General features: G+C 42.2%; 1 protein-coding gene across 3 annotated transcripts; it reads right to left on the reverse strand.

Moving 5' to 3' along the window:
• Nucleotides 1-1,188: 1,188 nt before the first annotated feature.
• LRP5 (LDL receptor related protein 5) lies at nt 1,189-239,824 on the reverse strand (the record flags this gene model as incomplete). Of its 3 annotated transcripts, XM_082318162.1 has the most annotated exons (26): nt 1,189-1,535; nt 2,196-2,293; nt 5,182-5,321; nt 7,716-7,952; nt 11,733-11,843; nt 14,979-15,215; nt 18,855-18,980; nt 21,226-21,435; nt 26,743-26,933; nt 28,894-29,105; nt 31,458-31,660; nt 33,862-34,185; nt 37,000-37,184; nt 37,520-37,746; nt 39,796-40,085; nt 41,657-41,873; nt 85,673-85,844; nt 86,364-86,760; nt 104,996-105,127; nt 107,122-107,318; nt 111,079-111,276; nt 128,210-128,606; nt 209,491-209,607; nt 213,942-214,180; nt 238,759-238,875; nt 239,723-239,824. In XM_082318162.1, 24 exons carry the CDS (start codon nt 214,096-214,098, stop codon nt 1,274-1,276), a joined length of 5,037 nt encoding a protein of 1,678 aa, XP_082174288.1. In that variant the 3' UTR covers nt 1,189-1,273. The 3 variants fall into 3 exon arrangements, with proteins under 3 accessions (XP_082174288.1, XP_082174290.1, XP_082174289.1); XM_082318164.1 differs by lacking the exons at nt 209,491-209,607; nt 213,942-214,180; nt 238,759-238,875; nt 239,723-239,824 and adding an exon at nt 164,229-164,328; XM_082318163.1 differs by lacking the exons at nt 209,491-209,607; nt 213,942-214,180; nt 238,759-238,875; nt 239,723-239,824 and adding an exon at nt 164,229-164,313 and having other exon boundaries at nt 7,707-7,952.
• Between the last annotated feature and the right edge of the window lie 48,534 nt (nt 239,825-288,358).

Genomic DNA, 288,358 nt, shown 5'->3' on the forward strand with positions numbered 1-288,358 from the left:
AAAGTATTTGTTTCCTCTCCTTCCTCCCCCCCGCACTTTTTCTGTCTATTTCTAAACCTGAACTAATTTTGTGGCAAATTTTTATGAGATATGACTAAACTGTTTGAATGGCAGATGTTTTTGTTTTGAGCTATGCAGATACCATTTTCTACAAACACCAATTAAAAAAACAAACAACTGTTGTCATTTAAATTAATACAAGTGACCATATCATTCCACTTTGGAAAATGAATATTAGAGATGAAGCAGTCCTCTGATCAAGTCAACACAGGTAAACATCTCAGAGACCCGGCACAGTGAATTACTAGACTTTTGGGAAAAAGAGCACTAGCACTGTATTTTGAGAAGCAGCCTCTTCCCAGACAGTCATCAAAGTCTCACAAGGAAGGATAAAGGAGCTTGGTTTCATCACAATTAAAATGGTGAGTCTGACCAAATCTGCAGTTTGTCAGGCATTCCTCTTAGCTTAAATACCACTTTAAACTTGTCCCTTGCTCTCACCCACAGGTCAATACAACTGCTTCTGCTACCATTCACCCAGTCAAGTGGGGAACTGATTGGAGCTAAACCAAGTTTTTTAGGGCTGGTTATCTTTTTTAGCTTGAATCAGTTCCAGAATTGGCCATGTGCAGAGTGGCACTGACATGAGGTAGGGCATGTGGGCCTAGTTAAGCTGGAAAGTTTGGCCAAAAGAAGTGTTCTTCCAGTTCAATGCTAAGCAAATGGAGAGGGAGGTTTGAAATCCAAGTCTCGGCATACAAGTTCTGCTGCGAAGCACTCAGCTGATTTGCAAACAGGAGCATCTGAGGGTTGTCATCTTTGCATGTTTTCTCTCAGTGCTGGTGAAGGGATGAGATACTGAAAATTTTATTTAAATGTGTTTTTCTTCTCTGTGAATAAACTCCTCCCACAAGCCACTTCACTTTCTTGTCTCACATTAATAAAAAAAATTACATACACTTCGCATGTAAAAAGGTGACTTAAAAATGTAAAAAGGCTCGACATTCCCTCCCCAAATCCTTTGGAGATTGAGTCATTTTCATGACTTCAAAAAGGCAAATATGGCACAAAAGAATGGAAATTAAGTTAAAAAAATCAATTTTATAAATATTCTTCCTCTGTACAATTTTTCACAGCCCCATCCCTCCCACCCATTTTTATTCACATTTCTTCTTTTTAATTCCCACCCCAAATTATTTTTAAATCATAAAATATATATTTTAAATCTGTTCATATTTTAAAATATTTACAGGAAAAGTTCCTTCTGTTGAGGTCATGAGGAGTCTGTACAAGGAGAGGGTGGAGGGGGATAGAGGTGAAAATAGCTTCGTTCTGTGGCAGGAGACGGAGGGCAACTTTCTTCTGCTGACATGTACTGACTGCGAGGTGTGGGTGGAGGGGGGTAAGGGTCTGAGTCTGAATTTAAATCTATATAGTATTTGTTGGCCTTCCATCGACTAGTAGTATAGTCACTGTCACAAACATCTGTGCTGCATGGGGTTGTGGGTGGAGCTATCCCTCGTATAAGGTATGGCCTGCAAAAAAAAAAAAAAAAAAAAAAAAAAAAAAAAAAGCAAGCACATGCGTTAGTTGCAGTCTGAGGAAAAAAGAAAGAAAAAGAAAGAGACTGAAAATGAACAGCTCTGTGTCCTCAGTCAAGATGCCTGCTCGTTAATACTATGTGAGCCTTAATTTAGGTTTTCGTAGGAACCCAACAAGAAGTACCTGAACTGTGTTAAATCTGAATGGCACAACTATCCTCAGGCACCAGTGCATTCTTCCAGCCCCTGACCAGCCAGGGGAGACCACCATGACCATTTAGCCCAGTCACTAACAAATAGGTTGACTCATCAAAGAATTTTAAGGTAAGCTTGAGGAACTGAACAGTAAACACCAACCTTGTCTATACAGGATGCTAAGTGACTGTTACATACCAATATAACATACATATATATTGCATTATTACTCAGCAACACTGTATTGAAAGGCGCTAAACCCTGTTGTGTCAAAATAAGAACACAAAGCCAATGTTTAACATCAAAACTGGCATAACCTCCATTTGAATGGTCATTTATTATGAGAGGGAAAGGTTTTTTTAAACAAGGTAAAGTCTGAACAAGAACACTTTGCTTAAGATCCAAAACTAAAGGACAGATCAACAGAAGATTTATCAAACCTTTTTATCTGAGCTGTACCTGTAAGATCTCGTGGTTGAAGGAATGTTTGAGGAATAAAACATCTCTGCATTATACAGGGAGCGATCGGTAGCTGGGGAAGGAGGTGGGTTCAAGATCTAGGAAGAACAGGAAAAAGCAGTGTGAAAGTTTGGGTTAGTTATACAAGTTACTTATTTTGAAAATATTATTTATGCCTTCCTCCTGTCACTCATCCTTATTTTAGTTTCTTCTCCTTGCTGCTTGGGTGGGTTAATGCATTTTTAAAGATCACGGAAGTTCATTACGAGACTTTACTCTGGGCTTAGGTACACTGCAGGCCTTCAAAGTTCTCACAGTACAGGGAATTTTCTTCCTTGCCACATCTGTTATTATGCTGGAATGCTGGGGTAAAGCTGGAAATTAGACCCAGTTTTGGTCAATCTCAGTGCACTTCCTTGGACAGAAGGACTGATACCGTCCTCAGCAGATGCTAATGGGAAATAAAATCTGTTCCACTACCAGCCTCTAAACATACCCAATCAATAGTAGGGTCAGGAGGCCAAGTTCCTTTACTATAACTAATACAACTCCATCCTTTTAACTGTCATTCTGTAAACATATCATTTGGCACAGTTCACAATGCAAGAAGCCTAAAAGCTAAAAAATAGTTATAGCCTGCCCTAGACTGTGTGTACATATACATAGTTGCTGGTAACCCTCACACTAGGAATACAGTTTATTATGCTTGAGAATCCTTTAGGATTCTTCCTCTAGCAGGAAGCAGAATCCCTGACATGGCCAGCAGGACATTGGCCTAAAAACAAGGAGAGCGCTTCATCCCTTCCAATGTGGAAAATTACAACATTGCTGTTGATGGTAGGGCCTTGCTACTGATGTGAGCATCTTGTACGCAGCCTGTCCTGGGCATTCTGCCAACCCAGGGCCTGCCACAGTGACCATGATAGCATCCTATTCTCTCATAATAATACTGTAAAATCACTGGAGTGGAGATCATTGTTTTGGTCTTCACTGTGCAGCATCTAGCAAAATGATTCCTGGCCATTGAGTTGAGCTCATTGTTACTAATACTGAAAAGCCCTGCATCCAGATTCACGTGAGGGGAGACAAGCTTGAATAGCACCCATTTCCAGCTGTGGGGAATGATGAGTAATTGCCCCAAGAGTATCTTCCAGAAATCCTCTTCCTTGGAGGAGCACTGCATGCTACTTCTGGATTCTCTCCTACTAGCACCCTGAGCTGCATCAACACCACTTCACATTCAGATTAAATACAGCTAACAAAGCGTCAGCCAGGATGCCTGTGGCCAGGTTTTCAGGTATGTAAACTGGCATAACTCCACTGACATAAATTCTTTCCTCGTCTCTATTCACTGTACCATCTCTCAGCACCACTAAGATGTGTTACAAAAAACATAAAAGCCAAGACAACTAGATGCTCAGATCTCTCCTTTTTATTATTAACCTAAAGCTGGTAATTAGCTACCAGGTAGAACCGACCAAAATATTTGGATTAAGGAGTAACTTTTATGTAACAAAGCCCTTGCAACAGCTTCCTTCTAAGAATCCAGCATGCCTTTCCTGAAGGAAAGGCTGATATCATCCCTGCAGGCGCTGGCTGACATAGCCCAGAGTGGGAAGTGTGGAAGAATTCCCAGAAACAGTCAGATTAGCTTAGGCCAGAAGTCTAGCGGAAGAGTTGATCTTTTGGCCAACACAGATCCCACAGAATGGCACAGCCAGATCAGCTCTCGGGCTTCTTTCCTCTTTCACGATTTATTCAAATAAGGTTTTCTCAATATAAATTCAGCTAAGTTTTTTCTGTTCATCCTTTTTAGTGTAGCACTGACTCATCAAGCAGGTACTACCATGAAATTGTTCAGCATGTTACAGAGACACTGGTGAAGCATTAGACAAGCTAAATTAGGAGGGCTGCTGAGTTCCAAACATCTGCTAGCTGTACCTAGCTTCTTGATGGCTTCATTGAGAAGGTAATGCGAGAAATAAGTAACAAATTTTACCTTATCAATAGATAAGCTCACAAGCCTCTCTTTTCCATCTTTGTCCTTCTTAAAGGGGAGAGAGAGCACATTTGCCACTGGTCAAAACACTGTCAATCAAAATGCCCATACATAGCATAACCATTTACACGTAAACACAAATGCACATATAGCCACATAATACGTGGGCTCCTGATTAAATATTACTGAAAAATCACATCAATAGCTAGCAGATTGACTCTGCAAGCTTGTGTGAACAGATGAATGTATATATTGCTCAGAAGCACTAAGGAAAAAAACCTGTCATATGGCAAAATACTGGCAAACAGTAACCTTTGTATGTCTCTGCTCCATATTCTTAGAGAATCATTTCCATTCATACTATACGTCTTTGAATTCATGAAACTCTGATATGGGGACTAAAATTCTGTCACTTCCAACAGGTAAAAGCAGAAATGGTGCTAAATTACAGCTAAGAAAACCCAAGCAAAGTAACCTCTGCTGGTACCAGTGTTTTCTCCCAGTGCACACACTTGGTTTTCTGAATCAACAATCGACACTATCTAAATAGCAAGCCAAGCTTATTTCTTATGCATTTGCATTCCAGTCCTGTTGCGCCTTGTTTGTCTTTTTATTCTATGTGTGCCTGCAGCATTATGCAGTGCAAAATGTCATTGGGCCACTGACATCAGAGTTTACAAAGAACAAAAGAGGTGGCATCTCCAAACGAGTCAAGACAGAAGAACAGAAGGGCCCAGGAACAACCCAGCTGAGTATCACTCTAATAACAGAACATTTTAGACACCATATAGCACTGTGTAAGCCTGATGGACTACAACAAAGCCCTTTTGTGAAGTCCGGTGGGTGTCGGACTGGGCCTGTGTATCATAAACATTAACACCCAAGAACAACTGTTATTAACATTCTATTTAGTAGCACAAATTTTCATCTTCCTTTTCTTTAGAAGTGGGAGATATCTAACTTACAGGTATATTTTTCAAGACATACCTGTGGGTAGAAAGTGGCTTTAGTGCTGGATGAGCTACTCGAAGAGGCTCCAGTAACATGGTTTCTGTCATATAAGGGGGCACCACTGCTTCCTCCCATGAGACTCATGGAACTAATCATGGACTTCCCACAAGAGATGCCTGCAGTGAGACAGAGAGGAAAACACGGTTAGGTAAACCACAATTTTATCTACCAATACAAAACAGAAAACAAATCCACAGCTTGGCAAACCTGTGCAACGCTACTGGTTGTCACTTTGGGAAGTGTTTTATGTAAAAACTTCAGGTTTACAAGGAACAAAATATTTTGTAAAGAAAACATCTCACCCCTAGACCACCTACTGTCTCACTGCAGCACCAAACTCCTCACAACCCGCTCTCACACTCTGTTGAGAAAGGAATCCCCAGAACACTTGATCCAAACTTTTCACCCAAAACTAAGAAATTTTCCAATTAAACAAAATCAGGCATTTGCAAAAAAAAGCATTATGCATTGCACAAGAAAAAACAAGCTAGAGACCACCAAAGTTTTCATTTCCATCCAAAGAAATTCAATTGCCAGTACATGAACAACAGCAAAAAAATAATTATTTTTATTGAAAAAGATCACTGCTTAAACTGAAAATCAGCAGAGGCAAAAGGAAGGAAACCTGGGTGACAAGAAAAGGGAAGACAACATTCTCCAATCTGTTTTACTCTAATATACACTTAAATCAGACAATATATTTTCAGCTTCTTCCAGTCAGACTATTCAGTGCTAATGGAAGTGTTTAGTTTGGGAAGTGTTCAGAAATTTTTCAGATGCAGGAAGTATTTATTACAAGCAGAGTGACTCTATTTGTGATCATGATTCATGACTATTTATCTTTATTGGAAATGCCACGGTATTAGGAACCTATGTCTTTTCTTTAGAATTAACATCAATGGTAATATTTTCAGCTGTTGTAACTTGTCATAGCAATACATATTAGAAAAAACTAACAAATACGAATGAGAATCAGAATGACAGCTTAGTTTAGCACCTACAGAGGTACAGACGAAAACCACTGATAGTTGCTTTAATTAAAAAGCTTTAGTGTGAAATCCAATTTAAAACACCACTGCAAAGATTTCACCTGCAGTGATTTCATCCTCAAATTTTATTTCCTACCACAAAAACCTCTTGATAGCCATAAAACCATAATTTAAGCAGGAACAGCTGACCACAGTCATTAAAGTGTGAGAAAGACAAAACCTGAGTTGTATCTGGCTATCTTCAAAGCCATAGCTAGAAGAAAACAACAATTAGCACATCTCAAAAACTTGTTTAATATGAAGAAGTGCCACATCTTTTCATTTGTCTTAAAGTGTATCATCTATCTGATTTTCAGCTGACATGAAAAGCAGACTCTAAGCACTCTGAAGTATGGATTTCTTGTATTCTGACCCTGCCTGGCAGCTTTACAGGCGAACGTTTACTTTCCAGCTTCCTGAACAATATGAAGAGATATTCTTTCTTCTCAGGGCTTTGTAGTTAAGAGTTTGCTAGTTCCTCTATGAAAAGTATATTTTACATTTGTAAAATAATTTGAGGTACATAATTTAAGTGTTTACTTTGATGTCTGTATGAGGTTTCTGGGTTCTTATCTATTAGCTGAATATCCTGAGCTTTTACGTATACTTCAAGTCCTTCTTCGATCTCAGCATCGTAGCTGCATGCACTTCTCCGAATGGATGCTTTGAGTCCTTTGGAAGGTAGAGAAGCTTTGCTGTTTTACAGATGAAGGACTGAGACACAGAGAGAATAAGTAGTTTGTCCAAAAGCAAACAGGGAAGCTGTCTCAGAGATGGGCTAAACCAAAGGGGATGTTTTCATTACGCTTCAGGCAAAGAGCAGCCAGACTACAAAACCACACCCAGACTAAGCAGTGTTCTCCCACATTTGCTGTTTTAACTTTGGGGAGGGAGGTTTATCCCCTGAGGTTTTTTTATTATACTAAACTAAGCTGCTTCACTTCTTTCCTCTGCTTCTTTCCACTGTGGAATAACTTACCCATCCTGAGCAGACAGGACAAAACTGTGTAAAGACCTTTGATGGACAGGACAGAAACAAGGACATCTGAGTCCAAGACACAAAGAACAATTCAACAAAGCTCTCACTAGAACGCTGAATGGCACATGCATTATTAGTTTCCGATATTGCACATGGTTCACTACTCTTCATAGTGTTTTGCAGGCCTTAGGTAGGAAGTAGGATGCAAACCCCAGGCTTTATTACATCAGAATGAACTATTTAAAGAGGATGTTTTCACTGGCAAAATACTGTAGATTTTCTATCAAAAAGATAGATACTTGTCCAGATACAGCCTAGCATGAGAATTGCTTTGAAAGTCTGGCAAGATGCCTATGAAATGCATCTAATAGTTTTTGCATATCTGATCCAAATGAGCAGATCAACAACATCTAATTTCTGCTCTTTGAAAACTCCACATCTAGCACTCCAAATCCAGACAATGTAATGGTACTGATTAGATGCAAGGTCCTTACCATCCTTACCAGTAAAAGTGCCATGCTGAGAACTTCCTGGAGCAATAAAATTAAGAGGGACATGAGGGGTGCCACTGACATACTCATGTGGAAAAGGGCTATTGGGCCCGGCATAGCGCTGACACACCACTCGCTGGCAAACAAAGTACATTCCTCCCATGACAAAAAGTGACAGTATTATACCAATGACAGGACCGATGGCACTACTGTGTGGCTGTGACTCATCTGAGGCTGGCTTTGTTTTTTCTGGAAAAAGAGGAGAAAAAAAAAAAGGAGGTCATTAAACATGGGGCAATATATATGTTGCTGTCCTGGAACTTGTGCAGCAAATCAGTCAGCTCACAGTCATTCACAGTGTCTTTCGAAGTACCTGCACCAAACTCAGGCATCTATAACTCCATATATTCCAATTCAACGCACAAGACTTCATGCTTCCTCTTCCCCTCCACGTACATAAAGCAGTATTAGCAAGGTACTCTCCTTCCTGTCTAGCAATTCATCTCATAACATGATTACTTATCATCTTGATATAACAACAGCCTAGAAAGTTTCCTTTTCTTCCCCCCAACCAAGTCTACAGGTTAAGGATATAGGACACTTATAAACATGAAATCCTTAATCAGAGAGGAATCTGCTTTCTCAAAAGCCATTTGGGCTAGCAGTAACATTAAAAAATTAAAAAATTTTACCAGTAGGGAAGCTACCATATGTATTAAGCAGTGGATTTCTTCCTAGCTAATACAGGCCTTAATATAGAATACTTTTCTGTTCTAAAATATGACTTGCTTTCTAAAGAAAACCTTACACATTGGAAGGAAAACACAATCCAGAATATCTCAAATACTTTCAATTTCTTACTTCTTTTTCCCCTATTGTATTGGGTTTGTGTGGCAAGGTTTTATAGCGGGCAGGCTATAAGGGGTGGCTTCTGTGAGAAGCTACTAGAAGCTTCCGCTATGTCCGATGCCAGCTGGCTCCAAGACAAACCTGCCACTGGCCAACACCAAGCCAATCAGCAATGGTGGTAGCACCTCTGTGATAACATATTTAAGAATGGGAAAAAAGTTTCTGTGCAATGGCAATTGCAGCCAGAGAGAGGAGTGAGAACATGTGAGAGAAACAACTATGCAGACACCAAGGAGCACTAAAGCACCAAGCGAAGAAGAAGGGGAAGGAGGTGCTCCAGGCACTGGAGCAGAGATTCCCCTGCAGACAGTGGTGAAGGCCATGGTGAGGCAGGCTGTCACCCTGCAGCCCATGGAGGTTAACGGTGGAGCAGATATCCACCTGCAGCCTGTGGAGGACTCTACATGGGGCAGGTGCATGCCTGAAGGAGGTTGTGACCCCGTGGGAAGCCCGCACTGGAGCAGGCTCCTGGCAGGACCTGTGGAAACAGAGGAGCCCACGCTGCAGCCCGTCGGAAGGACTCACATTGGAGAAATTCGTGGAGGACTGCCTCCCGTGAGAGGGACCCCACGCTGGAGCATGGGAAGAGTGGGAGGAGTCCTCCCCCTGAGGAGGAAGGGGCGGCAGAAACAGCGTGTGATAAACTGACCACAATGCCCATTCCCTGTCCCCTGTGCCACCGGTGGGGAGGAGGTAGAGAACTCAGGTCTAAAGTTAAGCCTGGGAAGAAGGCAGGGGTGGGGGGAAGGTGTTTTAATATTCAGTTTTTATTTTCTCATTACCTTCCTCTGGTTTGATTGGTAATAAATTAAACTAATTTCCCCAAGTTGAGTCTGTTTTGCCCATGATGGTAATTGGTGAGTGATCTCTCCCTGCCCTTATCTTGACCCATGAGCCTTTCATTATATTTTCTCTCCTCTGTCCAGCTAAGGAGGGGAGTGATAGAGCAGCTTTGGTGGGCACCTGGCATCCAGCCAGGGTCAACCCACCACACCTATATAGCCCAATGTTAAATAATAAAAAGCGCTGCAGTATTTGAGATGAGCTATGTATCATATCTCCCCCTGATTATGGGTAACACATTCAAAATTCTTGCCAAAATAAACCTGACACCTCTATGTTTTTCGCATATGTGACATTCTTCAGTGAATATGATTTTTTCCATGTGATTCACACAACATTTTTAATTTTCTTTTTTTACATACACAAATATATATATTCATAAAGTGAAAACATCAAAATAAACTTGGCCAAAGGCTATCAATTTTACATGTTCAGATCAAACTATGAACCCCTTAATGAAGTTGTAAGAAGTGAAACGGTTCATGTAAGATTCAAGCCTTCACTTCATAAATTTTTTCCTCCAGTGGTTCTGGTTTCAGTGGAAGGGAATGAAAAACAACTGAAGTTTGAGAGGGAAGATAAAGGAAATATGAAGATCTACCAATAAACTCTTAACAGCTCAGCATCAGGAGCTCATTTCTGTTTTAAAGTCTTTATCTACTTTTCACACTTATTAGTGCATGACAGCTTTTATGTCAGCTAAGGGCCTAACTTTCAAATAGTCAGATTAGTTCAGCTATGATACCAGAAAAAAGCAAAGCTAAAATTAAGATATGTTGCCAAATTAGCCAATTTAAAACACAAAATTCTCATTTTGGTTAAACCTAGCTTCTTTTACTGCAACATCCTTATCTAGAAAGCAACAATCACTTTTATTCCCTGCTTCAGTTCTTTCCCTCAGTCAAGCAAGAAACCACAGAATGCTCTGTTCCACAAAGAGACTCCAGAGGAGACAGTCTTATGTCTACATAAAGACACATTTAAATCAGTTAAGACCTAATTGCGGGACTGGACCCAAAGTACAAACAGGAAAGCGCTGCATTAATTTGGCAGCACAAAAGTTTGCCAAGTGCACAAAGAAAAACTAAAAAGGAGTGGCTTTACATTATCCAGAGAATTGATTGGGGAACTGGGTGAGAGCTGAGAGATAAATGCAAGATGTGGGAGAAGCATGAGGAGCATGTTCAGTCTGAAATTTCCAACAGAAGAGCTAAACGGTTTTTGTCACCATTCTTTTAGCCTTTTCTATTCACCACTTGGGCTCCTTTCAGCACTCTTGCTCATGAAATACACTTTTCCTTGTTGTACCCACTGTGACGATGGAAGGAAGAAACAAGGTTACCCTGACCAGACCTGGTGACCCCTGCTCTCATCCCAGCAGTGGCACAGCTTCTGACAACTGGTGCTTCAAAACCTGACAAGACTCTAAGATATTAAAAACCTTACAGTTAGCCAAGGTCCTATAGGCAACATTATTAAGCAACGTGCAGCATTTCTCTACACAAACTTAACACAAGGTATTTGTTCAGAATGAATTACTGACAGATCAGCACATCTATTTGCTTTTGTTCTAAAATGCTATGTGTTCCAACTATTTTGCTAAACCACTCGTGAGCTGCTAAATGCTCCCTTTATCTGCCCCACTGCCTGAAAACTTCATGCACCAGTCACCCCAATGGTGCAAAAAGAGGGAAATTGCAAGCAGAGCACAAATAAGTGAATTTTACTGTCCACTTCGGACTGCAAAATAACAGACCCTGCTAAGGACTAATACAACAACTGCCATCAGTGTGCCTACCTACTGCCATGAGATTTTGCCCAGAAAAATCAAGGTATTTCCTTATATTCTTTTCCTACCTGCTCTTTAAGAGAGCTTGTGGTCTCTTGTGGACACTTGCTCATTGCATGCTAGTTCCTCCACGTAACTAGCCTCCAGCTTGACCCTGCAATTGCAGTGGATAGGGCTGCGCATTTTTAAAAGTCACCTCAAGCTTATCAGCAGCTCTGCAAGTTGCAAGGTACTGAGCATAGTAGAATCAGGTCCCCCTAGGTATAGATCTGAAGTCCCATCGAAACAAGGCAGTGTTGTAGCCCATACAGCATTTTAGAACTAGCCTGAAGTAACACTGGGATTTCAGTTCATTTTCACTACTGCTGTTCCTGCATTACCTGGAATAATAGCATTACAGAATTGCTACACCATGCTGCAAGCTCACACTCTTTTGTAGAACATTACACCTGAACATAGCGCTTGAATCTCAAGGAAAGACATCTCACCACACATAAGCTCATCAGAACCATCAATGCAATCTGGAAAAGAGTCACACTGTTGCTTCAGGAGGATGCACTGGCCGCTTGCACATCGGAACTGATTGGGTAGACAAACTGCTGCACAGAAAGAAAGAAAAGATTAAGTACTACTTGCATAGGAGCATTTCAGCATCTTAATAAAACCAAAAGAAGTGAGACATGAAGCCACAGTGCATTTTATATTATGACCAGGTAGGCACCAGAACACCTGCTTTGCTGCTGTAGGTAAAATGCAAGTCTGCATGTCTCCAGGTCTTCCTTCTTGTTGCTGTACATCCTACTCAGTGGGGCTAAAATAAAATTCTGATCCCAGTAACTCCCCATCCTTTGTCAAATCAGTCCTGTTGGGGCAAACTGGGATCAAATCAGCAAGAATCTCTTACAATAACTAAGAAAGTATAGCTGATCACCCAACATGTTAACAAAATGTAGTAACTTGGCATATTATAAAACCTTATATAGTCAATATTATCGTATGCAGCCCCATATAATACAACCTTGCTAAATAACTGCTAAATTTCTTATCTATATTCAGAAGTCCCTGTTTCAGCAACAAGGACTTATTAATTAACTTTGTAATCTCCATCAAGTCAAAGCATATTAAATGATCAGTAAAGAGACTGTCTTACGAGGGCTAGTAACCAGCAATCCTGGAAGGTTCACAGTATAGGTTATTCAATGCGAAAAGAAGAAAGGTTCTTTTCTTCTGGAGAAGAAGATCCACATTCATGTTTTGGATCACAACACTGGTGGTGGCATGAAGTGGACCTCCTGAACAGCCATACTTACTTTGCCATGGTCCAGTTTGCAGAGCATTTCTCATGTAAGAGAACTTGATTATCTATGGAAAAAAAAACTTAGCTAGAAGTTCCAAATGCATCAGCTCCTGATTTGGACTGTTGTGCCCCCAGTAAGTTGGGTGCAGCTCCACAAGGTCCTACAGCGCATACAAACCACACACATGTTGACAGAAGGCTCTAAAAGCATCTAGAACTCCCACCACACCACTTAGGTTCTTGCACTATGACAAGGGCCAAGTTCTGTGTGCACCTTCCTACTTGCCAGTGACTGCCAGCCCTCTACTTATTGTTGTAACTGCTGCTCCTTTGTCTTCCATCAAGACTTCTGTCTTAATACCCTTTCACTTCTTATGTGCCATATTTTCTGTTGCTGTCCTGCCTTGTTGGACTCCTTGTTTCTTCTTGATCCAGCAATGGACAACTTGGAGCACTGAACCTGTGTTGTACAGCAGATGAAGTTTCTTCAGTGGCATGGTAATCCAGTTGCAATATCAAGAGACCATTAACCTTATGACTTCCACTGGGTATGAGAGGACCAGCTAGCAGTGCCACAATAAATTCCAGAAGATGAACGCCACTGTCTTGAAGATGTGGGGCAAGAACCACGAACATATCCAGGGACATTTCTTTGGCCACTTCCAGTCATAGTCTGCAACCCCTGTGCCAATGCTTCAGATTCAACTCTCCAAAAGCATGCCTTGGGACACCAGGGGACAGAAGTGGCTTCTGATAGAATCAAGGCATTGCACTCAGACCTATGGAAAGGCAGTGATTATCACTGCTCTGACCAGAAGGCAAATCCTCTGATGCATGAAGTAGAAAAGTTCTGTTAAGCCCAGTTAGCCTCACCACCTTAATAAACCTCATATAAAGAACAAGAATGTACTATACACTATACTATAGGCTGACACACACTAAAGGATGAGAAAGGCCTATCAGTTTTATTTTTCTTAGGAACCCACTCAGGCCTTGGCCTTCAAAGATTCCTGAGGACTACAGAGGCCACATTTGCCACATGTCCCTCAGTCTAACCCTGGACACTGAGTATGTTCATAGCCCTTCTAGGGAAGTGTCAGACAGCATCCTGGACAAAAGTCTAGTCTTGGGTGGCCCAAGTGCTTGCAGAGGACTAGGCACACAACCACTGAGCATTCAACCTCTGAAGAAACGTATCTTCAACTATTCTAGACCAGACGGTAAGGCTCATCTGTGCCCTCAAAGGGGCTGTGCAGGGCAAGGCAGGTGCCTAGAGTTCATACGGTGCCAGGAGCATTGGCATTAAGTTTGCTTAGCAGTGCCCACCATTTCACAGGGAGATGACCAAATGCACATTCCACTTTGACTCTGTGTGTGGGTAATGGCACTGTTACACTGCATCTGTGCTCCATAGTGGACAAAGCAGAGCCTCTTGATGAAGCAGTACAGGTAGTAAGTACCACCTCCCACAAGAAAGACAGGAACTTGGACATGGCTGATCCTCTTCTTGTTTGCAAAGAAGGTACTGGTGTTCTGGTGCCCAGGCTCAGAGTTACAGAAGACATTGCAAACCCACAAAATTCCTCATTGAAATGTCCACAAAAAGCTACCCTGCTGGCCCAGTGGCAATGGTTAGCCATTGAGTGGGTAGAGCCAAGGGTCCTCAGGCTTCACAGGGCAAGAGTCATGCTACCGAATAGGCTCCTGAAACTTTGTACAGCAATAAGAAGCCATGGTGCCAGCTCATAGTCAAGTGTCTGTTTCAGCTATGCCCTGATACTAGACACAGAACGTGCAAGTTTTCCCATCAACCAAAGGATGATGCAAACGCACCCGTCCATGCTTCTCTCTTGGACCCAGATCCTAAGGCTGACTGCATACAAAGCAGCTGCAGCAGCAAGAGTTCCTTGGATGTCATTCCACAGATTTCTCATAGAAAAGCACATCCAGGATTATAAGCATCAGCTTGCCAAGAGTGAACTCTCAGAACGCCCAATTCAGTCACAGGATTAAATCCACCTCATCCTCCCTGTGGCACCTTGCAGTGGCCACTGTCTGAAGGTGAAGTGGACACCGTGGAAACAGTGCAAGCCAAAATGGTAATTATGCAGGAAAAAAAAGCATGTGGTAAGTTCTGCCAGTTTCTGTCCTGTTTTCATTCTGAATATGGATTAAAGATACTCTCTCCAACCTCCCCCATATCTGTAGTTACGTGGTCAGCAATCTATATAGCTACAGAGAAGTTTAATTTGAGCAACAGAGTAAGAAAGAGGGAAAGAAAAACAGAATCAATGGATAGCTTAGTTAGGCTTATGGTTAAGGCTGTTTTTCCCCATTTGAAACTAAATATACATATATATATATCTCTCTCAAGAACAGTCAGAATCCCAAATGGATACTTATGTTAGAACCATGAGTTCAGGAAAATTAATCTTACTATCACAATCCACTTCATCAGATTTATCTTGGCAGTCAATTTCTCCATTACACCGCAAGTGTGCATCGATACACTGTCCTTTCTCACACTGGAACTGGGATGCAGAGCATATGGGGCAACTATCTTCATCGCTCTGGTCATCACACTCCGGAAATCCATCACACCGCCATGCCATTGGGATACAGTCAATCTCTCCAGTTGCACAGGTAAACTGGTCTGGGGAACAAGTTGGAGGTTCTGGAGAAAGAGAAAACAAATCACATTTGTATATTCAATTTTAGCCCTTACAACAGAGTGAAAATGTGACGGACTTATTCAAGAAAAACACACTTATGCCTGGACTGAAGTTCTTCTGTGACAATATTAAGATTCCAGCAAAGAGGAAAACATGATTTTGCATAGGGAATGAAATTTTGCCAACTTCATAACAAAAACTGAATGCATGCTGATTGAAGAAGCTTGCTGTAGCAGCTGAGCACTGAACTAAGGACAGGAACTACAAATACTTACTTTGGCTCCAACAGCTACCTTTTGGAAGACACTGTCATACACATAAATTCAAATGAATATTCAATTTCTGATTGCAAACCACATTCTACACAATTCTAATCCCTGCAATTTTATTAGCCTAGAACAATTCTTCATTAAAAAACCTGGCACATTGGGTTAATTGGCAATGAATACACCTAAAGCATAAAACACCTGCTTCTACAATATCTGTTTCTCTATTTTTCCAGTGGTTTCTCCACAAACAAATTTCCAAGTCAGATATGAATTGAAAAATATGAATGGAGAAAAAAATACCTGTAAAGGCCTGTTAAACATTAAGCTAACTCCTCTTGCTGGAAAGTCTCTGGGCTGCAGGTCAGTGAAGGTTCAGAGAGTAGTCTGAGGAGCGCTGTAGGCCTGCCCTGATCTTACATTCTTTCACTACGGTCAGAGACAGAACACTGGACCTTGTGCACAGCCATTTTTATGTTTGTTGGACCTAAGAAAGCTGGGACTTCCTTAAAATTTGACTCTTCATGGACCCCAAGATCCTGGTATCAATACATTCCACATCCATACTGTTGCTCAAGTTGCAATCACACACTGATAGCATTAAGCAGCAGCTACAACCTCATGTAGAGATGCAACAATTATGCTGTAATAAGGCATTCACAGTCACTTTCTTCAGAATGTCAAAAGACAAAGACAATTCAGATTAAGAATCTATTGCAAAAACTGCTCCTAATTCTTACATACAGCAAATTAGCACACACTTTTTCACCATTAGTATCAATGAAAGAAACAGTCAATGTGCAAGTCCCTTCAGTTGTTATCAGTAGCAGTTCTGTTCAAAATGAGGGGGCCATCTCAAAACACCGCTGCAGCAAACAGATAGATCTCCACTGATTTCGAAAGTTGCTGGCTCAAATCCCTGTGGCATAATTAAATCAGTTAACAGAGGCAGTCACTAGTCCCCACAGCTGCTGTTGCCAGATAATGCTCTAAGCAGATGCTTTACCACTTGGATTAACAGAGTATCACATCATACTGTTAAGGGAGCAGCAGCTGCCCGAGCACTCACACACCATTCAGGGAGTCACACACACCACCCGAGACTTTATCTGCTAGGACCAGAGTCCCTTCACAGCGGGCAGCTCCACTGAGCTGACGGGCACCCCTTTTCGACTCCTCACTCACACACACGCTCACCCTCAGGCGCTTTCTCTTCCCTCAGGCTCGACCCTAGGTTTCCCCGAAGCAGAGTTTCCGACATGATGTACGCCAGGTGAATTTATTGAGTGGTACAGTGGTGAAGAGCAGCTCGAGCTGGGTGCCTCCAGAGAGGGACCCTGAACAAAGAAATCCCTGGGTAATTATACCCTTACAGACTAAGCTGCCCTCCCCTCATGTGATGGTTCGGTCCCATAGTGATATTTGGGTCTGGGGTCTTCTTGTTCCTTATTGGATCCTTTCCCAGTCTCCTGGCAGGTCATTCCTTTTCTTATCTTGATTAGCTGCAGCTTCTGCTGATTGTTTCAGCTACCTTATCTTCCTGGTTTGCACCAGTTTCAAGGCCTTCCTTCATGCAGCTAAGTAAGAGTTCAGCAGTAGTACATGGTCAGTGTACCTAGGTGAAAGTTCACAGCTTGCAGTCTAAGGCTTCAACAGGTCTTTGAATCCTTATTTGAGCTAAAAAATGACTTCTACAACAATACCCTGTCTATGGAAATAATATTAAGCAAGCTGGAGGTGTGCTCTGACACTGGATGGTAACACTCCTCTGGAAACCCAATGAGCTTTTATTAACTTTCAGGCTGAGGAATGGACTCACAAAGAATCCAGCATAAGGAAAGGTTCGCAGCTGTAACCAGTGACAAGACTTCTGTATGAGTATTTTTCTCCTGAGGGTGGCGTAGATCGTTTGCACTTGCATGCAAACCATTTCTAAAGTGCTGCTGTCCTTCCTTCATTAGGGAGAAATATTCAAGAATGCGACTCAAGTATAATCAAGAGCTTGAAAAACAAAATGCAAATAAAAATACAAATGCATTTGATGTTTTGAAAATTTTATGACTTTTAAGATTCTGATTTATGATTATTTGCTGTAGCAATATGAGAATTACAAATGAGGCCAGTGACCTGACAGCGGTAGGTAAGATAAAGGTGCCAGATACACACATTAAGATAATTCTTGAATTAAATTTTGATATGAGTGTGCTGTTTAGATAATTCAACAGACAGATTACTACTTCTGCATTTAGAGACACATTTAATGTTGCATTATGGTTGCACTTGGCAGACACAAGCTTGCATTTAAAAACTTATCAAGAGGATTCATAAGGGTAGTGGACAAATGTTCTCCAGCCAAAATAGCTATTAATCTGTTTTGAAATACTGGCTATTGGCTGTTGCTACAGCAGACAAGACAGGTTAAAAAGCTGTTGCAGTCTTAGTGAAGGATTAGAATAAAAAAAACCACACCGAAACGGAGGCCCCTTAATTTTTAGATTTATAGCTGAAGATAACGAAGGAGTGGGACGTAAGAATCTCTCGTTGGCCATGTTGTGCAACAACAGTACAGCAAGAAATATAAGTAGATTGATGCCCCCCCGCATTACTCTAAAACCGCATAGTGTGTTGTGGTCATGGGAAAGAAAACAGTTTATAATGGAAACGACTGTCCCATGGGAGGTCAGAGTTCAGCCAGAAAATGAAATACACAGCAAAATGAATACATAAAAAGAAGTCAAGAGGACCAACAGAGCCAAACGATTTAAGATATGATGTGTCCCAAAAAGAAACAACGGGGTTTTGTTTTGTTTTGGTTTTAATCCCCTCTGCAAGTGTAACGTAACAATTTTCAAAAAATCCTGGGATTGTGAAAGGAAGTCTAAAGGAAAAGTCTACCATGTGGAAAGAGGAGAGCTACCCTAATTAAAAAGGACTGCAATGGAGCTTTTGGCCTACATTTCATAACTAGGCAGTACAGTGTTTCATGTTATGAGGCCAAATTGATTTGAAAGACTAGAGTATCACACTGTGGGAATCATATGCACCATTTCTGCTGCTAGGTCATCACGGGTTGATGCAACATCATCTTATAAGCACAAACCTGTCACATCATACAATTATAAAAATCTCAGTAGAAGATGCAAGTATTTTAAGGTCAAACAAGAATAGTCTGCTCACAATGAAAAGTCACTTATGTCCAAAAATTGAAGCAGAAAACAGCTGGTAGAAGTACCAAAGGTCAATTTAACACATGATGCAACACACCACGTGTAGGAAAACACTGCGTAGAAAACCCACATTTTGGACTGGAATGCAACCTCAGCCCCCATCTGTTTTGATGGAAACTGTTTAGCAGTACTGTTAAACATAACTCACCTCCACACGTTAAGAGATTCTGTAGAAGCACAAGGTGCTCAGGGCATGAACATCTTGGAGTCCCATCCCCTTTGGCAATGCAGATGTGCGAACAGCCACCATTGTTACGGGAGCATGGATGCACAGCTGGAGAAACATACAGAAAAGAATATTAGACAGCATACAAGAAATAACTACTCCTAATTAGGGTAAACTCACAAAACTACTCACAAACCACTTCTGTTTGAGTAACCAAGATTTCATACAAATTAACAGGAAGATAAATACAGGATTTTTCAGTTCAGTGCTCAAAAGCTGGTTTACTGCTTCATGAGGACTACATTTCTCCCAGTCACAGTGATACAGAGACTTTTAAAGGACTTCTAAGAAGAATTTGGGAGCTCAGGTGAAGAGGAACGAGAAGGCAGATTTGAGAAGGTCGCATTTACAGCATACCTAGGCATCCCGCCTGCATTTCTAGGGTAGCCAGGCATCAAGAATTAACATACATCACTGCAGAATGCCAACCGCCAAAACCCTCAGGAATTCTCCTTTAGTCTTAAAGAGCGTTTAACATCTAGCCCCTCCACTTCCCTGTTACTCACAAAACTGCTATATAAGCACACACAGTTGATTTTTTTTTTTTAAAGACAGGAAGCTACATGGTTGTGTTCCTAAATCAGTGACCCAGAAGCCCTGTGTACCCAAGAGCTCCTAAAAGAATCACTCTAAATGAACATTAGGTGGATAAGAAACAGGCACAGAGAAGTGAGGTCACTGCCTGAGGACCCCAGCCCAACAGAGTCAGAAGAGACCCAGTCTGCTGCCTGCTTATTCAAACTGACAGCTGAGCATCTGCTGGAGCGATCTGTGGGGCTATAGCCTGTGTTATTTTTGATGCTCCTGAACAACGCATTCTTTACTACTAGTAAGGACCAAGAATTTCCACAGGGAAGAAATGGTATAGATATCATAATTTCTTTGCCAAAGTTGTTTTCCATCTGTTCAGGCTTCTCAGCAACCTGCTTTCACCTTTAACAAATTCATTAATTTAATACAGCGTTGGAGACACTACTGTTTGAGGTATGGGTTGCTAGCAGAAAAAGTGCATGCATGTTTACTTTTGTGGGCATGCACACATGTGCATATGTATTTTTACTCCCCTGTTGTCACAGAAGTCACCTATGTAGGACAGTTTTCAGTCACAAAAGGTGATTCCTTTCCGTGTGACTTAGAAGAAACAGTACTCTTGCCATAAAAAATAAACATTTTTAAAAAAATACATGGCATATAAAGTAATCTATTTTTTTAACAGTGCTGAGAAAAAAAAAAATCTTTTTGCATCATTCAGTATCACCTTTGAAACACACCAAAAATATGAGAAATGGCACAGAAGAAAAACTGAGTATTGTGAAAGAAAAAAGAACATCTGGATGAGGGTTAGCACATAGAATCTGCTACAATTTAAATACTTATGCTGCCTTATTTGTAACAGCTTACCCACATAGGCAAGTTTGAAAATACTTTCAGCTATCACAGAAACTAATGTACATGGCATAGAGGGGTGCAAAGTGGAATAGTTTCTTCTGCAAATTAAAGCATTATACACAGATGTACCCTCCCTATATAAGACAACTCATCACAGGCAACAAAGTTTAAATAGGCCACTGTCATTAGCCCTCTGTTTCCCACATCTTGTTTGTGCTTTTATATTCTCTTTTATATTCCTGTTAAACAGGAGAAGCTGTAGGTTGTCACTTTGAGGAGTGCCTACTGTAAGAGGTTTCTGCACTCTCCCTCAGACCACAGGAACTTGGACCACCAGTCCAGAAAAAGAAGGTCCTGCATTTGTGACACCTTTCAGAAGGGAGCACCTAAAATGGCTCCACTTCTGACGGGAGAGAAATTCCACATCCACAATAATTCATTGTAGAAGCTTCCTGACCAGTCTCCCTCCCTTACTAGAGGCTTTTACACCATCGATTGTGCTGAGTCAAACCAGTCATGCTTTACACAGGGGTCTGAAACCCCTGAAGAAAAGGCAAGTACAATCCTTTTCTTCCTTTTTAAAGGTTTTTCCAAGTCTTATTACTTGGTTGTACTTAAAAAATTAACAACCGTAATTATAAGTAGCTTTTAGAGTGAATTCAGTATCATGCAAGCTTGTACAAAGCTGGTAACTAAGTGCCAGGAAATCACATATTCTAGCTGTGCAGAAACACTCCTCTAGACAAGACCAAGGAACTCTTTTAGGATCCCGACTGGCCAAGTTGAAGCAATCCATGGCTTACTTGAAGCCCACTGGGCAATGTTATTACAATATTCAGCTGGATGAGGACTTTGAGAGACAGTGACCAAGAGCAAGAGACATCAGATACTGAAATAAACTCACAGAATTCCTCCATATCAAGCTCTTCCACAGCATGAATGCCTGTTAGGTGAGCAATTCGGCCTTGAATTCTAGTCCTTTTGTACCCATTCATTTTCTCTATTCTCTCAATCATTTGTTGCTGGCGATCAATCCAATACAAGTGATTCCCCAGCACAGTGAGTCCCATCGGCTGAAGGATGTTGGAGTCCTCTAGGGTCACGCGGTTAGCACCTGAGATCAACAAAAACAAAGACTAGTACACCAGTCAACTTTTAACTAATTTCTTAAAAAAAAAACAACCAAAACCAAACCAAACCCAACCCAACCCAACCCTGAAAAGAGTTAGCTATAAGGCCATTGGCTTCATTTGTCTATGCAGTCCAAGGCTCTGCTTGTTCAGCCTCATCTCAGGTAAATGCGATCAGTTGCCATGTCATGCAGGCAAGCAGATACAATATGAAACACTTGCATAGACTGGCTGGTCAGCCAGCCATGATCAGCCTCACATGGACATGCTCTGTTACGTGTAACTGTGTGCAGTCCCTAAAAGCCTGTATCACTGATACAGACTCAGCCCTTGGGCCAAAATTTTTACAATACATTCACACACCTAGCAGTACACTTTGTTAGAATCTACAAGCAAGAGTGAAATACAACCAATTAACTTCACTGCCATTACTCACATAAAACACATTCATCATGCAAAGCAAGAGGCAAGTACACAAACCCTGTCATATGCTATATCACAACCACAGATACGATCACAAAAGAAAAGCTCATATTCTAACAGCCACACTTCTATCTTCACCTTCTCTTTTTTCTTCAGTAACCAACCAGAAAACCCAAACTCCAAGTAACTCAGTATGCTCTTAAACAGGAACACTATCAAATGCTCAGGTTTTCTGCTCTAGAGGAATGTGTAAAAATCTGCTCTGAGCCAATGTGTAAAAATCAGGTTAAGTAAAAATGCATTTATGACTGCTTTTAACTTTAACTGTTTGCAGTCTTCTGTGTGCCACCCTAAACTTAGTGGCATTTAATTGTTGTTTCTGTTATGCTTGTCTAGGGTGAACAAGAGATTCCAAATTAATCTATTAATTCACAGAAACCACTTTGAGGCTGCGTATGGCTATGTATACTGGATATATTTGATTTTTAAAATGAGGAAACAAAATCGTAACTTGGTGCTTCTTCTGCTCTCGTATTTCATTTTGGAATAAGGACCTTATGTCTGTTTGCATTTAAAAAATAAAACTTTTGAATATCTACACAAAATTAGATTATAGAACCTGGATACATAATAAAAATGCTATGAGCACTGCATTCAACTAATTTGCTGCATAAATTATGTAGAGCTCAGCCAAGCATAAGAATGTAACATTTATTTCAATTACAGATTCTAATAGTTTTGCACATAAAATTACCACCTGCAATGACTCTTGCTTGACTGTCATGACAAACAGCGTGCATTCAAATCAAATTTGGCTGTAGAGAGATCAGAAATTCTTGGACTTGCAATTGGGGTTTTAGTTCTTTAGCCCTGAATTTCTTTTGTTTCCAATCCAATGAGGAAGACATCTTTTTTTCATTCCACTTTCAGAAGAAACATGCATGAACTGTATGTGACAGTGCAGTCCTGGTTGTAATCTGATGTGTCTATTATTATACACACTTCCAAGGTACCACCGTATTTTACTCTTGTAAAGAGTAAAAGAACAGAATAGATGCACCTGCACTAATTTCACTAAATGGGCACGAAACCTGACCCTTAGTACTACTCTCTACCAGTGCAGCTCCTCAGATGTTCTTTGTCTTCTCCTAAACAGGTCTTAAAATTTAGAAATACTAGGAAACATTTTGACAGAAGATTCTCAGTGAACAAAGCACAGGGAGCTTTGTTGATTTGCCCTGCAACCTGCTGAGCACCCTTAGGTCCTATGAACTTCAGTGTCATTGGATTTTCAAAGACAACTGTCCTTTTTCCAAACTAAGCCTCACATTTTGACCCAAAAGCACAATTTTGAGCTGCATTCAAGATACCACAAGAATAGGAAAGCCTAATTTCAACTTGATATAAAGAAAATTCCTTCTGCCTTAATGATTTTTTAAGGGCTAAACTGCTCATGCATTTAGAAATAAAAGGCAAGCTGGTTTCCTGAAGGATATCATGAAGGCATCCTGAAATCATGAACACATGAGGTGTCAGGTGACACTTGCAAGCTAGCAGTCCTGCAAGAATCCTAGCCTGTTTGAACAGCCTCCCAAATCCAGGCCTAAACCAGGCTACATTTTATGGTTTTTGGGGGTGTACATCAAGCATCATCTTTTTTCTCCCTCATCTGCAAAAAGCGAAACATTGGTGATTTGGGAAGCTGCTGGAGATAACACTGGATAAGGTGATTAATCTACACTATAATTATGTTGGATTTGGTCTTGAGTAAATGACAGTCCAAATTATTAATGAATAATTCTAAAAGGAGAGGCAAAGGGCACCTATAGCACTATTAAATTGTTGTTTAGAAGAATGATCGAAATGAAAAACTTGATCTGAATAAATAAAAGGATATTTTCAACAGATATGGTTACAAAAAAGAAGAGAAAACATGTTACAAGTAAAGAAGTGTTGAATTTCCATAGTAATTAAATACTTTGATTCCCAGAATGAAATGGATGTGTAGTCTTTTCAAGATGGATATCAATAGTTAAATGTAAAGAACATTAAGCTGGAAGGACACACAATTCCTCTATTTAAAAAATTCTAATTGAAAACAAAGCATGTTTTCACTGCAGCAATTTTATAGCTCTTCCAGTCACTTCAACAATAATATAAACTGCTACTTTTAAATGGACTGGTGTGGCACACAAGTTATTTGCAAAAGGTTTATGAATGTCTAAAAAGCATGAACAACTCAAAAAATTCAAGAACCTTGTAAATAAAACTGTTAGAAAGGTTTATAGTTCTTTCATCCCTCTCTGAAAGTTAACCATTAGACATCTGAGGTTATTCCATGATTTAGCAGGATGCTGTTATCAGGGTGTAGTGCAAGCTTTAGAAACCTCCATAACCACACCATCTCCCCAAGCCTATGAGGGAATAAGGTTGTCTAGACCAGTCTAATTGCCTTGAAGGATGCTACACACAAGTTTGGTCCAATTTATTCAGCAGCCTCAGTTTACGCTAAAATCCTTTAGCTAATATACGCCCATTTTAAAGTGTTTTGCTTAGAAAGTACTTTCTAGAGAATCTAATTCAAGCCAACGTAACTTAGCTGTCAAATTGCTTCTGAAGTTGTGATGCAAGACTGCAAAATATTTTAAAATAAAAATATGCTGTTAACTCATTTAAAAAATCAACAGCTCAGTGAATCAAATTACAATGAGCTCAGCTGGATCAAATACAACCATAGTTTTCTGGCTACATGATACATATCCTCTAGTTAATTAACATTGTTTTCTTTTAATCCTGTAGCCTTCCCCTGCTTTTATCTTACCTATAGGGTTTGATTCTTTAGCTGTGACCCCATCAAATTAATGTGCACTAAAAGCTTTGGTTCTATATTAACCAGAGAAAGTTTAGTTTTCCCTGTAAAAAGATCCAAAGAATTGGATTAAAATATATATCCAGTATGCGAACATATGCTTACATAGAGTTTTAATGCCACAAAAAGGAAGAATGAGTACAAAGGAAGCCGCAAACACAGGATACCACTACCAGCACGTGATGGCCTAGCTCCTGATTTATTCATATATCAGTTTACCTAAGTCCTATTGTCAGGTCTTATTCATTCAAGACTCAGATCTAAAACAGTAATAAACAGACTTCTCTGCATTTTGTGCTGTACTATGCAAGGACACAGTCCATCTTCCAACCTGCAACATGACAAGCAAGAAGCACCCGCCCCCTGCCTGCCCCCACCTGCTGGCCGTGACTCAACTTTGCATGGGTGCTAAATCAAAGGGGAAAAAATGATGCTTATGTACATACAAGTAGAAGACGTAGGCAGAGCTAGGTCCACTGTATGCTACAGTTTCATTAAGTAATACAGCTTCCTGTTACATGGGGACCAACTTTTTATCAGTAGTAGCACTAGTTATTGATACCATCCTCCCTTCTCAAATCATTAACTTCTCCCTGGTACATTCCCCCTCTCCCAAACCATATGATTTCCACCTAATCTTCTTTGGTGCCTCTTCTCTCTCTCTTGCATTTGTGGATACCTGCATGATATGCTGCTTTTCCATCTCGTCCTTTTACTTTTGGATTTCCTCCTACAACACTTCTCCTTTCATCACTAGACAAAACCCTCTCAGTATCTCTGATGCATTTTGTGTTATGTGTTCCACTCTGTCAACCTTTGCTTCTCAAACATGGGTTGTTTCATAGGTCAAGTCTTGTCTCCCTCCTATCTTCTTTTCTCCTACAAATTTCTGTAGGTTCTGATGCCTACCCTGGATGGCACATTTTGTGGCTACACAGGCAGTTTGACAATAGCCCCCTATGCAGCTTGATAACTATGAAAAACATGGGCTGCTTTACCTTCCCTGCTCCAGCTTCGTGTTTTTATCCCCTCTCTGGCAGAAGAGACCCTAGTCTGACCTTGAGTCAGTTTTAGGTGCTCAAAAGTGAACTGTACTCGTAAAAAAGTGAACAACTTTCTCCTGTTTTAGTTCATTGCCTCGCTACAACACAAGGGAAGAATATGACTACATGGCAAGAAGAGACACCAAAAATTGGAGGATCAGCCTTTTATGGCAGATGCCAATCCCTAGAACAGCTCAGCTTCTACTCCCTTACAGTAGTTCACTTCTCTCTGCGCTTCCTTTAGGAGGTTCATTTCTTGATACATGGATGATGATGAGAGAACAAATTATGAGTCAGAACGTAGGGCCATTGGATCCTCTGTGCTATACGGCTCACCAGATGAGTGAGCCCATTTCTCTACTTCTTCAGCACTATCAAGTGCTTTTAAGAGTTAAAGATGAACAGTGCTCTCTAAGATCCATGTGGTGCTATTGCTATGGACATAGAGTAATGCTTTATTTTACTAATATGGGAAAACTGCAATGAGTTGACATCTCTCCACTGTTTTGCAACACCAGTATTCCATATGTGCTGCCTTATCATCCATCTTAGAAGAAAGCCATTCCCCTTCCTTCTGTTTGTTTTTCAAGCTACCTTGATTTACTAAGCTGTAAACAGGAGAGAGTTATGCAAACTTTTCAAACCATAAGGGGGGAAAAAAAAAGGGCATGGGGAAGGTGATTTAGGGGTTCCATGACTGGCAACACCTACTTAAATCTGATCTTGCACAAGTTGCTTTCAGAACATATCAAAAGTCAAATGGCTCTCTTGGAGGGTGGCAATCATTACAGACATGTTTATTCCAATCACATCAAAGATGGGAGCCCACAAGCAATTCGTATCTGTGACTGCCTACACAGAACTGGCAACAGCGGAGCTAGAAGTTACTGGGGTAACAGTACTGGTCCTATACATACACACACTTTGCTCCAAGTGTTTAACTGCACGCCACATACCTGACAAGTCACAGCTTTCGATACGCTTCAAATCTGCATCAACCCAGAAAAGCTTTCCAAGTTTGTTGTCAATCACCAGTGCTACCGGTCGGATCAACCCAGTTGTAAAAAGCACTTCTCTCTCTGTGCCATCAAGGGCTGCACGTTCAATCTTGGGAGCTCGCTCTTGCATGTTGGTGAAGTACATGTACCTGAGAACAAAGAGACCAGACGCTTAACTGAGAGCTTCAGAAGGGAGGGAACTCACCTTTGCACCCAGGTTCTACATTGTAAGTGGGAATGGTTTACACAGGGATGACTGCGGTGACCGTTGCTCCCAGGTGCAAAGATCCAGATCTGTCAGCTGCAGAACCCCAAACATTTGCTAACTGGCATATTGAGATAGCCTGAAATTAATAGCATTTGTCCTTACTACACCAGGCCGTAAAATGCCTCAGCACTCAGCACTGCTGCACTGGCAGCACTGTCACTGCAGTGGAGGGAGGGGTTGTAAGAGACTAGCACAGACTTTCTGCAACCATCCTTGGGTAAAGCTGTCCCCACCTGTGAATCAAAGCCCAGCAGCTCCTTCTGACAAAAAACATTAACCGTCACCTCCTCTCCTTCTAGGTTGCCTTCCTTTTCAGCAAGTAGAAGTTCCTACCAAACTTGAGAGGAGCAAAGGTCACAGAAGGAAGAACAACTGAGGATGGCATGTTCCTGCTGTCTTAGTTCCATGAATTCTTTATATCTCTTAAGCCAGTTCAGCAGCAAACAGAAGCAGTCTCTGCCCTCCTCCTGCATAGGGAAAAAAGGGCTTGTGCACCCACATGATGAACTGAGAACTCCCTCAGGGAAAAGTCCACCATTTTTTCAGTGGTGTATAACATGGACAAACTCCCTAATACAGCAGGCTACATTGATGCATAGCCTTTCGTGATGGCACAAGGAGGAGACAGCAGTCAGTACGTGCAGCCAAGGGAGAGGTGGAATGAAGGATTTCTGGAACTAAGGCAGAAGTAGTTAGGTACACAGATTCAGCTCTCCCAGGTAGACACAGTCTTCAGCATAGTCTCTCCCCCATCTTTTCCTCCTTTAATTTAAAAATGGATTTATCTTTAAATCATTTGAAAGCCTGACTAGAAAAGTGGATCGTTTTAGAGATCAACAAAGCCGAACTCCGATTTTAATGGAGAAAGCAGATAAGCTTTTATAAATACAAACTATGTCCAAGTGACTTAGTCCCAATAAGATTAGAATCTTTCCTCTAATTCCCCTCTCCCCACACCAGCTTTTGAACTGTGCAGAGTACACTGAGTATTGTATAAAATACCAATTCTATAAATAAATGCTCCAGATAGAGTCTCTGGGTGCTACTGTATCCACACAGTTACAAAATATTGTCATTCAACATCTGTCAAGCACATGGTAAGCCATTTAGTAGTATACTGGGATTTAAGCATCTAACTTATTAAAGAGAACAGTAAAGGACCATCTCTGACCTCTAAGAATGAAGCTACTAAGCACCTGAAGTTGAGATGGGGTCTGCTGAATCTAACCAAAACCGCTTTACCGCAAAAACCATATTTTCTTCCTGTGGCATCCTACCTGTTTTAATTCATTTCAGAAGTTTTTTGAGATACACATCAAGGCAGAACTAACTTAAAAATGTATAGAACATAAGGGGTTCATTGGTTTGTTTGTTTAACTTTATACTATTATATTAGCAGGAATAGTTGTATCATGAGAGATCCCCTTTTTTTCCTCGAAACATTTGTTTTATGATGACCAAACATTTATGAGCCAGATCCAGCTGATAGAAGCACAGTGTAAACTGTCCTGTTTTTCCTATTTGGTGGCAGGGCTGTGCACTCACGCAGCAAACAGCATAAGGTGGTTTTGTTTTGCTTTCCCCACCTGGGTTAGTTCCTCACTATAACCAACCACATGGCTGTGTGAACACACACCAGAGGAAGCAGCAAAAGAGAGAACAGGAAGAGAAAGCTGGATACCTTTAAAAGCCAGAATCGGACAAGCAGTCACCTACATCCTGAACAATTAAATATGCAAAAATTCTCCTTTTTAAAATACACAGGTGCAAGACAAGATTCACACACACAGCTGACATACATCCCAAGAGTGCCCTGTACAATGCACAAAAAGGAATCTCACCCTCGCTCTGCATTCACTACAATGGCTCTGGGCTTGTCGTGGTCCCCTCGCAGCACCATCCCAATTGACTCGCCGTTGAGCCTGTGGACATTGACTGAATTTGTGGCCTCACAGGTCCAGTACAAGGTATGGCTGTATATATCGATGCTGAGGTCATGTGGCTGCTTTTCTGGGTTCTGGCTTTGGTTTGGAGTACTCATGACAGTGAAAGGCTGCAAGACAACATATGGGGAACAATTTCCATTAATTATTCTGATTATTGATTGAAGAACACTGATTGCACAGAAAGCATGGTTTACCTACTTATGGTCCAGAAACATCTAAAACCACCCACAAGGAAACAAAAAATACAAGAAATGCAATAAAGCTTAACAAAAAAAGATTTGATTCAAACCATGGATTAGAGATTAAAACATCTGGACAAAATCTGTAAGATTATGCAAAACTCCCCAGAAAGCAGTTGTGGGGCTTCCTATAAGTACAATTAATTAGCAGGAGATGGAAGAAAACAATAATGAATGTTTATGCATGGAACAATCTTGAATAAAACAATGCAAGAAACAAGGCAGCCTTCTGGCCAGACCTGCACTGTGATACAGTCAGCTGACCAAATCTCTTTCTCTTGCCAAAGTCTCCTTACTTTACTATTTGTAGTGTAATAGATATTGATTTTCTTTAAGTCCTGGCTTCTCTTAAAAACTAAAATCTTCTAATGAAACTTGTTTCTGTTTGCTTACATGTCAAACGGCTACAGCTCTGCCTCACACCATACTAACAACATTACCTTGCTTTCACCCTCATGCCTTTATGGTGGACCTTACGAAGCTTGACATTATTGCCAAGTTCCTGGAATCATAACCCTCAAGCCCTCCCAATCTAACTAACATAATATTCATTTTTTAACTCTATGTTGAATACTAACATAGACTTCAATACTGTGAAGAGCACTAGAGTATATAAAAAAAAAAAAACATAAAGGAAAATAATCTTTCTGTTGTTTGTTTAATGTTACACAGGTTCCACTAGCATACAGCCAGTCCCAGTGCCATTGGGACAGTAATAATGCTGGCAGGACTTCCAACATCAAAGTAGCCTTCAAAGGTGACTGCTTCTGACTGCTTCTGACTGCTTCCTTAAGCGTCCTAATGTGGCGCTCCCAATCCAAACACAAAAACAGTACCAGAAAAGTTCATATAGGTCAAGAAAGCTGAAGACACCATTCTGTGCTCAGCTTAAGTCAAATAAATTACCCAACACAGCATTACTTGTGAAAGTTATATTTCCACAATTTGGTTTTAAGCCTCCAAGTTCTGCACAGTGATATACAGGCTTTTTTCCTTTTACATAAAGCTTTATCCCTATTTTGTCTTGACAGTGTGCTAGCAATAAAAAGAAATAATTCTTTTCCTGAAATCAAAGGTAACATTACCCAGGTATGAAATTCATATGCATCATCTGCAAACAGCACAATTTAGCAAAATTAAGTAAATATAGTTAGTGAAAATTGGAAAGTCAAAATTTGCAGGGAACCTGCATCTTCAAAGCTGTGTGACCAAGGTAGAGGAAAACACAGAGCAAATGAATCTCCATTGCAATTTGCACCTAGCAAGTACCAAAGAGAAGCTAGACTACAACAATTAGCACCCAGCATAATCCCAAAAAGCAAGAGCAAAACTTCTTCAAAATTCATCCACAACCCAGCTAGCTGCTCATCCCAACATATCTCCTCCTGATCTTAAAAGAAATGGCCAAAAAGTAAAATTGTCATCTCTTCCTTTAAAGGAAACCGTAAAACCTCTGAGTCCCTAGATGCATGAAGAGACCGGTCCATTTCCATTGATATCATGTCATATTGTTTAGATACAACTGCCCAAGAACTAGGAAAATATAACTTGTCCATTGTCCATTTCATTTTATATTCTTATTCAAACCATAGTGTTTAAAGAATCTGTTATCTTTCCCTGGGAGTTAAGCTACATTAACACATAACACTGCCTGGAAGAACAGTACATTTCTTTCCACTGTTGCGTGAACAACTAGAGCAAAAGAATAATGTCCGGAACTCAGTAAAACAATTAAGCATGTGGATAAGCCTATCCCTATTTGGCACAGCAATCAACTCTACATTCACTCAGGGTTTAACTACAGCCTGAATAGCTGAGAGTTTTCATTTTGAGAGAGCTTTACAATGATGACAATATTATCACACAATTGGCATGCACAATATTGATTTCAGAATACAATTTATCTGTCCTGACTGTAAAGAGTGAGTCTGCCTTACTTCAGTGCCCATCCTTAACTAAAGATTGCAATTCAAAGCTTATAGTTTCAGATACATAGGACTAACTATATTCTATTACACTTCTTTGTGTATAAATTAAAATAACAAAAAAAACCCTTCAGTAATTTTCACATATAAATAGAATATACATGAAGAAGTGATGGTAAGAGTGAAGTCTAAACCGATGATTCCTCGCTGCAGGAGATGGAAGGGGCAAGTCAAGCATAAAGTGCAAAGCACACAAAAAGACTGACACAAAACTATATACACCATGTAAACTTGCCTGAGTGCCATCATCTTTGGCTCTTTTTATAATATTCTGACGTCCGTCCACCCAGTAGATCAATTTATCTAAGGGATCATAATCAATAGCCTTGACATTCCTCAGACCATGCATAGGCAGGATGATATCTGGACTTTGTTGATCATCTGGTATCATCCGACTGATTGCAGATTTCTGGCTAAACAACAGGAAGCTGGCAGGGGCTGAAACAAGCCAAAACAGAATGCATAAGAAAATGCAATTCAAACAGTCAAAAATACACCCACACAGAAGACAAAGAATATTTAGGACAAAATCCCAGAGAGACAATTACAGTCACAATGAAAACTAAGGTAATTAAAAATTGGAGATTTTTGCTATTAAGTTGAAAATATTTCTTTATGTACTTCTGGAGGGTAAATGTGCACACCCTCACCCAGAAAGTATCTCCTTTTTAATATTATAAAATAACAATGTTCCCCATATGGAATTTAAGTAACTCCAGTGACAGTGGGAAACACAGAGTCACAGGTTTTCCTATATTTTCATAGAATCATAGAATCATTTAGGTTGGAAAAGACCTATAAGATCATCAAGTGCAACCATTAACCTAACACTGCCAAGTCCAACACTAAACCATGTCCCTAAGCACCACATCCACTCGTCTTTTAAATACCTCCAGGAATGGGGACTCAACCGCTTCCCTGGGCAGCCTGTTCCAGTGCTTGATAACCCTTTCAGTGAAGAAATTTTTCCTAATATCCAATCTAAACCTGCCCTGGTGCAACTTGAGGCCGTTTCCTCTCATCCTATCACTTGTTACTTGGGAGAAGAGACTGACTCCCACCTCGTTACAACCTCCTTTCAGGTAGTTGTAGAGAGTCGTAAGGTCTCCCCTCAGCCTCCTCTTCTCCAGACTAAACAACCCCAGTTCCCTCAGCTGCTCCTCGTAAGACTTGTTCTGAGACCCTTCACCAGCTTCATTGTTCTTCTTTGGATATGCTCCAGCATCTCAATGTCCTTCTTGTAGTGAGGGGCCCAAAACTGAACGCAGTATTCAAGGCGTGGTCTCACCAGTGACGAGTACAGGGGGACGATCACTTCCCTAGTGCTGCTGGCAATGCTATTTCTGATACAAGCCAGGATGCTTTTGGCTTTCTTGGCCACCTGGGCACACTGCTGGCTCATATTCAGCTGGCTGTCAACCAACACCTCCAGGTCCTTTTCCACTGGGCAGCCTTCCGGCCACTCTTCCCCAAGCCTATAGCATGGGGTTGTTGTGACCCAAGTGCAGGACCCGACGCTTAACCTTGTTGAACTTTATACAGCTGGCCTCAGCCCATTGATCCAGCCTGTCCAGATCCCTCTGTAGAGCCTTTCTACCCTCCAGCAGATCAACACTCCCACCGAACTTGGTGTTGTCTGCAAACTTACTGAGGGTGCACTCTATCCCCTCCTCCAGATCATTAATAAAGACATTAAACAGAACTGGCCCCAATACTGAGCCCTGAGGAACACCAGTTGTGACTGGCCGCCAACTGGATTTAGCTCCATTCACAAGTCTTTGGGCCCAGCCATCCAGCCATGTTTTTTTACCCACTGAAGAGTACACCCATCCAATCCATGAGCAGCCAGTTTCTCCAGGAGAACGCTGTGGAAAACGGTGTCAAAGGCTTTACTGAAGTCCAGGTAAACAATATCCACAGCCCTTCCCTCATCCGCTAAGTGGGTCATCTTGTCATAGAAGGAGATCAGGTTAGTCAAGCAGGACCTGCCTTTCATAAACTTATCCTTTCATCCATTTAAAATTTCCTTATATGCTACTGTACCAGGATGCCCAAAGCTTTGTTGTTGTTTTAAGTCAACAGTCCATTTTCTATTCATCTGTTATTTTTACTAGAAACTTAAATTCTTATTGGGCAACCAGTGAAATGGCAGGCTTATAATATCACACACAGGGGGAAAACAAACTTATATGAATGTCAAGTGCATGTGCACGTTGTGCAGACTACTTAGGAGGCTGTTTTATTGGGTGTTATTTTTGCTGACTTTACTGAACACTTAAGAGAAAAAGACATTTTTTGTTTAGAATTTCTCTTCCACCCACCTACACACTTAGGTAAGGACTGGGAAAGCTTCAATCACACAGCTGAATCACCTAGAAAGCAATTCTAGTAAAACAAGAAAGACCAGACTTGACAGCGCTGTTATTTCTAAGATTTGAAATACAAGTCTTCAGCCCTAATTCATGTCACAAAAATAGATATAAAACTCCATACTCTGTCCTCATATTTAAAGATCACCTTTAAAGCCAGAACCTTTGATTTGGACTTGTGATATCCCTTCCCTTTCTATACTAAAAGGGATCACAAGCACCTAGGTGCCACAAGCACTGGAGAATATAATAGCAAACAAAAAGGCTTACAACTACAGTTTCTGCTGTTGGGATCCAAGGTATAATGAGCAGCACAGCCACACCTAAATCCATTTGGTATGGCAAGGCACAGGTGACCACAATGGCCATTATTTTGCACACAATCATTCAAGCCATCCTGACGTGAAGAATGGAAGACCAATATATCCATTACAAAATCCAGATGGCCCTGAATAAGTGTCCTGTTCTTCCCACTGGTCTTGTCTGCTCTTTCTATGCTGTGAAGATTCCAGTCTGTCCAGTAGATGTAGTCACTGTATTGGGTTAATCCGAATGGATGAGGTAGATCATCTGCTATGATTTCTCGTTCTTGTCCTGCAAAAATAAGGATAATCAACTAAAGGACAATTCCCAAGTCACGAGATGAAGAGTTTCACTGGTATCAATAAAAAGTTTTTTCTTCCCTTTTTAAAATAAAACCTCATTTCCTAAGTCAGCATCATGGGATTCATTATTAAGCAGTAGCTGCTCAAGAGGTAACCTAAACACTTGCATTCAAAAACCTTATCCTTGCCTACAGAGCAATTTGAAACTGTGCCAGTGTATTGTCATTTAAATAAATCGTACTGTCTATGTCTCATGCTTATCATCCCAAATAGATATTGGAAAACATGTTCAAGAATACTATCAGCTCCAGGAATCACTTAGGCCAATAAAAAACCCAATTAATATGCATGAAAGCAAAAACATACAACAAACTCGAGATTCACAGAGAAACAGGTATGAGAAATTATGGTGTTTCACTCAAGAAACAAAAATGTTTTGCAGTGCAATTTAACATACAGCTACCCCAAGAGATTAGGAAACCATTCGTTTGGCAGAAATCCCAATACTCCCACACTCGGTGGCAACATTCACAACAAATTTAACACCTTCTAGAGCATTAGATGGCCTCTGCCAGAGATGCACTACTAAAGTAGATAAAGCCTTACCATAAATCATCTTCCTAAACATTTTCAAGCATAAACCTCTATGAATCTCTGCCACTTTACATCAAATGAAGATGTAGCCTTCATCAGCATCATCTCCTCCTGCCTCAATCAAACGTCCAATGCTAGATTCTACAGAACACCTCATTTTTCTTCCCCTGACCTACTTTCCATCATGCCCTCTCCCATTTGGGCAAGACTGGAGAAAGAATGAAAAACCAAAAACCAGAACATGAAGCCATTTCCCTATAAACCACCAGAACTAAACATAGAGGCAAACTTCCCAACTACTTCTAGGCATCTGAAGTGTCCAAGTTAGGGGCACAGACGTCCTGCACACTCTCACGTACTTCTTAGAGCAATTCTGCTCCACAGGGATGAATTCAGGGGAGAGGCTCTTTTGAAGGAAGCAGATAAGCTCTCTAATTGAATTTTGATAGTCGGTAGATGGAGGAAATCTCCCAAAAGAGTGATTTTTTTTTCTGCTGGGTAATGTTTATAATGCCCAAGATTAACCTGGGACAGCATTTATTCATCCACTTAAGAGTGCTGTATTCGTTGCTGGTGGAGTAGACGTTTCTATCACCAACACTCATTCAGATCTCTCCTGGGAAGGAGAATGGCACTGCATAATGTAGGCCAAGTCTAATAACATTTCCTTAACCAATGAGCCCACCTGCTAGAAGTCTACCTGAGTCTTTATAATTTGCTAACTAAAAAGACATCATACAACATTGTTAGCTTCAGTGCTCATCCTTCTACTTTCTCACCACAAATAAATGTTAACAGTAGGTTCAGCTTTAGAACCAGTTTAATTTACCACAGATGATTTCAATATTGCGTTTCTTCTCAATGCCACAATCAGTTGCTAGTTCAAGCTTGCCTCCAGCTATTTTGTTTTTCTAAGTATAATGCAGAAGCTTAATGAGAGCTTTGATAGATCATGCACTCTGGATGAAAAAAAAACCAACTCTAGATAAAGAAACAATCTTATTGCAATTTCTAAACAGTAACATCCATCCAGAAATTATTATCCCAAAGAAACAAATACAAGAAATGTGATATCAGTGACAGCCTCAGAATCCAAAACTGCATCGCTCTCTCTGTTCTTCTGAGCTTAGTACATTCTCTGTATTCTGAAGATATGCACACACAATAACACCTTAACCCACCCCCCAATGGTAGCTTTTCACAGATGAAAACAAACAAACAAAAAAAGAGCTGCAGGGAAATTATATATGTCATCAATCAGAGCACTGCTGTAACAATCCTGTATGAGTTTGCTTAAATACCGTATGTTCTGCCACATAAACTTTGATTTTTACATTGGAATCCTAGAGGCATTAATTCCCATCTCACAAAGGCCTCTCCTTGGAAATGGAATAAGGACAGGATGTCGGGTCAGGAACTTCTAGATTCCATTTCTGGTCCTATCATTGATTCACCGTGTGGCATTTGGAAACGTGCATAAACTCTGTTTTCTCAAAACAGAGTTCATATCTGCCTCAGCTAAAACCTTGAAGGCCATTTAATATTTACAAAACATCTGGAAGATACAAAAGCTCTATGTCAGCTGCAGAAAACAAAACTCCCTTCTTTTACCCAGTTAGTTATCATGTCAATATCAATGTGAAAGTTTAGTATATCTTAGCAGACCCCTTGTATGTATAAATGAAATTCCAATGGAAGATACGAAAATGTGTAAAGTTGTGCACAAAACATGTTATGATACACTGCAGAAGTAGCTGCACAACCTTTCAGACTACAGGAAATGCAAGCAGTATTTTTGTTTTGGTTTTGAACTAATACAACCAGTCTGAAGCTGGAAACAGAGATAATACTTCAACAGAAAATGAGCATTCAGACTGAAAAGTGGTGGGATGGTTTACAGTGAATCTATAAGTTGTCCTCACTTTCAGAAACTCAGAGGTCATCTCTGCTTTGGTAAAACATAGGCAGTTTCATATCAATACAGAGAAATTACATATCTCACCATCATTATAAATCATCATACGGTTATTAATTTAGGAAGCTTTTATTTTTATCTCCTCAAACATTTAACTCTCCATTTCCTCTCCTAAGAAAAGTATACACATGGATTTAATATCGATTATATTATTCCAATCTCACATTATTCAATTGCTTTACTATGGTCAGTGCCTATTTCTATACTGGCTGCTGTAATATAACACTAGATTACCTAGCATATTTGATGATTCAATCATGCTTGTGTCTAAGTCAGTCCAATATAGCCTTTGGTCCGCATAATCAATAGTGAGGTCATTGGCACGACCCACTTTATCCACCAAAGTGATGCTGTTTGTTCCATCCATATATGCTCGAACAATTCTAGGTTTTCCTCCCCATTCAGTCCAGTACATGTATCTGGAATGAGAAGTGGAACAAAAAGAGTACATCAGCTAGGTAAGACTGTGTTTAGCTGCATGCTTTGATTTTTCTACATTTGTTTTCAGTTCTTTAAAAAAAAAAAAAGAGGAATAACCCATGTGGTTATGTGCAGTATTACAGTACTCCTTTTTTAGACAAAGGCAGAAAAATATGATTGACAATTCTTAATATTTCATTGTAACCCATATGGCTGTGGAGTGTTTATAGTCTTTTCAAAGACCCTGAAGAAATGGAGCTATATAAACTGCCAATTAACTTGTCACGAACAAGAATATATACAAAAAGCTTTGAAAAACAACACTGTCCCTTACCCTTTGGTAGGATCAAGAGCCAGAGACCTTGGGTTGTCCAAGTCCTTCCACACAAGAACCTGCCTATACTGTCCATCCAGGCGGGCTACTTCAATACGATTGGTTCCAGTATCTGCCCAGTAGAGGTTCTTTCCCATCCAGTCTACAGCCATTCCCTCAGGATAATCTAGCCCAAACTCAATCACATGTTCAACAGAGCTCCCATTCATGAAAGCTCGGCTTATGGTCTAGAAAACAATTGTGTAAAAATATTACAGCGTTTACAGATGCCCCACTGAAATAAAAAGGAATAATTATTATGAAGTTTATGTACAAAAAGAAATTAGTAAAAAAAGTCAGTCAATGTAACATTTTTTAAAATAAATTTCTGTTGTCAAAAGAGATATAGATATTCACAGGATAAAAAGACCTGAATTTTCAGAAAGCTAATGGTTTCTGATGACCAGTCTAAGACATCTTAAAAGGATATGATTTTCAGAAAGCACTATGTATCTGCAGATTCTTCCTTGCCTTCTCCCTCTCTTCTATTTGCACACAAGAAGTTTTTCTTTAAACTATTTAATTCACTGTAATGTTTTAAGTCTCAGAAACACATCTCAATTCAGAGAAATCTGAATTACATTGTTTCTCATGATCAGTCACCTGGAGAAGTTTGCTGATCCCATCTACATTTTAGTTATACACACTCAACAAAACAAGTCATAGGGCACAGACTGTGTACTTATAAATAAGGCACTCATAACAAGAAGCACTGAAACAACCCCTAGGTAAATCATTGGTAACTTCCAGGACCAATGTACAATTACCCATTCTTGTTATCAACACTAAGCAATCACTCTACATGCCTGCTAATATTTCAGCTATTAATTTCTTAATAATTTGATAAATGAGCATATCAGGGTAAGAGACATTTTCTATTTTTAAAGGTAAATGTCAAAACCAGAAATCATGTAGTATATTTTTACAGGTATAACCCACATCTCAGAAAAATTATAATCTCTTTTTGAAAACGAGTCCTCATATAACCAGAGGCAGGAAGAGATCAGGGAAGTGGTGGTCACCAAAGGAAAGGGAGATGACTATGGGCTCTGAAGTTACACTACCTGCTGCTAAGCTGCAGGAGGTGAGGGGACAGGGGGAATGAAAACCCAGACATGCTGAATCATATGCTGATACATACGTGAAAATACAGTATGCTGGACAATTCAGGAGGCCACAAACAAGTAAAATGTTTTCCAGTTCTGCATAGAGTGAAACTGGAATCTATGCACTGACACAGCTGAAGTAATGTATTTTCCACTACAAATGGTTAAGACGACCATAGCTCCAGGTCTCCACGTGCTTGCATGAGATTTAGTAACTGTGTCTGCAGTACGCTAATTTATTACATTGGCACTGTTCCTGAAGGATAGGTATCCACACCACAAGCAGCACTGTTAATGCTAAAGCACAACCCTCATTAGTCTTCACCGAGAGGCTACAGAAACTGCATGTGCCCTAGAAGTCACTAAAAGTGAGCTTTTCCCTATTATGGCTTAGGCACATTGGCAAGGAAACTTTGATTGCTCTTGGAAAACCTATTAAGAGGCTAAACAGAGGAATTCAGTTCCAGTGAAGTGAATCTGTCATTTTCTACCATCACTTAATTCACTTCAAAAAGCAAAGTAACACTGATGAACAGCACAACACTCACTTTAGCATGCACCTGGATGTGAACCAAACATGTCACAGGAAATGTCTAACTCCTGGGAAATACACTGAGATAGAACTGGGGGCAGATGGGGACTTAACGCAGTGTGGAGGGGACTGGACAAGTTCCCTGGCCTTTTCTGTGCCAAGCTGGAGCCACAGACTAACAGCAACCAATCCAAAGTTCACTTGCCAAATGTTAATATTGACTAAGATTGCCTTCCAAGTCAAAACTGGAAGAGGATAGAAAGCTCGGGGGATTGCCAAGTTCGATGTTCAAATTACTCTACTATGTGACACGAAAACAGCTTTTCTACAATAGATACATATATGGATGCAACACATGCAGCATCCAAGACATTCGGTATGAGCAGACACCACTTTGGATTTTTATTTGAAGCAGGAAGATGCCTGTCACCCAACTGTGCATTCAACAATGCAACTGTCTTCATCTCTAAGAGTCTCCTTGGATGCAATTCAATGACAACATTAGCAACTGCAGGACAGATCATGTAACAGAGACCTTTGTTAGATCAAAGTAACTGCTGTGTGGCTTTATATTCAGGGAATTCACACGTCAGTAATACCTTCAAACTAACATCAGTCCAATAGATTCTGTTATCAGAGACATCAAAATCCAGAGCCGATGCTTCCTTGACTCCAGTAAGAGGAATAGCAACATCATTATTATTGGTTTCAAGGGAAATCCTATGAATTGCTGCTCTGCTTGTGAAAACTAAGAAGGCTTCAGGAATGATGCAAGTCTTCATGTCACTCAACAGCTCAAGGCCAATGGGACAGGCACACCTGGTCTCCTGGGGTGTAAAGAAACACAGATGGCTGCAGCCTCCGTTGTTCTCTGCGCATGAATTAGTTCCTTAAAAAAACAAAACAAAACAGATATCGGTGCATTGTGGAGGTAGGGGGGAAAGGGGATGGGGGGAGGCTGAGTGGAAACACAGTGCAATTATAATTTTTCAAAATAAATTAACACTATGGGTTGTCACCAGGGAATTCTAAAAAAAAAAAATAACATTCAAAACTGTTTCTTTCCTTCTACCCAGGGATTAGGAAGCTGGTCCTATCCCTTCTATAGTACAAATAACAGCTACAAACATATCCTTCTAGTTTTCCCAAAGATTAAATTCCTTCACTGAAGGCAGGTAATTACATACACATTCAGCTTGGTTATTTTTGGCCAAGTACCCCACCTTTGTATCTCTTTGAAACCACCAGTTTTACAAATGTTCAATGATACAAAACGGTGAGAAAAGAGCTGGATAACTGCAGTCCTTTCCCAGCTGTTTAATTTAAAGCCGAGAAGATTCATTAGCAGAAGCAGTTCCAACAAGATCACCACAATCTCACATTTATTTTTTCGTGTGAACAACCGTGACCAGATGGGGAGAGAACGTGGAGGGGAAAGTAAGGACCAAAAGATAAATGAGTGACTTTCTCCATCTGCTGGAACCAAGGATTTAGGTATTTAAAGACTGTTACCACAAAAAAAAAATCTCCAAGGTCAGTCTCAACCAGGTTTCTTTTAATTTTCCCTTTTTAGGGCACACATATTTCAGACTGATGCCGTAACTTGCAGCTTGAGGACTTGATTATCCTTTAAGTAAAGCTTCCTGAAAGGCTGGAAATCCATGCACTGGCAGGGTGTAATTTGACAACCTACTTTACATGATTCTGCTGCAACTATTCTCAGTAATTTTAATAGCTGACCAATGCATCCATTTATTGCTATGCCCAGACTCCAGTGTTCCAGGTAGCAGACAGATCTGTGGTGAATACGCACCTCTCATGCGTTACCACTGAAGCCAGGAGGTCCTGTGACATACTCCTCTGCAGAATGCTAGCAGAGGACCTAAAACACTGGCTGCACCTTTCAGCAGATGCAGTGGAAGAACACGGAGCTCCAGCTGCTGATCCCATGCTAAGGGCAAGATTTTATTGTTAAGATTTAAGTATGATTTAGTTGTTAAAGTTAATATTTAAGTGCCACGTGCTTTGAGGCAACATTGTAATGGCCATTAACTCTGCCTATACCACCCGACATAGTAAAAAGCATTCTGCTAACTGAACATCACTGGGACTTTGTACTGGAAGAAAAGAACAACAGAAAATGAAGCAATTCTGCGAGCACCAGAAATAATAATTCCTATAGATGGGAGGCAGGAATAAAATTCTCCTCACAAAAATTCAAAGAGTGTAGTGGAAGCTGTGGAAGACTTATGTCAAACGTCACTAAAAACTGGAAGCCCGCACTTCTTCTGCAACACTGTATTTTCCCAACTTTACAAACAATAGGTGCAGTTTTCCTTTAAAATGATTCAAACATATGAGACCACAGTTACTGTCATTACAAGTGATCAACAGCTGCTTAATGAAAGCAAGCCCATCTAGAAACTACTACAGATCCACCCTACGATTGCTTATGCTTACCAAATACTTTGGTAACACTTGTTGCTTTAAGGCCCATTAAATCTGGCAGCTGATCAATAATGATGTCTCTGCTAGCCTTGATCTTGTGAACTCTTTCAATGCTTCGTCTCTGCCAGTCAGTCCAGTAGATGTAATCTCCCAGCAGTGTGAACCCAAATATATGTGGAAGCTTATCTTCTAGGAGGGTTTTCCTCATTGTTCCATCAACATTTATGACCTGTGGGATGCATGAGAAAAAAGGAAAAAATAATCTTCTCTAATGCGGGTACAATTAAAATGGCAATACCAATCATATTTTGACAACTCCTCTATTTTTACGCAAGAATCTCCTGGAATTCACAGCATGCTTCTTTCAAAAGAATGTACCATTAGGTTTGTTGAAAGAGAAATATATTGGAATGACAAGACTGAAAGTGGCTAATCTCAGCCCTTCTCCATTGAAAAACCTAAGCAACATGAATTTAACTTGCATCAGTTCAAACCTGCAAAGACCACTGCAAAGGGAGTGGGTTTTGGGATGGGAGTGAGGTTCAGGAGATTTTTATCTCCATTCACGTCTTGGTCTCACTACTGAACTCTCTCGCCAGAAACAAGGAATTGCTAGAGTGACCTTTGGCACTCAATCATGGGGAACGGAGGCCATCAGAATTCTTTCAGAGCACAACAAGGCCATGTAGAATCTGCACTTTCTGCAATTTCATTTTTTTACCATAAAAGAATGAAGTTTTTCTCACTGTTGTGGTAAGCAAGATCTTTACGATGTGGAATAAGTATTGACTTATATAAATTTGTATTCCTAAAACTGCAGAGAAAGCAAAATAGTATTGGAGATGGGATAAGCCCCACAGATATATATACGCTATTGGTTAATTATTTCATAACCAATTGCTACAATGATCTTGTGCTACCCCACTTTGCTTGGCATAAGGAAAGAGATTCATATGGTCTGACCCTGATCAACAATCATTGGGCAAGATAGGAAATTAAAACGTCCACATACAATTCCCCATGCCACACCCCTAAAGTCACCTCCATCTACTACACAAACTGCAATAATCTTTTCAATCATCCATCTCTTACCCAAGGCAAAGAGTGTATATTTATAAGATCCAGGCAAAATATTTATCTGACAAATCCCCAGATTCCTCGCCATCCTACTTCTTGCAATTGGTAGCTGTAATGTAACTACAATATTTTTAAGGTGCTACTTGAAAATTTATACTGTGAGCAGCATCAAGGTCGGTATCACATTAAAACTAAAACAAAAGACCACAACTTAAGACAATTTATTTTCCAATGTGATTCAATCAAATCTCCATTTGTTGCTAGAAATGCTTCACAGGTGGACAACTGCTGTGCTTTAATTAAGGCTACCATGGCTTGTGACTGAGGTTTTAAATAGTCTCCTCTTTACTATTATTTGGAAATTATTTGTTTATTCAGACTCAAAATACTAAACCTGTACCTTGTAGGTGATTAAGTTGCCTTCACTGTGCCTTCACTTCTATTTTCTTGTGATTTAAAGACATGTATGGTCATTTCAACACTGTATTCCTCCGACTTTTAAATTGCTAAGTGTTGAAACAAAATTTATTTCTTATTAAAAACGTCTGTAACTTAAATGCAATGTCATATTAAACCATTAAATGCTTAACAATATTGTGGGAAGTCAAAATCAACTATCAGTTTTACCAGAATTTAATATAGATATTATAAAACGGTAAGTTGTGAGGCTCTGTCCATACATGGTAAGCAGTGGAAACACCTATAATTTCTTTTTTTAACATGACCAATGACAAACACCACATCTTACTAAATTAGCATGTGAATGGCAAGGATTGGGGGGGGCGGGGGGGGGGGGGGAGCCTGAGCCAATCAGCGACAGTGGTAGTGCCGCTGTGATAACCTATTTAAGAAGGTGGAAAAAAACATGGCAGCGGCCAGAGAAAGGACTGAGAATATGTGAGAGAAACATCTATGCAGACACCAACATCATGGAAGGAGGAGGGGGAGGAGGTGCTCCAGGCGCTGGAGCAGAGATTCCCCTGCAGCCAGTGGTGAAGGCCATGGTGAGGCAGGCTGTCACCCTGCAGCCCATGGAGGTTAATGGTGCAGCAGATATCCACCTGCAGCCCATGAAGGACCCCACACTGGAGCAGATGGATGTGCCCAAAGGAGGCTGTGACCCCGTGGGAAGCCCGCACTGGAGCAGGCTCCTGGCAGGACCTGTGACACCATGAAGAGAGAAGCCCACGCTGGAGCAGGTTCGCTGGCAGGACTTGTGACCCCGTGGGGGACCCAGACTGGAGCAGTCTGTTCCTGAAGACTGCACCCCATGGAAAGGACCCATGCTGGAGTAGTTCGTGAAGAACTGCAGCCCGTGGGAAGGACTCATGATGGAGAAGTTCATGGAGGACTGTCTCCCATGAGAGGGACCCCACGCTGGAGCAGGGGAAGAGTGTGAGGAGTTCTCCCCCTCAGGAGGAAGGAGCGGCAGAGACAACATGTGATGAACTGACCGCAACCCCTGTTCCCCATCCCCCTGCACCGCTGCAGGGGAGGAGGTAGAAAAAATTGTGAGTGAAGTTGAGCCCAGGAAGAAGGAAGAAGTGGGGGGAAGGTGTTTTAAGATTTGGTTTTATTTCTCATTACTTTACTCTGATTAGATTGGTAATGAACTAAATTTCTCTGAGTTGAGTCTGTTTTGCCTGTGACAGCAATTGGTGAGTGATCTCTCCCTGTCCTTATCTTGACCCACGAGTCTTTTGTTATATTTTCTCTCCTCTGTCCAGCTGAAGAGGGGGAGTGATAGAGCAGCTTGGTGGGCATCTGGCATCCAGCCAGGGTCAACCCACCACACACGCATGGGACACGCACTAGATCTTCCAGCCACCACCACAAACAGCAAGGTGAGCAGTCAACTACTGCATCCTATTTACCTATACTATACACAAAAATCATCACTATAACACAGTCTATCTTGCAACGCTAGAGTGCAGATGTCTTCAACCACAGAGGAAAACGACTTCATGAGAGCTTGAACATGAAGACTATCTAGCAGCTTATGTGAATTTGAACACATGCTACAATGTAAACCTCTGGATTCCTTCCAGACAAAAAAGCCTCCTGCGGGAGACAGTCAAAAATAACACTGGCATTCCTGAAAACTAAGTTTCAGGGGAGTTTTGTGTCAGTCCATCAACCTACAATCCTTCTACTACTTGATAAAGTAGCAGAGACTGAAGACTAATGTCTTTTTATTTTGTTAAGCTAAATAGAGTACATTAAAAAAAAAAGGCTGTATCTGCAGTTAAAAGTCAAATGGTTCTGCAATTATCTCATTACATCACATCCAGGCAAACCCTAAATGCTCACTTATTTAAAACATTATCAATCCCACAGGCAATACTGCAGGTTCAAAAGTTCATCATGCATACTCAGGTGGTGGAGCCAAACTGGTGCCACACTAAGTAAACAAGACACCATTTCCTTTACAACAATGCATCAGCAGGATGATGATGATCAAGCTACCACATTTCCAATTACCTTTACAGATATGGACAGTAAAAGTATAATTCAAATACTAGAGCTGTTGACTAAAATATACCAGATTGGATCCAAGGATGTAGAAACACATTATTTAGATTCACGCACATCTGTGGATGTTGCAGAAGTCACAAAGCCGTTGAACTTCATGAACCTCATGAAGTTCAACAAGGCCAAGTGCAAGGTCCTGCACCCGGCTTAGAACAATCCCCATTATCAATACAAGCTGAGGGATGAACGGATTGAGCAGCCCTGCAGAGAAGGACTTGGGGGTACTGGTGGACAAAAAATTGGACATGAGCTGGCAATGTGCGTTTGCAGCCCAGAAAGCCAATCATGTCCTGGGCAGCATAAGAAGCAGCATGGCCAGCAGTCGAAGGAAGCGATTCTCCCCCTCTATGCTGCTCTTGTGAGACCCCACCTGGAGTACTGCATCCAGCTCTGGAGTCCCCAGTACAAGACAGACAGGGATCTGTTAGAGCGGGTCCAGAGGAGGGCCACAAAAATGATCGAAGTGCTGGAAGACTTCTGCTGTAAAGAAAGGCTGAGAGTTGGGGTTGTTCAGCCTGTAGAAGAGAAAGGCTCTGGGGAGACCTTGTCGTGGCATTCCTATGGCTGTTCATTCTCTGGGAATGGAGATCCAAAATGTGGAATCAGACAGCAATAAAATACTTAATGGTTTATATTTGGCTAAGAAGGTGATGGAATAAGTGTTTGCTGTCACTGTCCCAAACATCCTTCCCCCCAATCCTGCAGGCAGAACACCTACGAATCCAAGCAGGGTTCCCTTGGATGCAGAACAGCAGCTCTGACTTGGAGGATTTTTCTGTGCCATGGGCAATCAAGTCCTCTTACTAGTGGATAATTTGTGGCAACAGGCAGGAAACGCTAACTAACTGTTAAGACTATCTTCTAGTAGCAGCCGGGGCAAAGCTTGAACAGTGAGCTGTCGCATGCAGTTCAATATAGGTACATATACATAGTCTTTACTTCGAATTTTGCTGCCATCCATCTTCCCAGAGATTTACCTCTTCTCTAGCATATTAACTGAAACCATGAGGATGCAAAATAAAAATCTACAAACAGGCCTCACAATATGGCCAAAAGCACAATTCCTTTCACTAAAATGGCATAGCTAATAAAATACTGTAGTAACTCATCATTTAATATCTGAAATGGTGTGTAGCCTGGCAACTGCAGCCAAAGGGAAGCTGTTAAGGTGCATTCCTTATCATTTAGCACAAAGAGACTAGAATAGGCTTTCTTCTACTCAGTGTTTTCTTCCTCTTCCTTTAACTCATAAATGGATCTCAACTTGGGTCAAAGGATAAACGCAACACTAAATCTGCTCTGCTTTCCATACAAAACACTGAAAGCACTTCTTGAAGAGAGGCACATACTAAAAGCCCTTGATTAGTCTTAAGACTTCAGTGACAAATCTCCTAATGAGGCATCACCAAGTTCACCTAAAATCGGTTGTGGGCAAAATGAAATCAACATCAAACGCCTTAATGAACTGAATTATACAAAAAACACGATAAGGTGATAAGGTGTGATTTTTTTTTTTTTTAGATGCTGCTGCAGTGTATGCAAAATGATTTAACAAATATTTCCAAATATAACACTCAAAAGCTCTTGGCTCTTTGAAGAAGATTAAAGTAAAACAATGCAATTAAATTCTACACTTCAGCATGATTCATGTAGTCAAGTTATATTTCAGGTGCACCTGTGAAAAAAACAACTATTCAGCATACATACAGGATGTCTTTTGACAGAACAACAAAGAGAACTCAGACACCTTGCTCCTATAGTTAATTCATTAAGATAAAACAAAATTTATTCAATTGCTACAGACAAAGCTGTAGTCAAATGGAGACCAATTCTTGGGGCTGAGCTAAATCACTATGTGAGCAGTAAGCAGACATAGCAGGTTGGCAAGGGTAAAATGACATGACTGCCATGAGACCCATGTGGTAGGCTTGTGAGTCTATGACTCTTCTGTTGTGGATCTATTCCTCTTCCCCTGTGGAAGAGGAGAGCTATACTTTCTTTTGCTGTGAGAGTGACTGAGAACTGGAACAGGTTACCCAGGGAGGTTGTGGAGTCTCCATCCTTGGAGATATTCAAAAGCCATCTGATCACAGTCCTAGGCAACTGTCTCTAGGTGGTCCTCCTTGAGCAGGGGGGTTGGACCAGATGACCTCCAGAGGTCCCTTCCAACCTCAACCATTCTGTGATTCTGTGAATGGCTTCTAATGATTCTCACCAGAAGACTCTAAAAAGGCATCTCAAATGAACAATTCCCAGTCGTCTTTGGCTGGAGAAAGTACTTGTGAGACAAATCACGTGGGTGATAGTCAACAGGGAAAGAAAAAGACAAAGAAAAATAGAGAGAAGTGGAAAACTCTGGAGGGTAAAGAAGCCTGCCCCAAAAAGAAAAGAATGAAGCAGCTGTGAGCAGTCTGTATTACAGTCTATATTCAGCTGAGTATAAGCCATTTGTTAACATTTCCAACAGCTGAACACAACCACCTTTCATCAATGCTTTGGGATAAAAGTGAACTCTTTTTTTCTGGTGTGAAGGGGCTTAATGCCAGGCATGTATTGGCAGACACTGGCAAGCAGAAGAGAGAATAACATTAAAACAAGCAGTATCAGAACCCATATATCAAAAAAGGGTGGGCATGGACGGACAACAGACATATCTGGCCATTTTCCACAAAAAAAGACTACTTGAGTCTCTTAGCAATCTGTTGCCTCAAACACTTGAGTAAGACTCAAGAATTCAGAAAGCAGTTCCTCATTGTTGTCAATAATTTCTGTCCACCTTGACAATATTTAGGCTACCTGGTAAAAGCCCCCTCATAAATAAAATTCATCAGGTTTCTATTGTCATTACATTTCATGGATTAACCCTACATGTACTATTGTGGCTCTTCTTTCAGATCATTCTCATTTCAGGTAAGCTTTGATGTTGACGTACATTTTTATTATTATTTTCTGGACCCTCACATTGCATAGGTGTTAGTGTTGGTTGCCAACTGCAAACTAGCAGCACCCACCTACATTTAGAATAAGCTATGAGAGTACGGAGAACGAATCCATACAGCATCGTAAGTGAAACATCCCTATGAACTGTGGATAACAATTTGCCATTCGCAAATACACGTAGTGACACACCACCACCCTTTTCTTACATATTCTTTTCCTTTCTCTAAGAGACTCATTTCTCACTGCAGAACATGTCATTTTAGCTTGTCGAGGATACAGCATGACAAGATACTTCTATATGGCTGCGCATATATGGGTCATATTTTCACTTGTGACACAAAAGCCACTTTGAGATGCTCAGTAAAGAGAATTCCAAGGATTATCAAATGTCAGTATGCTTTTTTGGCAGCCTTCCCTCACAAGTACCTTTACAGCCTCCTAAACCTAAAGCACAGCAGTAACAGCCAACCATTCCCACTGCTAGTCTCTACCTTGCATCCATGGTGGTATGCTATGGCTGGTACAGCAGCCATGCCTGTCCTACAGACAGACAGGCAAAGCAAAGTAGCTGGTGTGTAATACCAAATTAAAGCCATTGGTAAAAGAGCCTGCACTCAAACTTTTTCTGATAGTCTTACACACACACACAAAAAATTCTCAACAATCTAGCAATGTCAGCTTCTTGATGGGATACTCCAAAACTGTTTGTTCCAAATGCAATGACTCCAGCACATTTTCTTTATCAATTTGTTCTGTTTCATACAAATTAAAATCTACACTTAAAAATGAATATAAGACAGTTGAGTAGTGACTTGTTAAAAAGAAAACAACCTAACCACTACAAAGATGCCAAATGCAAAAGTATAAATTTACTTTATGAAAAATAGTAGTTTATAGTCATCTCGCATTTTCTCTGGGAGTAATATAAACAAAATATATTCTTATTCTTGTGCTCATATTATCACCATGTGAAGTGGTTGTTTATTTGCAATGTTGATCTGTTAGTATTTTTGCATATCAAATCACCACACCTGATTTTCTCCTAGGACTCCACAAAATCTTATTAATTCCAGAGAGAGTATTGCATTTTCAGACAGACTTTTCAAAACACAAGCACATGTAGTAAGCTCTAACAGACACTGATCAATGGATAAACTTCTTGTTGGAAAGGCTGTATTAACATGATTGTGATTTTGAACCTGCTTATATTTTAATAAACCTCATCTAGGAGCAGCTAATGTTCTCCATATGAGCTACATCAGCCTGACATTTCCAGAACTTTGTTCTGCTTACAGGATATCAAAGGATTAAGGGTGCAGCTGGTCAATTTGGCAACTTTTCTCTCATAAGCAGGAACACAATGGCATGCTTCAAAACTCCTTAAAAGGGGAAAAAGTTAAACACAAACATTGTCAAAATAATTTATGGCAACTGGTGGCTAGACCCTAAAGCATAGAGGATCTACTGAATTAGTATTTCAGTGTTATTTTTAGGTAGAAGTTGCTTATTTAATACACTTAAGGGAAATTTTACCTTCTGTAAATGCTTTTTCGTTCTGAAATGTTGACCACCATGAGTTAAGTTTAAAGGGGCATGTGACAACTCTGAAATTTAGCTAACATCCATTATGAAAACAATATGCCTTTCCAACTTCTAGTTAACTAGTCTGGGAAAGCTGAAGAAGAATTTAAACTTTTTACAATAATATTTTTAAAACATACATATCTTAATTTTTCTTACTTCTCTCCCGATTTCCCTTTTCTTCAAAGGGATTTGAATAGTCCTCTAAGATCTTTACCCTCTCCTTTCCAAATTCAAACATCTTCCCAACGCTAAGGGTCTAGTCATGACCCTCTCTTGTGCTCTTTCCACATCTTTTTTACATACAATGCTAGGTCTCATGCAGTCAACCTCTGTCCACAGTGAACTAAGATTAAGTTAGAAGTGTTTTGTCCAGCATAGTTGGACCTTTTGGTCAGAACTCAGCTTCTTAGTCTTCCCTTGGAGAATCATAACATTTTCATTTTCTTAACCTCACCACAGTGCAATTATCAGAAGGCACTTGTAGCTCTTCACATCCTCCTCATACTGTGGTAGGCATGTATAGTGCTTCAGAGAGCCAAACGATGCGTCCTTTATGCTCTAAGTCACCAGAAATGTCACATATGGAAATTGCATTGGAAGTCAAAGGTTAAAAGAATAGATTCTAGATTAGTTGACATGTCCATCTATTCATGGCACTACACATTGAAGAATGGATGCTTTTATCCTCATTTAATAGCCAAGTCTCATGTCCCTCCTTTAGTTATTCCTCAGAAATTGAATCAAAGTTCTCTCATTAAACAAATACGTCTATCAGAGGGAGACAGATGAAATACTAATCCAATACAAATACAACCAAAGGCAGTGGGCATACAATGCCTCCTTGGAGGGAGGCATGAAAGTCTAAGGACTCCTGTGTGCATCTACAAATATTCATTCAGTTCCTCATCTCATGAAGCCTCCTGGCCCAACTAAACAGCAAGTTCTGATCATGATTCCCTCCTATTTGTACCGTTTATAGAAACACTGCATTAGACTAATCCAATAAACCCAGTCTTACCTACCACCATGTACGGTGTATGTCAACAAAGCACAAATAAAAGCCACACACAGAAACCTAAACTAGGTTGTCCACAGTTATCGGGAGTATCGACAGCTCTACAGAGCCCAGGCTAAGATACTGTGCTAACACAACTACATTGCTAGCTCCTGCAGAACTAAGCCAGGTACCTCAGCACAGCAAGCTCTGACACATGCAAGCACTCTCACAGCTGAAATGTATCTGCTGAAAGAACAGAGTGTGGCAAGACTCCTCCTGCTTTCATAAGATGCCTGCACTCCACGGTCACTTGGCATAAGCAATACTATCAATCGTATTTATTTGAGACACTATTAATATTAATAAGTTATACAAGGTAGCATTCAGAGAGTTTATTGACAAAATGTAGTTACCAGATGGTCTCTACTCCTTGCAAATGTTAAAAAGGCAAAACACATAACTTTTGGGCAGCACAATCTTAATCTGTTTTCAAATAAAGCTACTTTTCCTTCTCAGGCCAAAGCCTGGCAGCTCAGACAGACCCTTAGAGGATGTTCTGAAGCTCAGTCCATTAGGTTCACCACAGGAAACCAAGTCCTGCACAGCTGAAGGCACTGCTTCTAATGACCGTGGTACAGAATGTGTTTTGTGGTATTACACAGGGAGGGTGCCACTACTTCTGCAGCCAAAACTCAAACTCTCTTGTGGGGTAAACGCAACACAGGAAGATGCTCCATTACATTGCTCTCTCTTCAGCAGCCCTCTCTGGAGGTCAGACCATCAGTTGAATTGCCCAAAATGTTACATTTTTCATGTAGATCTCATGGTTGTATGAGCGAACTGTCCCATCCCAGTTCTTAAACAGCTTTTTCACCACATGAGCTCAGTGTACTTTAACAAAAAGGAAGATAACACCATCCTGTTCTCCTGACAGGACAATGGAGGCATAGGAAAGTAGTTGCCTTGAATCATCAAGCAACACTAAGAACTCAAGAGACTCATGGGCCAACCTAACAGTGGATTCACCACACCACAGTGCCTCCCTTCCCATGCTCAGGGAAGTGAGAGCATTTGCCAGGTGGAATAACCTTTCAAGTGAGGTTAATGTGCAATATCTTCCACTTATCGGAAGAAAAATAAATAAATAAATAGCACCCCCCCAGTTCATATACAGGGCTGGTTTCACTCAAGAGAATATAAATTCTTCAGTCCATATCACGCAGCTTATTTTCAATCCAAGGCCCTAGGCCTGATCAGCAGAGAGATGTGTAAAGGCTCCTGAGAGTAGATCTAAGTCAGGTTGTTCATCAAGAGCTTCCTAGATCAAAGCAATATGAAATAGTGAAGTCAAGAGTTTAGCTGAAATTTAGGATGTCCTTTTAGCTTACAAGACACATTTTTAGGGCATGATTCCTGTATCCCAACATAAGTAAACAAAAGAGGTATATTTAGGATCTACTGACAGAAGAAGAGCAGGCACACACAATGTCTTCAGGAAGTTAGCTACAGTCAACTGCAACTTGCAAGCTTCTTCTCTGCCTTTATCAGGCTGGTCTAAGATCATAATTAAGAACTCCACTCCAGAAGAAAAGTACCTAAGAGCCCCTTCTATTCGAAGTTGAGCAGTTAACTCAGGTATAAGGAGGGTGGTTTAGTTTTATGGCTCAAGGATTAGACAAAGTCGGATCCCAGCGTATAACCTCAAGTCAGTCACCAAATCTCTCCAAATATTATTTCTCCATGTGCATAACATGCATAAAATTTCGCCCTCTTTTCTGAATCCTGCCTTGTCTGTTCAAACTGATTCTCAATACCAAAGAAAGGAGCAAAGCTAATACATATTTCAGAGCACAGCAGTGCTGCTCACGCCAGTTCAAGCAGATGCCACCTTGCCTCTAGCCCCCCATTCCCCTATTCACACTGACACCTTCTTGCCATGTCAGCACAACTACTTGTGTGGCAGAAAACATATCAGACTGAAAAATATAAACCTTTTTGGCTGGTTATTTTTCAGCTGGATCAGTTCCCTGCTCTGGTTCTCCATGTGGCTGCACAGACTGCTACGCCAGCCAGAATAGAGCAGGAACACACTATGAGAGAGGGAGGGCAGGGATCGCATGCACGCACTGATGCAAAGAACTTGTATGACACCATCTTCAGTGATGTAATAGACCCATGGGAAAAGTGTGTCTTTATAGCGTGCCTCACTGGGTAACAAGAGGTGTTCTTTCCTTTTGAAACAGAAGGAATGATTTTATACTTAAAATTAATTGGGGGACATATTCTAAAATAATAAATACATTGAATAATTGAAGACTTATATAGTTGATAATTGTACCTTAAAGGGCTGACAGTTAATTAGAAACAAATCATAAAGCTTGTGCTCTTATTCTTATCCAAATGTCCCAAAAGCTCATATTTAATGTGAAACCAGCATTATTTGAAGACACTCAATCCTGGGTAAAAGGGGCAAAATACAATCTGCACATGCAACTGAGTCACCCACAGGGCATGTCTGCAAAACCAAGCAATAAAAAAGGGCCCAATGCCACCCCTCACCTGTAATCTGCCCACTAATTACTCTCTCCTGCAATAACTAAAACCCAAAACTCCAGGCTCACTTTCAAATTCTTAATGACAGGGGAAAAGAACACAGTTTTTTCACCCTGAACTTGCAAAGGAGGCAAGGATTCCACCTGCTTGCACTCCAAGATTTATCTTTCTGCCCTGTATTCCCTTTACCTTGCAAACACTGGACTGGAGGAAAACCTCATCTCTCCAAACAGAGATTGCAACATGATGTTTCTAAGCCTAGAAAGGCTTAGAAAGGTTCAGCAGAAAACTAGAATTCAATTTTAAAGGGGCAGGGAGGAAAATCTGTGAATTTGAACTATAAATTTTTAAAAAGAATTCATTAATGACAATAGAAAGGTTCAGCAGAAAGGTTCAGCAGAAAACTAGAATTCAATTTTAAAGGGGCAGGGAGGAAAATCTATGTGAATTTGAACTATAAATTTTTAAAAAGAATTCATTAATGACAATATTTCCCTCCCTGAAGGCCGGCACAACTGAAAACCTGATATTACAGGAGACTGGGCTTACAAGAAAGGGACAATGAAACACCAGTAACTACATTTTTATGGGTTTGGATTGGAGGGCTTGTTTTTAGAAGGACGGTTATTTCTAAAATAGTTGTTTCTGTAGCATACAAGCAACTGCAACCATGGCAGCCCAGGCTAGAACAACAGTGATGGAGTAGTAGATTAAAAAATAAAGCATTTCATGTAAGCCACAAATACACTCCTCTAACAGTACATTTTATTATAGGTAAAGGGCAAAGACAGAAATGCTGATCCCTAAACTCTTAGCTCCCAGGCACCCAAACTATATGGATCAATTGTTGCCCCGCCATGTCAAGGGAAAACCCTTGAGCTTAAAAATATTTGAAAGATGAGAGAATAATTCAGGTAAATAGTGTATGCATACCAAGCTTTTCTTCTTCTGTAGATACCTGTTTTGGTTCACTGTTGGAGTCAGATACTAGGAATAGATGGACTTTGGCTTGACCCCAGATGCCCTTTTTTAAGTTCTAACTCAATAATGTAATAGGAAGTCCTGAAAGGAACAAGAAGTTGACTTAGAAAGAAAGAATGGAACTGATCATCTGAGCAAGTGTTTCCTACCTTCTGATCCTAATTAGGAGGGGAAGAATCTCCAAATTAAAATCCTCTCTGCCCCTGAGCTCAAGTATGATTTTAGCAGTACTCACGCTCTCAAATAAAAGAGAGGGATCACAGGAGATAATCAGCTGCACCCACTTCTCCTTGCTGAGATCTTATTAATGCCTCTTCAAACAATGCAACTCTCAAGTACAAGAACAGAGACAGATAGTTGGAACCGATTAATGTAAAACCAAAGCAGTGTCTCTCATTAGTAGTATGCAGAGTTTGCATCTAGACTGCACGTGACATTTCTGGTTCATAATACTTTCAATAGATAGAGAAATAAGAGGTGGAAAGTAAGGGAGAATTGGAGACAAATGCAAATACTGTCCAATATTAAAGGCTTTGGAGGAACTCTGCCAAAAATGATATGCACATACAGCAGTAAGCACAACAGCATTCAACTTGGATGCAACTTTTATCTGCTACTGTAACATAAAGGCATAATCCTACTACAGCATTTGTTTGTGTGAGTATCTTTAAGAATGCATGGCATTACACTGCTTTTATTTTTTTGAAAGCAGCATAAAAGCACATATTCTAAATTAAACAAAAATATTTGCACTCATATTATCGGTCTACTTTCCAATATTCCTACAGAAAACTTACAAATTAATCAGAAACATATGCTTAAGCTTTATTTAAACCTGCAGGAACTTCTGGCAACAATAAAAAAAAAGCTTAAAGGAATCATTGGTAATCTGCCTATGAAAACATACCAAAAAATCTAAAATTCTTCATGAAATTCATGAAATATATTTTGAAACCAAACAAGTGAACAATCACCAAAAAAAGGTTACTTCTAAACAAGGATTTGAGCCACAAATACTTAGATTTGCAAACCAAATATGCTCATTTTATTTAATCCTAAAGGCAATTTATTCAATGTACATTACAGATAATTCTTTTAACCTTGTTAAAATAGCCAAATTTCACATACTCAAAATTATAAACGGTACTGAGGCAAAAAAACATGAGGCCATTTTAAACTCAGTCTCTTTCGCTGGCCTCATACATTAACAAGAATGCTATAAGGGAGTTATCTTTACTTGGAAATGACAGCCTTTACTGTTTTTCATAGAAATCCTCAGCTAATTTAACTGCCAGGCTGGTTCCTCGAATTCTAAAACATTAATCTGGTCCTGAGGGATCGACGCTATAATTTAAGTCATTCTATGAGGAGGGCTGATTCACTCCTGATGTTGCTTGAGTGACACAGCACCTCTCCTGTGTTCAGTTCCAACCTAGCTATGTCAGCCTTGCCCGAACTAAGGCTTCAAAAAGAAATTACAGAGAATGAAGGCAATACAAACTTTTTTTTCATTTTTCAAACAAGAAATTAGAGAGGAGCCTATTCTCAGCTCAGAAGAGGTCAATGGCACAACTGATAGATGTTGCAGGGGTATTCACAGAAGTCCATTTAGGAATCAGATATCTAACATTAGAAAAGAAATCACATTCTACTGGAAAATGAATCTAAAAGCTGCTTCTGTGAAAAGAGTTACATAATCAAAGAATGTTTTCTGAAAAATATTCTTGCGTAAAGAGGAAAAAAAAAATCTTACCATTTTCTAGCCAAGAAAAATTGAAATATGGTAATTCAAACAGTATTATTTCTTCTCAAGTTAGTATCCCTAGAAACGTGTATTAAGATTTCCAATTCCCTTTGCTTGCTTCTTTCAGAGGTATGTGAAGGCAAGAAACTGTTTCTCCTGGCTCTTGTTGCTACCAGTGCAAAATTATTTCATATGCTTCCTAGGAAAAAGTTCTTCAGTGTGATTTTCCTCTTGCTTTGGATTAAGAGGTACAAAAGCCAGTGTCATTTGACAGATATCCATGAGAAGGGTTAAGTCTTTTTTTCCCCAGGTGAATGCTTGGCTCCACATACTTGAGAAAATTGAAGCCAGAGGCAAAGGTTTAAGATGCTCATTTACATCTCTCAACATAAACTGAGGCTATAATTTTATTACACAATAGCCCCGCAACTTCATGACCATTTTAAGCCGCTGGCAGAACCTCTCCTACACATCAACCTTTGTAGCTCATTCTCATTTCCTTCTACACCAGCATATGCATTTCTGTGGCTGTACAGTCAGCTAGACCAAGGATTTGATTCAGGGTAAAACTAACTTCTTTTCCTGTCCTCTCTCAGCTCTGACTTAAACCAATCTCAACACTTCGGTGTAAATCTGGTTTGAAGGCTTTTGTCTCCAAATCAGAAATGCCATGGCCACCTGAAGTGCTCTTATGAATTTTCTTCCACCAATTTTACTCAGAAAGCACTGAAGGGCTAGGTTTGTATCAGTGAGTTTTACACCACATCATGTGCCGTCTTCCCACAGCTACCATAATAAGGAATTTACACCAGCGTGTTGTACTCTGGGTAATGCATCAGAAACACAGCACTCCTGCCTGACCCAGAATGTATGCTATCAGGTGACCTGTGGCTTGTGTGATTAAAGTCCAACTGAAGAAACACTTTAAAGCTGAAAGTAGTAAGGAAACTTAAAAGCGAACCACTCTGAGACACAAGGACAGCCCACTCTTCTCCTGCATGCCAGCTTCAGTCTTTCAAAACAACTGGATGTTGTCAACTGCTTAAAATGATAGAAATACGTGCAAGAACTATATATATATTGACCACTAGTTTATTTTTGTGGGTATAATGCACTCTGCATCATATAAATATATTTCTTTTGATTACCCTTGGACAAAACAGTCATGTAGAACTTGAAGCACACATAATACTACTTTTTCATTTAGCCTTTTCTGCGGTAAGGTCAATTTTATGGTCACCCCCATGTTACATTAAACACAATTCTACATAGTATATACCAACATATGTCTACAGTTTCTTCAACCCCTTCTGCCAATCCTGTGATCCCTTAGCTGAAATTAAATTGTGTTTGGATGTTCATTCAAAGGTTGTACATGAAGGCTGGAGAATCAGGCTGACAGGAACCTTGTAAAGTTCAACAAGGAGAACTGCAAAGTCCTGCACCCGGGGAGGAACAACCCCATGGCACCTATATATGCTGGCGGCCACCCAGCTGGAAAGCAGCTTGGCAGAAAAGGACCTGGGGGTCCTGGTGGACACCAAGTTGAACATGAGCCACCAAGTGCCCTTGCTGCAAAGAAGGCTAATGGTATTCTGGGCTGCATTAGGAGGAGTGTTGCCAGCAGGTCAAGGGAGGTGATCCTTCTTCTCTACTCAGCACTGGTGAGGCTACCCCTGGAGTACTGTGTCTAGTTCTCGGCTCCTCAGCACAAGAGAGATGTGGATATGTTGGTGTGAGTCTAGTAAAGGGCTACAAAGATGATTAAAGGACTGGAGCATCGCTCTTACAAGAAAAGGCTGAGACCACTGGGCCTGTTTAGCCTGGAGGAGAAGGCTGAGGGGGAAATCTCACTAATGTATGTAAATACATGCAGGAAGGGTGTAAAAAAGATGGAGCCAGGCTCTTTTCAGTGGTACCCAGTGACAGGACCAGAGGCAATAGGCACAGATTGAAACATAGGAGGTTCCCTCTGAACATCAGGAAACACTTTTTCACTGTGTGGGTGACCGAGCACTGCCACAGGTTGCCCAGGGAGGCTGTGGAGTCTCCATCCTTGGAGATATTCAAAAGTCATCTGTTCCTGGGCCACCAAAAAGTCATGGTCCTGGGCAACCAGCTCTAGGTGGCCCTGCTTGAGCACAGGGGTTGGACATGATGACCTCCAGAGGTCCCTTCCCACCTCAACCATTATGTGATTCTGTGTGACTGCTGTTTTGTGAAGCCTTTTCATTCTAAAGAATAAGCAGAGATGAGTGCTTCCCACCTCCATTATTTGCACTCCCATCTTGTACCCTGTAAATCCCTCCACATTGTGGTCTCCAGCACATATGGAATGCATTGCGAACAGACAATCTGCCAGCTGTGGTGGCAACTGAGAACCGCAATGCTGTTATAAAACAAGAAACTTTAATACCAGTTTTGATGCAATTATGTTAATAAGCTGCAAACATAACCATAACAACAACAAAAAAAACCTTCTCTGCATTTTATTTTTCTTTAGATTGATTTAATTAGATTAAGGAAAAAGAAAAAGTTGCATCATGGTAAGTTAAGTTACAGAACTTTTAATTTTTCTTCTAGATTAAAAAAAAAAAAAAAGTCTTTTAAAACCTAGTTTCATAAGGTAAACTAAGATATATTTCCGGGTGTTGTTTAAAATGTAGGTATCATTAACAATATATCATTTCTTTTGGTTTTGCTATCTATAGGTTATTACCACCCCACAGGTGTAAAGTCCCCCATACGTAGCCAGAAGCTGCATCTTTCTAGGTAGTGTTTGTAAGCATATTTTGAAGTAATAATCCCATAATAGATGACATACTCACTCTTGAAATCTATTTCACTTCACAGTCCCCCATCTTTTCATGCACTCGATGAACCATTTAGTAGTAGAAGAGGAAGAACCTCTGCAGTATTATCATAGATTTAATCAAGACTTCCTTTTTGTCAGATCTATGTGGTTCCATTCAATTAAAAAACTCACCTTATCACATTAGAAAAATTTGAGGAATTGTTGATGTAGTTGGGCAAACCTGCATGCCATATGTCAAACTAGCAGGATACTTCATACCAAGGATGTCCTGGATCCAGAAGTCATTTTGCCATTGTAATGAAAAAACCTCTTGACAACAACAGACTGGTACTGAAGAGAAAAACAAAGATATTTCTCTTGCTCAGTACTGGGTGGGCTAAGGAAACTCTTGTGATCTTAGTTTGAGACATGGGTATCAAACCCAGCTTTTGAAAGATCAGAGAAGAGACTACTAGTTAACAAATATTTCTCAGATATATCACTACCCCCCTCTTAGTATTTATTTTACATTAATTGTAGGAAAGCACTTGCATATGCTAAGTTTGCCCTTCCTAGAGCTTTTGGTTAATGAAAGCAAATGACTTAGCTGCCCTGTGATCCCTGTTATAGAAAAAGCGCATGATTAGCGGGACAGGGGCAAGCTTCCTAACACAAGACCATGGTTTCACCGGCTCCCAGTGCCCTGTTCACTGCACTGCAGGACTTATTTCCCCCAGTCTCTGCAGGCTTATGCACCTCCTTTATGCATACACTTGTGGACAATGTAAAAGTGTTTCTCCTCTAAGAAGAGGTCTATTTTTATAAGGGAACAAACATACTTTAAAAAAAAGTGTAACATCTGATTTTGGTGATGCACTTGCCATGTTCTCTTCATAAACTGTACTGAGTGAGTATCTGAGCTCCTGTTTTTGGTTGTTTAGTCAAGATGCAGTCTTCCTCAACATACCACAGCTAATACTCCACTCATTCCTTCAGCCAACTTTAAAACAAAGCAGTTCATAAAAAGGTTAGAAAGACTGTTTTAGCTACCTTCTGTCTTTTCATTTAAGAAATCTGTTGCAAAAGCACACCAGCTATTCAGAACGAGACACATTCATACTTCACGTGTATAAATCATTCCCTCCAGCCTCTCACTCAAGGGTCAAGGCTAGCCTCAGAGAATGCTTGCCAAGGTCCCCCTCTCAGGAAACATGCCACCTGTGGGGCTCTAGGTAGAATGCTCCCGGTACCAGCTGAAGTACATTAATGGGCTGTGGAGACACCTCCTCTATCCTTTACCAGAGATCTCTGCCATCCCCACATGGTAGTAATCACTCATTTAGCAACCTCAGTAATTGCCAATTTTTTTTTTTTTTCATTATAGTCTCCACCAAGTTTGCAGGCCTGCAAAAAGACCTGCATGTTTTCATGGACACAAATATTCAACTTCTTTTCTAAAGTCAGATTTAAACTTTTGCTCAAAGTGCTGGGCCCCAACACTTGTGAAGCATTCTGCCCCTGTTCCAAAAAGGGCTCGGCATTCCTGCTTTAGCTCCAGCTATGCTTTTGATCTCATACCTTGCACAGCACTTCTGGCTTTAAGGTTGCTGTACCGTTCAGTGGAAAGCACAGAATGAAAGGATATAGGAGTTTCAGGGATGAGACCAGCCTCATCAAAAGGCTAGGTCTTTGGATGTCCACCTGTACATCTGTTTTTTGTGGGTTTATTTGTTTAATATTATTTATTTATAATTAGCTGAAAGGGATTAATTTCTATATACCATTTCATTAGTAGTGGTTTACAACTCCATTGTAAAACACTCTGAAATAGCTACAAAAACAAATAGCTGCAAAACCAAAAAATGTATACTCTTAATTGCAATAAAATGGCCATGAAGACATTCTCCAATCAGACAAACCATTCAGAAGGCTCTCTGGGGACCAAAAAAAAAAGACGACTTCTCTAAATAGCTAAGGATAAAATACAATTTTAAGGTTTCCATTACCCTATGGGAAGGAAAAATCTACAGCCAACTGTATCTTGATATAGTTCTGCTTAGCACCATTTATAGAGAGAAAACAAGTATCAGTAATCAATCCGTGATGTGAGCTTCAACAGTAATACACATCAACACCAGAATTCTTTCTTAAAAAAGGAGAAAGTCATTGTATTATGTAGCCTTCCAGCAATTAAGTTTATTTGATGCAATATTTTCCACTGAGGCACTCCTAGTGCCTTCACCATTGCTGACAGAACAACGTCAATGGGGAGCTGCAAGCCAAAGACCACCTAACAGACCTGCACTCTGACACAGACTGAAAAAATAGCGTAAGTCATTTCCACTGTGATATTGAACTTCAATCATCTGAGTTTTGGAAAGACAAAGCTGACTTGTATGTTCAGAAACAGAGAATTAGAGCCACACTTGTGTGTGTGAGCAGACACCTGGATGCTCTCTGCTGATAAATGCATTTGAAATATGGCTGCCCCATGTCACATGAAAACAATCTGTCGATAGACACAGGCATCAGACAGGGCAACTGAGGACCAGAGATTTAGTCCCAGAAAACAGGAAATACCTTGCACTACAGCTTCTCTGTCTTCTGGTGTGTTCTTCCCCATAAAGCAGAGAATTCTCAAAGTAGCTGTGAAGCATCAATAATCCCTGGCTGGTTTGGTGCCATTGTCAGTGGCACAGGTGTATAGTTTTTTTTTTTTCTTTCTGCAGATGCAGGCTCAAATTTAAACACCAGCAACACAGTTTTGTTGTTTTCTAGATTCTATTCTGACATGGCAAGTTGTGGTCACTGCTCAGGAAGAGCTCAAGATGGGACCTGGGTAGTTTGCAGCTTCTGAGAGGGACCAGCAGATATGTGCTTCTTGTTTTGGGGAGAAGGGAAGAGGGTTTTTTTGCCAGTTTACTGCAAGCAACACCCAGTCAGAATTGTGGGATCTGACTGTGCTCACCTTGACTTCCAAGAGCTACAAGATCTTTCTCCACCAAGTCACTTCTGATATGACCAGGATCCACGTTACTTCCTCAACCAGAGTAAAAGGAGGAGTTGGGTGGAGAACTTGTGTCCCAGCAGAGCAGAAGGGAGAGAAGCAAAGCAGAACCAGAGTGACAGATGCAAAGGTGGTCAACAAAAATGATCCTAACTGTCTGGCTGGGGCAGAGAAGATAAAGACACAAAGACAGACTGCCATATGCTAAGCAGCTGCAGTTCTGTCTAGTTTGGGGACCAGTAGACCTACTGGACCTGCCTTTCAGAAGATGCCATCTCCTGAAGAACAGGCTGCATAACAGGACAAAGAAGGGCTGCTTCTGTGAAAATAGTTTATTGACCTGATGGGAAAGGTAAGGCCAACTTCAACTGACAAGGATGGGGATCAATAGAACATGGAGGTTGTACATACTCTTATCATGCTGGAAGGCTCTTGTTCCCTCAGACAGAGGACAGACACTCAGAGTAGGTAGGGAGGTAAGCTTCTTATAGCTGGAGCAGAGAAATGATGATGTTCATAATTCCTCTAACAGTTTTTCCATAAATTGGGATGAAACACATTTTAAACATGCATAACTACCTCTTGTGCTTCACAGGATGTCTGCATATGCAGCTGCGAAGACCATTAATGTACCCTCAGATCCTGTAGCAGGTTACAGAAATTATCATCACTGTACCTACCTATTAAGTGGTAACTGGAGGAAGTTTCTGGCCTTGGTCTTCACTTATCAAAGAGGGAACAAAAATCCCGATTTCCCAGTGCACTGGTATGTCAGTTCCAGAATGATGTTTGTTTATTGAAGCAGGGTAGGCAGAAATAAAGGACAAAAGGGGAAGCATATAAGATGCATCCAAATTTCCCATAGTTAAGAGACGCACTGGAAAGCTGAGAAAGCAAGCAAGGAAAAAGAATAACCCCTGCTTTGTTTTGATAAAGAAGAACTTGACTAGGTCAACATAGGTTTTAACATCTAAATTAAAGAATGGGAACAACTTCTTCAAGAACGGAATTAAACAAATGATCTTGTCAGCACGGAAAAGTGGAGGAAATAGCAGAACAGAATGCAGCTGGAACACAGCCAACATTAAATATTTATTAAAGAATCCTGCAAACAAGAACTAAATCACTAATTGCACCTGCAGTGATAACACTCATCACTTTGTCCAAATCCCACCCCTCCTGATTCTACAAACTTCTGGAGACTCACAAACATGTTTTACTCCATGTGTGGAAGAAATGGGATGCTACAGTGGGAAGAATTCCTCCTTTTTTCCTGCTACTGGCCACCTGCAAGACTGAACTAGTCTCTTCATTTCAGTGCCTCTGTCTCTCCCTATCCCCTTTTGTTTTGTCTATTTAGCTTTGGGGCTTGGTGGGTGGCTACTTGCGTGTTGTGGTTTGTTTTTTGTTTGTTTGGGGTTTTTTGTAACTTAGATTTGGCATTTTACTTAAATCTTCAGCTCTTGAGAGACACTGACTGGGTGGGAATCTTGGCCTAAATTCTAATATAAATGTTTCAAGTGTTCTGGGTTTCAGAGAAATTTGAAAAATGTAACATGAATCCCTGAAAGACTTAAAAGAAAAGGGCAAAAGGCAAGTTATAAAAAGCCATTTTAAGTCTCCATTTTTAAGCAGATCTTCTTTAGGGAGAAGAGCTGTTTCATGCATGAGCTGCACTGCCTGTGGCAATGGGTCAAACCCATAGTCTGGGTTTAGTAATACTGGAACAGCCACACACTGTGTTTTCAGGCTGTGACTGGCATTAGCAAAATTCACAGTCTTCATTAGGAATCAAAAAAATAATCTTCACTTTGTCCCTATCAGGAACTTTCTCATGAAAGCATGCTTGAATAAGAGCTGAGAAAGAGTTTCAGGATCTGGCTACAAGTATTCATGTGTATATGTATAAACACAGATATATACGTACATATATATATATATTTGTACGTGTGCGCATGTAAGTGCATACGTGTGTGTTTCTAATACATTTTCAGAAATCTCGTTTTCTGTTGGAAGATCCAAAGACACAAAGAACCCACCCATGGACAAATCAGTTACATAGTCTTTACTTTTACTATTCAAGCCAAATTTTCCTGGTGATATATAATGAGATTTTACATACTTTGTGCCTCATTGACTAATATTAGATCAGTGCAGGCTACTCCCCCATCCCTCCCTCTTTGTAGTAGGGACTTTCATCGCCTGTAGCTACAAAGTGTGGTTGCTTTTGCCAAATTCTTGGAGATACTGCTAATGGCTTCATTTGAACTCTGCATTGCTGCACATCAGTATGGAGGAGGGGGGGTTGTGTATTTTAATCCATATTGCGATTGCTTTGATGTTGTTTGTAACAAGGAATATGTTTTTATTTATACATATCAGAGCTGTTATAGGAATTTGTGCTTCCCAAAGGATTAGATTTCCACTATCAAACAAACACAGTGTATACTTAGAAGAAGGGGGAGGCTAACTAGAGGTCAGTTTTCCACTCACAAACTACAGTGCTTAGCCTCTTTCACAGTTCTTTCCATCCACGGATCCAAACATTTTGTACAGAAAGCTATCAGTTATCCCCACCTTGCCTGCAAGGAAACTGAGTCAGGACACTGCCACACACTGCTGTAGGTCACATGGATGGTTAATGCAGCATTAGTAGAGTCACAGGACCCACTGCTGCCTCCAGATTGACACTGCCACCCACACATTTTGAAATAACACACAGGAACTACTAGAAATAAGGATCCATAATTTTCACATCCCTGACAGGCAGTGCATAAGAGGGCAGAAAGAACAAAGTTGAGGAGAAGATTGTCGTGGTTTAACCCCAGCCAGCAACTAAACACCACTTGCTCACACCGCCCCCCCGCTGGGATGGGGGAGAGAATTGGAAGGGTAAAAGTGAGAAAACTCACAGGTTGATATAAGAACAGTTTAATAATTGAAGTAAAGTAAAATAGAATAGTAGTAATAGTAGTAGTAGTAATAATAATAATACAATAATAATATACAAAGGAAATGATACACTATACAATTGCTCACTACCTGCCAATCGATGCCCAGCATGTCCCTGAGCAGTGATCACTGCCCCCCAGCCAACTCCCCCCGCTTTATATACTGAGCATGACGTCATATGGTACGGAATAGCCCTTTGGCCAGTTTGGGTCACCTGCCCTGGCTGTGCTCCCTCCCAGCACCTGGCAGAGCATGGGAAGCTGAAAAGTCATTGACTGGGGGGGGGGGGAACGGAACACGTTATTAAAAGAAGTTTCTGGTGCAGTTCACTTCCATGTAAATTAAAGCCTAACTGAGTACCAGGTCTTACGGTATGAAAGCCTGGAAAATAAATCTGTCTTCACAAAGTGAGTTTTGCCTCCCAGTTGTCATTTTGAGAGTGCTGCAGGGGCTTCTATCATTTCAGTTTCACAAATTCCTCTTAGCCTCATTTAAACATTTAATTTTAACATGAGGATCTTTTAAAATTCTAATATCTGACCACTTGAAATGGGAAAAGAACTTTTCAGAATACTTTGTGGACTCTCCAAAGCTTCCTTTTCAGAATGAAACTTCTGCTTAGGGTATATCTTTGTCTCTTCATATTCATTCAATGTTTTGTTTTGACTGATTTAGTTGTTTATGATCATTACAGTATTCTGGTGGAAAGAAATCTTGAGGGTGAAAGTGGAGGGGAAGGAGAGTGACAGTGTTACAACACTCCAGATCTGGTCAAAAGGGCACTTTTACAGACCTTTCAGCATCTTCTGAAAACAGTCAGATTCACTGCAGAACCACAAAAGGAAGAGGGCTCATAGTTAATACATGGAGAACCCAGATGCTCCTGGCCACCAGAACCGCACTCTTCACTCACGGGTGTGTGAGAAAACTGGAGTTTTTCTCTGATTCAGTGAGTGGCACATATTCTAAGTTGCTGCAATGGCTCATTTATTTAAGGAATGCAAACTCCATCTGAATAAAATCTCCCAGTACTGCTGCTGCACACAAATAAACTGTATCATTCTCCTGTGACCCAACTGACCAAGACGAGGTGGCACTGTGCCTCATTGGAGCACAGAGTAATGAGAGATGGACACCCACCCAGCCTGGCATGCTTGGCACTGCGATCACCCCAGCTGAGCACACAGGGTCCTACCTGCTACAGAGAACAGCTTAAGGCCATGTCTGAGCCTTAGTTCCCAGCTCACTGTCAGCAAGGATGACAAGCCAAGTCACAAGGGTGCTGCAGAGAACCCTGTGTGTCAGCAGATGTACAGACTCATGGAGGACCTCTCCCCCGATTTTATTAAACAAGGCTGAAAACCAGAGAGAGTAATCCAAACAGACCAAAATAATTAATTTTCTACTCTGAGTTACTGGGTTGACATAAAAGAACAGCAGTTATAACAGCCATTCTGTGCTTCTGTTAGAAATGTATGCTTTTTTTGAGCCTGAGGACATGGGAGGAGGCAGCCTCTGTGACTACAAAAATATCAGTTTTCTGTTTAAATTTGGGACCGTATTTAGACTTGATGGCTTATCGTCTGAGAGATTTCTCTGGATAGAGGGAATGTTTGCTTCGTTGGTTGTATTAGGGGTAAGGTGGTTTCCTGATTGGGATCACAGTGTTTGTATTTGTCAATTTTGTGCCAATTGCAAGTAAAAAATCAGCTAATTTACTCAAACACTGCCTGTGGTGAATTTGTTCAGTACATCCAATCCCAATTCCTTTTTTTAAAGAATTGGTCATTTCCACACAAAAAATATTTCAAATTTTGGGAATGCCTGGACTATGCAACTGTTACATAGTAAACTATTAGATACTCAGAGGAAGTTCCTCTAAAAAAGGAAGCTGAAGCTGGTTTGATCAGAAATAGGAGACTTCCCATGACCTTCCACTGCCTGTATCTTAACACTGATGTATGAGTTCCAATTGTATATTCAACACAAGAGACTTTTACCTACCCCTTGACCGTAAACAGCTGGCGCTGCCAACTCAGTTGGTTCTCTAAGGAAGTCAAATGCAGCTGCAACATGGAGAAGAAAATACTTGCAAAAAGCTAGAGTGAAAACTTTCACTCACTTATTTGGAAAGATACTAGGGTGAGAGGTTGACAAGCAACATGCCTTTGGCTTGTCTAGTACTCACCTCTCCAAAGCAGAAGAAATCTGAGAACTTATTGAAATGAATTTCATTTCACTCTTTGCTGGGGTCTCTAACGGAGAAGCTCGAGTCCATTTACTTTAAAGCACCAAGGCTGAAAAAGACAGCAGTTCTCAAGTTGATTCACCAATGGATTAGCTGCTCAAGAACTCACAGAAGGGCAAAGACCTGGATGTTATCAGAATAAACTGTTTGAGCCTCATCTGCTGACATAAACTTGTCAGATGTTAATACAGTATATAGATGCATAGGACCTCTTCACTCTATCTATTCCTCTCCTCCAAATACTCGTTTCAGCATGGAAAAACTGAAAAAAAAGTGTATTTGTACCAAGTTTAATTTGGAGAAAAAGAAATCATCTCAACTGTTCCAGCATTCATTCATAGCATCAGGTATCCCACTCCACTTTGGGGACAGGACTGATCTGACATGTTTAAGAACTCAGTCTGTTGCTCCAAACCCAAATGATTTCTGTTTTATTATCAGTCTGCAGCAGCAAATTATCTTTGATCTCAGCCTGTCCTCCCCCTCCCAAAACTCACTGGCAATTTTTTCTCTTTTGAGAACCATTTGCTATGTGTTTTCAACTTCTTTCACAAGATCTAAGCAAGCTGGGATATTCACCAACAAAACCAACTTTAACTTTCCATTGACAAAGCTGTCCTGTGCTACCGAGTGCCCTATTACAATCACAAGTTCAAACTTCCAAAACCAGGAAATAGATAATGGAGGCAGAAACTAATGCAGCCTTTACTTTGTTCTTAAAAATGGTAAGTAACACCTAGCATCGATTTCCATACCTCGTAGCACAATTAACAGGTTACTGATAACTATGAAAATGAAGGAAAAAAAAAGACCAGTTATCTTGTAGATCCTTCCCATCTCAGCCGTAGAAGAGAACAAAAAACATGGATGAGAAGCTCTTGACTACACAAAGGTGGCATCAAGTGCATTGGTTCTGTGGAACAAACGGGATTCCTCCTGCCTGTGAACTGTCTCCATAGCAGGAACAACCAGGTGACAGACAAGGTAGAACTGTCATGAGGGTGTTAAGCTCACACCAAAAGGAGATCCTGTTAATGCATAAGCACCATACAAAGTCTCCAGACCTACATGCCATAATGCCATGAATGCAAAGTGTCACAGACAAGGAGGAGAAGACATTCCTTTTGCTGCCTGTATGGCCATGCCAGAAGCCTATTGATAAACCAAGATGAAAGGCAAATGCTTGTACCAAGAACAATTTTGACATTTTGTCTACTACTGAATCCTCAAAGGTAGATTCATGAGGTCAGAACATTACGACAAACCATAGGGAGGAAAGCGCAGAGGGCCAAAAGAGACACAGTGGCACTCCACAAAGATGCCTTGAATCTCCCCATTTCTTTGCATTTATGCAGCATTTCACAAACCTTAAATTAGTAAGACTTCAACAAGCTGGAAAACACTAACCTTCCTCTGCTGCAGGGGCATATCATACTGAAACACCCAACCCAAGGTCTTGCAGCAAGTTGGTACAACTACCACCTACTTTTGTCCCCTGGGGATCTGCTTTATGCAGGAAGATTTCCCTAGTACAACTCTGCCAGAAACGCCCACTAGCAGGGGAATATCTCATACCAAAGGAAGGAGTGCTGGTGCTCCCTGGATGACATAAGTACTCTGAGCAAATGACCTTCCCAGCTCTAGAAAAGGCTGAGGGGCATGACTTCTTCCACACTCCTAACCCTCCCAACTCTTAGACCTGGCCTGAGTTCCAAATCTAACCACCTCCAGGCAGTTCACTTAACTGAAACATGTCTCAATTTAATAATCTGTAATGTGAAGGGCAATGACGCTCCCTACCTACAAGAGCTCTTCAAATTTCTAGAAGTGGGTGGCGCAAAGTTTAATCCTTCTCTAAAAGGAAAGTACTTATGTTTCACTGCCTCACAGGATGCTCTTGAAAAGTCGCTGCAAAATAGAGTATCTCGCTAGGGGAGCAAATCCAAGGCTGGGCCTTACTAAACCTCTGCTGGGCCATCAGAACACAACCAGCCTTTAAAGAAAAAAACAAACAAACAAAAAACCCAGGAGTTTTGTAATTACTACTCTGGAAGAATCTTCAGAACGTCCTGGTTTTGACCTCTGTCACCTCCCAGATTCCCCATGGAACCTGGCATTAATTGCTCCTTCTTTTTGTGCCCAACATTTCCAAATCACTACAGTAATATCAAACCTTAGGCTGGGCCTTGCCATTTTAGAGTAGTTCAGCAAGGCAAAGTACAACTCTTGTATCAGTTTGGACTAGCAAAAATGGTATCTCCAAAGCATGGCATAATCTTCAGGAGTAACTTCCAATCTAAGCATAAATTCACAAGCATGAAATTTCCCAGCTGCAGTGCTTTCTACACAAGCTGTCACAGGTAGTGACAAGTTGGGTGTCAAAAACTTGCTTAAGTTGACATTATTTTTGTGGGAGCTGTGCAAACAAACCCAAGCAATTCTCTTTTTAATGCTCATGACAAATATTTCACTTACACTTTAACAAAGACACTAATTTCTGTGTTTTCAGTCCAGGTCCTGCTTCATGTTGCTACACGCAGGTAGTACCGGCTCTACATTCAGCTGCTTGTTGCAGCTTCTCTTTTAAGCATTTTTATTAATTTGATTTAGTAATATGCCACCCATTAATATTCTGTTCTGACAACAGACTTGGGTAGTTGTATTATTTCCAGTGAGGACGAATCTGCACCAGCAAATCCAGTCTTCAGAAACAGTTATACAATGAGAACAGGGAATACATAGATTATCCTGTGCTGCTATATGACAACACCATTTATCAGTGGAAAGCAGAAAACTATTTTCGCCAAAAAGAAACATAACTGCTTTGCCCTCCAAAGACAAAGACAACCCCCCCCCCCCCAATCACCAACTCTTTAAATGGCTCATAGACTTCAATCTCAAAACCATTTAAGAAAACAGGGTCCACTTAAATTCATACACATTTCTCCGTACTGAGCTCCCTCTAGTTGCACTGAAGATTACTAATCAGCATGCCACAGGCAAAGTGGATGACACCAATATTGCCACAAAAACGCATGGCTCCCACTTTTATACAATGGTAAGGGGATCAGATATCAGGCTGGACAGCAAGTTCTAGGGAATATTCTAAAGAATATTCCTTCCTAACCCCAGATCCTTATGACTCTGCAAATACATACAAGACCTATTAAGAAAGGATTTTCTGCACTGATTTTCACTTCAGACCACTGATTCAGTGTCATGCCTCCAGATGTGGCCAAGGTGAATAGGTCTTCTCAGTTATACATGAGAGACAGAAATCTTCTGACTCCTACAGGCATGTAGCTGGAGCCCTGAGCCATGAGAGTTAACAATAATGCTACCTCATGAGGTTAGACTGAAGCAAAGAAAAAACAAAGGAACATACAGAAGAATACAGTAAAAGCAGTATTAAAGTAGAAGCAATGTTTTTACTTATACCTTACATCACTGGAAAAGGCAATTACATAGCTATTATTGTTCACAGATAGCACAGAATTTGGATGAGACTTAAACATCCATTGCTTCTGGGTCAGGAAAACCTCATACGACAAGAGCTGAGAGGAACCTGGGGAGGTAAACTAGAAGACTGACTATCCACACTCTTTGAGCACAATTTGTAAAACCCTCCTTATTGGTATCTGAGTAAGGGGAGGGGTGCGTCAAACCAAACCAGATCTTTCACCATGGACATTGGTAAAATTGATGCACTGAGTTTGTTAATCGTTACTGATTATCTGATAAATTGAAGATCCATTCTGATATGTTTTCAAGTGGCAAGGGGTTTGAGTGGGGACTTTCCTCATGTAGATCTATGCTAACTGCTTGGGGCCAAAACACAAGGACTCATGATAGGAATGGAAGGTGGCAACAGGGTAGCTGGGTCTACAGCCTTGCTGCTTTAACCAGCTTAATAGGGAGAAACCCCAGGAGAGGGAAACAAAAAACAGTTCTGCTTTCCTAGAGACAGATCTCACCTGCCTTCTCTCCAAGGACACAGCTCTCATGACTAGTGGTTTCTAAAGCAGAAGTGCTCTCCTGTGCTTTACCTGCTAGGTGAGAGCAATGGGGTATTCAGGCATTCAAAATATGACTAAAATGTTAATAATACATATGACAGAAAGGAGGCGAGTTTTATGTTAGAAGCAACTAGCTAGGTTCTAATGATGTCCTTCCTGGAATGTTTCTTCTTGCCTTAAATTTGCCAAAAGTGTTTGATATTTTAACAAGGAATAAGAACAGACCCATAGCTAGAAGAAAGACACGCTCTGTGGTTGCCACCCACTTTACAGATCATAATGCTTTACTTTTCAACAGGGTATACATTTATTATTATTAAATATAGATATTATATATATAAACTCTCTCTATAAAAAGATCTTACTGATAAGTTTAAAAAAAGCACATGATCCAAAACTTCATATAATCATGAACTAGTGGGCAACATAATTAAAAATACGTCAATGCAGTATTTGGTCTAAGAAAAACTGCATGTGTTTTTTTTTAGTTAAAAAGAAACTTTAGAGTCAAGTGAAGAACTCAAAGGCAACTCAGATGAATAACTGGCAAAATATCATCTGAGCAATCACTTGTCTTTCTAAACTAAGAACTCTGCTCAAGGAGATTTATAAAGGTAAAACATCCCATGAAGCAAAGTCACTCCAAATTAAGAGGCAGGAAAAAAATACTGTAAAAATATAAGCTAAGATGGGAATAGTAGAAGGAAAATTTTACAACTGTGAGTGGATGGCTGGTGACATCTACAAAGCAGCTTTAAATGCTGGACAAAAGTCAATGGAGGCAAGGCAAGATAAGAAAGGGCCCAATGTGTTTGTACAATGGTTCACAAGAAGCTCCCAAGGGAAAGGGAAAAAGTGACAGATATACCTACCCTAGCTGCAAATGCAAAAGGACAGCAGGGCCCATCGCAGGTGAAGTCAGTCACACAACAAAGGTGACAAGGAAAACATACGATGCACCAGACTGAAACGAGCACACAGACAAAAGTGTAAAACAACAAGGATAATCGAGGTGCCCCAATACTCGGGATCAAGAGAAGGAAATGACCAACTTGAATACATTTCTCTATAAAGTTTGTTATCCATGTGTCCTGCTATGAAAAATCCTATTAAGAGTGACACTGACCATCAGTTTCACGCTAAGAAAACGACAATTTAGAAAACTACGAAGAAGAAATTAAATATTATAGAATTTCTTCTCTCCTTAGCGACCTCTTAAAATCTGCTTTCCTGGGCTTAGTGAAGAGCATGTTTCTTTTTCTGCTTTTTCCTCCTTTTCTTGGAAATATTAACAGCAACCTCACATTACTCCCTTAATTTCCTCTCCATTCGCTGTTGCTCTCATTTTTACATTAGCACTAACGCGAAAAACACTGTAAACCATGCACAGGCTAAGCTTTAAAAAATTAAGGTGGGTATTTGTCAACCTTTTAATTCCTCTGTTAAACAAACAAACAAAAAAACCCACAACCCACACAACTAGGAATCCATCAATAGTGGAAAGAGCAATGCAAGGAATCTATAGACCCATTGTTTAAAAACTATGAGCAGGGAAAAGAAGACTCTATGAAGAAGGCTGCCCCTGCTAGTTTTTTGAAGGCAGAAAGAAATGTGAAACAAAAGGTCTGAGGAGAAAATTAGAAGCAGCTTTCAAAATAACACTACACAAAACACCACTGTGTTAGGACGGAGAAACGGGAAGGAAGAGAAGAAAAAGGGAGAGGGGGAAAAAAACAGAAAGGGGAAAAGAAAAAAAAAAGGAAAAAAGAGAAAAAAGCCAATCCAACAGTTCAAGTGGTAGGATCTTAAACATTGCCAACTCACAAACCTGTCAAACATTTTCCTCCCATCTACTATACTTCTTTCTTTAATACTACAGTCCTTCTGGAAAAGGGAGACAAAAGAAAAATGATTGCACTAAATTTGCATAACTGCAAAACATGGGAGATTTATGAGCATTTTTAACAGCCAAACAAATTGTCTGCAGAACTGCAACAGCAAGCTATTGGGGTTCTTACCGTCAGCAACATCACAAGTGTGTTGGGAGAATCAAATCTTTTATTATAAAAATCAATCACAATTCCCATTCTGTTCCTCAATCCTTAGAAAAAAAAAAAATCCAAAAAAACCTGAGTGCTGCTAATTTAGCCTTCTCACTGAAGAATGAACACCAGATAAAAAGGGAGCCGACAGCTGGCCCAGAGCCAAAAGGAAAGCTTTTAGGCACAAAAATTGCCGAGAACAATGTTTGTTCTGCACTCAGAATTTTTTTTTACATGCAACACTGTACAGACAAGACGGGCATATCTGGTGACATGGCTAAGAATATACATTTATGATGGAGAATACTGCCTTTTAAAAGGAGAAATAAATTAGAGATTAATGCCTTTTTATGCAAGCTGCAAGGAGAAGAATTCCTGGAGCAATTCAATTCAGCACAAGGAACAAGGTTTCTTTCAAAAAGTCACCCTTTAACTGGGAAGGGCGCTTCTTTGCAGGGAGTCTGAACTGAGAAATACGCAGCTCCTTGCTTTCTATTTATAGTCATTCAGGCAGTGAATAGTCTCATTCCAAATGCCACAAGGCATACTCACAACCTTTTATTCCAGAGACCTGATTTGTGTTTCATTTCAAAAAGTCCAGCCCGATGGGGAGAAAAAGAAAAAAAAAAAAAAAAAAAAAAGAGGGGGAGGGAGAGAGAGAGCGAGAAAAGGCAACGCAACATGCAACAGAAACTTTTTTTCCCCAACTTTTCCTTTATGAAGCTGGTGCTGGAGAGTGTGGAAAAGAGGGGTTTTTTTTGGAAATTCCCTATAGGAAGGAAAAAAAGTGTGAGCTTTGGAAGTGCATGCATTTTTACTCATTAACACTGAATATCAGTTGCCCTGCAATTTAAGCAAGTTTGGAGGAAGAAGGAAAAGGAGGGAGGGGTGAGAGCATTTCAATTACTTGGCTTTGAAGGACCCTTCTGAATGAGAAAGAGACAGAAAACACTTGTCAAATGCAAGTTCAAGTGAAAGCCACTTCTGCCAATGAAGTGTGCAGATGGCTGTGGGGGTTCCACTGAACCCTAACTGGGCCTCTATTATGTCTTTATTGCTTACAAAAAGGCAAGGGTCACCTTCAGTTTAGAATAAGTTAGCATCCTTTCCCACAGAATGACTCTGGTCAATCAAGCCAAGCAAAGGAAGTCTTCCTTTGAGTGACTGCTATCCCATCAGCAGACTGAAGAATTTTTAGAAAGGCTAAATAGACACAAAAACCTTTGGTCTCATCTACACTACTGACATTTATCAGAAAAAGTTCCCACCATTGCAGGCAATCTTGGGAGAACTAGGGTAGGCTGGTGGTGGCTGTCATGTATGTCTGTTAGATTTCTTTCTCATTAGGGCTGGATGATACGAGTCTAGAAACGGTACTGACAGCTTTCAAAATTTTACTAATAAGACGTGGCACGAAAAGCAAGTTCTACACCTCTATTTTTAGCGTGTGTTCTTCAGAAACACAGGAACCCCATCAGGCCAGCCCATGTCAGGTCTCCTGTTTCTAACAGCATCCAGGGTCACATGTTTCACAACCAAATGTTGCAGAAATTTCTGCCGATAGGCACGTGTGGTACCACCACCTGCCCTCCCAGCATTGCTCAAGACAATCCAGCTGGTGCTTTCCAACATTATCTTCTGCGGTGCTGTGAAATACCATCACCAATGCAGAACCCTTAAAAAACCCAACAGAGCTGAACTAGAAGGTAGATAGAATTTGTCTTTGTGGCACAAACTCTGTGTACTTCATTTGAAAAGCTCACACCTAAGGCCACTAAACACCAAGAAGGGTGCAGTGTCCTCCCCAGTGCGTTCAAAGGATTACATACAAGAAAGAGAGTTCCAGACACTGAAGGGTCAGGTATCTCCAATACTTTCCTTCCAAAACAGCAGGGGAAGGACTTTTTCCCAGTGAAAAGTTAGTTTCCAAACTACGGTGACAAACCAACCTACCTGATAGGAACACTGCGCATACTGACACAACTATCTCCAAAGTCTCAGAGAAACAAGTCTCTCTCAACACTGCTATAAGACAATATTCATGGGATCACAACTCCTGGGCAGCACAAATCACCTTCCCTAGAGGTCAGAGGTAAGCTGTATGGCAAAGCTCAGTATTATTCTTGGAAGAGAACAGGAGAAAGTAGGAAAACAAAAGCAAAAAGGGGAATAGTATTTAAAGAAAATTCCTCATAGCTATTGGCAAAAAATATAGCAACTAACTTTGAGAAAGTTACTAAGATAAAAACTCTCTTAACTATCCTACCTGCTAGTCTGACAAAGATACTCCAAGTTACTCCAACTTCCATAGAAGCCACCTTTTTCTCAACAACTGGAAAAAGACGTACTTATTCTGTGCCAGAAAAGATATCAGATTCTCATAAAGGGGGGACCATTTCCACACTTCATAGGTACAGAAGCCTTCGTACCACTCAATACAAAATCTCTCTTTTAAATACAGGAAGTTGATCCCAGCAAGGGAAGTAAAGCAGAATTCTCTCCCTAGCAAGCAGAAAAGGGTGATTTGATACCAGATAGCGTAAAATAATTCTTCAGGGAGAAAGGAGAGCCTCAAGCATGTAACACTCAAATAATTCTTCAACTTTGTAGTTTAATACATCCTCAGGATGTCCTCTTGATAAATATAGCAAAAGCTGCACATAGAAAAGTAATTCCTGAGCACTCCACAAAGACCAAATTTAGAAGCTGTCTGTCAGTTGCTTGTTTTTTAAGTCGTCCCTTTGAAAAAAAAGTAGTACAAAACAATATAGTCCCTGGAAAATCGACAAGATTTAGAGGTCTTTATGACTATACAGCAACCCTAATAAATCATGAATTGTTACAGATGAAAATAAGTTCATACTGGTACAGATTCCACTCTGGAAAAACTCAAAGAAGTATTTAAACTGGCAGCTGCCAGTATTTGTGGATTTTTCACTTTGAAGCTAATGGATACAGTATCAAGCTGGGCATATAAAAGTTTGGGAGAATGCCTAATCAAGAGCATCCTATGGAGGGTCATTCAATCAAATCATTATGTGAGAGTTTTCTATTAGCACATTAAGTGGCATGACTAACACAGGCTACATCATCTCCTGTATCCTCTACTTGGGACAAGAAGCCCATGCTGCAACTGCTTCCACACAATGGGGTTTTGCTTTACTTCTTTACAGACAAACATTTCTGATTATTTACGATGCTGAAGGCAAGGTCAACTAATATGAACCTTGCACTTGGAACAGAGTACTAAACTTTTTGATGTTTTTTAGTTCCTGGAAATTGGGGAAAGGGGGGAGGAGGGGAGGTTAATCCAGTATCTCAGCACAACCCTTAAGAAAAAACTATCCTTACTAGAGAAAAGATTCGGCTTTATTGTAGAAAATCCATTTATGCTCAACAGTACCCCAGACAGCAGTCTTCACTTCAGACATGTAGCTGCCTTTTCCATATGCATGACCTAGGTCATGAAGAAAAGAACTGGAGTCTTGAATTTTATTTGAAGTTATCTGAGAAATCTCAGCTTAAAGAACTAGGAATATGCTCATGGCACCACATGCTGCTGAGGAGACATGGTACAATGTTTTTGATCCAGGACATTTGCCTTGAGGACTGAAGCCTCCACACCCCTGTCTATTGGGCTGCTGCATTTCAGCCAAAAGGTGATAAAGACAAGGCTAATTCAGGCTAGGTCATCATCCACCTGCAGAGGCACACCCCATCCCATCTCATCTGGAACGGCAGAAAAAGTTTTACTCAAGACTGCTGAAGAATGGAAAATTATATGTATCTCCAAGAGCACTATTGAACACAGGATGGAACTGGCCAAAGTTCGGATGTGTCCCTTATATGAAACGCTTTCCTCTTCAACGCTGTCATACCTTTCTCTTGCTCAGGGCTCAGATCACCTGGTAGCTATTTCAGAATGCTGAAAAGGGACAGAAGGGAATTCACCTTGATAGGTTTATCTTCTTCCATTTGGTCAATGAGCCTCTCTGTTCTGTGAACACTTCCTTACTACATCGCTTAGAGCAGAAAGGTGCGACGCTTATGTTCTGATCAGCTAAAGCATCTCATTTTGTGAACCTGGATCTGACTTTCTTCAGCAGCTACCACACTTGGTAACAGTCCTCTTAAAAGTGAACAAAGCTCATGTGGTGCAAGGTATAAAATAACATACTGAAATTCCTAATTAAGCAGTAAACAAAATATAGACAACTTGATCTTGTAATTAGAAGTGGAGCTAGAAGGCTCTATGCTCCTAAACAGGATATGGACATTGTGTGTTAGCAGGTAGAGGCTGCCTATGTTTCTGTGTTCCAGAAAGAGGTAGTCTCACACCAGGAAATCCTGAATCAGAGTTTAGGGTTTAGAAACATGTAATACAGCCAGAAGAGTTCAAATTCATAAGAAACCATTAGGATCTGAAATCACTCAGCAGTTTGATCTGCTGAACATTACAGATCATCATGTGTCATCTCAGCAGTCCCTGTTCCCCGCTACAGGCTGGTGTGTACAAGGCTGGATGAACTGCAACATCATTACTACAGTAGCAAACTAGTTAAGAAAGATCATTCCAAATATGCCTGATCAGAAAACTAAATTCAAGTTCACACAAAAAAAAGCAGAGGAAGTTAAGACTTCACTAACACTCCCTGCCAGTCTGAACTGACGTGCTTATTCTTGACTCCAAATCTGGTGATGAGTCTGACAGTGCAAGCAGAACAGCCAACAGGCAGATGAGAGAAGAGGAGAAAATAAAAGACCCTCTTCCCCTAGCTGCCAGGTTTCCTTCTTCTTCCTAAAGGTGCACACCCCCTTTTCACTGAAGGAGCCCTGTCAGGCTTTATATAATTTTGTAGAATTAGTGAGAATCTGTTTTATTCTTTATGTAACTCTCCACAGATATATATAATTGTCATCATTAAAGCACTGAAGCAAAAGATCCAGCTCTCTTCCCTCCCAGAAAGCCTGTGTTCCACCCCAGCAATGTCCCTCTGGGAAAAGCAATCATAACTAATTTGTCATCAGTCTTAACAGACTTGCCAGAACCCTGTGACAACATTTTAAGACAGTCCTTCCTCCAAATGACTCCTCCTATCCATTCTACGATGACTATCTGGCTGCTAGTAAAAATTTGGTCTCAAGCTCACTAGTATAGATTATTCCCCTTCAGAACCTTAAAAGATAGTTATACTCCAGGTCTTTGGACACTGCTACAAATATAGCTCTCATGCGATAATGTTTGCTGAGCAGCTCCCTTCAAGTAAAACAAAAAAACACCATCCACCTACAACAGCATTCGTGCTTGCTGGTTCTTCAAGCAAAACACAGCAATACAGAGGCCTAACAGATATTTAAAACTAATAAAAACATAGTGGTATATAATGCTTACAAACCACATACGCTCCAACAAAAAAACTTTCCCAATGACCACAAACAGGTACACATGTCACTCCCCCAACGACATAGCTTAATCCCAGGCAGGAGAGTAGTACATTACAAAAAGAAAAACTAGAAGTGGCACCAACAGCAACATTCAAAGGAGCAGCCCAGGTTGCAGGAATACACTGCTGAACAGAGCTATATGAACAGCAGGGATGTATATATGGTTTGCTAGCCCAATTCTGACATGTGCTATTCAACATTAACATATTATATGTCAATATAATATGATACTTATCACTTTAGATATGTAGCACTCACATTTGTAAATTTTATCCTTTCTCGATGCATCAGAAGCAAAAAGTATAGGATATAGTGTATATATGCTTCATCTAGGGACCACAGTATAAGCTTCAATTAATAACTTATTTCTAACAATTACATCAGCTGATGTTTCTCTGCCACAGTTCTAAATCAATTTAAATGTCATTGAGAAGTTTCAAAAAAATCACTGAAATTAAGGCTCCCTCACTATCATCAATCAAGTGATTTTATTACTGCAGCTGTCTACTTAGACAGTTTATCTACTTATCTATTCTTTAGATCAAGGAGATCCTGTATTTCTTATTTCTATATCCATTTCACTTTTCTTTTCTCATGTATTAATATAAATATGCAGTGTGGGGATTATTTACATTAATATAAACTAGGTCTTCTGAAATACACTTATATTTATAGAAAAATGAGGCTTTGAGGTTTTTGTATCTAACTAGCATGTGGTGATAAGTTTAAATTAGTTGTTCTCTCTATGAGATTTGCCTGTTTCAGTAAATCAGTCCAGAATATCTCCCAAGTGGTTTATTACACTACATAGTCTTTTTAATCCTTCAGTGAAAAATGCCAATGCAAAGAAACACACGCACAAAAATGTATTGGTTATGAGAAAACATCTCATGTATAAATTAAATATTGCATTTTTTAGGTCAAGCAACTGGAAAACAAAGTGTAATATTTGAAGTATTCTTGGACTTGTTTAGAAAAAGCAGCCTTAAATTAGTTTAGTTGTTAATTTTTCTCCCCAGTACAACTGACTTCCGCAAAGCCTACTCCCATTTAAGTAGCAAATTGTTCCAAATGTCATTTGTCACTATTTATGCAGAATGTAATCAACAACAAACTAATTACAAAGATTGTTTCCTCAAATTTCAAGGACAGCCCACATAACTGCATCTTGGAAAATTTTTTCAGTGAACTCCAGGATTGTCATCTGGTGCTGACTTACACTTCAGACTTAAACACTCTACAAACTTGCAAAGAATTACTGTACATAATTATGAGTCTTCTACAAAGACAAATGAAGGACATATGTCAATAGAGGGGAAGTGGGGGGACGGGGGGAAGCTGCCAGAAGGGATAGTCTGCATAACATTTATTCCAAGAATATTGCACAAACTTAAGTGAGATGCATACATAATAACAGGCACCTGAGAATTCAGTAATTGCTCATTATGCAATTATACCTTAGGCACTTTAAGCAAATGCTGAAGACATAATACATAGGAAAACCTGGCTAACCACAAAATTGTTTTTAAGGAGAATTAGGAAACTCTACACGTGGATGCCATTGGGTCTTTGCTTCTCTCTCTGCTGGAACCCTGTAATCCTCATTAATCTGCTGTTTGTTCCTGGAAAGTACCTTTTCTCTGTCAGTAAAATCCAGAGCTCAGTTGGGTTAATCCATGCCCCTTACTCGTAGCTGAAGCCGCACGGACAAACACATGATTTCAACAGACACAACCCAAAATTTGCTATATATTTTTCCTTGCTGTATATTTTGCCAAACTAATTAAAAAAATAAATTAAAAGCTGGGAACCATGTTACCACAGGGTGCCAAATTTGCAGCGAAAGCCCCATAGGCTCCTGTCACGCAAAATTTTGACAAGCCTTGCCAAATGGTTTCTTCAGGATGCAAACTGCTTGTGAAGTAACTGGGCCCTTTGTGTTGCAGCTGAATGCTGCAGATGGAAAGGTTAGGAAAGGGTTTTTGCTAGGAAAGGGTAACTGCTGTTTTCACCCCATGACGTTTAACATGCACAAATAAGAACATACTCTCCTGGTACAGGATGCTGCTTGGTACCCTCAACAGCTCTGCAGCATTTCTCTTCCAATTGTGGAAGAGCGCACGCAAAAGTAATGTCAGAATGTGTTACCAAAACCAAACAAAACCACCCCCAAACCAAACAAACATAAAAACCAAACCAGAGACATTTACAGTACATTTCAAACCCGAGGTCCAGCACAAATAGGACAGATGTCTTCAAATTTCTAAGCTGTACAAATTTCAGTCACTGTTTAAGAACTTCATATATGAACAGGCCTTCCCAGGGAGAGTAAGATGACTCCCTGCAGATCTAAAACACCAGCAACCAGAGGAGAATACCAAGCAGAGGTACGCACAAATATGCACAAGCTATATTCACTCTTGTTTTTTTTCTATATGGAAAGCGGTTGAAGACATGCTATGTGATGAAAGCAATTCTCTTCTACAAGCTGGTCATCAGCAAGCTACAGAAAAGCCTGAACAGTGCACCTTTTACATTATCGGGCATCAGTCGTAATATTGCTTCTTCCCTGACAGGCTTTAAGTCCAGCCACGCTCTGCACAGTAGTAGATGTATATAATGGTTCCAGTTTATCCTATTTTGCAATTTCTACACAGTGAGCTGGGACGCTTTAAGGCAGGTGAAAGTAGATGGATAGAGGAAAACAGTAGAGATGGGAATTTTCTCCTTTACCTTATGCCTTTTGCAGATCTTTGGTCTCCAGAAAATTTCCAGTTGCTTCAGGAAATCTGGGACTGCAGTTTTCAGATGAGAAAACCGTCAAGTGACAGCACTGCAAAAGCCCAAGAGAAACTAATTGCTCTGAAAAGAAGGTGATGGGAGGATGCACCCTAACAGTCAACTACTCCAATGCACAGCAATATACTGACCCAGCCACTGTCCCTCTCTATTACCATCTAACAGCTTTTCGGCCTCCCATCTTCAGCGCATACAAGCCAGCACACAGTGGTCCACATGCCACCTTCTTTGCCTTCTGCAGTAGAGTGCAGCTGCAGAGTGCCACTTTCCGAACGGCGCAGGGGCCCTCCAGTTGGTTGAAGTCTTCCTCCTTCAGGAGCACTCCACATAAATCTGAATGCCATTTTAGATGAAGCAAGAACTCTCTCCTTGCAGTGTAGCAACAGAGTAAACCACCCAAAACTTCATCAACCCTTTTTTTTTTTTTTTTTTTTTTTGCTACCTAATGAGTTACAAAATAGAGTTACAGCTTACAGTTACTATCCCACCTATGCTATGCTGGTTTTAGGTGTTAACACAAACTAAATTTATCCAGTAACATGTTTCAAGGTAGTTTTAGGTGTTTACTGGGAAAAAGAAAAATCCTAATATACTATAGGTGACCTAGCTGAGTAAAATATAAATGCATATCCTTGACTTGCCATCAGCTGTTTTTTGTTTCTGACAAGCTGTGGATGCAACAGACATACATACACATACAGAACAAATCACCGAGACACCAGCTGCATTGGCAAGCCGCTTAAATGGCATGCTCCTTGCAACAGAACACATGCATGACAGAATGAGTTTACGCCGAGTAACTTCAACAGCAAGTAAAAGTGGAAATGCCCCACCTCATACACCATACAGTGAGGTTTCACGTGTACTGGAGCCAGCAGAGTAGCACAAACTATGGCTTATTTGGAACATCTAGGGTATTGACAGAACCTCGCAAACACAGAAATCTTGCAGGAAAGGACTGTTAGCTTACAAATATAGCAAGATGAGCAATAAATGTGAAATACAATCCATCAGATCAATTTGCTTTTTTTCGAAAATGTTTCCTTAGTACACTTTTTTCATCTTGTAGAAGAGTATTAATGAAAATAAGCTCTATTAGAGACCAATCTCAAACTGGCCAGTATCTGAGCTCTGTCAGTGACTGGTTAAGTCACACAGCTCTTTCCCAAGTGAGCAGAATATACAAACGTGTGTGGCACATCTTCCAAAATGGAAACTGAAAATTTGTCTTCTAATGGTAGTTCTGCAGTAGACATCTAACATCCATTTCTACTGATAACATGCCAGTGCCGTTTTAACTTGTGCCAGTCAGAGCGGACCACAATAGACCCCTTCACAGCACAGTTCAGAACTGCAGGCAAACACACATGATTTTTTCCCCATCATATGGGCCTATTCAGGTATTTGTAAATACAGCCTCAGGAGGAGTCTGTTCGTGATAGCTAACAAAAGTAAACTCCAAGCATAAAAAGTGCAAAAAGAAAAAAAAAAGGGGGGGGGGGGGACGACGACACGACGACTTAAAATTAGAATATTTACACCTGTTTTAAACTAAGAAAATGTGGAATCCATTGCTAGGAGCATGGAGATTTCACTCTTTGTGCTAACAATTAAAATAGGGTTGCACAATATATAGGAATCAACATATCTAGCGATGTCACAATCCACGTCACGTAAAGAATATCTTCTGTTTGCAAAACCAAGTGATCCACCCTCTTCTCTCTCTTTTTGCAAATAGAAGAGAACCACAAAAAGTAAGTATAATAAGCAAAAGGAAAACTGAGGAAATAAAAAGCCCTTACTTTGGCTTCTCTGATTTTCCTAAACTTTGATGCCAAACCAAACAGTATTGCTGGCTTCGCTGCCTTACAATAGAGACAGACTGCATAGACCGCTTAAACCCATGAAATGCATTGCACAACTATGGTCCCAGCTATAAAAGGTGGCATCTGGAACGTTCCTTGTCCTGCAGGATGAAAAGTAAGGGGGGACAGGAACTCTCTGATAGTCATCAAGCCCAGTACTTAGCTACTGCCAAACACAGAAGTTACATTTCTGGAGCTAGCAGTCAGTCTTGCTTCCCCTCCTCCTGAGGGCAAAACCTTTAGAGACCACAGTTATTCCTCAAAATTTATTTATCTAAAAATGCTGCATATGCTACTCCCCCAAGCAACATGAAAACTCAATCAACTTCACAGGCCACGACCATGCAAAAAATTTCTATATTGCTTTTCTTAGGTATTGGTACAGAAATAGACTGTTGTAACAGTATAGTCAAAACATAACTTCAACAAACTAGCTTATACCATAGGAAGAAAATTTTTAATTACTTCTTTCAACAGAAAAAAAACAGTTTTTTGGGTCTTTACTCTCACATTCTGGGCTGACAATTGTTTTTACGAATTTATTTCAATTAGCTAGTTATTCCCCTCGTCCTACTTTGAAGCTAATCCAAATTCCCTGGAGAATTCCCTTTTCAAATCAAAATACTCAGAGCTAATTATTTAGCACCTTTAATTTTCAAACTGTTCTTCAGACATCTTGATAAACAGTTACTTCATACTAAGTACATACCACAACCAGGTCAAGGGACCTATGGCCACCGGTCACCTGGAGCTTAACAAGACATTAAAAAGGCCTATTTGTCTGGCTGACAAATCTAATGATCTAATGATAACACAGTAGGAATTTTTGAATTTGCCTGATCTCAGGTCACGTCTCATGCTGTCATCCAAACCCTCAGGTTAATCATAACCTACTATGACAACTTTAGATTGAGGTTCAAAATCCAATTTTTCCTTCTTAGAAATATGAGCAGAAGTGGCCAGTAACCAGATGTGCTTCTTAAACAACTATTTTATTTAGAAACTAAGCACTGAGGGTTGTGGGGAACACAACAGGATCTTAAGTAACTGTCTGAGACTTCTTCACAACATCTGGCTGTGTCCGTATTCTCTATCCATATCGTCAGCTGTCTCAAATTAAATGGACACACTAGTGCAAGTAAGCCCGCTACTACATACAGGTCTTCCACAACTGCATGAACACATACACAACAAATGTATAAAATGGCTGTTGATCAGTGTTCCTAATTACACAAAAGCCATGTGTCCTTCTACATCACAATCTTAACAAGCTCTACCAATTTGCTGACTTTCCTCTCAATTGAATACTGACGTTAATAATTCACTGAAACCTTAGAATCTCATGAACACACGCTCAGAAGCCCAAAAAAAAACCTTGCCCCAAACCTTCATTCTAACTCTTATTTATCACCTTCTGCTCTGAGTGAAACTGCTTTGGGACTCGGTTCTCTGCAGCGATATCCAAGACTTGTTTCACTTCTGTGGCAGCACAATTACTCTTTTAGATTAAGATTTAATCATGGGATACTAATGCAAAAACAATGGGGAAAAAAAAGGCATCTTCTTTAGGAGAATGTCTACTGAAACATCTCGAGCCTCCGCGGTGCAATTGTCAATGCCCCTGACTAGACCAGTACACATGCCTGCTTTGACCATATTTTAAATTTAAAGCAGTGAATCTCCAGAGACACTTCACTGCCTCACTCCTGGGAGCACATCATAACAAACGAGCAGATAATTTGTCCAACTTTGTCTAGTGTTTGAAAATAGGTAGACAAGATGAATTTTTTGCATTTTTAAGAAAATTCTTCCCAAAGAAAGGGGGACATAAGGGAATCACACCATGTTCTATCAGACATTCTTTCAACAACTAAGAAATACTAAACATTGTCATAAATGTTTATGCAACATTGTGAAGAGGATTCTCCCCCCCTCAAATTCAGAGGTAGTATGCCTACATTGTTTTCAAAGCAGGTAGTACATTAAAAATTCCTTCTTGTCCATGCATCTGGACACCACATAATCATTAAGGTCCTGAAATATGGCTCTCTAGGGCCCCCACATCCACCTTCTCCTGTACACGAACCTTGCATCAAGTCTTTCACATGCAGCAATTTTAGATACTAGTTCCAAGCACCACAGACAAGTCAAAACATCTTTTAAAGAGGTTGTACCTGAGTGTCCCAATTTGTTGCAAAAGCCTCAGGCAAAACCTGAGATTTCAAGCAATTAAATTACACTTGTAGCCGTGTAGACATAACAAACTAACATTTCTTGCAAAAGAATGTGTTTCCTTTCTTCTCAAATATGTCTTGTTATGCTAAATATAATGTTAATATTAATGAAACAACAGACTCCTCAAAAATGGATAAATGTATCCAAGACATAAAGCGGCACATGAGAACAGCACTTGTTTTTTAAGAATGCACCCAAGTATGGCTCTATTACTCACCTCAATTTTATCTGTTTTTGCATCTCCCCAGTAAAGCTTGTCTTTTTCAAGATCCAGTGCCAAGCCATTAGGCCAACCTAGGGACGTATTCACCAGAACTCGCCTTTCTGAGCCATCCAAATAAGCACATTCTATCTTCGGACTTTCACCCCAGTCTGTCCAATACATGTAGCTGTAAAAAAAAAAAACCAAAAACAAAACAAAAAAAACCAAACAAACAAAAAAAACCGAGGGGAAACAGTCAATGCATGTAACATGCAAGACAAAAAGTGTCAAGATCTGTCCTGCTTTTGAAAGAACTTACTAACTTTCTGCTTTCCCAACTGCAGCAAACAAGCCAACTCGAACTGTAATCAGCAATGACAATACAAAGTTTGAGCATTAAATAAATTAAACTATTGAAAATGTGCAGTGGCCCAATTCTTTCATAGTTATGATAACACTGAAGATGCAAAGAAAAGAAAATTCAACCAAACACACAATGTACAGGTTCATTGAAGAACACTATATTTAGAAGTCACCTTTTATATACACAGTATTAAAGGGATGAAGCAAGGGAAAATCAGTTATTTCCAGAACATTTGACAAATAATACACACATCATCTTCCAATTTGCAGATTTGCAGTTTCAGGAGACCATAAACTGGATCCAAAGACCTATCACAGGGCTATCAATAAACACAAAACTTACCCCATTACAGGATTGAGCACTATTGCTCGAGGTTCGTCTAGGTTTTCTGAGATAAGGATCTTTCTTGATGTCCCATTCAACCGGGTCACTTCAATGCGGTCTGTTCCAGTATCAGTCCAGTACAGGTTCCTCGCCACCCAATCCACAGCAATACCATCTGGATGGTTGATTTCTGTGGTTACCAGGGTCTGTGCTCCAGAGCCATCAAGGTAGGCCCGACGAATTGCCCGAACATCATCATCAGTCCAGTAGATGTAGCCTTCCACAGGATCGTAGTCTATGGCAATTGCGTGTCTGATATTGTCTATCTGCAGAATAATGTCAGTGAAATCTGGCATATCCAGGGAAATCCTCCTCAAGTCAGTCCTTCTAGCAAGCAGCAAGACTTCTTCAGCACCTGGGGAGAAAGCCATTCATGGTATTATTTCCTTTGCTATTGATGTGAACACTTCAATACAGCATAGCAGGCTGTGAACTGCCACTGTCACTATAAGAAGACGAGATTTCCTTAAAATAAGGATATCAAACTCTCATTGAAATATAGACTTGTCTGAGCAGGGAGTTATCAGTTCTTCTCGATAGCTACTTGTGCTGGTACTCATTTCATAATGACAGCATCTTTCTCCTGGCCTCCTAAACTAATATGGAACATAGCAATCTCTATCTAGAATCTAAATAAATACATAAATAAACTGGGGGGTGTGGGGGGTGTAGGTCCAAATATTTCATCACGTTATATAGAATTCCTCACCTCAGCCAAACTTCCCACTAGCTGTATCAGTGCATTAGACATGGTTTTCACACACAAGCCCTACATAATAAATGACAAGGGCTAACAGAAGACTTGAGTATTTTGTAAACAAATTACATTAATGATTTGCTCCAGACAGCCCAACAACAAAGCAAGTAGCAACTACAGCAAGTATTTCTCATCTGGCCAAAGTTGATGCAAAACTAATTCTAAGACAATGGGATTGTTGTTCTTTTCTCTCCTCTATTCTTCATCCCCACTGCAAAGTTTCACTGCTTGTGGAAAGTGTGCCAAACAACAACCTGCAGCACATTGCAAAGACAAATCGCATCTTCAGTGTCGTCTTTCTGGCAACTTCTTTTGTCAGTACAAAAACAGGACACGCAGTAAAACATCCAATTGCTTAACACATTTTCCCCACATTCACCCACGCATGCTTCAGCACAAAAAAAGCAATAGTATGTGTCTTTTTCCTACTCTGTTACTAAATCGATGCTGTGTAGTTTGAAAACGGACAAGAAGTTTTTATCATTTAGCAACACTCCAAAAGTGGAAAGCAGAACAAAAGTCACTTGTCACATTTCATTCAGACCAGCAAACACCAGCAGGAGGTGGTAACTTCCAGTTCCCAACAACAGCCCAGATTGAATGAAAATGGCCAACAAGGGACATATCTTTTGAGCCCACCAAAAATAACAGAAATTCAGATCCTAAGAATACTCTTCTAGAAATAATTCTCACCTAGGCATGCATATGGAGTTCTGGAAACTCAGAAGTTGAATCTATTGCACATCAAAACCAAATTCACATTCACTTTGGAAGCTGGACTGTGCTGCTATTTGCTTTTGGGTTTGGAAATCAGAGCTTAGTCTCCAAATAATATCTCAGAAGCTCTGAAAAGAAACAGTGCTCGGGCTGCAAGTGTATAATAAAAGGAAAGGATCTAGAAAAGCAGTGTTGTAATATCACCCAAACAAGTTTGCTACACAGCGTGGAGGATGTACTTTGATGTGCACTTTGAACTACCTCAAGTCACCGTAGCTCCTGAATGAAGTTGTGCTGTCCTTCTCCTTGCCATGGGCTGCTTGTTCTCACTTCTGTATCACCCCTTCTCACATGCAAGAACAGTACAGCTGTGTGTTGCAAATCAAAGAGCTGATCCAAACAAAAACTATCTCAACAGAAATTAAGCCATCAGCCTTAGTTAACAACCAGACTGGTTCACTGCAGAGCTCCACAAACACTTGTGCTGGCATGGGGACGGACTCCCAGCAAGAGAATGCTTCTTCCAGTCAGTGTTAGCTGAAAAGGTTTGACAACCACAGCATCAGTTGCACCAACAAACTTTGAGGGAAGGCTTGGGTAGAAGGAAAGCAACAATAACTTTGAGCTCAAAAACCACATGGAGAAAAGGGAGAAGGGAAAGCCCACACATTCTTGACAGCAAAGCAAGAGACGTGTCTACCATCAAATTTCCCTAATACAGATTTTCTAACTTCAAAGGCTGCAAAATAAAAACAGGTTTTCAGGAAGTGTTTCTTATGCTTGAAACTTCTGGTCACTTCTCTGGACATAGCAAAACCAGTAACTTGTTGCCCAAGCTGAGAAGGGAACAGCCCCAGGTGAATCTCCCAGATTTTAGCACCTTTACGGAATAAAAATAATGGGATACCTAAAGCAGTATTTGATATTTTACATTATGCTTAAAAATGTTGGTTTACCTTCTGAACAGTGAAAAATCAATCAATCATTTTCTTAAAAAAGACCATGGTGGACAGTAGTCCAATACATAGCTTATACCTCCTCTTCTACCGTGCTTCTTTGCTAGATATATATTCTGACAAATCATCTTTGAAAGATTAACTACATATAACGGCAAACAGCATGAACGAAAAGCGACACTGTCAACTACTTCACTCTAACTACTTCAGAGTACATCAAATGCAAGACAGTTCCCAGACAGCTACTTTAAAAAGCTATTCGGGAACAAAAGCAGTCCATAGGCTGTGATGCTGTTCTCACTCTCATCAAGGATTATCCCAGGAACAGTAGTCTCAGGGCTACGCTGACATCTCTGGATTAGAAAATGGGTCAAAACCAAGACAATATGGAGAGAATCAAACTTTAAGCAGAAAGGGAGGATCTTCAAAATAGTAGAAGGGTTGTATTTAAAACTGACGTATGCAGTGTTAAAAATTGTATTTTTACGAAGCCTCTTCAAATAGAAGGGCTTTTAGATCTCTTGTTTCATTAACTTATTTGTGTTGACATTTTGTTAGAAGTACTTAACTGGTACCAAGTCCCATAGTGCTAAGTATTAAACGTACTTGTTTTTTTCTGACATTAACATCTCCAAAGAACTTACAGTGTCACCAGACAGACACTGGTTTGCCCAGTGCATGTTAACTTGACAACAGCAAAAATTAAAAGGAACCCAGGTTATATTATATATGGATTTATATTACCTCCATATTACCTCCAACAGTACAGACTGTCCACCACCAAATAGTCTCTTTACAGGAAAAAGGTCCTATTTCTTAATACATTTAAACACACAGAAAACGTTTGATTTTCTAATGCAAATTCAAATTACACCTTAATAGCCAACGGGGAAAAAAAATCACTGTTAGAGAGAGCACCTGCAAACCAGGACACTGATCTGCAACTGCGGAGGGCAGAGCACAAGCTACAACAGCATAGCAACTACAGCAGAAAAATACCTCATGTAACAAAGTTTTATGTCTTGCTTCTGTGTTTCTGAAGTATTTCACTTGTGGAAGTCAAAATAAAACCTCCTATTTAGTGCAAGTTAAGTAAAAATTCAGGCTCAAAACTCAACATGGAAAGGAGGACGTATCTAGTCACCCAAGTGCTCTATAAACACAGAAGAGTTTTAAATTATAAATTAATTTTAAATTATTTTAGCTCAACTGCCTCAAAAAGTGAGCAGCACTGTTCACTGTTCAGTGCTGTTCAGCCACCCACAGCACTGTGAGTTTCATATCCATCTTAACTTCTGAATTTCTATTATATTAATGTGTCTGCAATCATAATATTAAAGTATGAGTAGTGTGAAGCAGAGGAACATCAAATACATGCCTAGCAACTGCACAGCAACTACAAATATTACATGTATTTCTAAGACAACCAACATTACATTAGCAAAAACACAGCAATTACCAATATTACATGTATTTCTAAGATGACCAACATTACAAGCATCATTGCATGGGAACAGACAGACAAGAATCAAATGCATATGTTTAGCCTCTTCACACAACTGATTGCAGCTTCACCTTGGTTCACTGTGAACAAGGTCAGAGTTGAACGTACCAGAGGACAGAACTGGCAGTCTAAGGCCCAAATTATGCCTAGAGATGCTGGATAGACAACAGCCTGAAAGACACTGTTAATACCCCCCCTAAAAATCACAGTACCAAAACACTCTTCAGTTCCTCGCAGCAGCAATAATCGGACTCAATTTTATCTCATCCAGCTCTGTCATATGTTCACCTGTGCATATGATCACACATTCACTTGCATACAAAATAATATTTTGACCAGGAACAGGACAGCCAGGACCCCTTGAATCAGCAATTATATAACGACTACAACCTTCTTGCAAAGGGAAGAAAACAATCCTGTTTCTGACATATTCAGCTGCTCTGGCTTTATCTGCAGGCAAACACTACTGTAGAAATATTCCCAACCTCAGTTCTGTCCCACGGACATACAGGGCTAAAAACAAACAGGCAGAAGAAAACTTTTCTCTACTGACCTAGCAGACCAGAAAAAAAATCTTCACTTGACAACCGGGACAGTTTATTAGTAGTTGAACCGGATGCTTTTTGGGAAATTCTTCTGATTTCTAACATACCTCTAACTGAGACTTGTGGAGAAAAGAAATAGTAAGGTGAACGAGCTACTTGGCCAATTTAAAGTTCTGGCTGCTTGGCAATTTCTACTGTAGAGATGCTTCAACTTAAGTCAAATTATTACACAACAAGACTCTTGACAGACATACAGCTACGTCCTTGGACTTTAGAAAACACATGAACAGAGAAAATGTTAACACAGAAAATGTTATTTCACTACATTCTGCCCCCTGCTTGAAAGTTGGTAAAAGATCATTATCGTGGGTAATTTTTGGTAAGTGCTTTTATTACAACACAGTCTAAAAATCACAGTGTTGGTTATAACCATATTTGACTCTATTAACAAATTTCTGCTAGAGAAAAATAGTTGGCAGCAGGCTCTGAGCACATCACTAAGAGATGAGAACTTCACACCGTCTCTCTCTAAAAACCTGGACAAACACGCTTGTCTGGCTCATTAGTTTTATCTGTATCATGGAGGTATTTTGATTATTAATCGTGGTAGGAATGTTTTCAAGGCTACAGAAGTGTTATGCTGTGACTTGCCTAGTGTTATCCTAGATACCCTAGAACCTGTCTAATACATTATAGCTAGGTATTTACCTAGTGCTAAAGTGCTATGGCATTTATTTAATTAAATTAATCTTCAAAAACCTTTCTCACCGCAGTCACTTTTTTAACCACATGATTAAGAGATTCCCAGCAGAATTGCTAACTGCTATAACATGGTCATATATAACACCATACAATGAACAAAAGCCTTTTTTGGGAGGAGCAGGGAATGCAAGCTCTTCCACCATCACAATTGCAGCAACCAAACACTTCAGCAGAAGTTTACGTAAAGTCCTCTATGCAAACCATAGATCAGAAAAAGAGAAGGAATTAGGTCCCTCTAAAGTTTCCATTTAGAAAGCATTTTAAAAGACCCAAGCTCAAATTGTTGTTTTATTTTTCCAACTTGTTTAAACTTTGAACTGTTTATTTTTCTCTAGTCTTTTTTTATTCAGCAGAAGTTTTCTGTAAACCTTCCACAGAACTTTTCAGTAGGTCTAATATCCATAAAAGCCAATGAACTGTTCTGGTTAACTTGCAGAACAATATCTGAATTTAAAAAACAAAATAAAACCATTCAAGGCAGCTATTCTCACTCCCCGAAGACTATATTCTCTCTTTGCAATCAAGAAATCCTATAGAAATAGGTTGAGACCTTTTTTTTTTTTTTTTTTTTGCTCATACATGTGATGCTTTCTTCCCATATCCAGTAATCAATTATTTTTAATATCCTTGCTAGGTATAGTGTTTACTTTGATTTGGTTCGTTTGTGCTCTCGTTATTAAACATTCATGCTTCAGTGCTGGAAGTGGCAACTGTATTCTATTTGCAAAATTAACTGCAATCAGAGCTGACAGCAGCGAAGCAGGCCATCTCACCAGCTTGACAAGAGACTTTTTTATTCTTCCCTTGGCCTGCTTCACATTTGACAAGTGACAAGACATCTATAATACAGTTACAAATGCTCCAATTTATTCACCCAACCTAAACAAATGTAGACTGCAGTGGCTGCCTCTGCTAATCTATGCCAGAAAATGCCATGCTATTCCCTTCCCATTTGTCTGTCTGCTAATTAGGCTAGAACAATACTCCATTGTGGGACTCTTCCCCCAGTTTTATGTATGTGCATGTACATGCACCTGCATGTATAGACTCAGTCTATTTACAGGCAGCTTTGGAAATCTCTGTATTTGTGGGGAAAAAAATCAGATAAACTGTAAAAATGAGAAAGCTTTGACCTCTTCTCCAAAGAATAAAATAGCAAGCACTTTTTGAAAAGAGTGCATTAGAAGTACTTTGACTGCAGGCAACTCTTTTACAAGCTGTTTGAGTACAGCTATCTCAGCACTCTTGATAAACTAAAAAGGTTTATCAGCAAAGCAAGGGACTTTGCTAGTTGTTGTAATACAGTGAATTACCTGGCAAAGTTTCAGCGTATGGCAAAGCGGGGGTGGGGGTGGGGGGGGTGGGAGAAAAATTCATTATTCTGTATGGAGTGTACGAAAATAGGTAACGTTGCCATGCTGTTTAATAAGCTTGCCAACATTCAAAACAATTACAACATCTTGCACAAGGGCTTAGCATTATCCGCTCTTCACACCACAGGAAAAATGATGTAATGAAACTCACTATGAGAGGTTTAAATCAACAACGCTGTGTAAAACCCCCCTCCTGCTCTTCAACTTCCATAGGAAACAAAAATATTTAAGGACTTGAAACAAACTTTGGTAATACCTAGAAATAAATGGAAATTCTTTTCATATATTCTCCTTGGATACCTTAACAGAGCCAGCTGCAACATGAACAGCACTACACATCCCAGTTCAGGTCTTTATTTATCTTCCAGTCTGAGAGGAAGGGGGCACTGCTTCATACTGTGTGATGGCGGCAGGCTGGGAAAAGCTGGCGATGTACTCTCCTACTTGACATTGTGGATTGGGGAGAGCATGCAACGCACATCACGTTCACGAATTTAAAACTGAGTTGTGTGCGGTGGGAGTATGCAACCAACAAACTAGAAACAGGAAAGGTTTCTTTGAATGCATGTTTTGAGTGCCCACATTCAGGCAGGACTTGATTTAACTGAAAGGTAAGTAGGCATAAGGAAAACTAACACTTGTGACAAAGAAAGGAAATACCAGAGCACTCACGTAACTCATAAATTACATCATATCTGTCTGCATGTTACAGTGAAAAGCTATTGTCTACTGTTTCTTCCATTATCTCAGCAGGAGACTTCTAACAGTTACTTTGCCTGAACCAGAGAAAAACCTTACAATTCAGAGTTTTGACACATTCATACAGCCACTAAAAAAAAACCCCTCAAACAGAATATTAATTATATTGTACAGCTGATAAGATCATTAGCATAAAACAGCTGACTACGACAAAAGTAATGTTTCTTCCAGAGAAAGCCGTTGCAACACAGGAGTTGTAGTTACCCTACTTTCATTTAGGACTGAGCTTCTGTGAGACACCTTAAGTTTGTATATACCCAGTACTACACTTGTGAGCACAAAGCTTTGTAAAGTGACTACTGACAGAGGAGCAGGTAACTCTTATGAAGACTTACTCAAAATAGCATTCGTGTAACAGTCATAACTGCACTGGTAGTAACCAGAATCAAAGATCAGCACCACTGTCTGGCTATTGCTGTACCAAGCAAAGAATCTGCCCTTATACAAGAGGTTTCATCCAAAAATCTCAAAGCACTTGAACAACTAAGTCTTACCCCTCCACCCTGAGGTATGTCTATACTTTATGTGCTTTAAAGAAAGAGAAAGTTGGAAATGTTAAGTGGTAAATCTGAATGTTAGTTTACTGATACCATAGTCCCAACTTCTACTTTTTATTAACAAAAAAATGAACATCCCTTTGCACAAAATTCTTAGTTCATTGCAAGCCACAGGAAAAAGGATGGGCCAAGAAAAAGTCTATCAGAAATCCCCACCGCTAGAAAGAGGGTACAGTCTTTGGATTCTTATATTTCCTTGCAAAGCATAGTTTTAAAATTTAAATGCACCTATTCTCTGCAGGAGATATACAACCCCAGTGGCTCAGAGTAAGGAATCACCGACTTTAGGAGTGACAGCCATTTTATCACCTAGTTTCTGTTAAACAGAGTTTTGGTGGTGACACCTCCAAATACACACAGACAATGATAAAAAATTCATTACAACCCAACAAGATACATAATTAATATTTTAAAAAAAACCCACTGAACAGAAATACACTTACCATAGTTTTTCTACAATCCCACTTCTGTTGACGTCTAATTGCAGACATTTCCCACTCACCAAGAGACCTTGAACATATTATTTTCTCTGCACTGCTGTCCTCCTTTACACAAACAGAAACAAATACATCCCACGGGCCCTCTCTGAGGCTGATAGCCGTATAATGCTTTGAAGTTTAAGAGTTATTTATTATGTTCCAAGTATGATGGAGCCACAGAAAATTCAATTCTTTGCTAACACAATCATCTGTCAATGGGTAAACATCATGGAAAAAAGTTATAAACAACTGTAAATTAGAGTTTGCAAATCTGGGGAGTGTCTAAACCTCACTGTTGCTACATTGATGCAGTAAAATAGAGCTTGGCCACCCAATGTTTGAAGCGGCAGTGAAGCTACAGCAGCTTAAGCAGATATCACTGGGTCTTGGTAACTTTCCATGTGCATGTACTTAGCCCATGGTGAATGCAAGACAACAAAGTTTACACATAAACCTTTTGAGTGCAGACCCAGGGTGTGGTTCTCCTGCAGCATAAAACCAGAATCAATCGAGACACACACACACGCACGCACGCTCTCGCTCTCTCCCCCCCCCCCCCCCCCCGGAAAGTAGTTATAAATCGGAAACATGCACCAAAGCCCGAAAACAGAGAGTTTCATTCACTAGCCCAGCAAAACCACTGACAACAGAGCTGGAAGATGATATGGCAGACCTTCCAGAATGCTCCTCACTCCCTCCAGGTTTCTTCCTTACAGCATGTTTCTAATGGCTTTTATCCAACGAAATTATTAACCAGGCCATTTCCATATAAGGCTATTTCATTTTATCACTACACAAAGTACTCCCCATTTAGTAAGATAAAAGTTGCTACAAATAGAAAGTAAAGTAATCTTCTCATACGTATCAAATAAAATCATAAACATAGCATACTAACAAAAGCAAGGTGAAAACAGACTCAAAACAAACAAGATCTACACGTGAATAAAAGAAAAAAAACACTCATGATTTTTTTATGAAATGGAGCAGAAATAGAAGAGGTAACCTCCAGATTTCCTAGATTGTCAGGTACCCATTGCTGGACAGTTTTTACAACCCTTTCTGGTGTATTGAAAAGGTATCTCAGTGAAATTGAGTTCCACATAATACTATTTCTTACTGAGTAAATAACACACTAGCCCATTGTTTTAGTGCTAAAGAATCGATGTGTTCGGACTAAGTAGTATAACATGGGTCTAGATCCAGCAAGTGAAATGCTATTTCCTCATTCAACCCACTGCATCTCATTTTCATAGCCTGGAACCTGGATAATTCTCCACCTTTCAGGAAATCTCATTTTCATAGCCTGGAACCTGGATAATTCTCCACCTTTCAGGAACCACCATAGACTACTTGTACATTTGATCTATTATCCAAACTTTCCCTCTCATCTGGTGCAGAACATCCACAGTCCTTTCAGTAGATCATCTGCTGGCCGGAGGGAAGACACCGCTATGATTAGGGAACTAACATGGCTGTTGGCATTGAGGAAGATGCCAATTACACAAATCCCTCCGTCAGAGAAGGATCACAGCGATCTTTAAGAAGCCCTGTCTCAGCCTAACAAAGGAAAAACATGAGATAGACAATTCCTTGATAAGCAAAGGAAGCATGATACACCTTTGGGAATGCAGTAGGAAGAGAGGGAATGGGAAAAAAGTCCCCCAGAACTTCTGGATAACATCTCCCTATGGCAGTCAGACACCAGGCACAGGACAGAAGATGCCTATGAAGCCAAAGCATCTTGCAACCAAAAGATCGCGGTTTTCCACAGTTGCATTTCAATCACAGAGTGGGCAAGGGGGAGAGACAGGCATGTGGGCGGCTGTCAAGGTTCTAGGAAATACGGGAAAACAGAGTTTTCCTTTTGTCTATTTTCCTCAGGACAAACAGATTAGGATATGAGTGCTCCAATACAGCCCCAAATAAATGCTAGAATATAATCAGAGTTTATCTACTGATATGCAAGATTTCTCTTCCAGAATCTTCCAAGTACCAGAAGACTCCTTACAGTTTTTTTAGGTTATTCACACAATGCCAGCAGAAGCTTTCTCAGGTACTTGAAAGAGCTGATTTACAGCAATTATCTCAAATAACAAATGTCTCCCTAGCCCTTTCCTTTTGCAAAGAGGCTATTCATCTCTAATTAGTAGTTGATCTACTTAATCAGAAAGTCTGGATTAGTCCATACTGTTTCTCTTTATTAATCAGGAAGACGTGTTATGCAAAGGGACCTTCTTCTCTGGTGGTTAAATCGCATGAGAAGATATACTTTACAGTGGAGGTATTTGCCTGCTTGTCTTGCTTGGAGGCTTAGTTGCTCAAGTAAGCTGATGATTGCTCAGCCAAGGGACTGCAGACATGGAAACTTTAAAAATGCATGATGTACACCAAGAAACAAACGGGGCATGAGAAGAAAGTGCCTTAACATTTCTTCCTTCAGTATTCTTCTATCTCCTGCACAAAAAACAGTATAAGCCCTGCAGTATTAGCCAGCAGGCTCCAAAACCACTGTTTTCTGGTTTGCATTGTGAAGAATAGAAAGGAGAAATAAGACCCTGGGAATATTACCCAACCCTGATCAACTGCATCGACAACAGGATCAAGGATAAATAAGGGATGCTGACTCTTCAAACACCTGAAGCTAGGGCCTTCTCCAATTATGAACTTTTTTTTTTCCCCCTGGTTTTCATTTGAGAAAACAGAATTTCCTAGCTCATTTGAGAAACTACAGCTGTCATACTTTCCGGGCATAAACCCTACAGCTCCTACCACCATATGAGATTGACTCAACAGCCAAAGCTCTCCCACTTTCAAGCAAATAACAGTTGCCTTCAACTGGAGAAACATGTCTCTGGCGAGTTGAGGTCAACATGCCATATGTCTCAAATGATCACTTGCATTCTGACATACCAGGGACAAGATTACTGCAAAAGCAGCTGGCTAGTTAAACATCTAGACTGAGATATCTTAAAGGAACCACATTTCTAGAAAGTACCTATTACCCATTTGAGGGGGGAAGCAGAAAGGGAAGAAATTCTCCTTGTTACTGCTTTAAAACAACCACCCTCCTGCCATGGATTAACTAAAAGAAAGTTCTGAAAATTAGTAACTTTTTTAGTTTGACTCATATTATGTTCAAAGCTAAACATATGGCAGCAGGTCTTATGCTAGCTTTAAGGAATGCTCACACTGACGTACAATAGGAGTTTAATTTCCACATCTCAAGTAGCGTAAACTCTCGTTTCTGTAACAGTAGATTTGCTGGGGTAAAGAAGCCACCAATGTAATTAAGAACTCAGGTACCTGTTTCAACATCAAACCTGCCAGCTATGTCAACAGACCATTCACAGGTAACCTGTGACATACAAACACCAGAAGCTCCTGCACTTGAGCATTTATAGCACACACTAAGCATGCTATATATTTTTTCAAAACATACCCTAACTTGTAAGCCAATTTACCCCAACACAATAAAGGTGATCCTCCTTCATTCCAGACAATGTAAGGAATTTAAAATAACAACAACAAACATTTTAGGGTTATTAAAGTGCATCAAAAAATATCCAAAGAGGATCTTGGATGCAATCCTTGGTCCCAGGGAAACTTATGGGAGCTTTCCTGTGATCTCAGTAGGGCCAGGTTTTCAGTACCATCATGAAATGGACAAATCACGTTTCAGTGTACGCTACTCAACTTACCAACTCACCTCGAGATTATCTCTAGCTTAAGAATGAGAAATTTAAACTTGAAAGGGTCTTTTAAAAATCTCACATTTATGTATAAATATATATAAAAGCACCCGAGAAGAGGAAACCAGAAAGAACCACAGAAGAAAAAAGATGTGTTAACAACCAAAATAGTATCATTTATCCAGTCAGGGGACCAAGCAGGCACTTGCCATTGTACCAGAGGATTTTCTGTATCTGTATTCAGCTGCAGTATCTAATAGGTTCTGCTCTTTAGAGGGATGCAAATAGCCTAATTTCCTTTATTTCTGCCCTATACTTTCCCCTTTGTCAAATTTTAAAGCAAGTCACTAGTTGGAGTAAATGTAAGCTTGGGCATTTATCCTTAACATATTAACCAGCTGAATTTTTTTACACAGCCTTTAGGAAGAGACCCCTGATAGAAGTAATCTATTACCAAGCATTGCAAGTATAGCATCAAGCTCACAAAGCTGTCCACAGTATATGGGCATTTACTTTTTCCTAGTTCAGTAATAATGCCAAGGTAAGGAGAAGCTAAGGTACCGTTACTATGTTATTGCTTTTGCAGCCAAATTCCTTGTCTTCAGTTATTGCAGAAAATCATTTATGTTTTTATAGCCCTTGCTGGAGATGGTTGTGCTCAGTCTACTTAGAATCATAGAGTATCTCGAGTTGGAAGGGACCCATAAAGATCAGAGTCCAATTCCCTGTTACTCTCAGGACTACCTAAAACTAAACTATATGACTAAGAGTGTTGTCCAGATGCTCCTTGACTTAGATCTATACCGAGCAATGCTCCGCGTATTAAAGGAACATACTTCAGTTGGCATTGCCCTTAGTTCCAGGCATCGCTCCTTTGTGCGTGCTTCAAAATACCAAGAGCATTTATCTGAGAGTATGGCAAACTTGGAGGTCATGGACAGAGAAGGGATATCTCATATAGATGGACATCAAGGTCTTACTGGTGTTAAAGATTAGAGCCTGGATTTAGCTGTAGAAGATAGGAGTAGTCTAGCTATGATGAAAGACTGCTGATGCAGTTTGACACTAAATGCTTCCCCCGTCAAATACTTGCTCAAGTTGCACTTGATGTCACATTTGTCATCTATTGTTTGCATAGCATGCAAATACACCTATACTTCAACCACCCACATGCCTTCTTACCAAGAGGTCTCTCATCTCGCTTTCAAGTACAAGAAAGGGAACAGACTCATCATTGGACTCGATGATCTTAAGGGTCTTTTCCAACCTTAACGATTCTATGATTCTATGATCTTTCCCAATACAAATGGAAAGAAAATAAATCAGTGCAAAATTAAATCTCCAAGAGATTTCAGTGTAAGCAATGCCTACAGAAATGCATGGAAAGGTTTGGGGTTTTTTTCTGGAAGCAAGCACAAAAAGATTCCTCTTAATGGAGACTTAAATTCAGTTGGAGAGAAATTTAGATATAACAAATCTGTATAACACTCAGGAATGTTTGATCTATTAAAAGTACATCTGCCACAGGTTGCACAGGAAACAGAGAATATCACTCAGCACAAAATGAGCAGATAAAATATCATGAGGAACTTCCCTCATATTAGAGACTAAAACACATCATGCAAAATTAAAAGGAAGACTTTACAGAAATGAATAGCTTCCCCTCCAAACTCCAGAGAAGATAAAGAAAACAGCTACTGTTTGCACAGTTGTTGTGGGTTAACCCCAGTGGGCAGCTCAGCCCCACCCAGCCGCCCACTCGCTCCCCACAGTGGGATGAGGGAGAGAATGGGAAGGGTAAAAGTGAGAAAACTCATGGGTTGAGATAAAGACAGTTTAATAGGTAAAGCAAAAGCTACATGCGCCAAAAAAGCAACGTAAGGAATTCATTCACTGCTTCCCATCAGCAGGCAGGTGTTTAGCCATCTCCAGGAAAGCAGGGCTCCATCACACGTAACAGTGACTCACGAAGTCAAATGCCATAACTCCAAATGTCCCCCCTTCCTCCTTCTTTACCCCAGCTTTTATTGCTGAGCACAATGCTGTATGGTATGGATCACTTAAAGGGAAATATATCCACTTCTAAGAAAAAAGATGAGGCTTTTGACATTCTTTTAGAAGGCCTGCAGCAATAGCTGTATGCCAGCAACGCTGAATACAGCAGAAATAAATTATATATTTTCCAGAAACATAAGAGAAACGGGCTGCTGAACGCTGTCTACAGAAACCGGCTCAATCTTGGAAGGATGCATACAGATAGCTGTTATACAAGAGACTGGGGTCAGGGTTTAATCATAGTTAACTGACAAGATATACAACAAACCTCTACACTTGCTTTAACATGATTAAACTGAACCACATGGTCAAGTCAAAGAGGGAAGGAAAAAGCAGGGGGAGTCATCCAACATTTTGAGACTGCACCTCTACCTAGTAGAGCAAAGCAAACCTGCTCCATGAAAGCAGAACAGGATGGAAAGACCCTGGCTCCATTTTGCCTAGAAATATTCACATTAAGTGGTGCAAATTACACCAAAGGTGCGCCAGAGCTGTAGTGAGAAACAGATAAATTCATGTCGTTCACTGTGCACCAAGGAAAGCAAGAATGAGAAGCATGAGGAAGATGAAGCTGCTCAAAGGAGATCACATGCAGCTATCACGTGAAGACTCTGCCCTGCAAGGTAAGTAAGGTTCAAATGGCTTACTGTTGGAGACATGACACTAGCTATTAATACATTTTTCTTTCTCACAACACTTCAAACTACTACTAGCCGAACAACAGAACTCACAGAATCCTAGGAAGGGAACCTCAGGACAGAAGGAAAAGGAACAACTCCCTGAAAAGAGCCCTCACAGACAAACAAAAGACTCATGAATCAAAATAATTCTGTTCATAAAGAAGATAAATGTGATCCTTTAACAAAGAAAGAAAGAAAAACCTCAGGATAGCCCTAAGTCAGCAAAAAGACTGAAAGAAAGTCCCCAAGCTTTTAAAATTTCCACACTTCTGCTCTGCTTTCTAAACTGGCCTATTTGCTTGTCCATTGTTGATCAAACCAAACTTCGCTTCCCTGAAAATATGCATAGAACATACATAATTTTTACTTTGGTCTTAAGATTTTGATTATTTGCATCAGAAAGCATCTAAAGCAAGAAACTGAAGATTAACTAAAGCAGGTTTACAATTGTATGACTGCATGAATAAAGAGCTAATTAGGTAGAATTACATATCCCTTTTTAAATGACTGCAACCAAACCTTTGTTCCATTCTCAAACATTCATGCCATCGCTCAAGCTGGCTTAGAGAAGACTTTCAAACAAACACCCCCCCCCCCCCAAAAAAAAACCCAAAAAAACCCCAAAACAAACAAACAAAAAAAAACCCAACAAAACAAAAACAACAAAACAAAACAAAAAACCAAACACACACAAATGAAGAAAGCCACCTGGTCTAAGAAATGAAGCTCCGTTTTGAAACGTGAAATTTCAGAGGTCAGTCATTCCTGGAAGTTATGAGGTTCTAAGAGTTACTACTGACTAGCCCACGCTCCACAGGCACTTCAGACTAGAGCCATCGGGCTCTGATGGGCATTAAAAACTGTGACTTCATTATCTTCTACACAGGCAAGACTGGGTTCAGATACCTATCTAAAATCATCTATTTGGACACATCCACCAAGACAGTAGTGGTCCAACGCAACTTCTTAAGTAATTCCAAAGATCATAGCTTCAATGCTCACTTTGCTAAGTGTACATGGTCAGGTATAAACTTATGACCACTCTGCTTGTTGATATGGGAACTTCAAGCAAGTCCAGAGCATTTTCACAGCCAACAGAGGAAAACAGACTTAATATCACAGGTCTGGAGGGAAGCAACACAAAGCATCGACCTGCACGTAACACATACACGTTCCCAGCAAGGAACTTATACTTGATGCCAATTGGAATCTATCCATATGTTTAATATCTGTTATTAGTGATGGATATCTACTGTAGAGATAATTTTTTTATTTATTCAGAGCAACTGTTTAGTACCAGAGAGAAAGCAAGAATGAATCAACACTAAAAGCCAAAACTACAGAATAATGAACTATTCTTTTAACACAGACATAATACTTATGGCTTCAGCATATCAACAGTTTTATGTTGAGAAACAGTGTAAAAATCCAGAGTTTCAGAGTTTCAATGCATACAGACATAACCTACAGCAAAGCAAATAGTGGCACAGCCTGTCCTTGAATTCATGTTTTCCTAATTACCTAGGCCCATTACCATTCAACACCCTGTGGAAAGAGCTACAGAGCTCTCATACCTGAACATTACCAATATATGTATTTCTTCAATATCCAAGGGAGCTGAAATCCCCTAGGAGCCTCAGTGCTCTTCTGCACAAGAATACATACAGTAACATTATATAGTTATATTTGCACCAGTAAACTCCCCATGTGGACACAGATTTTAAGAACAAAATGGTTTTTTCCTCTTGCAGACAAATCTCCAGTAGCATTTGTGTAATTTACTTAAAAGCCTGAAGTCAAAGCCAAAGTGACTTTGTACTTTTGCACTTTTGCCCAAGCCAATAGGGAACAAAATGGAGAGGTGGTCAACACTGTTGCATCCATAGTTCCTGATACAACTTTACTACAAAGGACTCCTGCAGAGAACAAAAAGTCAGTTCCTTGCAACCAAGCAGTTAATTAATAAAAGGGGAAAGAGAAGCAGATGGATGTTGGCATACAGCAGACAGGACAACAAAAGAAGTGGAGCTTGGGAAAGAAATAATCCATAAAACTGAACCAAAAGGCCACATTCTTCTGCAAAACCAGATTTCCTGTTCCCATCCCACTTTTTTGCCCTCCTTTGACAGAATACCCTTGACAGATTGTCTGGCCTGACAATGGAAAGGTGAAAGCACAGTATAAGCAGTCACTCCTGCTTGTGCTATCCACCAAAATGCCAAAAGCAGGCTGACCTTCATTCCCACTGCCAGAAGCACGAGGTCAATATGAACGCCTGAAAAGGTTGTCCTGAGCATTCAGCAATGTTTTTTTAAAAGCTCTGAAAGGGAAACTTTCCAAAGCTGGAAGGAGGAAAGAGAAAGGACTTTCAGCAGCTGCAAGAACTACCTTATAAGCCTTTATTGCAGCAGGATGAGCTAATAAAGCTGGCCCTTAAACCCTGGAGGTTCAGTGTTCAAATTCTGCTTCAAGTTCACAAATGAAAGGAATCTATTATGCTTGCCTTAGTACCTAGAGGAATCAAGCCACATCAGAAAATAACTATACTCTTTGACTAGACTCCTTGAAAACGCATCAGAGAGAGGCAGCACAGTGTCTTTTAGCCTGTTGGCAGAACATTCTCCAAAACCTTGCCTCCTAGTGTCCTACCGCCATATCGGTGTTAATTGCCTGCTTTTGTAAGATGCATTTTTAAAAGAGGCTTCCTGATCAATGATAAAACCAAGCTTTCAAAGTATGCCACTAGACTGATTCAACTTATGGATACGAAATATGCATCTAGTTATACTTTTCAATTAAACCATATACTCTAGCTGTTATTCCCTAAACAGCTTTCTACTGGTAATATACAAACCTCTCCTACTTCTCTGTGACATGGAACAGCCACCTAGAACATTATTTTCTCTAGCTTAATTATCTCAAGCAGCAAACTTTATAAGCCTCTTCACACAAAGCCTTGACTCACTTTTTAAAATTAAATATAATGTCCAAAAAACACAAACTAGACCCAGGAAGAAAATATTTCTAGTGCAATTTTCTCATAAATCCTTCCTACAGAGTAGCACAAAGGGAAACAGAGGGATGATTAAGAACCAGAAAAATGGTATTTTTAGTTTAAATCTTAATTTTGAATTATTACAGATTATTTCATTATAAAACTAATTGAAGCAGGGGCAAATCACTGGGTTATCTCTAAAATAGTGCATGGGCATGCGGACATGGCCTTGAGCAAATTTTTGGCACATGTGTGCAGAAACATCTCAAGCATATTGCTAACTTTGAGATGCAACTGGAAGGCAACAACTTGGCCACCACTACTGCATCATTGACCAGTACTGGACAAAGAGTGGGAGGGAGCAGAACTCTGTCCATGGTCCACTGTCCAGAGAGAAAGATGTCCTACAATAGCTTACTTCTAATAAAATTTTTCTGCAATGGGCTCCACATATTACTTCATTCCTACAGAAAACTGGCAACACAAAATACAGTCAAAAGACACAAAATACAGTCAAAAGACACAAAATACAGTCAAAATTCTCTGACTTCGAGGCAAGGGATTACTTAGTTCATAAAAATCACCATCTTTGGTAGCTTGGCAGGAGATTTGGGTGCAAAATTTCTGCCATCTTCATCAGGACAAGAGTAACATTTCACTGTGTCAGGCAGTTTCTCTCAACTCACTTCTTCAAGGCTCAGCTTTTAAGTGGCAAACCCAAACTAAGTCAACACTGTCACTGTAGAAAAGCCAAGCTCCTACCTGATTTGCATGTCCTGCCATCGTCTTCTAACTGCACACCAGTGGGACAGGCACAGCTGTAGAAGGGGTCTCTTGGAGACAGCAGGCACAGATGGGAGCAACCACCGTTGTTTTCTTCACATGGAGTGTGAACTTCAAGAAACCAGACAGATTTATTTTCATTTTTCTAGAACCCCGAAAGCCCTCTTTTCTCCATGAGGAAGAAATTATAGATCCCAAATGACTGGCACAAGCTTTAGTGCTAAAAGACAGAGGAACCACAAAATAAAGTGTTTGATTCCCCCCTCCCCAGCATCTTACTTCTCGGGGCACCTAAACTGAGATGCACACAAAAGCTGATTTTGAAAGAGCTGACAGCTCAGCACATTCTCACTATACAGGTCTTTCTATGTTTCTAAAGCTGAACACAGCTAAGAGCTTTGGACATCAGTTACTTTGTGGATGCTGGGTCTGCTAAGCATCATGAAAATGGAAAACAGGGCTTGGAGGGGGAGAGTGGGGGGGTGTTGACTAGTTCTATGAAAGAAGGGAAAACATAACAATTTGTACAATTCCTCTATTACAATACTGTTGCATGTTGGAAATATCTTTTCCTACTGCAAACCTTTCACAGCAAGACATATCCCTGAATCACCAGGAAATCCAGAGGAGCAACACGTAAAGTCAGCAATTTTGAAAACGTAAAGGGGGGGGGGGGGGGGGGGGGCATGGGAAGGAGGGCATGGGCAGGGACGGACACACAACAACCGTGCGCACCTATTTCATTTACATGGGAAAAAAATGGCAGCAAGAGATGAAACTGTAACCATAAATAATTACGGAGAATATTGCCAGCTATTAAAAAAAAAATTGCAAGTTGTGCAAGAGCTCTCCAAAATCAATCACAGTTTGAATAAGCATCTGAACTGCTTTAATATAAAACAACAAAATTTCTGGGTAATTTGGCTTGTGTTACTTCCACTCACAGTCACAAAGAGGAAAAAAAGGGACAGCAAGGAATCCAAGCCTGATCTTAATGAAGTCAATGGCATCTGAGCTATTTTCAGCATATGCTATTTCCCTCTGCGCCATATTTTCTTTGTGACTGACCCAGAAATACTATAACCCAAGGCTGGGACATTCCCTGAGTGAGCTAAAAGCAATGACAAGAATTCAGCATAGACAAACTCTTATCTGGAGCTGTGAGATAAACCAGGGTGCTGTGCATACCCGACAATTTCAATGAAAACTTGCACATGTTCTATCACCAAGATGATCTCCAATCTCCTTTTGCTTAATTTCAAGCCTGTTTACTGACATCCTGTAAACTTTACTGGAACAACAGATGTTATCTTTAGGGAAGCAGACTTTACAGTTGGCATAAATAAAGATGCCAATCCAAATGGCAAGAGTATCTCCTCAAGACAAGACATGATTCTTCTCATAGCTACTCAATTACATACATTTCCACACTATTGCTTTTAAGTCCCATTCTCACAAACCTAAAAAAACCCTAGACCAACCACCACATGGAATCACGTGCATATACAAGATATATACAGCCTCATTCAATTCTCAATTCTCTACACCTACCTTCCTTTGAAGTAGCATCATACATAATGAAATAATAGAGGCACGTATATGTTTCATATAAAAGCTCAGAACTAAATCCCTTCCATACTGAAACATTCATACATATTGAAGATAAAAATTATCAAGTCTGGACTGCAAAAGCCACACTTATAAGTACAACATGAACATTACATATTTTGTGGTAATTCTATTTATAAAAAAAAAAAGTAATGATAAGCATTTTTTTCAGTTGTCTTTAAAATAATGGTGTTAAAAAGATGTCAGGTGAGTCTTTATCATTCTCATTCAGATATTCCAAATTAAAAGATGTCACTGAAGTACTGCACTGGATTTTGGATTTTGTTACCAACTGGGATGATAAATGAGCTCATACCAATTCAGGCTGGAATTTTCAAAGAAAGGTACAGGATTCGGGTACTTACACCTTTAGCAACCAATCCCCTGACAAGTGTTCAAAACCTTACAACATCACACTAACCATTTTTATTATTAACTTTTTTCCTGACAGATACATAACAGTCATGCAAAAAGTTTCAGGGAAAAGTAAAACATACAGTATGGCTGCCGATCTGGACTTAAGACCTGGATGTCCATCGGTGAATATAGGGCAGACAGTATTTCTCTCCTTTTCTCTCCTGTCCTTTTGTTACAGGCATGAATGGATCGCGTTTGCCAGTCTGTCCAATACAAAGTGTCCCCAGACAACGTCAGTGCAAAGGGATGAGTAAGGCTACCTTCAACAACTTTTTGCCTAGATGAAAGAAAGAGCAAGGATTAAAAATGCATTGCTTCCACTTGCTACCACACAGAAAAAAAGTCTGGCTTCGTAAAAACTCATATAGGAATCATCATCTTTTAACAAATTCACTGGACCAAGAGATTCACCTGATGATAAAAGTGCTAACCAGACTGAAAAAATGTAAAACAAGACTTTGCCCCTTTATAGCAATAAGGACACAAATATACTGGGTTTCATAAGGACACGGTATCCGATTCGTCTCCACACTGACCCACACCAAAGTTCCTTAACAGGGCTGTTAAGGAATACAATTGCCTTTTGGAGGAAACACAGATCCGAAGAGTGCTCCTCCAATTAAAACATTGCATTTTTGTCGCCCCTATGCAATATATGACATCTTTGCCCAGGACTTCAGTTGCACTCAGTCCTTTCTTGTAGCAGGAAAAGGACGAAACAACCCGAGAGTCCCTTTAAATTACCCTTCTTAACTTGGTCAGCAGCAGAAACAAATATTTTTCACATTGTATTTTTAAATGTAGAGCAAGGGTCAATTATATTTTTTCTAAGACTAAATATTTGTAATTAATTTAAATAAAAAATATTTCAGATGTTTTTCAATGACCTCATTTAGCCACACCTCTTCTGGGGATGCATATATTTTCACATTGGTTATTATCTGAACTGAAAGCCACAAAACACACATTTCCAACATGTTTTCTGAACTCAGGGAATCTCCAAATTTATACATATTGCAATAAATTTGTATAATTTAGATTCAGTAGTTTTTGAGACATTTACTAAATCAGTGAAAACACACTTGACAATTCCTCAGTCAAAACAATATGAACTCAGTTTTCAGAAAATTCGTGCATTTTATGTATGCACAAACACAAAGGCATACACACACCTTCAAACCAGTGTTCTGACACAGCAAACCAGTACTCAAAATTTTTCATCATACAGCTTTGAGAAAGCTGAAGTCCTGAAGGAAAGTGAGGAACGTATTTTTCTTATACCTATATTCAGATCTGCATTTAAATTTTTTCCATTGAAGAGATTAAAGAAAAAAAACAAAAAACAGCTAATGTTTGGCAGGGCAAGGATTCTGCTTCATTTTGAGCAGCATAGGTACAATTTGCATTGGGGGGGGTGGGGATATATATATAAAAAGTACCCCCAAAATTCTTCATATGTATTCAGACGTGGACAAATTTAAAACAGACTGACACACGCAAACAAGTATTTGCATATACATGTACAAACCAGGTAATGTGGAAAAAAGAAAACAAAGTTATGACTATTCTTTCTCTTCTAAAGATAAAATTGAAACTGCTCTAAAAATTTCTGTCCTTCAAATTATCACTACTTGTCTCACCACAGAACACAACAGAATAAACAGAAATACTGATTTCACTTTCTCTTTCCATTCTCACCTTTGCTGTAGCTTCTTTACTAGTAACAGCAGTGGCTGTATTCTAGTATCGTAGCAGCTGTTTTCCACTATGTATTGCCCCTATTTCCATCATTCTTAGATATCAAGTCTCCCCTTCTCCTGTAATTACATCCTTTGAAACAGTTCCAGCTGATGTGCTTGCAAACTGAAGCTCTCTAAGATGTAACAGGCAGACTGCTCCAGTAACATTAATCCATCATGCAGAATGCAAATTTCCTTTTTATTTGAATTCTGAAGTGATTCTGGGACAGGAGGGGAGAAGCATTTGAACCACCACAGGATTTCTTTATTGAAAAGTCTGGGTGAAACTTATTTTGCTCTGTGTTTAAGGAACAGAAGCAACCTCCAAAGTTCTCATCTAGTTTGAACCATTATTGAAGTCTACCTTGACACCAGAACCTAAGAGTCCCAACTTCACAGACTTCTGTTTTAAAACTGATCAGTGGAAGGGAAAAAAGAATAAATAAAAATTTCATTTTAAGAGAGTTAAAATTAAGATCAATATTAATGGCATTTTATTAATATGCATAACATTTTAAGGAGTTTTATCATATGGTAACAATATGAAATATACACAGCTAAATGACATCAAGCTATTATATTGGACAATGCCTGGAAGTCCACGTGCAGTTAGACACAAGCAATTTCCAAAATGCATCCTGCATAGGAATATCCTGACATCAAGTGTGCATTTACACCCTCCAGCAGTTGAGTAAAATATGTAAGGAGTGTACACCAGTGAGCTTTTTTTTTTTTTTTTTTTAATTCAAAATACCTTAATTTTTCCTGAAATACTATTTCATTTATGGTTCAATGGAAAACTGCTTGGGAGGTGGTGGATATGCATTAATCTATAACAAAGTAATTTGGACAGGTTGCTGGAATTAGTGTATTCAAAGGCTTGCTCCCTTTCAGGTGGCCTTTCTCTACCTTAAAATGAGCAAAATAAATTTTACTTACCAATTACAACTTTAAGCTTTTACACATACATGCAAGTAAATTTTATACAATTTATATGTGCATGATAACTGCAGAATCAGTCTGGAAATCTTACCCTCTGCCACTCACCCCCAAATCAGAGAAATATATTCATGTTGTATTGTATAAAAATCTCTCTTAGATTTTGAATTTTGAGAGAGCATTTTCCTTCTGTCTATGAACCTGCACCCAGCCTTTGAGCTACCACTCCATTCCGTAAAGGCCTTTTCACTTTTCTATGCTTCTGACTGTCAGTCAGTACTTGTCACTTACTACAATGCCACCATTATCTAGCTCTTACACAGTGCTCTCAAAGGAACTTAAGAGCGTTTTATAAAGGATGTCAATATTATTATTCCTCTTTTATAAGTGTGAAAATCGAACACAGAATGCACCTCAGTAAAAAAAAATGAAAAACACCACAGAAAATACAGTGGTTTTTGGGGGGGAGGCATATTGTTCTATTACACAGATATAAGTAAAATAAAACTCCTCCAACTTTTTACCAAAGCAAAATGATTTTATAACACATACATTTAAAATGTTATGAAATCATGAAAATGAAAATGTCATTTTAAACTATGTGAAGACCAAAGCCAGACCAGAATGCAAGAGACTTGCCTCCTCAGCAGGACATTTCACTGGCAGATGACACTCACCCTTCAGGATCAACACAACCTGCCCACTGACCACTGCATAGAATTGAAGGTGCAGTCTTAAACATCTAGGTCTGCCCTGTCTGAAGGGTCACCTCTCTGTGTCTACAAAAGCCAAAACTAAACAGCACACTTGGACGGGAGCCACCAACCGAAACTTCCACACTGTGCTTTCTATCAAGCTTTAGGAAAATCTGCTTTCTGCTCACTCACAGTCTGAAATAAGCTGAATGTGGTTAATTTATAGGCATGCTACAAAAGCCATCTTTGGATGGGGCCAAGGACAAGTGTGTCTCAATGTATATTTATTGTTGAAAAAAAAATACAGTGACAATGCTGTAAAATCCCAGTGACCAGTTAAATCTTAGATTGCCTAGGGCCAAGGATAAGCATCTCCAACTATTTGCAAGACAAATATGAGCCTAAAAAGGAAAAATCCTGCTGTACAAGAAGGCTATAAACAGTCTATAGTGAAATACTGATACAAATAGTCTTACTTTTAAAATCAGTTTTATAGGACATAAGGCTACTTTACTTTTTGCAAGGCTATTAACAATTGCATTTAAGAACGATAAGGAATTGGCATTATTCTAGATTACTGGCAAAAAAAAAAAAGCCTCAGTTCAAAATGAATGCAGGAGGTGAAAAATAACTTTCACCATATTATTGTATAAAGGAAACTTACCTAAAGGAACCATCCAGATTTGCCCTATGAATGAAACTCAGTTTTGCATCAGCCCAGTAAAGTTTCTGCTCATCAAGATCTATTGTGAGTCCATTTGGCCAATAAATATCTGAATCGACAATTATTTTTCGTGTGCTGCTGTCCATTCCTGCCCGTTCTATTCTGGGTGTTTCACCCCAGTCAGTCCAATACATGTATCTGAAAAAGAAAGCAGAGATGCACACAAATTAAATCACAATACGTGCTGGTTAGCTTTAGGAACAGAAGGGACAGGAGCTCTTTGCAAAGCCTACGGGCTCTGTGTATATATACACGAATATAAAGAGTGGTGAATATACACAAATATATATCCCCAAAACTTTAACATACTTATTAACTTATTAACGTACTTATTAATGTAAATCAACCACAGTTCCAGAAGGTGCAAAAAAAAGTCCTTCATGAGAGCATCTCTCACAAGCATTGCCTCTGCATAATGTATTACCGTTCTCTTTCAATGTTGGGCAGCACCTGATTGTCGTAAGCATTTACAACTGAGTATCATCCTTGCGTGGCCAATTATTACAAGTTAATATCCTGAATCACATTCTGAAGCAACTAATTACCTACCCAAGCAGGCAATGACCATAGCTGAACTTCCTTTTACAAGTCTGTACACAGAAAAGAATAAAATCAAGTGCCCTGAAATTTGTTTCTGTCAATAAATAAATCATGAATCTGTGCAGACTTAGAATGACATTACTTTAAATTTTTGGGTGCTTTTTTTCCCCTCCTGTCCATGTCCCAGTTTCCCTGTCACTCCACCTGTGGGTAATTTAAGTAGCCTGACATTAACACCACTTATGAATTGGAAAGGACCAGACCAAAATGTGGCAAATCACACAACGTCTGCATGAAAAGTTGAGACTGTACAGTTAGGAGAGAAACTGTCTGATCAAAAGAGGACAGTCAGTTCCCAGCTGGTAAACATTACCCAGCATAATGTATCCAGGTTGCAAATTCAGCATGCCAAGGGTGCAAACACAACACAGCTGACCCCTTGCACAGCTACCTCAGGCCAGTCAGAGAAACAATATTGCTTTCCCAATGCCAATACAGCCGTTTCTGGCATGGTCTGGGTCAGGAAGCCTTTGACTTGAGTGAGCCCTCAAACGAAATTAGGTGTCTGTGCGCTGGACTCTCCAAGCACTCCATGTTCATTGTGCTATATTAGATCAACAGCAGCACCGCATGGGCACCAGCTGGGTAGGTGCACTGAGCTACTTCTAAGCTAAGTCCTGCTACTACTGGAGCTCCAGGGAAGCATGGTAAAGAGGCATCTATTCAGTCTTGCAGAGCCCATGCTTAGCCAGACTTTTCATAACCTGGATTATCCCAGACACACAGATCCCCTGAATAAGACAGCACTGGCTATGCAACCACGCTAGGAACCACAAAGGAAGTAAACAAACGTGCATTGTGAACACACACGGAGGAAAAAAGCTCCATGGTTTCTTTTATGAAAGAGAGTGCCATCCACTTTGGGAAGGAAGGGGGGACTACATTTGTAATTGCTGTCATGTTCCTCAGTAGGATGTTCTCCCCTTCGCAACAAAAGATGCTCCTGTAAACTGCAATAGCTCTGTAGCTGCTTCACATGCAGCTGGGGCCATCATTTCAGCCAAGGAGGAAGAGGCAGCTGTACAGTTATCCCCAGCACATCTCTCACAACTCACTTAGGCTTAAAATGCTCTGATCCCCATGGACATACTGTACCCCGATTCAGCTGTACCTCCAGTTCCAGCACAGTCACAGCACCTATTTAGACCATTCTGATCATAGCAGCATATATCATCATTAGCATGTTTATCCCACTGAAGAGGGGAATATAGATAAAAATATAGATAGATACAGACAGACAGAAATTACTCACTTGTATCACAATACACATACATTTGAGTGCGGGAGGATAAAACAAGGAGTTTTCTAGTTGAAATGCTAAAGTTTCCATGCAGATGAGTCCTCACGCTTCTGAGACAGTTCACCTTAGAGTGGCTGCAGCAGAGTTGTGTCCCCAGATGCCTTCCCCAAAACATCTCAGCTCCAGCAGCTAGGATAGACTGACTGCTCCTGAAGAAGCAGCAGCAGTAGCTGAGCTGCCCCAGTTCACAGGACAACCTATGAATGTAAATTGCCACTCATTTTGGTTTTCCTTAACAAGTCAGGCTGTAATTTGTGGCAGCTCAAACTGTGTGGGGAAGCAGCTATTTACAAACAAGGGAAGCCAGAGAAAAGCAGACAGAAAAGAAACTGTCTATGCAACCAGCTGGTGAATCAGACTGTGAAACTGATCCGGCCAAATACTCATTTTTGGTCAGGTCAAATCAGTTCTCTGATCTGGCTCACCTGCACTAGCTTGAAGTATTCAAAGGACACCTTGAACCACCTCTACAGGAATGAAGATGGACAGAAGACAGAGTGTTGAATTAAGAAAAACCTGGCTATTAAAGGTGACTTTGGGCTATATCATACAGCTATGACAGTCCTGCACTTATTCATATATTGAAATGTATAAATTCATACTAAAAAGGAGCTTAGACCAAAACCAGAAATCCCATGACAATTATTTAAAAGCAAAAACAAAGGAGACAAAACTAGCTAAGTCAAATAAAACCTTAAAAGCAGGTTAAAATAACAAGGATGAAAAAATATTCCTAAAATTACCCTTGAGCAAAATTCCATTCCTCAAGCCTCCCATTAAAATCACAGCCTGCCCTGAAGCTCAGTGCAGATGAAGGAAAAAAAGAAGTCTGCAAGCCAAAAGGCCCTCATGGCTTTTCTATGATATTAAAGGAGCTCCAGCTCAAGAGCCTCTCCCCACCCCCAAAAAACCTAATTTCATAGGTGATGTGTGTTTATCCTTGGCCATACAGACACTGCTAGACAAAAGTAGTACTTTCAACTTCACGTGTTAATTTCCCACAGGAAAATGACATCCCTATGTTTCAACTCGTTAACAGGTACCAAGCTCAATCCTCATCAAAGCCTGTGTCGTTCAAAGGTCTAAAACTACACAGTATTAGCAAAGTAACTGTACCACAAAGGAAGGCTAGTAGGATGAAGATGCATTTAGACAACATGCAGAACAATCTGAATGCAGGCAAGCATTCTTCCAAAGAACTTCTCTCCCAGTTGGACTTTTTAAATGTAATATATAAAAGATTATTATTACCCTGTCACCACCTCGTCCTGATTGTAGGGTGTCTCTGCAATCCCGTAAGTATCATAAAGCTGATCTTCCTGGTGAACTTTTCAGAATATATCAAGCCTCTGCAGTAATCAAGCACCTACTGAAGTAATGGTTTCATTGCCCCCATGGGGTCCATCACAGGGAAGCAAGCCAAGCAATGGAATGGCAAAACCAATTCTTGTCTCCCTTTAACCTCCTCCCCTTTTCCAGAGGGTTTCCACCCTTTTGGCAGGCAGCAGGTGCTGAATTGCCATGAATTATAGGAAATCAGCTCTGGTTTGGGGATCTCTTAACACATCAAGACCCTGAACTAGGAGTTTGGATATCAATGTAAGAAGAGATCAGCTGTTCCTGCAGCAGGAGTGGGAGCCTCTGGTCTACGTAAGCCTATTTAAAATCACGCTGCTGCCACATGGAGCAGTTCTTTCCCTGGTTCCTACCCCGGTGCTAACATTAGCACCCTACAATAATTTAAAAAACAAACAAACAAAAAAAACCACCACAACAAAAATCTTCAGTTACATTATCAGTCTGACCAATGGTCCTACAGCACTGGTGCTTAAACAGAAGGAACAAATGAAGGCAGCAGCCACACACCGGAAACCACCTATGAAATTTGCCCAGAGAAAGAGGCATTACTTTCCAACTCCCCCTAGATAAGTCACTCACAAATTAGGGCCTTAGACTCTACGATTAGCTAAGGTAGTCCTCTTCATCCTTCTTCTCCCACTGTAACATCTAGGCTGTTTTGACATTTTTGGTCACAACACAACTCAGCATTGGACATCAGATTCTAATAAGCCATAAAATGTCACATTTTAAATGCCTGTGTGGAATTTTCAAGAATGCACAAAGTGTTGAGCTTTCTTTTTTTTTTTTTTTAACCCTCCTCTATTTTGAGTGACAAAGCTAGTTCAAACCAAATTAAGTACAAACAGTGTCCTGACTGAGGCACCCTACACTGAGATTCAGCTGAAGACAGAAGTTTTGGGGGCAAGTTATAAATCCTAAAAAAAAAAAAAAAAAGAAAAAGAATTCCATGGTTATTATGGAAAGAATGACACAAACCTAGCTAAAGCAGCACTGCAAACTTAACTGAAACAGCAACACCACAAGATAAAAATTTCAGGGGGGGGGGAGCTTCCTCGATGTGATTAGTTATCAAGAGAAAGCCAAAGGCTTTACACCTAATCCTTGACATAACCCATGGATCTGTTTAAGAAAACGAGTCTCCTGTCAAAACTAATGAAATCTGCTTGCATTAGCCGGGTTCATCAGAGAAAGAGCCATACAGGAAAACCAGTGGAGAAATTAAGCATTTTAGTAATGTCCAGTAGTAGCCATTATGTCTTACACTTTGCATCTTCCAAATGTCCCCAAGACACAGGATTAATTCTTACACAAACAGCAGATACTTTTGGCTGGGGGGAGAACATGCAAAAAGCTTGAAGTGGCTTCTCAGAGGAAAAAAAAAATCAGTCTGCACACCGTAACAGTTTATATGTGAGGAATTGATGTAGATCAACCTGATTTAAATTAACCTTAATTAATAGATTTAAACCTGTTAAGATTATGTAATTCAGGAGCCTGGAGTGGTAACTGACACATTATTTATGCGGGGGGGGGGGGGGGGGGGGGCGCGGGGCTTTTTTTTTTTTTTTTTTTAAAACATGCTCAATAGTCCACATTTCTTATTGACCTCAACAAACACCAAGCACTTTGAAACAGTCTAGACATCATCAATGTTTCTGGGACAGATGATGGTTCAGGATTGATCTTTTTTTTGTTTTTAAAATATAACCTTTTTTGCTGCTGCCCAGTACATTAACAACCCCTACTGTTTTCATTTCATTATAAAAAAAAAATTGGATATTTAGCCCAGATAAGGTTTCAGGAAAACTCAGTAGAATATGCAACGAATAATACTACCTGTGCTATTAAATGCTCCCTGTTCTGGAAGCCTGTTGAAAAGATATACACTGAATAATAATGAAGCGCCTAATGCAGGTATTTGGGTAGGTTTTTGTTTGGTTGATTTTGTTGTTGGTGATGGTGGTTTCAAATTTAAATTACACAGTTTTAAATATCCCTGGGCCAGGGCATACCATAACAACTGTAAGGAGCTAAAATTATCAAAACTAGTATTTGGTATCTTAGTACATATTAGATTGATCATGGTTTTTGGACTGAGATTTGGCATCCCAGAAGTTCTGTATCCCACCTGGACTGCAACAGGTCAATAAAAGTGTAACAGCACTGAGGCTATAAAACAAAATGAAAACATCAATTCCTAAAGAGCTAATAGAAAATAAAAACATTGTGAGCAAAATTCACTGCTCAGCAGCTATCACAAATCAATACTCTTAAAAAAACCCAACCAAACAGCACTAGAGAAGCACTGAACAAAAAGCAGGCCTGGGACAAACTCTTGGGTTACTTCATTCAGTTCTTCAGACATGCTTAAGTGTCTTCTCCCTTACTGGGTTTTAACCTTTAACTCCAGACTTCCAAGGCAAAAGGGAAGGGCAGGTGAGGGGAGAAGAGATTAACTTCTAATAATAATTTTGCAACAACTGCACCAATTCTGTCCCTAAACTGAATTACACTTTGCTACACCAAAGAAACCAGCAGGAACAAAGCAGAGCAAAAGCCAAAGCTTCATCGTGGAGAAGATGTAAATGTATAATTCTTTCTGAACACACAACCACTAACAGTCCATTCAGTCCATCATCCAATAGCCAGAAGTACTGGACTCAACAGAGTTCATAAAATTCAGTTACTGCTCTATCAGTAAGCACAGTAGCTTCAAGTGTGCTACGAAGCTTTCTAGTCAGAAGGCAATTAAACAAATGCAGTTCAACTGTAGTCAGCAAGTCACAGGGTTTTGGCACATACTTAATTACCACATTGAATCAGGGCTTAAATGGGGCTTCAGTACTATTATCAGAAGAATGGGACTGAAAGCTACTTTGGCAAAAATAAACATATTTTAAAGCTGGTAAACTGCACCCCAGCAGACTTTTTTCTTTTTGCCTGCTTAACTCACTTTAAAATTCCAGGTGCAGGAGCAAAAACAGGATGAAGACCATATTTCCCCTCAGTTTTAAAGCTGCAGGTCATTTCTTATTTCCTGGTACTTCATCTCTCTTGTCATCATTTTTGCAAAGATTAGAAATCACAGCCATGCCCTCAAAGGGCAGCCGATCAGCCATCTGAGCTGGAAGGTATCACGGACATACTAAAAAGCAGCCAACACTGCCCAAACACTTTTTCCACCTCCCAAAATGCAGTATGGTTGCCAAACCTTACATAACCTGCTTACACAAAAGGGGCCAGTTGTACAGATGATGTAAATCAGCACAAACGTCTCCAATTTCAACAACGTTCTCAAACTTATACAAGCCCAGGGCACAAAACAGGAGTTTACAGGAAACTGCTATGAAGTTTAGATTCCTGAACATTTAAAACTTACTTCCCCCATCCCACCTTTAAAGGTACAAAAACTCAACTGCGAAATTAAAGAGCCGCAATTGTTTACAGAAGAGAAAAGAATGGCTATCTTGTAGAGTATTAAGCTGCAAATTACTTACTCAAATTACCTCTTTTTTTTTTTTTTAAGCACTGAACTTTGAGACAAAGTTACATCAAACCCAAAAATATGCCACGTCTCTCCCTGTTCACCCATATGGAAAGGAGTAGGACACCCTAGTGATTTCTCAAAGGTAAACAAGCATGCATTCAGTACAGCTTCAACAGTCTGTTAAAAAGTCACATTACATGACACCGTGAAGCTGAAGGATCCTCGGAGAGAGGGACTCAAGAAGATTTGAAACACATTAAGCTAGAGAAGGAGGGCAGCAGTAAGGAGATACTTGCAACACTGCTCGGGGGGCCAGTAAGAGAATTTTCAACTTGGTATGCAATTTTACTGCAAATACCTCTGATACATTGAGAAAAAGAAACTGCACTGGTAGGATTTCCGGGGGGGGGGGGGGGGGGGGGGGGGGGAAGGAGTTGCACATGCTTTGTGTGTTATGCACTTTCCCCTCTAAAAGAATGTCCAGCACATTCACATGCAAAAACTCTACAGAAAACAGAAAAACAACTATAAGAAGATAAAATGAGCCCTCAAAACTGCTCCTCGTGGTCACTAGATAAGGTACAAGAGACAACGCAATCTAACTTTTTCTTCCCAGACATTTTTGAATGTGAAGAAATATTATAAGTCTGAGAGATGAAGAAATATTATATATAAAGAAATTATTTCATATTGAAAGCACTCCACAATCAACTCTGCATTATACCACCACTCTAGGGTGGTCAAGGAAGTCACAGAAAACAAGGTAGGGAAAGGACCTCATGAGGTCACGAGCCCCGCACCAAAAAGGCTGCTTTTTTACAGAATCATTGAATTCCTGAGGCTGGAAGGGACCTCTGGAGATTGTCTACTGCAACCCCACCACTCAAAGCAGGGTCAACCAGAGCAGGTTACCCAGGACCTCATGCAGTCAGGTTCTGAGTATCTCTAAGGTTGGAGACTCCACAACCTCTCTGTGCAACCTGTTCCAGTGATTCATCACTCTCAGTAGAGAAGTATTTTCTTTCATTTGAGTGGAACTTCCTCTATTTTAGTTTGTGCCTATTGCCTCTAGTCCTTTCACTGGATACCACTTAGAAGAGTCTGGCTCCGTTGTCTTTACTCCTTCACATCATGTATTTATACACATTGATAAGATCCCCTGAGTCTTCTCCTTTCCAGGGTAACCAATCTCAACTCAATCAGCCCCACCTTCTCTGGTGGATGCTCCAATCCCTTAATCATCTTTGTGGCCCTTTGTTAGGCTCACACAAGCATGTCCACATCTCTCTTGTGCTGAGCAACCCAGAACTGGACACACTACTCCAGGGGTGGCCTCACCAGCACTGAGTAGAGGGGAAGGCTCACCTCTCTGTCTGCTGGCAACGCTCCTTCTAATGAAGCCCAGGATGCTGTTGGCTTCCTTTGCAGCAAGGGCATATTGCTGGCTCATATTCAGTTCATTGACCCCAGGTCCTCCTCTTCTTTCAAAAAATATGATTTGTTTTAGGAAAGGGAAAAATAGTCCAAATCTCACTGCATTCAACACACTTTAAGACACGCTGCAGCAATTCCAAATTCAGGGGATCCTCCTTTCAAAAGGTGCAGAATGAACTGTTGAACTCTTTCTCCATCAGCTCATGAGATACCTCCCACCCTCTGCTGTTTACAGGTAGACCCAGTCATGACTTACCCTCTGACTTAACTACCTCTACCTAAAGTTAAGCCTAGATTTCTTCCTCTCTCCATAAGGAACACTGGATTAAAGCGTGTCAGGACAGTCCAAGAAATTACATCTACACATTGTACTGACTTAGTGGAGGACAGGGGTCCAGCAAGCATACTGAACAACAGTAACTCAATTGTGCAAGTAAGGTGTTGGTTGCTCTCTTACCCACAGATATCACAACCGCCCTTAAACATTCAGCTCAAGCCAATGCATTTTATCTATTTCAGCGTGCTGATGCAGTTTAACTCAACGTTTGGGAAAACAGTAAACTCAAACGACAGCCAATAATTTGTCAAGGCATGCAATCTAAGCGCGTTCATTTGCACGCTTATAACTTTAAACATAATTTCACAAAAACCCCACCCTGTTTAAGTACACATTCAAACGGTTATGTGGAAAAGTTCTTACTTCAGCTTATACTATTACTTAATTTTACATTAGAAACATGTTTTGAGTTAAACCAAAGCCACCCATTCATGACAAACAGAATGGTGCCAGTCCAGCCAGACCAATATGTCATATATGCCATGATTTCCACACTACCTCTGTGCAGCTATAAACTGCATCTATCAAGTCCTCTAATCAAAGAGAATCCCAGCTTCCACCATCTCTTTGGTCCCAGAGCCAAAGCTACATTCCTGACTTCACCTGAGAAACAAAAGCAACAAACACTGGCACTGAGACAACCAAAGCCATCCTGTTGTTCCTTCTGTTCCCTTAAGAAATGGTGTAGAAATTAAAAAGATAAGAATACCATGATTTCCAAACTACTTAAGAAGACTAAATGTGTACAGGGCAAAGAAGCCTCAGTCTCCAGGACTCAGGATATGAGGAATCACAGAATTTGTAGCAAAAGGAGCACTAACAGGGGAGCGAGTTCAGAGGGGTTATTAAGGAAGTCTACACAGTTCCACCTCTTCCCCATGCAATTCCACTGGGGGGGAGGAGGGGAGGAAAGTAAATAATTTTTTTCTGCCATCCCTGAACAGGCAGTCCTGCTCTCAAATGAAGCAAATGGTCTTTGAAAAATTTATGCATAGGAGCACCTATCTATGAGCAGGAAAAGGGAGATATAACCAAAGAGACCCATGAAACATTTATGGAAAGGCTGTCACCATCAAGGGCATCCATCTGAAAGTTAAGAGTAAATAACATTTCCCACAAGAACTTCAAGTTTCTCATGCATGAGACTATTTGCAGCTATTTGGCCACACAACATATCAAAAGCTTTCCAAGTCCCAGAAATTACAGCCATACCAAGATACTGGATATGACTCGTAACCAATTTTATCGTTGAGTACTTTTCTTACATTCTAAGAAAACAACTGTGCTACTCATATATTCAACGTCATTAGTGTTTCAAATAATTAACCAAAAGCTTCAGAATAATTTTATACTTGAAATTAATTACTAGAGACACACAGGATATAAACTAATCTCTAGCTTTCAAGGCAGCAGTAGTCACGTTTCACTCAAAACAAGCATCTTCTGCATTTTAACTGAGTACCTATGAGTGAAAGTAAGAGTTGCTAAAAAGTATAATCTTTACCCATACCATGTTTGATGTTTGTCTTCTCCAGTATTTGCAACAGTCACAAGTCTTTATTCAGTATTCCCCCTCCTCCCAACTATTCCAAAGGAGATAAGATCATTCGATACACTGTTAAAAACATTTCACCATTCACGGTCATTTAGATCAAAAGATTCAAAGCCTCAGTCTACTGCAGCTCATACAAATGAGGCTTCAGCATATAGATCCCAATAATTTCAAGACAGAAAGCCAACATGCTTAACCTTAAGTACACAACATACTGTTGTGTGGGACCAAGGTCCTGGCAGTAAACACCACTGCAGTTTTATTTAAGTGCTGCTATAAACACAGTTGTGAGTTATGCAAGAACAGCTATAGGTCTGGTTCATGGTTTTGCTGTGACACTGAGGAGACACTGGAATAACAACTAGGCATGTCTGAGGCTTTTAATTTTAGACTCTGAACTGAGAGCTTTCTAATCTTGATAGCTATTCCTTCTAAATCCATTTTTTAATATCCCACTTGTCATATTTAGTCATCGAATTCCTTCCTTCCTTCAGTGCCAAATATACCTTAGATCAATGACAGTCATTGCTTGTAGATTTTGGCTAATTTGCCAGTGACAGTCATTGCTTGCAGATTCTGGCTAATTTGCCATAAGCAACCTGAAGCAATGGTTAAAGCTGGGCTATGGCACACACCTCCCTAACACTGTTCAGAACCTGATTAGACTTGTTTTAACCTCTAAACTAATGGCCATTCTGCAGAATGCCAAAACTGATAATAGTTTTATCCTTTGTACTCAATATTTTTTTTATTGCTGTTTTCTAATTTGCATCTTGTTTCCTTCCCCCAAAGCCTCTGCTATTCCAAAAGGGGAAGACTGCTCCATAAATGAAGTCAGCTTCTGCGCTAGTCCACAGGCACTGCCACTGCCCAACAGATTCACACCACATCAGGAAAGGCATTACACCTACAACTATCCGGAGAGATGATCACTGTATATTCAATACGTTCTCCTCTATTCTCTTGAACTAGTCTATGTCTTGAAGAATCACATTCAGAATGGAATAAAACCTATTAGGCAAACGCCACACTGGGCATAACAACCCACTGCAAACACCACAACATGAAATGGAATCCTCCATCCATCTCTGCAGAACAGCCTTACTAAAGCTAAGAAAGAAGGGAAGGTGTCACCAATCTGCGCAAGGGCGTGTTATTTTGTCAACAGAAGGAAATTAGATTTCTTTGACAAAGAGCATTCTTGACAAACCCATGTTTTGGTACCACTGGTATCGGCTAAGCATTTACAAATTGCTTATTTGTTCCATTTTTCTTCTGGAAACAGAAGCTGACTGGCCTATACCTAATGAAGTTTTCTTCCTCAATTTCTAAGCTTCCCCCCACTTCTCTAGAAGAAACTGCTAAAAGGACAAAATCACATCTATGGAGATTCTTCCAGACTGAAAGCAAATGTCTAGCAACTTTAAGACCGCATCAATCAGTTTTAAGAATCCTAGTCTAAATTTCATCAGATTTCGTGATCCGCAAAAACCTCATAAACTTATTCAAGTGGTCTAATCCGTTCTCTTCTATTTTAGCAAAAATTCTTACTCTTCTATCACTTGTAGTAACTGCATTAGCCACCTAATCACAAAAACTTATTAACAGCAATACAAATTAAAATATACTAAACAGTTCTTTTTTCCTACTGTCATCCACTTTCCTTCCCCAGAAAACACCAGTAAACAAGGAACAACTGGTTCCAGGGGAGCTCAAACCCAGAGCCTGCTGTGCCTAAATCATAGACTCATAGAATGTCCTGAGTTGGAAGGGACCCACAAGGATCATCGAGTCCAACTCCTGTCCCTGCATAGGACAACCCCAAAATTCACACCATGTGTCTGAGGGCACTGTCCAAATGCTTCTGGAATATTGTCAGGCCTGGCACCATCACTACCTCCCGGGGGAGCCTGTTCCAGTGCTCCACCACCCTCTGGGTGAAGAACCTTCTCCTAATATCCAACCTAAACCTCCCCTGGCATATCTTCCTGCCGTTCCCTTGGGTTTTATCATTGGTCGCCAGGGACAAGAGATCAGCGCCTGCCCCTCCTCTTGCCCTCGTGAGGAAGCTGTAGACCGCGATGAGGTCTCCCCACAGTCTCCTCTTCTCCAGGCTGAACAGACCAAGTCACTTCAGCCGCTCCTCATACACCTTCCCCTCTAAACCCTTCACCATCCTCACGGCTCTCCTCTGGACACTCTCTAGTAGCTTTGTATCCTTTTTGTACTGTGGGGCCCAGAACTGCACACAGTACTCAACATGAGGCTGCACCAGTGCAGAGTAGAGCGGGACAATCACCTCCCTCGACCGGCTGGCAACACAGTGCTTGATGCACCCCAGGACACGGTTGGCCCTCTTGGCTGCCACGGCACACTGCTGGCTCACGTTCAACTTGCCGTCGACCAGAAGAACCCCCAGATCCCTCTCCGTGGGGCTGCTCTCCAGCCTCTCGTTCCCCAGTCTGTATGTACATCCAGGGTTGCCATGTCCCAGGTGCAAAATACGGCACTTGCCCTTGTTAAACTTCATACGGCTGATGATTGCCATCTCTCTAATTTGTCCAGATCTCTCTGCAGGGCCTCTCTGCCCTCGAGAGGGGCAACGGCTCCTCCCAACTTTGTGTCAACGGCAAACTTGGATAGTAGTCCTTCAAGTCCTGCATCCAAGTCATTTATGAAGACATTAAAGAGCACTGGCCCTAAGACGGATCCCCGCAGAACCCCGCTAGTGACTGGTCGCCAGCCCGATGTAACCCCACTTACTATAACCCTTTGAGCCTGACCCGTCAGCCAATTGCTCACCCATTGCATTATGTGTTTATCCAGCTGCATGCTGGACATTTTGTTCAGGAGGATACTGTGAGAGACGGTATCGAAAGCTTTACTGAAATCCAAAAAGATTACATGGACTGGCTTCCCTCGGTTAACTGGGTGGGTAACCTTGCCATAGAAAGAAATTCAGTTTGTTAAGCAGGACTTTCCCCTCGTGAACCGGTGCTGGCTGGGACCAATGACTGCATTGTCTTTCAGGTGTTTTTCAATAACTCCCAGAATAATCTTCTCCATAATTTTCCCAGGCACAGAGGTGAGACTGACAGGCCTGTAGTTACCAGGGTCATCCCTGTTGCCCTTCTTGAAGATTGGGACAACATTTGCCAGCTTCCAGTCAACGGGGACCTCTCCAGATTCCCAAGAGCATTGAAAAAGCATTGAGAGAGGTCTCGCTATGACATCAGCCAGCTCTTTTAAGTACCCTCGGATGAATCCCATTGGGCCCCATTGACTTATAGGGATCCAGCTGGAGCAGCAAATCCTGCACAAGTTCAGAGTTGGTTGGGAGTTTATCATTCTCACAGTCATAGTCTCTAGTCCAGAGACATATCATCGGTGTTGAACACCAAGGCAAAGAAAGCATTAAACATCTCTGCTTTGTCTATGTCCCTGTTTGTGAGGTGACTGTGCTCATCAAGTAACAGGCCAATCTTATTTCTGGCCTGCCTTTTGCTCTTTACATATTTTAAAAAGCCCTTTTTATTGTCCTTCACACTACTGGCCAGCTTCAGCTCTAGTTGAGATTTGACCGCACATATTTCCTCCCTACAGTGGTGAACAGCATCTCTGTCGTCCTTCCATGTCGCCTGACCTTGCTTCCACTGGCCATACATTTTCTTTTTTCGCCTTAGTTCCAGAAGAAGATCCCTACTCAGCCAAGCCGGCCTTCCACCTCACCTGCTTGACTTCCAACATTTTGGAATTGCCTGCTCCTGTGCAGGTACCCTTAGCAGGTTGTACCTAAAAAGTGACCAGCACTGGTGGACCCCAGCACCTTCAAAAGCTTTTTCCCAGGGGACCTTACTAAGTAGTTCCCTGAGCAGCCTGAAGTCAGCTCTCCTCATATCCAGAGCTGAGGTCTTGCTGGCAGTTTTCCTCCTGTGAGGAAATCAGATGTAACGATCACTACTTCACAGATGCACCTATGAAATATTTCAGAACTACCATGTGAAATGAAGTGGTTGTAAAAGCAAATTAAATTTGAATGTTTTATCCACAAATATGCATGATGTATAATTTTTTTGTTTATTAAGTTTACTATATTGGATAGTTATTTGGGCAAACCTGCCTTTAATTCAATAGGACCCTTGCGCAATACTGGATTTTGTCACTATAACCCAGAAGAGCAGCTGATTTTAATAGACCATAGCGGGAAAGAACTGGTTAATTATAAAGGATACATGTATCTTCATAATGCATTTTCACACACCATTTATTTATGTTGCTTTGTTGCATTGGATTAATACACAAATCAAACAAGCTAAGAATTAGAAATCTCTGCCACAAGTTAAAAATGATAGAGGTGTTTCATATAAAGCTGCTGCTCCCAAGGGGGGGGGGGGGGGGGGGGGGGGGGGGGAGGAACAAAAACAAAAAACCAACAAAACAAAACAAAAAATCAACCTGTAGACTGAACTAGTGTTCAGGACAGCAGCACTGGCAACCCAAGGAATTGATCTGAGCAAAAGTCAGAAGAACTGTCATTCTCTCTTAATCTCAAGCAATTTTGTTGATCAATACCAGAAAGTCTCAAGGTGACCAGCTCACATGCAGACATCTACATTTTTGGCAAGTGAATCTTGTTCCATATATTAACCCATTCCACAGTAACTGTTCATACTTGCACACCTTCCCTGGAGGTTTAAATGCAAGATACTTAGAAGCTGAGAAGTCCTCCAGGAAGGAAAGAATAGGCTACTACAGACCTACGGAAAGGCAAGACCAAGGTAAGATACCTAACATACACCAAAACGGTATCTTCTGTTGTCACACTTACTGGATATTTTGTGTATGTTTAAGAAATGCTGCACATCTGTTCTGCACAGTGTATTGCTGCAAAGAACTGCCTCTCAAAGTCACGCAAAATAAACCATGACTGCATCCCTCCTTCTTTCAAACACAAGCAAGGATTAGATTTGCAGAAGCACTGCAACTTTACCATCACCACTGATTATTTTAAAAAAGTTCTCCTTTTGACCTGTACCAACAACACTTTCTCTCCCAGTTGTTCTAATCCAGTTTTCATTAAAATAATAATTTTGCATTTCCTGTAGTATAGGAACAATATACTACCAGTAATCCCCAGTTAATCCCTTCAGTTTTTCAAAACAGGAGAGTCAAAAAGCACATAATATGGCATGAAATGTATTGCCATGACCAATATTCAAGCTACCTTAAAAAAAAAATAGTCAAAACGCAAGGAACTGCATCCTGTCAGCCTGGCATTGGTATTTCATGGGAAGTGCCATTCCACTCTCTGATCTACCTCATTATAAAAAACTCAATTTAACATCATATTGCCTTTTTACATTATACTATTGAACTCTAGATCTAAAGTTAGTCTTCAGCATTAATTAATTCTGCATAGATTACTTGCTGTCAGGATACACACAGGATTCCTGCTAATTTATTTAAAATACTTCCATACAGCAGTTTGCTATGGGAAGAACTCCTTTCACCTAAAGGCATCCATCGTGAAGTCAGGATTAAGGGGACAAGGTCCCCTCTGGAAAATTCCTTTGGTCCAACAAAGTCACTCCACTTTCCCTTTTACTGATTATGGCTGTACCTTTGCACCAGTTATCTGAAGGATGCAGGCAGCTCCAGCATTTGATGTGTGAACAAAACTAAGGATTTTGTTTCTTTGGGTACACACAGCTTCATTTAGTACTTGTACATCCTTTACTTATTCATCATAAATGTGCCCATAACTCCTCAACATTCATCTGAGAAGCCTTATGCAGGAACCACTGCAAAAACAACCTGACAAAGTTCCAGTCTGTAGCATGGCAGTTGCTGACATGGCAATCTTAAGTTGCCTTCTGTTGCTTAGTTTCAATTTTCACTTCTCACACACCTGAAGAAGGTGGTTTCTCAAGAGACTGACTGTCTCCCAGTGCAGGATAAACCACAAAATACTTTATATTTGTGGTTTATCCTAAGCCCTTGTATTAACTCAGCATCCCTTTGCAAAAAGGCCAGACAGTGAAAATGTCAATTGACACCCGATTTTCTTAGAGATGAGAAACCTACTTACACACACCATACAAAAGAGGGAGATAAAGTGATCCCTGAGAGAGTTGTGAAAACGGCAGCAGATTAGTGGTAAATCATCTCACTTGTATGGATTTGTGCACACAAGAAAAGTGCAGTTCATTCTTGTCTTTTCCCCTTATCCTGGGGTCCATCTAGCACAGCAGATCTTCAATCATCACTGCAATGAATACGGGGCCCAAACTGCACAACATCAGTACTATTTGTGCACAGGGATAGCAAATAGCACATGTGAAATGGTAGAGAGTATTGAAGAGGGAGGGAGGAACCATACAGAGATACAAGTACTTTCAAGAGCACTAGAAGTGACACATCCAGCCTGCTCCCTTATTACTTCCTAACCTGGTCACTTTACAGCATTGAGAGTTCCCAGTTTCACCTGGATTCTTTTACTTGCTCACATAAACATGATTATTCAACATCACCACTTAAAAATATCCTGATTTTGTTCCGCAAAGCACAGCAAGTGAGAATTCCTGTTTCGACTCATGCAGATTTATACACCTTGCTGACTAGATACATTAAATAGACATCACATATCAAATGAAAGTTAACTTACCAGACAAGATAACTGAGAAAATAACAATAAAAAGGCTTGGAAAATTAATTACTTTTCAGAAGGGCAATGGAATAAGTTAGGTAATCATACTGTTTGAACATTTGGCTTGGCACCTAAGAACAGCTGTATTTTTTTTTTTTTGGCTCTACGTCTGGGCTGTCATTTATTGCCACAAAACATTTAAGCTCAAACACATGTTCAGCTACAGATCTTGAGAAAAATACCTTAGGAAAATGTAAACTGAAAGAAAAGGCTATATTTCATTTTCAGAACTAAACACTCAACATAAATCGCTACTGTATCCATTTAAGCATTTAAGTCAAATTAATATTTACCCATGAGCAGGATCCAAAGCTATTGCCCTGGGCTGATCAAGGTCTTGCCAGAAGAGGACTTTTCTAGATGTTCCATTGAGATTAGCTACTTCTATCCTATTGGTTTCTGAATCCGTCCAGTAAAGTTTTTTCCCAATCCAATCACATGCCAGGCCATCCGGGGAAACCAGACCAGAAACGATGACATTCTGTACCACATTCCCGGTTTGGTTAATGTAAGTTTGCTTGATGGCTTCTTCACTCACATCTGTCCAGAAAACGATGCCTTGCGAATACTGGAAGTCAACCGCAGCAGCATCCTCTAAACCACTGACCACCACAGTGGACTCCAGCTTCGTGCCTCCAGCATCCACAAGTCGAACATCCCGCCGGTTGGCAAAAAGCAGAAAGGGAGATGCTACAGAAGAAAAAAACGAAAGCATGTTAATATTATTGGCATCTACAGATGTTAAAGCACTGAGTATGAAAATGGCAGAGCAGGATTTCTTTTCCCAGATCAACAGGGCAGGCACTACAGCAGAAGGAACATGGAAGTTTCACATGAGAGAAAAATGTACACTACCCAAAAACCTCTTCCTTCCACATGTCAGACAAAGGAGTAAAAGACAGAGGGAAGAGCAGGCCCAGTTCTGTATCTAAGAGTTCAAACTGAGGCCCTTCAACAATACCTTCTGTCAATCCATAAACCCGGGTTTAAAACAAAATAAGTCTTCATAGTTTAAAAGCTTGGTTCACCAAACTGAAGTAGTAACAACACACAGAAGGCAAGTTCTGATGCCTTTTAGTAGCAGGCTGGAAGCTAACAGTACTAGACACAGCACCCTGAAATGCTCCTACCAAGTGCCCTCCTAGATGGCAAAGACTGTGACAGAGGTTCAGAACCACTGTCTTCTTCCCTGCACCACAATGAGAGAGAAATTCAAGGAAGAGTTTAAAGGAATACAATGACGTGGGTTGTGGAAGTTTGTGGGGATTGCTGTTAGCTGGAAGAGGCAGCCAGAGCAGAAGGACAAAGGTTCTTGCTGTTTGAAGCTCTAAGTGGGTGGTGGGTAGAAGCTTGAGTCCTAGTACTGAATGACAGGGAACAGGCTTTGAAAGGGGAGCTAACTTATGATTGATGCAAAAGGCATGAGAAGCTTAAAGACATGCCAAAATGACAGCCGTAGAGATATTCCAGCAGTATCTGAACAAGTTTTAGATCTCTTGCGTGCAAGGTTCAGTTGGACAATGACATGACCTCGGCAGATGACACTGGCATTCACAGACAGAAAGGAAGGAGGTGGAGAGAGAGACTCATGAGAGGCAAGGAAATTACCCTCATTGAGTTGGATCTGACAGTAAGACATATAGAAGCAGCAGTAACACTGGCAGAGATTTTAGCATAGACAAGATGACTTTCCTGTCATACCAGATCTCATCTGCTATTATACTCAGAGAGACAAATCTGTGTTTGCAGTTGAGGCTGTCCCTCCACACTCTGAGAGGGAAAGAAAGGTGTGAAGGTCTGAGTCCTACAACTCCTTCCTCCGCTCCCTATGCAGAATATTAAAAAACTCTAGCAGAGGGAGATTGTAAAGATCCTCTGAAGGACCCACTATGGGGGCAGGAGGCATGATTCAGATCAACTGCTTCTTCCAGAAGAGGACATTAAGTAGACATACTGCAGAACATTCCTTACCAACTACACCAGCCAGACTGATGGCCAAGTTAACCACTTCATTTCTCTCCTAAAAGCGCAGGCTTGCTTCTTCATCCAGCAGTGAACAAGAAAAATAGTTATCTACAGATACAGCTGGGAAGGCAGCAGCCAAGTACAATGATGCTACCATACGAGCCACAACTGTGAACACCACTGGCAGTTAAGGAGGATGCCAGTATTTCAGAAAAAGCCACTAGATGCTGGAAGTAATGGAGCTCCCTCAGCTTCTCCTCTGATTGCCAAGGTCTGGTAGGGATCTTGTGTCATCAAACGAAGAGCTATTTTCATTTGCCCCTACTGTTTGTCACCTTGAATGCCAGTACCCTTCCCACTCCTCCCCTCAATTCTTCTAACTCAAGCAGTAGCTGCTGGAGTTCTCTATTAGTCAACTGCTGACTCCTAGCTTTATATACAATCATTTCACTTGATGCTGCTGCTTCCAGCGCGCACCCAGCACAGGTCCAAACACTTGCCACTCAACTCAAGGAACAACACACTGAACAGAGCAGCAACAACAGATATGTTATTTCTTCTTCTATGGCTTCAAGCCTGTGATATAAAAATCTTTAGTTTCAAGTTCATGTTACTGTATATGAAAGTTAGCTCTTGATATTGTCTTTCAGATTCAATTCCTCCTGCACTTTTAAAAGAAGACAGTTTATACAAGGTCTGAGTTGCAGATCTGCTATGCTGGCAGCCCTGCCACATGCTATTGCCTTTTTCATGAACTCTACATGCTCATTGGAGAGTGTATGCCACTGCATGGGCCAAAGTGAAAGACCTCTCTGACAACAGCTTATGTATTGATGTGCAGGCCAAGGACCTCAGTTAGAATCTAAAACTCAGCTTCAGATGAACTTAAAAACATGCATAAAAATTCAGCGTTTTTATTATTATTCAGCATGCCTTTATTTTCCCGAAGTCAGGAAAGAGATGGCTTTATTTTTCTTTTTGGAGGAAGTCTATGCTGATGAAAGTAATAAGGAAAATTTAAATCAGCTGGTGGTTTTAGTGAGGATCTTGGACAGCAAAGCCACAGACAATTGTTATCATGAATGTTTCACTGAAAATGTAATAAATTTATTTTGTACAATATTTAACTCAAGAAAGCTTATACAGCTTGAGGAGAATTATTTTTTAAGAAATGAAGTCTCAGTATTACTCCTATCTCATTTCCTAACTTGCCAAGTCCTCCTCTCTGTCACCTTTAAAAACACTAGGAATAGTATCATGAAAACCCAACAGGTTAGTTATTGAAAACAGAAGAAAAAATGTCTAGAATGCAAAGTTCTTGTTTTCCTCTCTGCAACTCATTGGTTCGCCATAACCATGCCTATTTTAAGTGGCACAGTACCAAACCATTTGAACACTTGGAAAGTCTGATGTTAGCGGGCTCTAAGTCACAAGCTCTTTGGGGCAGAGAACTTCTCAAGTTATGCACATTGCCTCACAAAACCAGCCCCATATCCAGCCAAAGATCAAAGCCATAAAAAGCCTGTGTACACATTTTTTAAAGATCTTGTCCCAAAAATGTGTTTTGAGGAATATGAATAGACGGATTTTCATCTAGACATTTCCATGCTGAAGCCATTATTAATGCTACTACAAAGGAAAAAGGAACCTGAAGTATCAAGTCCAATCAACAGCAGAGAAACTCAACAGCTTCTTAACCAGAACAGACATGAACAATGTCTAATCCAATCACTATCAATATTATCCCAGCTTCCTATCCCTTTCAAGAGATTTCTTCCCCACTGATGCACACAGTAGGGCAACAGCATACAGATAACACATTAACCACTGTGTTCTCTGTCACTTCTGTGCTTCAGAGTCATCCTGATTGAAGTGCAGCTGCATTGTGTTGGCTATGAACACCTAGTGGGGAAATCACACTGCCCTGCTTACAATCGTGTTAAAAATTTACTGCGCTTACACACTGACGTAAACTAACTGATTATTGAAAACGACCAGAATTTATCCCTTTTTAGAACAAATGAGTATTCAATTTCCTTTGGAAAAAAATAAAAGAGATAAGGCAGAACTCTGATTTGAAAACCATATTCACTTCTCTGCTCCTCCCCAGCAGCCTATTTTCTTCAGTCCAAATTTTATTAAAAATAGTTGCAGAGCCCTTTTAGAGCATTACTGGTATGAGAGAAAAAAAAACAAAAAAACAAAAAACCAAAACCAGCGATCAAGACAAGTAACTGGTTCTCAAGACTGATTCTTGCCTAGAATGCTGCTGAAGAAACACAGGCTCTCCCAACTTTAAAAATAATGCAAAACTCAGAAGAGCAGTTAAATGCTGTGTTTCCATGGCCTTGCACTTGTCACATCTGGTCAGAATGTGATGGCTCACTAGCAGGCAAAGCTAACTCTGGTAACTCTGCAGCTTTGACTAAATACAACCTCCAAGATGTCCCAAGAGAAGTTCACAGAACTTTTCAAATTTCCAACTTTCCCAGTTAGTAAGCAGTAAATCTGAAAGAGGCAACTGAGAAAGCAGATGCCTTTCCAGAAGGATAGATGCATAGTATTTTGTTTCATAGAATTATTAAACTCAACAGTTTAGCAATTCAAAAGACACATTCATACCCTATGTGATTATAACCAACAGGTTTTTTAAGGCATTAGAATGAGAAACAAAGCAAGTTCAAAAAGCAACAAAACAAATGGCATTGACCAAAAACTTTATTTGCTGTGCCATCAACAAACCATCCTAGAGATTCAAGATCATCCCACTGATAGACGGTGCAAGTTGTTTATTTTAAATCCCACGTGTATGCAGAATCAAAGGTTCGTATCCAAGAATGTGCAGATCAATCTCCTTTCAAATCATGTTGTCTTCTCAATACTGAAGTGGGCTTGAAGGTCCAAAGAACACTCTTATCCTTGGTGCATTTAATTCTTTACTGCACAACTCTTGACAAGGCAAACTGGAAGGCCAGTTAACAGCAGTTTCTGAGGAGAGGGATGGAGGGATGTGGGAGACCCAAAAAAACTAGCAACAACTTTGATTACCATTGACCTTCAAATGAGCTTGTCTGTTACACAACAGGAGGCAATATCCCTTGCTAGAGAAGTTATTCCATGGTTAGAAAGGTAGGAGGACTCTCAAAGGAACACTTAGTGTTATGCTCTATTTTGATCAGCAATGCTCCCGACAACTGCAAATTGCTTGAAAAGGGAAACACCACCTTCTGATTTGAAAAGAGAAAAGAATAAACAGTAACAGGATGAATGATGAATGTGACGGACAGACTGTTTATATCCAGTCTATTACCACCCAATTGAAAGGACAATATTGGGGGGGGGGGGGGGTGGGGGGGTGGGGGGGTGGTGGTGTGGTGTGTGTGAAATAGATGTAGTCTGTTTTGGTAAAATTATAACAGTTCATATTTTTCCATAATAGGCAATATTTAAAACCTCTGTACATAGCTGGAGTTCACAATCCTTTGACAAAGCAGGAGAAGAACCTGAAATCCCACAAATTATCAAATGAACTCTAAACAGATAACAGACTAAACTGTAGAAAGTTACAGACTTCTTGCAGCAATTCTACAATCTCATTTCGATCATGCAGTACTTGATTAACAATACTTCATTCTAGAAAGACATATTATTTCTATTCAAAAACCCACCAATTTTCCAGTGGTTTTCTGCTAACTGGAAAACACACCCTGGACTTGATAATGGAGCTATCTACACAGAGCCTTATGGCATAACAGTGTGAAAATAGAGCTGCTCCATCAGTCTATTAACTGGAGAAAAGAAAACACTCCTGATGAAGCTGGTTAGGAATCAAGCATGGGTTCAATTTCAAGCTTTGCTATTGATCTCCTGAATGCTCTTGGGCAAATCTTCTGTTCCTTGTCTGTGTTTAATTACTAAATTTTAATTGTTTTACCTGCATTGGGAAAGCTGTCTTGTGCAGACATAATATGACTGGAGTGTTTGTACACTTTATGTACAATTCATTTGGTTGACCACTATAAACAGTATCAGTTTTAGCATGCCTACCATAGTTCCCTTACCACCATCTCTATCACATTCATAACTGATACAAAAAAGCATTTTTTTTTTAAATGCACTGAGGCTTAGACTTCCCTGCACTTCACCATACATAAAAAAGTAGTAATAATCTTTCTTCTTCTCCGCCTTTCATCCATCTCTGTTAAAAACATAAGCTCTATGAAGTATGGCAAGTCTACTGCCATCTGCCCAGCTGTAACTACCTTCCAACAGAACAGGCCAGTGTGCTGCTTCATAGTGTGCTGAATTCAGCCATTAACTTTCATTTTTTGTTTAATTGTATTGATCCCATCTACAGCACTTAAATTTTATGAGATGCTTCAGGGGCACCTGTTAGCCCCAGCAAAGTGATGTGGGACAAACAACTAAAAATTGTGCTATATGGTCTTTGCTATTAGTTTCAGTAACAGTTCTGAAAACCAGTTTGATGGGGTGTCATGGTTTAGCCCCAGCCAGCAACTAAGCACCACACAGCCACTCGCTCACTCCCCCCACCCCAGTGGGATGGGGAGAGAATTGGAAGGGTGAAAGTCAGAAAACTCGTGGGTTGAGATAAGAACAGTTTAATAATTAAAGTAAAATAGAATAGTAGTAATAGTAATAATAATATAATAATAATATACAAAGCAAGTGATACACTATACAATTGGCTCACCACGCACCGACCAAGGCCTAGCATGTCCCCCGAGCAGTGATTGCTGCCCCCCAGCCAATTCTCCCCAGTTTATATACTGAACATGACATCATACGGTATGGAATAGCCCTTTGGCCAGTCTGGGTCAGCTGTCCTGGCTCTGCCCCCTCCCAGCTTCTTGTGCACCTGGCAGAGCATGGGAAGCTGAAAAGTCCTTGACTAGTGTAAGCACTGCCTAGCAACAACTAAAACATCAGCATATTATCAACATCATTCTCATACTAAATCCAAAACACAGCACTATACCAGCTACTAGGAAGAAAAATCAATGCTATCCCAGCTGAAACCACGACATGGCATTCAACTCATTTACATATTAAGACTAAGATGATCATGAATTATTATCAACGGAGCATTTCTCATCAGTTGCTGGTTAGCTGCAAAGCTGCAACAGTTCTAAGACAAGCTGAACAAGAGTTTTAAAAAGTTCTATTTATACTACTGCTTCATACTTGTCGACATGCCTACATTTTGTCTCCTTCCCCTTAAAGCCAAAATAGAAAGACATGAGAATACTGAGACACGTGCATGATTCCTACTCTTGAAAGCACCAGCAGTGCAGAACACACACAAATCCTATGTATAGCACAGGAGAAAAGCCTTACTTAACAATTCTTAAACCAGTTAACTAGGCTAAAGGTCATGGAAAGGTTTAACTGCACTTTTAAGAAAAATGACTGAGGATCTTGGGAGCCTGGTACACAACATAAAATGAAGACCTCATTTTAATAAGCATACAAGCTAAAATAGCCATCCAAAATTACAGTATGTGCAACAGCTTATATTTTAAATATTATTTCAATTCTTATTGAACATATGCATAGGGGACCTCTGTGGTTAAGCCATCTGTACTGCTGGACAGAGAGAACAGCATATAATTCTTGCAGCAGTCAATGTCCCAAACCGCAAAAATGTCCATTACCAAGGAATAAAAACTACACCCCCCACCCCTGCCGCAGGCACACAAAGATGGTAAAAAACAAATGTGCCAAAACTTTTGCACCCAAGGGTGTACAGTCTTACAGAAACTCCAAGACAGGATATGGAGTAAGCATGCATTAGCCTTCTATACTTAAAAATAGCTCCTATGCAGAAACAAGATCATGTAGGTAGGGTCCTAGCAGCCATAAATTAATCGGAGAAACTGGTTCTACAGTACAAAGTGATCCCTCTTGTCCAGCTCTAACTCTTTTGGATCATAAGGAGGCTTAGACCTTTGATGTGTACCATAAGGCTCCTTCCAAACACTTAGGGAAGGAAGTTATTCTACATGCTGTCACCCTCTTGGGCGTTATCCCCATTTTTCACAGCTTTGCTGAAGGGGGGAGAGACGGCAGCTGGTGGCAGCAGGAAGCTCACATGCCAGGACACACATACACTACTGGAGCCATAAAGATGCAGAAAAGAAGGTAAAAAGGAGAGAGATTCAGGCATGGAACAGAAAGGAAGGTAATCAAGAGTTTAGCCAAACCTGTCTCCTAAAATCAAGCACAACTAAAAAACCCAGTCTGACACCTCACTAGGAAAGAAGGGAATACAGCATGTACAAATCCCACAGATACACGTAAGTTTATTTTACTCTTTCAACGCAACTGTTATATTTAGCAGGGAAAAAAAAGTTTCTTTCTTAAATACTCTAAGCTCTGCATTCTGGACCCTGGTCCTTTTTATTGGCAGCTGCCATTGCTGCAGAGAATCTGAAATGACCAGCTTCAAAAGATAAGATTAAATCTTCCTGTACTAACTGCACCTATTCAACCCGAGTTTTAACCTGCCAGGTACAGTCCTCCAAAGAACAGAGAGCTATTGCTTTCATCCTCAAAACACATTTTTGTAGATAAGGTGAATTCCCAGTGTAATTACTAAATCATAGGATATTCTTGCTGCAACACAGAGGTAGGTGGCAGCAGTTTGTAGAGCACAGGACTAAAAAAATCAGGGCTCCTGAGTTTCACTCCCACATATACCCCCTTAGTGAACTTGATCAGGTGCTTCAGCCCAATGATCTGTAAAAATCATTCCACGTGCTACAAACATACCCTTCCTTCTGCTGTTAATTATCTCAAAGGGCTGCTGTGAAGCCTACTCATGCTTGAGCAAGGCACTTGAAGATCTTCCAGCAGAAGGCTCCATGATGCACTCAGCTTTTCTTTCCTGACAGGGCTAAGACTTCTCGTCTCTGTGAATCAGGAGTGAGTGTGGGTCAGTGAGCTGTGAAGGAACAGCTATTCAGTGATGGCTGGTTTATAGTACTACTTTAAGAGGAAAATATACTCTTTCCCCAAATTCCATCCCATTCCTCTAACCCTCCAGCTCAATCCATTTGATAGTAATTTCCCCTCTCCAAACCATGAAAGAAAGTGTTCTGGTTATCAAGTAAGGAGGATTCATTTCCATTTTATTTGATTTAAGGTAGAATCAAGGTCTGAAATTCAGGGGGAGACAGGAGTGTTATTTTAAATCACTAAGAACATCCAACATTTAGACACATTGCGTGCAGCAGATGTCAGGGAATTTTTGTAAATTTTACTCTTTACCAGCCTATATTTTAAATTGTTTACATCGTCACACCAGGCATAAACCAGTGCAAAGTAATCCAATCCACACTAGTATCCCATATTACGAAATACATTTGGTGCCAGTTTTATTTACATGTGCTAAGTGTTATCTTCAGTATCACTGGTGAATACTAGAAGACAGCCAGGATCTCAGTGATCTATTTGCCATCAGGCTACAGAAACAGGGAGGCTGTTCATCCATCAATGTACCTACAAGAAGTGACATGGCTTTAGCCACACAAATATGTTGCGGGGAGAGGGTTTATGTAAATAAATTATGTAAGCTTAAAGGACATTCGGTTTAGCAGCAGCAAGCTGGAAAGGGTCCATAGAAAAGTATAAAAAAAAAAAAAGTTTTAAGTGGGCTTAGAAAACATATGAAGTTTGTTCTTGTCTATGAGAGGAGCTGGGAAGGCAGTGAGATGAAGAGTAAAACAACAGTCCAACTAGTAACCACTTTTACGAGAGGCTGAAGATCATTTATTCTTAGCCACTGGAGAAAGGACACACTAAACAAATTAGATCAGGTTAGGCTTTGGATTTTTCATTGATGGGAAGGGAATGCAGAGATGATGCAGAGAGAAACATGCTCTGAAGATACTGGAGCACACTACAGAAGCTGCAGAATTGCTTACAACAAGTGATTTTTAATAGCAGTTGGATAGCCATTCCCCAGGTATGGCTTTTGTACAAAAAAACAAAAACAAAAAAACCTCAGTGGACTGAAGTCCCCATACCATTTCACTGAAAATCTAAACTACAAGGGTGTGAGGTTGCTTGTGTTTATGCTTGGTTTTACACAAAACACTTTTAAAAACTCTCCCAGTAACATAATACTCACACCACTGTTTCTGCTGCCCTCCTGAAGCAGATGAATTTAGTAGTTTTATCAAATACTAACGTTAAAATATTGTTAGATAAACTGCTAACTACCTTTTATTTTATTTTTTTAAATAAACAAGCAGTAAGTTTTTTTAAGATCTTGTTATATTTTCTGGATTATGTAGGGTTCCCCCCCAATAATGACAGGGTTTTAGGAAGACAAGAGATTTACTTCAGACTGTTGGTTTTGTTTGGCAGCCTACAGTTTTTAAATAATAATGTTAGCAGTAACAACAAAATATAGCACTGATTATATACCATTTCATCTCTGTTGGCCTGAATTAGTTCATTTCCCTTGGTCAAGAGATGCCAAAGGATTTGTCTGAAGAGCATGCTCTGAAGAAGTCCAGCAAAGGTGCTTTATACAAATTATGAAACTTAGGATTTGTTCAGATTGTCTAGGATGGCGATAAAATGTTTTAAAACTCTCCAACAGCACACCCTGAACTTATTAACTATTGTTTTGTCCTGTCTCTACTTCTGTTACCTACTTCAAGTAAAAATCTTCACATGCCAGAAAAGCCAAATGATTGGATTCAGTGTGCATAATTTAGTGCAATTCCATCTCTGCAGAAGCTGGAAGCAAGTTATGTGTGTTCAAGATCACTTTTCTATGAACACATTATTTTAAAGGAGGGTTCCTCAAACTTTTCTGTCTTTTCCCACAGACCACCCATTAAGCACACCACATGAACTCCCCTCCTGGTTCACAAGGCAACAGCTCTCTCAGACTGTCCTTAATACCCCTGTAGCAAATACTGAAATTGGTTACATGGAACAGCATATTTCATCTTCTTTTAACACAGTTTAGCAGCTGGAAAGGAGGACAGCCAAGTCCATGTGAGCAGCCAACACTACACAGACCACCAAGCAGCATACAGAGATGCGCTGAAAGAAATAAACAAAAACCAGAACATCAGCCATGATCTGGGGACACATATCAAGTTGCTGAGGTATTCATTAGATAAGACTTGCAAGCACTTTAACCATTTTATTTAGAGGAGAACACAGATTCATTAGAGCATAAAGCAATTTTCTTCTGATCTGTTTTGTTAGAGGAAACTTCTAAACATTATTGCAAAACTGGCTCTTGGCAATCTCTCCCTGTGCAATGCACAACTGGTGTTCAGCCAAACAGTTGTGAGGACTGCAGCCTCACGCAATTCTGACTAGCTAATACTAAACAGATAATATCTCTGCACTCTGAACCCCCACATCTTCCTGACCTCAGGTTCTCACCTGAGCACTTTACAGAGGTTAAAATATACGTGGGATTTTCCCAAAAGCAGTATACTGTTAACAACAATTTGCTTATTCTTCTGAGGATTTTGCTGCAATATGCTACTCAAGAACCGCAATGCACACGACAGCTTAAATGCAAATATACTGTCTATTAGGGATTAGGGCATTTTAGCTCCAGACACCAAAAACAAGCTTTGAAAACCAGCACTTTGAAAATGGCTTTTAAGCTGAGCATCCTCCAATCTTAAAAGTCAGCTTTTGAGTTTAGTGCTGGTTGGAGATTAGAATCTGCACTGAACTCCAAGGGAGGTTAAACTGACAACTTCCATCAGACTTCAGTGGCCGAAGCTGCCAAGGTCCACCGAAAATCCCAGTCTAAATGTAGACAGTAAACCCCACAAGGAAGGTGAAAACCTTCCTGCTCTTTAAGAATTACTAGGCAGCAGCACCTCACAGGTCTGCTCTAGGATGAGTCTGACACTGTGTCCAAACAGAGGAATTGGATAGCAGAGAGAGACTCATCACATACGTGTGGGCAATCTACTGACCCACACCACAGCCAGCCTCCAAACCTCCTCTACGTTAAATTAAGAACAGTGTGATACAAGGAAGGCTACCACAGGCCTCACACACCAGCTACTGTCTCAACGTGTAATGAGCAAACTTCTCCAGATCCATCACAGACTACCAGCACTGGATGCTCACCTACTCCCGCTATACAAAGCTATGGCCCTTACGCTGCCATCTGTAAGAGTGAAAGATGCTGTAAGCACTTACAGTTTGTAACCCTGGGTCCAAAAAACTAACTGTACAGGCAATCTTTTAAGACAAATTACTTGCACTGAAGGAAGAGAAGCATTGCTTTATACTGTCTCTCACGCAAAAGCCCACAGTGACCCTACCTCAGCTAGAAGCTCAGTTCAGAAACCTGTGAGGACTGCCTCAGAAGTTCTGAGGCAAGTCGCTCAGGAAGTCACCTAGAAGATATCATCATAAAAATACAGTTGCTGATGGCAAGCACATTCACATCAAGGGCTGGTCCGTGGCCCTTTTATGAGAATACACTGGCATCACTACTGCAGCACTAGTTGAAGCGTTTGCTAAATAAAAACTCAAGACTTGTGTTACCCATAGCTGTTCGGATACTAAAGAACAAATGCTTTACCTCTCTCCTCAGCCTGTTATACATCTTGGCTGGTTAACTGAAACATAGAAAATAAATTTGTTTATTGCCAGCTCTGACAGCATGTTTGCATCGATCTATTCTGATGTGGAACTTAAGAAATGAACGGCTTCAACCTGATATGAGTCGTGGTGTTCATGTGCACTGTGTTAGCAAAGTCCACCCCATTCCCCTCTCTTTGCAAGGTGGTGGATTGTGCATGAAATCCTTATTGGATTGTGTTTCTACGTTGGACCCAGAGAGCTGAGTTAGGAATGGATGTTCATGGGATGGCGGTACTGGGAAGGAACTTGGCAGATGAGGATTTGATTTCCATTCTACCAGACCACCCTGTTCAAATATCGCTCCTCTTTGCACTGATTCTGTAATAGTGAATACTTTCATTGTCTTGTCAGTGAGGAGGTTTCATATTATGATTAAGGATTCTTTAAAGTACAAACTTGTATTTTGTCTAATACGATAGGACACTAGTTTCAATTCTGTAACAGTGTTTACAATATTCAAACCACACTGGAGCTATCTGTCAGCTGACTCATGTTGGTTTGCTTTGTGAGAATTAATATGGCACTCTGCTTGTACCCACAAAAATTGGAAACAGCCTGTCCATAGAGATTTCTGGTATTTTCTGATTTTAGCATAAGCAGAAGCGGCATTGAAGTAGTCTCTTACGTGGTATAGCCGTTGGGCTTTGCCAAAATGGGTAAGTGCAAAGGCAGTGCTTAAAAATAGGGATGGGGGATGCGGCAGGAAAAAAACATACTTGGATGTTTCACATTCTGTGATGCAGAGTACATGCCAATAATTTTGCAGTAGGCATGGATTTGCCCCCACCCCCACATTATGCTCAGTAAAGTTTTAAAACTGCAGAGGAAACTAAAGATTTGTGCTACCTCTACATAAACTGGTTTAGAAGAACGCAAAGGGGTGACTTCCTTGAGCATCTAAACATGACTTCTGTTGTGAATAACAGTTCAGGTCAATCCATGAATGGAAAAAACCTTGCAGTGTCCCCTTTTTAGATTCTGGATGCCAATGGGAGCAAGGTTCTTTTCTGGGTTTTTTTGGGGTTTTGTGTGTTTTTTTGTTGTTTTTTTTTGTTTGTTTGTTGGTTTGGTTTTTTTGGTTTTTTTTTTTTTCCCCAGTTTATTTTATTCCTCCTTGGTTTGGCAGACAGCTGTCTGGCCAATAATAGCAGATTATGCAGCAGTGATGGTTCCAAACTTCTAATGGATAAAATAGTGGTTCTGCATCATTTGGAAAATTTGGCTTGCGAATATTCTCCAGGACTTGAACAAATATAGGCTTGACAAAGGTATGCTTGTTTCTGATCTGAATTGTTTCCAATTCCTAGTTCCAGTTCCAGATGTTACATTAACTCCAAAAGACGCAAATCTTAAGCAAGCTGGAAAAAGACATTTTACTTTATCTGCACCAAACATATATGTACGCTTGAAAATGTAATATATTTGTAAAATGCAGAAAACAACTCAGAAATAGCATGTGCTGGATTCAGCTGCTGGCAAATGTTATTTGTTGGAACAAAAGTGTGGTCAAGTCAGATGTGGAATAGTGAAACGTAGGTTCTACAATCTGATGTGGTTTTCTTCTAACATTTAAGAATCTTCCCAAATGAAACCATCTTGTTAAAGGGAACCTGCCACATGATACTAGGCTTTAGAGGGTGTGAAGTTGAGAGAAGTTTTTAGTGCCAAGTTGTGGACAGGACTTTGAGTTTTGTGCAAGTCTCGTGACTGTCTTCCAGTCAAATATTCAAGATTTTGTTTTTGTGAGAGCTTGTTAGGAAGGAGAGCAAAAAGAAGATGAGGTGAAAAGGATTATTTAAGATAATGAAATCTGTAATATTGTGCTTGTATTTATATCGCTGATAATACTTAATTTGCCTCCTTTAATGTAGCAAATAAATACAGTAATCTGCTCCAATCTTTGTAAATCGCTCCTTGCTGGAGATGATTCTGCTTTAGCCAAGAACACTGATTACTAAATTCACTCCTTATGGCTCCTTTTGTCTCTCTAAAGTCAGTGTTTGTCCTGCAAGTTATCTGGAGCATTCGTCCTGCTGGAACTACACAAAGGAAGATTGTCTGTTCTCTTCATTATTATTATTATTCTATAAATCTAATTGTTTTTCAGTATTGTGGAGGCAAAGACATGGCACTTTCAATAATTTAGCTTTTTTCCAAACATTTGTTCAAAAATAGTGTATTTTCTGGAAGAGAGAGCATGTTCAGGATTTCACTAACTTTTCTTTCAGTTTTTGTCAGAAGTCAGCCAAGGGTCAGAAAAAAAAAAAATATTACTTGCTTTATTTTTGGGTTAAAATGATCATGGTCTATTACAAATTGAGTCAAAGATTCAACTCTTCTAGGTGTCACAATGCCATTGAATACAGCTGTTTTGATAAACTGATTTCATGTGTCTTTGGTGATCAGTGTATGATTTTTATGGACATAATGGAAAAGGATCCTATGCTCTTTGGGGCATGCCTGCACTCTGCTGTTAATGTAAATTAATGCCAGCATGATCTTCAATGGCGTTGCAGTTCACATACTTGCAAAGCACGTGGCTAGCTCGAATTGACCTGTCTGAGTAAGGTAGGTAAGTGAATATTACTCATTAACTGATGGTATTCTTGCTTTAGAGGGTAGACCGCATTCTATTATCATTTACCTTGCAGCCATCATCTGCAACTGTGATACATTTTTATCCTTGGGTTCAAAAATTTTTTGTAAGGTCTCCACCTGTGACTATATTTACTTCAATACTGAGTCCCAAGGACTCAGTACCAAACTAAGATTAGGTAGTATGTCACTGTTGGACAGAAGAGCTTGAGTGATGTTTTCCCCATAAAATTTTATTTTTAAATTTTAAGTGCATGTGGCGCACTCATAATTCTGCTGCATCACAAATTAGTGAAGATCATAAACAGGCAAAAATTGTTCCTTCCTTTATCTAAGTGTGCAAAGGGTCCCTATCAGAGAGCAATAAAGCACAAATCCTAGCCTAGCTGAAGAAATATAAAATAATTGTCTGCCCTATTTGTCCCTCCAAAATGTGGAATTTAAGGACATTTCCAGAAAAAAAAAAAAAAAAAGAGTTGTCACTTCCAAACCTCCAGAATAAAAGAGGCTCTCCACATTTGGACCTGTGTTGGTAATATTCAAAGGAAAGCAGATTGTATCAGTCTCCTTGTACCTATTTTTATAGGCTGGTAGTTTGAGTGTGCAAGAAGGGAAACGTGTTTTGGAAATCAGCCCCAGAATGCCTCATTTGCTTTTGTGGAAAAGGCTTTGGGTCTAGATAATTATTTAAAACTGAAGAAAATCTGAGAGAGAAAGGAAATTTGGGGCCTTAAAAGATGAGTTACATAGGAGCTGTTTAACATTTTTGTTCTGTTGGTTTTGCAGCTGACTAATTAGTGGTCTGTACAATCTCATGGTTATTAATTGGTCACTCTCCTCGGTGTCTGATGAATTCTGGTGTTTGCAGAATTGTGTGATATGTATGTGATAGTGTGATATGTAATCAAGGATAAAGGTCCCAAAAAGGAGACTAAAAACAATATCAAAGAAGTGGTAATGCTCTGTACTGAGGGAAGGTTGTAAAACTGCAAAAGGTAGGGCAGCTGGAGGGGTTCCTCAAACTCTCAGGGCAGTGCAGGGTGTAGTACATACTCCCCTGACAAACACAGTATTTCAGGCCAAACCATAAACTCTGCACAAATCGAGCTGCAGCTACGTTGTGTTAGGAGGAATCTTGATTTAAATATGCCCTTTGTATTGGGCTGGGTCAGAGTGTTTTGTTCTGCCTGAAGCTGAGTCTGGTTATTTTTTTTTCCCCCCTCCCCTGTTCTTGCCTATCCCCAGTTGCATGTTGTTCCCCATCCCCCAGTCTCCTACTACCTCACAGATGTTTTGGCGCCCTGAAATCTGCCAGCACGACTGCACACATAGTTGCTTTTCTTGAGCCGATCCTGTCAAAAGGATCTTGGTTTAAAAAGGCAAGTAGATAAAAAAGTACTAAGGCAACTTCTTTGCCCAGCTCAGCTGCAGCAAAAATACTGTCCCACTGCAGACTTGTAGAGCACTGTCTCTGTGCTGCTGTCTCTTGTACATGCAATGCTCAGGGGAAGGAACTTTATAGGTGGGTTTGTGCTTAAAAAAAAAAAAAAAAAAAAAAAAAAAAAAAAAAAAAAAAAAAAAAAAAACGGTGGCACGCACAGGTTTGCTTTACTCATATGCTTTAAGCATAGACCTAGCCATCCACAAACTCACAAACTTAATTTCAAAATATTTTCATGCAGACCTACAACAAATTATTAGTCATCTTTTATTTTTCAAGTTAGGCTTATTTACCTCGTGAAATTTTCATGTGAGCCTCAGTAACATCCTACTGGCATAAGAAATTAACTGTTGGCAATGCATATGCAAGAGAAGCTGCCACAAAGTTGTCAAATACTCTCATATTGCAGAAGCACAAAGTAGGAGAGGTACTAGAAAAGTATGGTGCACCTCAACTTCAGCAGCAGGCTGAAGCAAAAAAAACCATATTATTCTTTTCTTCCCAGTTCACTCAGACTTAATTCTTCAGTTTTCTTCTACCCACGGTTTCCCCACCTGTATAAACAGCCAAGCCTAATTATTGTTTTAACCCAACACATATCTGCCTTTCCCAAACAAGAAAGGAAATGAATGTCTAAAAAGCTTTCAGTTCATCATAAAAGGGGTCCAAATTCATAAGGAAGTCAATCTGTTCCCTACAAAGGAACTACGTGGGGGAGCGGGGGCGGAAACACAAACTGTATACAACATGAACTGTCGTCATTCATATTATGGTAACACCTAGAAGCCAGAATTGAGATTCGCACCCTGAAAGACACAATGTGGACACATTGTGAACGATTGTCACACCTGAAAAACTTGCTGTCTAGATACACAAGGCAAAGAATGAAAGGAAGCCCACAGAAGACAAGGATTAAGGGTCTTGCCCATGGGCAAGACATTGGTCCATGGCAGAGCCAAGACAAGATCCCAGTGTGCTAAGTAGAACCATAACCAGTGTTTCTTTCCAGACAGAGTAAACTTACAACCTTTTTATACCGTCACACTACCTTACAAACAAATTCTAGTAGAGTAAAAACAGGCATACATTTTACTATGGCAAACAGTTTAGGAACAATCTCAGCCACCCCAGCTCTCCCATCTTTGGCAGCCTAGACAAGGTGTACTGCAAATAAGAAACTGGACTCCTGATACACAACACATCTAGAGAAGTGTGACTAAATGTTTTTCCATCTTCTCTATGCTCCAATTGCAGTGAATTGAAGTGCCAAAAGAAGTAACTCCAGGGCTATGCTACAGTGCAAATGGTTCAAATACAGATAAATAAATAAATAAATAAATGGACGTAAATGCCACAGTGCCAGTTCAAAGAAAATCCTAGCTGCCATTTTTGGGAGTCAAAAGACATAGCTCATCTCCAAAATCAGAGGGCCACAAATATAAGCAGTACACTGCTGGAAGGGTAGACAGAAAAACAGGAATGCAGACATTTTTCCCCACATATAAAATAAAATATACAAATTCTAAAACTGCTTATAGAACTCAGGTGACAAAATGCATCCACGGGGTTTTATATTTATTTAACTTTGTCCAAAACCTACCCTTTACTTCTGCAGAGAGAAGGGTACAAGCCTATTAGCATTACACAAGGAAGCACTATCATGGAGAACAGAGCAAAGTGCATTTGTTTACACTAAAACAAAACTGATTCAAACAATATGTGACCATCACTGTATCCCTTTCCTCCACCTTTCATTTGCACTATTTGGCTGCGTCTTCATTGCTAAAGAGAAAGATGTAACTATTACATTGAGATCACTACTTCAATGTAAAAATGCCAGAAGAGAAAAGGAAACTTTTACATCAAGTAAAAAGCCACTGTCATTATTTCACTCCTACTTGAGATTTTATCAGCTGCATGGAATTGCACTGACTCTATCAGGATTTTTACGTCAAGACTGCAATATCACTGTAATAATTACACCTGTTTCAGCAATGAAGACATGACCCAGGACTTTCAGAGCAAGAAGCCTTCTCCCTTTGTGTCTGGAAAACATCCAGGGCATTCCAGATGTAATGATATTCCAAACAACTATTCGAACCCTATGTTATAGTTGAGAAAAAGAAATAAATACTGCTGTCCTTCAGGAGCCAGACTGGGAATCTGACTAGGCAGAATACACTTCATACATTCACCACTGCAATGCACTGCCTAGCATTTAACACACTCATAGATGGACCAAGTGTTAGTGCCATGTGTCCCCTCTCTGGTGAATGCCTTTTAAGCACAGTAAGCTTATTACAACCAGTTTTTACACCTCTTCTGTTTCCAGTTGTTGCAGACTGTTTGTGAGTTTAAATGTCCTGGATTCTGTCCTCCCTATTATACATACACGTATTTTTTTTACAACTAAAAACACCGCAGAATACAAATGTAAATACAAAAAGCTATGACTCACGGCCTAAAATCACATTGCCAATCCAGAAACATGACAAACATGGCACATTCAACATGCCAGACGCTAACACACCATCAGCAATTAACAACTGCATTTTAACTTTTTATAAACAAGACCCTGCAGTGGATTGTTAATAAACATGAAATACATGCAAGAAATGACCACGTGCATTTAAGTAACTCCCTCCAGGTATGAACGATAACGACTACAGAAGCAGACATCTACCCTCTTAAAATACAACAGGGGCTTATGAATGCAATTTAACCCACATATTTACATGTAAAGGAGAAGGGCTGTTTCTCCTACATACTAAAGATGGAAGTCTTCCTTAAAAAAATATATTATGCCCCAAATGTAAGCCTTATGTGAATAAAAAAAAAAAAAAACCAAAAAAAACCCCCAAACCAAACCAACAGAAGACACTAAATTTCATTAGTGAATTGCAAGAAAATTGAACATGGTGCCTGCATCCACCTAGCCTTTGAAGCACTGGCTGAAAGAGAAGGCTGAACAACCAGAGACAAGTAACTCCTTTATCAAGCTCATCTAACACAGAAATTGACTAAAGAAGATGCAAATAAAAAAGAAAATTTCTTTCTCCTTTAAAAAGGGGACCTAAAATCCAGAAGTCCCTGCTCACGTCAGTCTTCTATTAATTACCATGTGCAATACGGGTCAACCTTGCCATCAACAGACCTCACTTGAGTGACAGAAAGTAACTCACTTTTGAGGACAAATCAGGTTTTTTTGTCTCCTTTGCTGTGACTAATACTTGCAATGTAGAGCAGCACTGTGCGATACACATATCGACTCAGCAGGAACGAGATTCAAAACCAATTCATTTTATAGAAGTCACTGAGGAGCCAATAACTAGAAGTCATTATCATCCATTCACTACTACTTCTCGATAATTGCACCATGAAGCTCTGAAGTGAGAAGATGCACTTTATTTCCTCTACGTTACCAAAATGTGAAAAACCAACTTTCTTATGTTTTACTTGGAGGAAGTTAGCGCATCTAAAATCTCTCAAGAATGTGCTCCACTGATTACAGCATTATGTTGTTTCCTTTATAAAACCCTAGAATGCAGAGTATGTTTATACATTTATATATACACACCCCTATATATATATATATGTATGTATGTATGTATACACACACACACTTAATAAGGTAACAAGACTTGACATCGAATGACACCAAACATTTCTAAAGGCTACTTAAGTTGAAGCTTTCAAACTAAAAACTTCATCTCATGCAGTAATTGTCCAAGGACACCACAGAACAGCACACCACCAAAGGAGCAAACAGCCACTACTGCAAAACAGTTAATCCACACAATTAACCCTCTATCACATCACACTATAAATGCGAATGCATGCTCCATTTCTGGGTTGCTCAGAAGATTCTCCAAGATGCTATTCTTGTCACTAATGAGGTGCAGCACAAACAATTAAAGACTTGCAAAAATAACACATTGAGTTTTTTATTTATAATAAAAAAAAAAAAAAAAGAACACAGAGAATAAAACATCATAGGCCGTGTAACATCTGAATTGCATGGAAACATGTGGCATTATCCTTCCTTCAAAGTTGAATATGTTAGACCCATCAAATCCTTGATCTTGCAGTATCACAGTTTCATTAGGCTAGAGAAAAAGTGGTTTAAACCATATTTTACCCCATATCATAAAGCAGCCTCTCTCTCTTTCTCCTCACTGATGCAGGTATTTATTAACAACATTTGATGAGAGAGGGGAGGGAGAACAGAGAGAAGGAGAAAGAAGAGGAAAAAATAAAATTATTTTTAAAAGTAATTGAGCAAGGAAAAGACATCCCACAAAACAAAAGGTAACTAAGGAGATTACTTTCAGCCCAGTCCTCTAATCTAGTTTACTACATGGCCACACATTTTTGTGCTGTCACTGGATGGGGCATGGTATGGAAGCTGGATGCTGCTTAAACTAAAACCACTGGACAAAACATCCCTTTGAAACACAGTTTCTTCCTCATCTACTCCAGGTGTCACAAACAAATTCCTTTTCATTCAGGCTTAAAGCAGCACCATTAGTTACGAAAAGGTTCCCAGTAGACTCTAGAACATTTAAAATTAGTAAATCCACTGAATGGCATGACACTGTTGCAACCTCATTTGCAGTGACCTGTGCCTAAATATTGTCTAAATTGTTTTAAAAAAAAAAAAAAAAAAAAAAAACACACACCAAACCAAAACCAACAACAACAAAAATAAATAAATAAATAACCCAAAACCAACTTCTCCAGGATTTAGGAAGCAACAAGAGAACCACTTGTTGAGTTCAATTTAAGTATCAAATCAGCCTCCGTGGAAGAAAAAAAAAAAAAAAAAATTAAAATCTAAACAGTACGCTGCAGATAAACCAAATTCAGGGCTATTTGGGGTTTGCATGTAAACTTGTGTGTACTATTCAAATAAAGCTTTTTTTGTTAGTGCCAATTTTACAACTGCATAGAAAGATGTGCCTTGAGGTTGCTAATAGACAAGTTTCAGGAATTCTTGGTTTTTAACATGAATTTACAGCTGTCAGAACTAGAAAGTTTCGTGCCATTTCAGACACTGGGAAGCATTTTGAAACCATTACTGCTTTGCCGATGCATTGCTGAAGCCAGTGCAACAGGTGGCGTTGAAGTCGGAAGACCTGTAGTATGCAGCAAAAAGAGCCTGATCATACATTTGGCACATGCTCAGCCGAACGTGGGAGAAAGAGAGCCACAGAATGCTATCTGCTGTAGACTGATCTGTTTGTTAATGTTTTGGGATCATCCCAGCAAAAATTATCCTCTTAGGAACAAGCAATATCTATGACAGGGTTTTGAATAAATTACCATTCCATGTTCCAAAGTCTTTCTAAATAAAGATAATAAAACATACTCACTTCTGGGCGCATATACAACAGTGATCTGACAACTGACATCATACACATCAATAACTGAAAATAAAAAAAACACTGATATTTTTTTCCAGCCATCTCACCTTCCTGATGAAGGCCAAAGTTCTGAAATTGAACTTGGATAGCTTAAAAAGTTAAACTTTCATTGAAAGAAATGTTGCCAAGCACACTAAGCAAACACAACTGACTCAAATACTCACAGTAATCTGTTCCCAGTGTCCTGCTGATGTTTAAATAGGAAAATAACCCTGCAAAGTCCATTCCTTTTTATAAACAGCCAACATTAGTTCAGACTTTATAATAACAAACTGGCGCTAAAGTTTCTTTTTGTAATTGTGTGTGCGCATAATGCTTACCCATCTCCCACTGTGCTTGACTGGTCTATTCTTGCATACAAACGCTTCAGTTTAAAAAAAAAAAAAAAAAAAAAATCATCAAAACTCTAGTTCCTGGAGAAAACGGGGACGTTTTCGTAGAATTCAGTATATTGCTTCTGCCTCACAATAAACTGGCAGACAAGTTACACAGAAGAAAGCACTGCACACAGCTGTAATTCAGAGCACAGCAGCTGACAAGTTATATTTTTATCTCTGCAACCCCTCCACGTGCCTGTTGATGACCAAGCCTCCAGAAACCACGCAAAGGCTTTTCATTAGCACTGGTACACAGTGCTATGACTGGTACTCAATTGCTATGAAGCTTTACTGAACCAATGATGACTTCCTGTCAACACAGCGGTTTGCAACAGCAATGACAGTCACGCAGCAGGGAAGAGAGACCTGAAGTCATTTGAGTTCCCAACATAGACCAAGATTTTATTTATTAAAAAAAAATAAAAAAAATAAAAAAAAGAACTGTTGCTAGAGTCTCAAAATGAGCACAGGAAAGAGGGTGTAAAGCAGCTTCCTCCCAATTAATGGCCAGTGAACTGAAGAGCTGGAGAATTTAGCAGTAATTAAAAAAGAACAGCAGTAAAAGAACAAATTCCTACCCCATACTAGTACACTGGTTTGAGTGTACCTGTCCTGCGGTGTGAACTCCCAAGCAAATTACTTTTCCTGTTGTCCATTCAAACAAGTCCTCCTACCTACCTCTGGCTCATTGACAAGGGCCAAAAACATGTCTGGAAGACACTCTTGCCACACGACCTGAAATGTTCTCATAGGCTCTTGGCAATATGTTAAGGGAAGGAATACCTAAAAGAAGGCATCCTCCCTCAGAAAATAGCATTTGTGGACAAGAAGGTCCTAACAGGCTGTCAACAAGCATATGGACAGGTGTCATGTTATAAACAACCATGATAATGAATCAGTTTATATCAAGATGTGACCAGCAGATGCTCAGATTCAGTAACACAAGCCTGTTACACAGTCTCAATCCCTACAGTACAAAATGAGATCCAAGGCCAAGACTGAGAAAGGACTATAATAAAGTATTCCAGAACAGATATTCATGGGGAAACCATTCCAAAATACAAGCACTCTTGGGAAAGTAATTGTGGAATAGCTGTTATACTTTGAATTCATATTTTATCTGCAACAAAAAAAGTTTTGTTACCCGACAAAAGTCTTATAATCTGTACAAGCAAGGTGATACTAACAGGTCCCAAGTACATTCACTGTAGTACATCTTTAAAAAGAAAACTTTTTTCTGTGTCCCTGCAACATTGGCTCCACAGAATCCTAGGAATTAGAAAAGCACAAAAAAAAGCATGCCAGAATCTTCACCTGTATCTACCAAGTGCCACTGGATTGGCACAACAGCTATTAAACATGCATTTTGCATATGTAAGAGCACCAGTGTCAAGGAGCAAGTATGGCTTGGAGGACTGAGTCAGCTGTATCGAGAACTTGCAGTACTCCACATCCTCCCTCATTGCACACAGACTTCCTCAGGGAAAAAAATAAAACAAACAAACAAACAAACAAAAAAACCAAAACAAACAAAAAAAAACACAACTCAGAATAACCAGGCGAGAGGCCAATGCTTACAAAGATCCCATAGCCATTGTTCAAAGAAAACAAGTCACTTGCATCATTCCCCACATGCAATAAGTTTTGGGCTGGCTGTATTCTGCCTCTGAGGACCAGCGCCAGATGTGCTCTATCTCCAGATGCCAGGAGTTCCACACCCTGGGGATCAGCAACCAGAGTTATTTTCCATGAGCTGTAATTACTGTAGCAGGATGGAGAAGGGCTGGATGTGTCAAGGTGGTAATCCCCAAGGTAAATGAATCCTAGATCACTTAAATCTTTTGCAGATAACAATGAAGACCTTAATTTGGATCATGCAAGTTAAGAGATAATATGGAACAGAGGTCACAAGTGTAAAGTACTTCTACCTGCTCATCTTCTCTCCATTGCACAGTAGGCTGAATGCCAAGCAGCAATCCTCAAACACAGGCTAAGTTGCAGCTTCTCCAGTTTTACCAATTCTGTCATGGGCAGACAATGTCAGTGGAACCACACGCTAAGGGGACAGCAGGCAGCCTCTTCGAACTGCCAGAAATAAGAGGGTGGCTTGGGGGTTTACAGTTGGTTTTTTGGTTTGTTTAGTGTTTTTTCTTTCCATTCAGTGATGCTGCCTCATCATCCTACTTAGAGAAGTAACCCAACAAGTTTCCAAGAGCTCTCTTGACCACCGTTTTTAATTACCCACCTACAGACATTCCAGCCTTTAGCAATCTTGGTTCTTCGGAGGGGGGGAACAAAACACAAGGCAAGCAGGTAAAAGGAAAAACAACACACAAGATCCCTGCCTAGAAGAGCTTTCAAGCAGAGAAGAAATACTACCACAACACAGGAGAAGGATAAAACATGCAGGAATTGTAAAATAAAGACTGCAAAAAATATGGAAAGTGGTTATGCAAGATCAAAGATTTAGGTGCACAAAATCAGGCATACAATTTTGATTAATAAAATACATATCGCCCTACCTTTTCAGGGATATTTTACCTACCATTCTGCTAGTTTGCAGCCTCATTTCTCTCTAATGAAACACCCGTCATTGAGAGAGTAATACAGTGGAGTCAAACAAAGCAGGTTTATTACTAGAAGGCTATTTAAAAAGCATATGTATAGGAAAAGATTACTCTGAGGTGCTTCTTGTGTAAAAACACTCCAAGATCCATTCAGAGACCATTTATGTATCGCTGTCACCTCTTCTCAGATGAAAAGTTGGAGTTCACAAACTTAAGGGCATACTTCAGTAACAACACCAAAAACAAATCCAGGTATACTGAGTTCCAGTCCCATACCTAGCGACTGTGAAACTTTCCTCGTTAAAATTGTATATTGAGATCTAACACCAGGAGTTAAAGTCTACATAAAAAGAAGAGGTTTTTTTCAGAAACAGAAGGTTATTCAGTAACACAACCATTAGAATGAAAGGCAAAAAACAGAGCAGGAGAAACTGGTTAACCAAGTGTTTAAGCACATGAGAACGTACATACATATTATATACACACTCACACATATACATACGTGGAATAGCCCCCACCCCTTCAAATATCTCACACCCTTCCACATCTACATACTTCAGCCAGGACCTTGTAAGAGATTACTTCTGCCTAGGTCAGCACTTTTGTGAACTATGAGCAAATCTGTCTCGGCTCCGGGAAACTGAGTGTTCTGGTAGCACATTTAAACTCCGAGTAACTACCACTCACTAAGTAAAATCCAGGCATTTTCCAGTTCTCTGGCTCATGCAAAACAGCTTCACTTTCTACAAATGTCTTGAAGGCTCTTTAAAACACTAAAATTTGCAAACAGCAGAATGACCTCAGCATTAACAGGCATCTAACACAGGGATTTTGTCACAACCATCCAAGATTCTTTCAAGTAGAAGGATTACCACCCCCCCAGTCCTGACAAACATGTTTTCTGTTGCTCTGATAGAGGAAGGGAAGTTCAAAAGTAGCCAGGATAGCTCCATGGCGAACTCTCTGCCCTTTAAATTTAAATTAAAAATCTTCCTAGCCGAGCTTTCATTTTTCAGTTGCAGTCAGATGTGATGATAACGACGAGTGGAATGACCACAGCCATGAAAACATTTCAGAGAGAAAATTAATCACAACCTATATCACATTTTTGGCCACAAACTGGCTGTGAACAGACAGCAATTCCTCTGAAAGTATTAACCACCTGTAGAACTTGTTTGTCAAAGTTTATTAGGCAAATAAGATCTAGCAGCAGACTGTTAATATACTAAGTGTCAAGCACGCCATTCGAAGTTCAAATGGTACAAATTAGTTCTGCATGCAAGCTACAGAGCTCACCAGTTATTTGTCTGCAACTCTTACAGAACACCTGCAGATAATGGCTTATTTACTGCAAATACCATCCAACACTCACTTAAATTTTTGCTGGTGTGTGTGCATTTCTCCCAATTTTACCATTATCTACAATGTTCACAGAAACTAAGTTTTGAGCTCCCTTAAGAGTTGATTTATCTGTTCAAAAAAAGTCTCCAGGAATATTCCCCAACTCTTTAGAGGGTGCATGGTTCCTTCTAGTAGTTGCCATATCTGACTTTTGCAATGGAAAAACACACCTTTTTAATGGCCTCATAGAAAACACCTTCTCCTCCTGTGCACAGATTGCAAAATCATAGCTGACACCAAGTGTAGTGGGGTTTTGTGGCTCAGGGTGGGGTGGGTGTGGAAGAAAGATTAGATGAGATGAAAATCCAGGTTCATCTGTATGAACAAATGGTTTTGAGGCAGGTAAAAGGGAAAGACTTGCAAACAATTCAAGTTCAATTCATTGAGGCTTCACTATAGTTTTGCCTGCATTAGCCACACCCTACCTAACTCTCACTATCCAGCTTGAATAGTAAGTTCAGATGTGTAACTCCTTCTGAGTATACACTTTCTAGCACTAGAACACCTGCAAACTTGAGTTTTAGAACATGGGTAATAGTCAACTTTACCCAGACAGTAAAAAGCATGCTGTTAAAACCCAGACAGATAAAAATTCTCCATAACTAAAGATTTTTTTTTTTTTTACTCAGCTATTAAAGACACAGATAATGTGTAACTTTTTTTTTTTAAATCATCCACAGCTGGGCAGACCTTCTAAGTGGAAAATGCTACCCATGTGCATTTTCATCCTCTTGGCTCTGACTTGAGAACACGAATACTAACACAGCAGTTTAATTTGCTTTCATATCTTTTGTGAAAGACACATCCAGGTAAGTCTCTGATCTGATCTGAATTCTCTCAGTGCCAGGAGGCACACAAGGCGCGAACATCGTTCTTCCACTTCGTCGGTCCGCGGCTGCGTGCTCTGGAGTCAAGGGCCACAGCGCAGTCTTCCGTCGGTTTCCCCCTCAGGACACGACCGATCCAACTCCATCTCCTCCTCCTCACTTCGTTACCGATTTTCTCCATCCCCGCCATTTCTGATGCTCGTCGTTTCTGCAACTTTTTATTATTTTTTTTTTCTGGAAGGAGGTAGTTGGCCTCCTGCCCAACCCCCATGACTTGGAGGGCCAGTGGTTTTTCTGTCAGGGTGGCCTTCCCTTAGGCTGCGTTGGTTCACGGCACCTTCTTCAATTTTATCCGGTGCACCCTCCAGAGAGGGATCCCCTATCCTCCACCCAGGGGACGCGCCTTCTAGCTGTGCAGCCCCGGCCGAAGGCATCCAAGTAAGTCACCAATACATATTTCTGAGGCTAAGACATCCTCCTCTCAGAAGAAAAAAAAAAAAAAATTTAAACACATCATACTTCAAGCTGCCAACTCTCAAGCAGGGGAAGCAATCAGAGAAAAATCCAAAGAAAGAAAAAAAATATATTTATATCATTTATATCATATTTTATGTCAAAATTCATTCCTACAGGGCAGGCAACTCTATTCTGAGCTTCTCAATTGTTCTAGAACCAGAAAATTTCCAATGTTTGAAATGAAAACGAAGTGTGACAGAGAAAATAGGAAACTTGGTGGCCATGAGTGACCTTCCTTAAATGGGATAGAATTCACAAGTAAGCCACACTTTATTTGAAATAACTAGTTATGCAAATTAAAGCCTCCAAAGCTCCTTTAAACTATATGCAAAATATAAGTAGTGACCAATATACATCTAACACTGGGTAATTTATGACTCAGCGGTCAAAGGTGACACCTTCTATAAAACAAAGGATTAGGTTTTTCCTTTTTAAATTCTGCTGCTTTGAGGAGTTCAAGAAACAGCATTCTGGCTTTTGTATTAAGCTACAAGTGCTAAGAAAGAACACTATGTTATACAGACATCCCCTATCATTAGACATCAGAGAATAAATGTCATAACCTTTCATTCTTTCTCCTCCTTGAATTATTCAGTCAACAGCAGAGACAGCTTGTTATCCAAGAGCCAAACTCTTGCTTTTTCTCTTCCTCCATAAGAAATGTAAAACAGATACAAATATACTTCTATTTCAGAATATATTTTTATGGCATCACCAAGACACTGGTTTAAGTGATTGAACTAAGAACAGTATTTGAAGACAGATACACAGCAGCAACATTTCCTAGGTTACTCCAAATGCCACGGCTTTGTGATTGTCCTTTTAAAGCAAGCATTCTTTGTCCCAAAAAGCTTATTTTTATATCTGCACAAAAACTTGTAGAAACTGTCCTTTACCAATTATTTGGAAATAATCCTTGAACAATAAATACATAAGGCCTTTCACAACGCCTCAAATATCCAGTAGGCACCATTTCTAAAACTAAAGCTAGAGAAATCAGCTTAGAAGATTTTCTAAAATTTGACACACTGAGATTTCAACCCTCAACAGCCTCTTCAGACAAAGTATGGTTACATAGGAATACTCCATAGCTTACGTAGCATCCTAGAAATGACAGGCTGATGGAAAAGGACATGACAAAGTGCCCAAGCACCCCACAGGGTGCAAGAAGGAGCAAAACCTCAGAACAACGAAGTAGCTGGCAGACCACTCATTCAATGTCACAAAAAATACCCTTTAGTCTTACCTGAAGAGCCAGACATAAAGATTATGTTATTTAGGAAGTCTGAGAAACAAGAAAAAAAAAATTCCACACTACTAAGAAATAAAGCTTCAGGTGGCCTAAGCCAAGATCAAGAAAGCTCCCAGAGATGTGCCAAGGTGGGAAACCCGCAAAACACCTACCTACACCATGGACAGCCCAGCTCTTTACTTCAGGAGCACATGCAAAACAAAAACAGGGTACGTCTGACCACGACTGTCATAGTGAGTCCACTGAAAAAGCATTTCATCTCTTACAGCAAAGCCAAACCCAAATCTTTATTTTAAGAATTATCTAGAGAAAAGAGAATGACAGAAATGTGGCATAACAAAGCAGAGCTGTAGGTCAGGACATCCTACACGCTGGCTAATTTGAAGCAATGTAAGTCTCACGAAAGCATTTTGTTTTGGTTGATCCACAAGATATATTATCACTTAGGCAGTCTGTGCTGTTGTTTTTTTAATTCATATAAAGACAAGTACACCAGGCAGGCCTAGGGATATGTCTCCCTCTCAATTTATAAAGGTATAAAAGGAAGCAACTCCACCTTCTTGACAGCCATACTCTAGCGTGAAGTTTTGTATTAAAAAAAAATAAAATTAATTACATTTCTGGTCTGCTAAACACTTTTTTTTTTTTTCCTTCTGAAGTCCAGCTAGGACAGTTTTAATTTGGAAGAACAGAAAAGAATGTATTCATGCAAAATGAATGAAAAAAGTACAAGGACTGGACAAAGCATCTATGATTCTGGAATCCAAGTAAAACTGAAATTTCCACAGAAGGTACACTGAAGTTATTGACAAGGATTTAAGTGCATTACAGCTGTTACGCATAATCTGTCCCTAATTCAAAACCTGGAGAATATGGCTTAAGCCATAAGTACATACAGTATTCCATAAAAGTTCTCAAATGACATATCAATAACCTATAGAATGTAGCAGCATGGTACACTTTCATCATGTTTTTTCCTTTTCCTCTTGATTTAGTTAAAACCAGCACTGAACAGCAGAAAAGAAAAAGAATGTCTACAAAATCACATTATTAGTAATACTATTTGATTCCCAAACCCAAAAACCAAGAAACTCACTAAGCAGGTCCACTCACTCCACAGCTCCTCCTCATCCACCAAGAGGTTTAGAAACACAAAGCAGACAACACTTGCTCACACTCTCTGGCTTTTTTTTGGCTCTTAAACACGGCAGAAAGAAGACGTCAAGCTTCTGTCTTCACTTACTGCCACCTCCTACCTCCAATCTAATTCTTGCAGGCTGAGGATCAAGAGTTCCCTAGGGCTAATTTATCACCTTTACTAGCACGTGTAAAAGGTCACTTCCAAAAAGAAGTATTAATAAATGTTTAATGAATCACATTTAATGTAACAACACAGTGAAATTAAAGTCAGCATACACTCAAGACAACCTCAAGAAAGGGCTACAGAGAACCTCTGGAATCACCATCACGAAATGTTGTCAAATCCTGAGCCGAATGAAGACACGTCAAGGTAACTCACTCATTCATCTCCCTCTCAGACAAAACTCAAGCCAACAGTGGTCCTGGAAAAAGGACAGAACGACCAAAGGAAGAGCACTGCACTTTCACAGGACACCACGTGCTCTTTAACAAGAACCCATAACAAAAAACTGAAAATCAAGCCCTTTGTGTAACCACACCAAAGACACAAATATAATTTCCATCTTTCCGCTTTTTATAGTAGAGGGGAGAGTTATAATCTAACACACTTGCAACTTAATTACTCCAGTTGCATAATTTTTCACCATAGCTCAGGAACAGCACACTTCATAGTTTTATTGAATAATAATTACCTGTTTTACCTCTATAGTCTCAACAGGAAGACCAGAGTTCAAAAACTTTAATTCTGCCTGCCACAAAGACAACTTTTATTACTGTTTAAAGGAAGTCAACTTAAACTGGGGAAGCTCAATTTCCTTACATATAAAAGATAAGCAATAGAAGCTATGTTAGCAGAATATTCAGAATTAGCTAATACTCATACAGCACTTCAGAAAGCCAAAGTGCCAAACAGTATTCAACAACTATTATATTATTAAGCAGGGACATTTTTAAATACATATGCCAACATTTGAGGTTCTCAGACTATTGAATCACACCAGGAACTTACTATTGCATTTGCCGTCAGTGTTGGTTTTTGCAATTGCAGTAAACCTTTGTACTGTGAAGACAATACTGTAGCCGATTCACAGTCAGGAAATTCCTTCACCCAGCAGACTGTCCCCATTAAGCTAATCTAACACAAAAAACTTATATAAAGTATTTATTAGTTTAAAAGCAGTTGAAGTTGCCTTAAGCCCTTTATCAGCCAAAGCAAATGAACCAATTTAAATCAAGCTTATGTCAATTTACTGGCATCCTTGCAGAAGTCACCCATGGATTTAACATCAACACAAAATGACACCTTACATCTGCCAGTGTTGGCAGGCAAAGCGTGAGTCAAGCAAGTGTAAAGGAAACAACAGCTAACTTAAAAATCCTGTTTATTACATGGACCCTCAACACGCTTACCAACCCATCACCCATTCTTTACACTCTTTGGAACTTCTCAGTAGAGTTTTGTGGCTTAACAATTATTTTCAATCTTTAGCAAACAGAAACCACAAAGATGAAACACTGGTGAGCTCCACGTTCTGATTTTTCTGGAAGAGAAGGAACCAAAAGAATTGTTGGCCCATAAACTCCTAACAAACAACTGTACTGAACAATACTCTGTGGGACGTACTTCCCATTTTCTCACCTCTTCTCACTACAACTGTTTAATCACCCAAAATCTCAAGAACTGCTCAAAATATCCTTTGATTCTATCATGAGACTTTCCATTGCCTAACTTAATGGGGGTAGGACTCTCCAGAAGTATTTTTTCCAGTTCAGAAGTCCCAGCTGTGGGCTGTCAGGCGATGGCACATCTTTGACTTTTTCAGAAAGCCCCAAGCATCCAAACAGCACGTGGCTTTGGCCAGCCAGCATCTACAGTGAATGTATCCTAATTATTTGCTCGTGCCCTAAGTGAACTTGCAGTGTTGTTGGATGCGTCCTGTTGGAAAGCAATACAGAGAAAAAGGAAAATAATCCATATGCCTCAAAATCTCTAAACAAAATACTGACTCCATTGTGCATAGTAGAATTGCACCATTGGTGGCCTGTGCCATAAACTGGGGGGATACTTATTCTACTGTCAGTCTTCCCTCGAAGCTCAGGTTGATACCTATTTGAGTTCTTCACAAAGGTCTTGAGCAGAAAATAACAACTGTTTCCTTCAAGTGTTCTCAGTGCTGTGTTTTTTTTCAGCCACATCAACTCCCACGAGAAATTCTGAACTTAAAGCCAAACGTTTTGAATGTTTAATAGCTCTTGGGTTAAAGACGTGCAGAAAAATTAAGAGGATTTCTTAGAATGAAGAGCAATAAAGTTACCTACAATAGCTTCTTTCTAACAAAGAATTTAAACCTAGTTATTGTTCTCGACCTCAAGATGGCAGGTTGCTTTCATACAATACAGTATGTTCACAAAAAAATACTGATCTAACATGAAACTAAACCTTGTCATTAAAGCTATTTCTGAGCATCACAAATAGTGAAATTTCTTTTATTTCTGCTTTGACAAAAAGAGAGACAACTACTTTTAACCCTACATTGCTGGCCAAACTTTAACTAGAAGCAAAGTTACATTAGACACTCTTTATAAGTCACATGTGTCTGTATTCTAGGAGAGGTTTTGTAACCTTTATTTGTTGTTATGCTGCCAGACCTTACTATAACAATAAAGGATAAGAAGTTCCCAGAAACAATCTCCATGTTTGCTAAAAAGTTACCTTGGCTTGCATTATTCAAGAAACATGCAGGACTGAGAAAATTTACAGCTGGAACAAAACCCATGGCCTATTTTACTAATGACTACATTATAAACAAGTAAAAAAAAATCTTAAAATAAAAGTTAAAGCACCTGAGATTAAAAAGAAGGTTCAAAAACATCAAGAGGCAATGGTGGAATTTACACCGAGCTATTGATGAAATACATTCACACTCTTCTAAAGTATTGACTTTGTGTGTCATGCGGATTTATGTATTACAAATGCATCTACAGTATGAGTAATTTTTAAAGCATCCAGAGATTTAATTTAAAATTAAACAGTAACAAATTAATTCACACACCATACCTGAAAGACAGTTAAAGCCGTTATCCTTTGTCTGGAGAGAGAAGATCCAGTGCTTTGAAAGCATCAACTTAAACTTCAGAGTCAGTCTGGAGTTTCAGTATTTCCTCACTATTTCAAGAGGATTTATGACCATAATTTGTGACAGACCCTCACATCATGCTAGTAGGAGTTACTAGGAAAATAGCCCCCTAAATCAATGACAGACTGATTGAAATGGCACTGAAATGCAGTTGAGGACTCCTACATAGCACATTTCCCTGTCATAAAATTAGCAAGTGTTCTTTCCTGCTACATTCTACATTTAAACATAGTGATAGGTTTCATTAGCTTTAGGCTACCCCAGGAAAAACAGTATGAATTAAAAGCGATTTTAGGATTGTGCTGAAATGCCTTTTTTATTTCACACTGCATCCCTAGTTTCAAACTTTTGTAACCATCCTGTCACACTTCTCTGTTCACCTTCCTTTATCTTGTGTTTCTTAATATCAGACAAATAGTCGTTCCATTAAAGAAAACTAAGATACAGTCACACAATTTTGGGAAATGTTCTAGCACATGACAAGCAACAGCTAACGAAGTTTTTGTGAGTTTAAGTAAAAATAATTCTTGCTTGAGATAATTCTTAGTCAAGAACTTAAACAAGAATTATCTCAACTACTCCCAGGTTTTAAGAGCCCCACATAAAACACCTGCTGTGCAGTATTAAACATTCAGAACTTAAAATATTTTCAGACAAAAACATGCTGTTGTCATAACCATCTTGTTCCTGAATACTTTGCACAGCCAAGAGATTCCTCCCTTCAAGGAAGCACAAATGCAATTTTGTCTTATCTCAGTGAGAGTCAAGTATAACCCATATCTGAAACAGGTTTATCATTATTTCAAGCCACATAAATAAAACCACTCCCGACAGCACCACAGATAGAGCAAGGACTTAGCTTCACAGCAAAATTATTTCACAGACAACATATTCAGGATCTATTATAACATGCCAAACTTCCCAGAAGCTTTAACACTGCAGAAGTTCCAGCACATCCCCGATCTTGCAGAGATGTTTTTACGTATTTGTAAGATAAGCACATGAAAATACTTTTAAGAGGTAAAGTCCCTTAAAGTCAGGCTTCTGCTTACAGAGTGGGAGTTCTCAGGAATGGAACTAAAAACATGGAGAGCATCTCATAGCACATCCATGCTCCTTCTAAAAGGACAGATAAGCTGTCCTTAAAAGTACCATCCAGATCAACCTAACAAAAGAACCACATACCTTCCTACTAAGTAGGCAGAACAAAAGCAATGTCATTAAGATTTATAACCAAGACTGTTTAGCTAATTACTAAAAAACAGTACATTAAGGATGGTGACTATTGACACAAAACATCATACACTATATTAAAAGAATCACTGTCTCTAAAATGAGGTGAATGAAAATCAAACTCCAAGTTACAACTCACTTCTTAGTTTTATTGTGAACTCTTATTTTCCTAAGAGTTCCAAATGCAAAGTTATCCCTTTTTAAAAATATTTCTTTCTATTAGAGTCTATTAAGTAAATGTAAGGAAACCTACAATGCACACTATCAGCCTGTTCTCTCTTCATTTAAGACTCTTATAAGTTGGGTTTTTTTCACCCTAAAGCTACATAGCTTCGTTCCATCAAGTAGGAACGTGAACGTCTTTACACAAACGTAAGTGTTCAGAAAGGAACAAGCCACACTTCAGGTTTTCTGAAACATTTTTAGAAGACTGAGGCAATGTGTATGGAGAAGGTGCATCCTGAGATGCAAAGGATCTGACAGAATAAGTAATACATAATACACACCTACATAGAGCTCCAACTAAAAATATAGAACAATGATGCCAGCAGAAAATGGTCAGTTCTCTTGCTCTAAATGACAGTTCTAACAATTACAGACGGTTTGAAAAGGTGGGTGGCCTAATAAAAGAGGCCCTGAGGTGATGTTCTGACAGCCTTGGCCACACTGCCGAGTTTTCTAAACTACCTAGGAAATCTCCACAACTAGGCTTCAGCTTGCTGAAGCAGCGGGGTGATGTATGCAGGCAGATCAGATGCAGCAGCAACAAACCAGAAGTCTTGCACAGCAGCCCTAACTCCCTATCTTCGGCGATACAAAGTCGGGACCGAAGCAGGGCGCAGGGAGAAAAGGTGGGGAACGGACCCGGGCCCTCTCCCCACGGATGCTGCAGGCAGAGCACTGCCTCTGTTTATGTGTGCTTTTGAAGTATTAGCACGTTCACATAAAAATGTATCGCAAAGGGAAAGCAAAGGGCAGGCTCCGTGCCCGGGACGGGGCGCGGGTTAGCGAGGGGCCCAACGCTCCGCCTGCACGGGGCAGCCGGGCTCCAGCTCCGGCAGCGCCCGCGGGGCTGGACCCGGGCCGGGCACCCGCACCCCGACCCGGGCCGACCCCCGCCCGCCGCTGCCTGCAGCCGGGCCGGCCGGTTCCTCCCGCCGCAGCGCCACCCAACCCCCCCCACCCCCCGCCGCCTACAGCCTTAAAACGGAGCTTGGGGGGGGGACACTCGCCCTCCCCCCACCCCCTCCCCAGCCCTGCCAAGAGTTTGATGAGCGACACCCGACACCCGCCTCTCCAAACCCCAGAGAAATCCCTGGCCGGGACCGCGGAAGAACGGGGTGGGCGACTTTTGTCTCTCTTTTTGCAACTGTACGCGTTTACCTGAGCCATACCCGGGGGGAAACCGCTTCACCCCCCCGGCGGGACGTGTCCCGAGGGAAGGGAGAGGAGAGGCCTCCTCTTGTTGCGCCCCCCTTTTGCAGAAAAGAGGGGCGAGGAGGAATAGTTTGGAAGGGCAGTGGGGGGAGACGGCCCATCCAGCCTCCCGTCCCTCCTCCCGTCTCGTCCATGTGCGCGTCCTTTCCCCCCCCGCCGGAGCCCGGCCCGCGCCCCCAGCCCCGCAGGGTCCCGCTCCCGCCCCCCTCCCCGCCGCCGCGGCCCCCGCAGCCCTCCCGGCGGAGCGCCGGGGAAAGTTTGCCCAAGTCCGACAACAAAAGGGACAGCGGCGCTCGCCTCCCCGCCGACCCGGGCCCCGCGACGCCCCGGCGAGCTTACCCCCGGCCGAGCCCGGCTCGCACCGCAGCACCGAGGCGGCCAGGAGGCGCAGGAGCAGCAGCAGCGGCGGGGCCGCCGCCTCCATGTTGTGCCGCCGCAGCAGCTGCCGGAGCCCACGGAGCGTCTCAGGCAGGCTCCATGCTCGGGGCGCTGTGCTCGGCGAGGAGGGAGGCGGGGAAGGGGGGAGGCGCTGGAGCCGACCGACCCTCCTCCTCCTCACGCCGCCGCCAGGGAGGGGGCTGGGATCCTCCGCTCGCACCCGCAGCACTGGGAGGAGCCGAGGACGCACCGTCCCGCCACAGCGTACCCCACGCGTGGGTACACCTGGCCGGAGAGGCGGGGAGGAGGTGGGGTTTGAAGGTTTTCTTCTTTATTTTTTTTCTCGTTCCTTCTGGAGCAATTACTCCAAAACCAGCCAGGAAGGTCGGAGACGATGGCTCGCTGCGTGTTCAAAAAGCAACGTTTCTTTGGTAGATTTAGAAGTTAAGCGTGGGGATGCCCGCCCCTTTTTCTGTCTCCAGGAAAATGGGTGGTTGTTTTCTTCCCAGATGGAGGTTTGCTTTTGCCTTCCTCCTCCCACCAAAACAAAGGATTTATAAAACCACACTTCTACAAAACCTGACTTTACAAAGAAAGCTACATTCAACAACAGGCGCATTCAGAAACTGCCTCGTGACGTGAGGCCTTTGCAGTGCTGGGGACAGGTTGCAGAGAGCTGAGCAGCACCCAGCTCACAGTGAAACATCCTGCACCTTTTGCACATCAGATACTGCCCCCACCTCCCTAGCAGGGATCAAAACAAACAGCATAAGAAGTCAAGAATTTCCATGTGAGTCTCCATTTTCCCTTCTACTGACACCAATTCTACAGTAGGAAAAAAAGTTGCTAGATGGCCTTGTATAGAGATGGAAACAACAAGGGTCTGCCTGGCACCCCCTTAACCATTTTTGCACGTCTCCAAGCAGGAGCTGTAAATCACAAGCGAGTATTTAACAAATGGATGTTAAGTTTATTTAATAGTTTCATTTCATTTCAGAGATGAGCAAGTTCTAGGTTTCCCTGTTGCCATGTACTAATTTATCTGCCTTGCTGTAGGTGCTACAGCAGCAGCTGAGACTTCTTCTTGGTGCCCCTTGGATCCCTGCCCATCTCAAATACCAGGATCAAATATTCAGGAATTGTTTTAGGTCCTGTTGGTTACTCCATTGCAGACTTCCCCTCAGACTTCCTTTCCTCAGAAGGGGAAAAAGTGTAGTGGTTTGTTTTGTTTTTAAAGTCAGTGGTATTCAACTTAGCTAAGAAAGCAGTTTAAAATTTCAAGGAGTTACAAAAGGCTTATAGTGCTGACCTTAAAGTTGACCTGCAAAGGAAAATAAAGTCTTCTTCTGTATCTTGCTGCTGCTTTAATGTATAACATGTATTTTAAAAAGGTGGCATTTTAGGTGGCATTTAAAACCTAGAAAAATCTCAACTTTCTGGAAGACAGGAAAACTAGAAGTTGGTCTTTCTTGATAGAAGGTCTGTAATAAACTGGAGCCCAAATCTGGGCTGCTGTAAATCATTAATGGCAAAACTTTGTGTGAACAGCAACTGAATAAGGGTTTTGTTTTGGATCTGTTAAAAAAAACCCGCCCAACACCAGACAAATAACTGGAAGAAAGATTTCTTTGTTGAAGACAGTGATTGGACTTTACTTTTGATGGGTCCAACCTCGTGCATCGTGGAAATTACCCAGGAGTCCTGGCATCGCATTAATTAGGGATAATTAAAGCCAGAGACAGAGAAAGAGCACATGAAACAGTTGCACTTGCAGCAGGCAGTGAGGAGCAGTGGTGCATAGACACCAATATCCCAAACACCCATCAGCTTGGGAGAAGAGCAGCACCCGTATGCAAAACTGGTTTGTGTGTCTCCACAGAGAGCCAGGCTGTCCTGTGATGGCATCAGTGGCACCACCTGAGTCCCTCTTGCCACCAGGGCAATTGGGTTCCCTGCCCTGTCCTCCCCCTCTCCCTAACAGGACCAGGGACCGGTTGCTGAGATGACTTACCCATAGTACCAAAGAGAGCGTCAAGCCATGTGGGGTGGGTGAGCCTGCCGATAAGGCTGCTGGGGGGGAGCAGCAACTTCTCTTTCGGCTGGCAGCTGCTCCCAGCACTTGGTATCTTGGGGCCCAAGGTCCCACACTAGGATGTAATATTGCTGTTGCTATCCCTGATCCATCCAAGTGTTGCTTGTTTATCTCCCTATCTGACCCTGTCAAACTGCATAGGCAATTTAGGATTGGCAGCATTTTATACCAACAGGGAGAAATAGCAGCATGTGAGCGGCTGCACTGGAGAAAGAAGCACTATTTTATCCAAGAAGCTAAAATAGATAAAGATGACACTGACTGACAAAGGGATTTGGACTGACAGATTTCAAAATAGAACATTTTTCAAAGGAAGGTACCCACCATAAAAAGAGATATTGAGACCATTTAGATCCACTGGTGACTGATCAGAGCCACACGCCAACCTTGCTGCGATGGATGACTATTCATAGGCGTAAACCGCAGATTTCATACCACATTGAAGTTCATTCTTCGCCATAGCACGGATCTGGTATAAGAGCTCATTTTCAGAGTGGAGTATTCTTGCCTGGTACCCCCTTTCCTTCCTGACTAGGTCTACTGCAATTAGCAGATTGGGTCATAGACTCAAAGCTAAAAGAAAATGAGGAGAGAGGCCAGGCCATGGAGGGAGACAACTAGGGAAGAAAGTCTTACCAGGATGCATCTTTGAGGCTTTGACCATAGCACCTCCGCTAAAAAGACGTTAATCATCATGATCTAAAGCAATGGCAAATCTAGTAGCAGCCAGGAATGCAGTATTCCTTCAACCCCAAAGATGCCATCTTAAACTCAGTTAATATGTTGTAGGGGAATTTGGAGGAAATTAAAGTTGGGTGACTCTGAAAAGAAGCCTCACCCATGTGCTGAGAAAGTTGCCTTCCACCTGTTTTCCAGCCCTGCAAGAATTCCTCCAGCAAAACCAGGGGAGGCAAAGGTGTGACATTCCTGAAATGTCTGATATATACATTTCTGTAAGAAAGCAAAAAACAGTTTAAAAAAAAAAAAACACAAAAACAAAAAAAAAATTTACCAGGATGGCAAAAGCATGGGCCTATCCTTCCTCTTAATGGAAGAAAGAGGGATTGCTTTTGATACTGCTGTATGCTCACAGGGCCTAAGTAGGATTGCAAAAACACAGCCAATACCCCATTTCACGTAAGATTTCTTGTGTAATCCTGGGCAAGTCACAGTCTAGCATTTCCTCAGTTTCTCCTACAATAAAAGGAGCAAGGGGAATAATTTTCCTAACTTTCATCTTTTCTGTGTATATTGTGAAGGAAGTTGCAGCAAGTTTGGGGCCTGGCTGTAGGAAGCAGGAAAGGGTGAAATCCAGACTGGGAGCCCAGCACTCCCCTGCCAAGCTGTAAGCAGGCCAGTTCTTGCATTCTGCCATTGCCATCACTGATGGAGAAAGGAGGGACATGCAGAGACGCAGGAGGGAAAACAAAGAGCACAGCTGTATCTGAGCACCTAGAGATGTCCTCCAGGATAACCTAGCCTTCCCACCACAGCTGGGAAACTTGGCTTGACTGAAATGCTCCAAATGTTTTCTGCATGTTTACTCCTCCTGGATTTCTCCCTCCTACCCCAGTTTACAGCATCCTCTCCCAGCTGCCAGAGCTGTCTGAGCTCCTGTAGAGCTAACATCTAATGACAACTGCAGAAGCCCCTGAAGAGAATTTACTGCCTTATAAATGACACCCAGGTTTATTTTGTGATGAACATCAGTACCAAGACGTGCAATCTTTATTCCTCTGGGGCACCACTGTTAAGTCAAGATGAAGTCACTAGATCCAGATAGGCTGAGGATGTTCTTTGGTGTTTTGCAAAGGGAAGGTAAAGTGAACAGTGAGAAACAAAGACAGCATCAAAACATTTTCCTTCTCTACTTTTAAGGCCATAGGACAACATCATTTTCCTTTCCCTGTGTCTCAAATACATGTCTTCACACTTCCTCTCCCAGCTTTCAGCTAGGAATCATTCTCAAACTAAATACAGGTAGGGACCCCTATTCTTTCTCACCCTGTATCACAAGAGAAAATGTTTACAGGTAATCTAGAATGAGTCAGAAATTACAGAAGGTTCCCTCATCTCCAAAAAATAGACATACTAAGGAAAACATATACATACAACAGCCATAGTTAAGATTACACCTCCTGAGGAGACATCTGAAGTAATCTTAGTGAGGGATGGGTTTGGTCAAGGACTCACCAGGACAAGCTTCAGAAAACCTGGGTTTAGTCTCCAGGTCCATCCATCACAGGCTCTATAGACACCACTTGGTTTCTCCTCCAACATCAGGTGCTCATATTTGTCCTGTTCAGGTGGTATTTTCACTCTTCCTTTACCTGCCTTACCCATTCAGAACATTTTTCTCAGCACAAGCTAGCCCAATAGTGGCCTGAGGCTGCATGGGCCTTTTAGGCACTGCTTTCAAAAAGGTGGCTTCTTAAGCGCTAAATAATACTTAATGTTTGAAACTAAATCACTGCACTGCCACTCATTAAGCTGCTTGACATGGTGGGAAAACGTTACCATCACCACCTCCTTATCCATAGAGAAGGTGACAGTAAGGCAAATAATACCTTTATTTGTATCATGCAGTTTCCCTGGCATTGCACAAGGATAACAGCAGATTTTGTTCAAAGTAATTATTCCCCAAAATATCTCAGCAACCCAACTTTGTCTACATGGCAGTTTTCTTCCTCTTCTTTGTCCCCCTTCCCCAGATAAACTCTAATGTGAACAGTTAAACCAGCACAATCTGCCATGCAGACATAAAAAGGAGCAACTTCTTCAGTTTAGATTAAAATCAGTGATCTTTCAGCCTGTGGTTTGTATGCTACTTTTAAGACGCTCCTAAAAGTAACAACGAAAAGCAAGCCAAACCTTGGTGTATTTAAATTTTCTATACAAGACTCTTTATGCTTATTGGGAAAGCTTTAAGGGTTGAAAAAGGTTGAAAGGCTTAGGATGCTCAGGGAAAGGCCCATCTGCCAAGAGCTTCTGCTCCAACAGGGACAAATAGGACTCACATGTCAGTAACTCAAATACAGGGAAATCTGGAGACATTGCAAGCCAAGGGATCAGAGTGCTACAGGACAGACACTTCATGGCAGAAGTGAGTTTAAGGAGAGAGATGGCTCACATAGGTTTGCAAGAGGAAAACTGGTATTAAAAAAAGTATGAAAAATTTCCCACTGCTATCATGTGAAACAACATTTAAGGTTTTCTGTGTTAATGAGACAGCAAGGGTAAAGGGCCTGTTTCCAAAGCCTCCTGCTGGCTAGCAACCTCAGAAACAGAGGGGCTGACACTGCCTGAGAAACATGTCACCATAAAAAGTTCTGAAAACATAAAAATAGTTCAGTGGGTTTTTTTGGTGGTGATTCTTGGACTCTGAATGCTTTTCTGGTTACAACTACACTCCCTGCTACAGCTATCAGAACAGCAGTCATCACATTTCCCTGCACTGTACAATCAAGAGTTTCTCTTTAAAACCTCCATGACAGCTACCTTTGCAAAGCTGCTTGTAAAATTAACTATTCTTGGCACTGGAGCTGCACCTTAAGTCTACTTATTAGCCACCAAAGTTCTATATCAAAGAGAGGAAATATTCTGAAGGGCCATGGAAATTCAGTTGCAGAGGAGGGAGAAGATATTACCATCTCCAGTGTCTCAAAGTAGGAGTCCTCTCCTCAGAGTTCCTTTGCCCTATGTTAATTGTGAAGGACCATCATTTATTACAAGCAATGCCAACATTTCTATGGCAATCTAAAGCAATAGCAAAAAATCAAAGACGTCAGCACAGAGGTAAGTATTGAAGTAACACTAAAAAAATCCATAAGTGAATCATAGAATCATAGAATAGTTTGGGTTGGAAAGGAGGTCATCTAGTCCAACCCCCCTGCAATGAGCAGGGACATCTTCATCTACATCAGGTTGCTCAGAGCCCCGCCCAACCTGACCTTGAATGTTTCCAGGGATGGGGCATCTACCACCTCTCTGGGCAACCTGTTCCAGTGTTTCACCACCTTCACTGTAAAAAAGTTCTTCCTTATATCTAGTCTGAATCTACCCTCTTTTAGTTTAAAACCATTATCCCTTGTTGTATCGCAACAGGCCCTACTAAAAGTTTGTCCTCATCTTTCTTATAAGCCCCCTTTAAGTATTGAAAGGCTGGAATAAAGTCTTGTCAGAGCCTTCTCTTCTCCAGGCTGAACAACCCCAACCCTCTCAGCCCAGGATATGGTTGGATTTCTGGGCTGTGAGAACACACTGTCAGCTCATGTCCAGCTTTTCATCCACCCAGTACCCCCAAGTCCTCCACAGGGCTACTCTCAATCCCTTCATCCCCAGCCTGTATTGATACTGAGGGTTGCCCTGACCCAGGTGCAGGACCTTGCACTTGGCCTTGTTGAACTTCATGAGGTTCACATGGGCCCACTTCTTGAGCTTGTCCAGGTCCCTCTGAATGGCAACCCGTCCCTCAGGCGTGTCAATCGTGCCATTCAGCTTGGTGTCATCTGCAAATTGCTGAGGGTGCACTCGATGCCGCCATCTATGTCATTGATGAAGATATTGAACAGCACTGGTCCCAGTACAGACCCCTGAAGGACACCACTTGTCACTGATCTCTATTTGGACATTGAGCCATTGACCATTACTTTCTGGATGTGACGATCCAGCCAATTCCTTATCCACCAAACAGTCCATCCATCAAATCCATATCTCTCCAATTTAGAAAAGGATGTTGTGAAATACTTTTCTTATAGAGAAATTAAAATAAAAAGTTAAACACAACAAGAAAATATGTTTTGCCTCCTCCTTCTCCTTTCCCCAAACTGTGAGGTCATTGTCTAGCCTAAGCTGCATCTGCGTAACCAACAAAGCAGGCCTGTTTGTAAAGCAGGGCACTCCCCTTTGTTCATAACTTGCAGGGACCTAAACGACACAGGAAAAAGGATAACAGGAGAAGCCTTCTCCAAATGCAGTATTAATCAGACAGAGCTGCCCCTGAGATAGTGAGAATGCAAGAACAGATGCTTAATGGGTCATGGAGAAATTATGTGATTTAAGGTAACATCTTTATATGCCCTTACACTGCTCCAAGCATTTCTGCATTGCACAGGTGTCTGGGTACCGAGTAGACCAAGAAAAGGTTCTTTTGAAGGAAGAATAAACACAACATTTATTCATATAACAGGCAAGTCCTGCCTCACTTTACACCCCAACCAACTGCGGTTGATACACACATGTAAAATAATAGTAACCTGTTACAATCTGGGTGGCAGGCCACAGAGTGTGCAGCCTTTCTAGTATGATTACCCTTTCAGTGAGCACTTGGGTGTACAGAAGAAACATTGCAAAACACCGTGATCTGTTAGCACTAGTACATGCCTGTCATATTCATTCATACCTTAAGTGACAAAGCTCACTTCCACCATTAAAAGCATCACCAAGTCAAGTACTGTAGGATTGGAAGATGTAGAATTAGTATCAGAACTTGGTGGTAAAGTGCTCCCTTAACTGGATTACAGACAAAGTCACAGACTGAGGTAATTTCTTTGACATTTTCAGCTTTGAAAAAGAAGTTTCTTTTACCTTTGAAAACTGGTCAAGATAAAGAATGTTGTAACCAGGAGTGAAGCCATGCGCGACTAGTTACCATCTGACTAATCTTTGTGGGTGGTTAAGATGCCAGGCAAGACTTGCTCTGTCCCGGCAAGATGGGAATCTTTCTTGTACGCAATGGGAAAGGCCCCGTGATATGGGTCAGTGCCATGACTATTTAGATATTAAAACGGTGGATGTCGAAACCAATCCTGAATGCAATCTGTTACGTGAACTCTACCTGCCATCTGCTTGCTGACAGCACTGGGAGTGGTTCTTGCTGAGATTACACTGTGTGCTGCTGTTGGCTGCCACAGAAAGTAGAATGAAGTTAAGGAAGGAAAAAAAGGAAGGTGACTTGCGGGGGAGAGTTGCAGACAGGTGTAACAGGGGAAAATAAAAGAGTCCTGATAGAGTTTCCTACAAGATTTATGTACTACTAGACATCAATATACACACACATTTATTGCATTTAATATTCTCTTGAACGGTATCTAGTCAGCACTTTGTAATATATGAAAATATATAACTATGCCTATACTGAGTTTGCTATGTGGCAAATCAGATGACTGAAACCATGCCTGTACAGATAAATATATTTCTATGGTGGTGCAACAGCGTGAAGTGTGCCTTAAGGTCCGGAATAGAGAATAACAACCTGTAGATGGCAGCATTGGTGAGTATCACCAGTAAAACCGCAGCTTCATGTAGCCAAGCTAACACCTACGATTTTATAGGAAGTTTTTGTAGCACCTTTAATTGTGGAAAACAGTTTTTTTCATCATTAATTTACTTTTCACGGTTTGTGCTTTTAAAATAATTAGTATTTTCTCTCTCATCCCTGTTGGACAAAGCACATTGGCGTGGCAGCAATAGCTCTCTGAACAAAATCAGAACTATTTCAGCAGCTCATGGAAACTCTGGTCAGTGATAAGGTGCTCACTGCAATGGGCACTATCTAGCTATAATAAGGATCGCTGCTATTCCTGGAAGAGTCATAAGTCACAACAAGTTAGGAGTCTAGTGAAGGCAAAACCTGAGATCCTATTGGTCTGTCAACACTATTTAAAGAGTGTACATTTTCTTTTGCAGGGAGTCCAAGATGAAAATGAACAAACTTTTGGTCATACAGAACTATAAAACCTGTTCTCACTTTAGAGTCCATTTCAGTTTCAAAGTCCCATGTGCCAGCAGATGGCTGTTGAATTTGTGTTGCAAACAGCATGGGGGAACTCATCAGATTAGACTGTATCCACAGTGATAAGCAAACACGACTACACTATTTCTGTGATCTTCTCTACCCTCTAACCATTAATTCTTACAAACTGGTTTTTGCGCTGAATTTTCTGCTCCTAGCATCTGTTCAGTTCTTCATACAGTTTACACCTCACAAACCTCTAGTGTCCAGAAGAGAAGCTGAAAGTCTTGGTCAGGGCTCTCATCCTGCTGAGGGACTTCAACCACCCCGACATCTGCTGGAAAAGTAGCACGGTGAGCTGTAGGCAATCCAGGAGATTCCTGGAGTGCATTGAGGATAACTTCTTAAACCAGGTAATAGACAGTCCTACCAGAGGGGATGTGATACTGGACCTATTAGTCAGCAACACAGGTGAGCTAACTGCTGACATCAAGATTGTAGGCAGCCTTGGCTGGTGGAGTTTGCAGTCCTGAGGGATATGGGTCAGGTGAAGAGTAAAGTCAGGACCCTGAATTTTAGGAAAGCAAAATTCCAGCTGTTCAAGGAGTTAGTCAATTGGACACCCTGGGAAACTGTCCTCAGGGACAAAGGAGCAGAACAGAGCTGGCAGATCTTTAAGGATGCTTTCCATAGAGCACAAGAGCTCTCAATGCCCATGTGTCTCAATCCCATGTCCCCATCCCTTTCTCAATCAGGAAAGGACACCAAGAGACCAGCATGGATGAGTCAAGACCTGCTGGTCAAACTAAAGGGCAAGAAGGAAATGCGCAGGCAGTGGAAGCAGGGACAGGTATCCTGGGAAGACTGTACGGATGGTCAAGGGAGGTGATTTTACCCCTCTACTCTGCTCTGGTGAGACCTCACCTGGAGTACTGTGTCCAGCTCTGGAGTCCTCATTAGAGGAAAGACATGGACCTGTTGGAAGGGGTCCAGAGGAGGGCCACAAAAATGATCAGAGGCCTGGAACACCTCTCCTATGAGGAAAGGCTGAGAGAGTTGTGGTTGTTTATCCTGGAGAAGAGAAGGCTCCAACGAGACCTTATTGCAGCCTTTCAGTACTTAAAGGGGGCTTATAAGAAAGATGAGGACAAACTTTTAGTAGGGCCTGTTGCGATACAACAAGGGATAATGGTTTTAAACTAAAAGAGGGTAGATTCAGACTAGATATAAGGAAGAAATTTTTTACAGTGAAGGTGGTGAAACACTGGAATGGGTTGCCCAGAGAGGTGGTAGATGCCCCATCCCTGGAAACATTCAAAGTCAGGTTGGACAAGGCTCTGAGCAACCTGATGTAGTTGAAGATGTCCCTGCTTATGCCAGGGGGGGTTGGACTAGATGACTAGGTCCCTTCCAACCCAAACCATTCCATGATTCTATGATCAGATACTCGGCATATTCTGGACTCTACATTCACCTATCTTTCTCTGATACGAAGTGTATGCATCAAACATACAATATTTGCACAACACAAATACACAATAGGCATGAATTTTGACAGAATGATACAGCAGGCACACACAGGCACAGGAATGTGATGCTGAAGCACCATTCAAGAGTTCAGAACTTATGCACAAGAATTTATGTAAGGCTAGTAGTTGTACTAATGAAGTACCAGCGTGGCATTGATCCAATTAAAACAGAGAACACATGATGTTCTGCTTAGGAAACAGAAGGGTTAAGGTTTCATTACTTCTTGGCCTTCTATGAGATCAAAACAATTGTTTCAGCCAACGCTGTAGAGCGTTCTGCCGAAGAGGAGGATGTGCCTGAGTTAAGGTCTTGGTCCTCTTCACTCCAGAGGAAAATGGGGTCTTTACAAGAAACTTCTATCATCAGCTCTATCTTCCATTTACTGACTTCACTTCAGAAACAGGCCAGCCTTGAAGCTAGCTTTGGTATACCGATTTCCACCACACTTCGCCACACACATGTCCAGCATTTCTGAGCTTTTCTTGCTGCTATCTTCCCTGAGGGATTTTGTAGAACTCCTCAGTGTGGCTGGTAAGTTGGAATAAGATCTGACAGAGAGTGCAGAGATGGCTGAGATAAATTCAGGCCATAAGAAAACAGTTTAGAAACCAAATTATTAAACTTTAGCCAAACTGAAACATGGCAATTGTTACCTGTAATTGCCAGAGGAAGTAAGGGACTACAGAGACAGGAATGCCACAGAGCACAGGCTGCTCCACAGGTTGTTCAGCCATATGCGAGGAGAAATGCTGCAGATGCAAAATACTGAGAAATCACACAGACGAGCAAAGTCCTCCCTATTTGATGCTGACAGCATTGAAATGCGCTGAAACGACAAAGCAGGAAAAGAAGCTGGTTGAGAAGGAGCAAATGATAAAGTCTCAGAGTCTTAAGAGAGGAAAGAGTGACTACAGCAAAATAAGCTGTTGTAAAGAACATGGAATTAAATTAACAGAATTCAAATCCCATGGGAAAGAAGTTCATAGGAGTCTCCAGTCCTTAAACAAAGCATACCTAAGACACAAAGTGTCCTAATATAGAAGTGGCAGGGAGAAAGAGACTAAATCATGAGGTTCTTCAGCAACCTCCCCCATAGAGAGGAAGCATGTAGATTGTGGGAAAAGAGATAACAATTACAAGCAATGATAGTACAGACGTATAGAGATAAGAATCAGAGAGGCCATGTCAGAAAGTAAAATACAACTAGCACAGAGAAGAAAGATGATAAAGTTTGCATTGGTACAACATTAGTAAAAGGAAAACAAGTGAAGAACAGATCTATTAAGAGGCAGTGAAAGCTCTTATTAGACATCACCAAGCAGGCAGTGTTTAATGAATTTTTTGCTTCAGTCTATTAAAAAATCACTGTGGGTCAGGCAGGCAACAGAATTAACAGCAGTATCAGGGATAACCTCAGGCTAGAATTCAGAAATCATAGAATCATAGAATCATTAAGGTTGGCAAAGACCCTTAAGATCATCGAGTCCAACCATTAACCTATCACTGCCAAGTCCACCACTAAACCATGTCCTCAAGCACCACATCTACCCGTCTTTTAAATACCTCCAGGGATGGAGACTCAACCACTTCCCTGGGCAGCCTGTTCCAGTGCCTGACTACCCTTTCGGTGAAGAAGTTTTTCCTAATATCCAACCTAAACTTCCCCTGGCGCAGCCTGAGGCCATGATGGCACAGCTTGAGGCCGTCTGGTGCAGCTTGAGGCCGTAAAGAAAAGAATAGATAAGCTACATAGGTTTTAGTTGGACTAAATTAATCTAAGGAAAATTAGAAGGGAAATTTAGAAGAACCCTCAGAGCCATGAGCAGTGCTATCCAACAGCTTGTGCAGGACTAGCATGTTTCCAGAAGAGCTGTAAAGACAGTGTCTATCTTTGAAAAGGGGAAAGGGAGGAGGCAGAATTATGACTTGCTTCATTTAACTTCAATTCCAAGAAAAAACAAAACTAACAAATGATTTGGGAGCACCTACCAGGTAATCGGGAGGTAGGTATAACATCCAACCCACATCTGTCACAAACAGATCCAATGAAGCATGTTTAAATTTCTTTTTATGACAAAGACCTTGTAGAGAGACAAGGCAAGCACAACCAACCACATACACTGACTCTGCTGAAGGCTTTAACACTGTTTCACATGACCTTGGCAGAAACAAACTAGAAAAAGTATAGTCTGGATGAAAATATTACAGAGTAACTGCGATATTCATCATAAAATTGCATCAGTAGCTGCAATATTCATCGGGATTGGCAGTCTAAAGGAAGGAGGACTAAGAGGAGAGGTGAGAACAGTATTAGTTTCTGTAAAGAGAATAACCTACTTTCCATGGCTTTGGTAAACAGCACAAGAAGTACAGGGATCAAATCACAGCAAGAAGGGGGTCCAGGTTGGATATGAGGAAAAACATTACAATGATATGGATAGCTGGAATAGATACTAAAGGAGATTGAGGAATAAGTCCTTAAAAAGTCCTGTAAGAACTTTCAGTGACTTCAGAAACTCTCTCTTTCATTTAGAGGACAGTGGAGATTCAAGGGAGGAGGGGGAGGGGTGAGAAAATACAAGACTCCCCAACCGTACCTTCCCATAATTTCTTTCCTCCATTTCTGTGAATGATCTGGAAGTCCAACACATCTTTCTTTCTTGTAAGTGCCCCAGAATAGCCACACACAGGTACCCAAGCCCTGACCAGAGAGCCTCCTTTCTCCTCTCCCGAGTGACCTAGGACTTGTCAGAAGTGACCTGGTGCTGCTGTTTCCCCCTCCAGCTCTTAAGCGTCCTCTCACTTAATGGGTCCAGGACTCTGTGAGAGAGAGCAAGACTTGCAGTGCCTGACCTAGGATTCCCCATACCCCACAGATCTCCCCTGCATTCTTCTTTTTCTATGATGGATCCCATGCCTTTTCATGCAATCTCTTGAATGATTCATCATGCTCCCCCATCTGAGCAGTTCTTAAGCCTTCTTTCACCTTTAGAAAGATTTCTACTTATATTACCATGTTGCCCTGATCCATCATCACTGCTATAACTTTGCAAACATTCCAATCCTTTCTATAGTTTTGGATTTTTTTTCCCCATTTGCTCTGTAAGCCTTGGAAAAAATCAGCAGATGTCAACATTGGCTGCCATGAAGGCAATAACCTAGACAAGGCACAGCTTTTTGGCATGTTTAATTGTCCTTGTGCATAAACCCTCTCCACACAGGGGAGGGAGAAGCCACAGGGTTAGGAAGGGCTCTGTTATGCTTCAAAGGGCTGGTGTTGCTCTATGCATTTGAGGTGAGAGGATGTCCATCCAGGCATGGCACACACTCTTTCCCTGTGATTTCAGGCTTCCCATCTCCCAAAGGTGTTCACTGTCTGTACACTAGGTCTTCTCCCCCTTCCTCCACAGCTGCTCTTCAAACCCTGTCCAACCAGCAGCGTGGCCTCAGCAGGACAGTCTCCAATGCTGCCCTGAAATCACACACATGTCTAATTGTGGATTTGTACCTAGCTTAGACAGGAGGCAAGTTTGGGCCAATGCCTAAACCAGTGAGACCCCTGAGTGTGCCTTGCAGGAGGGCTGTTCTGGGAAATGCCAGGGAGGTCCTGCTAGCCCACATAATGTTCATGTAATGGGACACCTGACACCAGCAGGCAGATTTGGATAGGAAGGGAATGAAAATAGAGGCAGCATCGCCTAATGAGTAGGACATGATCTGAGAGGCTGGAGACTTGTATTCTGGTTGTATTCTCAGTTCAGCAGCTGATGAGCGAGGCAGGCAAAAGCTTCCTCACATTAAAATCAATTAATCAATTAAATTCTTTTATGCGCTAAAGGACTTTTAGGATGCACTGCCAGCTCATATGAATAGGCACAGTGGGCAATACTGTTTTGCTCTATACAGTCTATTACATGAGAGAAGCCATGCTGACATCTGTTATTATTGTGAGAAGACACCATAACTCGGGAACTATCCAAAACCAAATGGAAAATAAAGGGAAAACAGAATAGGAATGAAGGGTTCTTAGCAATTGGGCAATAACAAGCCAAAGTGGAAAGTTTGAAGTAGCTACTTGCAAACAAAGAGCTTGCACTTTATCTGCCAAGACTGAAAAAAATCAACCTCAAGAAGGCATGCCAGGGAAAAAAAAAATCTATAAAGGGGCAATAGCTCTGTGTCTGAGAGCATTAGTAGGCGTAGGCTGTAACAGGTTATTAAGCAGCTTGGCTTCGAGAAAAAACAAATTTCAGCCTCTAAAAACTGCAGGCTGAAATATGGCCATGAGTCTACTTAGTATAAAATATCAGGACTCCTCATTTTTTAACGAAAAGGTATGTCTTAGTCTGTGAGTAATTTGAAATTAAAAGAAGCAAGGGATAGCTACATCTATGGCAGTTAACTTTAGCAAGAAGCTGTGGAAAGGACTCGGTATACTGCTGCTTGGTCAAAGGGAGACCACGCAAGTCACTTGGCTCAGCGGGGCGGGTGTGGGGAAATCTGCCTGTGCCTCCTCTCTGAAGTGGCTGTATTTGGAATATGAAGGTCTTGCCCCTGGAGGACTAGAGAGGAAAAACAGAGAAGCCACATCCTGTGGCATTTCAGCTGACTGGGAAGCAGGAGCCAGACCTGCTCTTGTTCTCAAGTATTGCAACCTGTTTGGGGACCCAAAAGGAAGAGAGACCTAGAGAAACAACAGCCAGGCTCTCAAGCTATCCTCCTGAAATTCAGCAATGCCTTATCACCACCCTCTCCTTTGGCAACATGACTGACACATCCTCTCTGCACTGTCTTTGCCAGAAGCGAGGACATGAAGCCCACTGCTTACCTTGGGCCCCAGCCCAAACTATCTGGATGTGAAAAGTAGAATACCTGTTCCCATCTCTCCCCTTTATTTTTAGCCCTTGTAAGTGCTTAATAATGGTGATTTGGGACCCAGGGAAAAAAAAAAGTTGGAAGAGGAGGCATGGGGGAAAAGAGGAAGGGAAGAAGGAGGTTGTCTGAGCAGTTGACTTTGTTGTTATGGCAGAAATGAAAAAAGCTCAAGTTCTTAGCACTCAAATTTCCGAGAAACCCATGATGTTAGAGAGGCAGTCTGTGCTCATCAGCCTTTGCTTAAATATTTACTTTGGCTCCATGACTGCCCCTGGCCCAGGCTCTTGGCGCCGTGATGTCACCGTAAGAAGCCAACACCAGACCCCTGGTAGGAGCAGTGGTCATCAGGCTGGCGTTCTGGCACTGCCCTGGGTTAGTCATCAGCTACCCTGCTCTCCATTATCACACCAACATGTCCAGAGGAAGCAGGCCAGCTTTTGGCTCTAACCTTTATTTCCCTGCTGTCTGCACTAGGAACTCTCCTTTATTTGCTCTGTAACTGTAAGAAAGCATCCAAAAGGACTTTGAAAGAGTCTACAAATTGTGGGCACAATCCACTCTGGAAGAGGCGGGAACAAACAGCTTTGAATTCAAAGACCAAGCTCATCAGTAACTTGGTATTCCTGTATGGTGGGATATTATCAGTGCTAACTAAGAATCTTACTTAGAGAAGAAACAAAAATCATTCACCCTCTCCCTTAAAATAGGAGGACGGTTAGGAAGAGTAAAGTGAAACATCCTGATACCTTATACACACAATCTGAGGAGCATCATGCCCTCTTAAATGGACATAAGTGGTCAGAAACAGAGCTGTATTTTCAGTTTATGTGACAATGCTCTACCTGTGCCTGTCTACTAGTCATCATTTTCTTTTTCCTCCTGAAATCTTTTAAATCTGTTTGTCAGTCTTGACAGAAGAAAAGAGAGCTCAAAGATACCATATTTGCACAAGTTTCATTAAAATAGATGGCTAGTTGAAGAGAGAAACCGTACCAGTATTCCCATAAAAAGGAAGGGAGAGGCAGGACCTGAACTCTTCTTAGACACCAGAGAATCTGTACAAGACAAGACCCATTATGGGAGTCCCGTGTCTAGGTAATTTTTCAAAACGGAGCTTCTCTGTTTTTAAGCACTGAAGATTCCACTTATAAAAGACAGATCCATAGGAGAAAAGCTTCGTTCTCACCTCTGCCCAGGCAACTACAAGCTAGATCTCTTATAAACCACTGTCGGACAGCCACACTAAAACAAAGATCCAAGGGTGACTTGTTGAAAGAGCAACTTTCAGAAGTGCTTCAGCATTCACTTCTTGAGACCAGGCATTTAATTGGACTGGCAGTGAGATAAGCATCAAAATAAAGGGCTGGATTTCTTAAACATCTCAGTGTGCTAAGTATGGACAGACCGGTTCTGGGTGTCATGCTTGAGAAACAAAGCCCAGCTGCTGGGTATTCGTTGCATTAGGATAGCTGGCCCCACTCCACTAACATGTGCACTATCTGGAAATGTCCCCTTTTCCCTTGGGGAAGGTCCTTCCAAAAGTCTAAGCCAGCCCAAGCCTGCTGAGGTGAGGATGGCTCACAGATAGGTCACAGAACGAACTCCAGTGAAGCAGCTGCACAGGAGCTGGCAAACAGGGGTCCCATCCAGGGGACACTGTACAGCACAGCACACTGTTATGGAGTGTCTCAGTGTCAGCCCTGCTGGACAACTTTGTTCCAACACTAGGATAATGCACTGAGAGTTTGCCTCAAAGGTGAGACCAGAACATCCTTTGACTGCAGTACTGTCATTTCTGGTGCCCCAGATCCTCCCTTCGCCCAACACTTCACTCATGGCATTACCAGTACAGCACCAAACCTTCTCAGTAGCCTGGCTGGGAAGAAAAGGATGAAGGTGTATCTCTCTTCTATTTTCATTCCAAATTGCATTCAGTTTACATGGACACATCCTGCAGAAAAAGAAGCTGATGCTCTACATGGAGGACCAGGGGATGGCTAGGACAGCTTAGCCAGAGAAGTGCAGAGTCCAACAGAAAGGGCTGAGACATGGCTGCACTGCTTGTGCTTTGACAGCAGCCTATTGTGTGGCCCTGGACACGTTGTTTCACCTTTCTGCGTCCTGTGAACAGCAGGTGATGGTGCATGCCTACGTGCTGGCGTATTTCTAGATTGGACCTGCAGAGCTCTACTGCACATCCCTCACCTTCCCTTCTACCCTTCACTCCCTCTGGCAGAGATCTTTGCAGAAACTCAGCAGAGCAGCATAAATCCTAGCACTTCTTCCACAGTACAAGTTCAAGCTGGCCTGAGAGCAGGATTTAAAATATAATTTAAAAAGCAAGCAACATATTCTTAAACACAGACCATAAACAGCCAAGCGCCCGGCCCCGGCACAGCTGGGAACTGCACTGCAGTTACTGCCAGGTGAGGTCAGCAATTTTTTGTTTCAGTGGAGATGGGGAGGACAGGGCAACCCTATGCCAAATTCATTCAGGTACCACCTGGGCTGTTAAGTGATTTCCAGTGTCCTCCAGGCTCTACCCCCTCTCCCTCCACACTAATCCCTGCCTGCCTTTCTGCATCTTTTACACCAGCTCTACCATAGCATACAAGGGTTCCTTGTCACCAAGTCCTCCTCTTGCTCTCCTATAATGAAAAACAGCTGTGGCAAGCATGTCCCAAACAAAGCCTTACACATTCCTGGTGGAACTGCCTCCTCACCGCCAAAACCCCCAGACTTTATATTTACTACAGAAAATTCAAAACACAACCACTTTTCCTCCTCCAAGCTGTAATTTCCTCCCTGACAGGCCCATCAAATTTAAGATTTCACGTACTATTCTTATCTCGAGTCCCTGCTTCCCCCCTGCCCCACCACTTAGCAAAGCTGACAGCCCTCCAGCACCATGAACATTGCTATAAGTAGCTTCTGTGGAGCAGAGTAGCACATTCTTCCTTCTCTGAAAAAGGCTGCAGAGGGTGGTTTGAAGTAGAGACAGGAAAATCACTGTGGCGCAACAAGAATCCATCTGAACTGTACTAGAAATTCTCACTAGGTGGACCCCCTGTTTAAAAACAGGCAGGTGGTCAACACCTCTCCTCTCTCACCTGTGTTTTACTTTGCATCCTATTTTCTGGCAGTTTTGCCCAGAAACAACTACAGCAAAATACAGAGGGAAAGCCTGGGCTTGGGATATTTCAGGTCCAGTTCTGGAAACTGACAAAGTCTGGGTGATTCAGTTTAGATTTCAGTATGAAGAAAAGTGATAGGTGCCTACTGTGAACAGAAGACCAATGAGCATTTTACCACTTTAGTTTGGCTGTGAAAGACAAGCCTTGAACTGGGCCTGTGCTAGCACAAAAGCAGTTAAATTGATTTTTGTAGATTGCACTCTGAGAAACCTGGGGACAACACGCATTGATCTGAACCACTCCATGAACCCCAGAGAGTTATCATCTGTAATTTTTGCTACTCACAAGAGGAAAAAATAACCATATGCAAACCATTGACATAGCCAAGACATACAGGATGAGTTCAGGCACCAGCAGTACATGTCAATGTATCCTGTTGTAATGTGGTGACTTTTAAGTACTAGAATGATCTCTGAATGAACTAGCTTGAGTCCCACACAGCCCCTAGCTGCCATACAGGGGCTTCAGATAGGTTTTAGGGTACCCAACAGGGTGCTTTGCATGTCCTCTCTTCTCATGACTGATAACTGGCACCCTCCACTACCATGCTGCTCCTCTTCCTCACCCCCAGCAGCAACTGGCACCAGCAGAGGTGTAAGGCTCTTCTCAGTCTCTGCCAAGAACGAGGTAGGTGATGAAGCTCAACAGAAGCCTCCCATGAGCAGGATTCAACTCCATCAGCCACAGACTGCAGTCTGGAAATGGTGAGGGGAGCACAGGGCTGTATATTTGGCAAGATTTGTGCAGCTTTTTGCAGAGAAGGTTTCCTATGCAGGCTGTGCTCACCCTTTAGTCTAGACTGAGACTTAAAATGTGCCCTGGCAAAGCTGAGATCTTGTCTGCCTTTTTGCTGCTCAATTCTCCTCCTATCCAGCAATCTTTGTTACAAGAACAAGGGCAACCTGAGCTACCAACAGCCTCAGTGATGGGGAGAAGGAGTGGTCACCAGCCAGGGGAAAGAAGTAGCACCATACTTTCTTTCTTTCCTGACCATTTTTTGCCAGTTGTCTGAGCTCCAGGCCAGCAATTTAAGTTATCAAAGTTTGTTCCAACATTATACAAACAAGTGAGGGAGAGTCTGAAAGCAAAGATCAAAAAGCAGTCTCTTCTCCCACAAGACCTTTATTGAGGACACTACTTCTTGAATAGCCAGGATGTATTAAGACTACCTCAAGGCTTGCTCTCCTGCAAGCTATCTTCAGGCACTAATTTCCATATCTGGGATTGTTGAGGCTTAGAAAGGCAAGTCTTCTGTCAGCCCGACAGCCAAAGAACAAGTTTCCTGCCTTTTAACTCCTGCCTGGTTTTCCTTCTCAGCCCAGCAGCTTTTCTATGTAGGCAACATGCTAGATCATGTGCCACAGAGCAATCATTCCCCTGCCACATCCTCCCTAGTCCAGACAATCAGCAAATCACTCAGATATTCCAGGAAGGTCGGTCTCACCAGAGTACCTAGAGGCCATAAGTAGCAAACACCAGCCTTCATGGGACTCAATAGAGCTTGTACCTGCAGCTATATTTTTCTTAAGTAAGGCAACCCGAGCTCCATCCACAAGCATCTCAAAGTTCACCTCCCACTGGGGTTCTTGGCAAATTTACCGCAGTGAGTTGATGAGTCTGTTAGCAGAAGTCCCCAGAGGGATGGTTTGGAAATACTTCCTCCTACCCACCCTCCCAACAGATTTTCACAAACTACTGTCAAACCCTGATACTTGCACTCTTCCAGTAGAAGGGGGCGTATACATATATATGACATTGTAGTACCAAAGCACATGGAGCTTACTTAATTTCTTACCTAATACGAATCTACCAATAAGATGGGATCAGGACAGCCCATTCTGCATTGGCAGCAGATGCTCACTTGACCTCTGGCTAGAGCATTGCTGCAGCCACAAGCAATCTGCCTACTCCAGTGCCTCTGAGCCACCAGGTGGGTGGCCTTAGGGAATGACTGAGTCAGAGAGAGTTTCTGGCCACCAGTTGGCAATCAAAGCCAGTCTCAGCAAAATCTAAATAAGATGCGGTGGTCAATATTTGGCCTATGATTTCCTGTGTTACACACAACTATAGTACCCTTTAATACAGAGGCAGGGCCACTGTACGGTTTTTACATCTGCCTGCACATATCACCTCCAGCACCCAGCTGTGCTGTCTGGAAGATTCCTGGTAATTTTCCTGAGATCAGATATGTACAATAAGTAGCAAGAGGAAGAGGAGCAAAACCTTTTAATGATATTTATAGAGACATCTGTACAGCAATTCTTTTTTACTGAACCAGACCCATAACATTACTGAAACAGAATGATCAGGGACTGTAAATAGCTTAGAACAAAGGTTTAGTACAGCAGCATCCTAAGTAACATGACTGAGGTGAAAGAAGTGATGAGTGAGCAGGTCTGTGTAAGTATGATTTGAACACATGGAGGTTACAGAGTGCTGGAGCAGCCATACTCCCCAGCCCTCCTGAGTTCCCAGCACCAGGCATATGTGCCAAGCCTCTACACAGTAGGGGAGGCAAAATCCTTTCTCAAATTACATGCTGTCCATTCCCACAGGCGATTACTTCAGCAGCTGAAATGTCTGAGATTAATTTGTGCAGGAAACTGCTACATCTCACCTCCTATTTCAGCAGATTTGTGGGGTTGCAGAAAGGCAGGAGTGGCTGCTGCTGTATTTTGGGACAAAAGTTTGTGGGACACTTCTCTGCAGGAAAGTTTTAGAATGGATCGAGGAATAGTCAAGACAAAAAAATAAATGAGAAAGGTTTGTTGACTTCAAACTGTAATCATAGTAGGCTTCTTGATCTTCTGTTACCCTCATAAATTAACCAATGTGCAACCTCTTTCCTAAAACCTCATAAAATCCCATAAAATATATTTATCATGTTCTTCCAATAACAGTCTATGAAGTGGGGCTTGTCCTGGCACAGAATGCTAGCACTTCAGTCTTCCAGAGCAGCATTAAACCTGCAGGTCACTTCAGTCCAGCCACAGCCCTGCAGATCCATCCCTCCTAATATTTGGGCCAGATTCTGCAGTTCTGCTGTCTTTGAAAAATATACGTATTAAATACATGCAAGTAAGAGTGAATGATAAAACACAGAAGGAATACGAAAGACCCACCATTTCCAGGAAGGAAAGGGGAAAAAGAGAAGGGGCCGTTATGTTTCTTTGAATGACTGCTATGCCGGTTTGTTCAGCCGCAAGAACTCCCTTCTCCAAAGTGTGAGAGGTTATTTGGTCACAACCAACGCCATTAAATCAGGTCATGGTTGGAAGAGAGGTAAGAAATCATGATAACCTGCGTTGGGGATCTTTTGCAGCTGTAATAGTTTTAGGTCATCTAGTTTTATAACTTAACATGTACAGGCACACACACACATGCAATACCTGCAGCAGAACCTGTCCATCCTTAGGGCAGCACACAGAGGCAGTCCTCAGCATACAGCAGTACCCTGGAAAGCTTGCAGAGAAGCTGGAGAACCCAAACCAGATCCACCTAGAAGTTTGCTCTCCATCTTCCTCTGGTAGCACAGTGTAGCGTGGGGACACCAAGGCTGAGGTTGGCACCAGGAGGCAGATTATCATCAAACTGTCCAAACCTCACAGCCAACTGCTGGAACCCAACAGCTCAGGTGCCGAGGTGGCAGTCACTGGCTCCTGGTAGTGAGTCCTTGCAAGCAAGGATTTAAGCAATTTACATGCAATTTACTCGCAATTTACTCAAATCAAATTTCTGCATTACCTCCTCCCTAAGCTTTCAAGAAATCATGAATTTCCACTGATTTTTTTTTTTTTTTAATTGTCATTAGGGGTCACATTTCCCAGCACATCTACTCAGCCTTAAACTTTCAGATGAAAGCTTTGATCCTTAAGTGATCATCTTATTTGTTTAGCTGGATGGAACTGTTAAGGTGAAACACCACATACGATGCAAGAATTGGCAGACTAATTTGGCCAGGACCCAGCATTTAAAATTTACTTTCTCTTGTGGAACCAGCAATCACAGTGGATGACAGAGGTTCTTGGTCTAGCAGAGCCAATAATCCTGAATTCTCAGAGTTCATGGCACTTGTCACACCTAACCTGCAGTAACTGTCCATAAGCATGCTCGTATTCCCAGGCACAGATGAAATGACTCAGTTTAAATTCTTCGTGAAGATAGGCTTCTCCTTCTGTTCCTGCAAACAAAGATGTTTTAGAAGTAGACAACTCCAAAGCAAACTGTTGGTTACACCTGTCTTGTGAGACATAGAGTGTTGGTGCTGGGGCACAGGGCTCTGCCCTTGATGAAGACACACAGTACTGCTTCCAGTGGTTTCCACCTGCAGGACAAATGTCTGGGTCATGAAAAGCAAAGTTCAGTGAAGAAAAGTGTGAGGGGCTACCCTAAAGAGGGAGAAGGAAAATAATAAATCAAACACACCTATTCAACACGGGAAGTAACTTGATAGACTAGGCAAGGCACTGAAGAAAAAGGTCAGGACTTGGACTAAACCACAAACTAAACAAGAGCCAGGAGTGCAGACCAGTTGCCATAATTTGTCTAGAGAAGGTCAATCTTATTCTAGGACTTTAGGAATTATATACATTTGGTACTGGAAAAAAAAAACCCCAAACATGCTGCCACTGGTCTAAGCAAAGATGACTGATACGGAGAACACTTGCTATTTCTCATAATGCAAGAGCTAATGGGGGATAAGGGGGGTGGGAACAGTGGTTAAATTGCCAGGCAAACACATCTGACACAAGCTGTGGGAAATATGTTTTTTGTGTGGATAGCACGTAAATTGAGGAACTCAATGTCACCAGATGCTTTGAAGATTAACCATAAAATTTGTCTAACCTCTTTTTCAGCCAATTGAATTAGTCCATCAGGGTCTATTAAATGTGATGATATAGATGTAACCTCCAGTTCAGGAAGTTTTTAAACCACTGATTGCTGAAAGCTGAGAGCACCTCATGGAGTAAGCATACCACAATTTTTATATTTTGCCTATTCGTTACTGGCTATATCATAGAATCATAGAATATCAGGTTGGAAGGGACCTCAAGTATCATCTGGTCCAACCTTTCTAGCACAATCTAGACGAGATGCCCCAGCACCATGTTCAGCTGAGTCTTAAATGTGTTCAACGTAGCAGAGTCAACCACTTCCCTGGGGAGATTATTCCAATGGTTGACTGTTCTCATTGTGAAAAATTTACCTCTCGTGTCCCTGAGAGTAACTTGTACCCGTTACCCCTTGTCCTCACCATGTGACTCCTTGTAAAAAGGGAGTCTCCATCTTCTTTGTAGCTCTCTTTTAAGTACTGGTACATGGTGATGAGATCACCTCTAAGTCTTCTTTTCTCAAGGCTGAACAAACCCAGCTCTCTCAGCCTATCCTCATATGGCAGGCTTCCCAGACGCTTGATCATCTTGGTGGCCCTTCTCTGGTCCCCCTCCAGCCTGTCCACATCTTTTTTGTATAATGGGGACCAGAACTGTACACAGTATTCCAGGTGTAGCCTGACAAGCGCCAAGTAGAGTGGGATAATGACTTCTTTACCTCTGCTGGTGATGCCCTTTTTGATGCAACCCAGCATCCTATTGGCCTTCTTGGCTGCAGCAGCACACTGTTCACTCATATTGAGCTTAACCTGACACTGGGCTGTACTGTTTTGTATGAGTTGGCATTAAAGTGTTTTTCTACAATTACAGATCTCTACCTCAGCAGAGTTTTAACCTCTTCCAATTCTCTCTCACCCAAAATGTGATGTAGTTAAAGGAAAATGAATAATATTGATAGTTTAGGAATTATGATCAAGAAAAAAGTTACAACACACTGGTTTTGCCTCACAGGAAAAAAATGAAGAATATATGGCAAAACACCTTAAGTACGTAAACTTTTTAAACTAAAGAACACTGTTCAAATTGTTCTCTGCTTAGAAAAGAATATAAAAGGTTACATTTATAATATGCAAGATTTCAGTTAATCATTGCAATAAAACTTCATAACTATGACGTTAGTTAAGCATTATAGTAGACAACGGAGATCGTAGAATCCTCTTCATGTAGGATCTTCAGGAACAGGTATAGACAAATCATTGTCAAAAAGTCTAGGTATGGTCTATGGGATGGTCTAGGTATGCTTGATGCTACCTCTGTTCATAGGAAGAATTGCATGATTTTATCAAGCCTTTTCCAGCCTGCATGTCTAGGACTCACAAGATTCAAGATGCCAAGAACAAAATTAGTGAAGACTAAAGAACGCAAAGCGCAGACCAGGCAATAGACAAGGGGAGTCAGAGTTGCCCTTAGAAATGCTAAATTTGACCAAGCTGGTATTTGTAAAACCTTGTGAAAATATTCAAAACAATTCTTACAGCCCATTTTAGAAAGACTCAGCAGCAAGAGAGGAGGGAAAGCTGCATCTGATGATAAGTTGCTCTGGAAAAAGCAGAATTGATACAACTCTGTTTCCAGCAATGTAGGCCCCATGTTCACTGTGAGACCTCCACAGTTAAAAATCCTGCAGCTCCCGTTTCATGCCCACCAGGCAAAAAATAATGCTTTGCTGCTAATCAAGAGCTATGCGTAGGCTGACCAGCTGCCTAGCACATGTACTAGCTGCCCAGCCCACATTGTGCTGGTTTGGCAAAACACAGACTGGGACAGTGTCACAGCTGAGTTCTGCTGGTCTCTTCCCCACTTAGGGCACCAATCTGTGCTCCTCTCTTCTGCCTACCCAGGAGTTTCATTGAATTTATAGGCACTTAACTACTATCATGATGGCAAGCCCTCTGCCTAATTTATTACCAGTGGACATCATAGGCATCATAGGAATCATCATAGGAAATAAATGATTCAAGTAGTGACTGGTTCACCTACTGGTTTCAGCGGGACATGTCTTTCCTCTAGCCTATTAAATGGAAGATTAAGGGATGATTTGACACAAGCTTAGATGCACCTACATTTCAAAATAGAGGGCCTTCCATTACCACCGACAAAGATACAATAAGCTCAAGTGGTCACATACTGAAATCCTGACTAGCAATGGAGTACACATTTTTAACCGTGTCCCAGGACATTTTAGGTCATTTCTCCCCTTGTTCTCCCTGCGAATCACCTTCAAAGAAGAGTGCACCAGACTCAGCTGGGCATTCTCCCTGTTCTCCAGCAGCCTCCAGTTCCCCAGCATCAGGAACAGTTTGTTTCTGGCAGAGGTTTCTTCCCCATGTTGGCAACCATGGTGCTTGTAGCTAATGATCTATTAGCTATAATTAAACAGTAGGTGCTGCCTTCGGAATCGGTTGGTATAATCTGTTTTAGTAAAATGATGAAAACATCACTTGAGTCAGATAGTGCAGAGACCATGGGTTACAGGACAACAGATTAAATTATGGAATGATCTTCAGTAGGTGCAATAACATAGCTCAGTTAAGTTTCAGGGCTTGATCTAGAGTGCAAACCACTGAATTAAGTCTAAATTACCTTCAGCAGCACTGGACCAGTAGCATTTGCTATCTTAGAGTATGGATGCCCTCACTAAAATCAGTGTTTGGCCATGGCAAGTGACGGTCCCCCAAAACTGTGGGCATGACAGGCAAAGTACAGGGGGAAAACAGACAAGCAAGAAAGAATGAAAACTTGTCATGTTCCCTCTCTCTGCAAAGTTCGTCTGCTCCACCTGAGACTGAGCTCCACATGGATTCCTACTCATTCAGAAAGGAAGATCTCAAAAATTGCCAGCATGCACCCTCGGCAGTAATGCTCTAACCTCGTACAACAAAGCCAAACGATAGGCAGCTTTAGTCACCAACAGCTGCAAACATGGCCCCTCTCACTACTGTTGTGCTTGCTTCAGAACTGTATCATCCTCTGCCTCCTCACTGAGTGTGGGAAGGATGTGGTTCACCAAGGATCATTTTCCAAATTCATCCCAATTGTTCAATTAATTATCCTTTAGTTTTGACATGAGGAAGCAGTTTCTACCTTCTGCAGCAGGTCTATTTTTAGTGAAGCATCAATTTTCTCTGTTTAGTTATCCCTTACTCACTGTTAGTCCTGCCCACACAGCAAATCTGGCATTGATAGCTTGTGGTATACAAATATTTTTGGCTTAGGCTATCAAAGAGGCAAGAGGAAGGGTGTAGAGAAAAGGAGTCTTAATAACCAGAAAGAGCATCACTGTAAATCGGAATTCACATGGAGAAAGCAAATGTAACAGAAAGAAGAGAAAAGAAAAAAAAAAAAAGGTATTATTAGTATGTAGAAGTGAATGTGTGTTTGTGAATATAAATCTACATAAGTGACAAGCATCCCTCACCTTCTGACAGTGCGAATTCAGATCAGCAAATTCAAGTCCATATGAAGGGAGGCTTCCATTCTGGCTAGTGTTTCTGGCATGCCAAATATGGCCCTGCCTGCTGCCCAAGACCACCCCTTCCTACCAAACCATGGACCTAGATCAACAAGGGAGGCAAGACCGATAGATCATTTCACAGGCACTTTATATCCTCATACCAATTTCTGAGTCTGAACAGCTGTCAGACAAGGGACTGATCCTATCTGAGCTCTCACCTCTGTGTTAACTGCTTTCCTGCCTGGCTGAAATGAAAATGGGTACTAGGGGCACTAATGGGACCCACATACAGTATACTCAAGAAAATACTGCTTAGAGTGATGGTCCTGCTACTTGAATGGGAAAAAGGGAGAAGTCAAAAGGAAACATCCTCCTTGTCTACATTCATCCACCTTTTAATGAAGCTAACACCTGAAGTGATTTGAAGTGAATGGCTTTAAGGCACATTCCAGCTCTGCATGTTACATGTAATCTCTGTCACCCTAAATGGGTGACACCTGGCACCATGTGGCTCCAGCTGCAGCCAACCCCCAACAAAAGTCTGTCAGAAACTGTTATGCATAGTCTCAGCCTCTAATTCCAGGTCCTGTCCCTCACCCAGCTCATCTGACCTCATCTTACCTTCAGACCTGCTTTCCTTAAAGAAGGTCTGAAGGTAAATCCAGAACTGGATTAAATGCAAGTGATGAAGCAGCACAAACTGCTCCACACCACAGTGCCTCTGCTCCATCATCAGAATTTAATCTTCACAACTCACCGTGTAATCTAGATCTTTGTTGAGACTGCCTGAGCTGGGCAAGGTAAAACAAAGCAGCAAGACCAGCCCTCTGACCTGCATGCAATACAATGGTGAAGGGCAAAAGATACTGAAAATGATAAATCTGAATCTGAATTCTCTCAGTGCCAGGAGGCACACAAGGCGCGAACATCGTTCTTCCACTTCGATCGGTCCGCGGCTGCGTGCTCTGGAGTCAAGGGCCACAGCGCAGTCTTCCGTTGGTTTCCCCCTCAGGACACGACCGATCCAACTCCATCTCCTCCTCCTCACTTCGTTACCGATTTTCTCCATCCCCGCCATTTCTGATGCTCGTTGTTTCTACAACTTTTTATTATTTTTTTTTTTCCGGGAGGAGGTAGTTGGCCTCCTGCCCAACCCCCATGACTTGGAGGGCCAGTGGTTTTTCTGTCAGGGTGGCCTTCCCTTAGGCTGCGTTGGTTCGTGGCACCTTCTTCAATTTTATCCGGTGCACCCTCCAGAGAGGGATCCCCTATCCTCCACCCAGGGGACGCCCCTTCTAGCCGTGCAGCCCCAGCCGAAGGGAAAATTATAAAACTAGCTGGAAACTTGGTCTCAAGCCCAATGTTTCTGAGCTTCAGTCTGCTTTATACAAGCCCATCCACACCACTAGCTCTCTTTTGTGAGCTGTATTAAGAGTTTAAGAGCCTTGGAGCACCTTGAGCTTACTGCTATCCTTAAACCTCAGCCTGTGAGAAGCAAGGGGCCTCCCAAAATTATGCAAGCCAAAGAAAGCCTGAAACTTGATGACAGTAGTGTATTGGACTCAGGACAGCAAGGAGCAGACTCAGCTCTGGCTGAAAATGTCATTAATGCTATAGGTCCTGTTATAGACTGAGGAACCTATAGCAGAATGGGAGGCAAAGACAGAAGCACTAGGAAACACTGAAGGGACAAAACAGGACTGCAAACTATTCATAAACTGCTTATCGCTGTGTACATACATGCCGACCACTTTTGCCCCTCAGTCACGATTTTGATCCATGCTAGCCCTGGATGTGATCTCTAGCCACGGTGTGTGTGTGAAAGGAAAATAATCCTCATTTCATCTGGAAATCTCATATTCCCGACTCCAACTGCTGCTCTGGGACTGCTGAAAGAAACAACTCCTCCCAGCCAGGCCAGGTGTTTAAATAGCTTGGACTGGAATTCACTGCCCTGAGCCACAGTTTAGCAGTTGCTAAACCTGGACATGATCCAGTGCCCCAGACTATTAACCATTCCAATAACTCCATCAGCATTTTTGTCATCTTCTGGAAAACAGAGGAGCTTGAACCAGACAGATAAACAATAGAAACTAAACATCAGAGATGCCTATGATCAGTCCAAATACACAAGCTGTCTACAGCTATGAGTGCATCCATCCTTTCCAATATAAAGGAGAGAGGGAAGGTAAACCCTGTAGCAAGATATTTATCCTAGCAATAGGCTCCAACAGATTTTTCAGGAAAGGAGCACAGTTTGGGAGGCAAATTAGCAACCCAGCACAGCTTCCAGGACTGCTGTCAGTAGCTAGGAGGAGCAGGAATGGAAGGTTATTAGGCTCCACCTAGAAGTCTGCCCCAGAGCCCCAGGCCAAATGCTGCTGCCTACCATCCACTCCCCTAGGTGTGGCCAAACCCGCTGGTATCGCCGCGTCCTTGCCAGCTCTGTGCAAGGTTCATGGGCACTGGTGGAGCCCTCTCCCATCATCCTCTTCTCTGCATAATCAAACAAAAAAACCCAAGATAATACTGGCACATTTTTCTTCTGGATTCCCATGTTCCCAATTCAGCAGGGTTTTTTTGTTGTTCACTTTAAGCAGAGAAAAACTGACCCATTGGGATCCCATTGGGAAAGAAGAGCTGAAGCTAATGGAAAGTAAGAGCCTAAAACTGTTTTGAGGAGCCCGAAGTGTCCCATATAATGGTTGAACTTGATGATCTTAAAGGTCTTTTCCAGGCTAAACAATTCTATGATTCTATATAGAGGACAAGCCAGCCTTCACAGTACAGAGGGAGGATATGCTATTTAAAGGAGGTTGCTCAGAAGCAGTCAATTGAGTTTTCAATTATGGTCTCCCTAGGTCATCTTAGGCATGTCATCAGTTCCTCTTAGGAACTATTTTTCCCCATCTGTTAAACAGGGGTAGCAAAATTTCTCCACATCCCTTTTGTCTGGCCAGATTCTATAGCCTGCAGTTCAGGTCTGGTTGTGGTCTTAGTTAAGACTTGAAGAGGTCATGGTTTCACAGCAGAGCTGAGTTTAACCCAAGCCACCTAAGACACCAAAGGAGGCAAACAGAGATCCTTTCCCATGTTCAGATTTGCATTGCTCTTGTTCCCAAGGAGCAGCACCTATGCAGAGCTCCTGCTGCGGTACCATCCATTCCCACTGTGCAAACACTCCCAGGAGAAGGAGGCTAACTTTCTGGAAATGCTCTCCCTCCATCTCAGCAGGGCAGAGGCTTTAGTCTTTGCTTCCTCCACAGGCACCACACCTAAAATATAAATTATATTCCAGAAGGTGGGGGATTTTTTGGTTTTTTTTTCTCCCGTTTTAACCTTTTGCTAGGGTGTGGAAAGCAAATAATCCCAACTGAGCATTCCTCACCTAACAAACTTACAGTTGCTTAATTAGGAATTTAATAAGTGTGACTTAATTATCTCTTAATGAGATTGCTTTATTAATGCCCATGGCCATAGCCCTTTAGGGTTCTCGATCTTGTCAGATCTCAAAAGCTAGGCTGAGTCAACACTTGAATAAACAGCTGCCAATAAAATACCTTGTGCTGCCAGAGGTGGCATTTGAATTTTACTGGATGGTTCCCTTCCCAGATTGAGCTCTGTACCTTTGCACAGTGCCAGCTAAAGCTTTGATCTCAGAGGTTCCTTTTCTGCGTAAGATGCAAAGTGGAGAACTGACCACTTTTGACACAGCTCACAGCAGGCAAAGTTTTAGAAGTCTTACTGGCCAGGCCATACTCCAGCTGGAGTAATTATAGCTCCCTTAACTTACTTCAATTTTCACCAGGAACCAGTTTTCTCCACTTCTGAAGAGCTGTTGTGCAATGCTGCCATATACTGTTAAGACCTGTCAACATGACAGACTTTTGGCATCTTCTTGGGTACCTGAAGTACCTATAAAACTCTCTTTGGCCATCTAGCACTCTTATTACTACTGATATTAGAGGAGAAGCACACATGGGCAGCTCTCATTTCTATTCTCAAATGGCTTTTTTCAGTTGTAAGCAACTTCATTAAACTTTAAGCTTTTCAGGTGGAATTTTGCCCTTCTGGTTTCTGCCTAGTATTTTTGGAAAGTTTGGGTCAGCTGTTTTTTAGTTTTAATGCAATGAGTAGGCAGGGAAAAATACAACTGTTGCCATGATTTAAATGTTAAAATAAATATTCTGTCACCTTGTCTTGAGCAATCCCGCACTTCACCAAGAAAAAAGAACTTTTAAAGTTGGCTCAGACATGCACTTGTTAGTTTTCCAGTGAAAACACATCTCACATTAGCTGAATCACATCAATGCCTAGTGAGCTAACCTACCCAGAATCCGCTACTTAAAACCCAGGAACAAATCCAGAGATGAGGCTCTTAAGCAATAACCACTCAATAGCAGCAATGGTGATAGAGTTCATGGCCCTTGAATGCTAGAAAATACATTTTGCAGAGCCTGTTCTTCAGGTCAAAGGAAGGTGGTTTAAAGGAAATGTTGCATCCAACATCTGAAGAGAGGAAGATGGTGCCAGAGAACAGCGTGTTCCTGATTTTTTTTGTTGAAAAAGTAAAAAAGCAAGCAACACCCTCCCACCCCCAACAAGTCATGCTGTTAATTCAGTACAGAGCAGAGCAGCAGAAATAGCTGAATCAGTAACACAGAAGATGCAGCAATCCCTGGGGAACAAATGCCTGATGAAGTGTCACCTCAAACAGGGTCTATAGCTGACAGAACAGCAGCATGAAGCCACAGGTTCAACACAAGACTCTTATCCAGATAGAAGAAGGAGAGTAGATAGTAGACAAGGAAAAGTCCCTTTTAGTTTTGCCATGGCTACCCACATCCTAGACAAGGCTAGAAATAGATTTTTATGAAAATCTGTGTATTTTAGGACCTTGTACTCAGCAGACCATCTCTGGTCCTTTCAAGGCATGCTGAGCCTTGGTACCATGTTCCCTCTCCTACGATTTAAAATAACCAGTGTTTCTTACATGCAAAACAACTGCAGCCCTGTACACATTTTCTCCTGGCCTTCCACAAAATGAAGGTGTGTTTCCTGGCAGGCAGTTTGTTGCTCTTTCAAACTACCCTGAGCAGTCTGCTCAGCGTTACAGCCAACGCGGACTGCTGCGGTGCAGCACGCTGAGGAAATGTCCTGGAACAGTTTTATTTGGAGCTGACATCTCTGACAGTGAGCTGATGCCTCATGGAAAGCTTCAAAGCAGAACTGACACTACCTCTAGAGCAGGACAGCTTCTGTTTCTTTCCCCCCCTTACCACAGATCCTTCTTCTTGTATAAAAACAGCAGAAGCTGTGTTGTCAGGGATGGGGCAGGAAGCAGTAAACTGGAAAACAGAGGCCCAGCCAATTTGCTTGACTTCACCACTCTTCTCCTCTACCTCCCTAAGTTAGTTGCCACTTCTCTGCATTCACTGTCTTTTCTACCCCAAAGATGTCTAGTCCGTACAGGTCACAAGCTCTTTAAGCCATGGGCAGCATCTCAATATATGTATGCTTCCAGCCTAATGCAAGGGGGAGCATGACTAAAATATTTTAAATAATTAAATATCAACTAATAAAAGCCATATTGTATAGGAGGGGCTGGTCAGCTTCTCTTCTTTTTATGCACTTGAAGGCTAAATGCTTTGTAGCACATTCCACTGTCAGCTACTCTGGAGAGTGCAACATTAAGGAAGCATCTCTTGCTCTTCTGTCCCAAGATCTAAAAGTACCTCTGGCCTTTGGGTGACAGCCACAGAAGGATGGAGAATGGACCCCACCAGTAAGATGTTCCAAAGCATGAGCAGCAAGGCTGGCTCTTGTCACTTGAATTCACTTGTCACCCATTTCCAGGCACCTGCACTACAGGAAACTATCAGTGCCACTAACATAACACATTAGAAGACTACAGAGCCTAAGTGACCCACTGGCCCTGGCTCCAACCCCACCAAGCCAACAAGATCATCTCTGGCTTCAAGTGGCCTGCATTCTCTACAGCAGCTGTATCACGACACATGGCAGAGCTTACTAGTGACATTTTCAGGCACACCTAAATCCCCTAGGCTGGCAACATCAAGCACCACATCCTGGCAAATGCGCCATTGGGAAGCGAGGTTCACCAGCGCGTTTGATCACACTGCACTGTATCTAGGATGAACAAGGTGCAGCCACTCTCCCCTCCATGCTCTCACCCATCCCATGGCCGCTGCTTTGCCAGCTGTCCAGGCTCATGCCTCCAGCCAGTCTTACAAGCAAGAGGAGAACCTGGTGCTCTCCATCCGCTTGCCCATGCAAGGACTGCTCTTTTGGAGCAGGTAGCCAAATTTCAGGAGATGGGGTGCTCCATAAGAAGCTTCAAGGACCTGTCTCCTCTTCATCCTGCTCTCCTCTTTTACTGTAGCTTGCTGAACACTCCTATTTTCTGTTCTTCCCTGACTCTGGTGAATGCAGCTTTGAGAGCCACAGAGCAAGAACAGCTGGCCCAAAAGCAAGGAGCAGCAGCCCCCTCAGGTCATTTTCAGTTCTCCTAGCCCCTTCTCTTCTGAGCCAACAGGAGAAACCCTGCCCTGACACCAAAGCTAGAAAATCAGCGTTTCGCCCTCCCTTCTGCTGCCTGCACACACAGATCACCCGGAGAGCAGTACCAAGGGCAGGCAGCAGCTACAGCCCCACAAGCACCAAGCCACCGACATACACACAGGGAAGAGGAAGCTGTTATCAGGCCCCAGTAACACAAAACAGCTGCTGCTTGGCTACAGCAGCCATGGCTCACCCCTGCTCAGGGCTGAGCAGCAGCTGTGCTCAGGAAACCTTCTGCTTTAGCTTGTGGTCCAGATTCCCGATGAATTAGGAGGCACCTCAGGAGGTCCCAATGAAATCCCAAAGTCTTCGTTTGCCCAAGCTGTTTTAGCAAATCAGCCCAGAGACCTCACTAGCATGGCCTTTCTCTTAAGACACCCCTTTTTCTCTAGGTTCTGCTGGCTCAAGTAAGTGATGCTGCAGCACATTGGCAACACATGACAGCTGTAGCTGAAATGTATTGGCCAGGCACTTTGGAAACCTTGGAGAAAAGGGAGAGGGAGAGAGAGAGGGAGAGGGAGAGGGAGAGAGAGGGAGGGGAGGGGAGGGGAGGGGAGGGGAGGGGAGGGGAGGGGAGGGGAGGGGAGGGGAGAGGAGAGGGAGAGGGAGAGGGAGAGGGAGAGGGAGTCTCAGCCTTCCAGTGACCTGCCTTGGCACCTCAGCCCCAGCTCAACTTGCAGCACAGGTTCCTCCATCTGTCCCACACCCTTGCCCAGTTCCACCAGTGCAATTCAAAGCCAGCTGTTAGAGGCAAGGGTCTTTAAGGCAAGGGTCTCTTGTGAAGCCTACATAAGCACACAACGAGAGAGATCTGCACTGGAAAAAGCCTTCAGCAAGGCTGCTATAGCTAGGGGATGAACAAAAGACAAGGTGAGGTGATATAAAATCCACCTTCCCCAGAGGTACTCCTGTATCCTGCCCAGTGACTGTTTACCTGGCAGGAGTGTGAAAACCTTGCAGAAGGACCGATGCCAGCACTCCTGCGACCTCCTCTCTCCCATGGCACATGGGTGGCCCAAGCCAAAAGGTTGCATAGAAAATAATTTTCCTGTTGTCAGAGGCTAAAATCATCTGTGTAAATATTATAGCAGTAGGTTAACAATGCAGACTGCATCCCCACCCAACCCACACAGTATTGCAAGGCAGGCAGGTCAGCTCCAGCCCAGGTTTTAATTAAAGAGCATATTGCGGTTAAAACTGTCCCTGCTTGCTTTTTTTGGGGGTTTAAAGTTCTTCCACAATGCAGCTGCTTTTAGTGCAGGTTTATTATTAGTCTCATCTACACTATGACCTCCTCAGCTCACTGGAATGACCACGAAACCCATGGAGAGAGAACAGATAGCACATGGCAGCCCTGCAAAAGGTACATGGTCACTTGATAAGTGGAGCTTAGTTTTAATTAGCAGTGGTAAGGGGGGGGTTGTGGTGTAATAAATCTCAGAATAAGAATTAGCCTCCCTGTGGCACCTTGCTGGTCATTTTTGGCAGGAAATGGCAAGACATGAAGGAATATTGAACCTCATGCTTCAGGGCTGGAGCCAAACAGATTCAGAGATGTGGAAGAGACATCGAACACATGCCTTTTTTTACAGGAGAGGTCTTGCATTTTCCTTTGAAAAGAGCAGTGACATCTGTGTTGGCAATGGGTGAAGTATACCTACTTCAAAGCTGTTGTGGGACGACAGTTCCTAGACCAACACATGCACACATGAACGTACACATGTTGCAGGGTGGGAAGGAGCAGCCACAGTGGGTATCCATACACCCTGCTAGGGAGATGAGGCAGTCTCAACTTGCCACTGCAGTGCTCTATCCCTAGCTAGAGGCAATCAGAAAGAGCTCTAAAGCTGAGCTAGGAAAAGGATAAGGTAATGAAGCAAACTTTTTACACAGTCCTGTGGCCAGAAACTGGCTCCATGACCCTGCTACATGGATCAGCAAAGCCCACTATTTTCAGCTAGCAGCTCAAGTCAACGGGGTAACAACATCTCTTCAGCCCTAACATCAGATACCTCAAAGAATGCTTCTGTTCAGGCTTTTAATTCCTTCTGCAAACAGTTCTGTACAAATGCATGCAGAGGTGTATTTCTCTTTCATCTGGCCAGCAATCATGTATACCCAGAAGCACGAAGACTAATAGCTCACTCCAGTTAAGAAAGGACTGTTCTTCATGGGAATGCCTGGTCTTTCTTTTCCTTTAGCATGCACACAGTTCTCTCCAGCTTATCTGATTTCTTCCATCATTCATTACCTCTTCACAGAAGAGTTCTCAGGTCATCCCATTAATCCCCAGGATTTTTCCTGTGCTACATTAGCCTGCAAAGTTTTGAAGTCCTGTAGGGCTGCTACTCTTTCCCTTGGGAGATCATTACACAGTCTGACAGCTCTCACTAACATTTTCCAGAACTCCCCGCTGGCTAACAAAACTGCAGACATTCAAAGAAAAGGACACTCTACCAAGCCCTGCACACACTGATGGCAGAACCAAGGCTCACAGCTGGAAAGAAACACATGGATTGTCCTAGTGCAAGAGATGTGCATCTGCTACCCATGTGGAGCCCTCCATCCCTTTTAGCCCCTGCTCCCCTTCCTGCTTTGGTTCATATGCATGTGGTTTTCAACTGGTGAGATCATCTTTTGAAAAAGCTTTATGTTTGGCTACAAACAGACCCCAGGGCTGCGTGTGATCCAGAAGAGGCACGGAGACCATGTTAATGAGGCTCACCATTTCCTTCAAAATGGTGCTCACTGCATGTCACAACTGCTGGGGGACAAGATTGCTCTCTCCTGCACAAGAGTCTCTACTTCTCCTTGTAGACTGAAGTAGAAAGGAAAGTGCAAAACTTTCCACAGAAATTTCCAAGGCAGTTCTGGACCACAGGAACCTGCCTGACCCTCTGTGAGACACTAGGGACTTCAACCCCAGCTGGGGGCCAGGCCTTGGGGAAAGCTCCAGTGAAAACTGACCCACTCCAGGGTGCCATTTCCAGGGAAGCTCATTTTTTCTGAAGATCTTTAGCCCAATACTAAACACAGTCTAAATACCGAAGATATGTAGGAATATGTAAAAACGAATAAATCAGAAAAAATAAAAAATGCCTTCAGCTCTTACAACATCCTTGCAATACACTTTGACCCAGCAAACAGGAGAATGAGATCGAAGAGCTGGCTTTTATCCTACCGATCAGACAGCCTTTCTGCCTGGGACCTGTAGACATTGGCCTATAGCACACAGCGCTGCTGCTGATCTCTCACTGTTGGGAATATTCACCAGGGTGCACACAGGAGGAATCAGTTTAGAGCCACTTTCTACCAGTAACAGGTCCCCATAATTGAGCTGATCAGAAGAACACAGCACATTCATCCAGAGCACACGTTTCTTCCATTTACGCTGTGCACCTTGAATAGCCATATTAGCATGTACCTACATAACAGGCTTTACCTAGTTCTGATTAAAGTTATCAGCAAGGATTTCCGTTGCTCCCCAACAGTACTGTCCTGTGCACCGGTATCAGCAAAGCTTCTTCCCTGAGCAAACTCTCTTTTCTGGCACTTTACAGGCTCATCTGCTTGCTGGCAACACCTGGATCACACAAGGTACCACACCATACCAAGGATATTTTTGTTATTGCCTGTTGCCACAAGGGTGCAGGACCAGCTAGCAGCCACTGTGCAACTCCCCGTTCCCCTACTGTGGTAAAATGTGTCTCAGTTTCCCAAGAGCATGGGGAACTTCTGCCCCATGGTACAGCTTATGTTAATCATTATTCAGCTGCCGACTTCAGCTTAGCTGCATTGACCAAGGATGAGCAAAGTTGCTCAGGAACATGCCTACAGCAGGAGGAGGACACATGTGAGAAATCACAACATAACTCTGGGATTTTATGTTCCTGTTTAAATACTTTTGAAAATTCTCACTTTCTAATCTGCAGCAGTGGCTGAAATCTCAAGACCTTAGAGCAGAGTTTATGATTAATCTAACTCTAGAATTTGGTTAAATCTTGACTTTTTCTTTCTTTTTTTTTTAAACTAGCCATGAATAGTCGCTTCTAAATGTGAGCATTTTCAAGCTGAATAAATCCCTCCTCCTTTCTTCTCCATTCCTTAGTATTATGAGAGTTATGCGGGAAGATTTAACAGTGTTTATACTCACAAGCTTGGGCTCTACACTTTCATCTGCACGCACTAAAGAACAAGAACCACTTGCATAAGTCCATGACCATCAAACCAGTGTGATTGGTTTCACCTGTCCCAGCTTGAAGGGGTTAAAATATTTAGCCACTTTTCATGAAGAAAAGTTATTTCTTTGCTATTTCAAACAGATTGTACAATCCCATCCAAACAGCTTTAGTCTTTTTAATTGGGACCAGCAGGATGTTGGGCAAGTTCTGCGTGCTAGCAAAGGACCTCTCCTTCAAACATGCTTCATAATTCAAACATAACTCCAGCCAAGGCACAAGTTGAACATCAACCAGGAAGCCCCAGATCAGGCAGAGACTCTTTTTTTCCCAGACGCTTTGGGGTTTCACTGTCAGAGGGAGGCTGAACAGGCAAGCTCCAGAAGAGCTGCCCCGCAGCACAACCTGCTGGTATCTCTCAGCCAAGACAGGACTGCTCCAAATACATAGGAAGAGAAAAGGTCCAAGGTCAAGGTCCAAGGACATGAAACTACAAGGAAGTCGACCCAAAATGCTGTAGAGCAAAGCCTAGCTTTACCCACAATAACTAGCTATCCAGCAAGACCAAAAAGTCAAAGCAGAGTCCTAACCCTGAGCTACATAGGCCTTCTAGCAGACAGGAATCATTACAGCTCTAGGCTTTGCTGTTGTTTAGCCTGGTTTCCTCTAGAAAAGCACAAACTTACAAGCCCATACTTCGTGCAAGATGAAAGCATTTGCTTTTGAACCCACAGACCAACTTCAGCCAAGCGCAACAAAGGTAATTCAGTTTCATGAGACAGAGGCCATGGAAAGGAGACAACTAGAGTGGCCCTGGTCAGGGGCGATGCTGCAATGTCAGCTTGCCTTTACTGCATACCAGAGAACCCACAGCAGAAAAAGCCCTTAGAAATGCTTTAGGCAGGGCTCAGGTTTCCTTTCTGATGGCAGAAATGAGCAGCCACTGGACACATCCAGAGAAACCAACTCCTTGATACCTGTTTCTGAGTATATGCATTAGCTGCTTTAAAGGTCATGCTTAAGAGTTCTGCATATGCTCCGCAATCCTCTGGACACCACGTGGCATATTGCAAACTCACATTTACAGTCGAAAAGTTCTTCATTCCTATTATTCCTTTAATTGTTTTAATATTCCATTATCTCCTTTCTTCTCTGCTGTCTAGAACAACATACTTCTAATACAGGTAATTAAATTAGAGGGAGGTGGCATTTAGAATTAATCTAATCTAAATTTAATTCCAGGATGTTCCTGTGTTTTATTGAGAAAGAGGCCATGCAACAGGTTGAAACCCAACATGCGTCAGATATGCTATGCTTCACAGCAGCAGAATGTTGTTTTTGGCAGTCCCTTGGCAGATGTCTTCTAGATAACTTGGTAGGACCCCATCTATTGTTATATTGTGAATTCTGAAGCAAACTTTCAAAGGTGTTGCATTTCCTCATCTAACATACTCACTGTTAACTATTGCAACACTACACCATGAAATGCAACAGATTTTGCCACCATTTGTGGCCTCAAAAGCAAAACAAGCAAAGCCATTCTAGGAGGCTGGCTTTAGCCCAAACAGAAACAATGGGTTGGAAGTAGAAACAACCAAGTAAATGTTTGCTGCTGGTGACCTCCAGCACAAAAAGAGCCAGAAGGGAAGAAATCCTAATTGCTTCGGACTTGCATATCAAGCCACTGCTGCAGAAGAGCCCTTTAGAGGACTACACATGCAGTCCACCTTCCACAGTCCCACTGCTCTCTTCAATGCTCATGAGTAGCTAGATACAAAACAGAACCAGCAAAGCTGCCAAAACTTTACAATTGTGTTTCAACGTACAAGCCAGAAAACACACCTTGACTTTCAGAGGCCAGGCTCCAGCCCAGTATTTTTATTTTTTAATGCCTAAACTGAGCTAGTATGAGACAAAACCATTGGGATGCAAATAAAAACCTACTTGATATTTCCCCAGCTGGCACTGCACTTTGAGCACTATTGCGATAGGACAAGGTGTAATGGTTTTAAACTAAAAGAGGGTAGATTCAGACTAGATATAAGGAAGAAATTTTTTACAATGAGGATGGTGAAACACTGGAATGGGTTGCCCAGAGAGGTGGTAGATGCCCCATCCCTGGAAACATTCAAAGTCAGGTTGGACAAGGCTCTGAGCAACCTGATGTAGTTGAAGATGTCCCTGCTTATGGCAGGGGGGGCTGGACGAGATGACCTTTAAAGGTCCCTTCCAACCCAAACCATTCTATGATTCTATGGTAAGCATGAAGATCTCTACCTTGCTTGCAGAAATGCACTGAGGCAAGACTTGATTTTATGCTCAGCCTTACACTTAAAAGCTCAGTTTCTGCTGAGAAAGTAATTCACAGCTGGAAGTGCAGTAACTCAAATAAGTACAAAAAAGACAGGTTGTGCCAGTACCTGAAGAAGAGACCTGGATGTAAACATACCAGGGCTGTGGGAATTGCAACAAGCTTCTGATGAGTACTCACCTTCCTGTAAGAACCTGTTACGAAGCCGCAAAGATTTTTATGGTGATGGTTTCTTTTAGCCATGATGTAGTTGTAATAGTCTCACTGTGTCCATGAGAAACTCCCCAAGACTCTTGTAAACAGGGTTGTAACCCAATTCCAACTCTTGTAATTATATCATGCCCACCTAAATTATCCCAGAAGAGTTTTATTTGGTTTTAATAAACCAATCCTAGAAAGTATCTGTTTTTAGAAAAGAAAACTCTTTCAGATTTTTGTTTAAGTAATGCCTCCTTCCTTTCCCTTTCCTTCCTACTCCCTCCAAGAAATCAGCAGAGGAGTCTAATAGCTCTTCAAAGAAGAGAATAAAAACCATTGCAAATCCACAAGCTTCCACTCCACTCTACAGAATCTGGTGTCCAACTTTGGGTCTTTGAAGAGATCCACAGAGACCAAAAGAAACAAGGCCACGATTTAGTGCAAAGTTCATCCAAAAATTTCCCCATTTCCAGGATAAGCAATTACAAGTCTGATGATCATAGTTTGCCTTTGTGGAAATGGCTCAGGCAACTTAAAAAAGGAAAAAAATACTGCAGAACACTGGCAGAACAGCTGCAACACTGACCCTTTATGCAGGAAGGCACTTCCTACAGACAGAAATGCACTTACATAGGCAGGGATAAATTACAAGGAAGAGCACTATTGCCTGGATTCACCCTATCAAAATGCAAGCATTTATCTGAGATGCCCAAATGAGGAGAAAAAGAAGTGAGCTGAATCTGAGGTAACACCCATCTTCTTACTTGGGAAATGGCAGGGAGTAGAGGAGACAGCTCTTATCTGAGGAGACAGCTCTTATCTCAGTATCTGGAGTAGAGCTCGAAGACCACAAGCTTAGATCTGTGGTTAGAGACTCTCCTGCAATTGAGGTGAAACCTGAGATCGCTATGTAATGATAAGTCTCTGGACTTTGTGGTTGTAGAGCAGCATCTGCCTGACATCTGCTAACAGCTCAGAACAGTTGAGGCGAACAGTCCCAAGCATCTCAACAGGGTGCAGCTCCCCAGCTATGCTGGCGGATGTTCCCAGCACCTTGTTGCATAGATACTGCACATGGGTGGCTCCTGGAAGATGGCAGAAATCAGGGTTCAGTTCCCTTCTGCTGAGGAGAAACCAATTAAAAATAACCTTAAAATACAATAAAATTCAGTCCCTCAAACTTTTTTACCCCTTCAGGAAATGTCATGTGAATTTTGTGGCTTATACTTCAAGCCTTCCAACGAGTGAGACTCCCAAAACCATACTATCCTTTTACCCCGAGAGATGCTCTAACCTATTGGCATGCAGATGCAGTCCATGCAAAAGCACTGCAAAATGCAACCTGACGCTGACAACCAAGTCGTCTCACTTCCAAAGTAATGTCTTTCCTTTCCTCAACATACCCTACTTGCTGAAATTTTCTCCTCAAAATTTGTATTGGGTAAGATTCGGGAAACTACCTCCCACCCATTTCTTTCAAACCACCCCTTGACTCTGCTGCTGCTGTTTTCATAGCACTTTCAGGTTGATGATGGACAAAAAGTCTACAAAGTAAAATCTTCCTGGGTAAAGACTCCCTCCAAATTCCAAACAGCCAGAGTCTGGGTCATGGTTTGGTTATTTATCCAACAGCTCAAATTCTGCAGTTGGCCTATTATCAGCCTCAAGACTACATGCAAGCAAGATTAAAGGCAACTAATTCGAAGTGAGAGACAAGCTATCAATCTGGTTAAAAAAAAAAAATGCACCTTGATCCAGCATTTTGCTATTGGTATGTATGTGTCATTCAAATGAGATGCATTAATCACTGAAGAATACTTGCCAAAAATCAAGTGTTTTCTACTCGTTCTCTCAGATGCAGATCTTAGGAGGTGAGCTGCAACTGTACGTGCAATAAGGTTTCCAAATTACTAGCAACTCTGAGCTGGTCCTAAATGCAAAACAAAAACCAAAACAGCCTAATGCTCTATGCATGAAAGATAATACGCAGTGAATGGGTCTGCATACCTGGGCGACTGGCAGCATATTGCTCTGAAATTACAGAAGCAGTACCCTGGAAGATAATCAGCATCTTCTGTGACATATCCATACTTGGAATATTGAAGTAGAGCTAATTTGCTTAAGCCCCGAAAGCCCACTTGCCTGCTTCTGAACTGGCAGGGACAGGAATGAAAACAGAAATGCAACAAGATATGCCCTTCCAGGGCCCTATTTATTAAGTGAATACAAAAATAAGATCATTTAAGTGCAGAGGCACAGTAATCCGCTCCATGGTGAAAAGATATCTTGGGTTAGCAGTAAACAGTTTACAATGCCTTGTAAACAGACCTCTTTACAAGCAGGAAGAATACTGAAACATGACACACATCATTGGATTAAAAGTTCCCTGTTGCAGCAATACTCCACACTTCTCATCTGGCAATTTCAGAGCACTTCGCAAAAGGTGAGAGCATCCTTCACTCTGTTTTCAGAGGAGCACACATGAAACAAATGAAACACAAGGAACTTGCACTGTTAAAGAGTTGAAGAAGTGCCACAGCATTTTCCAAGGATGATTGCTTACCCTTTGTTAGGTTTGTTTTGCAATGAAAAATAATGGCCAAAGCTATTGTGCCTTATGGAAGTTTTAAAAATGACTACTTTTTTTTTTTTTTTTTTACAGTAACCTGTTGCACAGTTGAATAAAAAATTTTTTTTCTTAATACAGTACATGGCATTTCTCCTCAATTGCACCAGAAGTAAATTTGGAAGCACTTTCAGTTTGTTATAGGCAAATAAGAAAGAAAAACAAGTCAGGCAGGCTTTCAATCTTTTTTCCATCTCTCTGCCCACTGTTTTATCCCCACCCTTTCACATCTCTGAGTCCACATACATTCCATTGATCAGGTAATCCACTTGTGTGTAATCCTTCTTCTTGTAGCTCTCGTAGGCCTGCATAAGGAAAAGAACTATAACAGCTATGAAAAAAAACGTACCAACTAAAAGCACTGCAAGAAGCAAACTTTTATCCACTACGTACTGAGTCAGGGGCTGGGCAGCAATGCGAAGATACTCATTGTCCATGTCCTGAGTTTCTGCAAAGCCCAAAGCTGTTGTTTTGGGTGCATCTGCTGGAGCCGTGGTTGTTGAAAAAATGTGAGATGTTGACTTTATCCCATCCCCAGTCATAGTTTCTGCTGTAGAGGCAGTAGTTAAAACTGTGGCATCTCTGGTAGAGCCCAGAAGAGAAGTTGATTTACTCAAGGATGTTGTGGCTGTACTTGCTTCTGGCCCTAGATATAGCAATGTAATGCCAGGCAGTGGATTCCCAGAGTGTGAACTCTCCAAGGGGTTGAGTGCCGTGGCATGAATGGAAGCAGTGGAAGATGCTCCTGCATCCTGCGGGATGAGGGTGGTCAATGTTGTGCTCAGTGTCGTTGGGCCAGCTCCAACAGTAGAGGGGCTACTAGAGGGGGGAGTGCTAGTGGTAGTGATGGCTGGGTTAACCTGCTCTGTTTGAGCCATTTGAGTACCTGCTTCAGAAATGACAGCGAGGGGAACAGAAGTAGAAGTGGGGGACAATACTGAGACAGGGCTACTATTTCCTGATTTTTCAGTGGTGGCCACAAGCTTGGTGACATGGCTGGAAGTGGAAGCAGAGATGTTAACAGAAATGGGAGAAGAGGCAGTGGATGACATGGCTTCAGCAAGGACACCAGAACCTCCAGGGCCATTTGAGGCTTTGGCAGTTGTTTCATAAGCTGTAGTGAGGACAGTTGCATTTATAACATTTGTTGTTACGGCTGTGGCAGTGGTGGTGGTTGCTGTGGTGGTGGTAGCATTGCTTGCCATTGTTTGTCTTGCATTTGTTGTTATATCTTCACTCCTAGCTGCAAACAAATGCTTCAAGTCAATCTTATGAGTCTGAGCAGTTGTGGAAAACAGGTTTTCCATGTTGTGCTGGTCAACCCATGCATTTACCATCCTCTCCTTTCTCTGCAGATAGCTTTGGTGGTGAAACAGGACTGTCTCCCTTTTCCCACTGACAATTTCTTCAAAAAGACAAAACCAATGAGTTTCGTAAGAATAAGTCTCAAGCTCAAATCTGACCTCATAGCCCCAACATGCAAAACAGAACACATATTCTGCAGTACATGTAGTACAACCATCTTGAAGTCAGCAAGAACATGAAAACTCAGACTCCTGCCTTTATGGCACATAATCCCTTTGGGGTTGGGGCGGGACGGGACAGTGGTGTTTGTTTGTTTTTTGCCACAGACCTCTGGCATTTGCCCAACCAGGGAATTAATTCCACAAAAGGGGGGTAATGAAGCACAGAGCGACAACACAGAAGCACATTATCAACAAGAGCAGCGTTACAAATGCCAGCTCCTGAGAAGACAACTCATGCTTTCAAGTTACACAGCATCAACAAAGCCTTCATGCTTAGATTCATAATTTTCACCTCTCAAAAACTGAGTGGAAATTTCCACTTACACCTTCATACTTCGGGAGAATTTCCTTCACAGCTAGTGATCTAGATTTATAGTGACATAAATCCCATCTGCTTATCAAAGGTCTGGTTGCTATGTTGCAGAGAAACCTTTGCCAACCCAAAAGAACCATGAATAAACTTTCTTTTTTTTAAACTTGGGTACAGCAAACTCTTGGAACATACTTTAGAAGATTGATTCCCCAATTACCAACAAGCTCTGTTTTGTTATTGTGTCACTTAATTAAAACTGAAGACCCTGGCACTGGAAAGTCACCATGAGCAATTGCTGCTAAGGCTGCTCTGATTATAGAAGCAGCCTGCTGCCTCTGGCACAAAATCCTGGCAATCTCAGAAAAAACAATGCCAAGACATTTTCCTTTCCCTTAAAAAAATATAAATACATCTGTTATGCCTTTATTTTCCAAAGGACAGCATGTGGAGTGCAAATGGCTTGAATGAATATCTTCAACATGGAGACAAACTGTTACTCAGTAACAGTTACAAAAGTTACTCACTCAAAGACACATCACGCACATTACCAGGCTAGTGAAACAGTTTTTCCAGTGAACTGACTTTACCTACAGAATCATCCTGCAGGCCTTTCACAACCCATCTCCCTCAGCTGAAAGCCAGACAACGTCTAAACCTAGGCATTTAAAGAAAAAGGACCAGGATTCCGGATTTAGCAGGAGCCTGAAGCATGGCATTACCTCCGAGCAGATCTTTGATGTCTTGTTCTCCAGCATTCTGGCACACACTCAGCTGGCGACACTGCAAGAGGATGCAGCGATTCTGGTAGGGCACAGACCAATTACAGTAATGGTTACCTGAAAACAGCAGAGAAAGTGCGTCAGTACACATAGTATACTGAACACACTGCTTCGTGGCTATAATTAAAGCATTAAAAAAAACCCCAAAACAATAGCTGCAAAGTCTGGCCTTAAAGGATCCTAACTCAGCCCTAGTGAAAATAGCTGGAAAGCCAATGAAATCAATAGAGCAGCTGCAGCCTACCTACCTGCTTGTCTGCTGGTACCAACATCTCCAAACAACAGCAATTCACTCACCCAGACAGGAACAAAGAGAGTGCACTACAGTTTGGACCCATCTAAATGCTAGTGTTCATCTAGATGTCTTAATGAGGAAAAAAAAAAGTGAGCTGAAACTGAGAAGACACCCATCTCATCATCCATGGGAGACAGCTCTCATCTCAGTGCTTGGAGTTACACAGGAATTTACTCCTCATTCACTGAACAATAGTATCATTTAGCCATGGGAGCCATCACAGAAATCGTATTTTAGTAAGTCAAATCCCAACTCAAGCTAAATAAACTCATCACAACAGGAGCTCTCTCTCCTGGCATCCCTTTGAACTCACCGACTTCTTTCTGGGTGTGTCTACATACACATAACCAAGCTTTGAGGGAAGGAATGGACCTCCTCTAACCAGCGTTGAGGAGACATCTCAAACACTGCGCCAAGTTTTGGGCTCCCCAGCATACAAGAGCAGTATCGACATAGTGGAGTGAGTCCAAGGGAGACTACTAGATGTCTGAGGGGCTGAAGCAGATGATTTACAGGAAATCCCAACTCAACATCAAGGGAAAAAATTAGCTTCCACCACGAGGGCACTCAAACACTGGGCTGAGGGCCAGAGAGGTGGTACACTCTCCATCAGGTCTTGAACAGCCAGATCTAGGTCAGGTTCAGACCAGAGACCTTCAAAAGGTCCCTTCCTGCCTAAATTATGCTATGATTTTGTGTAATTAATTTCTGGGACACATGCTGTAGCAAAAAACAAACAAACAAACAAACAAACAAAAACACCACAGAAGAAGATAACACCGTGCTCAGTCTGGGATGAAGCAGATGTGTGCCGAACTGACCATCAGTGGATTAAAGGGAACTTAAGTGTACGGTAGGAGAAATTAATTTCTGTGTTTTGTTAGAAGTGTGAGAAAGGGCAAAGAACATGCCTATGTGGTACATATGGCTATATTTAAAGCTCTTATCTACAAAGAGAGTTACCCTCGCTGAGGATTAAGGCTTTGGGAAGCTTGAACTTTTAATAAAAAAACATTTACGTTACCACAGTTATTAAAAGGGCTGGTGGAAAATTTATGGAGAAATCCCTGTACCGACAACTGCAGTCTGTTTTGACAGCCCTAAAGAAACTAGCAAAGGTGGAATTTTACTGACTTTGATAAAATCTTAAGAAAGTGACTGAAACTATTCAAAGCCTTTAAAAAAATCGTACTTAAAAAGCGATAAAATTAAAAGCTTCAACAGTCACACAGAGCAGGAGATATAGCAGCAGCCCTTCAAGAAATTAAAATCCACTCCTCGGAAATGAAAGCATGTTTGGATGTGCCCTGATTCCCAATTCCACCTCCCGTCCCTCACTCAATAAGCCATGCTAGTGGAGAAACGCACACCATCTACTACTGTAAATTGTGCCATTTCTCACTTCTTGGGAAGGGGAAAACAAAAAGCCAGCAGCATGTATTGTATTGGCTACATATCTAAGTCAGTCAGTTCAGAAAGGTCAAGAGACTAATGGGGCCAGCATGGCTAAAGCACCCTGGCTTCTGCTGCCATCAGGATGGTATCCAGCTGTTCATGACTGCCCTGTTGCTCCCCAGGACAACCAGATACCTCGGTTGAGCTGGACTGATTAGTACTCCCTTTCATGCAACTCCAGATTGAGGCTCCAGCTGATGTGTCCACTGCAAGATATGTGCCACCCAGTGACTCCTTTTTGCTCACTTCCAATTAGGAGCTGGGGGGGGGGGGAGAAGGAGAAAAAAAAAAAGATAAAAAAAAAAAGTGGAAGGACAACAAAAGCTTTTCAGAGCTATTTTGAAAGGAAACCATGTAGGCAGGCACCAAGGTCTTGCCCTACCAAGCTGATTTATTTCATTTTTAAGCCTGCTGTTACTGGAAAGAAATCACAGATACCAAGGCAAGCAGAAGCCAGGTAAGCAGATGTATTGTTGAAGTAGGGAGCAGGAATATTTGCTCTTGCAGCCATGTCATATTTTCCCTTTTTTTTCCCCAGAACATGCAAGATAGCCCAGGAGTATGGCCAAGTGGCTCCGTTCTCAAAGCAGACTGCTCAGATGGCCAAGATGTTCCCCTCCAGCCCTGGACTGGCCACCATAGAAGAAACCAGGGAGAGCTCCGAATATGGCAGGGGATGCAAGGACAGAGCACGAGCTTATCTTACCTCCCAATATGGCTTTACCATGCTCACCAGGCATCTGGGAATCCTGGATTGCCAGATCTTTGCTAAGATGGCCACTTTCTCCATCATGTATAACACTTACCCTAGCAGCATCTGGAGACTTGAACCCATTGCATTAGACAACATACAGAAGTTAGAGTTACTACCCATGCTGTCAGCTCTAGAGAGTTTTGCTGCTTTTATTAGCATGTAATTGAGGTGTCAAACTGTCTCATGATATTGGTACAATTGTTTTGTGATAGGTTAGTTTGCTAACTATGTATCCTGGCCTCTGGTGTGGATATCCAAAGGTGATGCCGGAATAGCTAGACCAGCCACCATTCCCTTTTCTGCAGGGCACATCTGAGATGTAAACATACTGGCAAAAGCAGTTCTTTCTGTGACAGTTGCACTACTTCTTTAAGTTAGTGATGTTATATCAGCAAGGGTATAAATTACTTCTACAGAAGAGAGCCTAACCAGCTAGGAATGTTACTTTTCCACTTCTCCAAGCAATGTAGCTATGAAGACATCTCCCCATACAACCTGGGCTTGCAACTTAACACTATAATACCTTAAAAAATAACAACCACTGCTCCTTTATTGACAGTTACTTAGGTGTAACTATTCTGACATCTAAGCCTCAGGCCTCATGTCTCTAATGAAAGAAAGCACAAAAATAAATATACTTGGGGAAGGTGGGAATGAAGAACGAGAGCAGTAAAGATGATTTTAAAACCTAAAGCTAATCATAAAAAAAAAAAATCAGGTCCTTCTCTCCAGATGATCTCTCTGCACATGTCTATACATTTATGTCTAGTGTTTGTATCTTTTCCATCTCCCTTGACACCAGGTAGTGCAACAGACTGGCCATCAAGTAACAAATAGGAATTAAATTGCTTCAGTGGGTTTCATACAGAATGTAAAACCTGAAAAGGTATATGCTTTTGGGTTTAGTTTTGCAAGGTTTCCTGAAGATGGAACGGGTCACCTAATTCTACAGGCTCAACCCCCTCTGCCCAACAAAGCTAACACTCAACTGGACTTGCTCTGTAGAGAGCTTGCTCTTCATCTTTCTAGGGTTTACCACCTTAAAAAGCAGAAGCTGAAGTTTTCACAGCTCTGGTGCCTGGGAGACAAACCCACTCATACATTACCTCCTAAATAAAATGCTTAGTTTATAAAGGTGCTTTCTTTCCACTATGAAGGGATGTCTAATGTTTAAAATAAAGGTTTGAAACCACTGGGCATTAAAAAAAAGGCATCTTTATGATGTTCCTATCAATCTCATCATCAGACATTCATCCACCTGCTCCAAGGTCTCATCTTCACCACAGCATCATCAGTTGTTTGTAGGTGCTACAAGCTTTCACACGTGGCTAGATAAGATAGGGTCCTTCATAAGGACAACTCTGAAAGACTCATTTAGAAGTTCAACGCTTTTTAAAGACATCTCAGAGGTAGACAGCAGAAGGCTCTTATCTCCCCAGACTTGTTTAACCCCATGCTTGGTTGCAGGATACAACTGGTTTCTTCTAAGGCAGAAAAAACACACATAAATACCAGTGAGCAAAGACTACTCGTTCCAGTGCAGCTGTCTACAACAGCACTGTTCACTTGCAAACATCTGGCAGCATGGAATCATCATTCTTCAAGTCAAGTGACCTAACACCGTTTGCATGCTACCAGCGCACGCCAAGTGCGCATGCATACTGTTTCTTATGGAAGCTAGAAGGGCCCTGGGAAATGGTTGTTCTGGATTCAATTTAACCAAAGCTGTCAGAAGTTATTTAGCACCACAGGACTGCACAGCGAAGCCATAACTGTAAATGCCTGTAAACAACTGGAATTAAGAAAGATACTTGTCAGGGGAGCAGAGGAGACCTTTAAGGAACAGAAAACCCAGCTGAAATCCCAGCTAAGGCACAAGAACCTCACCTGAAGCACCTGGGCTTTGACAAGCCTGCCTGCACTGCTTTTCAGTTGCAAGCCTGTTTATCTGTACTACTTGGACTCCTCTCCCTTTCAGGACAGAAAACCTATGTTCACATATACAGAAGGAAATCAGCAGGAAGAATACAATGGCAGTCCACATCTTCACAGTTGGCCTTGCAGGGAGGTTTCTCTTCCCAGGAGCAACTCTTTCTTATATCACTTTCAGATCCACTGCAATATACCTATTAAAAAAAAAAAAAAAAAAAAAAAAAAAAAGTCAATTTATATCAAGGGTGTTCTACTAAACACAATCCTATCAACTGGAATGGAAAAAAAATGTACAAAAAGCAGGCAAGTATCATTACACACAACACACAGGCAATGACGCAGAGGCAGGAAGAGAAAAGACCATTCCCAAATCTACGGAGAGGCTCTTTCTTTGGAAAGGGTACTTTGTTCTTCTTCCCTTAGGCCCCAACAAAGAACAGCTCAAGTCAAAAGCCACGTGTACAAAGCCAAACTCAAAGTCCACAGGCGTACAGCACCACAGGCATGATGCCTTCTGACTCACTCTGGGACCCTTAATGTTGTTCCCAAGCTCAGCAGAAGGGTTTGCACCAGCTTGAGCACACTGATAGTATGGCCCTGCCTTTACACCAAGTCAGTCAAAACCAAGTATCAACCTTAGCTGATTCCTGCTTTGATTTTCCTGCTCGTTGCAAAAAGCTAAAAGAAACTTTGATTGAAATATTGGCTTTTGCTTGTTTTCAAGTCTTCCAAGACATTACACAGATGCATCAGCTGTTACTGAAGAAGATTCACACGCACAGTAAGCCTTCATTTCTGCACATAAAATAATAAATAGGCAATGTCTTTTGTTCATTACCAATGCACACACAAGAGACTGTCCCAATGGATGGGGTCTCATCCTTGAAGTCACTGGAGCAGCTCCCATTGACTTCAGAGCAGATCATCAGCTTCTTCCTGGATTTACCCTCTTGTTTCCAACACTTTTTAAAGCTTTATATGAGCTTCCAAACAGTTCAGCCTGAACCAGACCGATTGTAAGTCTCTTCCCTAAGTAGTTTTTGAGGGCAACCCTCTTCCTCATCACTGAAGCAAGCTTTAGCCTCATCCTGCAGTTAGGAAATGTCACAGCCTTCAAAGAGTGTTGAGATTCAACTTTGCATGACATCTCGGAGGTTACGTGACGACTGCAGTTGAAGACGCAAAGGCAGTTCACAACACAGAACGAGCAGCATGTGTGAATGGTATAAATAGCATAGTGAAAAACATCCAACAGTCATCAGTAACACGCATAAGACCCTGATATAGCCATTCATGCAAGAAGTTTCACCCTGAGCTCTCAACTCCAGTCCCAACCATGCTTGTGAATTAAGTATCTGAGTAAGAACCTTTTTTTCTTCCAAGAAAGCCCAAGATAACATTTATTAGCTTTGACTCCCAGATTGCAACATTTTGATACTTCATACCATGAAACTTTTGTTACCAAATTTTCCTCCTTACTCTACATCCTAAAGCCCTGAACAGGATAACAGAGTTTTAGTTGCAAAACCACTCTGCCTGAAAAAGGGTGAAATATAAACAGCTACCCCAAGCTTCACAAAGGACACACCACATACAGGTCCACACTGGACTATCAAAGAGTCTGTCCTGGTTTCAGCTGGGGTAGAGTTAATTTTCTTCATAGTAGCTGGTATGGTGCTGGGTTTTGGATTTAGTATGAGAATAATGTTGATAACACACTGGTGTTTTAGTTGTTGCTAAGTAGTGCTTACACTAGTCAAGCACTTTCAGCTTCCTATGCTCTGCCAGGTGCACAAGAAGCTGGGAGGGAGCATAGCCAGGACAGCTGACCCAGACTGGCCAAAGGGCTATTCCATACCATATGACATCATGCTCAGTATATAAACTGGGGAAGCTGGCCAGGGGGCAGCGATCGCTGCTCAGGGATGAGCTGGGCATTAGTTGGCGGGTGGTGAGCAATTGTATAGTGTATCACTTGTTTTGTATACTATTATTGTATTATTATTATTGCTACTACTATTACTACTATTCTATTTTATTTTATTTCAATTATTAAACTGTTCTTATCTCAACCCATGAGTTTTCTCACTTTTACCCTTCCGATTCTTTCCCCCATCCCACCAGGGAGGGGGGAGTGAGCAAGCAGCTGGGTGGTGCTTAGTTGCTGGCTGGGGTTAAACGATGACAGAGTCAAAGATGGAGACAAACCTTGATACTAAAATGCAGTGCCTCAAATTCAGCATCCCTAGTCACCCTGCAAGTTCCCTAACGAACTCAAAGCCTCCTTCCTGCCCTTTTATTTATTCTAGTAAAAAGAGTTATTTTGCCTGTTGAAAATAGATGGAGCATTTCTACATCTTCTGCTCTCCCAGAGAGCAGGGGAGCCCAAAAGGACCGGACTGCACCACTGACCTTAGTTCATGCACTCCTCTGCAGCTTTCTCCCTGGAGTAAGTGTGCACAGCATCACACTTGTTTTGTGCGAGCAGGTTTCTAACTGCAGCCAAAAGTTCATGCCTAGATGACCATCATGGATGACCATCCCACCTGGCAGCTGGAAATATTTCTAAGTCTGACCTGGCAACCGAAGTATTGGCAGGGAAAGGCAGCTCACCAGCCCCATCTAGTACTGCATACGAGACTGCGCCTGGTGTCCAGCCAGCACCTGCTTTGCCAGGGTCTCTCTCCCATTTCGTGCTGCGCATGCACAGCGCAGACTGACTTTGCTCATTCCTTCTCATCACTTGCTCTTCCAAGCGCACCTTAGCAGGAGTTGAAAGAATCAGTGCAGGAGAGGAGATGACCTGTGCGATACACAACCGCAGCCCCTGCAACATGGTATACAGGCATCGGCTGCTCAGGAAAGCAGCCCCATTTTTTCAGCAGGGAATTGGTAATACGAATTTGTGTTATTCAGCCAAGATAACTTCAATACTTTTCCCACTCTTCTGAATTACAAGGCACTTCCACAAGATTGCCTTAGCCTTTAGCATGCTCTTGCTGTCACTCTTAGCATATGCTGTAGTTTTATCATTGAAAACTCCAGTTGACAAGACTGGGAGCAAGGGGGAAAGCATGGGAAGATGTGAAATACTCTGCCCGCAAGAGATTTCCTAGAGCAGACAAATCCTTATTGCTGACAGACAGCAAAAGTTTGCTTTAAACTCTGAATCCTTCAACTTAAAGCAAGCAATTTGGGTTCCCTCACAGACACTGTAAGTACTTCACCAAAACACTCAGAGCACCGTTTATCAACCTGCACTCCCACCACGTTATGCAGAAATAAGTGCACTTTTTGTAAAGTTCACAGGCCACAGGCAGAGACTCAGCAAGCAGTATCTGACCCACAGAAAAAAAGAAAAAATACATCATTAAAGGTAAATTTTACATTTTAAAGAGACTCCAGCTTATGTTTGCTGCTCTTTTTCAAGGTAAAAGGCTTACAAGAAGCAATATTTTATAGCCTAAGAAGTGAACCTGAGAATGAATTGGCTGTGCCATAATGTATGCATGTACTGTTTTAAAGAAAATAGTAAAGAATAACAGCAATGAATACAAACACAGACAACTCTCTTATAGGGTTTTTTTCCTACCTTTACTAATACCTTCATAGTTATACTAAGCAACCCTCAAAGAATAAACATCTTCCATTGCATTTTGGAAATGCAGATATAGCAGGATTATATCTACGCATAAATACTATCATTATTATTATTATTATTATAGTTAAAATCTCAGTCTTTTAGAACAAAAAATAATTTTAATTAATCTCAACTGACCCAAGAACTACATATATTTGTAAGATCAAATGTTAATCACACTCAGTGTCTAGAAGCTGATGCATTAACACAGCTGTCTGTCCCCTATGCACAGAGATGGTTTGTATCCCCAACTACATTAACCCACCAGAAGTCCTTCCCATCACAGCTGACTTTGGTCCCACTTGACTGCAACAGCTCGAGAGGAAAGCAAAATCCTAGTAAATGCCTCTCACCTCTTCCAAAGCACCTGGCAGCCTTTCTGGATTAGGCCAGCATCGGCTGGGGGAGCTCAGACACAAGAGGTTTGTCTCCCCTTTCCCTCTCACTAAACATGGTCTCCTCAGTGGCCAACTGATAATCCCTCCCCCAAGGTGCTCAATACAAACTTACAAGCTTAAAATAATTTTAAATGTTCTTTAGCCAATTTTAAAAATCCCTTTATGAATTGCAGAGTGAGCGTGTGAAGTAGACAAAAACGATACACAGACTGTAAGTACAGCAGACAGGCAAACAGCTGATTTCTAAATCCAGCAACGGGATAACCAGATGCAGTCGTACCTTAATGCCATCCAGATGATGCTTGAGATGTTGTATTAAATATCAGAACCTCCAGCTAGGGATTTGGGGTTTTTTTGGCCTCTTCCACCTTAGCACAATCCCATACATCCAGAACAAGAGTCAAAATTACTTGCAGATCACCTTTCCCAACTTAACAACTGCTTTTTATAATTAAAAGCAATAAGCTTTATTTCTGCCTTCCCATCACACTTCTAGCCAGTCCCACATGGCTCCATTTGTACTCAGAGACCCCACTGAGTGCCCACCCTGCACACCTACATCCCAGAAAAGCACCAGCTAAAGCTTCTTCTCCAGATCATGTTGCTCCCCAGAAAAAAACCTTCTCTGGCTGTTGGAGACAACACAAAGGAAGAGATTAACATTACTGTTCCCGTCAGAAGTAATTTCGAGAAATCAGGGCAAAATTCACTCTTTGAGCACTACCTTTTCCATCTGTAGAGCATCCCCAAGGAAATTAAAAGTCAAACTAAACCACAAAAGACAGCAACAAATAAAATCTGGGAAAGGACTACACTCTGAAAAGTGCAAAGTTTACTTTTACCATCTGTGGCTATAACTCAGTAGGGAACAAGCACGCTGGAAAACCAAAATAACTTTGAGTCAACAACTGAATGACTGATGACTTTGCAATGTACACACACATCCAGAGGGCATTGCCTGCTGGGTTTCAGAAGCGTTCCTCCCTTCTTGCTGATCTCCCTGTGCTCGAGCCAAGGAATTTGTGCAAAAAAAAAAAAAAATTCAAAGTATTATTTCAAAAAACATTGATTGGGGTGATGTTGCAAGAGCAGAGTGAAGACTTTGGAATATAAACCCCTTGCCTCCATGCCCTCCCAGCTAGCCTCAGTTGCTCCTGGTTAAGCAGCTGCAAGGTGCATGCAGTGACTGTACCAAGGCAAAAGGAGAAATGTAGAACAAGACAAAAAAAAACGTGGAAAGATGGAGTGTGCATGCTAGAGATCACAGGTACAAAGTAAGCAAAGCAAATCATTTAGGGCAACACATGCTCCTTTGAGCTGTCATCGAAGAGCCAGCAGACATTGCCCCAAAATTCATACTTACAAGTGTGCATGGACTAGGCATGAAATAAGATCAAAGAGCTGCAAAGAAATCTTCTATCCTCAGTATAACAATAAAGCAGGGAAGACAAGGGTGGAATACCTTTTGCCGACAACGATGCTACTCTCCCATCAAACTGAGAAGACATAAGGCCTGGTTTCAACTTGCAAATGCTGCTAAGTACTTCATGTGTTGTCGGCTCTCAAGACAAGTGCTATATTTCACTCTTTAGAAAAAAAAAATTAAATCAGATTTTGCTAAGGGAAGACAAGCACATCTCATTTTGTGAATTGAGGCTAGAATGCAGGAGGCAGGGAATCTGTGGTGCAATCTTGAGAAGCATTTGGCTTACCAAGCTTATCTCCAAGGCTGAAGTTGCACATGTGGATAGGTCTGGAGACAGAAGGGGCAGCACCAAGGCACATGAGGCTGACCCACTGTCAGGTGAGCATGACCAGATCAGGTTACATCATTCTCTGAACAGCAGCTTTAGAGCCATTAAGTTCCTTTGGCTCTCAAAGAAAGTTAATGACAAGTTACAAAGCTGTTTCTGCAAAATGTCATGTGCTATCAACAATGAAGGACACACCAAACAGAGGTTGTGAAGCAGAAAACTATTAGAAACCACAGGGAAGGAAATGCATTACTAAGTTCCTGATCTGGACACAGTTCCTTTGACTTCCCAAGATGCCTGCACAGCGTGAAGCATTCCCACTTCCTTAGAAAACCCAGGATACAATGGTCAAAGGTCCATTTTCTGTCCCAATACAGGCTCTCCATGCCCCCACCGTTTTCAGCATTAACAAAATGCTCCTCTGGGAGGATGAATGAGGTGGGACGTGCACAGTTGACACTTTCAGAGGGAGTTTTGAAGGAAAATGTGCCTAGAAATCACTGAGTGTCATCTCATGGATACTTCAGCTGGGCTAGAATGGTGACCAGCAAGTTGGGTCTGACAAACACCTGGGGCTGACATGAGGCCAGCAGAGCGTTCGAGGCTGATGTGCTGCAACAGTGGAACAGAAGTTACACATGCTCCGAGATGTGATTCAGAGAAGAAACATTGCCAGCTCAGTTCCAGAAGAACATCACTTATGTTCCTTCTCCTACCATATAACTTCTTCAGCGCGTAACACCACACAGCTGGCCATGTATTATGGAAGAGCTGGCACATCCCTCCACATTAGCAGGCACACTCCTCACTGCAGCAGGCAGAATAGGGTATTGGATGGACATCAGTTTGGTCTTCTGCTGCCCTTTCTGATGTTCTTCCTTATACGTGTCCACAAAAAAAATTTTAAAAAATCCTACAAAGCCAAAAAGTTCACACAGACTGCATCACACTGGAATCTGTTAAGAACAACAGCCCAATAAGCAAAAACATTTTAATTAGGCAGCCATAAAGTTATACATCTTCTCCTCCCCTAAATATGAACCACCTCCTTCAGTTTGTAGTGTAGTCCCCATCTATGGCTGAATCTCCCATCAATCTGCACAACACACACCCCACAGGAAAGGTGACCGTGATGCCTACAGCAGCATCTACCAGCTTCAGCAAATAAGCCAGAAGGTGCCAATAGCTGCAAATGATGAAGTTAAAAGAACAGAGACAGCATCCTTCCTCAATGCACCCAACACACCCTTTAGATTCACATTTGACCAACTTAGATGGGAGTTATTAAGCCAGAGAGCAAGGAATAATCCAATGTCACTGAGCAGACAGCCTCTGAGAAGGCTGCTGCATCGCCTGGAAGACTGGTGTGGAAATGGTGCTTTTTAAAAGAAGTTTGCAGCTGCTGAAGTATTTCTCCAGCTGCCACATATTACTCTGCAAGAAAATCCATTCTTCTGCTCGTAAATGGCCAAACATAATACATCAGGACTTTCAAGATGCTCTGCATGAATAGAACAAACACCTTAAAGTGTCTTTCAAAGAGGTGTAATGCCAAGTTTTGCTGAGAAACTCTGCGATCACACTTGGACTTGGCCAACACATGAAACTTTCACAAGTATAAAGCATTTCAGGCTCAATGCTGACAAAGGCACATTATGCTACACAGGACCAAGGCTGTGCAAAGCTCACGAGGAAGAGCATCTCTGCAAGGTCAACACCACCTCACTCCCACAAATTAATTTTTTAATTGCATTAATTGTGGATTTAATTGCATTAATTGTGGATTAATTGCAGGCTCTGAACAGCAGACCTCATTCACGCAGATATTAAAGTGCTGTTTCCTTCAGGTTCAAGATTTTCAGCAAGTTGCTCAATCTTCCTTTCCCTACCAGGAACCCAGAGAGGAACAAGGTTTTAGTGGTTAGAGCCCATGTCTGACAGTGACAAAACCTGAGCTCAGGCTCCTTCCCCCTTCCAGCTTCCTGTGGAAGTGATGCAGGGCTATGGATTCACAATCTTTGGCACACTTAGCTGCAGTGGTTTTTGTGGGTGTTTTCTTTTTTATTAGTTTTGTTTTGAATACCACCAACTTTACCTGCCTCCATCTTTCTGTGCCTCGGTTCCCCAGCCATATTCCACTCTCTGGGCACAAGGCAGAGAGCTTATGCATTTGTTACCCCACTAACAAGGACAGCCCACACTGGCACCATTGAGGCTTCATGGTTATCACACTTCACCTCTGAGAAAATAAATGTTAAAGCCTAAAACACCCAAACCAGCATCACCCATCCATCACCCTTTCTCATCCATATTAGTGCCATGTTCTGCAGTTCAGATGGTGAGAAGTACTACTCAGCGGGACACTTTTCCTGTGAAAAATGACCAGACAGCGGGTTTTGGAATATCTGAAACAATCCAGTTTTAATATAAAGAAAAATGAAATGCTAAAGGCTAACTGCATAAAGCTGTGACTGGACAATAAATCTGTCAACAAAAATACCTCCAAGCAATAAAAATGTGCACTATGGCTCAACTGCAACCTTCCCTGGTCTGATCTGCACCCAAAGCAGCTAGCAAATTTTCAGACATGCTGTTGTCTCATGGGAACAGGAGAGCATATGCAGGGCATTTCATATCATGTGTTTCAAATTAAACAGCTTTCAACAAGATCCTCAAAGGAACCATCCCACTGGGCTCCCACATGAACTCTGCAGCCATCGAGCTAATACAGAGCAAACAAGATCAAGAAGGGCAAAAGGCAAGCTCATGATTTTCATTTCTCTAAGTGCCTGCAGAAGCAGGTACTCTGCAGCATGGGTGCTTCATGCTTGCTGAGAGATGGCATTAGAAGCTAGAACCAGCACACTGTACATGCACAGAAATAAATAGTGTCTGAGGTGCTATTAAATTCAAAACTGCCAAGCCTGGAGCTAACAGACTTACTTAAACAAGCAGCGACTTCAGCCTGAAGGTACAATTAACCAAGTGTTACTTCTGGAGCAAATAAAACTGCCAATGTGTTAAAGTCTGGTCACCCACTCACCTCCTGCCCTGCAGAATTTTACCGCAGTCAACAATGTTCTGGCAATACAGGTCAAGTTAAATTTCACTGAAGTTGATAGCTTCAATGCTATCTTTCACTCCAGATATTTTTGAGACATCATTATGCTCCTCTATAGGTTCATGTAGCTGTAATACTAATTTTAGGCGTGTAGAAACAGAGGACACGTCTCCATCCAGAACACAAGGTTCTGCAAGTTTGCTCAGGAATTTAAGCGTATGTATGGTTTTCAGCAGGGTTATGCACAGCAGTGATGGCACCCTATGTTATAAAAGCATCAGGCAATACTGTGCAGAGCTCAGAAACGGAGAAGAAATTTCAGACAGCCTGGAAACAGCCAAAACATGGTCCCAGTGCAACAAGTGAAGAAGAACTTCTGCTCAGTGCTAAAAGAATTGGAAGGAAGGAAAGCATTTTTGGCTATTTCTCCTTCTGCAAGGAAGTAAGATCTTTGTGCATATCCTGAAATATAGAGAATAAAAAAAAATTTTAAAAAAAAAAAAAAAATCAAAAGATACGTGCCTTCACCTCCGGTTATCCTTGTGAGCAAAACAATCTGAAGGCTCCTAGACTGTAGGAGCTTTCTTCTTTTTAAGCTAACAACTCTGGTTAAAAAACAAATGTAGCTTTATATGGAAGGCCCGCCAGGTCAGACGCAGCAAAAAGACATTCCAGCTTATCACAATCCAGTATGATACTTGGGAGCTTTTCACCATATATATGTTAGCACAAATCAAAAGATTCTTCCCAAACTCTCCAAGCCAGGAAGACATTTATAGCAATACCAAATGAAGGTTGCTGGCACATGCCTCCCTGCTTTGTGATTTTGACGGCTGGAAAGATGTGGAAATCACAGGGCAGGGTGGGTATGAGAACTTAGCCAAGTCTATTTTCTCCAAACAGAGAATCAAATGCACGAGCAGCTCTCCTCATCCTTGCTGGCCTTCCCTGTGGTGGATTCTTCATAGCCAGTAAGTCTTCAAGTCATGCACCAACTTGAATTTAAACCTATGGGTCATCAGAACCTAGAGGAAAAACATCCTTCCCTCTCCTTATTCTCATGGATGTCTATGGCTGCCAAGGCAGCATCTGTAGAAGTGCTTCAGCCCAGCTCTTGGGTCTCTTGTCTCCTACGCGGCAATAGGGCAGCAGCTGTGCTCTCCTACCTCATTCTAGGTTCCCTCTTTTCAGTTTCACAGGAACTCATTTAAGTTTTGAGTCCTGATGCTGTTTAATAGGTCAAACTAAAATAAGCTTGATTTGAGCTCCTCAAAGGTTTTCCAGTACAAAATGTCTTTGTATAAAGAGCCCTTGATTCATGGAAGAGGAAACACACAGGCAGTAGCAGGTTCTTCTGAACATATCTGAGCTCAATATGGAAGGTCTGTCTATCTACCTGTCTGCTGCTGACGCTGCTAACGAGGACTCCAAAACTCTTCCATAGGGTTACCTGAATACCATGGGCACCTACAGACAGTCAGCAGAGCAGGTCACCAAGAGAGATTACGACTACGACAAACATCAGTTTAACTTATATCAAAGACATGGAAGTGAAAAACTGCATGTTTTCCCATAATCTCTCTCGTGTTCTGTATTTTACTGGACAGATGGGGTTCAAATACAGATATTTTCTGAAGCACTCTTGGATGCCTCTGTGCTTATCTCAGTCTTCAATTTTTGCTCAGCAGTACAGCAACAGAATATTGAAAAAACAAAGTTGAAACCTCTCTCTCAACTTGTAACACCTGAACTCGAATCAAAAGAAAGAGGTTATTCTTACTCCTCCAGAAGTTGTGACCTAAAAGCACCAGCACAGACTGAACCCATTAGAAACTTCTGGCTACTGGTTTTATGCCAAAGATGCTCTGATCATGTAACAAGGAGAACAGTGAACTAGAAAAGCCAAAATACCAACAAGATCAGCCCACCTGGTCCAAAGATGAGCTCAGCATACACTAATTATCTAAGTCAAGAGACTGCCTGGGGGAGGTTGTCCAAGCACAGACAACAAAAACAAGGATAAGGACAAACATGTGAAAGCCACACTACAAGTAGTAACTCTTATCGCTCACTTCGATACACTGAATGAATGGTGTTTTGAAGGCATCGGCTCCAACATAATCCAATACAAACCTGTCTGATATCATTAGATTGCAGCAGAACACCATTACAGGTCAGCAATGAACAGGTGGAACAGGCTGTGATTGAATGAAATAAGATACAAAACAAAAGATATGCAAAGAATTAAATAATTCACACTTGAATTAATATGCATGGCCTGCCTACCAAACCCCACCTTTTGCTCCAAACCCAGTTTGCTGCTAGAGTCTCTGTAAGCCTGGAATGAGGAAAGGCTATAAATGCAGAAGAGCGAGGACCCAGGTGACCAGCACTGAGGTACAACACTTCTTCAACTTCATCCTTTGAAGCAAGTTTAGGATCCTCAGAACTAGACATCAGACAAACAAGCCCAGCTTGCAGGCTGGAGAGTCCCATCAGCTGGTTGTAAGGGCCTCCCACCCATAAACCCACCCCCACCCTCTCTGCTGCTCTTGCTCCTGTTAGAGAGTGTTCAACTATTCACGAAGCAGCAGTAAATCACACCAGTAAACTACATCAGTTTAGAGCCAGGTACACAAGGTGAACTGGCACCAGTTCTGCCTTCCTTGAAAGCTTCAATTTGTAGTAAACCAAGAACTGTCCCATAAGCAGCAGTCATCCGTGAAGAAGGACAGGAAACTTGGAGTGGCATAATGCATGCTCTGGCATGAAAATCGTCAACTACTAGGAAGTGCATTTGCTTCTTAAAATCATCCAGAAACCTGAAATTTTCCAAAGGAGATCAGAGAAAACTCCAGAGCTATCTTTTAAGTGATCACATGGGTCAGAGGACCAGCAGTCTCCTCTCCTCTTCAGGTTCCCTCTCTATTCTGGGTCAGTTTAGTGGAGAACAAGCATCTTCTCAGGACTTGAGGGAGAAGTGTCCTTTGTGGAAGACTGTGGCCATCTCAGTAAGAAGCTGGAAGAGTAACTTCCCAAGTTGTCTCTGATAAATCTAATCTCAATGCTCACTTCCAAAAGGCCAAAACTTAAAGAGGCAGAGAAACCTAGTTCCTCTAGCCTTAAAACATGGTTGGGCACAAGGTGCCCTGGCAAGGTAATATGAAGGAAGATTGCAACTGATGCCAGGTTTTCACCTTCTTCGTTAACAACTGGTGGACATCAGGCTTCAGCAGTGTGAAGCCACCAACTTTCAAACATAAACAAACAACAAAAAGAAAGAACATTTCCACTGGATATTGGGCACCAATCTTCAGCTCTTCCAGCTCTCCTCTGTAATTCCAAGGTTTACTTTTTTTTTCCCCCGCAAACTCTGAAGCACCTAAAAGAGGTACTTTGGCTTTTCACACAGAAATCTGTCTTTAGGCTTATAAAGGCAAGAGCCAACAGAGCAAATCTCTGGCTTATAAAGGCAAGAGCCAACAGAGCAAGGATTAAGTCTTACAAAACCTGTCACGGTACTGAAAAAAGGTGCATTTGGTTTTAATGGAGAAAAGACTTGGTGTGCTCCACTTTATGGAAGAACCATCTCCAACTGGGCCGCTGTGACAGTACCTCTCTGAGACCAAAAGCTGTGATCGAGCTGCATGTCTCATTATCTAGCACGGTTACCCTGTGCCTAAAGCTAGCATTAAGCTTTAGTTATCACCAATGAAACATTTGCACAACCTGTTCTTGGCTACAGAACATTTATGTATTTAGCAAAAGCATGAGATAACCCGAAAACACAACTCTAAGCCTGACAACATTGTATCAGACACCTTTTCATCAGCAGGAAGTACATAAATTATTATCCTAATGTCAGTAACCATGAGGACTTTAGAAGGCAGAGTGCAGATAATATTTAGGTGAACCACTATGGAGAAGAAGGGTTCTCCATCAGAAGAGGCTCTGCTCCAAGTCCAGGGTCCCAGTTCAGAGAGATGATGCCAGAGACAAACAGGGAGCATGAGCTTCAGCAGGGCAAGGAGACACCATCTCCCCTACCAGCTGCATCTCAAACAATGCAAGCACCCACAGGAGGGTTTAACAAAGCTATTGTAACAGCTCACATTTTAAACTCACTAATTTTCCTGAGAGCCTGGCTGTAACTGAACAGTCAAGTACTTTTAGCATTCAGTGGAAGGATCTTCACGAGTTTCATTTGCAAGTGTGGAGAAATTAAAGGCTTCCTCTGCCCTAGAAAGCAGCGTTTCTGCCTCCACCAGCTTCCCCACAAAATCCAGCTTCTGTCTCAGCACTCAGCTTCTTGGGCCTCTGAGCCACTTTACAGGAGGGCAGTTTCACACCTGAAACTGTATCATGAGGTAAATCCATGCAAGCAGATAATGGAGCAGAAAAAGTGCCCTGCAGTGAGGATTAGATGTTCACAGCATGTGTTGGGGTTTTTTGGGGCTGGTTTTGGGTTTGAAGCATGTATTTTAACTCCAGAAGGAACCTCTGCAGGTGTAATCTTACTGATTTCAATATGGTTCTGCAAACAAATTTGTCCCAAGACATGCAATAACCTAAGAGCTTATTTAGCAGAAGGGTTTGCAGTTTTTGGTCAACTCCCAGGGGACAGCTTGCCCACTCCACAGTTTGCATTACAGCTGTTTCCACTTTGAGAGGGATCAAAGACCAAGTGGAGAACATACCACCCAGAAAGAACTGCTTGCTAATATTGCCAAAACCTGCGGGGGGGGGGAGGCAACCAAAACCCACAAAACCCCCCACCTCACCAGCATTTTCTGTTTATATTTTAGTCTAAAGCTCTCTTTCATTCAGATATTCTTTATGAGGATTGGTCATCAGCACTGGAAATCCACTTCTGTTACAGCTGTTTATTCACTGAATGGATTTCATTGCATCATCACATATCCAGCTTCTAGACATTACAAGATTTTCAAAGCCTAGAAATCCTTGCTCCCTTTGCAACGGACAGAAAAGCAACAAATCTATGAATACACCAGATCCAGTCAAAAGCTGTTTGCTAAATAGAAAACAAACCCAACTTCCGTGCTTTTGCTTTTCAAGTCAGCTGGTAACAAAAGCCATCTGCATTACAGCTCCATCCAGGCCACGTGCTTCTCAAGTATCCCTGAAAAACATTATCAGCTGTTTCCATGTCAGCATATCTGCCTTAGGCAGCAGTTCTTCAAGCACACAAAGCACGTGTTTAACTTTATATGTGAGAGTAAGTTTAGCAGAACTAGTGGAACCTGTGACCTGCATAAAATTAAATCATGTAACCACTGGCAGGCTCATGATACTGCATTCTCCTACTGGCTTCATGGCCCAAAATGTGCCCACTAGAGTAACATATACCCCAGATGTCATCAGTGATGCATTTCAGCCACAGCACATGCCTACTCCAGCCATCTCTGAGATGGTCACTGCAGCCAGAACACATGGATCCTACCATATCTACAAGGCAAATATAAACTGTTGGCCATCCCTCGAAAAACACCGTCATAGATGAAGATACAATTGTTCTTGGTGTCAATTATCGCCTTGCTTCATGGCTCCAGGAAAAGTCAACACAGATTTTGTAGGAGGAAATTATCTTTCATATCTAAAAATCTTTGAGGCTATTCATTACACGTGGATTTGTATAAAGATTTTTGGTGACGGACCATTTCAAAGTTCTAATGCAAACTAAGATGCTGTTGGCTACAAAGAAAGGCTTTTGCATGGACTGATAACTGATTAGAATAGGAAACAGCAGAAAGAAGCCACAGGTTTTCATGAGGACAAGTGGCCACCAGTGACGTTCCAGAGATCTGTGCTGGGGTCTCTGCTATTCAATGCACACAAAAGATTTGAAGAGAAAGGGAATGGTGAGAGGATATTAGCTTTTAACTGAACTGCCAGAGGGTCTCATGATACCAAGTGTCAGGGGATGATGTCTCTATCCAACACTACTGATCACTGTTGAAGACAACACTGTACTAGACAGACCTCTGCTTCTACCTCATGCAGAGAGTCTCATGCACTTAAGGTCCACTAACATGGCGCAATAAGCTGACCGATGAACAAGTCCTACTGCTCTTATTGACCAAATGTCCACTGCACCATTTTTAATAAAGGCCCAGAAGCAGTGGTGTGGACTTACAGTTCAGATGACAAAGGCCAGAAGCACTTCTAGAAACATGGGAACCTACACACCATGCAAACTAAGTTTATTTTGCACCAGGTAGCTTGGCCAAAGTTATGACTTCCAGTTAGACATTAAAGAAGCTCTCTGCACTATTTTCACAGAATCATAGAATCGTTTAGGTTGGAAAAGACCTTTAAGATCATCAAATCCAACCGTTAACCTAGCACTGCCAAGTCCACTACAGAATCACAGAATGGTTGAGGTTGGAAGGGACCTCTGGAGGTCCACTGGTCCAATCCCCCTGCTCAAGCAGGGCCATCTATGGCCAGTTGCCCAGGACCATGTCCAGATAGCTTTTGAGTATCTCCAAGGATGGAGACTCCACAACCTTCCTGGGCAACCTGTGCCAGGGCTCAGTCACCCTCACAGTGTGGAGGTGTTTCCTGATGTTCAGAGGGAACCACCCGTGTTTCAGTTTGTGCCCATTGTCTCTGGTCCTGTCACTGGGCACCACTGAAAAGAGCACTCCCCCTTCAGGTATTTATATACATTAATAAGATCCCCCTGAGCCTTCTCTTCTCCAGGCTGAGCAGTCCCAGCTCTTTCAGCCTTCCCTCATAGAAGAGTTTCCCAGAACAGAAGTTATAACACCAATTCAAGAACAGAAGCCTCTACAAATGTAGAAATGCAGGACAGTTCATATAGATTGCACTACTGGCCATGTGATATGGCTTAATGCACTGGCAGGAAGAACTGTTACCTTCAAGGGCATATGCTCCATCTCACTATCAGGTGAGACATGGTCTTCACTTACACTTCTTGTTCTTAAAGGAGCTCTGCATAGCAGTACCGCATTGACACAATGCAGGAGCTGCTGCTCTTGTAAACGAGGCCATTTCCAGGCATGGAAAGCATCTGAGATACATCAGGCTTAGCAGTTCTACATCAGCCTAAGCAAATATTGTAAAGACACTATATCATCTGTATCGCAAAACAAGGAAGATACCGTGACTATCCCACAAAAGCCTCACTATAAAAGGGAACTGGAAAGATTAAATAGGTTTTGCACACTTTTTTAAGCTCTAGATAATCAGGATTCATTAACAAAAAGGACAAATGACAGAAGATGCTTGAGGAGGGAGCATGTTTGCTCTTTTCAAAGCTGGTCACAAGTTCTCACACTCAGGCCAGCTGGTCAAGCACTTTCCCAGCACTTTTCATCATGCTCATGAATGAGACATTTTCCAAACAAAATTTTTTAAAAACATGAAACCTCGTTATAGAATGTTTTCTTTTAAAGGAGGGAAGCACATTGCTCCTTTTTTAAACCTCATCCGGTCAAAGAGTGTCAGAAACCCACACGAAGATTCACAGAAGTTGCTGTGAAATCCTCGTGACAACATCATCTTTTCAGATCAGCTAGGATACAAAGAGCTCTAGAAACAGGAAGAAATGATAACTTAAAAGAAAACTAGTCTCAGCAGGAAAAAACCCTTGATCAGCATAGCTAAGAAAGGCGGAAAAAAAATAAGGAAGACTTACTGTTTATTAAGCTAACAATTAGACTAACACCCATTTACTGCAGGTAGAGATCTAGGAACTTGGACATGGAGAATTTCAACTTATCACTGAGCATTTCTTACCCATCAGAAACTCCCATCCTTAACCCCTGTTTATCTTATGGCAAAAAAATTAGAGAGCTTCTTTTCCACCATGCTCTCCTTTTTTAGTTAGGTATGGGAACTTAAGTCCAGATGCTACTGCCAGCAACGCTGATGATGTAAAGTTTCATCAAAAGGATGATGATGTAAAGGATCTTTGCTGACACAAATACACCAGCCCAATCTTTGCAACACCGGTCAGATCATAGCACGACAGGGCATCAGTTCAAAAGAGCAGAGCGTAGGTAAGATAGACCAACCCTCCCTTATCTCACAGGGTAGAAAAAGAGGCATGAGAAGACGGAGCCATTTGTGCATAGCTATAGGGGGAACTGGTCAGAGCTGGAAATGAAAATCGAGTGTCTTGAAATCCAGCTTAGTGCATGACCTACAAGACAGTCTACTTTTCCTGTGAAAGTGTATATTTAGTAAGAGTGTCATTAAGAGCACCTCAGGAACATCCAGAAATACCTGCTGTGTGGTTTGTCTTTTCTGAAGAAGAGGGGGAAGAAGGGTGTTCCTATAACATAAATCACATACAAATAAAAAAACAGTCAATAGTGAGATTCAGGGGATGATGTACATTGAGAAATGAGGAAGTGAAGAGGTAGCACAAACACATGAAGTAGCCTCCTCTCCAATTAATGGCTTGCTTGATCTTAAATAGATCCCCAATATTTCCCTTCAACCAGTTTCCATTTGTAACACTTCAATCTTTATTCCCTGTTCTTCAATTTATTCCCGGTTCATGAATAGGGATGAATTTTGGCCTCACCCATCTGCACATGCTCAGTTCCTGCTGACTTCTACAAAATCTCCCTCTACTAATGGACTTGTTTCACAGAAATTTCAAATCTGTCCAGAGGGAGCAAAAAGAAAAAAAAATTGAGTGTAGAAACTTACCAGGCAAACACTTGTAACTGTTTTCTGGCTGTCAGGAATTATTGTGCCTTTAGGGGAAGCAAAAGCCAATAAAAGCCTGGATACAGTAGGACTACAGCTGAAAGTATAGGGAAAAAAAATGTGTAAAATATTATTGTATGCAACCAGAGAGCCACTTCTCTAAGACCGTCAAAGCATTTTCACAAAGAGATGGAAGAGTGGGAAGGTTTATCCTGCTTTTAATACAGAGAAGCCAAACAAAGAAAGATAGAGAAGATGACTTGGCAAAAGAACATGCTTAATCCTATTAAAATTAATGAGATTTCACCCTGGTCTCCACACACAAGTTCTATTGGGAGTTTAACTTAAGTGGATTTAAACCCAGATTTAGTTGAAGTGTTGCAAAGTCTCCCGAAGCCAAACAAATATAAATCCAACACAAATATATGTGCAAAATTCAACGCAAATTTCATCAAATCACTTTTTTCTCCCTCTCTTTTTTTTTATAAAACAAATCTAAAACCAGTGCACCTTCTCTATCTGAAGTATGCGCTCAAGTGTTTTGCTGAACTGTTGCATAAGCAGTTCTCCAGGCCTGGCACCAAGTCAGCTGGAGCTCAGGGAAGGTAATCCCAACACCTTCCTGGACAGTCAGAGGCAAGAGGGTCATCATTAGCAGAAGCAGTGATGATTGTGAAAAGGACTTGTTGAACGTCTCAATAAATAAAAAAAAAAAAAAAAAATGGCCCTTGTACACAGACAACCTCCCCTTCCCTCTCTGTGTATTTAGGGAATAACGGAGGTAGCTATGGGGGCTTGGACTCTCCATAGCCACATCTGCAGAGCACAATTCAGTTGTCCTGTAGGGGACACAGCTTAACTGAGACTCCCCAAACAAAGGTAACAGGAGCTGTGGCAATGTACAGAGATAATCCGGGCACGCAACTGCAACCCGCACCAACTGCGCAGACCTAACTTCCTGCTCAAGTAGAGAACCCGGCTGGTTCCTCAAGCAGGTGCAAGGTGTACAGATGGACTGTGGGTTCTGCCACATGCATTGGGGGATGGTCCAGCTGGCTGCAAATAAACAAGTACCCATACCCCTGGCTCTCTGCCCTCCGTTCCTTTCTTCATATCATAGAATCATAGAATCGTTAAGGTTGGAAAAGACCCTTAAGATCATCAAGTCCAACCGTTAACCTAGCACTGCCAAGTCCACCACTAAACCATGTCCTTAAGCACCATGTCTACCTGTCTTTTAAACACCTCCAGGGATGGACACTCAACCACTGCCCTGGGCAGCCTTTTCCAGTGCCTGACTACCCTTTCACTGAAGAAGTTTTTCTAATATCCAACCTAAACTTCCCCTGGCGCAGCTTGAGGCCATTTCCTCTCGTCCTATCACTTGTTACCTGGGAGAAGAGACCGACCCCCACCTCACTACAACCTCCTTTCAGGTAGTTGTAGAGAGTGATAAGCCTCCTCTTCTCCAGGCTAAACAATCCCAGTTCCCTCAGCTGCTCCTCATAAGACTCGTTCTCTAGACCCTTCACCAACTTCGTTGCCCTTCTTTGGACATGCTCCAGCACCTCGATGTCCTTCTTGTAGTGAGGGGCCCAAAACTGAACACAGTACTCGAGGTGCAGCCTCACCAATGCCAAGTACAGGGGCACTATCACCTCCCTGGTCCTGCTGGTCACACTATTCTTGATACAAGCCAGGATGCCATCGGCCTTCTTGGCCACCTGAGCACACTGCTGGCTCATGCTGTCAACCAACACCCCCAGGTCCTTTTCTGCCAGGCAGCTCTCCAGCCACTCCTCCCCTAGCCTGTAGCGTTGCATGGGGTTGTTGTGACCCAAGTGCAGGACCCGGCACTTAGCCTTGTTGAACCTCATGCAGTTGGCCCCGGCCCAACGATCCAGCCTGTCCAGGTCCCTCTGTAGGGCCTTCCTATCCTCCAGCAGATCGACACTTCCACCCAACTTGGTGTCATCTGCAAACTTAATGAGGATGCACTCGATCCCCTCACCCAGATCATCAATGAAGATATTGAACAGGACTGGCCCCAGTACTGAGCCCTGGGGAACACCACTCGTGACCGGCCGCCAACTGGATTTGACTCCATTCACCACCACTCTCTGGGCTTGGCCATCCAGCCAGTTTTTAACCCAGCGCACTGTGCACCCATCCAAGCCGTGAGCAGCCAGCTTCTCCAGGAGAATGCCATGGGAGACAGTGTCAAAGGCCTTACTAACGTCCAAGTAGACAACATCCACAGCCTTCCCCTCATCCACTAACCGGGTCACCTTGTCATAGGAGGAGACCAGGTTAGTGAAGCAGGACCTCCCTTTCATAAACCCATGCTGGCTGAGCCTGATCCCCTGGTTGTCCCGCGCGTGCAGCATAATGGCACTCAAGATGATCTGCTCCATGACCTTGCCTGGCACTGAGGTCAGGCTGACAGGCCTGTAGTTGCCCCGATCCTCCTTCTGACCCTTCTTGTAGAGGGGCATCACATTTGCTAACTTCCAGTCAACTGGAAGTCATACCACATTGCCCTACAAGGAAAAACAAACAAGCAATATCCCAATGTGCTTTCCAAATGGTTGACAAGTTATCATGTGAACTGGGAGAAAAGGATGTGATGGAAAATCCAGACTTACACACTGTCATTCCAGAGATCTCACATTCTGTAAAGACTAGCTCTCCCACCACAGCGACGCAGCCATTGGGGACCATGTTTCAGTCCTGTCTTGTACGACAACACTGCACAGCACCAACTCGGTGTCATTGCAGTAGCACCCCCACCTCTGAGCACTGAAACCCAAGATCTGATCCTTGAGGCCAAGCCCACAATGGCAAGGAAAAACAAAGCCAGCAAAGGCAATGGAACACTGCCAGAAGTTTTGGCGCCTATGCTAATCGACATTCAAAAATTGCCCAGAGGAAACCTCATTTCATTGATAATCACAATAATGGCACAGCACAGCCATCAGCTAAATGCAGGGTTTCCACAAATACACCTAAAGAACCAAAGTAACGAGGAAGCCAGACAGCACAACAGCAAGCAGCTAAGTGCTCCTCTACACACCAGCGAGGCAACCATGTGATTCCACTGAGATTTAAAACTCACTTCTGCAGTTCTTGCCACCTGCTTTTGTTGGATAAGTTAAGTTGTTCACAGGAACATGCAGTGATGTCCATGCAGACATTCCTTCAAGAATCACAGAATGTCCTGAGTTGGAAGGGACCCACAAGGATCATCGAGTCCAGCTCCTGTCCCTGCATAGGACAACCCCAAAATTCACACCATGTGTCTGAGGGCACTGTCCAAATGCTTCTGGAATATTGTCAGGCCTGGCACCGTCACTACCTCCCGGGGGAGCCTGTTCCAGTGCTCCACCACCCTCTGGGTGAAGAACCTTCTCCTAATATCCAACCTAAACCTCCCCTGGCATATCTTCCTGCCGTTCCCTTGGGTTCTATCATTGGTCGCCAGGGACAAGAGATCAGCGCCTGCCCCTCCTCTTGCCCTCGTGAGGAAGCTGTAGACCGCGATGAGGTCTCCCCACAGTCTCCTCTTCCCCAGGCTGAACAGACCAAGTCACTTCAGCCGCTCCTCATACACCTTCCCCTCTAAACCCTTCACCATCCTCACGGCTCTCCTCTGGACACTCTCTAGTAGCTTTGTATCCTTTTTGTACTGTGGGGCCCAGAACTGCACACAGTACTCAACATGAGGCTGCACCAGTGCAGAGTAGAGCGGGACAATCACCTCCCTCGACCGGCTGGCAACACAGTGCTTGATGCACCCCAGGACACGGTTGGCCCTCTTGGCTGCCACGGCACACTGCTGGCTCACGTTCAACTTGCCGTCGACCAGAAGAACCCCCAGATCGCTCTCCGTGGGGCTGCTCTCCAGCCTCTCGTTCCCCAGTCTGTATGTACATCCAGGGTTGCCATGTCCCAGGTGCAAAATACGGCACTTGCCCTTGTTAAACTTCATACGGCTGATGATTGCCATCTCTCTAATTTGTCCAGATCTCTCTGCAGGGCCTCTCTGCCCTCGAGAGGGGCAACGGCTCCTCCCAACTTTGTGTCAACGGCAAACTTGGATAGTAGTCCTTCAAGTCCTGCATCCAAGTCATTTATGAAGACATTAAAGAGCACTGGCCCTAAGACGGATCCCCGCAGAACCCCGCTAGTGACTGGTCGCCAGCCCGATGTAACCCCACTTACTATAACCCTTTGAGCCTGACCCGTCAGCCAATTGCTCACCCATTGCATTATGTGTTTATCCAGCTGCATGCTGGACATTTTGTTCAGGAGGATACTGTGAGAGACGGTATCGAAAGCTTTACTGAAATCCAAAAAGATTACATGGACTGGCTTCCCTCGGTTAACTGGGTGGGTAACCTTGCCATAGAAAGAAATTCAGTTTGTTAAGCAGGACTTTCCCCTCGTGAACCGGTGCTGGCTGGGACCAATGACTGCATTGTCTTTCAGGTGTTTTTCAATAACTCCCAGAATAATCTTCTCCATAATTTTCCCAGGCACAGAGGTGAGACTGACAGGCCTGTAGTTACCAGGGTCATCCCTGTTGCCCTTCTTGAAGATTGGGACAACATTTGCCAGCTTCCAGTCAACGGGGACCTCTCCAGATTCCCAAGAGCATTGAAAATCATTGAGAGAGGTCTCGCTATGACACCAGCCAGCTCTTTAAGTACCCTCGGAAGAAGGGGGTCCCCATACCACGCCATAGACACGTTGTCCTTTCCTGGATGAATTGCTGTACCACAGGTACCCTCGGTGCCTTACCTGCATGGTGACCTCCTTGGATTGCCGGCAGAAAAAATCTGGAGGAGCTGCAAACAACATTTCCAAAGTGCACAACCAGCTCCTGCCTGCACTCATTTTTCAGCATCACTACTATCCCTGCAGTGCCAGTAGCATCCTTACACCCCAGCTGTCAATTCACAAGCCCCATTGACTTCTCCAAGTCTAAATTGTAGAAAGGGAACCATGACTTCAGTCCAAGGGAGCAGAACTGACAGGAGGAATGAACATGTTCAGTGCTTTCTACAGTCCAGAGAGAAAGGGTTCAATTGCAGTTTACTTCACAGGACTTCTTGGCTTCCCAGTCAACAAAGTCAATAGCCCTTTGGGAGTCCTTCCCAGACCCAAACAGGCTGGGTATTATTGACAGCTGGGGTATGAAGAAGGGTTACACCTGCAGGACAAGCTCGAAGACAGGAAGGGAAGCAACCTTGCTGAGCCAGAGCACACAGTGTCAGATGGCATCCAGCAACAGCACACACAGTAGAGATATTGCCCTCCCAGTCCTTTTAAGGGTAGGAGGAAAAAAGCCACAAAAATCATCTAGTTTGGCTCCTGGTACACCATAAGCCATGGAGTTTCATCCAGCAATTGCTGTGCCCAGGGAGGGGGGAGGCGGGAAGGGTATCTCATCTACCACACAAATTAACTTTGTACCAGCTCTCTGTTCATAGGGATGAACACCTCCTTCAGAAACGCAAATGGCCAGCTGGTGTGGATTGTCATTGCTTTGCAAGGGAGCCATAGCAATATACAGCAGCTGAGGATCTACATGCAAGTGCCAGTCAAGTGACTGTTTTTTCTCCAGCTTTCTGAGTGTGTAAGTGCTCTTGCTATTAGAAGTTTGTATCAAACACAGAGCAACAATTAAAGTGCAAGGATAAATCTAAAACAGACATTAGCAGTGCCTGAACATGCTTATATGTGGGGTCCGGTGATGAGAGCAGAAACAGGTCAGAGCAGACGGATCTGAGCATCGTTGTTCAGCACACGTATGCAGGCAACGTAGATCTCTATATGGAGATGAGGGCTGAGAGAAAATTCATGTACATGACGCCCAGCCATCTGCGCAACTGCTCTGAGCCATAAGCCCAGCATCACTCAGAACATGCATGTCAGCCAGGATGAAGCAGCCGCTGCGATACACCTGGTTTGTGGGTACGCAGCAGAGCAGCAAGTTCATTCCTCCTACATCCCGGTCCCTCGTAATTTTTCACTGCAAATACGTTGGCATAAACTCTTGCTGGACCTGCTTTACAGAGCTTTCAGTTTATAAAACTGTGTTCAAGCGTGGATGACGATACATAGAACGTGCTCACTTAACACTATGTGTCAGAGCATAGGGAGACATCAGAAGAACTGTATACTAAAAGCTTCATGGAGAAAAGTTTTATCCATGCCTTTAAAAAAAGGCAAAAAGAGGCAAGAAACTCTAAACCAAGCAAATCAGTTCTTCACGGTTTCTTCAAGCAAAGTTTTGGACATTTCCAGCATGCACTGTTCTAAACAAATATCTCCAGTCCTTAATGTCGCTGCGACATTTTCCCTTGAAAATTTAGTCAGTCCCATACAACTGAAAAAGTCAGCTACGACATTTAAAAGTAACTACATTACCTAACCCTGTAATCCAGGCTGTGCAGCCAGACATTTTAAACACATTATCAGGCCTTCAGCATGGATGTTTTTCACCACTGAAGCTTGAAATTTCGCTTGCAAATTACTCCCATCGCCTTTGAAAAGTTCCTGCCAGGAGACTTCCCTTAGAAGGCAGAGGCTGCAGGTTGCATCGATGTGCCAATTAGAATTTCAATAGCAGATAACCAGATGCAAAGTCTGTTTTCTGGCAGATGGGTTTACAAATCCAGCAGGGAATTTGCAATTAAAACAAAAAATAAAGACGTCTACACCAACGTGTTAAGAGGCATGTAGTCTACAATTATCCCCAGAAACTAAAAACCCCCAGTACTAAAACAATACATGTGTGTATACATATATTATATACATACATGTAAAAACTAGAACCAAGCAGCAAACATGCACAGCAAGTGCATTAATCTACTACAGACGTGAAAGCTAATAAAAATGGATAGATTCCTTCTAATCTATCCATTACCATGTAATGGACTGCATTAACATATATAGTAGTGGATGATTATGGTAGATAAGTAAGGTTAATACAGAAATACATGCACTTTTGAGAGACACTGCATCAACATGCATCGTAATAGCCTAGTTTTCAAAGCTACTGATCAGCCACGCAACCCTCTGAGGTCTAAAGGGCAACAAATACTCGCTATCAGCAAGTTTACCTCATTAGCAAGACTGCAACTTAGCTCAAGGCAGGGAGGATTAGTATTTCTATGGGTTTGTTCCTCCAGTAAGCAGTCGGTCAACTCACTTTATCAGGAAACAGGAGTGCATGACCAAGCCCGGTAGGGATTCAGCCAGATAACATGTAGGACATCAAGGCACCTTACTTGACAGGATCCTGAGACAGGATTTTTCTTTGTCAATCCTAGAAGACAAAGTTTGGGAGACAGCAGGGGGGAAAGTTAAGGGGTTCACTGAATCCACCAGAACAAGATCCACTGCAATAGCATGTCCTCACAGGATGCTGTATTTGAGAGCTTGGTCCAGGAACAGTATTTGTTCTTCCTACCATTTACTGGATTCCAGCTGACAGCTTGCTAACATTGCCCAGGGTACAGTTAAAACTACTGAAAACCTTTACTTAAGGTATGATAAGATGAAAAAGATTTCAGTAAGGTACCACACAAAGCAGAATTCCATTTACAAAGGTTATCTCAATCGTACACACTTGACATTATTTATTCAGACACAAGATATTTTTACATATCTGTGATGCCACGCGTAAGGGTGATCTGCTACAGACACCGTATTTTTGAGGTCGTCCATAGGGCCTAAAAATGTTACATTTCAGGCAGTGAATAACTTGCTGAGTCAATCAGCTCTCTTCCTCGCAACGAAACTGACTTTCCCCCGCTCCCACCTCCCCAGGAACAAAATCATCTACGAGCACGCACACATTGCATTGCCGGGGAGCAACGGGCGAGCGCGAAGCCATCGCTCCCACGATTGCTACGGGGGGGCTGCAACTTATTTGCAAATTTATTTGCAACTTATGTGGCAGTTTATGGCAACGGCTGCCGAGCCCCTGCTCCCCCGCCAGGCCGCGGCCACCCGTCCCCGTCCCGCCCGCTGTCCGCAGCGGTTCGAACCCACACCCGCTCCGCGGCCCCAGCCCCGCCCCGGAGACCCCCGGCACCGCCGCTCCCGAGGCACGGCGTCTCCCCCGTCCCCGCTCCCCCGGGCCCAGGACGAGCCACCGCGCCCGCACTCACGACGTAGCAGAGCCCGGCGGAGGGCACGGCCCCAGGGCGGCGGGGCGGAAGAAGAGGCGCTTACCCCGGCGGAGGCTGCCGCACGCCCGGCGCCGGCGCGGCCCCCGCGGGGAACGACAGGAGCTCGGCCGCCCAGCGCCCCGCCACATGCCACGGCCTCGCCCCGCCCCGGACACGCCCCCTCCTCCTCTCATTGGCCCGCCCGCCCACCGGCCCGCCCCCTCCCGCCCACTGGCCCGCCCCCTCCCGCCCCGGCCGCACCTGCTTCCCTCCCGCTCCGCCCCCTCCGCCCGCGCCAGGGGCGGAGCGTCCCCGCGCGCAGGCGGTGCTCTTCACCCCGGAAACACCGAGGCGCTGGGGGCAGAGGGCGAGGGGTAGCTGCCTGCCCGCGGAAGTGACGTATGCCACCGGGGCGGGGCCCGGGCCAGGGCGTAGGGGCGGGAGGGGCCCGGGGGCACCGGCACCGGTAGCGGCGGGGGCGTCGTGCGGGAGCCGCAGCGCGTCCCTGCGGTGCGACAGGCGGGCGCGTGTGGCGGCCGGAGCTGGCCCGGGCCGGCCCGCTGGCCCCGCTTGGCGCGAGTGCGAGCTCGACACCAGCCCACCGCGGCTGCCGAGACCCGGCCTGGGCGGCCCGCAACCCCGCCGTCTCGTCAGGGAGAGCTTTGCTGCCTCGCTGCGGCCCCGCCGGCCCCTTGCGTGGCTCCGGGCAGCAGCGCTGGCCGTGCTGTCGTTTCTCTGGAGTTCCACTAAGCCGCAAACGGCCCTGGCTGTTGTTATTATGCATAAATTACTCTAAATGTGCGCCACATCTTACGAGCCGAGTTTTTTGGAGTTTGGTCTAGGGTACACTGGTGAGAAGCGATAGTCAGGTGAGGTATTTTCATTCTCCTCCTGAATTTTCATAACACGAACTCAAGCGTCCACCATCTTCTGCAAGTTGTGGCGCAGCAGCGGGAGTGTCTTTTTGGCAAAGCTCAGTTTAATACCAACGTGTTTTGCCCATGTTTTCTGCAAGTAAACATCACTGGATTTTTTGTGATGAGTAGAGGAACAATGGCTGGATTAGTTGGGTCCAAACTTTCATAATTGCCACCAAGGAGGAAAAATTAGAAACAAATGTACAGGCTGACAGCTTCTTACTACCTTGGGCTATGAAAACGACAGATATTCCACCATAATCTAGGCATAACACTTCTCATATAATCCCTAAACTAGGCAAGTCTCTGGTTTACTAGAAATGATAGTCCACTGGCAACAGCATTGTTTAAGTAGAGAATGCTGCTGAATTAAATGTTGAATCAAATAGCAGAAATCAGCTCCTTGTTGATTGATTTGCTATTTTTAGTGCTGCTGCCTATGCCAAAAGTTCGCACATCAGCAGCCCACAGCTGCTTGGGGCAAACCCTAGCAACAGTGGAGCTTTGAAGCTTTTATATACCACGTTATGTACACGTATATACAGACTCATATATATGTCTGAGCCGCATTCTGAAGCATGGAGCCAGCTCCATGAAACAGCAGAAGGTGCAGGACTTCCTTTAAGCCATGGATGCCCATTTTAGAGCAAGCACACTATGTCCCGAATTCAGCTCTTTTGGGTTATTTACAGATTGCCCAAAGAAGAGTCATCAAAAGAAGGTGCAGAAAACAGCATTGTGCACACACAGGCACTGTCCATATTGTGAGATGCTTTACATAGTGATTGTGGCATTGAACAAGTAAAGGAGCCCGTGCTACCTGAAATTATGTGAGGATTTCAGCTGCTACTGCTAATCTGGCCATAGATGAAAGTGATGTTGAAATCATTTATACATCCCAATGCAATTTAGAACACACAAATCTATTTTCAAATGACCAATGAGGAGGAATTGATACCCTGGTCCATCAGTTAATTAAAAGTAGGCAAAATGCAGAGCTGTCCAGCATTCCACATTAAGGACTCAATTTAAAGCATGTGTGTCTGTATATATTTTATAGATAGATCATTCCATCATTCCTGTAGGATACCAACATCTACTGAAATATTCCCTCCCCTCCTTTCAGAGAAGGAGGAAGGGAGAAGGAAGCTCTGCAACTTAAGAGAATTAGAAGAGACAGTTGAAGGGGGGAGGAGGACTGTCTGTTGTAGAACAGATTATCTGGCAGGACCAAGCACAACGATGGAGGAAATAATGTGAAGCTGTTGAGCAAAGCAGGAGGGCACATGGCCCTTAGGGTTGGTGTAGTGGGGAACAAGCACATTTCTGGGAAAAAGTCTCAGGAGAAAAAAAAATGCACATGGAGAAGCCCAGATGAGGAATGGGAAAATACAGGCACTGAAAAAAAATCTGTGATCACGCAAACAAAGAGAACGGGATGTCATGAATGTGCCCTTGCTCACCTCTCTCCCTGTGATGCAGGGGGAATGTCAGTCGGTCAGGATGTTTCCTTTGAGAATCCCAGAGGACATCATTTTGAAGTGTTTAGAGATCTTTGCAACTTTACATGCCTCATGTGAAAAGCTGGGGTGCTAAGACATACTTGCAATAGCAGGTTTTCATAGAATATAAATGAGGGCTAAGCCACCATTGAGCTTTCACTTGGTTTGTATTTATTCCAGATTGTCAGGAGAGCAGAGATTATGGGACATAATGAAACGCTGTCAAAGGGGATTGGGCTGGAGGTGCAGGAAAGGAGATTTTAGGATATTAGTTTAAACAGAAATGGCTCCAATATAGCCAAGCTATGTCCCAGACATTAACCCATTCAGGGATTTTTGCTCTGACAAAAGAGACAAAAAGGCAGGTCTGCCTTTAAGAAATAACACATTTCTGTTTTAAGAACAGATGGTGTTTGGGATAGGGAATATTTGCTCTTTTGGACTATTCAGATAAATTTAGCCAGTTGATGCCATGCAAAGAACAGTCACACATCTCCTATTATGTCTAAGTAAGGGTGGAACTACGTCCCTTAAAACACATGGAAGGTTGAACCTCCCTACCCTGCATTGTAATGGCCCTTTTCATCCAGTGCCAAGAGAGGTTCCAAGCCTGCTTGGGAGAGCTGTCCCCCTAGCAGCAGCATCCCTCCAACTCTGCATGTGGTAGGTACAAGCTCCTGTAACAGAGTTTTAACTTGGTGTGGGCCAGATTCACCTCTGGTATAACTCCAGTCTAATTAAGCCAAGAACCTATTTAGCCTGCTATCATTTTTTTCCATAACCATCTTTTCACAGAGGACGTGCCTCTGCCAACTCTCAGACTGCGATTAGGGAAGAGTCTGGATAGAACTGTTGACAACATGTTTGCAGAGTACTAAATACCATTGAATATGGTCTGTAAATATTTACACTTGGAGGAAGAGATTTGCTCTTTGCATAGTTTGCATGCTGGCATCTGCTAGGCTGAATAAATTACTAATAAAAATCACATTGTGAAAAAAAATAGTCCATGCTGATTCTTTGGAGCTATTTTATTAAAGACAATGGTGTGATAAGGAAATACATTCCTTGGGAATTACATTCTCTCCAAAATTTCAATGCTGGAATAGGCACTATTGGTCTGTGGAACTGAGGCAGCACACACTGCAGGAGTGCAGCTTTTCCTAGCGAGGAACCCTAGGCTGACACAAGGGACATTTTAGTTGGGGAAGGAGAGTCCTTCTCCAGCAGCACTAGTACCTGCAGCCAACTGTACAATGGCTCGCTTTGGCATGACAGTCTTGAAGGGTTTTGGCCACGGTTCCTTTCTGGTCTTGCATCTTTCCCAGCCCTGAATTCAGTCCCACCAAATCATGAGTCTGCCCAGCTCTTGTAATTTTGAGTCTTTTCTGAGCATTCTAGCTTCCTCAATCAAGATCCTGCATGACAATCTTGACTATTATTTTTAAATGGCTTTGTTGTATGTGAGAAAATGTCTGGAAATGTGAAACAAGTGCCCTTAAAAGTGGAAACCTGGATAAGCATATCTCAATTTCAGTGAGCTGAACTCCTCATATTTGAGCACAGGGGTTCCCATGCACTGATAGTAGTCACTTAAAAGTCAAATTTCATAATTAAAATTCTAAATGCTCCTTATAAACTTATTTTAAAGCCAAGATATTGCCAAGTAGCAATGTGCACCAAATTAAAGAATTGGTCACAGGAACAGAGCATCAAATTGACTGCATTTTGAATTATTATAAAGAATTAAATGCATGCAAACAGCTAAAAATTGTCTTCTCTGTGCATCCACAGAACATTACGACCACAGCTATATCATTACTCAGGACCCATCAGGATGCTCCAGTTATGTTCAGGCTCCTAGAGTTGTCCCACTGGCATCATGTTGCTGCAGCTTCATCATGAAAAATGGATATCATGCTCCGCTAGAAAGCCTGCCTCTCTGAAGCCATGGGAATCTCTGAAGCACAAGTTAAGGCATACATTAACTCCTCACAGCTAAGAAGCAGCATGAAAGATATTTCTAGCAGTGCATTATCAGACCTGTATTGTACCTGACCTCATGGCACAATGTGTTGCAACGTCCTGTGCTTAACTATCTTTCTCTTTACTGGCTAGCATTGCCTGCTGGCACGGCTCCTTGCCAGGTTCGTCATCCTTGATGGAGTAGAAGAGAAAGTACAGGCTGAGAGCAGAGGGAACCTCGGACCAAAGAGAGCCACAGACTATGCAAGAGGTACGGCAGAAAGGGGGTGCCAGCAAACTGTTAAAATTGCCTTAGGGCCATGGCGCAAGGCAGAAAGCAGCCCTTGAGAAGTTTCTAACCACAGTCCCACCGTGTTACCCTGCTACCACACTGCAACCTGGAAAATCTCTTAGCTGAGTATAAATGCTTGGTTCATCCATGGCAGATGTTGTGCCATGTGAAGACTAGGTGGGAGTGCTGTCGTAGCTCATCTCTGGCCTGCAGTTGGCAACTACACTCCACTGATGTGGCCTGGTGTACACTCCAGTAGGCAATGGTGCCATCATGTACCATAGGGATATATAATAAAACCAGAACTGAAGCTTACAATATAAATTAATTCCAATTGCCAAGGGTTCAACTTCGAGCTTCTTGGCTGTTCTAGCATTCTGATTTCTCGTAGCACAGCGACTGCAACATTACCACAAGGGGGGAGCATATGGTGTTTTCTACTTCTGATTTGTAATGTTCTTGCTGAACAGATGTGGAATGTGTCTGATGGGTGCTGTACAGACACACACAACAAGAGCTGGTCCTCACTGCTAAAACGCCATCCTGAAGAAGAGCATACAGGCTTTGTCTTCACTAATGGGGGTGGAAAAGGAGAAGGGACATGTTTCCAGTGCGTTAACTGATGAATTTTTCCTAAGGGAAAGTGAAACATGCTTTGATTGGTCAATACAATCTGCCTTGTCCACACAGAGATTTTAAGCACGCCTCTCCTTCTGGCATAGGTGTGGTGATACAGGGAAGTAGAAGGGTTGGGGGAGAGACAGATCAGAAGTTCCAAGCCAGGGATATAGCGAAATTCTCATGAGAGCTACTGTTGACCTGGTTTCTGCTCTGCTGTGTTTAGCTCATCCATAAGGATTTCTGATGCACGCCAGAATGCTTTGCACTGGCTGCTTCCCTTTTTGAAGGACAGCCCAAGCTGATGCAAAGGATGTATTTAGGAACAAGAGGCAATCCCTTCAGAAAGTAAAGCTGGAAAAGCAACATAAGCAAGAATCCAAACAGTGGAAAAAATGGGTTGCTGAGTAGGGTGGCAGAGAACAGGCAACCACTATTCAGAAAAGAAAAAAAAAGTAATGAGAGTAGTCACCAAATCCCATCTTTGCCTAGAGCTATGCTGGGACGATTTTTAACTTGAGGGATTAAAGAGTGCTTAAAAATAATAACCTGGAACTTGAGCCTGCATCCTTTAAGCTGAAATCAGGGTTTGTCCTGCTTGAAGAGATCAGCCACGATAAGGAATCAAGCTCAAATGCTACTTTCCCAATCAAATAGGTGGCAGACTTTGCATGACACCTGATTTTGAGTGCGACATATTCAAGTCAAATACAGGGCTTCCTGCTTCAGTCCTCCTCCTCCTCCCTTCCTCCTCACACCACAAACCAGGACCTTGATCCTATGTCAAGAACACCTGAAGATTACGTGCAGCTGAAGTCAGAGCTGACTGAATGCTCTGCAAATGTTGCTGTTGATTTTTTGCTTTTTCCAGCCTGTGTGTGTGCAAGCAATGGATTTGCCAATGAATTTTGCATTGTTTTCTCTCTACTCACTGCCTTAACAGTAGCATCCATTGAACCATCAGCCTTCTGGCCTTCGACAGGCACAGAAGGAAGAGGATGTAGCTACTTGCATAACTCAAAGAAACAAAGATCATTACAGCAATGCCTGGCAGTGTTGCTGTCAGCCTCATGTTTGGTGGCATTTCTGCAAGACACCATTCTGCCCACCCTCTTTCCACTCCAGGGTTTATAGCTTCAATATTAAAATAAAATGTGAGGTGAACAGAAACCTGCACAAATGAACTCAGTGTGGAGCAGATGTGGTTTTGGTTTGTTGTGCTAGGGAAAAAAAAAAGGCTAGTTATTTTAAAATAAAGCCTTTTGACTGGATTCAGACAAGCTGAGGCATCCCTGCACAGAAAGAGGCACTGTATTATTAACAAGCCATCACAGTCTGTACTTGTAGATTTTAAAAAAAAAAAAAAAAAAAGAAAAATCAACCCAAACAAATCACATAGCAGTCTAAACAGTAGAAGCCCTGATGGAAGAACAGGGTAGCTGCTCTAATGATATAGCACATGCACGAACACCTACATCTTTTTAAACAGGGGTCCATGCAGTGTCCGCAGAAGCTGGAAGACAGCAGTGCATGGTGCCATTCTCCTCCTGAGATCAGGTACAACCAGGACAAGAGAGGGCAGTTAATCAGTAACATACTTTCTGTTGCTTAGTTTCCTAAATGACAATCTGTTTAATATTAACTGAGCTCATTACGGATTTTTCCCCTTCCATGTGGGGGACATATCCCAGCCAAGGGATTCAGAAACTTCCCCGGGGGTGGCAGGGGAAGGAGCAGCAGGAGGCAGCAGTTATGGGGGGCGACACTCCAGGTGCCATATGAGAGTTTCCTCTCCAGCCTTCCTAGGACACTGTGGGTTTCCCAGCTTCCACACAGGAAACCCCAGGACTGCCAAAAGCCTCACAGAAGGAGTCGGGTGGTGGAAGGAGATTGCCTGAACACCAGTGGGGAGTTGAACTCACTGGAAAGCAGGCTAGATAAGGAGTTGCATGCACACGTCCAAGGCTGCTTAGGGACTGACTCCCCTTTCCAGAGCCTGCGAGGAAGCAGAGAAGGGTTAAAGCTTCTTCTCCTCACTGCTTTTTCTGCTTGATTAACCTATTGCCATCCTGTCAGCCAAAATTAATGTCTTTGATATAAGCCCACCCTCATGCCACTTCGGCGACACAGCTGAAGTCACTCTGTAAAGCACCAAGATCAGCACTCAGCCAGCACTAGCACCCTTAAGGATTTTTTTGACCTTCTCTTCTGGACTTGGCCCCATCCCAGAAGCAGAGCAACGATGTTCCATTCATACACGTGCCACCCCACACTCCACAAGCACCACTCAGCAGCTGGATAAGGCGCATTTGCCGTCACTGCATCTGCTGGCAGGGAACATGCCCCATCGCCAGGCAGTAAAGCTGTAGTGCTCTGTGTGCTCCAGGCTGGGGTTGAGCCTCCCAAACACATGCACACACACATACACACGCACACAGGCGGGAAGGTGTGCGCTGGCTGCAGGTAGAAATAAGGAGCACGGAGGGTGGAGAGGGACTCCACACCACCACCACCTCCTCCCGCTGCACCAGGTCTCCTGCGCATCTCAGCAAAGCAGCTGCTAATAAACATGAGGCTGTCCAAGGGGACAGCGTAACGTGGGAGCATGCTGGCAGGGGAACCTTGCTCATTGCCCCACAGACACTTGCACATTTCTGAGACAAACTTACTGGGACGTCTTGTACATGTCCTGCCCCCACTCTGCAACATGGTTGCAAAGTCATCTGAGTTTCATACTGCAACCTGGGCTGTTTGTGAGGTTCCCCAGACTGCTGGTGTCATGGCAAATGGACCTCCTTTGATATCTACACCCCCCAAAGACCACTTCACACAAACAGTGCAGAGCAACAGACTGTCTCCAGCTGCTGGTTGTATCCATTACCTTTCCTTCAGCTCTGGTACGTCCTTGCCCCTTTGCTCCATGGTGATGCGTTCAGAACTAGCAAAGTGCTTTTCAGTGGACTTCAAAGTGCTCTTCAAAGTACTTGATGTTACAGCTGCACTACGATCTCTGATCATAGCAGTGTCTCTTCTGCCTCTTTCAGACTGGCAGAAGGTGTGCATTGCCTCCATCCTTACAACTAGATCATTTAACTCTGAAACCTAATGATAATCACTTTAAAATGTCAGTTTTTTAGAGGTGGCATCCAGCTGCTCAAACCTGAAGAGACACTACTCTTCTCTTACCCGGTAACCACACACCTAGATAATGGTAGGAAAAATAGAAATGTCTCCAAAAAATATCCACAAAAAAATACATCCATGTCCCTAAATCATCATTGGACAGATATTTGCTTTTCTTGGCTTCACATGCTTTATTTTCATTAAGATGACAGAGTGAATGTGAATGCAGAAGCACTGCCTAACACAACAGCAAACTACAAGTATGCAAATGTCCATATTAATGGGGCAAAATATCTGTTGCCCTTTATATACAGCCTAAGTGTTGCTCTTTAAATGGTTCTAAAATGTATGTTCTTATACTGGAAAACACTCCTACATACACATTCACTATACTAGAGATCACCATCTGTCAGCGTCCATGTTCAGGACTTCAGAGGATCACTTTCAAAACAGAAAACAACCACTTGGCAAACATTGACTCATGCCGACCCTTGGAGTTCTGCTTGTCCACAGGGCAAATAATAGCCTCTAGCATGTGTATATGCAGAAACCAGATCATCAAAGGTTTCTCCCTGGTCATCTCTTTTTCCTGTGGCCCTCCTGTCTCTGAGGTCTTTCTGTCATATTCAAGTTTAACGTACACTTGCAATGGCTGGTCCTATTCACTCCTTGGGCTGCCTATGTAAAGCTAAGACCTACATGGAAGGAGAGGTGTGTTGTGGTAACGTAGATCAGTGGTCTCCAAAATTTTTGATTGCATACCCCTATCAGGAAGAAAATTTTGAGCACACATCCCCAATAGGTGTATATTTATTTAGCTATACATTATATACATGTACTACTGAAGTTATAGTATTTTCTTCCTGCACCCCATGGGGTGCATGCACCCCACTTTGGAGACCACTGATCTAGCCAACAGCTAAACCCTCCTGCTTGTTGCTCTGGGCTGACCCCTTTTGTAATCTCTATTTCCTAAATCAGAAGTGTAGAAACTCCTTTGGTCCAGGCTCACTCTTCAGCAATGCCAATTGGCTTGCTAGAGGAGAGAGGGAAACCACTAGAGGGAGAAGTAAGAGTTTTCCATTATGGGAGGGGAAAGAAGGGTTTAAGCAGGAGCTGTTGAATGGGTCCCTAAGAAATATTCTTACACCAAAGTCCACCAGGTCTCATGGGTACATTGTGGTACTCAAACTAAATCTGTTTTGTTGTAAGAAGGAAGAGGATAGAGAGGGAAGAAAAGGATGCAAATAATAATCATCACACTGTACTGTCTGACAACTGTGCCTAAGGGCAGCACAATACTTCCAGGTGGTTCAACTCCTGCAAAAATCCTTACAGGCTACAGGGAAGTATCTACCACCATCAGTCATGTGGCATGGGCTGCATTACTTGGCCATGGGCCTATTCAATCAAAGTACTTTTTAATACAACCATGTGGAAGGACAAACACCAAGAAATAAAAGAGTTTCATCCCAAGCCGACAAGAGGTGGTGCGGAGGAGAGGTACAGGCTGCATCTTGGACAGGGACATGGTGAATGTGGTAAAACACAAGCTGAATACAGACATATGGAGCCTTGCAAAAGACTTAGGAAAAACAGCTAATACAACTTTGGGGTGAGTTAACAGGAGCTCTCTGTTGGTATAGAGGAAAAACTATTTTATTGGGTACTAAGAAATAGCTTCGGGCTGGCAGAAGCCATGTAGATTGATCACTCTCGAGGGAAGAGGAGACAGGACACAAAGCAGACAATTCAAACAAAGCTTCTTTTCTTGCCTTTTATTCTCATGAATGTTCCTCGCTTGGAGGGGGAAACAATACAGCTAAGTGACTGGTCTCTCTATTGCCCTAGCTCCTTTCTTTGTGGATAATAACCCAGTTCAGCAGCTGTTAGGTCCTTCGGGCCAGTAACCTTAGCCAGACATTTCATGCCAGGAGAGAAAGAGCAGCAGGTGAGGAGGCAGCAGGTGGCTTGGGAGCTCATATCAAAGATCTGTGTATCCTAAAGAGCTTTATATAGGGGGAGCACAGGAGAAACAACCTGGGAATTATTCAGGGCTGGCAACTGGCAGTCAGATTTGGAGTTGTGAGTCATATCTGTATGATGTTAGGCACCTCTTTGGTACTTTACAAGTATTCCATCAACAGTGAGAAATAAGAGAGGACTTGACATCCTTGGTATTGCAAAAGCATAGAAAACCAATGTATAATCACATCAGGAAAGAAAAACCCTTAAGCAAAAAAATATGCTTGCAGGCTTTTTTTTTTTTTTCCATCAGTATGAAGCAATATGGTCACATTCCACTTCTCTGCTCATTTGGTCATCAGAAAGAACCCAACTAGACCAAGTTTCATCACTTCTGTCCAGAGAAAATGTTCACAGCTGTTGGCATAGAAAACAATGCAAACAAACCACTGACACTGCATGAGGGCCCTAGTTCCCCTTGATCTGAGGCTGGCGCCATGCTATTTAAATTAATAAGGTAGTGGGTGCAGTCCTTCTAAACCCGGAGTGGTTGCACAATGCATTGAGCAACAACGTAACACATCATTGAAAAAAATCTGTCATTGCTGGCATATGACCTGAATGAGTGAGATATATGGCTCTCCATTCATTAATGTGTGGCAACTGTTTTTCACTGTGTCGCTCAAGCCATGTCAAACCTTCAGCAGACCAAGCCAGTTAGACAATACTTCACACGGTTCACACAGTTACCCAAAATACTAGATAAAACTCCCTAGATTTTTAGTAGATCGCAAGCCATTTTTAACAGTTTTGAACTTACCTACAGTAACAGATAATCTCAGGTTTAATAGACTAAAGAGCAGAAGGGGAAGTGAAAGCTAGAGTTCCTGCAAGAAAGGGCTAGCACCCTTCAAAGAAATAACTCAATTTCAGACATCATATTCATGGATTGCAACCATGGCTTGCAGCCTTCCCTTTGAAAGGGCTAAAGCCTCTAAAAGAGCCAGGGAAGGCACTTGCTCACTGGGTATCTTCCACAAAGAAAGGTATTGCTCAGCTCTTGTGCTTACTGCGGTGACGTACCTCCTCTTTGGTGTTTGCAGGAGCAGCAGGTGGGCTTCCGAGATTATCTCGGTTCAGAAGCTCAACCAGCTGCTGCAAACTGGTCTGGGAAATGGTATAGTCTGTACCTACTACACCAGTTCAGGACGTGCCAAGACCAGCTCCACAGCTGCCCACACACAGAGTACCAGAAGGGGTCAGCTATTATCGTTAGGCATCTCAGGAGGCTGCTGCCTGCTTTCAGCGTCCAGAATGATCACCTGCTGATGTCACTGCAAAACACGGGATTATTCAACGTCCTTCCTGACTTCTGCTAGCTTGATGTCGACTGCTTGCTAGGTGCCAGGAGACATTACTCATTACATGAGAATTAAAATTGTTATTGGCCATGTTTTTTGCAGCTGGGCTTTCAAACTAGTTTCATTTTGCCAAGGCTTTGTGTTGCCGAGCTGCTTTTTTCTTTTTGGTTCATGTTAAGTTTCATTTGAGCTGATTGATTGTCACTGCATGCGCTGAGGGCTACTTGTCTGAATATGGAGGTGCATGTGTGCCATTGGAGCTTGTCCCTGTGGACATACTGGTAATGTTGCTTCTCACATATCTCCATTTTGTCTGCATGCATTGCTGCAGGTCATGTACCCAGTACGAATGATCATACACACATACCATTTATTCCTGGGCTGCAGTCTTGAAGTTGGTGGTAGAGCCCAGAGGCAAGAAGGCCTTGGGATCATGGGCTCCCAGCACAGTTTTGGGGAGCTGAGAGGAGCAGCAGCACTGTCTGTACAAGTGTGGGTCCTGGTTTTGGCTGGGATAGAGTTAATTTTCTTCATACCAGCTAGTATGGGGCTATGTTTTGGATTTCTGCTGAAAAGAGTGTTGATAATATAGAGACATTTTCATTATTGATGAGCAGTGCTTACACAGAGTCAAGGCCTTTTCTACATCTCACACCACCTCACCAGCGAGTAGGCTGGCGGTGCGCAAGAAGTTGGGAGGGGACATAGCTGGGACAGTTGACCCCAACTGACCAAAGGAATATTCCACACCATATGACATCATGCTCAGCATATAAAGCTGGGGGAAGAAGAAGGAAGGGGGGGACGTTTGGAGTGATGGCGTTTGTCTTCCCAAGTAACCATTACGCATGATAGAGCCCTGCTTTCCTGGAGATGGCTGAACACCTGCCTGCCCATGGGAAGTAGTGAATGAATTCCTTATTTTGCTTTGCTTGTGTGTGCAGCTTTTGCTTTACCTATTAAACTGTCTTTATCTCAACCCATGAGTTTTCTCACTTTTACCCTTCCAATTCTCTCCCCCATCCCACCAGGGGGGAGTGAGTGAGCAGCTGCGTGGTGCTTAATTACTGGCTGGGGTTAAACCACAACGCATCAGGAGGGCGTTAAGAGAAGCTGTGGCTGGTCGGACTAGCTCCTGCCAGTGAGATGCAGGAAGAGAGAGCACGGTTGCATTAGCAGTGGTCCAAGGGTTTGTTCAGGACATGGGGGAAGAGGAGACTCCTAGGCTAGATCTGTGGGTGAGAAGATGGGCTGATCTTCTGAAGGGAAAGCAGCACTGTCATTTTATCCACACTGAGAACCTGTGTTACTGCCTCTACCAGCACTGAAACATCTAAACAATGTGAATGGACAATGGGAGAGTGAGCTAATCAGGGCATCATTTCGTCTCATAGGATATCATGCATCTTAAATAAATTACCATGACAATAGTATTTAGACCATGTCTGCTAATGCCAGGCCTCTCCACGCATTTCGTGCCTCCCTGGTAAAGCAGCCACAGACCTGACACAGAAGAGTTTCCCATTCCAGGCACTTCTTTTTAATCCTCAGCTACATATTTGTTGCTCTGGCTTCCCCATGAAGTGAAGTTTATAGTCTTTTATAGTACAGCTGGGGCCCATGGGACAGAAAGGTTGTGTTCTCTGATGCCGAGTTCCTACGAGCTGAAACAATAAGGAGGAAGAATCGTGGCAGTACCCCCACTGAGGAAGAGGAGGCACAAAGCCTATATCAATTATGAGACAGGAGGGAAGCCACACAAGATGCCTGTTGCTCCAGGAGTCACCAGAACCAGCCCTCCTACCTAGCTTTTCTTCCACAGCACTGCCAGGATAAATACAAACCTCAGGGGAAAACAGCATTTGTTGCTTTATTGAACTGTCTCTAGGGATTGCTGCTGATTTTACCTTCTCACACGGCTTTGCATCATTAATCAAGATCACCCTCATCAGAGCAGCCAGAAGCCTTTAGGAGGAGGAATTGCAGGAGAGGAACCTTTGGAAATTAACTCAGATGCTTTGGGCCTGACTTACCTGGAGCATTGTCAACTCTGGCTATTTTGCAGTCATGCAATAGGGCTTTGGGGCTGTGGGTTTCCAGCTTCTGAATAGTGATTTAGATACCTGAGCTTTCACCCACTAGCAATAATACAGGTTTATAATCCTTAGGATTAGAGAAAAAAGTCTAAGAACAAGTGCACCCTGTAGCCTACAGTAACCAGTAAAGCGCTATGTTTTTAGGGGAAAAAAAAAACCTTAATATTTCAGGATGCTTAACACTGAACTAGCACATATGATGCTTATGATCACTCTCTCCAGCCCCCAGCTTCACTTCCCTTTGAGGCATCCGAAGCTTAAAGTCACTTCTTGAATCTCCAGCCAGACTCTCACCAGGCTAGTAGAACACCTCCTTCCAGCCTAGTTGTCCCACTACCACTGCCTTAGAGCACCAGTCTTCACCATCAAGTGACAGCTGAGCTAAGCCTTTTATTGCTTTCTCTGCATCCAATAACTTTCACAGGCGGAGCAGAACAGAGTGAATTGATCTGTAGTTAACCCTTTCCTGGTCATCCAAGACCTACATTAGAAGCAGTTGGTAGCCACCCCAATCCTTGGCAATTCCTGGACTCACAGTGTCATAGCAGGGCTAAAAGCCCCAAATCCAACAGTGATATACAAATTTTGTTGTGGTCTCAGAAAGAATTATTCTGTCCTTGCAGCTTGTGTCCTGATGCCTCTGACGGTCCCTGCAGGTGCCCCTGGGGTCTAGGTTGTGTGGCCTCGCCTTGCTGAGGGAAGCTAAACCCTTGCTGAAAGCTGGCAGGAGAAGTGACCATTTTAGCATAGGAAGCTAGGTCACCTGAGAGGACAGCCCTCCCTCCTCCTCATGGGTTTTGTTTCTGATCCAACAGAAGTCAGTACATATTTCATCAAAACCTGGTGCTTCTTTTTGCAGTTGTTTCTTCCTGATGCTGGCGATCTTCATGCATGGCCATGCATTTCAGATGCGTAATGCAGCATGTCTGTATGCCCTGGAGGTTGCTGGTTCCTGCCAATGCCAATCCATATGGGGTTATTCAAGTGTAAAAGAGTCCAAGATTTGACCCTTAGCCTACGAACATTTCTGTTTCCAAGTGAACTTTTCAAGTATTTCTTCTGATTTGGGGTGACAGATGGTCTGCCCTCATGCTCTGACTCCCCAGACAGGTAGACAAAGTTCAGAATTCACCCTTGTAAAACAGCTGAGTCAGCATCAATGCAATAAACCCACAATGCAATAAACCCACATTCCAGCTCAGCTAGCAAGGTCTCTCCCTCAGGGCTGGATCACAGTGGCTGCCAAAGGAAAACAGAAGGGCTTGAAGGGCTCCAACAACACTGTCAAACTTCAGAGCAAGGGCATGGGCAGATCAGTGAGCGTCCTGACTTGACCCTTTGCCAGCCAACCTAGTCTCTCTGCTGTTCACTAACGTAGATTTAGCATCAGCTGGCAGAAAATATGCGCAGTCTATACAAAGTCAGAGATTCCTTTATTTCTCATGATCTCAAGCCTGCAGAGTTTTCTCAGGCTTCATCATTTGCTAGTGGAACCGTTGCCCCTAGTACCATGTTACAGATAATGACACTCCCTTTTAAGCTGCAAGTTTTCATTACTGGCAATAGCCACAAATAATAGACAACTTTCTGGACAGCTTGGGTTGCAGCATTAGCTTCTGGGGTTATGAAGGACAACTGACTCCTGGAACTGTCTACCTAAACAGAGAGGTACCTCATGGGGGAATCCTATGGAGAGTAACATGAAGGTTTTTTTCACTGCAGACTGTTCTGTATTCACACATGAGATCTAGGCGGAAAGTTGGCTCCCTGCCCCCTAGAAAACAATCTGGACCTCCAAACCTGCATCATACTCTCATTTTCTAACTACTACAGTCAATGGCAAAATGTCTTCTCTCCCCTTTAAATGCAATCACTTGCTGGGAAATGGGAAGTAAAACCTTAGCTGGTGTTTGTATAGATTAAAAATTACCCAGCAAATTCACTTCTTACACTTGAGTTTGCAGGCCAGTCGTCCATCTGTGTCAGTCTGACACTAATTCATTGCCGCAGGACCCCACTGGTGGAATTGCAAGCCCTGTAGCTGAATGAATCAGACCTCTCCCCTTCCACTGCATACCGGTGTAGGTTTGTACAGCTCAACGTACCAGGCAGCTGCAAATAAAGCCTAGGGTGTGCTGCAGATAGAGAGGGTCCAGCTGCCACCATCAGGAGTGCTGGGGCAGGATAGGTGAGCGCAGATCCCCTCAGACCTCAGTCAAACTAGGAGCAGGGAAATCTCTGCCAGGGGCACAGGACAGAGGAAATAAATGAGTCCACAAGATTTTAGAGACTGTTAGATGGAAATGAGAGGCAGAACAGGAAAAATGCCAAGCCTTACATAAGAGTGGTGGCTTGCAAACTGCTGTGGGAGAAGAGGTCTCCAGGAAGATGCGCTAAGTTTTGCTTTCCTGGGATCGAGGAGAGACAGGAGGTATTTCTGTCCAACAAAAGCCTGTAAAGGCAGCGATCACTTGGCTGCAAACCAAAAAGGAAGGGTAAGGCGGGAGAGGGCGCCACTGGTTTGCCGGCATCTCCCACCTCATCTGGCAGGCTTTGCTGATCCCTGCTGACATAAATCCAATCCAAAGCTGATTGAACTGTTCCCACCAAGTGCAGTGGACTCCGGATAAAGTGTACAGCAGAGAGATGTGAGGAAGACATGCTGAAACTTTCCTTCAAGGAGGTAACAGGCGGGGTGGTAACAGCTCTTGTGGGGTGTTATCCCAAGGATGCATTTCTCCTGATGCACACCCCAGTACCAGACTGGCTTCATCCCAGAGCAATCAATCACATAAAACATGCTCATGGCCCGTGAAGCATGGAGCAGCTGTGGCTCTGTGAGTCTCCCAGTGTGTTGGGTCACTACCTGCTCACTGCTGGGTCACATGCTGCGGAGCAATATGTCCCCTCTGCATCCCTCTCTCTCCACCGTGCTCCTGCCACTGACGGTAGAGGAATCACTGCAGGAAGAAGCCACAGCCTGGGCGTGAAGGGAGCGAGGTGGCAGGATGGAGGGCAGACACGTATGGGCTGCGAGTGCCTTTGTGCTGCCACTTCCCGCTCGCCTTGTGACAGCTCAGCTCAAAGCTCCGTCACACTGATGCAGCTCCCCAGCATTACAGGCAGAGGAGGAGAAGGACATGCTGCTGAGGTATCTGCAGTGCGTCCTCTCCTGTCCTGCAGGGACACGGCTGTGCCCAGCAGAGCAGCCTTCACTCTGTGCATGGGAGGAGCAGTGGAGGCTGCCACCGGGGAGGGAGAGAAGCACAGAGGGGTGGAAAGCCCTCATTTGCAAACATGATGTACAGCTGCTTTTCCTTACTTGGGGTACACTGAAGAGCTCACTGGCCTCACAACACACTGGCTCCACTCACGTGTCAGTGAACAGAAGCAAACAGGAGTATTTGAGAGCAAGAACTAGAGTGATGTGGAAGGAGAGGGCACTGTAAGTGATCCCTGAGCCTCCTTGCAAAACATCACGGACCGTTGAGAGCCTGCACTCGCACTCTTGCAAATGGACAGCTGGAGGGTAGTGCTGCAAGGGGTGGGGGCGTGCGGAAGGAAAGGATGGGGTCCAACGAGGAGCTATGCCTAGCGACTCGGGCTGAGGATGGCACAAAGCCCAGCAGACAGCCAAGCCAGAGGAGTAAAATAGGAAAAGGTCTGCAATGGCACAAGAGCAAATTCTCCTGAGTCTCCAGGGATTTTCCTGCTCCCCAAAGCAAGGCAGAGGGCCTGGCAGAGGCCTTGGGATCAGACAGAGCTCTGGAAAGGACTGAAGGTTCCAGTTACTGGAGGGGGCTTTGGGGGAGAGAACAGAAGGGCTTTCTTCTAAGGAACCATGCCCCCACCTGCCCACTTCATAGAATCATAGAATGCTTTGGGATAAAGGGACCTTTAAAGGTCATCTAGTCCATCCCCTCTGCAATTGGCAGGGATATCTACAACTAGATCAGGGTGCTCAGAGCCCCATCCAGCCTGGCCTTCAATGTTTGCAAGGATGGGGCATCTGCCACCTCTCTGGGCAACCCGTTCCAGTGTTTCACTACCCTCATTGTAAAAAATTTCTTCCTTATATCTAGTCTGAATCTACACTCTTTAAGTTTAAAACCATTACCTGTGCAGGACCTTGCACTTGGCCTTGTTGAACCTCATGAGGTTCACACAGGCCCATTTCTCCAGCTTGTCCAGGTCCCTCTGGATGGCATCCCATCCCTGAGGTGTGTCAACTGTACCAGTCAGCTTGGTGTCATCTGCAAACTTGCTGAGGGTGCACTCGATCCCGCTGTCTATGTCACTGATGAAGATATTGAACAGCACTGGCCCCAGTACGGGACAGTACTGCCAGTATTGAACAGTATTGAACAGTATTGAACAGTACTGCCCCCTGAGGGACACCACTCATCACTGTTCTCCATCTGGACATTGAGCCATTGACCATTACTTTCTGGATGTGACCATCCAGCGAATTCCTTATCCACCAAACAGTCCGCCCATCAAATCCATATCCTTCCAATTTAGAGAGAAGGATATTGTGGGGGACCGTGTCAAAGGCCTTACAGAAGTCCAGATAGATGACATCCATAGCTCTTCCTTCGTCCACTGATGTAGTTACTCCATCATAGAAGGCCACTGCGTTGGTCAGGCAAGACTTGCCCTTGGTGAAGCCATGCTGGCTGTTTCGAATCACCTCCCTGTCCTCCACGTGCCTTAACACAGCTTCTAGGAGGATCTGTTCCATGATCTTCCGAGGCACAGAGGTGAGGCTGAGAGGTCGGTAGTTCCCAGGGTCCTCCTTTTTACCCTTTTTAAAAATGGCTGCAATATTTCCCTTTTTCCAGTCACCAGGGACTTCACCTGACTACCCTGACTTTTCAAATGTCATGGAGACTGGCTTAGCAACTAAATCAGCCAATTCCCTCAGGACTCTGGGATGCATCTCATCAGGACCCATAGACTTATGAATATTCAGGTTCCTCAGGTGGTCGCGAACCTGATCTTCTTTTACAGTGGGAGGACCTCTGCCTCCCTGATCCCCATCAAATGGCCCATTGACTCAGGAGGTGTGAGGAGAGACGTTGCCAGTGAAGACAACTTCTCCTCCCCCACCACAGGCTGCTGGTGGTCCTCACCATCCGCAGGGCATTCAGAGGCCATCTTCAAAGGATGGCTTCTTTGGTTTGCACTCAATACCAGTCTGACCCTCTAGGAAAAATGATGTTGCTGCCTCTGAGAGCAGAGGATGACTCCAGGTGAGAAAAGAAACAGTGTGACTACAACATGGCTGTTTCAGAAAGGATACCCAGCCCTGGCATTGCTTCCCCTTGGCAGGAAGTGCACCAGCATCTCCCAGCTCCTCTCTGCTGTCTCTCTTCAATACTTGCAAGTGCTGCATCCTTTTGATGATGCATTTTTTTCCTTGCTGCTTGGTACCATCTTCACTTCTTTTCCTCCTACCAACCATTCTTCCAAGAGTGAGGGCACCCAGGCAGCACCTGGGTGTGTCCCAACCTACACACGCTCTTCCAGATCACTGGCACAACAGTGGGGTGGGAGATCCAGTGGTGCAGGGGTTTAGTGGTTCTGGCTCTCTCCCCTCCCGTCTTCTCCTGTGAAATAATCAGCGGGTTTTAGCCTTGCAGGCATGCAGAAGGTGTCCAGCTGCTCTTGTGCAGGCAGTAGTATCCTCTAAGCTGCTGGGGGCTAGCTGTCTGAAGGAATCATTTCCAGGGACACATTCAGAGTTGAAGGGTAAAATTGAAAGAAAAAACAAGCAGAGAAGTGCAGCTTATTCCAGCGACATTTAACACAGAGGCCAAGGTCTCAGTGTTTGTATCTCCCAGTATTTTAGGGAGAGGAAGGATTGTTTTCCAGAGGCCCTGACTTAAAAAAAACCCCACAAATATATAAAGAAATACTCATCTTTGTGGAGGAGAGAAGAGCACAGCTGAATGTCACTCCCTGTCTCAAACTGAATTTCCACAGACTGGCTCAGGAGATGGGTGGCAGGTAAGAACATGGACAGATTTTTCTGTGCATTTTTCAGCATCAGGTCACAGCAAGCAATGAGATGCAATGGGATTTGATCTGCCTAGCTGGCCTGGCAACCAGCCAGGCCAGGATAAGGCAAGAGAGGCCATGGTTTCACAGCGCTGGTAGCTTTCTTTTGTCAGAAAGAATCTAGCAGTTGTGAGACTAGAGAGAAGCATCTGCCTGGGTACTTCCATCTCTTTCCCTCTATGCCATCAAGTTACCAAAATCAGCTCATTCAAAGGAAGAAAGAGGACACAGAGTTTGCTACCAATCCACTGCATTTTTGCTGACATGTTAGAGCACACAGAGTTTGCAGCCTTCAGCCATTCTGTGCCCATTAACGTGGAATCAGTGGTTCAGATGGAATGGAAGAAGTTAGTGGAGGTAACTAACCTCTGCCTCCTCTGATACAAAAGCTCAGAGGGCTCAAATGAGGGCAAGAGGTGGCAGATTCAAAACGTTCAGGAGGAGGAGGCTTTTCACGTGATGTGTAGTGATGCCGCAAAACTGCCCACAGTAGGATGTGGTGAATGCTGGACAGGAAAGACCAGACAAGTTCAGGGAAGACAAATCCACCAGGACACAGAAGCCATACTTGGCTCAGGCAGTACCTAAACCATACATTGGTGGAAGCTGCGAAAACCCTCAGAAGTTTGACTCTGGGCTTGCTCTGTTCTTAGGCTCTTCTTCAGATGCCTGCAATTGCCCACTGCCAGACACAGGAGAGGAAGCGAGGTGACTTGGAGGCTCTCACTGTACCCAGGAGTCATTCACAACTTTTACAACTGCTCATTTGCAGCTCTGTGTCAAGGCCCTGAGGACATCCATAGGCCTTAATTAACCCAACCAGCCTCACCTGGGACCCCAAGCCACAAGCTCTGCCCATGGGCCCAGGAGCCCCATTTAAGTTCATCCCTGGCCCTTCTGGTCCTGGCCTGATATATGTTGTAGGCATACTTGGTCCCACACCTCTTCCTGGGGTGTTTGGATTTCCTGGCTTGACCTCAGACCTGACTTGCATCCTTATTTCTACTTGACTGTCACAAGATCATTGATGGGACCCGTTGCCATTACCATGCCTGCGCCCCTCACCCAGCTCAGATGCTGTGTGACTGTGCACTGTCAGTGAGGGTGCTACAGCCCTGTGTACACTTGGGACTTAAAACTGGCTGTAATGGGGGTATTACAAGCTGGTGCTAGAGGACTAGTTTCTGTGTCCTCTCTTAGCTTGGCTGGAGGAGGGTACTGCTAGCTTGCAGCAAGGCTGTGTTACTGGAGTGGACAGAAGGCTGTAAAACAACCAGTGAGTGTCAGACTTTCACCATAAAGCACAGGATACAATGGCAAAGCCAGGGTGTTTTATGAGGGTAACAGGCCTCTGAGGAGGAGGAGACCCCCAAAGCTGAATCTACAGCAGGATGTGGTCCATCAGTCAGAAGTGAGATACTCTATAGGAGAAGGACTGGGCACTAGGGGCCCATGCTAGTTCTGTATTGGTTAGGGACAGTTCACGAAAGCTGGATTGCTTTAGTTAGATCGTTCAGCCAGGCAAGAGGATGAAACTGTATTTCTCCTATAGGGATAGTGTTTACCAGAAGCAGCAAACTACTTTTTGTTTTGAGTTCAGCTGATAACTGCATCCACAGGTGCTGTTTTATCATCAGAAGGTCCCTGCATGTTTTAGACTGGCCTCAGAGCCTCTAATCTTGCCGGAGGTATCTGCTGCACACAAGTGGGCTGCTGGAACAGCCCAGCTTGGGGAGTGTTTCAACTGACTCCTTTAGCTTCACCAGGGCCTCACTGAGACTGGCAGCCTCAGATGTCTCCGCCTGGGAGCAATCTCCAGTTTTACAACTCCACTGTTTAACTCCCCTCCAAGGAGACTTGGCAGACCATGAGGAAGGCCAGCTGGTGATAGCCTCAGGCTCTTCCTTACCTGCCTGTCCACTTTGCTGCATTCACTTCTCTCCTCACTGCATTATTTCAGTTACAAGTAATTGATGTTTTTGATGAGCAATAGATGAGTTGCTGTGACTCTTCTCCATACTGTCCCGGGGCTTCCGCTCATGCTCTCCCAGTGCTTTTCTGGGGGCTAGTGATCAGCTGCATAGACATCCTCACCCTCAGGTGAAACACTCTGCTTTGTTTTGCTGCAGCAGCACTGATTGCTGTTGTGTAATGCAGTCCTGGAGCTTGTCTTTTCTGCCTGAGCTACACAAAGTGCTAGGTTCACAGAGTGGCTCAGATTTTCTTCTCAGGAATGAAGCCTCTCCCCTGTTTCTGTCTCGTGTTGCTTGCAGATACCCAGCGAACCAGTGGCAGAATTTCCTTCAGGTCTTTTCTGCTTCTTCTAGGGTGTTTCAAACTTGCTGTATCTTTTTGTCATTTGTCTGCCAGGGTTTCTCCTCAGTTTCCTTTTATTCCATCTATGGACTATGGGAACATATCAGTGTTTCAGGACTCTACAAGAACTCTGCTTTCCTGTGTCCCATTTTCCTGGGTAGCAAAAAAGAGCTGCTCCATGCTCAGGTGTACAGCCCCCCATGCAGCATGAAAATCTCCTCATTCCTTGGCCATGCTTACTCCCTGGCTGACACCAGAGCTGCTGCTGCCCCAGCAGGGTAAAGCTCCCTTTCATCTCACCAGGTCATGCAATCTCTGAGAAACAGGCCAGGCTGACTGGGAACCACCAAGCTGGAGGCAGTGCTGGATGCTGAAAATGGGAGAAATTTATCTGCCTCCTTTTGAATTGGTAGCACTAGGCTGTCCCAGCTTGGCAGATTTCTGCTAACCCCTCCTGTCACATTTTCAGTATAAAAAGCTTAAAACCCTTCTTATTCTGGTCTGAGAGGAAAGTCCCTAGCCTTGTTCCTCCTCACCTGCTGTGACCCAATTACCTGCACTAATGATGAAGTGAATGATACAGAGGGAGACTGTGCACCCACTTGTCCATCCCTGCTACACCCTGCACCAGGATGTGCCACCAATGGAGGTGGAGAAGACCTGCTTGTTTGACATCTCAGCTGAAGAGTTTTGGAAATCTGAACACTTTATTTACCATCCTGAACAGAGTCAGGAGCACTTGGAAAAGCCAAGGCCTTTCTACCTGAACATCACCACAAGGCACCACAAGCTGAGCATGGGATACACATGGTAGTCTTGGGTTAATCAGAGCAGAAAGGGCTCTGCAGACTGAGGGGCATGGATTGACATAGAGTGGGCAAGTGTTTTTCAGGGAGGAGCAAGCTGCTCCAGATGGAAGCAAAGGCTCCACATAGGGGGATGCTCCCAGGGCTGGGAAGAGAACACTGGTCCTTGGCTCCATGGGGAGCCCCAGTGCTTTGTGGCCTTGCAATGCATGCTGCTGCTTACATGCAAAAGGCCACCAAGTCTGCAGCTGCAGGATGTTGTGTTGCACAAACCTTAAAGCACCAGTTCACAACATATAAAGGAATGAAGAATTAGACCTGTATTCTTTGCCACATACTGGTCGATCCTCAGCAGCAGGCAGCTGCAAATTGAGATTGCGGCAATGTAACTGAGCTGAAGTGCTGCAGGAGGCTTTGCTTGATACTCCCAGTACTTTGCCACACCACTTACCTTGGGGGAAAATGTTAAGAGATAAGGGCCAGCCACACTTAATTGTTTCCACATAAGCAGTGATTACCTGCTAGCATAGAAAGGCTATGTGTATAGAACTATGGCCTAGGAAAAAGTAATTAGGACTGTTTAGATTTCTTTTCTGCTCTTTATATTGACAGGTTGACAGAAGAAGACCAGCAGACATGATTGGTAGCATTCTGCACAAGCCTGGGGTCAGCCCCATAACCGGTCAGGATTGACGCTGCACTATTTGCATGGCAGCGAACAGATGCTTTTCCCTGTGGTTCCCTTCCAGGCTCCAGATCTGCCTCAGCTTCTCTGCTGCTTTAAATTAAAAACAAAATAATAATATGCAAAAAGAGATGCCGTTACACAATATTTTCTAGCAGTTGGCACAGCAAACAGAAGCACAATAAAAGCTCAGGGAAAGGAATCGCTTGGCAAAGCATTGCATGGTCAGGAAACCTCAGCTCATCAGAGGTGAAGTTGCCTGTGCTCTCACTGAAAATGATCCCCCGTTGGTAATCTCTTTGAGATTTGAACTTTAGTCCCTGATCAGAGACTAGGGAGGATGGGATGGGTGGGGGAAACTCCTTTAGCAAGAGGAGAAAACAGTTTCCCTGCCTCTTCTTGCCAGAGTTGCTGGGTTCTGGACTCTGGTCCTGACTCCACCACTACTTTGCAGTGTCACCCCATGCAAGGTTGGGTGCTCCAGTTGCAGCACCCAAACAAAATGACAAAGTAACCAAGGCACGTGGAGCCGCAGGCGCAGCAAGTATGGTGGGAGATTCTCCGCGGTCCTGGAGGGCCTGTGAACTCTTTTCAGTCTTTTTTCCCAGCTCTTTGTTGAAAATCTGAATTGATTAAGTGTTAACAAAAGCAAACATGGTTTTAAGTGGGTCCTTTTTGCTCATCAGTCCCCTTCAAATGAATTCTCTTGGCATCTGTGATGTTATTATGGTATTAGTTCACTCATTTCTGTACCACTTCAGAGGAAAAGCCAGGTGGTACCTGGCTTTATCTGTAATGAAAAAAACAAGGTGAGGAAAAAATACTTCATTTCTCTTTTCAAAAAAAGAGATTTCAGGCCTCCTTTTATCAACCCATTAAAGCCTTCCCCATTACCCAAAGGAGCACATCCCCTTTGTTAAAGGGGGAGAGCAAAAGATTTCCAGAAGGCTCTGGAAGTGCACCATGAGATTTGGCTTTTTATTTTTTTTGGTGGGGAGATGACCTCTCAGGAGGGGGCCAGAGTCATTTGAGGATGATGCAGCTTTTCTGGCTTGTCAGAAAGGCAGCTTCAGTCCCCCTCGCTTCTTGTGCTCCAGCATGGTCAAAACCCAAGACCCACGTGATGCTGTGCACTGTGCAAGCCACCTGCACAGGGGAGGGAATGGGGAATGCACGAAGTTTTGCTCAGCTCACCGACTGCAGCATTGACATGGGAAAAATTCTCACACAGCTGTTGCCTTTTGTTATGAGCCCCGAGTGGCTGAAATGCAGCTGTTTAATTAGCATATGCCCCAGAATTTGGGGCTACCAGCTCCCCAGAGGCTAAAATTTGGATGATCTAAGGCAGGGAAAGAACTGAGGCTTGTGGGGGGTTTTATTGGAGGACTGGGAAATTGGCTGCTTGCAGAAATGAATCATATCAGCATGACACACTAAAAATCTGGAAAAGCTGTTGGCCACATGACCAATTTGAACCCCATGTCCTCCTTGGAGACTGGTGACTGAGCTGGGGAAGAATCAAAAAAGTCAAGAGTCCATTGACTGACATCACCATTAATTCAACCGCTGTCTGAGGTAAGGAAAGGGTATTGTCTTGGCCTTAGCCAGGAGTAAATTATGCATGTTTACAGATGCACCCTTCAATGGGTGTCACCACTTCTCAGCCAAAATAGTAGCAGAAATAGAAAATACCCTTAAAACAATAGAAGTGAAGTAATTAAAAAAACCCCCATCTTAACAGTGGTGAATGTGGTGTCCTGGCAGCATCCCTTTGGAATTTGTTTAGTAAAGGCTTTAAAAAGGCTGGGCTGGCAGGACACACAGCTCTGGACAGAGAGATGAACCCACCCAGAGAGGAAGGCTGCCTGGCTGCAAGATGCCATTTGCTGCAAGTCTTCCAGAGACTGGACTATGCTCTCTACCAAGAGTCCCAGCAGTCCTAGGTCCCACAAGATCCTGAGTCATGGCATAGACCTTTGGTTTGCTCTGTTTTTTAAAGGAAAAAGAAGCCACTGCATAGGGGACTGAGTTAAAGACTTGAGCATGCGAGGTGATCAGTGATCAGTGATCAGTGATCTGCATCTTTCTGTCTAGGGTGATAAATTCCCAGCGACTTGATAGTTTCAGATTTGCTGACATCAGACTGTTGTTAGATTATTGAGGGGCGGGGAGAAGCAATTTATTATGTTTACACCATGCCCAGGAAAAGTGTTGATACCTCTAATCATCATTGTAATAAAAGGGAATATTAGTAATACAACTAATCCTTCACTCAGGACTTCAGCACCACAGTGCGGGGGAGTTGCATGATGATCCTTTCAAAAAATTGACTTCTCACTCTCCCCTTTCCCCTTCTATCACTGCTTCAGCAAAACAAAAATCTCCCCAAGCAGTTTGCAGCATGGAACATATGACAAAGATGAGCAGTCTGACCTCTCTGAGACGCAATGATACAACTACATGCACACACACAGTTGCAGTAGCTTTCTGCAACCAGTTTATCATTAAGCTACAAGGAGCATCTCACATGTCAGCTTGTCAGAGTTCCTTAGAAAGTTAAATGGTGCACACTTTATTTGTAATTGAATGCAAATTAAAATATCACTCATGAGAGGGCTGAAATCCTGGAAGGGCAGATTGCATGCATTAAGCCTCAGGATTTGAATAATATTAGAGAATATGCTGTTCCTTTTTACAGTTTGTTTCTGTCCTCTGCCACCCCAGCAAAGTGAATAAATCACTCTCTTCCCCCTTCCTGGAAAGTGAAAGGGGAAGATTCAATGTCTGCTGATGAAGAGCATTTGAGTCATTCACAATCTGCTGATTGGAGCTGCTCAGTCCAAAGTCTGAAAGGCAGGGATGGCAGCAGCTTCGTGGGGCTTGGAGCAGGGACAGCCAGCCTGAGGCCATGTGTCTTACTGGGCATGCAGAGACCAGCCTGCTCTCCAACACAGCCTGCCACATCCTCAGTGGCTGAAGAAAATCAGTAGATCTGCCCTTGAATTCAGCTGTGAAGAGGGAGACGGTGTTGGGAAATAGCCACCTTCCTTGTGCTTGGTGTGGGATTGGGCTCTGGGGAGAATATGCCCAACCTCCTTTGTGTCCTAAAGAGAAAAATGTCTTGCTCAGAAGCAGTGAATGAGCAAAAGCAGCTGGAAGAGATTTTCCCTGAGTTTTTCCTTCCTGTTCAGTGGCCCACAAGAAAGGTCTTGTACCTCCCTTCACCCAGCCACATGGATGTGGACTGGCAGATTCCTCCCTTGTTCCCCCATACAGAGACATGTCATTAGGGGATGAGCAAAATGCAGCAACTGTCTTTATCCTAAAGGAGCCCTGGCACAAGCAAAGGATGAAAGCCAGGCTTGTCCTAGCTTTCGTAGGGTAGCCATTGGCCAAAGATGTATTGCTGAGGAGAGACCTCTCTAAACTGCTCCAGAAGGGACCGGTGAGGTTCCTTACTTGGCCCCACTTCCAGCAGAAGGGTTGAATCCTGCAGGCATTACCATAATGAAGATGGATAACAGGAAGATGGAGGCCTCACTCAGAGCTTCTAGCTGGTCTTTGTAGTCAATAACCATTTTCTTTCATGCCTTTCACACATAAATACATGCCCCAAAGGTGCTCCAAATCTGCAGCCATCATGTCTTCCTGCCTCAGTCCTCTTGCTGGACTGCCAGCTCACACTTGTATCCAGCCCAGCATGATCAGTCTCACTACAGCAAAACTGACAGCCCTGCAAAAGAAAGACATCACGTCTCCTTAATTACAACTACCACTTTATTACCTGGGATAAATATTGTCTTTGGGGGAAGTTTTTTGCAGTGTCTCACCACAACAGCTGCCTGTCCTGTGCTGTGGCTTCTTTTTATTAACAGGCCCATGGGATTATAAAGCTGGAAGGGAGCAAGGAAAGTCTTCTCCACAGCATATACACAAACAGCTTGCGGGGAGGTCAGGACCAGTTTCTGAACACTAACAGTTCAGATCCCTGGGAAGATGCTTTTCTCCTGTCTCACTGGAAGCGCCTGTCTTCCTGGGTGTCTCAGCTCCTTAGGGCATCCTGGCATCTAGAAATGAGTTGCAGGCAGAGGACAGTATGACCTCCCCTGGTGTCTTTTGTCGTAGGGAAAATTAACTAAAAAACTAAACACAACAAAGCAGCTCCAAAAGCAGTTAAACCTCCCTTGCTTCATGAGCAGCATATAAGCACTCTGGCATCATGTCAGCCTCTCTATGACCGAGGCACCTCATTCCTCACTGCAAGGCAGAAGCTGTCACCTCACATGTACCCAGAGAAATTTCTCAGAATAGGCTTCATAAAGGGTGTCACCTCCCTAAAAAAGGAGTGCCATCAACACAGGACCCTCATGGGTTAGGAACAAGAGGAAAGGCACGCTATCTTCCACCTTCACCCGGCATGTGGGAGCACAGATCCTCCATTTGCCCTGTTTTCTTCCCTGCCCATCATCTGAGCGAGGCCTGAGAAGGTCCCTGCCACCTCAAGAAGAACCAACTGGATGGCAAATACTTAGCAAGCTACTGACAACTTGCTGCTGTTGTTTCCCTCAGCTCAAGCAGGACACAGAAGCACCGCTAGGTTTGTATACCAAGACAACTTGTGTTAGTGGCTGTGAGCTTTCAGGTGTCAGTCACATCCCGCACAGACAGACTGGTTAGTTTCCCTCCTGATGCACATGGCAGACAGGGAGAGATGTGCTTGTTACACTGCTTCTCTGGGACAACTGTCAGCCAAGTCCTGAGCATTTCCAAGGGAAAGGATAGAAAAATGGTGTCTGGGTTCTGCATTATACAGGCATTTAGGCACAAGCTGAGAAGAGGACATGATACCAGTAACACCAAATGGCACATACTTGAAGATGTCAGAGACATTTGTTCTAACTCCCTCCTCCCAGACAACTTCATATAACAAGTATAGCAGCTATGCTAGTAACCCCCAGGGCTTTATTCTTTTACCTATATTATCTTTGCAGCTTGCCTTTCTGCTGCCAGCAGGAGTAAACACAGCCTTTCTTTTTACATAGTGTAGGAGATGGTCTCAGAGGCACAATCATTTTCCAAATTCATGTTTTATTTTTTTATGTCTTCTCTCCAGACTTCCAGAGATTCAGGACTGAAACTTTGCTTTAAGCCTTTACCTAGCACAACCAACAAATCCTATGACTGTAATCGGGTTTGCTAACTGAGTAAGTGAATAAAATTTTGCTGAGTACATTAATTAAATTCCAATATCTCTACAAATATGTGGGGACAGGATTATTTGTGGCCTGTCACAAAACCACCATCTTCTGATCAGCCAGATGCAGGTCATGCTACAATCCCATATTATACCTCATAGCATGATACAAACAGGAGGTTGTTCACTAGGTAGCACTAGTCAAGTACAGCTGGTTCTTGTAGAGGATCTGCTATGAAGTTTAGCCATTTTGAATCTCAACATTTTTTATCTAGGATTACAAATAAGCAGATTATTTTTCCCCTTTTTTGGCACTGCATGTGAACCAAAACATGAGTTAATGCTCTGAAGATAATGTCTAGCCCTGGGCCAATTGTTAACACTGTTGCAAATAAAACTCTATGCAGAAAATGATGCTGCAGAGCAGTTGCAAAAATCACAGTGCAACCCAAAAAGCAGGAGCAGGTGATTTTGTATAGGTCTGGGTTACTTCCATAGCTTTTTACTTTTCCCCATTGCTGGACACAGATGCAGAACACTGTCGATATTTCATTCAAAGTTTTCAAATGAAAGGGCAAAATGTAGAGGTGTTGCTAAAGACCAGTTTCTGCACATAGCTCATAAACCGAAGTGTGCTGGTGAGACCATATGAAATCACCCTGTGATGACAGAAAGAAACAAAAATTTCTAATATTCTTGCTAGCACTAAAATGCCAAACCTAGAGAGAGGCAGAAACAAGGGTTTCTTGGGCACTGATTTGCCTCATCCTCTTGATAGTGTTGCAGATGAAGAAGATCTGCAGAGCAGGTGAGATAAGATGGTTGGGGTTTGATGATGGCTGCTTGAGTGCTGACAGGTGTTTCCTTTTCTAAATCCCTTGAGGGGCTACCTGGCTACCTTCCCCGAGGAGACGCTAGTTATCCGAGTTGCTCTCCTTTGCATTTTAGCTTCTATGAAGCATTACAGGCAATATTGTATTTTGTGTGCACTACAAAGAGCTGGCTCTTCTCAGAGCTTTTCTAGGGTGTCTCTAGAGCAACATTGACTAACTCTATTAAGGGACTTGGGTTAAAACTCTGGTCTGAGTCTGTTTCTTTTACTCTAAAGAGAGAATCACAGAATGTCCTGAGTTGGAAGGGACCCACAAGGATCATCGAGTCCAGCTCCTGTCCCTGCATAGGACAACCCCAAAATTCACACCATGTGTCTGAGGGCACTGTCCAAATGCTTCTGGAATATTGTCAGGCCTGGCACTGTCACTACCTCCCGGGGGAGCCTGTTCCAGTGCTCCACCACCCTCTGGGTGAAGAACCTTCTCCTAATATCCAACCTAAACCTCCCCTGGCATATCTTCCTGCCGTTCCCTTGGGTTCTATCATTGGTCGCCAGGGACAAGAGATCAGCGCCTGCCCCTCCTCTTGCCCTCGTGAGGAAGCTGTAGACCGCGATGAGGTCTCCCCACAGTCTCCTCTTCTCCAGGCTGAACACACCAAGTCACTTCAGCCGCTCCTCATACACCTTCCCCTCTAAACCCTTCACCATCCTCACGGCTCTCCTCTGGACACTCTCTAGTAGCTTTGTATCCTTTTTGTACTGTGGGGCCCAGAACTGCACACAGTACTCAACATGAGGCTGCACCAGTGCAGAGTAGAGCGGGACAATCACCTCCCTCGACCGGCTGGCAACACAGTGCTTGATGCACCCCAGGACACGGTTGGCCCTCTTGGCTGCCACGGCACACTGCTGGCTCACGTTCAACTTGCCGTCGACCAGAAGAACCCCCAGATCCCTCTCCGTGGGGCTGCTCTCCAGCCTCTCGTTCCCCAGTCTGTATGTACATCCAGGGTTGCCATGTCCCAGGTGCAAAATACGGCACTTGCCCTTGTTAAACTTCATACGGCTGATGATTGCCATCTCTCTAATTTGTCCAGATCTCTCTGCAGGGCCTCTCTGCCCTCGAGAGGGGCAACGGCTCCTCCCAACTTTGTGTCAACGGCGAACTTGGATAGTAGTCCTTCAAGTCCTGCATCCAAGTCATTTATGAAGACATTAAAGAGCACTGGCCCTAAGACGGATCCCCGCAGAACCCCGCTAGTGACTGGTCGCCAGCCCGATGTAACCCCACTTACTATAACCCTTTGAGCCTGACCCGTCAGCCAATTGCTCACCCATTGCATTATGTGTTTATCCAGCTGCATGCTGGACATTTTGTTCAGGAGGATACTGTGAGAGACGGTATCGAAAGCTTTACTGAAATCCAAAAAGATTACATGGACTGGCTTCCCTCGGTTAACTGGGTGGGTAACCTTGCCATAGAAAGAAATTCAGTTTGTTAAGCAGGACTTTCCCCTCGTGAACCGGTGCTGGCTGGGACCAATGACTGCATTGTCTTTCAGGTGTTTTTCAATAACTCCCAGCATAATCTTCTCCATAATTTTCCCAGGCACAGAGGTGAGACTGACAGGCCTGTAGTTACCAGGGTCATCCCTGTTGCCCTTCTTGAAGATTGGGACAACATTTGCCAGCTTCCAGTCAACGGGGACCTCTCCAGATTCCCAAGAGCATTGAAAAAGCATTGAGAGAGGTCTCGCTATGACATCAGCCAGCTCTTTTAAGTACCCTCGGATGAATCCCATTGGGCCCCATTGACTTATAGGGATCCAGCTGGAGCAGCAAATCCTGCACAAGTTCAGAGTTGGTTGGGAGTTTATCATTCTCACAGTCATAGTCTCTAGTCCAGAGACATATCATCGGTGTTGAACACCAAGGCAAAGAAAGCATTAAACATCTCTGCTTTGTCTATGTCCCTGTTTGTGAGGTGACTGTGCTCATCAAGTAACAGGCCAATCTTATTTCTGGCCTGCCTTTTGCTCTTTACATATTTTAAAAAGCCCTTTTTATTGTCCTTCACACTACTGGCCAGCTTCAGCTCTAGTTGAGATTTGACCGCACATATTTCCTCCCTACAGTGGTGAACAGCATCTCTGTCGTCCTTCCATGTCGCCTGACCTTGCTTCCACTGGCCATACATTTTCTTTTTTCGCCTTAGTTCCAGAAGAAGATCCCTACTCAGCCAAGCCGGCCTTCCACCTCACCTGCTTGACTTCCAACATTTTGGAATTGCCTGCTCCTGTGCAGGTACCCTTAGCAGGTTGTACCTAAAAAGTGACCAGCACTGGTGGACCCCAGCACCTTCAAAAGCTTTTTCCCAGGGGACCTTACTAAGTAGTTCCCTGAGCAGCCTGAAGTCAGCTCTCCTCATATCCAGAGCTGAGGTCTTGCTGGCAGTTTTCCTTCTGTTACCATAGATTTTAAACTTGACTGCTTCGTGGTCGCATTAGAGAGATGCTCTAATACAATGAGTCCTGTCAGTAGAGCAATCCCACTGCTTTAATAGGAACTACTTGGTTCTCAGCCTAGACTGGTTTCAGTTAATTAATGGTTTCATTATCCAAAAGGATGTTTATAAAGTCCTAACCCCTACTCCGGTCTAAAAGCTTTCATGGTTCTAGCATCTTCTACCCAAAGATCTCAAAACAATTTATTGTATTGCCTGATACAATGGATACTATCACCCTTCTCGAAAAAGAGAACAAAGCCAAACTTTCCAAAGTGGGCCATCATTTTTGGGTTCTTGATTTTTGGCCACATTTTGGATTAGTTTTCAGAGCTGCAGGCTTTTCTGGGTCTCACTGGTCTGCAGTACTGCAGAGGTCTACTACTTATGAAAAGGAAAACACAGATATTTTAAATTTGTTGTTAAGAAGAGCTAAAGAAGATGAAAAATTGCCTTTAAAAATTCAGAAAAATTTCAGGACTAGATAACAGAGCATGGAACTGGATCTGAGCACTTACACAAGTCCCCATGGAAGCTCTCCGGACAGTCAATGGCTAATAACCCCCCTTGGAGTCCATGGAGAGTTGCTGCCAATGGAAAGTCCTGCAGCTGGGTATCTTTGGGAACAGGCTGAAGAGCTCCATTGCAGGTGACTTCAGCATCCTGCCAGTGTACCCCAGAAGCACAAGATAGGAGTCTGAGGAATTGTTTTGCCCTGCTTGTGGTCCCAGAGGGCTGTGGTCCTCCTACCCTTACTAGGAAAAGGACAAATGCATGTTCCTTCCATCACAGTCCCAGGGTGGTTGCGAAACAGCCTGGAGTGACTCAGGCTCAGCTGCAGAAAACATCACATTTGCAGGACCATAACGTTCTTGGCCTGCAGTCTGGGGCCTAGTAGTTGTGATAGATTTTAACTGGGAACTCAGCTGACCCCCAGATTTGCTCTCTTTAAGCTCTGCCATCTGAGCCTTTGATTTCTCAGGCCCCCTTTTATAATTGTCTCCTGCTGCTTCAAGGAGTTACGTACTCTAGACTGCGTGCAGAAATAGTCAGTTTGGGGTATACAGTTCCAGATTAGTAATTAAGGAATTTGATAACACTCACAAATTCATTAGCATGTAGCATTGTTCTGGCCTCCCTTACAATGATGAAGAGGTATGTCTTGTTCTGGTAATATGGTGTCACTCACTTCTGTATACAGCTTGAAATGGATTCTTTAGACTGGGTCTGTGGTATATGTGTTTAAAACTGATGAGAAGCATGAAGGAATATGTGTGTGAGTGCTCGGACCACAGAAACACCCATTTTCTCCACAGATTTAAACAAGTTACGTTGATAAAAATGAAAGATCATGCACATCACAGCTAGGTAGTAGAATTCTTACAAAGTTTCTCGGGATAACAATCAATTTGCCATAAAATTTAAAAACTTGCTTGCAAAGTTTATGTTATTCTTTATTATCTATATTCTGTTATAATTCTATCTATCTATATTCTGTTAGGATTTTCTGTCATAAAACTTATATCAGCATTTATTTGTTACTTTGACTTGCTTGATTTGTCCTAAAATAATTATTATTGTCATCAGACTGGCTGAAAAAATTTCCAACAGATAGAGAGTATTTTTGCAAAATAGTGGCAATACTGAAATAAACTGCAGTATGTCTGTAATAAGCAACTGTAACATTAGTGTTTTGCAAATTCAAACACAGTGATGTCTATATTATGGGAGCAACTATTGTGATACTCAGTTTAAATGCATTTGGTTTTGTTCTTAAATGATTAATTGAATAATTGCCAGGTTTGTGGCCATCATTAGGCTTCAGGATTAATGGCTGCACCGAGGTGAATGGAGGCTGAGGGTGTTAGGTTAGACTGTGCAGGATCCCTTGCTGTGAGCAGAAGATGTCTTGCACGCTGCTCGATCCAGCAGCCTGCTCAGCACAGCAAACAGCTCAGCTACACATCAGATAGTGATGAGATGAGAGCTGCAGAGATTCATGTCACCCTGTGATTGGTACAGAGGGTACATGAGACACTTCTGTTGTTGGGATGCTGAGTGCCTGACATCCCCTTTTCTGTGCAGGGCTGTAATGTGCTGCATCTGGGCAGGGGAGCCCCATGTCCAGTGCTCCCATGGTCACGACATGACACCAGAAGATGCAGGGCACCAGCCAGTGCCTACAAGAGGGCAGGAGCCAATTTATAGAGAAGTAAGAGTCCTGCCTGTGTCTTCCCATGTAGTAAATGCAGATGGAGGTTTTGGGTGAACTTGTTCTCTCTGCAGGGCCAGGGAGTAAGTAGTTCATTTTTCCTCTCAGCTCTGTTTTATACGTATGTACTTATTTTATAGCGTTAGAGAATTAAAAGCAGGAGAAACCACAGAGCATTTTCTGCTGCCAATGAGCCAGTGACCAGCTGTAATTAAAGAGGACGTAATCTCATTTATTTGTTGATTCAGGTTGGGCAGGGAGGAGTACGTTGACTCTTTATTGCCCAAATTAGAATTGGGTAAATCCCATTCACGGTTGTGGATAAAGTCGCCCTTATATCTTCACTTAAAGTGAAAAAACACAATCAGTCCAACAAAACGGATGATATGTAGGAGACCTCTGAGTAATAAATTCTACTCTTTGCAGCATTAAATTACAATATGTTGTTTCTTGCCCCCTCAGTAGGGGGGGAAGTCTGTCCTACAAATCAAAATTGTTACAAATGACAGGCTTAATCCTTAATACCACAAGGCAGTCTCCATCACGTGAGTGTTTTGGTCCAAGGAATATGCAGTACTGCAGATAAAGACAGATAGATCCTATTACACTGCTCATTGCTGTCTTCTGGGTTAGAGGACATGCATAGTGCCAGCACTGCAACTGGACAAGGCTAAGGCAGAATCTGTGGTCTTGAGGCTTTATTTAATATACAGTTAGCATGCAGCCTTTGTGGCTTAAAATTTCATTTGTTAGCTTCGTTCCTTTATGAGCTGTCACTGTAATATATGAATCCATGACTCTTCCTTCCCTTATGGGCTGCAGATCCCTGAAGATCCTGCTTGTAAGACGTCCTGGAAAGTATTTTCAGGAGGCTCAGTTCACATCACTACAACCTACCTATCCACTGGAAAAATATCCACCACTGGAAAAGGTTGGAGATGGCTGATGTTGACCAATTACACTAGTTCTGGTTTAGAAAAAAAATGTTGTTTGTATTTGAATGCTACTGCTGCACCTCTTACATTCCTGTTACTGCTTCCCTTTGCTTTGAACAGAGTGCACCTTTCTCCTCAACAGTACATGCATATTCCTGTAAGGAAGCACGCACTGCACTACCTAACTAAAGATCATGCAACAGGTGGGTATGACAGATGGGGGACAGCAAGGTAACAGTGAGATAATTAGGATTAGAACCATAAACAGCGGTGGTGGCAGACATTATGAGAGACATTTGCATGAAAATTGGATCTTTGCTTTTGAAGAGTTCATTGCTTCCTGCTGTTCTCACCAAAAAAACATGTTGCTTTGACATCACAGTTGGTTGCTATGGAAATGCTGATGCTACCAAAGATAGGACTGAGCTGGAGGGCTATAAAAAGTCCTGGAGACCCAGCTGAGTCCATATGCATTTGGGAAAGGCCAGCACAGCATTTATTTTTGGCAGTGGCACAGCAGCCCATTTGTGTGACAGAATGTGACACCAAGAGTGGATAAGGGGACATCACAATACAACAGAGTGCCTGATGCTGGGGAGGCATAGTTAGGAGTAGGGGGAAGTAGGGTACTTAAACCAGTCCCACCCTGGCGATAAAGAATAAAGTTCCCAAAAACAGAAATAAGTTTTAGAAAGAGAAAATCCTGGAAATTGAACTTTTCTGTTCCCCCAAAGATGTCATAGGCTTTAACAATCTTGTGAGATATGTATCCTAGTTAATTTTAAATCTCAGGAAACACAGAAGCATAGAATCATAGAATTGTAGAATCATTTAGGTTGGAAAAGACCCTTAAGATCATCAAGTCCAACAGTAAACCTAGCACTGCCAAGTCCACCACTAAACCATGTCCCTAAGTGCCACATCTACCCATCTTTTAAATACCTCCAGGGATGGGGACTCAACCACTTCCCTGGGCAGCCTGTTCCAGTGCTTGATAACCCTTTCAGTGAAGAAATTTTTGCTGATATCCAATTTAAACCTCCCCTGGCACAACTTGAGGCTGTTTCGTCTCCTCCTATCACTTGTTACTTGGGAGAAGAGACTGACCCCCACCTCACTGTAACCTCCTTTCAGGTACTTGTAGAGAGCGATAAGGTCTCCCCTCAGCCTCCTTTTCTTCCAGACTAAATAACCCCAGTTCCCTCAGCCGCTCCTCATGAGACTTGACCTTGCTAACAAATACTATAGCTGTTATTTACAACTGAGCTGTCACCAGGTCATCATCATCATGAATACTTTTAGACCTGGTTAAAAAAAAAATAAGTTCCCTTTTCAACCTTCCTTTTTCTAACCAAAAGCATTTTAAAAAACAACAGCCTGAGCTTTTCTGCCTTGCAGCTGTTGAAAAATGAGGAGCAATAGCCTGAGCAAAATTTATCAAACATCATTGTCAGCTCTCTGAAGGAGATAAGTACAAAAGCATTGCCCCTATGAGTGAAGGACTTCACCACAAACCAGCCACTCACCAAGTATTTCCAGGCACTGAGTCACGGACACAGGCAGATTGGACATGTCCGCTGGAGACATTTCTGTCCCCAGGAGTCTACCCCCCATCTGCCATGCTGCTGAGATCTGCCCATGCACGGCAGCGCTGACAGCACGCAGGAAGTCTCTGGTGGGCACTGCTCTGGCAGGGCAGGTGGGCTGCACAGGTTGGCCAGGGCTTCACAGATGATAAAATTATTCTTGATGATTTTGAAATCTATGACATGATCATGGTTTTCAGAGTAAAAGAGTTTTCAGAGGAGATTCTACTCCTTGGCAAATGTGCCTGTGTATGGCTGCTAGCTTTTTCCCTATTCCAGAAACTGAACAGAATATTTGCCTCTACAAAGCCTAATGCCAGTAGTAGTTTTATGCTCCATTAAAATAACCCCCAAACTATTGGTTTGGGCAGTAGCAATGGGTGCCACTTCCCGTCCCATTATAGCTGTAATAGTTCAGCATCCACAAAGAGTCTTTACTCATGTTCTATGTCCCATCCACAAAGCAGGACAGCACTTTCTTCAGGTATCAGTTTGTTCAGCACTGAATGAAAAGGTACATAAGAACAGAAGACACTGCTTGGGCTTGCGAGCACCATCCCCAGTTTTCACAGGCAAACCCATCGCACCTGTTGGTACAGGCATTAGGCTTCATCTAGACTAGGCAAAAGCAGGGAGAGATGCTATGCTCACAAAGGATGTTTCTGCAGTTCATAAAACTACATTGTCTGTGGTATGACTGAGCAGATATGATACAGTTGCTGCATGAAAGCTCATCCTGTGTCCTCCCCTCCCCTTTGTTTGATGCCACAGCAATTTAGCAAGGGCAGAAATGGCTCTGCACCCCTGCAAGTTCAAGAGAGACCTGTAGCACTTGTATATAAATGGAGAGTCTGGGATAAAACAAGAAGGAAAGAAACTAGATTAAAAAACAGTTTCTTCATTTAAGAAATTGTTGCAAGTGTCAGCCTAGGATGAAATCCTGTAGAAATGTAAGTAAGGGAACACAAACTGCTCAGTGCATGTGTTTGCTGGAAATGTTTTGGGACATGTGCTCTCCCTCCTCCGGGAACGACAAATAATGCCTTTGTTGTAGACTTTGGAAAGAAACAGAAAGGGCTTTTATTCTAAAAGCCATTGCCCAGCAGCTGAGGCATCCTTGGAACAGCTAGAAACCTTCTAACTTCTTGCTTAAGTTTATACATACCCCTATATATCCCAATTAAACTTGTTATGTTTTGTGGCAACATCAGTCATTACTTTATCTCCTCTCTGCCAATGTTTACATTGGCATTGTTACAGATGCAGGATTTACACACAGGAATCATCTCTCCTCCTTCTATTCCAGATTACCAGGCTGAATATCCACAGCCCTTCTGATTTCTTCACTTAAGATAGGATGTTAATTCCTTGATCATCTTATTAACCTTTTCTTGTGCATATTCATTCCAGCCTGAATGAATCCTTCTTGGAAAGTGGGGGAGCACCTCAAACAGTATACAGTAGTGCTGATGCAATTTCAGCAGTGTTTATATAGTGCCATTAATTCTGCCTTCACCTGTCATCCACGATGGATTCCCCCAAAACAATAACACCGTGGTGTCTCACAATCATAGAAACATAGAATCGTAGAATCATTTAGGTTGGAAAAGACCCCTAAGATCATCAAGTCCAACAGTAAACCTAGCACTGCCAAGTCCACCACTAAACCATGTCCCTAAGTGCCACATCTACCTGTCTTTTAAATACCTCCAGGGATGGGGACTCAACCACTTCCCTGGGCAGCCTGTTCCAGTGCTTGATAACCCTTTCAGTGAAGAAATTTTTGCTGATATCCAATTTAAACCTCCCCTGGCACAACTTGAGGCCATTTCCTCTCCTCCTGTTGTCCCAAAAACTTGGGTCTGTTATCCAGTGTGTGTCACCCAATTCACAGAGTTGAGGTATTTTCCTTTATTACGTAAATGTGCAAATATGGATGCATGGTACAAACCAGCACACCGTTGATTTAAACTAACCATTATTTACACACAAGATTTTAACATATTTAATCATTTAATACACATTCATTGTTACTCTGTTAAATGATTGGTTAAAATTCTTTGCCTACCATGTAAATTACTACACATGCTCACCATGATTTTCGAGACCTTTACTTCCTTAACCTTTTGGGTCAGTGGGTTTCTTGAGTGGGTGGTCTTTGGGTCAGTGGTCGTGATCTCCCCCTGCTGGAATTACCTTTCCCCTAGTTTCACTTAACTTTGGCAACACTAAGCAATCCTTTATGGGCCATTAACAAAGCAAACTATTTCCCTTTAGGGCTCCTTGTTCTGAGACAGATATCCCGTTTCATGATGCCATGGTATTTTTAGGGTAAAATGAGCAAGGTTACTTGGGAGAAGAGGCTGACCCCCACCTCGTTACAACCTCCTTTCAGGTAGTTGTAGAGAGCAATAAGGTCTCCCCTCAGCCTCCTCTTCTCCAGACTAAACAACCCCAGTTCCCTCAGCTGCTCCTCATAAGACTCGTTCTCTAGACCCTTCACCAGCTTCATTGCCCTTCTCTGGACATGCTCCAGCACCTCAATGTCTTTCTTGTAGTGAGGGGCCCAAAACTGAACACAGTATTTGAGTATTCACATCCCATAATCAATCATGCACATTCATGCCCATTTGCTGTGGCTTCTGAGCACAGTTACCCACTTTGCAGACAGAAATGGATGTCCATGCATTCTTGCAAGAGAAGTTGAGAATGATTATTGACAATTTAGTACTTGTGTCCTTTCCTTCTCTCCCCCTGGAAGCAAGTACTTTGGGAGAGTGGCATGATGGCTGACTGTCTGCCATAGTTTTGGCAAATACAGAGCTGCGTATAGTGTTTTGCTTCCTGCATCCTTAGAAATAACTACCTGGGGATCATAAATCCCTCTCCTCACCTTATGCTAGGGACTGGGATGTTCCTATTTGAAAAGCAAATGAGTCACACCGCTTCCTACAGAGGCAGTTTCTTTATCCCTAGTCCTGCAAAAGGCAAATGCCACTGGCAATCATTAGCCACAGATGCGCTGTCATAATGATTTGGGTGGAAGAGACAGACGCACAGTTCCTTTATTATTTCTGTCTCAGAATTGCAGTGATTCATTCAGAATGAAAAATGGAATTGCCTGATTTAAGCAGGAACCTGTCTGACTGCAGCAGAGAAAGAAATGGGTCTGAAATGAAGCTGTAAGTTGCTGTGTTTTCTTTCTCCTCCCTCTTTCCTCTCCTCCCTGTCCTGTTGACCTATGAAGTCACACACTGCAAGTTCATTTATTTATTGGTCCCATTAGCTGTCAAGTCTGCTTGCCTTTTAGGTGATGCACGAGATAGATAATGGCACAGCAATTTCTAGAGCATGCCTGTTTAAGCAGGAGCAGTAGGACTGTCAACTCAAGAGCATAAGTGCATAGCACCTCCCCTACCTCTGATCTGGCTGGCCTCAGTCTCCTCGCCACGAAGGCCAGGCCCAGCTGCTCCAGGGAAAGGTGCAAGGAACCCTGACCACCATTAGTAGACAATTCATCTTCCTGACACAGTACCAAGCAACTCTGCCTGTCCTGGCAGAAGCAAACTGCATGGTCAAGTTTGCTAAGTCCACACAAAGAAATCCCTAAACACCCACCAAAGCCAAGCACAGGGTCCCCGTTTGGGGGTGTCCTGGTTTCAGCTGGGATAGAGTTAATTTTCTTTCTAGTAGCTGGTATAGTGTTGCGTTTTGGATTTAGGATGAGAATAATGTTGATAACACACTGATGTTTTAGCTACTGCTGAGCAGTGCTTACACAGAGTCAAGGCCTTTTCTACTTCTCACACCATCCCACCAGCAAGTAGGCTGGGGGTGCACAAGAAGTTGGGAGGGGACACAGCTGGGACAGCTGACCCCAACTGACCAAAGGGGTATTCCATACCATATAATGTCATGCTCAGTATACAGACTAGGGGAAAAGCTGGCCAGGGGTCCGCTGCTCAGGAACTGGCTGGGCATCAGTCAGCAGGTGGTGAGCAATCGCATTGTGCATCACTTGTTTTGTATATTCTTTTATCATTATTATTATTTTCCCTTTCTTTTTTGTCTTATTAAATTGTGTTTATCTCAACCCATGAGTTTTACCTTTTTTTTCCAGTTCTCTCCCCCATCCCACTGCAGGGGGAGTGAGCAAACGTCTGTGTGGTGTTCAGCTGCCTGCCAGGTTAAACTACAACAAAGGGCAACTCCCTGCGGGTGCACCCTACAAAGGACTGCTCTCTCCTCCAGTGGCAGCCCCCTCGTGTCCCCACGCTGCCTGGCACCAAGGGAAGGAGGAAGGGTGTGTTGGAGATGTAACTGGACGCTGTTTCCAGCTGAGGAAGGGCTTGTAACTCCACCCATGCATCTCAGGCCAGAGTTTTATTCTGTAACAAAGCACTAAACAAAATGCTTCTTGTGTCCATTGTGGATTCGTGCTCCCCAAATCTTTCTCAACTTCTCCTTGTAGTTTCTCCTGTTCTTAGATAAGTGAGCCACCTCTGAAGCTGCTAACTGAACAGAGCTCCAAGTTTTGGCCAAAAAGGAGGCAGATCCTTTTGTCTTAGAGGCATACAGGGATATACAGAGCAGACAAAGGAAGACACATGGTTGAACAGGTTTATGGCACACTGATCCAAGCTGAGATAGGACTGAAGGATCCCAATTTAGGGACCTACAATCAGTTCCCTGCAGCAATCTCATCTTCACAGCAATGCAAACCGCCGCCCCTCCCCCGCAGTTACATCACCAAGTCTTTATCTTTTAGTCTTTGCTACTGATACATCACGATTAGGTTCTCCTATTTACTACAGAAGCCCCTTGTTTTTTTCTGAACTCTTCAGCAATGCAAAATACATAGTTCTTTACGCAATGGCCAATGGCCACGTTGCTGTTGCTTCTGCTATTCTTTTTGTGCAAAAATTTCAACAAGATTTACCAGTAGTAGTGAAGTGAGCCTCACACCCTAGGTCCTCTGAGAACTAGAAAGCATGTTAGCTTCATCCTGCAGTTATTCTACTCTGCTGTTCACAAGCTATCAAGACATAGCCAAAAATCATTCAGCAACTCAAGCGTCACAAGTTAGAGGACTCTTAATTCAGCTCCTTGGATGAGAAGCATTCTTTTTCTACAGCTTGCTCTGTCATGGCCATAATGACATAAAGCTTTAGAAAGGTAAATTCCTACACAGGAAATCTGACATCGTGCAAGTGCTCAGTGGGATAGCTTACCAGGCAGAGGACAAAATGCAGACAATTTCACCACAGAGAGCCAAATGCATCCTGCCTTTTTAAGCCATTAGTGCTGTATTTCATAGTGCACAGACCCCAAAATTGCGATGTTGAAATGTGACAAGTGGTATTTGGTTGACAAGCAAGACTGATCTCCACATGAACCTTTAACTAAAAATGGAAATTACGTGCAATATAATAAACAAACAAAAACTTCCACCAATTTTGTACTTAAAACCTGAAACGTGTTCTCCAGTCTTCCCTTGCCAGCAACCAGGGTTTACCAGATTTTTAAATCCCACACTGTCCTGTCAGCATGCAAAACTTCCCCCCTTGAATCAGATTCCCCACCCAGCCCTTAAGTGTAAAACACAATACTTGAGGTACCTGGGACAAGCACTTGCCATTGTGTTCATGTGTCACTGTTTTTTGTCATTGTGCCAGGTCATATGAAAACAAAGTAATTTTAAGTATAGTGGGTGTAATTGTTACAAAAATAGTTGAATGAGCTATTATAGGCACAGAACTTTCTCTTGAAATAAACACGCTTTTGAGATATATTGTAGGATGCTACTAAATTTTAGGTAATTTTCCCAATCTGAATGCATGGGAATATATGCACATGGGTTTTGAAGAAAATAAATTGAAAATGCTTTGCAGCCCACCTCTTGATGTCTCATAGACCACAGATTAAGAACTGCTGTTCTATATCAAATCATACCACTTTTTAGAATCCATTTCAAATTTCCTTTCTTACTTAAAAACCTGTAAAGATAGCAACCCATAACAGATAAAGTACCATAAGCCTTCAGGTTTCTTGAGAATAATAGTAAGTATGGCACAGTCAGTCTTCTAGGGATTTTCAGCCAATCTTACTAATCTGCTGTATTAGGCAACTTTTTCAGATAAGTCCATTCTAGCAACAGATTGTTCAGCTTCAGAACTGATAACACAATAATTCTGTGAATTGTTTTCAGCTTCTGAATCTGTTCCATTTTCCTTGCCCTGGGCATGCACTCAGATGTATAGAGTTCATTTTTTCACCTTTTTCAATGATTATGAGCAAGATGCAGCGAGCCACATCAGCCAGCTGATATCCTTTTGAATCTGCCAACGGTATCCATCATTTTCAATATTGGATGTGACGGGGTTGGGCTGGGCACATATGGCAACTCAGGATGGCTCAGGAAGATATTTTCTTACAAGCCTAACTCCTGTCTGACCTGGTGATAGCTGTCTCAGCATCTCCTACTGGCTCATCTCCTCCACCAGCCAAGTATTCAGATAGATAGCCCAGCATCATGCACCCCAATCCAGTCTTATGGCCTCTCACATGATATAGCCACAGGTTGGTCACATCCTCACAAAACACTTGAATTCTAACTTTTCCCATGAAATTGAGAATTGTTCACAGAGCAGTCTCAGTCCTCCTAACAATCTCTGTTCTTCTGGACCGGTTCGTGCTTGCTTGCTTTTCTTGCATTTCTGTTGTGCCTTCATTGATCTATGTCCAAAATGCAACTTCTCTGTCTCTTCCTTCTAAATATAGTCATTGCTATTCTGCTGTTCAGTCCAGTAATTTCTTATCATATCATCAAAGGAATCAGGACTGTCACAGGATATTTTGGCTGCCAGTTTAGTGTTGTGCTCTATCCCAACAATTAGCTACAGGAACAGGCTATTAAAATGAATGGGAAAGCATGGTCAGTGCCCCTTTGCCTTCCTTATTGGCAATGAGGGTTTGTGCACCCGTCAAAAGCCTTCCAGTAAGAGCTCATTTTTACAGTAGAAAAATGGAGGATGAAGTGGTGAAGCTTTGTCTCCTTCCTTAACCTGTGGCAATCTTGCAGCCTATTTTTTTCTACCTGATTCACACTCCAGACCCACATGCTCAGAGAAACAGAGGTACAGTGGCCTTATCATGGATGTGAAATGTCTGATCCAGACTATCAGACCGTGTATTGACAGATGGAGCATATGCTGTCATGCATATTTATCATTACCAAGCGGGACCTGCATTGCATCACCAGGATCACAAAGTATTTATTGGTTTTGGATGTATCTTTGGCCATACTTCTCCAAGTCCTTTTTTGGGCCCTGGAGTCCACTGTTCTGTTTTGTTTTCCTCACTTTCATATGTCTCTGTTTTTGAAAATAAGGTCATACGGAAAAGTTGTGAAGATGTCTACATCCATATGCCAGACTTTGGGTCTCTTTTTCAATTTGTTTACTTATCTTGTCTACAGCTACTGTGCATGTGAGACTGAGAACCTGTTCCATGGCACTACAACTGTACTTTTTTTTGTCTTCCTTTTGGTATCTGTGGATGGCTTCCATGGACAGTTTTATGTCTCCCTGTGGGTCAGAAAAATTTCAGAACTGATGTTCATGTCAGAACATGATTTCATTCTTTGAAACTGATATTCAGTCTTGTTTGGTTTAAGTTTACTAAGCTCTTACAATTTATAGTCCTGTTCTCTACTGTTCTTGAGGTAACAGTCCCTGCTGCCCAGTCTGTTAGGCCATCAATGTAGATTTTCTTCTCTGCTAGACATAGTGCTTGGGCCCATTATACTGCAGCCAGAAGAACTGTGCTGAATAATTTCAAAAAGGCCATTTAAGAATGCAGTATCTGCCAAATGCTGCTCTCAAAGTGTGGATCTTGGGGCACATTGTGTTCAAGGAGTGTTCTCTTGATCACTCTTGATCAGACTGAGGGACGTACACATTTAACTCCACGCTACATGACTTACATCTTAACCTTCTAACATTTTCCCTTTCTATTTGAATGTCAGGGTGTGACTTTCTATTTGAGTGTCAGCTCGGGCACTGTTCTTCAAAATAGCAGTTCCTTGCTGATATGTTTTTAACTCTTCCATTTTGACATGTGCCTTACACTGACCGTGCTATTGCCAGTGATGGGCGGTTCGCGGCTCTTAGTTGGAAAATCCTTTTCAGTTTGCTGCATTGTGTTACAATCCTAAAAACATCTCCTCATCATCACATGAGGAATCCCTTTCCTCACTCACTATGTGCATTTTTCTGCATTTTGTAAATGTTTTAATGGTGGCCGGGGTCTGTTATAAGTTCTACATATTTCTTGCACCATTTGTGCTGATTGCCACACCACTGGTATTGTTTTCTGCTTTCCATTTTCCTGCCCTCCACCAAATTTCATTCTGTTAACTTTTTCCTAGCCAATACAGCTATGTGCACTGAGTCATCTTTTCAGTACCTTTATTTTGGACTTGTATTTGCACTCGATCTTTTGACTTAGTGTATTCATACTGGTCTTTCCCAGTGTTGGACTCACCAAAGTAGCTGTTTATGAACTTTTTTACTGCTGTGCTTTGTGACCATCTGGTCAGTAAACTTTTTAATATCCTTTGTTGACAGAAGTAACCTCTTAGCCCTAGACAAATCTCTGTACTGTTTTCCCTTTGTTCCATGCTGTCACCTTGAGCCCTCCCCTGGTAAATGACATTTTTTGCAAGATTACATGATCCTCTGGCACTTCCAGACTTTCTAGAAGATGCCCTGCCTTCCCCCCCCTGCCACCTTCACACAGCACGATGGCCTTACCTCATACTTCTGGGTCTGTGCTGTTGAGCAGTCTTTTCCACTCCTCCAGTTTAGTTGCCCCAGTAACTTTTAATTTCCATTTGAAACTTTTCCAGATATCTTCAGTGTGTCCCCTGATTCTCAAGGCCGCACAGACTCAGTGGCAGCTTTCAATATTACCTCTTTCCAAGTCTCTCTCATTTTGTACTGCTGTTTTCTTGATGAGCAAGACAGGTTTCAAGATAAATCCTTCATGACAAATGAAAATTATGCATGGAATAAGACTTTTTTTTTTAAAATCTGCGCTTCCCTAGATGTAGGCTGTCACTATACACTGTCCCTGTGCTCTTTGACTTTTAGCAGCCTGGTGTGCTGAGAGATACACTGCACTGAACACTTCTTGAAGCCTGCCCATGTGCCACAACTGGATCTCTGCACAACATTTTATCAAAAGCATGCATCTCATTAAGTTTCAGGTTTCAGTGCAAACCCACAGCTTCACTAGATTCTCTGAAACCTGCTCACTTTGAAAAGCTTTTGGATGAGGCTCGACTGGAGTGGGGTGACTTCAGGTGGAAGTCATGAAAAATTTGGAAGTTCTGCTTGGATTCACCCACAATTTGACCCCAGAAGCTCAATTCTAAGCTGAATCTGAAAGGATTTAAGAGTTGTTGTTTTTTACTCTTTCCCGAATGAATTATTTAAAGCACAATAATCCAAATTAATGTGACATTCAGGATTTCCAGTAATGGAATAACATTTGAAAGCTCAGAATGTATACGCCACCTTAGTTCTGCTCTCTTCAGGTAGCTCCAGATTGCTGTGTAACCAAATATAACCATATACATTTTCCAGCAATATTTGATAACGAAGTTCTAAGCTGACACGTTCACAGTGCAAGAAACTGTTACTATTAAATGACTGTGATCCTGCCTTTTCAGACTGGCTATCTGGACTGGCCTTTGCAATATTGTGCTTGACCAGTTCATCTTATTGAAACAAATATGCATTCTCTCAGTGACACATTCATATATTATGGAGCCCTTACAGACAAGAGAGAGGAAAAAAATGAGTTCAGCTTTGGGCCTTTACCTTTGTTGTATCAAATAGGTGTGTGTGGCAGACGATCCCATGAATAAAACCTTCATGCAGTGCCATCCTGCCCTCTGCTTAAAGTCAATATCCACAGGCTTATGGCTAAGGACTCTGGGAAGAATTGCTGCTGTACTGAACACAGTTTACAATATCAAAAGATTTCCGCATGGATGAAAATTTTCACTGCTCCAGGAATTTCATCATAACACAAGCATGGATCTGTGAAACCAGCTCTGCCTCTCCTTTAGCATATTAGCATCCAAACACCAATCATGGAAAAATACAAGCCAGTGTCAACAAAACTCAGACCTGAAGAACTAGCCTTCCTTCCCTCATTCCTGGCCTGCAGCCGTGCTGCCGCTGGCTGTGATCTCATCACACAGCATCCTGTAATGTCAGGAGGGTCAGCTGGGCTGCCAGCTTACAGGAAACTCAACTGCTGAGGGGCCAGAGGGGTTTTGTGGCAATTGGTTATTTTTTAGGCTCAGCCTGTGTTTCCATTCCCTGTGAACTTCACTCTCCATGATGTGGTTTCAACCCAAATACCACCAAGTTAAACAATACTGAGGGCAATCTTTTAGCCGAGCTGAGCTGGACTATGTGGGGCTACTAGAGATCTCATGCTGCCCTTCCCAGTGGAGAAGGTTAGCTCTGGGGCGTGATCGGTGCTGCTCTAGATGATGGCTTCTGCTTCCTGCTGTCTCACCTGCTCTGACAGTTTCGGTTCCCCATTTACAAACCCCTGTATAACACCAAGGGTCCAAAGAACGCTGGTGCTGAGGCATGTGTAAATATGTGTGTAGGAGGAAGGGGGGGTGGAGCACTTCCAGTTTGCAAAGAGCTTCTAGATCAGTCTGTGGCAAATAAGATGTAAATGTAACACTGCATATATACATACACATATGTTTGTGCACATATACAAATGCAAATGTCCATACCCTCTCATTTATATAGCTACTTTCATCTTCAGACTATCTCACAGTAATAAGAACATCCTTCTAAGATAAGATAAAGGAGAATCTTCCCTTTCTAATATGCAGCAGAACAGAGAGGCATGAGCTGTATCTACAAGAATGAGTCTCCCCAGCCTAATTTGTAGGTATGCATTGAAACTGAATGATTAAAACCACTGTAGCAATTTTATAGTGGCAAGTTTATGGACTCAGATGGGCAAACCACAAATTCTTCCTGGGGCAGTTTAAGATACCACTGTCCTTAGGTTTCTGCTAGCCCTGCTGCAGCAGTAGCACACCTTACAGCACAGTTGGCAGAAAGGGAGAAGTTGCTGGGTGCTCCAGTTCGGACTAATATCTTAGTCCAAACTCCCCTTTACTAGCAACTGAAGCTGAAATGTTGAACTATGAATGAGAGGCAGGCGCACACTCCTTTGCGTGCATTTTGGGCCACGGGCAGTCCCATCCAGCAGTTGTACATTCAGAGTTAGTGCCGTCTTAAACCTGTGCAGGCAAACACGAGCGAGAACCTCACGTGGGACATCCACGATGAGCCCAGATGAGACCCTGGAGCTACTCTGATAGCAGGGTGTTTCTGGACACCAGATTGTACTGTGATCCATTAGCACCCCCAACAGATATCCTTCAGAGCAGGGCTCATTTTCACCAGGCAGGATTACTAACCCCTCTGGTATCAGAAAAGCATCACACTGGGAAACTAGACAGCTGGACTTTTGCACTGACCAGCTGTGTGGCTTAAGACAAGTTGCTCTGCACACCTCTGCCATGGTTTCCTTACCTCTAAACTGGGCATATGCTGCCAGG

This window comes from Platalea leucorodia (assembly GCF_965183815.1).
Source record: "Platalea leucorodia genome assembly, chromosome: 7".
NCBI lineage: Eukaryota > Metazoa > Chordata > Aves > Pelecaniformes > Threskiornithidae > Platalea > Platalea leucorodia.